This window comes from Schistocerca gregaria, chromosome X (assembly GCF_023897955.1).
Source record: "Schistocerca gregaria isolate iqSchGreg1 chromosome X, iqSchGreg1.2, whole genome shotgun sequence".
NCBI lineage: Eukaryota > Metazoa > Arthropoda > Insecta > Orthoptera > Acrididae > Schistocerca > Schistocerca gregaria.
Genome location: NC_064931.1, coordinates 650,032,554 through 650,302,621, shown reverse-complemented (window position 1 = coordinate 650,302,621; position 270,068 = coordinate 650,032,554). Strand labels below are relative to the sequence as shown.

Below are 270,068 nucleotides of genomic sequence, written 5' to 3'. Positions count from 1 at the left end.
TTCGGGTGGTGTAGCAAGCAATAGAACCACGGATACTATTTCTCCCAGATATGGCATATTTTCCCCGCACGAAGACCAGAGAAGTGACTTGGTTTCGGGTTCTGACTGTATTTTACACTTTCCGAGAGGGCAGTAAGAATGTACTAGACTTTTCAGTCTTCCCACAAGGACGTCACTCACTGATTATACAAAATCCGAGATATCGAACATATAACGCTACGTTTTTAGGGAGTGCCTTGCTTGATCCCCCACCCATTTCGGGTGCACCGGGTAGGAAAATGTAATTATTGCATATAAATATACTGAAAAAGGAAGTACCAGGACAGTAGAGAAGAGGATCCACCACCATACGTGAAGATGTACCCGTCACCAAATCGAGGTACAACGGGATCGGGGGGGGGGGGGGGGGGGGGGGGACGCGCCCACGAAGACGGACGTTGTCCGTTATTGTTTTCTTCTGAATGATGCAGTTTATGTTTGTTATTGCTACACCATTTACGTAAAAAAAAATCGATGTTGAAAAGTCCACTCATTTACGTTTTCCAGAAATATTTTATTGTATAAAGAACACCATCTTATTTTCACACAGTAGAAGTTTTTATTTGATTAAAAAATGGTAAGGCAACACAAAAGGGTCGCGAAGGCACTTTTGTGCTATGTCACTCGACTCGGGGATAAGTAGGTTCGAATCATTTAGAGAACAAAAGTAAGCACGAGATCCCGGGTTCGAAACCTTTCTTTCCTTCCCGCTCCACCTTCAATTTACATAATACATACCACAGCTGCGAATTCCGTGTTTGCATTCATATTGTATCAGTTCTCCACACTACTACAGTCAGTTTCTTGTTTACCTGATTCCGCCATTTTTACAGCTCAAATTTGTTACTTTAAAATCTGACTCAGAATTCGCTTTGGACTGTGATACTGTTTCCTACATAGAACTAGATATGGAATAGATCTGGCTGCATTGTTATCAGGAGCTGCACATGGCACTACGTCAGCCCATCTATACTACAATGAGTGAGCTACGACTGTGGTTTCGCGTGTTCCTTTTTTCGGAATTTTACTCATTGCTACGATAGCTCAACTACATAACGACATCCTGATGATTACACCGGATTTCTCTGTCTTCGTACCCAGAAATGTCGCTTCGTGCACGATAGGCCTGATACTGTTTTTAGTTTTTGCGACTGATTCTGTCTTGCGGCTAAATAGTACGCAGAAGACTTACAACAGACAAAAAACCTATGAAAGAAGTTTTTTCTGTAGGAGTGGCGTAGTGAAGCATGGCATGTCTCTTCATTATTAGCTGTTGTTGCTGGGAAAACTGAAAATATTTTGAATTGGATACGTTTACATCGTTCAGATTTTCAATCAAAGAATATGTAAATCGGTCCTCAACTGTCATTCTCTCTCTCTCTCTCTCTCTCTCTCTCTCTCTCTCTCTCTCTCTCTCTCTCTCTCTCTCCCCCCCCCCCCCCCCCTCACGGACGCACTCTCTTGAGTAAGAAAAATTGTTTTCGCCCGGACCGGAGATGAATATTTATAGTTTACACAGTCCTGAACCTGAGTATTTAAAAATTCGAGTTCAGGAGTGTGTGAACTTAAGTGTGATAATCGTGGCAAGGTATACTATGCTGGGGAATTAAATATCCTGGCAGGGTGAGCTTAATGAAGTATGTCCACTGTGATGGGCAGGGTGAGCTAAATGTAAGACGTCGATTATTACGTAGGGAGGAACCACGCAAGCTGTTAATGTTTGATTTTTCTAATTATTCAATTCAAGGGTCGCCAGATGCCTGAACATAAATGATTTAAACAAAAATGAGGTAATATTTTCCATGGCCTCTAGGCTGATCGAAAGCTACCTGAAATTTTACAAGAAAATAAGTATCACTTAATCGTTATTGGAAAGCAATCTCCTTCATGTATAAGTATGGCTGGTGGCCTTGGTTAGTCTGTATTGAAATGACATGGGATCAGTTAGTTATTGAAATTATATTCAGAGGAATTCGATTAATAAACGTTTATTTTTTAAACATCTGCACACATGGAACAAACTGAACATGGCGAACGTCTTCGTTCAAAAATGACATGAAATACAATGAAGTTTCTAACCGTTTTTGTCACAATTATCGCACATAATGTTCAGTCCGAAAGGTATCGTGGAAAAGAGGCATTATTTTCAAAGATCGCGAATGAATCTACTTTATATGATTTGGTAGAAATAACTGCGTTGCCCATGGTATTAAGATAAGGTTGCATGCATCAAAATTAATATATGCACCGGACAAGTTAACGAGCAAGTCAACGTTCACTCAAAGTTCACTGTAACAAAAACGTTAAATCGCGAATCGCAAGAAAATTTAAATGACAAGATAAAAATCATGGCTTCACCTGCGAAACAACCCGAGGTTGATCGTGACGTTCACACAACGCCGATCTCAGTTAGATCTTAGTATTGCAGCATGAATGCTCGCCATCCTGGCTGTCGCCTTGGATTTCGAACGAAACCAAACTGCTCTCCATCGCCTTCCCGACTCCTCCCGACGCCGAGTCACTCCTCGACTGCTCTCCACAACAGAAAATTATCTCGACTGCTTCTAAAAAGCGAGTCTCTCTCGACTGCCTCCTTTTCTCTGACTCCGCCATCTCAACAACATAATTCCGCCTAGACTCGTACCAGCCAACCAAGACTCGTAAAAAGGGAAAATTTTCCACAAAAGTCCCCTCCTCTCGACTTAAGAGCGTCAGCACGAATTACATCACATATTAGCGCTCAATCAGAGCTGTAGTCTCCGGTAAGCCTATGAGACATGAGCAAATTCTCGTTTCTTTCCCTAGCATCCCGAATATTTTTCGAAAGGGTCTCGACTCTTATCAAGGTTTAGGTAAACACCTCTGGCGTCAGTATAGTGACTGGGGCGTGACTTCCTACTTAATCAGCAAGGTTCCAAGACGATACTCCAGGCGGGTGTAAAAAGAATGTGCGCAACGGAAAATACTGAACGCGAAAATCAAGATTTGGCCCTCTCTGACTCCTTTTTATGGCTACGCGATCTAACGTAAATAATGCGAGATGACTGACATCATCTAAGTACCAAACACTAGAAGACACTACTTTCAAAAATGAGCTACAGTGGTGTGCAACCTCAGTAGAAATAAAACTTACGTGATCACAGCCTTATAGCCCTAATAAGCAGAAGCAGTTAGCAATATCACCGTATGCACAGCCTCTGGTGCGTTGGAGTAATGGTTCTCATACACGTCGTCTGCGACGACAGAAGAACTCCAGCCACAAAATAAACTCTTTCAAACATTAGGACGGCAAAAGGCGGTCCTCTGAATAATATAATCTACCACTGTCTTCTCCTCTCTGTGTTCTACAGACAAACGCGAACTCCAGACACAAGGTCGGGATTCAGATAACATCTGTACGTGTGTATAGACAGAAGAAGTGCTCTCAATTACTGGCTGCTGCGTGCTCAACGACGACTCCCTACCCGGAGGCGAAGTCCAGAATCGTATAAGTTCGGAACAGTACAGTGCCTAACTGTTCTAGCTATAAACTCTCCTGAGAGCAAAGACAGCAAGTCCATCTGTACAAACAAAAGCTGATACTGAGCGACCGTCAAACACAGGTGCTCAAAATGGAAGACTTCTTTCTCTCCACCGCTGGCTTCCCAGCAAAACTCTGCTTCCCTCCCTCGTAACTGCAGAAAGCGAATATATTCTCGAAACCACGGAATATTCTTCCTCTCTACAGATTCTTCCGAACACCGACCAACCATATTTTAGTATTATGTCGTCCCGTGCGGAAAGTTTGCGAGGAAATACCTATAACTGTTAATTAGGAAAACATACAATGGTACGGTGCTCAGAGTAAATATCCTCGGAAATAACGCATTCTGCCTGATTTCCGAGGTAACGCTTCCTCGTTCCTCTCTGCTGCGTCCAAGATTTTCAGACTTTTCGAAGTATTATCCGGTCATCCTTCTGGCCCAGCTACAACACTGGCCGGCCGCCGCTTTATTGAGTTTCAGCGCGACCATCCGTCTTGTCTACTTCCTGTGTCAAGCAGGACCAACACCCCTGTGTGGGCTTTTCCACCCACGGCTTCAATTACGCCTGCCGTTTCACTTCCACTGGCGTTCCAACCTCTAATAGCATAGGCAATCATTCATTACACTGTTTTGATAATAAAGACACTCTGTCACCTTTTATGCAATAAGCGTTAACAAAAAGGTTCAAAGGCCCTGAGCACTATGGGACTCAACTGCTGTGGTCATTAGTCCCCTAGAACTTAGAACTACTTAAACCTAACTAACCTAAGGACAGCACACACATCCATGCCCGAGGCAGGATTCGAACCTGCAACCGTAGCAGTCGCACGGTTCCGGACTGCGCGCCTAGAACCGCGAGACCACCGCGGCCGGCTAAGCGTTAACAACTATTTACAATGTGTACGTGACAATCCCAGTCTTCTTTAAATATTCATATATACGACGTACAGACTATCAAATGATACCTAATTGCAGTTGTAAATCACGGCAAAGTATGTAGCTGAGTGCTTGCAAGGTGCGAAATTATATCCACCTTACAAGATGTCAACTTTCCCCTGGTGCCAGTATGTCAAAATGGTCATCAGTTTCGGAGCTGAAACTTCCTGGCAGATTAAAACTGTGTGCCGGACCGAGACTCGAACTCGGGACCTTTGCCTTTCGCGGGCAAGTGCTCTACCAGTTGAGCTACCCTAGCACGACTCACGCCCCATATAAAGTTCGGGAAGAAACTGAAATTCACGCTAGCCTGAAAAAGAATCGTGTGCACTCTCTCAATGAACAATGTGGATTCTGGCATCGTGGCTATTTCGAAATTTTTAAACATTTTCAACACTAGATGATGGACAGTAACCCTATTCAGAATTACGTTCCTAACATAATCCTTCGACCTTCCTCTGTGTGCTGCTTGGTGTCGGCAATGACACCTACACAGCACACGGATGTCACCAGCAGCCGGTGGCTTTCCACACACTCCAAACTGATGGACTCTCTCCGCCACTGAGTGTGCTGCTTACTGATGATGAATGCAGATGGTTTTTGAGAAAACTGACGAGGACACCTTGGACAGCCACCTCCTCATCTTACGTACGTTTCTTTTACAAACAATGTTTTTCTTGTCTCTATACTTTCGGTTAACGTTCACATTTCTGCCATTACTTTTAAAAATTCAGTTTGTTTTTGTGTCCTTACATCAGGCTCACGTTTAGAAGTTTACTATTATACGGCATTTCTTTGTGTTTATTAACATTTGACTAAAATGACTGTTATATTTTGTGGGAAATGTGTAAACCTTATTTTTGACGGCATTTTCTGAATATTAGTTATTCTTAGTACATACTTGGCTATTAAGTCTGTCACCGTTCAATTCACCAGTGCCGCTAGCAAAATACGCCCTTTGGTTAAGTACTGTGCACCTTTACGATCAGTTCGTTTTACGATTACACGTTCTGTGCCTATCTACCCTTTTTAAGATAATTAGCTTTAATTTTTTCCGTGCTTGTTAGTTAGTTAGTTACATGTTCCATAGATCATTTGAATTATTTTTTTACCGAAACGATGTTGCCCGAGTCAGTTTACAGGATATGTATACTAGGTTACCGTTAACGTTAATGAACACGTTATCGTTTTATTCCTACCCATGCAACTGCAACAGAATTTCCGTGGGTGGACATCACAAATTATTCTTGCTGCTCGTTTTTGTGCAATCTATACATTCTTTCTAAGTATGAGTTACCTCAGAAAATTATTCTGTGCGTCATTTTTGAGTGAATATATGCAAAATATGTCATGACGTTAATACGTCTGTTTCCAAGATTAGCGATTACACGAAGAGCAAAAGTAACTTAATTGTTTGAGAAGCTCAGTAATATGTTTCTGCAGTTCAAGTTTTCATCAATATGTACACCCAAAAACCTGGAACATTCTACCCTACTCACTGACCCCTGCTCATGAGCTGCATCAATAGTTGGTATGACACTATTTGTTGCGCAGAACCGAATGTCGCGTGTTTCTTCAAAATTTAGGAAGAGTCCATTTTCAGAGGATGACTTAATAATTTTTTGGAAAAAGTTATTACTAACTCTTCTATTGCTTTCTCTCTAATGGGATTTATTGTAAAGGTAGTATCGTCCTGTGGTTAAATGGTGTTCAGAAAGGCACAAAACATCTATCCCTGCAGAATTTTCCACATCTTCTAGGTACACAATAAGCTCATCTGTCTTGTATTTTAACCCTCTAATGTTCTGATGAAACTAACTGATTTTATTTTTCTGGAAACTTGTTACACGTATTGTGGTCTTGTACTGATTTAATTTTTTTCTGTACTCTCTGTCTATAACCTGACTTTAACCTAAAGAATGTGCTCTTTTGATTCCAATTATCAGAGAACTTTTATCTTGTGTGATTGTAGTCCCCCTTACACTGACACAAGGTGGTCAGCTAATCTTCCCTTCTCCATCATATTCAGGTGGAGGCCATGATTAGTATATCCCCATCTGCAAATCACAGTATCAGGCACTGCACAGATATGAGACTTTTCTTCAACCCAAAACAAGTCGCTCAACCCACGGATAACAGCTGTGTTAACCCAGGGCTGGTCATGCCACTGCAAACCTTAAACAAAATCCATACGAGTGAGTGCTATTGCTGCTTCTATTTTCTCCGGGTAACCTTCAATGCAATATTCAAATCTGCTAGCCAGGCTGTTTCCTGTTTCTCGTGCAATCAGTACCTTATCCTCGCCATCAAAATCTCTACACAAGGTGCCTATATTCTTTATTATCTGCCTGAGCTGGGCGCTAGGTTTCACGATACTTGTGACCTGGTCTTCTACGCCTAGTTTTTCCTGTAGCAATTGGCCTACATCTCTCCTGTGACTGCTCCCTAGTAGGAAGGTTCTTTTCTACCGACTTGGACTTAAAGTCGTTCCTACGAGTCTACTGCACATAGTAAGCTCAAACACTGGTTGAGGCTGTTTCCCTATTTCAGGTAACAAGTCATACTGATTGTCAACTGGAATTTTAAATGTGATTTCTGAGATTTTCTCCTTTTACCTATTACTCGCCACCGTCTCCCAGCTCCCACTGTCCCTTTCCCCCTTCAACCTATCTAATTCAAAATATGCCATTTCTTATTTGGGCTGGAGAGCACACATCTTTTTCGCTGTTCCACGATTTTCTTGTCTCGACTACATAATCTACAATTCCATGGAAGAGCCTCCTCATCTGACACTTTTTTAGCTTTCCCGCTGCCTTCTCGCAAATGAAACACCAATCCACAGTCCTGACATGTTTCTCTCATACCAATTAATCTACGACAACGTCCATTTTGTCACACATGAAACTACTACAGTAAGCTAAAAAGCACTACAACGTACTTAAATGATGTTGTTGTGGTCTTCAGTCCTGAGACTGGTTTGATGCAATCTCCATTCTACTCTATCCTGTGTAAGGTTCTTCATCTCCCAGTACTTACTGCAACCTACATCCTTCTGAATCTGCTTAGTGTATTCATCTCTTGGTCTCCCTCTACGACTTTTACCCTCTACGCTGTCCTCCAACGCTAAATTTGTGATCTCTTGATGCCTCAGAACATGTCCTACCAACCGGTCCCTTCTTCTTGTCAAGTTGTGCCACAAACTCCTCTTCTCCCCAATTCTGTTCAATACCTCCTCATTAGTTATGTGATCTACCCATCTAATCTTCAGCATTCGTCTGTAGCACCAAATTTCGAAAGCTTCTATTCTCTTCTTGTCCAAACTATTTATCGTCCATGTTTCACTTCCATACATGGCTACATTCCATACAAATACTTTCAGAAACACTTAAATTATAGTAAAGTGATAATCAGTAAGATGTATCTCTCGGAGAATTGTGCATCGAACTTCCAGGCGTCATGCAGAGGTAGAATAACACGATCGAAAGTTGCTGAACGTACGTAGTATGGAGACGAAGTAAATGAGAATTATGGACGCATTATATTTTATAACAACACTCTTAAACCGATGCTATCAGGAAATTATTTAAACCATTGTAATAGATCCAAGACAACAAGTAACGATTATACAGCGAGTACAAGTTAATACTAGCTTATAAACAAACCACCGATTTTCATTGAACGTAGGTTTTTAAATCCTGGACGACACGACACGCACGAAAACTCTACAAAGCACGATATTTATAACAACACTATATAACAAGACACAATCCGGAAAGTATGGTGAGCAGTGCACTGTATCGCCGGCCGTTGTGGCCGAGCGGTTCTAGGTGCTTCAGTCTGGAACCGCGCGACGGCTACGGTCGCAGGTTCGAATCCTGCCTCGGGCATGGATGTGTTTGATGTCCTTAGGTTAGTTAGGTTTAAGTAGTTCTAAGTTCTAGGGGACTGATGACCTCAGCTGTTAAGTCCCATAGTGCTCAGAGCCATTTGAACTGCACTGTATTCAAAACAACTCGTAACGCTACGCCACTTCTGTTTACTTCCGAGAGCCTCCTGGTATTAATTTAATGGCTCTGAGAACTATGGGACTCAACTTCTGACGTCATCAGTCCCCTAGAACTTAGAATGACTTAAATCTAACTAACCTAAGGACATCACACACATCCATGCCCGAGGTAGGATTCGAACCTGCGACCGTAGCGGTCACGCGCTTCCAAACTGAAGCGCTTAGAACCGCACGGCCACACTGGCCGGCGATATTAATTTAAGCTTACTCTTTTGCTGATGACTAATCTCTAGATTGTGGTGGAAATATTAGTAGTGAAAATTTGCTTTTTTGCCTGTTCCAACCTGAACAAGCCAGAATAAACAAACAATGGATTGGCAGTTTGTGCAGTGAATGCATCAGTAGGAAGACTTGGTTTTATAATATCACTCGATTATCTAACAAAATGAATTTTAATACTTCCTTACGAACGTCAGACTTTGAACATTATCTCGAAACACGCTGAACGTAAACTTTCATCAGCAAATCAACAACGACAGATGATCAAGCATATCTTTATATAAACTTTCTCTTGCTTTAATATGAAGAACAAAGTTTGTGATAGTATTTCTGGTCCACTCTAAATAATTTTGTACAGTTAAACGCGCCATTTAACTTGTGAATGTTGCTTTTGCCTTCGTCTGCTGCGGAGCACCATGCTTAGCAATGTACGATGAGCGGTTTGCTCCGAAAAATGTGTCCGTCCACAGAGCACCATCTACCCTCCTTTGCAGAGTAGACGAGCCTTCGACGTCCGGCCATTTAACCCCTAGTGGTAGTTCCACTGTCCTTGTACCTCTTTCCTTAGACGCTCACGTCAGTAGCACGTGAACATTCGGCCTGCTTCGCCGTTTTCGAGATATTTGTTCACAGGCTCTGCATAATAATAAGCTGCCCTTTGTCGAAGTCGCTTATCTCAATTTATTTCCAGATTTGCAGCCCATATCATCGCTAGGATGGGCCCCGTAAGTGTCTGCTCTGCCTACAGGGTGTTACAAAAAGGTACGGCCAAACTTTCAGGAAACATTCCTCACACACAAAGAAAGAAAATATGTTATGTGGACATGAGTCCGAAAGCGCTTACATTCCATGTTAGAGCTCATTTTATTACTTCTCTTCAAATCACATTAATCATGGAATGGAAACACACAGCAACAGAACGTACCACCGTGACTTCAAACACTTTGTTACAGTAAATGTTCAAAATGTCCTGCGTTAGCGAGGATACATGCATCCACCCTCCGTCGCATGGAATCCCTGATGCGCTGATGCAGCCCTGGAGAATGGCGTATTATATCACAACCGTCCACAATACGAGCACGAAGAGTCTCTACATTTGGTACCGGGGTAGCGTAGACAAGAGCTTTCAAATGCCCCCATAAGTGAAAGTCAAGAGGGTTGAGGTCAGGAGAGCGTGGAGGCCATGGAATTGGTCCGCGTCTACCAATCCATCGGTCACCGAATCTGTTGTTGAGAAGCGTACGAACACTTCGACTGAAATGTGCAGGAGCTCAATCGTGCATGAACCACACGTTGTGTCGTACTTGTAAAGGCACATGTTCTAGCAGCACAGAGTATCCCGTGTGAAATCATGATAACGTGCTCCATTGAGCGTAGGTGGAAGAACATGGGGCCCAATCAAGACATCACCAACAATGCCTGCCCAAACGTTCACAGAAACTCTGTGTTGATGACGTGATTGCACAACTGCGTGCGGATTCTCGTCGGCCCACACATGTTGACTGTGAAAATGTACAATTTGATCACGTTGGAATGAAGCCTCATCCGTAAAGAGAACATTTGCACTGAAATGAGGATTGACACATTGTTGGATGAACCATTCGCAGAAGTGTACCCGTGGAGGCCAATCAGCTGCTCATAGTGCCTGCACATGCTGTACATGGTACGGAAACAATTGGTTCTCCCTTAGCACTCTCCATAGAGTGACGTGGTCAACGTTACCTTGTACATCAGCAACTTCTCTGACGCTGTCATTAGGGTTATTGTCAACTGCACGAAGAATTGCCTCGTCCATTGCATGTGTCCTCGTCGTTCTAGGTCTTCCCCAGTCGCGAGTCATAGGCTGGAATGTTCCGTGCTCCCTACGACGCCGATCAATTGCTTCGAACGTTTTCCTGTCGGGACACCTTCTGTCTGGAAATCTGTCTCGATACAAACGTACCGCGTCACGGCTATTTCCCCGTGCTAATCCATACATCAAATGGGCATCTACCAACTCCGCATTTGTAAACATTGCACTGACTGCAAAACCACGTTCGTGCTGAACACTAACCTGTTGATGCTACGTACTGATGTGCTTGATGCTAGTACTGTAGAGCAATGAGTTGCATGTCAACACAAGCACCGAAGTCAACATTACCTTCCTTCAATTGGGCCAACTGGCGGTGAATCGAGGAAGTACAGTACATACTGACGAAACTAAAATGAGCTCTAACATGGAAATTAAGCGTTTCCGGACACATGTCCACATAACATCTTTTCTTTATTTGTGTGTGAGGAATGTTTCCTGAAAGTTTGGCCGTACCTTTTTGTAACACCCTGTATACTTCTGTTACCACGTCACGTGCCCGCAACGCCACCAGGTTGCATTCAACGTCGCGGTAGACAGTAGTCATAAGGTTTTGGCGTATCAGTATACATAGTGGCAACGGTGAAGCATGAAGGAGTTGGTGTTACGGTATGAGGGTGTTGGTCGTGGTTAAGGTGTGATCCCCCAATTGCGTTTAAGAAAAGACTAAATGCGGAAGGATAGGAACACATCTAACAGCGTTGTGTACTGCGTAAAGCAGAGTAACAGTTTGAAGTCGATGACTGTTTATTTCAGCACGACAGTGGACCCTGTCATAAAGCAGCTTGCGTGCAGCAATGATTCGTGGACAGTGCCATTCCTGAGATGGGCTGGCGTGTCCAGGATCCAGACCTGAACTCAGTGGAATACGTTTGGGATGAGTTAGAACGCCGACTTTGCTCCAAACCAGAGCGCCCAACATCACTTCCTACTCTGGTTTCGGTTCTTGAGGAAGAAAGGGCTGCCATTCCTCCACATACATTCAGACACCTCATTGAAAGTGTCCGCAGCAGAGTTCAAGCCATCATAAAGGCGAAGGGTGGACACTCCCATATCAATGTCTGGTAATAGGTGATCAGACAGTTGCATGCTAATGATCCTTCCACAGATCCTAAGTATAATGGTTCTCAAGGAAGTGGAATAAATAAAAAAAATATTAAGGTATTCAAATTATTTTGCCTGGGAGTGAAACGTACAGTGTGGTAGTGTGGAAGTTAGGGGTTTCTGCGGAAGGGAGTGAATGTGATCAGCATATCGTGACGGCAGCGAGCAACGTGTTTCGTGGTTCGTCTGACGCCCTCTGCTTAGCGGCCGATGACCCAGCGACACGCTTCGCCACTGGCAGGTCATTTTCATCTCTCATGCTGGTGATGAGCTTCTATTGCAGTTTGCCCGTTCCGTCTCACGAATTTTCTGCTAAAGCTCAGAGTACGATGTTCGACCGTTTATGCGTCATGCCATTATATGACGTCAAAGTAAGGAGCATCGGCGGTAAATTTGCAGCATTCTCGATACGAGTACTCAGAAAAGCGTATAGTAGACTGGAAAGCAGCTTGCAACTCGCACAGCTATTTATCAAACTCTGGCTCATACTAGAAAGAGACTAAACTGCACCAGTGAGGCATTCGTTTCAAGTAATTCCCATATTTAACAGTATCGCTTCTCTGTTCGTCTTAGGTGAGTGGTCTATAAATAATGCAGTGCCTTTTTTATACTGACTCTAACCGCAGCTGACGTTTCTAAATGTAATGTTACTAATAATCCGTCTTGATTGCAAAATATTTATTCACATGACCGGTTTCGGTTCCTGTAGAACCATCTTCAGATCTGAAATGTATTTGGTATTTATGACGACTTACTGAAATGATCACTGTTGCGTATAGAAGTCCAAGCCGAAAGATGAGAGAACGGGGAAACAGCTGGAAGCTGCGTACAGCGCCTAGCGTCGTTGGCGGGGCCCACCTGCACGGCCCTCTTGCCCACGGCGATGGACATCAAACGTCCGGACGGCTCGCGGCACAACACCGAAATAGCGGGAACCACGGTAGCAAACCATGGAGGAAAACAAGACTACACCAGCGCCACGGATATAGAAATCGCCCTTTGTTTTCGATCGTACAGAAACAATAATTTTATTATGTATTTTAATTATGACAAGTACACATTTTAACCTTGACAACTATAGATCTTAACTAAGTATTTTTAGAGGTAAAAGCAAATTATAAAAATCTGCTTAAAAAAGTATGTGTATATGTAACGTAACAAATGAACCAGACGCCACCTGTCGGTAATAGTTTTATAATTTATATAAATGATGTTCATTCTGCCAACAAATTTAATGTGACGCAGCATGTGAAGGTTACTGAATGTGTAACCGAAATTTGCAGATAAGTTCTGATTCATTTGATGTTGATCAGATAGGACGAAATAGGCTTGCATTTATGAAATAGTAAATTAGTATCATTGTCATTTCAGATCTGAAGGTGGTTCTAGAGGAACCGAAACCTGTCATGTGAATAAATATTTTGCAATCAAGACGGATTATAAGTAACATTGCATAAAAAAGTGATTGTGGTATCCCTGCAGACATTATGTCCGTTTTTTCAAAGTTTCTAAATGTTCCTCATCTTCTTTAGATGAGATTATCAAGGCTTCTATCACTTCTCTTTGCTGCCAGTTGTCAGTATCGATTAACAACTCTTCCTAAAGCGTCACCAACAACCTACAGTTGCCGTCTTTTTTTCAGCTGTGACGGAGATAGTCTTTCAATAACATCTTCTGATAATTTACTACTATGCTGCGCTTGTCCTTGGATAGGTGTTAGCAAGGTTTCTAAGATGATGGCCCTTTTTTTCGTTGTTTGTCATTTACAGCACGTTTACCGCATTTGGCGGAATCTGTGGACGGAATGTCGCAAACCTAGCAGCGTTTTCTCACGCGTCAACATTATACTTCGTCACTCAAGCAGACATCATAGATACATTGAAATTTTAAATCTCCGTTTCTAGATAGAGGAAGTACAGCAGTTTGACGTAAAATTGTCTCAACAAGTGCTAGTAATATCTTTGGAAAACTTTTCAGAACTATCGTTCGAGTAGGACACATAGTGGCGTGATATTCAAATTTCGATGATGATGGGCATCAATTATTTCCCCAGTACGTAGTATAAATATTTCGTCAGGTATTATAGAACTGGTTCCCTTACACTGCCGGAATATAACAAGGGTCGATGTACTCAAAGAAGTGTAAATAGTACTCGAATAGCCTTTCATAGCGATCAGCAGGAATGACATATGAAGAATGTCGTGAATCACGGTTGTAGGCAGCGACTTGCAATCTTAACACAACACTTTATTTAACAGTCACAGAACATACATATAACAAAAGAGTTTACAACATGTTATGTCTTACAAAGAGTATTATTAAGCAGAGATATAAACGTCCCGTTCAATTCCCCACATTCTCCCCACTCTGGTGTCAACCCTCGCAGGGGGGGGGGGGGGGTTGACCAGCTGGAATCAGACTTGCTATCTGCTGTCCTTATTTTATTGTCTCTTCCCTGTACACATCTTTTTATTTTCGCTTTCTCCCACATGTGTCTTGGTCACTCATCCTCTTGAAGCAAAACCAGATCACCAGGTCAGAAGTCAATGCATCTTGCAGATATGCCTCTACCTTCGAGGAATCTCCTAAGCTCCATGAGATACACTTGGTCCATGTTTTCCAAACGTCGTCTGCTAGTTTTTGCTGTAGTTTAAATTCTTTGGTCATATTGTGTGTGACGGTAGGTTCTGGTCCAGTGGGCACATCTTTGGCCTTCTCCAATCACGAAGTGTACTGGTGTCAGAGGTCCTGCGTCATTGGTCTTGGAGTTTACTGCAACTTCGGTGCTGACCAAGATGGTATAGAGCTACTCTGCGGAGACGTGATCGGCCCAACGCCTTCCATAAGTATCTCTGACGGTGCCAGCCATCCTCTCCCACCATCCTCCCGACCAATACGTGAGTGATTCCATTTTTGCCAAGGAAGTTATGGGTCTCTGAGGTGGTTAGTGAGCTCCATAGTTCCGATAATTCATGGACTGTGCGGCTGGTCCCGGCGGAGGTTCGAGTCCTCCGTCGGGCATGGGTGTGTGTGTTTGTCCTTAGGATAATTTAGGTTAATTAGTGTGTAAGCTAAGGGACTGATGACCTTAGCAGTTAAGTCCCATAAGATTTCACAGACAGTTCCGATAATTCTTGGTTAGCGCCGTTAAAGGTCTTTGCACTGTTGGTGTAGATGGTGTGTGGCAATCCACGTCCATTAGCAAATCTCTGGATAGCCATCAAAAATGTATTGGTATTCATATTGAGGCAGAGCTCTAAATGTACTGCACGGGCTGACAGACAAAGAGGGCGTTCTTCGGCAACGGAAGTATACCTGCATCAAATGTCAAAATGAGATTGATGAGAATGTAAGTCTGGTGCACAGCATTCTATGGAAGTGAATCATGGACTGTGGGAAAAACGGAAAAGGAGAATCCAAGCGGCTGAGATGCGTTACAGAAAAATGCTGAAAAATTAAGTGGACAGATAAGATAATGAGGAGGTTCTCCTCGTACTCACCGAGGAGAGGAATATGTTGAAGACACTCGTAGAGGAAAGGCCAGGATGATAGGAAGTTTGTGAGAGTCAACATGAACATATGTAAAAATGTTAGGAGCAATGTTTCTCTGTACTCAACCTGTAGGTCGTAGTAGCCCACCTTTTGATGGCAATCACAATCTTCATATGTTGTAATCGGATGAAATTGCACAAGAATCGTTGTCCTAGTGTTGTATACTAAAATCCCCAAATACTGCTACCTTTGTCGTGCAGTATTTTGCTGCGGAAAGGCCTCGTTCCCATTGCATCAGGAGCGAACGACATTAGCAGAAGGTTTTTTATTGTTAGGTGGCGCGACGTCGGCTGATAGGCATCTGGGCTGGTCAGCGGCCGGCATATCGGACAGCCGTGCAGGCCGGCCGATTTGTTCCTGCCAGCATCCGCCAGCCAAGGCTGCCCCCACAAAAGCTCTCTGACTCACGGTTTTACGCTCCAGCCCGCGGACAATACCAGCCAACCAGACTGGTCACACCTCACACTCTTTGTGAAGGCCCTGGATGAACATCGTGTGACACCCGTCTCACATCAATTAAGTTGTTGCCGAGTTCGTTAACGATTTCCAATATTAACTCTTCCACCGACATCGTTTTCATTAACATTCAGTACAGTAATAGCACGGCAATGGGAGCTCAACACGACTGACATTGATCCTTCTTGTATCCTAGTTGACAATACTGTAAAGAAAAGTAAAACTGCAAAACTGGGTAGTAATCATCAGAAAAACATAAAATTTATTCCTCATACGAATAATGCAACCGCAAAATAAACTACTGAAGTTTAGGACAGAGTTCTTGGCATAAAAGTCACTGGTGTTTGTGGTGTCACCACGAGTTGTAATAATACTTTCGCTATAACTGACTTACATTCTTCACCAAAGACATTACTGTACACATGTGTCGTGTTGCTCGACCCAGAGTTAACATTTCGTTGAAATCTCTCTCACCAGTATTTGTACATCTAGGTTAGGGAGCCCGTTCGCGATCACCGGGCTGTGTTTCAACGCCCCGTTACAATTCCAAAACTCTCTATAGCGTCTTATGGACTGAGAGCATATGGTGCTGTTACTTGTGACACGTCGTATTAGTACCTCTAGGTTGGGGAGCTCGTTGGCGATAGCCGGATTGTGCTCCAACGCCCCGTTATAATTCCAAAACTCTCTTTAGTGTCATATGGACTGAGGGCAAATGACACTGTTACTTGTGAAACGTTCGACGGAGGGGGGCGTTTAGATCGGAGGGTTCCTTGATCCCATTCGAGAGGATTACACTCTGCAGTGGTAGCGGATTTCAGTCTCTCCCTTCCTTTTACTTCATACTCACCCACAACAAAATAAGGCTACAGCGCACAAACACGCATCGCAGTTACACACATGAAACAGATACACACCTGCACTTTATAAGAGGTCGGACGAGGGCAGCGCCGAACCAGCTCGACTACTCATAGCAGCTAGCCCAGGACGGCGATGTTGGATTACTGCGTTGATGACACCTCTTAAACGAGTGGTTCAGTCTCACATTTACTTTTGTGTACGTCAGGAAACGCTTGGCATATTTCTGACGCACTGTCTGCATCATTCTGTAGCCCAGAATCCGGTATTAGTTGTTACTGAGAAGTACTTACATCAGTCACGAAGTGGCCTTTAGCCTCACGTGTCTAATCTACGAAGAATATATCTACATCTACATTATTACTCTGCAGTTCACGATTAAATGCCTGGCAGAGGGTTCATCCAACCCTCTTTAAGCTACTTCTCTACCGTCCTACACTCTAACTGCTCGTGGGAAAAATGAGCACTTTAATCTTTCGCGCCAACACTCATTTCCCTTATTTTATTATGATCATTTCTCCCTATGTAGATATATTCAACTCTGAGGAGGAAGTTGGTGACTGAAATTTCATGAGAAGGTCCTACCGCAGAGAAAAACGCCTTTGTTTTAAAGACTGAAACCACAATTCGTGTATCATGTCCGTGGCACTCTCTCCTTTATTTCACGATCATACAAAACGAGCTGCCATTTTTTTGAACTTTTCCGATTTCCTCTATCGATCCTCTGTGCTGCGGGTCGCACACAGCACAGCAACACTCCAGAAGAGGGCTGACAAGCGTAGAGTAAAAAGTCTCTTTAGTAGACCTATTATATTTTGTAAGTGTTCTGCCAATAAATCGCAGTCTGAGGTTTGCTTTCCCCACAACATTGTCTTTGTGACCGTTCCAATTTAAGTTATTCGTAATTGTAAGCCCTAAGGTATGTAGTTGAATTTATAGACTTTAGATTTGTGTGATGTATCATGTAACCGAAATTTGGCATATTCCTTTTACTCCTCATGTGGATGACTTCACACTTTTGATCATTTAGGGCCAATAGCCACTTTTTGCACCATACCAATATCTTGCCTAAATCATTTTGCAATTCCTTTTGATCATCTGATGACTTTACAAGACAGTAAGTGGCAGCATCATCTGAAAACAATCCTAGGGGGCTGCTCAGATTGTCTCCTAAACCGTTTATGTAGATCAGGAACAGCAGAATACTCATTACTCATGACACTTCATTGGGAAACGCCAGATATTACTTCTGTTTCACTCGATGACTTTCCGTTAGTTATTATGAACTGTGACCTTTCTGAAAGGAAATCACGGATCCAGTCACACAACTGAGGCAGTACTCCACAGGCACGCAAATTTTATTAAAAGTTGCTTGTGAGGAACGGTATCAAAAACCACCTGGAAATCTAAAAATATGATATCAATATGATGTCCCCTGCCGAAAGCACTCATTATTTCGTGAGAAAAAGAGCTAGTTGTGTTTCGCAAGAACGATATTTTTTTGAAACCGTATTGGCTTTTTCTCAATAAATCGTTTTCTTCCGAGGTGATTCACAATGTTCGATCACAGTATATATTCCAGAATCCTACCGCAAATCGACGTTAGTGATGTGGGTCTGTAATTCAGCGGATTACACATATTTTCTTTCTTGGGTATTGGAGGGACTTGTGCAATTTTCCAGTCTTGGGGATACGGATCTTTCTGCTGGTGAGTGGTTGTATATGTTTGCTAAGTATGGAGCTATTGTTATCAACATATGCTGAAAGCGAACTGATTGGTATACAATCTGGACCGGAAGCCTTGCCTTTCTTAAGTGTTTTAAGCTGCTCCACTACACCGAGGGTATCTACTTCTAAGTTACTCATGTTGGCAGTAGTTCTGGATTCGAATTCTACAGCAGGAAAGCATGGGCGATACTGGATCTTCTGCACAATGGAGAAAGCTTTGCTATTACAGACACTACATTTTCGAGTGTTCTCATGCTGAAATGCATGGTTATTAATGTTCTAAAAGAGGGGGCACATGTTAAATTCTACAAATAACGATTCGGTTTGCAATTTACGCATTTCATGTCACTCGAAGTAGGCGGATGACCATACAAAACAAATAGTGTGAATAGCAGATGCCAGACTCAAATTCATAGGAAGAATCTTATAGAAATGTAGCCCATCCACGAAGGAAGTGGCTTATAAGGCACTTGTTAGACCCATTCTGGATTATTTTTCATCTATCTGGGATCCATACCAGATAGGACTGACAGAAGAGATAGAGAAGATCCAATGAGGAGCGGCACGTTTCGTCACGGGATCGTTTAGTCGGTACGAGAGCGTTACGGAGACGCTCAAGAAACTCCATTGGCACACGTTAGAAGAGAGGCATTGTGCATCACGGAAAGATTTACTATTGAAATTTCGAGAGAGCACTTTCCGGTAAGAGTTGGACTTCCCCCTAAATACGTCTCGCGTAATGACCATGAGGAAGAAATTCGAGGAATTACTGCCAATACAGAGGCTTACCTACAATCATTCTTCCCATGCACTATTCGCGAGCGGAACAGGGTACGAGGGCTCAGTTAGTGGTACAAAAAGTAGCCTCCGCCACACACCATTAGGTGGCTTGCGGAGTATGATGTAGATGTAAATGTAGATATACTGTACTACTGACATGAAATGCGATACCATTTGACTGCATTGTCATTATTTTGGATCTAATAGTACTCCATATACACTGTGCACAAATATTCCAGCCGACAATGTTAATTTTACTACAAATATCCATGTCTTTATACTCATTTCCACTACTGTATATTTTCATTGTTATTATTAATAAACTCGTACACATCTAGGGCACGTTGAAAGTTTGGTTGACGACAAGTTATACACGCCGTTTAAAAAAAAATTCGCATATACCTACATGAGGTAGTATCGGTCAAAACTAGAAGAGCTGCTACAATGATGTGTCCAGAAACCAATATACGCTGAGATATGGGCCATTTTAGTTGACGAGTAGCATGTAGTATTCTGTAGTGTAGGCTGTCTTACTGCAGCAGTTCATTACGCATACCATATCTGAATCATTGTAATTTGCAGGACGCTGTGATGGCACTGATACCAGTCAGAGCAGGGCAACGATCTGCTGCATCTGCCAGTTGATATTCCACAAACCATTTTCTACGGATTGTGCGACAGTACTTCACCGCAACGTTTTGGGCCTTGGATTGGTCGGGGAAGTCTGGTAGCACGACCTCTCCTTCAACGTACTTAATCCGTTCTCATTTCTGGCTATAGGGACATTTAAAATGATTGGTGTACGGCCGAGTCATCGATAATGTGCAGACGTTACAGGCGCCTATAAGCAATGCTTGCAACGCAGAGCGAATGGAGATCGGTGTATTTGAAACAGCTCATGATTCCCAGCGAAGAAGAGCTGAAGGGTGTTTCAGGAGCAACGGTAACAATATGCAGCAGTGTCTGCATTTTTCATCTCTAGGTAATGGGTAGATGGGGTACAGATTGACACATATCTCAACAGATATTCGTTTCCCGATATATCATTATACGAACTTTTCTCCTAGTTTTACACCCTGTATTTTGAGGGGGGTCTAGTAGACTTTTGATTGTACCTCGTTCACTCGGATCTCTCTGACTGTTTAAGCGATATACGTTTGCTGCATCGTATGTGTCAAAATATTTTTTATCAAATAATTGTATTGAGAGTATTGTGGATATGTAAGTCGCCAATATGGCGTAATTCAGAAAGCATGGAGAATGCTTTTAAACAAATACGTATTATTTATTACGAATTAATGTTTGTCTTTATCGATATTTCTCTACTTCCGCAAAAACAGGGTGTAATACTAAAACTTGTGTCTTCACTCGAATTATTGAGACAGTCTGTAGTATCCTTCTCGCCGGCTTTCCAGTGGCCTGGTGTCTACAACAGTCCTCAACACTCTTAAAATTTAGAGAAGTAGACTTTTAGAAAAGAGGTAAAGGCATTACCTACAAAAGGCGGTGTGAGGAAAGGTATTACAGGAGAAACTAAGGAAGCGAATAGCGCGATAACTGACCCGATAGAAACAAAGCAAGCGTTGTGGTTTGGCTATCTAGAGTCGATGATTTGAATCACGTAGCTAAAGAGAATATGAAAATGTTTTCCCGAAGGAGAAGAGAATACATACCGGAAATGCGCTAACAAAAACCTGTGAACCTAGAAAGGAAGTGTCCGTAAATAAGAGGCGTAGCAGTAGGAAGAATGTGGAAAATGGGAAGCGCGGAATGACGAGTGCCATATCGAACACTCGCAGTATGATGATACGTTCAACAGCACGCCGAAGAATATAATCGGCTGATCCTTCAACAACGTCGCAGTCGATGCCTTTTCAATAGCCCTGTCCATCCGATGCAGTGCACCATTTCTGAGGATCACTCCACTGACAGAATTTTGTATCATAAGAAAGGAAAAGTTTTCTGTAGTATTAAATGGCTGGGAAAGTCATTTTAAATTGTAAGAGCAGTGTTGTATTATTCGTGCGTTTATTATACATTCCGCGTTATTCTTCAAATGAAAAGCACATTCATAAGTCTGAGTTATAGTGGAACAGAGGCGAATGGAATTGTTGATGCATATGGTTTTTGCTGTATGGCGCCACGCTTTGTTCGCTGTGCAAATAGTGAAGGCTGTATGGAGCGTGCGACACACGCGGTTGTGCTCAGACATGGGCGGCGTACATCCGTTCCAGTTATTCAGTGCTAATGTCCGGAAAGCATGACCAACCAGCAGCCGAGGTCGCTTCCTGTCCGAGGCGCCGACATTAACTGTACTTTAACTCGCGCTTCCTGCCTATTTTTGAACAGGAGCTCTGCTTTCGGTGACAACTATTCAGCATACGACGCTCGCTGTTGTGCAAATCTGTGCGTCGGATTTAGCGCAATGCCCACAAAAACAAGTTCCTGACCGCAATGTTACACATTAAAATACTCAATGATGGTCCTGTGGCAAGTGATTGTGCTACCTCTGACGCTCTGACCGACAGCTTACAGTAAACTCCGCAACGGAGATGTTTACTTATCGTATGGCACAAGGCAGCAGTACATATACAAATACAGGGTGATTCACGAAGATATGTAAATATTTTAATATGTTATTCTATAAGCAAAGCTAAAGAAAAAATTCATATAAACATAGGTCCGCAAATATTTAGTCACTGGAGTTATGGCTAATAAAAGATTCTGCCTGAAATTTAGCAACTTCGCCAATACGAAGTCATCGCAAAACTGTACGAGGTTAAAGTAAAGCACGGTTTCGATTTATTTTGTTGTTATTGATCTGGTGAATCTAATAAAATATGTCCCAGACGTGTATCTGCAGTAGTTTTCCAGAACATCCAGAGAAGCAAAGACGGAATTACGCATAATTTTTAATTTATTAACTACTTGGCCGATTTTTTTTTTTTAATTCCAGACAGTTGCACAAAGTTTGCAACATTAGTTGTAGAGAATTTAATTTTGGAAAAATGATGGTAATAACGTTAAGTGAAACTGTATGAATGTGTCATTTAATCTGCTTTTATTAATACCATAGCACACGTAAATTCATGTTAAAACGAAAAAAAAAACAAAGCTCAGTGTTAAGGAAGTTGTACAGTCTACATACAATTTCACAATACGTTCATAATAAATGTTCAAAAATGTCTCCGAGTTCAATCCATTTAGCTGCACGTGTAGGAACAGATTTTGTTGCTAGTTTCAGTTTCACAGGATTGTTCTTAATTTTGTCTATTGCATTCAAAATACGAGCAAGTAATGCCGATACACGTCTAGGACATGTTTTATTAGATTCACCAGACCAATAACAACAAAATAAATGGAAATCGTGCTTTACTTTAACCTCGTACAGTTTTGCGATGGATTCGTATTAGCGAAGTTGCCAAATTTCAGGCAAAATCTTTTATTAGCCGTAACTAAATATTTGCGGACCTATGTTCATAAGAACTTTTTTCTTTATTTTTACTTGTAGGATACCATATTAAAATATTTGCATACCTTCGTGAAGCACCCTGTATAAATTCAATAATGAACAAGAATACAAATTTGCTAATTATCAGTATCCTGGAAGGCATGACGTCAGGGTGTAGGGTTTACGAAGTTCAGTCCTGCACTGCTTTACAAGATGTGTTTAACTAGAATGAACAGTCATGTGCCTGTCGTAATGTATATTATTGCATAGCTTATTGGACGATTTGATAATGAACGTAGGCTCGAACCTCTAATCAAGTAATAAAGAAAAATTAATATTGCAACTTGACGGTTCTCAGTAATTTACTGCATAATTTGGTGAGAGTACAAATGTGCAACGAATGTAACAGAAAATGAGGAAGTAGTAAGTATCACATAACCACAAACAGAATTATGGTATGTAGCAGGTGATATTAGTTGTTGTCTACACACCGAGTCCAGCTCTCGCATCCAATTCACAGCATGAGGCGTGGTTTCTACGACTTCCACAGCTGATTCATCATATTTTCTTATAGGGCACACTTTCCTAATATGGCCAGAGTCTACTCAGGAGCTCCATGGTCATAATTTGGGGTGTCCGTAAGTATCCATTTATAAAGCGTGGCCTTACATCTTGTGTGGTTTCGGATACAGTAGGGTAAATTGAAAACTTGCAGTGCTTTTGAGGGATCAGTTATAAGATGATAATTACTGAGTCTTCCAGTCCTTTTTCCACGTTTCTGATAGGTTAAAGGTATTCTGTACTCATACACAGCTGTTGTTCCATATTGGATGCCGTGGTTTGGAGCGTGTATTTGATGTATTCATTACTGCATCTTTAATATTAATCTTGGAGATGATGCTGGGATTAACGCAGTAATGGTTAGGTTTACAGAAATCAGTTACATTTTGAATTTCAATTAGAAACTCATTTTTTCCAGTAGTTTTTTCATCGGTTTCAGATATGTACACTAAATGATCAAAAGTATCCTGACACCTGGCTGAAAATGACTTACAAGTTCGTTGTGCTCTCCATCGGTAATGCTGGAATTCACTATGATGTTGGCCCGCCCTTAACCTTGATGACAGCTTCCACTCCCGTAGGCATACGTTCAATCAGGTGCTGGAAGGTTTCTTGGGGAATAGTAGCCCATTCTTCACGGAGGGCTGCACTGAGGCCTGGCACGAAGTCGCCGTTCCAAAACATCCCAGAGGTGTTCTATTGCATGAAGGTCAGGACTCTATGCGGGCCAGTCCATTACAGGGATGTCATTGCCTTGTAATCACTCCGCCACAGGCCGTGCATTATGAATACGTGCTCGATCGTGTTGAAAGATGCAACCATCCTCGAATTACTCTTCAACAGTGGGAAGCAAGAAGATGCTTAAAACATCAATTTAGGCCTGTGCTGTGATAGTGCCACGCAAAACAACAAGGGGTGCAAGCCCCCTCCATGAAAAACACGACCACACCATAACACCACCACCTCCGAATTTTACTTTGGCACTACACACTCTGGTAGATCTTCACCGGCCATTCGCCACACCCACACCCTGCCATCAGATCGCCACATTGTGTACCGTGATTCGTCACTCCACACAACGTGTTTCTACTGTTCAATCATCCAATGTTTACGCTCCTTACACCAAGCGAGGCGTCGTTTGGAAATTACCGGCGTGACGCGTGGCTCATGATCAGCTGCTCGACAACGAAATCCAAGTTTTCTCACCTTCTGCCTATCTTTCATAGTACTTGCATTGGATCCTGATGCGGTTTGGAATTCCTGTGTGATGGTGTGGATAAATTGCCTATTACACATTACGACCCTCTTCAACCGTCAGCGGTCTCTGTCAGTCAACAGATGAAGTCGGCCTTTATACTTTTGTGCTGTACGTGTACCTTCACGTTTCCACTTTACTATCACATCGGAAACAGTGGACCTGGGGATGTTTATGACTGTGGAAATCTCGCGTACAGACGTATGACACAAGTGACACCCAATCACCTGTCCACGTACGAAGTCCGTGAGTTTCGCGGAGCGCCCCATTCTGCTCTCTATGTCTAATGACTACTGAGGTCGCTGATATGGAGTACCTGGCAGTAGATGGCAGCACAATGCACCTAATATGAAAAATACATGTTTTGGAGATGTCCGGTTGCTTTTGATCATATAGTGTAAGTCTTGTCCATCTGACATCGGCATAACTGCTATGTGACTTTACAGGCAAAATACCTGAGTTCGTTATCTAATGGACTTCATTGTCAGAGCTCTCAAGTGCTTGCCGTCGGTAACACACAGATGGAGGTAGAACTTGAATGTAATTGTATAGACTTACAAGACCGTAGTCAGTTCACATAAAATTTTTGTCGCCGAAGAGTCGTGGCTTATTAAATAACTTTTACTACACTGTGGGTCCATATTTCTCCTTTAGAAGACCCAGAGGAAGGGCAATGCAGCAGTGACTGAAAAGTCAGTTTTATACATTTAATGTCAGTTATTTTATAACATGTCGCAGTTCTATACCCAATAAAGGTTTATGTTAATGAAACTGGTTGTTGTCCCCATTTCTCAAATCGGCACATTTTGACGATTTGCTTTTGTCCTGCACTTGTAGTACCGGAATCAAAACGTCTTCATTAAGCTTTTATTTTATGAATTAGAAATGTCTGGTGAAAGCTTCCGACTGTCATAACAATGTGTATTTTGAGTCTTTCAAAAAAAATGAGAGTAACCAGTCACTACTGATAATGCTATTTATTTACATAAATACGATTTCGAACAGACAAGTGCGTCTCCAGACGACTGCTCACGTCAAGATGCACAGTTGGTGAAGTTTACATACGTTTCCTGGATGTGGTGCTGCGTCATGTCGCACGGTTCTTCATCTAAGTCTTCTAATCGAGAAATATGGGCCCACCATTTAGCCAGAACATTCATTAATCTTCAGGACTGAGTTGTTGCATGTATATTTTATTATCAAAGTATAACTACAACAACTCAGTCTTAAACAATTGTTTACGTTGTATTCGATCGTTATGAAGGATAGTTAAGTAGGTTGTTTTTAATATCGTTTTCTATTGTATGGCACCACTACTGCAACAATCTTTCATCACAAGGAGGAATGAAGAGCTGAAAACTAATGTAAACTTGAACAAATGTGCGTCTTGACGAGAAAATCCGTCTGTCGGCTCGACACCAGTTACGGCGCTATTTGTGTAAATAAATAGCATCATCATCAATAGTAGCTGGTTGTTCCTTCTCCTGTGAAAGAATCAACCTATATTTTGTACACAGCCACATTCTCAAAATACCAGTGTTCGACAAAATAACAGTGAAAACAATGGTTTTGTTCGTCATAAAATAATGTATCTGCTTCCATTCACGATTTTCTTTTATTTATTCACTGTACGATGTGTTTCGAGAAGTACTTCCCCTTATAAGGTACATTTTTTGCATCTTATGGTACTTATGCGTGATGTTTGTGATGTGCGAGCTGCTGCATTACTTTAATGCCGTCACTGGAGTATATAAATACGTGCAATTTTGTAGTTAATGATGGATCTTTCTCTGTGGTAATGGCGAATTTAAAAATATTTTTCACTTACTGATTTCCGGTTGACATCATATGCAGAAACTCATATATATTCACTTTCACAATTGACAGTACACGGTGCACATTGAAAACAGATATATACAATGACAAACAGTCCCAAAGATGTTTTACATACTATCAGCAGATATATGATACTGCAGACCATCCACGGAGTATGTATATTCTACTATAGTGCACAATCATATTTATACGGAAGATATAATGACAAACGCCACAATCCCTGCAAATTCAGGTCAGCCAAGCATTCATAAACAAGCAGCATATGGATTAAGACTTGTTGGCGTCCACAAGCAGTATTGCCCCATTCACGGTTGGAGACAAAATGTGTTCTACTGAACTGCTTTCTCAATGCAGGATGACTTTAATTGCTGTAAGTAGCGATTCCCTGTGCGCAAATGAATATTCAGAAAAAAATGATAAATATTTTGCAAGTCATGAGGGTGACTATAGGATAGCCTTTGACTGTGTTGCCTAGAAAAAGCTGTGGCAGCTGCTTCCATAGGTCGGTGTCCCACCACACTTGATAGCACTTATTACAAGTCTATACAGTGATCATCCCGCATCTGTGAAGACAAGTTCTGGCAAGTCTGATTTCGTCAAGGTACCACAAGTGTCAGACAGGGCGGCGTCCTATCTCCCCAACTGTTCAATATATATGTCGAACCTCTCATCAAGAAAGCTCTTCATTGTTGGACTAAAGGCATCTCAGTTGGTGGAAGAAGTATTTACTGATGACACCATGCTTTTAGCCAACAGCGAAGATGAACTTGCTAAGCTACTAACAAAAGTAAAGGACGTTAATATATCATACGGAGTAGACATCAATCTCAACAAGTCCAAACTCACCATAACTGATCCTTGAGCACAGGTCCAACTCACATTTTGATTAAAGTAACTGGAAGTCAAGCATTCTCTCATCTATGTTGCGTCAACCACCTACAATATGAGAAGTGTGGAGATAAGATAAGAAGGCGGATCACGCTAGGGCGAGTGGCTATGAAGCTCACCAAGCTATGGCAGAACAGAGCCATCACGAACAGCACAAATATCGTATGTCTAGGTGCCTTTCTTCTCGCGCCAACCAAAAATTTTCCAGTTCATTAGCCCTATTGTGAGGAGAGATGGAGAAAATCTAAGGAAAATAATCAAGAAAGGGAAGACAAAGGCACGAGATCTATGGGGAGAGCAGCGAGCAAATGCATGGATCAAATCGAAAAGATCTCCAATCTACCTCTTCAGCATGCTCCAAGAGAACCTGGTAACCGTTCGGGTTGGAGACGTCTGGTTCAAGGATCGCGGCGCTCAGCAGTAAGTACAGTGGCTTGTGATGATGACCCAGAAGACTAATTCTTGTTGCGTTAATAGTGTGCCGCATCTGCTCAACGCTATAATCTTCGAACTTATGTAGCCAACTGGTGAGTGCAGTGTTGATAGTAAAGCCATCTATCTGTTCCGTGCTACTAATTGTGAAACTATCACTGACAACCACGTAAGAAACAACTAGGAGATATGGACTAGCATCCTAGAATGAAATTGTCACTCTACAGCGGAGTGTGCGCTGATATGAAACTTCCTGGCAGATTAAAACTATGTTCCGGACCGAGACTCGTACTCGGGACCTTTGCCTTTCGCAGGCAAGTGCTCTACCAACTGAGCTACCCAAGCACGACTCACGCCCTGTCCTCACAGCTTGAATTCCGTCAGTACCTCGTCTCCTACCTATCTACCAGGAAGTTTCGACTAGCATCCTTTTTTTTTCACGAGAAACGCCAAAAGAAGTGAGTAGCAGCACAGTATGTTTCATTACTTGAAAGCGAAAGAAAACATCAATCTTTTTTGCGATTAATTCCAAACAAAGTCAACCATTCGAGGAGCAAACGTGCACACGAGGGTCACACACAAACGAATTTGGTAGCGTCTCAATCTTGTTGATGCTACCTGAATCGTGACAGCATGTGGACCATCAGTACAAACGTGCTATCCCGGGCAGAGCGGGGTTCAACGGTACACAGAAGGACTAAGTTTAAAAGCTTTACGGGTGCCAGCCACTTTTGAGGTGGACTGGCAGCTCGCTGGTTCACGCCTCCGTGCACCGGATACACTCCCTTGGAATCTATGATGCAATTAAAATCTCCTTACAAGGCAACAGAGAGGTCCTGCCTATTCGCAGCAGGCCCGGATTTAGCAGAATGGTTGTTCGAATCCTCTTCTGGCCATTCAGATTTAGGTTTCCAGGCATTTATCAAAATCACTTGAAGCAAATGCCGGATACGGTCAATTTCTTTCCCCCTTCCGATCTTGTTCTCTGTACTTAACGACGGCGTCTTCGACAGAACGATAAACCTTCATCCTCCTCCCTCCGTTCCTTCTTGCCTTCCTTCTTTCTTGGCTACTGCAATTTTCATGGAAGTTAGTGAGTATAACCCTTCACGTTCTGGAACGATACATATAAACAAAAAGAGTAAGAAAACCTGAGAGCTTCTTCACAATAACAAAACAGTATGTACAGGATATGATTGGCCCTAACTGTCTCACATACTAGGCAGCGAATTGGTATGCTTTCTTGGGGTGTTTCAAGTGCAGTGTTGGTAGTCGATCCCATTTCTTAAAGAGTTTTACAGGGGTGTGAGGGCCTGGAAGAGTCCTTAGTGGCAATTTACGATACGGTTAGGTCTGGCTAAGCAGTCTACATGCACCTTCACATGTGACAAATTCATCCACGAAGACAGTTCGATGCGGACTGCGTAAGAGTAGCCTGGATCAAATTGTACCTCTGAAACGTCGCTAACATAGTTGCAGTACCCTATCTCTGTGTCCCCAGACGCTGACAGTACTCCTCGAACCACCAACGATGATGCGAAGTTCCGTATGCCCGTCTACCAAAATGTGACCCTGCACTGAGACCCAGATACCTCCAAACCAGTCATTCTTGTGACTGTACTAGCTATCATTTACTGTCTAAGTGACTGTGCGACCAAAAAGTTTATGCAATCTGAAGCAAGGTAGATGTCGGGAAGAATATTTCTCCAGTTGTTCATGATCCATTATCAATGTTGTCGACTCAACAACAAATTGGTTCGGCTCTGCGCTACCGTGAGGTAGATAACGCCTGCCGAACATCTGACGTAGAGTCAAACTATTCTGAGCCTCGAATTCAAAGTTTCGTGGCAAGCAGCAACTTCTAGGCAATCTTTAATCTCTACAGGTATTTACTGTACATATGTCGATGACATCGTCGTGCAGTTAAGACCAAATATCGGTCTTATTGTGGATTGGTTTCTCTTGGCCGACTCGATACTAGCCTACGACCAATATTTCCTTTGTGTCAGAGCCGTCGCACTGAGAAAGTTAGCGAACTGGCAACGGCATAACACTTGCATTGGGAGCTGAAGTGTTCGAATACCTGTCTAGCACTGAAGATTTAAGCTTCTTTTTTTTCTAATTGTTTAAAGTACAGTCGGGGATAGAATTCGCAAGAACCATTGTGCTCAACTGCAAAGTTGTACTGTCTGTTACGCAGCATAATAACAAGGTGACACAGTGCAATCAACATACTGTTAAATCGCATATGCCCCTACTGTACGTTGCTGTTGTGGTGTTGAGTCCGATGACTGGTTTGTTGCAGCTCTCGATGCTGCTCTATTCTGTACAAGCCTCTTTATCTCCGAATAACTACTGCAGCCTACATCCTTCTGAATCTGCTTACTGTATTCATTTCTTGGCCTCCGTCTACGACTTTTACACCACCACCCCAACACTTCCCTCCAGTACTACGTTAGTGATCTCTTGATGTCTCAGAATGTTTCCTATCAACCAATCCTTTCTTTTTGTCAAGTTGTGCCACAAATTTCTTTTCTCCCAATTCTATTCAGTATCTCCTCATTAGTTACGTGATCTATCCGTTTAATCTTCAGAATTCTTCTGTTGCATAGTATTTCAAAAGCTTCTATTCTCTTCTCGTCTAAACAGTTTATCTCCCATGTTTCACGGCTACACTCCAGACAAACACCTTCAGAAAAGACTTCCTAACACTTAAATACATATTTGACGTTCACAAATTTAGGAAACAAAAAGTGAGAACAGAATGAATTTTTCGCTCTGCAGCGGAGTGTGTGGCGATAGGAAACTTCCTGACGGATTAAAAGTGTGTCTGACCGGAACTCGAACCCAGCACCTTCGCCTTTCGCGGGAAGTGCTCTTTCCCACGAAAGGCAAAGGTAGCGGTTTCGAGACCTGGTCAGAAACGTACTTGTAATCTGCCAAGAAGTCTCAAAAAGTGAGATATCAATAGGATTGAAGTTAAAGGTTAACTGAAAATCAGTATTAAATAAAAATAATTTAAGCAAAAATGCCACTTTCTTCTATCATAAAACGCAGAAGGAAAACAATTGCCTGTGGTTATTACATCCAGTAATAAGAACAATGTTCGTGATGCGCTCTTTTTTGAATGATATTATGTAGAGCTCATAAACCGATTTACTAACTAATTGAGAGTTTTATATTTCCTATGGCGTATTAAGCTCTTCAGGCACATACTTGCTTTTCTACATCCCTGCCATCGTAGTTTCAGTGAATGGAGACAACAATAAGGCTTGAATGCCACATTTCAGACGTATTTTTTCAGACATTTCAGACCCATTATAGTAAATCGCTGCCTACATTTATTGTAATTCCGTTAAATTAGATGATGGGCAACAAGCAAGTTATTTATTTTATTTATTTATTTATTTATTTATTTATTTATTGTTCCGTGGGACCACATTAAGTCTCCATGGTCATGGAACGAGTCAATACATGAAACTATAACATGATATTAGAAACATATAAAACGAAATATAAAAAAAAAAACATATTCAGGTGACAAGTCGTAAATTTTTAGTCAATTAGCTTCGGCTCGAAACGTTCGTAATCGATGTTCAACATTTTCAGCCTAGGGTATTGTGTGGGAATTATAAACAAGACTCGACTTATAAAATAAATTGTTCAAATGGTTCAAATGGCTCTGAGCACTATGGGACTTAACTTCTGAGGTCATCAGTCCCCCAGAACTTAGAACTACTTAACCTAACTAACCTAAGGACATCACACACATCCATGCCCGAGACAGGATTCGAACCTGCGACCGTAGCGATCTCGCGATTCCAAACTGTAGCGCCTAGAACCGCACGGCCACTCCGGCCGGCTGAAATAAATTGTCATCAATCACATAACAGCTACAATATATTTTGGTTATATTTAAATTAATATTTTATTTTTGCTACGTCTGCAGTAAGAACTAAAACTAATGGCTACGGAAGTCAGAATGAAATCTTCACTTGAGAGAAAGCCACCAGCGGCCCGCCGCGAAAAACAGCTGTTGGCTTCCTAGGTCCTGACGGAGCCGGTGGGTCGATACTGCTATTCACCGAGCTAGAAATGAGGGATCTGTGGCCTCTACTGATTCATAATAGAAGGTGCAAAGCAGAATCTGTCCTGTCTGTCCCGCCAACGAAAAAGTGTCGTTAGTATTGTTCCAGCAAGCGTAGCAGTGCTGCACATATCAGTTAACCAGCTCTCTTGTGCCAAGTGTTGCGGTAGCTCAAAAAGTAACTGCTATGGACACGCCGGTGTGGCTGCACGATTTAATGTGTCTTTCCATTGGACTGGATAGGCAAAAGCCGTCTCGGATAGAACCCAAGTCGTTCAATTGTATTATGTCATCCAGTCCGAGTGTGAATATCTGGATCAGCACCTTTCGTCATAATACGAATCTCATATGAGTACAGGGTGGTTATAATTAAACTTTCGTTACTTGAGAGGACCCCATGAAAATGTTGGACAATGTAACTTTGTGGAAACATTTGTAAGGACATGCGGAAGAAAAATAAACCACTTAAAGAAACACATTTTAATTTCCCCAGCAGAGGGTTCAAACTTGGTGATCTTGGTGGTTTCGTAGTTTGGAACGATCGCCGGCATATTTTACTGTGATCTGTTTAGCCAACACGTGATCCCTACCAACGGGAGAGAGGTGTTTCGGACTCAACCGTTTTAATGCACAATGCAGCTGCACGTCACATCGCTCGCGGTGTGTTACTGGCCACATCTGGAGAAAATCGAATCGTTGGGCGATCGTTCTAAACTGCGTAATCCCCAAGATCACCAGATTCCAACCCTCTCAATGGAAATTAAATTATGTTTTTTTTCTATGATTTATTCGTTATTTCGCTTCCGCGTGTTTTTGCCAATGTTTCCACAAATCTTCGTCATCCTACGATCACTCGTTTCCGTGGGGTAGGGGTGTGGGGGGAGGGCGGGAGGAGAGGAGGCGGAAATTTAATTCTAACCACCTTGTAATGGAAGCACCGATTCTTTTTTCTGATGGATCGTAAATAGCTAATTAGTATGCCCGAAACATGGCATCTCAAGTATCATTGTTGTCTCCATTCATTGAAACCATGATGACAGGGATATTGAAAAGCATGTGTCAAAGCGAAGAGCTTATTATGTTTTGGGGAAAATAAAATTGCAGATCAGTTAGTTAATCAGTGTACGAGCTCTACATCGTTTTGCACAAAGAAAGCGTGCATCATGAACAATGTTGTTGTTACTGGCTGTCATGATCATAGATAACTATTTTCTTTCCACGTTTTATACTAGAAATAATCGACCAATTTGTTAAACCATATGTTGGTAGCATTGTGTCTCTTTGCCTGTTTTGCTGTGGAACATCCAGTAACGCTTTGTAGTTCAACATAACGGGAAAGTGTGGTGTCACGCGAATATATCTGCGACTGTACCTTCCCGACTGGTTCCTTTGAAAAGGATGCGGTCACTTTAATTCCTCATCCTTTACCCACGATAGCTTATGCTCCGTCTCTAGGGCTCTCTTATTAATCGAACGTCAAATCCATACCTTTTCTATTTCGAAACTTTCTCCAAAGCCTTGAAATGACACAGTGCTGCACATTCAATGTGGCTGTAACTGCGGTTTGTGTCTGACGCACTTTAGGGTGTTGGAAGTATCTATTCTACAAAACAGGTTCCAAATGGCGCCTTTGGGGCGCTATAGAGTTAACTTCAACGCATCCTCACACTCTGCTCACAATGGGTGCAGACAAGAGTGAGACAGAACATGTCTGGTGTACTGTTTTTCGTCGCCGTTGAACTACGCGTCTGTACGAAGCAGGGACTGCTCTTTTCCTAATCATATGGCACAATACCGTTGTATTGATTATCATTTGCAGTAATTGCTAACATTTTCTCTTTCTATTTTCTAAGTTTTAGAATTATGCTTAACTTTAAAATATTAGTTTATTTCTAAATTACTCAAATAGTTCTAAAACAAGTTTGTTTATGGAGAATAGGGCTTCTTCATTTTCTTTTCCTTTTTTCCCTATTCTGGAGATCAGTTTCTCTTAAAATTGATTTTATTCCCTCCTCTGCCACTTAGAAGATACAAGAATACGTGTTGTAAACTGTTGACTAGATTTTGTTGTTATTTTTTCATCGAGTCTTCGTTCGGTAGACACTGATTCTCAGTGCTTACAGCTACTCATGCTGGTGATGATATCAGTTAAGTTTAGAGCTTCTGACGATATTGATAAATATCTCTGTCATGTTCCGAGTACCCGACCAGCATGACTGACAGCCGACTCACATGCCCGGAGACTGAGAATGATGAATTCTAGCTGCCTATGCAATCTTCAAGAAGATATCACAAAAAAATACAGGCAAGTGCAAACGTTGACTGTCTTACTGTATCTGTTGGTCGACAAGAAAAAAATTAGCCAACTAGAATCTGCTCTCTCGTCCGTAGCAAACCGAATCAGAAATTTAGCTCGCTCCAAACGGTACAAGATTACGCTTCCTCTAAATGAGCTCCCTGCCATTTTGTCATTTTGAATTCAGACTCAACGTGAGTATAACGACTTGAACCTCTAGTTTCTTTTAATTACGAATAAATAAAAATTTTGGCTAAAAACATATTTTGTGAGATAACGCTCTACGTTTCTTAATCACTTATTTAATAAGATTGTCTGATACGTTACCTGTTGCCTTCATGGTGTCTCATTTCCTTTTGAAGTCGAGTGCAATGGTATGACACTGCACTCATTTTCGGGATGTGTGGGATTGAAATCCCCACACACCCTAATTTTAGTTTTCGTTGACTTACCAAACTCAGTTCATACGAATGCCTGGATAGGTCCTTTAAAAAGATGATGGTTTCTTTTCTTCCCTATCCTTACGCAGTGCTCCGTCGCTGACGACTAATATGTCTAGTGGACGTTAAAATCTAACATTCCTTCTTGAATCTGAGCAATTGACAAGAGTCAACAAGAACCTAGCCTTTCTGCTTAGAGATATCGTGAAGATTGACACGTGACATGAAGCTCTAAGACGTAACTGCTTCACATGTTGTAAGATATAATGTTAAAGCCATCTCAGCTTCTTTATGTTCACATCTATACACTCCGGTATCCGATATAGCCCAAGAAGCTCTCTGAAAATGCCAGAGTAACATGGCTATAAGAACGACCTCTGTTATGATATGTGAATCACAACTTGCTTTAGTCATACTGTACATCTTCCAAACAGTAGATGTAGGTGAACCGGTAACTCCGTCCTAGTTTTCCTTAAGGCGTTCGGCACTGTACCACATCGTCGACGACTAACCAAGGTAAGACCATAACGAATATCTTAGCAAAAATATGATTGGCTAAGTGAATATTTGGTTAATAGAACCCAGTACATTACATTTGAAAGCCAACATCGGGCATGCCCCGCGAAAGTGTAATAGGACCTCAAATGCTATCAGTATACGTAAACGATTCAAAGACAGGATCAGCAGTACCATAAGAGTGTTCGCTGACGATGCTGTTGTTTACATGAGAGTCTCGTCGTTGTACGATCGTAAGTAATTGCATCTACGTCCACATACTCTACATGCCACCATACTGTACGTGCGGAAACGTACTGTAATGGGTGACCAAAAAGGTTCCGTTCAAAGGCCATACAGTTCCAGAATCTTTTTGCCAATCAGGCAAAGTCGCTGTGAGCATTGAGGCAATCCTCTCACCTACGCACCAGGTGAAAACACCCGTTCGGTAAAACACCGTGTCCTACAGCGTGAAGTAGTGGTAACTGCATGCTGGACATTCTGGTCCGACGGAAATCGTCGACCCATCAACTGCTTTTTTAAGGGACCGAAGGCGTGATAATCGCTATGGGGTGAGATCAGGAGAATAGGTCGGATCTCGAGTGCGTCCCAAATGAGTTGACGTAACTTCTGCGTTACGATATTTGCGATATGGGAACGTGCGTTATCATGAACCAGAAGTACCCATTTTGTAGCAGTCCACGAAGGTGGTTTTCGACAGACATGCTATCCCATACACATTTTTCATTCTCTAATGGATGTCTACCGGTGTTTGTCCTTCTGCGGCCAAGAAAAGAGTAACAGAACGTCGGTCCTGTTTGGTCGTCACAATAAAGCCGCCGGCACACGGACCATGCTGTCGAACGTCAACGTTGAGCGTGCCAAGTTCGACGTGCTGCTGAACGCTCAGGAATGATGCGACTCGTGCATACGGTACGTGGGCCCCAAGGTGGTATACGCGGTCGCAACGCACTCCAGCGGTAATTGCGGGATGTTTCTAGTTCGTAAATCACTCTATTTACTCAACTGGCTCGCGTAAAATTCCCGCGTTAGCTCTATTAAAATGCACACTTCCTCCATCGTCCACGATAAGGAAATTACCATGTCCAATCAATAAGGACACAGGCTTATAAAAGTTCCATTACAAATAGTGCGGTACAAATTTGGAATACTTCTCCGCATGAGATAAACATTATTTCATCATTCCCACATTTTAGTAAAATCCCAATGTCAGTATTACTTGATCACTGTTCCTACCCAGTAGCAGAATCTTTGCAAGTGTTGAAACGCGAACCACCGCCCCAACAAAAACTCATTACTAAACAGAGACGCTACTCATCACACTAAACCAACATTACCTAATTTATTATGAGCCATATTGTGTTAGACCTTAATAAAAACGTTAATCGTAAATAATTATGTTACTAATTGAAATATAATTATAACGGATTGTACCAAGAACAATGTTTTGGGTGGATCTTCAGAGTGTCGCTGCCTTCAAATAGCTTACTCTCATAATACGCAGGTTACAATAATTCTTTTGCCAAGAATGTGATGTTCCTCATTATTTTATTGAAACGAGTAACACAACGGGTTTTCCAGTGATTCTCAATTTGCTGGTGCTCAGAAACGGCATATATACATATAGGATTGATATGAATGCCAATATGGCGCCTCACAACTCTGTACTGAAGGGAGACGGCGTACGTTTGACGTAGGTGGCGTTGCGCCATCTCACTGGTCAACACTCAGTCGCACGCTCAGAATATCTGACATGCCAGATATTGCTCTGCACGTTCGGAAAGGCTCCCGAACGTGGTATTCCACGCTATGACGTCAGAAACTCGGCACGCTCAGCGGTCAACGTTCGGATGCACGGTCCGTGTGCCGACGGCGTAATGTCGCCATAATTAACGTTTCCGCGTTTACCGCACGCACGTTGGAAAGACACGAATGTCACACTAATCCCTTGTCTGAATATCGGTTACTACAAGAGACTGCTGGAGAACTTTGCTCTGTATGGCAACCAGTCGAGATACAGTTTATACGACGATAATAATATCAGGAAACACCTTGTTAGAGATGTTACAGCCTTTAACGCTTGTAAAGTCAAATTTATTACAATAAATAGCTCAAGTTTTAACCTGAAATTATATGACGAACAGTTCGTGCTGCACCTGGACCAGGGACTCCTAATCAACAACTATTCTTCCTGTTAACTAACCACACAAGATCTAAAATATGGTTTCAGTCACAAATAACGAAGTGTGCACAATGAAATAACGTGGGACAATGTCTTGTGATGGACAGCGGTTCGAACCGAGAACCTAATCGATTATTAACTAAGCACAATCAAATGTTAGGTACCGAAATTTTTCACCAGTGGCAAGATAACTGAAACTGATACGACGAAACAAAAATGTTTTGTCTTGCCGGGATTCAAATCCAGTGCCTATCTCCATTGTTTTCTAGCCACGGACAAACATTAGTTACTTGTATGTTTCTTCAGTAAAGAGATGTATGTTCGAAATAACGTGACGAGTAGTCCTATGCTGATTGGAAGTCGAACCGCCTCATATAATCGTTATTAGCTACACATAAAGAGACGTTAACTATTGAATACTTTTTCACCAGTAGCCAGGTGTGGCATGTTTGAACCTGAAATAATACGATGGAAAATTCTGTGTCTGACTGGGTTGCGAAACAGGTACCAATCGTTACTGCTGACAACGCATGGAGGCACGTCTAAAATCATAACAATTTTTCACTTGTCGTTTGGTGTGCAGGTCCTACATGACATGATGAAATGACACAATGAAAATTTTTGTGCAGGACCAGGACTCAGAACCAGACATTGGGGAGATCTGGAGGAGTTTTAAATCTTCGGGAAATGATAGAACTGTATCGTCCCAAACGGGCCAAATCCCGCGAAAGAGGAGACCTGAGATCGCATCATAATGCAGCGCCGATATTTTCAACGTCTCAGGTTAAAAATAGTAAGAAATAAGTGCCCTGTGACTTTACAAGACGACTTGTTCGCTATAAAACAAAGTTTCTGGAGTAAGAAAGCTTGCTGGTGACAAGAGTTTCTACTTGCTGAGACTTCCGCCTCTGTCATGGCCCAACCTACACCGACTCTCCTCCAGTCGGTAGCGAAGGGACGTCATGTTTAACGTCAGTTAGGAACCACTGTTCAAACCTGCTTTGTTCAATTGACGTTACCAAAAGAGCAAATCATCTGTTCATGCTTATTAAAAATGGTTTCCGGAAACGTGAATCCAACATACACGTTAAATATACGATGCTGGAACCATTCCTATTTTTTTCTATCTTTCGGATTCTATCCAGATGCTTTAATGCTTTTTTGTATACAGGGTGTTACAAAAAGGCACGGCCAAACTTTCAGCAAAACAGTCCTCACATACAAATAAAGAAAAGATGTTATGTGGACATGTGTCCGGAAACGCTTAATTTCCATGTTAGAGCTCCATGCTGCGGGATGCAATGCCATCTCGTGGCATTACAAACACGTAACGTGGTAAAGGAAGTGAACAAGCAGAGCCGAGAAGAATGGGGAATCCAGCAACGATACGGGCCGCAAATATTCACTAACGTAAGGTACTATTGACATAGGGTTGATTGGCGCGTAGCCGCCTAGGGACGAGCATCTCGGAAACGGCGAAGCTGGTTGGCTATTTCCGCTACAGTCGTGGGCATCTCTGGAAAGTGGTTGAAGGACGGTGGAACCACGAGTAGGCGATAAGTTATTAAACGATCTCACCTTATCACAGACCGCTGAGGTCGAATGCTTGTCCTCTCTGTAAAGAAGGATAGGCTGCATTCCGTTCAGCGTAAACTGTTGAACATGGAGCTCCTCAGTAGGCAACCCCCGCGTGTTCCTATGTTGACCCAACGACATCGTCAATTACGATTGCAGTCGGCCCTGGATCATAGAGTTTGGAACGTGGATCAATGAAAATGTGTTGCCTGGTTCGACGGATCACATTTCTTGTGACACCAGGTCGATGGTCGTGCCAAGATACTCCATCATCTAGGGATACTCGAGGCTCGAAACATATACTGTGCCATGGACGCAGGCAGGTGGTTGCAGTATTATGCTGTAGGGGACATTGACGTGGGCTTCCATGGGACCTGTGACAGTAATCGAAGGCACCATTCCCCGATAGAGTGAAGTAGGTATCACGGTCATCTAAGCCACGGGGCTGCAGAACACAACCCCTCTACGGATTAACAACCCAGTCGGCAGCCCTAATGAATAAATACCTGTCGCTGTTTGAACAAGATCCATTCAATGAGCAAACCATCTTGGCTGGTCAAGAAGTAATGTCTTCCATAGCAGAAAACAAGAGAGAAAGGTGGATTAAACTTAAGGAGGAAACAGATCATTCAATTTGCAGCCAGAAGGCCTGGAAACTGCTGAGAAAACTAAATATAGATCCAATCAAACATGCCACCCACGCTAACATCACTCCAAATGAAATTGCTACACTGATTCTTGAGAATACTAAACCAAGATCTCCTATCAAAAAATCGGACTTCAAATTAGAGTTTAAGGAACAATCTCAGAATAATAAGCTGACTAGACTATTCATTCAGGTGAATTAGAAGAAGCCATTCACAAATGCAAAAATGACAAGGCAGCAGGATTAGACGACATTTGTGTAGAGCAAATTAAACATTTTGGCACCGTAACCAAAGAATGGCTCTTAAACCTGTACAACCACTGTCTGGCTTTTTTCAAGATCCCGAAATTGTGGCGCAAGGCACGCGCGATTGCGATATTAATACCTGGAAAGTCACCAACGGATCCGAAGAACTACAGGCCAATATATCTCCTTTGACATCTCTATAAGATCCTAGAGAGAATGATTCTTCTCCGCTTAACTGCGGTAGTTGATACACTTCTTATCTCGCAGCAAGCTGGCTTTAGAACAGGCAAGAATTGCACCTCACAAATCCTTTATCTTTCTCAGTTCATAGAAGATGTCTTTGAGCAGAGAAAGATAACAGATGTAGCTTTTGTTGACCTTTCGGCTGCCTTTGACACCGTAAACCACCTACAAGGAACACTGTCTGAAGCTGAAACAGAAATTATCCTCCACAAACTGCCTTCTTCGGAAACTGGCGGGATCGAACTGGGGTACACATCCACAAACATTAAGAACAACAGCCCTTGCCTTATGCTATTCTGCAGGAGAGTATGCTAGCCCAGTGTGGTACAATTCAGTACATGCAAAGCAGGTTGATGCAGCCTTAACCCTGTGATGCATGAATTTCACTGCAGTGGACAACTTATAATGGTCAGTTCTCTGGCGTTTTCAATCAGTCACGAGGCTGCAAATGCACGCAGGACACAACAAAAGTAGGGAGTGCCCACAGCAGTGAACTGTGTGTATTTTCAGCCTCAGGACTGATTGAAATTGCCAAAGAAGCGACCATTAACAGCTGTCCACTGTAGTGGACGCTATGCGCCACAGGGTTAAATGACAGCTGTAGGGTTGTTACAGGCTGCCTGAGACCAACCCCCATGATCAAAGTTCAATGTCTCGCTGGGATTGCTCCATGAGACATCGGAAGAGAGATCGCCGCTAACATAGAGAGGCATAAATCAAATACAGTGACCTCACATCCACTCTTTGGACACCAACCTGCCAAGCCAAGACTGAAGCCCAGGAAGAGTTTCCTAACAACTTCACAGCCCTTAGAAGGATCAGCTGCGACTACCCGACTCAAGTGGAAAGAAAGATGCCAACACCTGTCAAACTGGATGACACCACAAGAATCTCTACCGCCTAGACACATGGAGAAGTGGGTCATCTGGAAGTCCTTGAGCAGACTATTAACCTAAGTCGCAAGATCGAGGGACAATCTCCTTAAATGGAATTTCCAAGTGCCAAATGCCAACACAACACTGTGCGAATGCGGTGAATTGCAGACAATCCGGCATCTCTTCAAATGTAACTCATGCCCAACCAGCTGTAGCATGAAGGACTTAACGTCTGCAGCACCCAATGGTATCAAAGTTGTCCAATACTGGGTGAATACTGTATAGTTTTATTTGTATGTATTGTATAAGTGTTCATTTTAGTGTATTTCTGACACGAATAAAGAAAGAAGGATTTTCCCGATGACTATGACATCTTTCAACAGGATAACTGCCTGCATCACAAGGCCATAATCATGCTACAGTGTCTTAAGTATCAGATTCAGCTGACATGAATCCTGTGGAACACATTTGGGATGCACCCAGGCACCAGCTACCTCGCCGAAAACCACCGCCCTGTAATTTACAGCAATTGCGTGACGTATACGCGGACATGTGGTACCTCATATCTCCGGAAAGCTACCAATCATTTGTCGAATTCATGCCACGTACAATAGCTGCTGTATTGTGTTTCAAACGTAGGCGAACACGCTGTTAAGCAGGTGGTCATACTGTTTTGGCCGATTAGTATATGTTCTAGATTTCAACTGCAGATACAGTTGAGTGATATTATATGGTAATTATGTGGATCACTTTCGCTGCACAAGAATTCAACAATAAGTTACGATACTCACTTCCTATCCCGCACAGACAGTAACAGGTACTGGCGTCGCACCCAGGGTCTTTTTAGAGTTTCATGATGTCACGTTTTCGAATTTCTATCATATTTTCACTAGTGTGGCTACTGAATGGAGGCGTTTTATGTTGATTAAGTAGTTTTCTAGTCAAAGTTTACCTCCAGATTATAGAGATACATTTCAGACATTTCGGCAGTTGTGAAACTGATCTATTAAGTGAATATATTCGCAACCTGTTGGTTCTTTATATACTTTGTTCAAAATGGTTATTGTCAAATGAGGCAGAAGAAATTTTACGTGCAGAAAGTACAGTGCGAAAATGTTAGTATTGTTCTTTAAATCTCTTTTCGGATTTTATCACCCCCACAGTTGGTTAACTCAACGAAACTACGTTCGGTTTTGCAAATGGCGGAAGGAATTAATCGTAACCTCTAATACCAATGCAGGCCAGCTCGACAAAGATCTGTACCCGACAGTTTCGAGCTGTGCCCTCATTCGGTATCTTTCCTAGGTTTATGAGAGTTCTGTCTCAACAAAATCTTACAGGGTACCGTTTTCACTCCTTTGCATGACATGCCCCACCGTTCAGAAAATTAGTTCGTAACTGGAACCTCAAAGGACAAACTCCAGACGTGTCAAGAGAAATACACAAGCCTTGTACGATGCCCCGCGATCAGTGCCTTCCTCTATCCTCTGTCTTTCATTGAAGTAACGAGGTCGCAGACAGCTTGCTTATCGCACTTGTTAGCAAGGCCAGCTCGGAATTCCCTTCAGAGTGCAATTCTTCTCTCTGACAGAACGTAAACAAATTTAAATTTATGTGACAGACTTCGGCAGCTGACGGCATTAATCTTACCGTCACATACGAGAAGACGGTTTTAAATATAAATCTGTCATGTTTTCTCTACTCTCTTGAGCGAAACACACAAGCCGCTTTGCACCTCCTTATACAAAATTAGTATGTGTCTATTTCGTGTTTATTGTTCATGAACCGTCTGTAATGGCCTCGTCATTTCATATTCATTTATGAAGTTCTGTATGTGTGAAACGAAGAACTCATTGTGGAGAGGGGAAGAGAGTAATAAATGCATAAAATAAACATTAAAGTGGAAAACAACGGGGTTCATATGAACAGGATTGTCATACGGCATGTCTATGATATTAATTCTTATGGGGAATATTTATAATTAACTATGAAGAGAGGAAAAAACTGAAAACTAATACTAGAAGGGGAGGGAGGAGGGAGAAGGCGAAATGAAACTGTGGTTGGTAAAGTAGAAGCAGTGAGACTGAAAAATGAGTTCTTTACTTTCTGATAACGTTGTGATGAATTTCTTACAGGAAAAGGTAAGGCATAGTGATAATGCCCTCCTCTCTCAACCTCACTGATATAGTCATGTCGTGTTGCTCTGAAAATTGACCGATATATTTGCGACGAATGGAGCAAACTATTCTAGAGGCGTTTGGTTGCTACAAGTTTTCTGTTGTTGTACTTCACAAAGAACGTCGTCGTATGTTTCACGCATTTATTATTCAGTGCTTGGACTTTGCTTTAACAGTTACCCTGTAAACAGGTCCTCACCAAATGTGATAACATTATACTCAGAAAGTAAAACTTGATAAATATGCTCTAATTAGCGATACTAGCACAGATGGCCACTTAATGAGTTGGTCGGCATTTCCCACGCTACACAGTTGCAGTTTGTGGCATGGGTTCATATAAAATTCGTCGTTAATGGAAAGTGGTCAGTGGCGTCAAAGTTCACACGCGAGCATTCATGTAGATTACGAGGCCGACGCACGGTGTGTTCTATGCGGTTCATGCGAGTACACGCTGAATTTGAGAGCCAGATTAGCAACCGAAGTTCTTCATCACGGTCACTAAAAATCAGTTAGTGCGGCTTTAGTCTCGAGGAAATAATGGTTCTGGTCCACGTCCAATCTGCAAAACATCACACATTAAATATTACTAACACAGTTCACAGCTAATAACTGGTACTCATTTCCCTCAGCGACGTTACTGCTATCACGAACTGCATACAACTTGTAAAGTGGTAGTCTCTTGATGGGGGGCACACCCTGACATCATCGACGTGATGTAAAGGATTGCGCAGTTCATCTGACGAGGCAACACGTTTCCATTGTTCCGTGATCCAGTTACAATATTCACGAGCCCATTTCAGTAGTAACTGACGATGTTGTATGTTGCCTCCCAATTTTCAATAATGTTTTCTGAACAGCGTGCCTCTAAATAGCTGTATCTATCTCAGAATTGTACTCATATGTCTAGCATGCTATATACTAATATCTGTTCTTTTTTACAGAAGGTGCAGTTCTTCGCTGTCAGTGTTCTTGAATGAGGCAATTATGCGCAGCGCCTTTCTGTTTACTAGCGGTTTCATCATAAGTCCTCCACATTTCATAATTACTCGTACAAATGAGAAGAGCATGTGGACATCCCACAGCACTAAGAGTGCCCCAGGGAAGTGTGAAAGGACCGCTGTTATAACTACATACATAAGTGATCTGGCGCATAAGGGTAAGCAGCAATCTGAGTCTGTTTGGTGATGATGCTGTCGTGTACGGGAAGGGGTTGTCGTTGAGTGACTGTAGGACGACACAATATGACTTAGACAACATTTATAGGTGGCGTGATGAATGGGAGCTAACTTTAAATGCGGAAAAATGTAAATTAACGCAGTTGAGTAGGAAAAATAAACCATTAATGTTCGATTACAACATTAGCAGTGTCCTGTTCGACAGTCACGACGATTAAATATCTAGGCGTATCGTTGCAAAACAATATGAAATGAAACGAGTATGTGAGAACTGTAGTGTGAACGGCAATTGGTTGACTTCGGTTTATTGGAAACTTTTATGAAAGTGTGGCTCATCTACAAAGGAGACTAATCTGACCTATTATAGAGTACTTAGAGTACTGCTCGAGTATTTAGAATGCTAATCAGGTCAGTTAAAGGAAGACATCGAAACGATTCAGAGACGGGATGCTAGATTTGTTACCGGTAAGTTCGAACAACACGCAAGTATTACGGAGACACTTCGGGGTCTCAAATGGGAATCCCCGGAGAGAAGGCGACTTTCTTTTCGAATAACACAATTTAGAAATGTAGAGAACCAAAATTTGAAGCTAACCGTAGAACAAATCTGCTGTTCCCAACGTACATTTCGCTTAAGGACATCGAAGATAACAGAAATTAGGGCTCGGACGGGGTCATATGGACATTATTTTTCCCTCACTCTTTGCGAGTCGAACACGAAAGGAAATGACTAGTAGTTTTACAGGGTAGTATCCGCCAGGCACCGTTTGGTGGCTTGCAGAGTATGTACAGGGTGACAATTATTGAACTATATGAAAAAGATATGTAACTTAGTTACAAACTACGGCGTGCACTCACTTTATTCAACATGTAAACGTCACTACAGATACTCGTATTTAAATTATGACACCAAAAAAAATGGGGCTGCCCACTAGCAATTCGTTTTTTACATTTTAAGAGGAAAACTGTTGCAATAGTTCATACCAAGTTGGTGGAGGCGTACAACAAGAAGGCATAATCATAAGACACTGTGGTTAGCTGACGCAGACATTTCCACTGTGGTCAAACAAATCTACATGACGACCAATGAAATAGAACAAAAAAAAAAGTTCAAATGGCTCTGAGCACTATGGGACTTAACAGCTGAGGTCATCAGTCCCCTAGAACGTAGAACTACTTAAACCTGACTAACCTAAGGACATCACACACATACATGCCCGAGGCAGGATTCGAACCTGCGCCCGTAGCGGTCGCGCGCTTCCAGACTGAAGCACCTAGAACCGCTCGGCCACTGCGGCCGATAATGAAATAGCAGACCACATCGCTGTGAAGAACAAGGAATCGCGAGAGAAATGGCATTGGCGCTCGAAGATCGACGTATTACAATCGAGGAGTTAGGTGAAAAAGTGAAAATCAGTCATGGATCTCTTTCTTTTTTTCAGGGTTCCGTACCTCAACCGCTAAAAAACAGAACCCTTTTAAGATCACTTTGTTGTTTGCCCTTCTGTTTGTCTGTCTGTCCTACTTTAAGAACCTTTTTTCTCAGGAACGGGCAGATGTATCAAGCTTTGCCGGCAAGGTAGCTCAGCGTGTTCGGTCAGAGACCTGGCGTGTCTCTGTAATAAAAAACCAGTGAAAAGATCAACAACGAATTTCAATGTGACGTCCGCTTCGACCAAATACAACGAATAAAATGAAAAAGAAAGCTGAAATTTATGTCACCTATTAAGGTCTACGTCGGTCCTCCCCCGGTAGCTGAGTGGTCAGCACGACAAGCTGTCAATCCTGAGGGTCCGAGTTCGATTCCCGGCTGGGCCGGAGATTTTCTCCGCTCAGGGACTGGGTTAAGTGTTGTCATCATCACCATTTCATCCCCGTCGACGGGCAAGTCGCCGAAGTGGCGTCAAATCGTAAGACTTGCACCTGGCGAACGGTCTACCCAACGGGAGGCCCTAGTCACACATTTACATTTTAGGTCTACGTCCCTTGATAGTGTAAGAAATGTAAGTTTCTAAGTCAATGCAGTCAACAGAGTTCTGTCACAGATTGTGACAGCCACAAACTCACTCATCAAAACCTGCAGGCTGTTTATCTTGGACCTAAAATCATGAAATTTGGGAAAAAGCATGGTTTTACAGGACAGGTACAGTAAAAATCCAAATACTGTTGATTTGCTATTATATCACACATCGAAAAATTTTTAATCATTTGCTGTCCGACTGTCTGCTTTTCCGTCTGTTAAGGGCCCTTCTTCTCAGAAATTACAATAGTAAATGCGAAATTATACAAGAAATGTAAACTCATAATTAAAACATTCTTTATGAGCCGAAAGCTTGCCAGTACCGATATCGATAACAGGCGTTCTCGAGTACCAGGATAAATTAGCTATCTATATACATACTTAGCCGGCCGATGTGGCAGAGTGGTTCTAGGTACTTCAGTCTGGAACCGTGCGACCGCTACGGTCGAAGGTTCGAATCCTGCCGCGGGCATGGATGTATGTGATGTCCTTAGGTTAGTTAGGTTTAAGTAGTTCTAACTTCTAGGGGACTGATGACCTCAGAAGTTAAGTCCCATAGTGCTCAGAGCCATTTTTTTATATACATACTTAACTCTCAGAGCGCGAGTCCTACTCGTACTTGGCCGTTATTTTAATATGACAAATGTCGCCGCCCCTGGGTTCCGCGACAGGTCACACCTGTTCGAACAAACCCTTCGAGCCGAGGCAGCAACGGAAATGCTACAGCTGTATCAGACCACTCCAAATGACTTCATCAGCCGCCTAATCACCGTGACCCTGACATAAAGCAGCAAAGCGAGCAGTGTTGACTATGAATTCGCTCTACCATAATTAGAAGAAGAGATGAGGAAACACCCCTGCTCATTCTGCACGGGTGTTTCTTAGGACCATCAAATTTTGTCTCCCCCCTACCGACTCGCTTCCCATATTCTCCTAAAATGGCACCCGAAGTCATCTTCGTCTTTCACCGAAGGAAGAAACCATTGTCTGGCAGTCGCTTCCAGGACGATACCGAGGGGATTTACGAGGTGGAACGCTTCCTGAGTTGCCAAAATGCAGACTTCTACCTCCAAGGTCTCCACAAAGTCGTCCATTGCTGAGAAAAATATGTCACACTAGACTGGATGAAATAGGAACAGAGAAAACTAAATACTTTGGCTTAACAACAAAGAAATTTATTCTCAAGCTGTCCAACAACTGTCTGGACAGAAGCCAAATGCCAAAGATATTGCGGAAAAGCTGAGGGATTGCTTTGCTGAAACCTGGCGAAAAAGGAAATAATCCAAAGAATTTTAGACCAGCCTCACTAGTATGTCACCTTTACAATTTCCTGGAAATACTGATTTCAAATCGCCAAGCACCTGTTAAGTGACTCCTTTCTTATATCTCAGTAATCTGGATTTCGACCTGGCAAAAGCTGTACCAGACGGCTACTAAATCTCAACAGTTTATAGAAGATGGGTTTGAACCTCGTAAGGGGACAGGAATAGTTACTGTCAAATCATCAACAGTGTATGACACAATCAACAGTTACGACTGGCGAAGCTCTACAAACTGACCAAGGATTTTAGTCTAACTAGGCTCATCGCCACTCTTTTGCTGAACTGCAGGTTCTTCGTCGACCTCCAAAAACAGCGTAGCCAATGGAGACTACAGAAAACGATCTCCCGCAAGGAAGTGTGCTGGCTCCAATTCTGCTCAATATACACACGAATGACCAATCCATAGCACTCAACAGCAGGAGCTTCTTGTATGCCGTTGATCTTTCTCTAGCCACGCAGACCTCAGATTTGGAATCACTGGAGAACACACTCACGAACGCCCTTTAAAAAACTTTCCAGACATTACAACACAAACCAACTTGAACCCAATTAAACACCTATCATCATTCCACAACCGCAATACCGGATCGGATACGTCTGGCATCTTGGCTGTACCTTTATATAACACGAAATCTTTCTCTGTGTCATTCTCCATCTCAGCCATACGACTATGGAACGCGCTCCCCTGTGATCTGCGTCTTATCCAGAACCACTCAACATTCAAGGGGGGACTCAAAACTTACACATTAGGGACGGTATAGCCACCATTGTTGTGCCCCACTCATCTCTTTCTTTCTCCTCTCCATCATAGCTTCGAATTTTACCATTCTATTTCTCTTCCTCTAACCTACCTACCTCTTCTATATCTCTTTCACCCCATTCTATCGTCTTATGTCTCTGCTCGGTGAGAATAACTCGCAAGCTGCAAAAACATAACGAGAAAATTCCCAACTAGCAATATGACTGACATTCATAAAATACAAATATGTTTACTTTAATATACATAGTCATTACTATTATTATTATTATTATAATTATTCTTGGTTGTTATAATTATTTTTTTATTATTATAATTATCATTGTACTACTGTTGTAATCTCTATTTTCTTTTCTTTAACATTAATACTGTATAACACGTTATATGTCCGTAATGTTCTGTAGAAACTGTAATTCGTTCAATCTGAGTATGCCTGGTTAGGTGTAAGAGAGGGCCTGAAGGCCCTAATCTTGCCAGGTAAAATAAATGCATAAATAAATAAAGTGTTCGCCTACTTTGAAACGGTAGAATTTCCATTTTTTCAGAGAGATGGAGTAAGCGATGACGACCGCCCCCTTTCCCCGAGCGAGAGAAGGCCATTCGGTGACCGAAAAGCGCGTTGCAGTATTTGTGCTGTCAGTGGCAGCCGGGGCCGTTGCGCGCCCCACGGTCACTGGCGAGGCGGAAAGCCGCATCCGGCCCCCACAAAGCTCGCGTGTCCCGCTGATAGGCTCCCCATATCCCCTTTGTCTTTCGACTGCAAACCCAACGCATTTCGTATACCACTTAGCGCGCTCGCGACACCCGTGTGGTCGCGTGAAGCGCTCTAACGCGGCTTACGTTCCACTTAACTTGCTGTGTTATACATTACACTCGATGGAAAGTACAAAGCCCAGCTAAAAAATAAGTGTTTAAATAAAAATAAATTTTTAATATAACACGTATTTAAATTGGACTAAAAAATGTAAAATAATTTCTCTTAGCCTATATAGACAGCTAACCCCATAGAATAGCCCAGAAAATATGTGATTTTGAATTTTTAATAGTTGTGAAAACACTTGTAAGATTTGAAAGGTAAAACGTGGGACGCATGCAATACATAACGTTAAGGAGGTGATCTATTTGTAAATCAGTTACATACTGCATGCGCCTCCGACTTTTCGTTTTAAATCCTACAAGTACTTCCACAGATATTCAAAATTCACAATCACGAATTTTCAAGACTCCCTGTAAGGGGTTAGGAATCCGCATAGGCCAGGGAGAAATTATTTCACACTTCTCAGTCCGATTTAAAATCGTGATGTATTAAAATTTCATTTCTACTTAAATAATTATTTTCCGCTTTTTACTCTTGTGCGTGTGAAATTTATCAGTCGATTTCAAACATCGTTCTTCCCAGAAACCATTTGTGACTGGAACAGGCAAAGGGAGAAATGGCTGCGGTACACAAAGTACCCTCCACAGCATAACATACAGGAAAGGGAGTTAATATCGCACTGTGCTCCAGTTCTGAGCTATGTTGAAAGTTTCAAGTCTCTAGCTCCTCGTGAAATGGCATTGGTAAACAAAGTACCCTCCGACACACACCAGACAAGAAAGCGCGTTAATACTGCACTGTGATACAGTTCTGAGCTATGTTTAAAATTTAAGTATTTAGCGCATCGGGGAGTCAAATCAACTGCTAAATTTATACTGAACAGACAGTCAATAAAGCGACCTAACAAAAACGTGGTAAAGACAGTCCATTATTCGAGTGAGTATTTCATTTTTCAGAGGAATATACATTGTAATTGACCTTCACGAAATATTAACACTGGTACTCGAACACAGATCGTTTCGCAGGAAAGGCCTGAGAACTTCGGTCTAGAGTCTGTTTTTTGCTCGCGTATCATGACGTTTATGGAAACCCAGAATCCACTCTGTAGGAATCAACACGGATTCCGGAAACAGCGATGGTGTGAGACCAGAAAATATTAGATACAGGCTCCCAGGTAGATGCTACTTTCCTTGACTTCCGGAAGGCGTTCAATACAGTTCCGCACTGTCGCCTGATAAATAAATTAAGAGACGGAATATCAGACCAGCTGTGTGTCTGGATTGAAGAGCTTTTAGCAAACAAACACAGCATGTTGTTCTCAATGGAGAGACGTCTACAGACGTTAAAGTAACCTCTGGCGTGCCACAGGGGAGTGTTATGGGATCGTTGCTTTTCACAATATATATAAATGACCTACTAGATAGTGTCGGAAATTCCATGCGGCTTTTAGCGGATGATGCTGTAGTATACAAAGAAGTTGCAGCATTAGAAAATTGAAGTGAAATGCAGGAAGATCTGCAGCGGATAGGCACTTGGTGCAGGGAGTGGCAACTGATCCTTAACGTAGACAAATGTAATGTATTGCGAATACATAGAAAGAAGGATCCTTTATTGTATGATTATTCTTGTCAGATCTACAACCGTCTAGACACAATATTTAAGCGGTCAACCTCGACCCTGTCTTCAAGTGAGAACGCCGGAACTGATTCATACTAACTGACTGAACGTTCATAAGTATATTGGAAGTGCCACAAGGGCACTTCGCCCGTCCGACTTCCGCCATGCTAGAAAATGAGTGGAATGACCATCTGTGTAGAGTCTAACTTTCTGCGTCGTCCCGAAATGTGTGTTAGTCCTTAAAGTGTCGTGTGAGTATCACTTGGGGTCTTCTGTGAAGCGAAATACAGTGTTCTGCGCCTAATGACTGGGTAGCATGGTGAGGAGAGAGACTGGATTTCCGACAAAATGAGACAGACTTCTGCTGAATGAGATAAGTAATGGGTGGTTACCGTGTGTCAACTCATTTCAGTGTTACGAGAGAATTGAAAATCTTATTTTCCAACACCTGCAAGCGTCGAATATATCTGCCGGTAGCCATCGATCATGCTTCCGAGCCATATAAAATACCACAAAGTATGACGACGCGCCAGATAGTTTTCCTCGACTAGAAACTGCGTTGCTATGTAGGAGCGGGTACAAATGATCTAATAAACCGCAGCCTTTATTGGCCGCAACGATAATGGGCGATATCCAAGCCAACCCACTAATGTGAGCGCACGATAGTTAACTGAGTCACATCGAGTGAGCCCACGCCACCAACGTTAATTGGCAGTTAGGGAGGTTGCGCTAGGTAGTGAACAAATATTTAAGTAAAAATGTTTGTTTAATATACAAATTTTTTAAATGAAAGTGAAAAGCATAAAAAAATTCACAGTACTGTAAAGATTCCTGACCCCATACAGATAGTCCTGAAAATTTGTCACTGTGAATTTTTAAGAGCTATGATAATACTTGTAAAATTTAAAACGAAAAATGTGGGCCGCATGCAATAGGTGATTAGTGAGTAATGTAATATTAAGAAAGTGAACTATTCATTCATCAGTTACGTGTATTATGCACACTACGTTTTCCGGTTTAAATATTACAAGTATATCATAGCTAATAAAAATGCTCAGTCACAAGTTTTCACTACTATCTGTATGGGATTAAGAAATCTGTTTCGGGCGAGGAGAAATTCTTTTATACCCATTCCTATACAAAAAACTTGGCATATTAAAAATTCACTTTTATTTAAATAATTATTTTCTGCTTTTTAGTTTTGTGTGTGTGAAATTTTTCAACCGATTTCAGACTTTTTGATGAGAACACAACAGAGACATGTGGTAAACTGCAGGTTTATTTCAGTTTCCCTTCACTTTGCTCAATCAATTGCCCCGTCCTGTATATCGCCTCCTCCTACGTATATCTCGTGAAAAGACTGTGAAGGCAAAAATGAGAGGGACTTGAACTCACGCTGAGGCATACCAGCAATTGTTCTTCCCGCAAAACAATTTGTGACCATTTGTGACCAGAAGTGGAAGGTGTTACCCGCTGCCGTGGCCGAGGTCGCTAACACACGCTTAAGCGCTGGCTCTCGGCTCACGGGTAAGCTGGTTCGAATCCTGGCAGTGGAAGAAATTTTCACTACCAGTATCTCATGAAGTGAGGGCACGTGAGACTGTTGACGGTGATCTGTCCGTCGTATGAGGACTTCCAAGCTTGGCGGCACCCCTTGGTGCTATTTGTGAGGAATAGGCTTTGTACCGGCACCGGGTTTCACCCTTTTCCTCCTCATCATCATCGTCATACAACACAAACATTACACTACACACACACACACACACACACACACACACACACACCACAACACATACACACGCACACAAAATACGTACATGTAGCATTACAAAAAGTAGATAATGGAGTGTGTTGTGAATAAACGAACAGGAAAAGTGGGAAATGCCAGTAGCACACAAAGTACCCTTCGCCATGAAGCATACAGAAAAGTGAGTTAATATTGCAATCCAGTTCTGAGCTATGTTGAATGTTTCAAGTCTCTGGCTCATCGAGAAATTACAGTGGTAAACAAATCACCCTTCGCCATACACCAGAGTAGTAAGCCAGTTAATATTCCATTGCTACCTAGTTCTGAGCTATGTTTAAATTTTCCGGTCTCTAGCTCATCGGGAAGTTAGTTTAAAATCAGTTGCAAAATTTATATCGAACAGGCAGACTAGAAAGTAACCGAATACAAAAATTGGTGACATAATAGCCTGTGTCTTGTTAATCTTCACCTTCCAGACAGTACATCCCCCGGGTGATCATGGTCAGACGACTTTTAAGGTGCTTAACAACGTAATTCAGGTTGCGGCAGCGCTTGAATAGCGCAGTGTTTCCTCTCCCGCCTGCCCGGGTATATCGACCGCACAGACCGTGGGTGTCCAAACAGCGGCCGCGGGCCGCACGCAGCCTAAAGCAAGTATCAGTGCGGCACAAGAAGTGAGCACCCATCACACAAACTGTAAAAAAATGAAATGAAATAAAAAATTCATAAAAATCTGATTATGTAAAGTTATGATAAATTTGGAATCTTTTCAATTTGACACTCCCCTCACACGATGCTATTCTCTCATTGTCCCATCCCGTCCTTTCTCTCTCTCTCTCTCTCTCTCTCTCTCTCTCTCTCTCTCTCTCACCCCCCCTCCCCCTTTTTTCCTAGTGGCCCAAATATACTCGTCTTCTTCTATTGAGGTCTAGGTAAGTTAAAAGGTTGGACGTCCCTGGTATCGACTGCGGAGAGCACGGGATATTGAACCGAAGGGCCGACCAGAGTGGCCGAGCGGTTCTAGGTGCTACAGTCTGGACCCACGCGACCGCTACGGTCGCAGGTTCGAGTCCTGCTTCGGGCATCAATGTTTGTGATGTCTTTAGGTCTGTTAGGTTTAAGTAGTTCTAAGTTCTAGGTGCTGATGACCTCAGAGTTAAGTTCCATAGTGCTCAGAAGCATTTGAACCGAACTCTGCAGCACGCCAACCGTAACCGGTTTCATGCCACCTGACTGATACGGTGAAAGATGGCCCTCTCATTCGCCGTGGAAAGTCAACAGCGCTTGTGGCAGAAATTGTCACTCGTGCCCCTACCGCAAGTGAAGGTACAGTGGCCCGGTGAAGAAACTGGCAGGAACGATGAACTGCTATCGAGTTTCTTTGTCAATATATTCTGCTGGCCGAAACGAAGACCATCGTTTTTGACATCAAATAAAACAGGATTCGACATTTTACACGAACACTTGGTCCATGGAGGAAGCCATCGAAAGCTTTGGTTCTCACAAAACTGAGAAAGTTTTATCTAAAACTGTCGTCCCCTAAATGACAAGGGCATCAAAGGTATGCCGATAAACTGCGATTTAGAGTCCACTGGTTCCTACCAGCAAATTTCTTGAGACTTGTAGAGCGATGTCCGCCTCCATCGCTGAGTGGTCGGTGGATCTGGGTTCGATTGTCGATTCTGCCACTGATTTTCCCGTGGTGGGAGGACCTGAGTGGGGTGCACTTACCCTCGTGAAGCCAGCTGAGGTACTCCTTGATCCAGTAGTAGCATCCCAAGTCACAAAAACCAACAATAATCGGGAGAGCAGGGTGCTGATTCCACGCCCCTCCATACCGCATCTAGTGACGCCACTGGCAGAGGATGCTGGTCGGTACCCATGAGCCCTCAGCTTCTGGGGACAGAGTTTAATAGAGCGATAACATAACCGATGATATGATTTAACTACACTCTGTCGTTTCCATTTTAGAGTAACATCAATAACATCATCGAGGGAGGTAGTGCACTGGACTCACATTTGGCAGGAGCAGTGCTCCACTTATAATCTCACCCTCTCACACATCACTATTAAATTCATTGTCATAGTATCTTCACTATTTTCTAAAGTTTCTAGAGGTGTAATATATACAAAATAATAACATTTTACTTATCTTCATTATCCCGTTGTTGTTGTCAGTGGCTCAGAGTCTTGTCTAGGGGTACATTCCTGTAGCTGAAATTTCGATTCAACATTGCGGATTGTTGTTGCACTAAATAACTGACGAATATTTGCCTGTTACTATAAATATTTTTTTATTTTATCTCATTCTTTTTAAATCACACTGACTTTACAATTTCCACACTCAAAAAACCAATAATTACATTGTTGTTGACAAGTTTAGAAAAATAAGTGTGTTTGCATTAGAGGCATGCCCACCATTACATACTTTCTGCCGGACTCACAACTTCCAAAGAGTTTACAAAGCAAAAGAGTTTACAAACTTTCTCGACAGGAGAAGACTTTTTACCAAATTATATAACACATCGTATACAAAATCACATGAATTCTTTGAGTGAAACAGCTGAGATAATTTTAACCTGTGCAAGAATCGATAGTATACATAGTATCGGTTATTTCTATAAAAAGAAGATAATGTTAGAGGATGACTCGTTATACACTCCACCTCTGGTTACCTTGGTGCCTGTTTTCCGTAGGTGAAAACTGATTAAGAGGAATACCAGGATGGATTCTCTAAAAATGACAAGGCAAATTTCCTATCCCATTCATGTCTACACTCCGTTTCTAATGAACTCGCAACAAAGTAACATAGCAAACAGTGGAAATGGGCCTACGTAACGTATGTGAGAGATATTTCTACGTCAGAATGCTCAAACTCCTATGCTTCTACAAGCAGGCATCGTTCTAATTCACTCAGTTGTTTGCAATAACTAACTAAAAAAGATGAAGCCTACAGTATTTACAGAGTCTACACTCACAGAAAAACATCGCAACACCAAGTAGGAGAGTTGTGCGACATAAACGAAAGTTGGTACGAGTGTTTCCACATGTAAAAGTAATAATGTCCTGGAACTAGGGCCTCCCGTCGGGTAGACTGTTCGCCGGGTGCAAGTCTTTAGATTTGACGCCACTGTGGCAACTTGCGCGTCGATGGTGATGAAGTGATGATGATTAGGACAACACAACACCCAGTCCCTGAGCGCAGAAAATCTCCGGCCCAGCCGGGAATCGAACCCGGGCCCTTTAGGATTGACATTCTGCCGCGCTGACCACTTTTTATATATATCATTTTGTTCTATATTGTTCGTTGGCTTTGTTCGTGGCGGACGTCCGATGACACTCGTTCAGGTTGTTCGTTGATCCGTTCGCTCAGTTTTTTTATTACAGAGGGTAGCTAAACCCTCTGACCGAACACGCTGAGCTACCGTGCCGGCGACCACTCAGCTACCAGCGGCGGACTTTTCCACATGTGAAATATAACGTCTACTAAAATTTCGTGTCAGTTGCATAAGAGTGGTGTTAGTAGCGTCACCATGAGGATGTAAATCAGCTTTACTTTAAATACACGCTTAACAGTCGTGCGCTTTAGTTGCCTTTGTGATTGGACGAGGTCAGTTGATGTTAGTCGAAAATGCCTTTAAGGCGACAAAGACGCCAATATCAACATCTCACTGAGCTTGAACGAGGTCATGTAATAAAGCTATGAGAAGCTGGATGTTTCTCCTGTGATACTGCAGAAAGACTTTGCAGGAATGTAGCCACTGTACATGACTGCTGGCAGCAGTGGTCGCGAGAATGTACAGCCGCAAGAAGGCCGGGCTGCGGCCGGCCACTTCTCACCACCGAGAGGGAAGACCATCGTGTTCTGCGTATGGCTGTGGTGCATCGTACTGCATCTGCAGGAGCAATGTGAGCAGCAGTTTGTACCATAGTGACACAACAAACTGTTACAAATCAGTTACTTCAAGACAGCTCCGAGCCAGATGCCCTGTAGCCCGCATTCCATTGAACCCAAACTACCGCCATTTGCGATTTCAACGGTGTCAAGCGAGAGCTCATTGGAGGGCGAAGTGGAGGTCTGTTGTGTTTTCTGATGAAAGCTGGTTCTGCTTCGACGCCAGTGATGGCCGTGTGTTTCTTAGGAGGTGGCCAGTTGAGGGCCGGACCAACCTGTCTGTGTGCTAGACACAGCGGAGATACACCTCGAGTTAAGATCTGCGGTGCAGTTTTGTATGACAGCAGGAGTACTCTCGTGCTTATCCCATGCACCCCGACTGCAAATTTGTTCGTCAATTTGGTGATGCGGCCTACTGTGGTGCCATTGAGGAACAGCATTCCAGGGGATCCTTTTCAACAGGATAACGTTGGCCCATGTACAGCTGTTGTAACCCAACATGCTCATGTGTCGACATGTTACCTTGTCCTGCTCGATCACCAGATCTGTCTCCAATAGAGCACACATGGGACATCATCGGACTACAGCTCCAGTGTCATCCACAACCAACATTAAGTGTCCTGGTATTGACCGACCAAGTGCAGTCATGGACATCCATCCCATAAACTAACATCCGGCACCTGCACTTTTGCATTCTTGCATTCAACATTCTGGCGGTTACACCGATTATTAATGTACCAGCACTCCACGTTTGCAGTGACATATCTCGCGCATACATTAACCTGTGATCTTGCAATGTTAATAAATACATATGTTACCTAGACAAATGCATTCCCGAAATTTCATTACTCTACATAATTATTTTTTTTTTTTTTTGTGTTGTGATTTTTTCCCGTCAGTGTGTTTGCGCCTACATTGCCTCGAGCGCAATTCCTGACACCACACAGATAGCATTAAAATAGGATATCCACAGGCTTTTGGCCAGGTAGTGAGTATGCTTTAGACCTTAGAGCTCTTGTCTGAACAGCATAGCCAAAATACTGGATACGGCCACTGCGAGGTCGAAATTGTCCACTCCGTAAAAAGTCATTTTTTTTGTAACCGTTCTCTGTTTTGAGAACCCAATTCCTCTAATAGTCGGTCTCCAATATCAAAGAAATTGCACGTCTTGTCCACTTCTAACACAACAATGTTTCTTACCACAAAACAGTTCAACCTCCAAATTACGCTCCCTGAACATCTCCCTCCCCTTCCCCTTTAAACAGATCCCCCACTGATACTTTCATTATTATTGTCTTGTCAACGTTGTCTCTTCGGTCACATTACTCATATTTGTGTTCTTTTAACGCTGTTTCGAAGTTACTGAAGTTATCAACACAGCTGTTATTGTTGCTATTAAATTAATTACCGTATCCTGGACTTTTTGTTTTCATTGTTTCTGTGTTCCTTTTATTTTTCTAATTGAACTATGACCATAGTCACCATAACAATTAGACTCAAAATAAGTGACACTTATCTGCAAAAATTGAGAAAGAATTTTTGATCTGGGTTCTGTAACTCCCGCTAATTACTGTCCTATAGATTTGGAAAATGTTATCAGTACTCCGACTTAATCTCACTGAAAACACATCGAAGAGAATGTGACTGCGTAGACTTTCCTGGCGTATTAATATATGACATTCTTGCCGGCCTGCAGCAGGATCACACAATAATCTAAACACAATATTTCAGCGGTGCATCTGACAGCTATCTTCAGGTGAAAACGCTGTTCGCTATTCTCACTGGAAACGGTTCATACCGTGAACGGCGGCCTATTTATACGCCACGTTAAGACCAACAGCGTATGCACTAAATATCCTACAATTTTTTTGCTCTGAGCATTTGTTTTTTGACGTGTTGTGAACTGATCGGCCAAATAGGAAGGGAGTGGAGATTTGGTATAAAATAACTCAATGGAATTTTATTTATAAGAAGTGCATGCCACTGGGTAACAGAATTACAAGCATGATACGAGTCATTCGTTGTATGAACTATATTGTCCGCGAAAAAGAACTACGAACGACAGCTGCGAATGGTAGAGCAAATTGCCGAGAATCTCGCCTCTAGTTCCTATGGTTATGTGGAAGCGTTTTCAAATAACCCAGAGCTTCGTAGGTCAACCAGTAAAGATTTCTGCCCACGTCATTAGTTGAAAACTACATATTGCCGTGCTACTGCGACACTCAGACTCCTGTTGATTAATGTCGATACAAATATTATGTAATTGTCACGTACGGGTAAAAAATTGAAAAAGTGCTCCCCGCAACTGTCAGCAACTGCCATCGCTTCACTGAATTCTCGTCCACTCTTAGTTCTTCACTTTGACCAATAAGTGCCACTTCTCTAGATACCACTACATTTTACCAAAAATTCATTTCGTATTCGAGGTAAATTAAATAATTAAATGAAAAAATATTACACAACAAAGAGTCTGTATTTTGAAACCTCTTAAAAATAGTTACTCAAGCTCAGGACACAATGAAAGCAAAACGAGTTTTTAATTTAGTTACTACTACAGTTGTTAATTTTAAGAACATGTGACAAACGAACTGCACGTTAAAAATGCACAGGGTTACATAAAATCATAATCATCGATGTTCCATACAAGGACTAAACAGCTAATATCCATAGCGGAAAGCTGGCTTGAATCGCGTTTCTGAAATTTTCGTCACAAAGATAAGAATAAATTGTTGTTCTTGCCCTACTGATAATCAAATAAAAAAACTACTGTAAACATATTGCAAAAAGCGGCCCAATGCTTTTGAGTGGCCAGTTTTGATGCGTTTCACTACGTGTACGAATCTCAGGTTGTTTCGTATTTTAAGCTCCGCATAGATGAAAACGTCTCCAAGTACGAAACTGAATCAATTTGCTGCCACACATTATTTTGCTGTCTCCAGGCTCTTGGCACGCAACAGCCTTGTTCTGTCAGTTACAGAGACAGATCATGGCAGTCACCTTCACAAAGGCGCCAGAGGACAATTTAGGATCACACTGTGCGTCCTGTTTCTGATTACAAAATACATTGCAGTTCAGTAGCACAACGTGACCACTATCCTCGCTCTGTTACTGTGAAATAGCGATTGTGTTTGAGTCTAATGTTAGCGCACGGCCTTGTTCGAGGCTTCTTTAAAGACATTTAGATAAGATACAGCCTAAGACACTCGAGCAACATCTGCAGTCCCCCGCAGTGACTTATCAGCTTTTATCTTAACGATGGCTCGAAACGACGCGAATTCTGACAGATCATGCTGTGGGATAATGCACCGCGTGAAACACTTTCGTTGAAAACTGAGCACCAGATGTTTATTAAATAAGTAGTGCCTAACTTAACCAATACGTATCCATACAGTGAATCATCTTATGGAGAACTTCGATGTGCTTCTACTCAGACCTGTTTCAAAAATGACAGAGTCCTTTTTTTGTATCTTGTTTGATAGCCTAATTGAACAGCTGAAACGTCCCGTTAGAAAAATTATACAAGATTGTGCTTAAACTGACACACCATATTTTTTAGCGCAACGCAATCTGACTTCCAAAAATCCCTACGAAAGAATGGCCCTGACTAACATTAACCTATACGTTTCACAAATCACTGACCTCACAAAAATCTTCGTTACTCAAGCTACTGCAATACAGCGAGCGCCATTACTGTCAGCTAAATAAAAGATTCAAACTACTGAAGGCACTAACTACTGATAGGCATAGTTAGCAAATGAAAGATTTTAATACAGAACAAACAGTGTATTTACCTTAATAGTCATAATATATATAGCAGTTCATGACATCCAGTCTTACAAATTTCAAAACTCCGCCATGTCTCTCCCCACGTCCACCACTGCTGGCGGCTCACCTCCAAGTGCGCAACGCTACGCGCTGTTAACATCTAACTGCCCAACACTACATTGGCGAGTATTACAACAATGCCAACCAGCCACTGACTGCACACAGTACAGCCAGTGATTTTTCATACAGAGCGCTATGTGGCGTTACCAATAAAAAAACCTAAACAGCCTACTTACATAGCCCCCATGCTCCCCACAAAAATTTTACAAATTGTTTTGGGCAGTGGCCAACACAGATTTGAAAAAAAAATGTCATAATTACAATAACAAAGAAATGAAATGCACACACTTTTCGATACAATGTTGGTCAAAAGCTAAAATTTTCTCACAGTCCATAAAGACAGTCCTGATCATTCATCACAGTAAAATTACTGTGGTTTTTTTCCTCAAAGCCTGAGTAGTAAAAAAGAATGCACACGTAAGTAGTGGATTTCCATGCCATCTTGAAGTAGTGTTGACCTTCCAATGGAAAGACAGTGCTGACTCTTGACATGCAGACAGGTAATGGGCCACAACAGAGCAAACCCACAGCAGAGTCAGTCGAAGTTTTGAAGAATATTGGTAGGTAGGTCATCACAGAGCAGACCCACTGTAGTTCTGGTAGAGAGTATGGTATTGGTGGGCCATCAAAGATGCAGACCCACTGTAGTCCACGTAGAAATAATGGTATTGGTGAGTCATCAAAGGTGTGGACCCACTGTAGTCCTTGTAGAGATGGCTAGCAGCCAAATGTTGCGACTGTGCAGGTGCACAATCACCATCGAAGAGTCTTGTGGACAATATGGCAAGACCATAAACCACCACTTGTCCACTCACAAAGAATTTGTTTGAAATGTCCTTAGAACAGATAACATTTGCAGTAATACAGGCTTTACAAAAGAATCGAAATAACAAATACATCAGTGTTACAAAAATTAAGACATAAGTACATACATAAAAGATCAGAATAACTTTTGAAACATCAACTTCACACATGAGCATTAGAACAAAACAGAATAAATAATTTGTAAACATGTTTACAAAGTAAATAACATGTTATTAATGCAAATTGGATTTGAGGATAACAGTATTCTTCATCATAGTGAATGTAGCTTAGTATTGGAAGAGAAAAAATTCTATGAAACAGTACACAGAGACAGGAAGAAAATAAATACACAAGGGTACACAAACACATAGTGGGATAACACAAAAGGAAAGGACAGGGTTTCTTTTCAGGGTAACATTTGGTACTGCAGTCCAACCCAAAACTTCATCCCATAGATCTTTCGTCTTATTTCAACATTTGTTTCCACCAAAAAAAAATCCTATCCAAGCATGCTTTCTTTATTTATATGTTCACATATTTCTCACCTCATCATTTATTTTCCAGTATCTTACCTCATCATTTATTTCCAAGAGAATCCTACCTATACCTGCTTTCTGTACATTTTTCGTATAACCTCTCAGTGCATTTCTTCCAATTCATCGCAACTAATTCTTTTATATAGGCTACCCCCTCTTAAGCTAACTTAAATCTACTGAGCTCAGATGCTAAACTAAGGGACGAGGCAACGCAGCAGCACAAAACAATTAACACAAACAGCAATGATAAAAAAATGGAAATTGGCAAAAAAAAGGCAGCAATATTACAACTAATATAAGGCAATGCGCAGCAAACAAGAAAAAATAAATCCGTAGTAAAACTGCCTTAACAGAGTAATACAAAGTCAAATTCAGTAACATTATGCCTGGTAAACAGCAGCAGCAAATGCAATAACTTTTACCTAAACATGACAAAGCTGAAGCAGAAAAAATATGACAGTAAAAGTGTTTAATACCTATGTCACATCTTAACACTAGAGTGATGCATCACGAGAACATACGCTAGCAGACAAGTTACCAAATTGTAAAAAAAAATTATCCTGTGAAGGGAAATGCCTATTTATGTTCCCTCGTTTTCTTGGAAGTAGATCATAATTTTTTTACTGGGTCTGTAGGCATAAAATAACTATATTAGTACATCTATTAAATTTTAATTTAACCAATGCTGCAGTGCAGCTAGACACTAGATATTAAACAAAATAGGCAAAGCAAGGCGTGAAACGTCATTAGCTAGCCATAAGGCATTTCATAATACAGTAAACAATCTTCCAACTAGCAAAACAATAGACATGAAACGTTGCTCATCATTTCATTTCAGTAAATATCATAAATTAAGAACTCTACAGTGTAATCATGTTTTCAAGTTTGAGGGTGTCGTATTTACTATGCTTTCTACAAAGGAATGTCAATAGCGAGGATAATGGCTTCTCTCTCTCTCTCTCTCTCTCTCTCTCTCTCTCTTTTTTTCTTTTTTTTACCTGTGCCTCTGAAAGGCACACACTAATGGCTTTTCTCCCAGGCAACTGTCGCACAGCTGGGTGCCCACGACGCATTATGTGCAGGTGGTCACTTACCTTTCTTACTGAAAAATGTACGACAGCAGTTTCCGCTACAGTGACAGTCTCATATAAAAATATTTCACAGGTCAAGAATTTGCGTTACAAATCTGTAGAAACAAAATCCTTTAAATATAATAGTGTCCAAAAAATTTTCACCAGCATTGTAATACATTCATGCATTTACATACATTTTATAACTCTTAAAGTACGATTCTTGGTTTCCAACCACCTTTTTCACAAACCAGAGTCCCTAACCACTACTCATATTCCTTACCTTATTCGTCGACACTTCTTCAATATTTCATCATAACAGATATGTAGCATAATCAAATAACTCATATAGCAGCAGCTTATTGATCATAAACATACCGCAACAGCATAATACACAGTCATCGTAATAATAACATCATAACACCTCAGTCAAATTCTCTAAATCGTCGTAGCTTCCTCCAATAATTTCAAAACCTAAAAAAATTCTCTGCTCATGTCAAAAGTGTCATCTACCTCAAACGTACTTTAAAAATCATGATCCCATACCAAATACGTCATTCAAAGCTCTCATAGTGTCACAATGGTTCCGAAAAAGTATGAACAGTTCAAAAAGTACAGACAAAATACAATTTCATAAGTGTGAAGTTATCCACCTGCGTAATTGCGTAAACATGTGACAGTGACGTAGTAAAAAGATGTTTGTTTCTCTGTTAAGTAATCAGATAGCTCTGTAATTCTGTGTTAGAGAAATATGGTACCGATGTGTAAAGTTGTATAAGCAAATACCATATTAGCTAGGGCTCCTTGTGCTTGCCATACACATGGTACACAAAGTAAGCGTGTACCCCCTGAGGATTAATGTAATTATATCCTCAGATGTTACAGATTACAGCAATGGAATGAAATGTATCACGGAAAACCTTTGTATCATTGTATTTCAAATATCTTTAAAAATAAATGTTTTAAGTACAAAATTAATCACTCAAATACTTGTACTGTAGCGCTAAACTGTGCGTCTTGTTGTAAGATAATCTCTGTGAAAGTGTCGTAGTTATCGTCCTCCGAAAGCTAAGTTCTACAGAAGTCAATGTACTTACCTCATGATAAACAAAAGTGAAATGCTTTGCGTATAGATATCGTAGTTATTACGTACCTTATCGTTATCAAGAAAGTACTATAATGTAACGCATTGTTGTGCTATGGAAAAGGCTGTCTCATTGAAGCTATACCACAAAAGTTACTACTAAAACATGTTATACTTTCCAGAAGAATTCAGAAAAACTGTGCAGATGTAAAACAGAAAGACCGCAAAAGCAACATTGTAAATTGTCACTCATTAGTAGCGTCGTGATAAAATCGTGTAGCTGTCAAATAAACCAAATACTAAGTTATCTTTAATCTCACAGAAAGTACTTCAAATAAAGAATGTCTTTTCAACTAAACCAAAATGTTGCATTAAAATCTCATTAACAGTATATGTTCTAAGTATGTAAGGCTTATAGTCGCTACGTAATCGTGCAACTAACAAGCAAGAATGTACACACACAATAACACTGTGTCGTCTGTTCACTATAACAATGCATTCGTAATTTCTGTTTAAAAATGTTCCCTAGTTTCTAGACTGGATAGTTAACTTCAAAACATTGTTGCATGTTAACAGTTTCTCAGTGTGACAAAGCATACTAGAAATGTGAAGTGAAATGTTTTATGGCAAAGACAAAGTTGAAAAGCAGATTATATTTCAATAAACGGTTTTACATGTGAAATGTGGTGTAATCTTTTACTCTTCGCAGTGCTCAAAGTTTCAACTTGAAGGCAATTATCATGCGGTAAACGTCGGTAAAGAATACTGGAATTTTGCTCAAGGTTAGCTTATGTTATTTTTCTCTGAGCCAGCCGGCGCACGCGGCTGCCTGCGGTGCGAGTCATTGTCTGTCTCTTTGTTGGCGCGCGTCGTAATAGGGATTAGGAGACCTAACTTCTACAAATTCACCTTGTCGAGAAGGCCATGTCCTGTAGGAATGCAATTCAGGTCTGTCATTTTGTCGGTAGTTTCCATAGTTTCTTTCTTGTCGGTCACGTGGTGGAGAATTTCTCCCTGAATCGTAACTGCGCGCTGGACCGTTGCGTCTTAAGTTATTCTGTCTCCCTTGATAATAATTATTTTGGTTTCCATATTGTCTGTTTCTCTGATTGTCTCTGTGATAGTCATTACTACGGAAATGCGATCTTTCTCTGTAACTATTATTACTCCGCCAATGGTTGTCATATGGGTGGTGTCTGTTTTGGTCACGATTTGCGTTGTAAGAATAGACTTGTCGTGTCCAGTTATTGCTTCTGTCGTCACGGAATTGTGACGGATGTGAACTGTAGTGATTGTTTTCCTGTTTTCGCATCCCGCGACTGTCTGTGTCAATTTCTAATTCTTGTAAGAGTCCCTGAATGTCGTCTTTGCAACGCCCTGCCAAAATAATATTCCTTAAATGTTCAGGCAATTTCATTATGCAAATGCGGATGAGTTCTGAAAGGCTATATGGGTTTGAAAGATATTGATTCTTATGCAACATGTCTTCAAAATATTTGACGAGACTGAAAAATTCAGATTGTTCAAAGTGTTTCATCATCATGATGCTATGTTTTACTCGGTCTTGTGTAGCTTGAGACCAATATGCTGAGAGGAAGGCATGATAAAATTCTCCTTCACTGTGACAATCGTGAATGACCGATCGCATTCTTACAGCTGGTTCATTCTCTAAATAGCCACATTTAAATTCTAATCTGTGCTCTAATGACCAGTTTGGAGGAAAACAACGAGAGAATTGATGGAGCCACGCTTGTGGATGAATGTCGTTGCCAGAATTCTTAAATGTTTTGAATTTACGTGCATCGTGTCGGCGAGTAGCATATCGGCCATTGTTACGTCGTGTCGGCGGTTCCATCTCAAAATTCTGTGCACCTTGCCAATTTCTTTCATGATTTCCTAAATGCCCTGTGTTATTATTTTGTGGCTTTTCCGTATTTCTAAGTTCTTCTTCCCGTGTTGGAGCGCGAGTGTCCTCTGAAATATGTAATTTTTGTATTACCTGCGTCAACTGATCTTGTACTTCCCGGATTTCTCTTTGGTGTTGCGTATTAATTTGATTCTGATTTTGTTTGAATTGCTTAATTTGTTCATACTCTTCTGTGTCAGTGATGGCTACAGGTCTTGTGTCATTCAGATCATCATCTACCTTTGCAGATAAATTAGTGAACTGATCCGAAAGTTCGGCTACTTTCTCAGATAGTGAACACATTTCCTCAGTGTGTTTTTCTGAACCAAGTTTCAGAGTGTCCATTTGTGTTGAAATCGAATCTACTGTGTCCTTTAAGTTTTCCTGGGTTCTTGCAAGTTGCGTAACCGAATCGGTGGATGCAACTGAGTCCATTTTAGCTTGCAAGGTGTCGTGATTTTCACGAACAATAGTTTGCAATTCTTTTTCTGCAATACAGCTTTCGGGCGAGTGAATTTCATTTGCAGGGTGACGTGGCATAATGGTTACGACACGGTAACTGCATTCGGGATAACGGCGGTAAAAATCCCCGTACAGTAACCCACATTTCATTTTACCGCGGTTTTTCAGACTCGCTTCACGAAAATGCTAGAAGGCTTTTATTAAAAATGACACGGGCCATTTCGTTACTCATTCTAAGCTTGAGTTCGGTTTCTAATAGCCTCGTCTTTGACAAGATGTTAAAACCCTACTTTTCCTATTTCCTTTACTGCAATTCAACTTTATGCACCGTGCTGTTTATCAAAAATGGTTCAAATGGCTCTGAGCACTATGGGACTTAACAGCTGTGGTCATCAGTCCCCTAGAACTTAGAACTACTTAAACCTAACTAACCTAAGGACATCACACACATCCATGCCCGAGGCAGGATTCGAACCTGCGACCGTAGCAGTTGCGCGGTTCCGGACTGCGCGCCTAGAACCGCGAGACCACCGCGGCCGGCGGCTGCTGTTTATCCCCCCGCTGTTAACATTATTCGTGCACACATGAATAAACATCAAACTGATAATAGGAGGTTGTATGGCTAGATGCATGTGCATAAATTGAGTCAAGTCACTTTCCTTTCATATTTATGAATAGGGGCTACAAATTCTGGGAACTTTTCCAGCAGCGTACGCTAATCTGCTAGTATTAACTCGTGTAAGAATTTCGTAGGTTCAGGCCCCACCTCTGACACTAGCATGAGTTTTAGATGTGAGGTTACTTTGTGTGTTCCATAGAACTAATAGTTGGTAGTGATAATACACAAATCAAACATACTGAGCTAAATATATGTTATAAACATGTTACGAAGTATGTTCAAAGATAAATGGTTGGAAACTTTGAGGTAACGCATGCTAGACTACAGGCGAGAAGCCAGTTTCAGAAAAAGAGAGAGGGACACTCACTTCAGTGCATACAGGAACTGAGAAACTTCAGTGTGTCGGCATCTACAGGATCAAAGAATTTTATCTTCCCCAGTGGGTTATTTACTCCACGACTATGTTTCTCGAAACAAAATGCAGAGTTTCGTGTTAAGCGCCTAGTGCCTCTATTGTATGACCGCCAGGCTCCTTCACTAGATTCGTAACTGGTCTGCACCGGTTTTTGTTATAGAATCACGTGCCGTCGGCCGCAGCGGGACTATTTTTGCATTGTCGGGACAGAGTTCAAAGATTAAATGAAGCTGTTAAGAAGCGCTGCGGCTACGCTCTGTTCGTTCCCCGTCGTACATAGTCCGCGCGGTGGAGTGTTTTCTCTGTTTACCTCCAGCTCTCCGAAGCTGAAACGTTACTTAGTGGATGAGGGTCGAGTCTGTGACGACGGCGTCAAGGAAGAAGCTCTGCTGATGCATGTTTCGGTACTGAAAAATAGTTTCATAGAGTGTCGACGATGAATACCTGATCATTTAACAAGAGCTGTTAGAGATAAAGATGAAGTTCATCTGCATACCTCTTTTCGTTTTTATCTTTCTTTAACCTTGTTTGATTCAATCAGAAATATGTCGAATCTCACCCCTTGACTCTTACGCTGCAGAAATTTTAATTTCATTTCTCATTGTCTTTCTAAATAACAGCAAAAAATTGTTTGGATGGACCAGTCTTCGAGAAGATTATACATTGCATATTTTTAGTAAGTGAGTGTAAATCCCGCCTTCTTGACAGACCGGACAGACAAACAGAAAGACCCATAACTGTATGATTACACGATAGCAGAACACTCACTGGAAGCAATTACTTCCATAAGATATCTAAGAGAATGCGAACTTAGCGATTTGAAGTGGAACGACCACATAACATTAATCACGGGTGAGGCAGATACCATACTGAGACTCATTGGAAGAATACTCAGAAAACGTAGCCCATCAGCGATGGAAGTAGCTTACAAAATACTCGTTCGACATAAGACGTGAATATTGTTCGTCAGTATGGAATCCTTAGCAGATAGGATGGGCAGACGAAATACAGAAGATCCAAAGGTGGCTTACGAGCAGCCGTTCGACGATGAAATCCAAGTTTTCTCACCTCCCGCCTAACTGTCATAGTACTTGCAGTGGATCCTGATGCAGTTTGAAATTCCTGTGTGATTGTCTGGATAGATGTCTGCCTATTACACATTACGACCCTCTTCAACTCTCGGCGGTCTCTGTCAGTCAACAGACGAGGTCGGCCTGTACGCTTTTGTGCTGTACGTGTCCCTTCATGTTTCCACTTCACCATCATATCGGAAACACTGGACCTAGGGATGTTTAGGAGTGTGGAAATCTCGCGTACAGACGTATGACTCAAGTGACACATAATCACCTGACCACGTTCGAAGTCATTGAGTTCCACAGAGCGCCCCATTCTGCTTTCTCACAATGTCTAATGACTACTGAGGTCACTGATATGGAGTACCTGGCCGTAGGTGGAGCTCAATGCACCTAATATCCGGGTGTCCAGATACTTTTGATCTCAAAGTGTAGATACACTGATTTTTACCCTCAGTTTCGCCTGGGTATACTCATATTCCTTCTACACCTGCCCACAACCTTGCTCCATCTGACACCTACCTTCAACTCCTTCTTCCCCCTCTCTGACCAGCTCCTCCTACACCCTCTTGCTGCCTTCTCACACCCTGTCCCTCTTAAGCCTGCCTCCACACACAAACTACCCGTTCCATCTGCCTCCACTTACCCTCTTCCTTTTCCACTTGCCCACCACCCCTCGCCATCTTCTACATACCTCCTACACCTCTCCATCCTCCCCCTTTCTCTGCCCATATCATCCTCCCTCTCTTTCTTTCCATCACTGCCTCCAGCTTATTCTTCTCCATCTCCTCCTGCCGCCTCTCTCTGCCGATCTCCTCTTCCCTCCTGCATCTGTCCATCTCATCCTTCCTCCACTCATTACCCATCTCCTTCTTTCTCCTCTCTCCATCCATATACAACAAACACGAGATGCTAAAGTGATATTAAGATCAAATAAGTCGATTAGAACCGCATCATCAGATTGAAAATTTGCATTAAATGGCGCAAAATAATCACAAACGTTCTTTAGAAAGCTGTTATATATCAAAGATAATTCATCTTCGAAAATGTCTCTCAGTATCTTTGGTGTGTACTCCTGTGAGAGGATGTAGGATTTGATTGTTCAAAGTTTTTCACTATTCGCTCTACGGCCGGAGTAAGATACAGTCAGCATGTTTGACACGTGCTTTGAAATTTCCTGCCATTCAATGTAACCCAACCAAACTATTCCTTTTAACTGACTCTGCTAGTCGACCGATGGAATTTATTATATATCTTAATAACAATGGCTTCTACAACAATTCTAAATGTATTTGCTGCTTGCTTTGCGACGTTATTCAAGAGATGACAGTTACAGGCCTCTGCAATCAAGTTTGGACTTTCTTTGCGTAAGTCAAATTTTATTTCCAAATTATCAGGATCGTTGTCACAAGGAAAGCTGCTGATATTCTTCAAGCAGTAAAGATGCTTTGGTAAGTTCACTTTTGGATTTCTATCGCAACTTAAACAGACGTTTCACTATCACTGCTGTAGCATGAGAGAAGTTTTGTACATATACCTTCTTCACGAGAAAAATAACGTACTACAGGAGCAAATGTTTTAATCTGTATATTGTTGGATACATCCGAAGAAACAGAATAATAAACAGTGTTGTCCAACTGCTTAATTGTTAGCTCTTTTGAATATGGACCCAGTACCGGCGAAATCATTTTCGTTGCCTTTGGGTGTCCACATGGATATTTCTCAGATATTTCTGAAACTGGCACAAATTGGTGCAGCAGTTCACAGAAACAAAACTATGGCTGTGTTTAATTGAGCGAAACACAAAGGATAAAGGATGCTTCCGAATCAATTACTTTTTCTCGCTTTATACTTCCATGAGAGGTAAAAATAAAAATATAAAAAAAGAACATTCATTCAGGTTTTCGAGTCCGACTGTTGAATAGAAGCTCTGTTTATTGCAGTATTTGGGTGTTTTTAATGTCTTTTCTGCCTCCATGTGAGGGACACACAGTACAGTGAGCATTTTGATCATCATTACCTTTTTGAAGCCACGAGTAAACTTTACACCATTCGCTCTTGAACTTCGTTTTCAACTTTCGTTTGTTTTACGACACTGGCAGATCTTTAGTTTCACTTTCTGATGACGTATCCGTATTTGTAAAAATGTTTCACAAAGGAAACTGCACAACACTAATTGGTTGTTCCTGTAGATAATCGCTAAGCACTTTTATGATCGACGTGTGACACGCTAGTCGTAAGCAACGGATGCTGAGTCAGCTTTGCCAACTTAGTTCTCTGAGAAACTAAAAGCAGAATTTTAAATTTCAGTAACTTTTACAAGATTATCCCCCAGTCTTAAACCCATAACAAACCGTTTAAAGTGAGACAATAATATTATAGGGAACGTCTATTTTTGTGTGGCCTTGATTTTCACCTATTCTAACAACGTTTAATCGGGAATCGGGTTTTCGCTTGGAATTTCGAGACAATCTCGTCTAACTCGGGATAACTGGCAACCAAAATTGATGCTTGTTGTTTCAACCCTAAGTTGCCTTACTAGTACCGGTGCCTAATGGTAAGTCATGACACGACACTACTGATAACGCAAACCATGCAGCGCACAATGTGAACATTATTCCCATAAACTTGGATACCCAACGGTAAATAGTTTTCTGTGTGCACTGGTTTAAGTAGCGAAAGTTTAATTATATCAAAATGGCTCTGAGCACTATGGGACTTGACTGCTGTGGTCATCAGTCCCCTAGAACGTAGAACTACTTAAACCTAAATAACCTAAGGGCATCACACACATCCATACCCGAGGCAGAATTCATAACACTTTAAATAAGGAGCGTGACAGTAATGACTTAACTGTTGAAAGGACGTTAAAACCTAGCCTTCATTCATCTAAGACGTACTCTCAGTGCGTCCTCCTACAAAAAAAATATCGCCTGCAAATTGTACCACTTTTGATAAATAATAATAACGATAATAAAATATATATCATTTCATATAGGCTACCACTTTCCTACTACTTTTCCTTCTATTTTTTTTCCTTTCCTTGTAAACTTAGTCCTAGATCTATACAATGTATAATACTAACACATCCTATTCCCAGTCTGCCTCCGTAGCTGTGTGTTCAGCGCGGCTGACTGTCAAGTGGAGGACCCTGGTTCGATTCCCGTTACTGCCAGCGAGTTTCCTTGGTGGGAGGACTGGTACGGTTTGCACTCGGCCTAATGAGTTCATATGAAGAGCTACTTGATCGATTAGTAGCCGTTCCAAGGTCAAGAAACCCGACAGTGACCGGAAGAGCGGTGTGCTGATTAAATGATGATGATGTTTGGTTTGCGGGACGCTCAACTGCGCGGTTATCAGCGACCATTCAAATTCCCAGCCTTTGCTCAGTCCAAACTCTCCACTTTCATGAATGATGAGGACAAAACACACAGCCGGCCGCGGTGGTCTCGCGGTTCTAGGCGCGCAGTCCGGAACCGTGCGACTGCTATGGTCGCAGGTTCGAATCCTGCCTCGGGCATGGATGTATGTGATGTCCTTAGGTTAGTTAGGTTTAAGTAGTTCTAAGTTCTAGGGGACTGATGACCACAGCAGTTGAGTCCCATAGTGCTCAGAGCCATTTTTTGAACAAAACACACAGTCATCTCGAGGCAGGTGAAAATCCCTGACCCCGCCGAGAATCGAACCCGGTGCTGATCAAATGCCCCTCTGTACCACATCAGATGCCGTCATAGTCAGAGGATGAAACTGCGGTCGTTCGGGCACGATTGGCCCGCCTAGAGCCAGGACGCGAATCTTACCCTCTCTCTGAACTCAACATCTCATTCGTTATTCATGGTGTTTAAGTCAGAGCGTTAAAAAATGCAACAAAAATGCAACAGGACATAGAGAATGCTCCACTGAACAATTTGAGGTAGGAACCTGGGGTCGGAGAAGACAGCTTAAGAAGATATGGAAGTAAACTTCTCGACCGCCTTGTGTAGCATTACTATTTTGCAGCTTATGTACAACTAACACGCGTACACGTTTACACAAACTGTGCTGTTTATTTGTACATTCTTTACATCTACGTCATACTCCGCAAGCCACCTAATGGTGTGTGGCGGAGGGCACTTTCGGTACCACTATCTGATCCCTCCAACCCTGTTCCACTCGCGAATAGTGTGTGAAATGAATGATTGTCCTTAAGCCTCTGTACTGGCTCTAATTTCTCTAATTTTCTCCTCGTGGTCAATATGCGATATGTATGTGGGGGAAAGTAATGTGGTGTTCGACTCCTCCTGAGAAATGCTGTCCCGAAATTTCAAAAGTAAATCTCTCCGTGATGCACAACGTCTCTCTTGTAACGTCTGCCAGTGGAGTTTGTTTAGCATCTCCGTAACACTCTCTCGCCAGCTAAACGATCCCGTGACGAAAAGCGCCGCTCTTTGTTGGATCTTCTCTATCTCGTCTTTCAATCCTACCTAATAGGGATCCCAGATAGACGAAAAATACTCAAGAATCGGGCGAACAAGCGTCTTATAAGCCACTTCTTTCGTGTGTGAGTTACTCGTATATTTCATTAAGAAACATCTGATAACTCTGAGTCTTGTGTCTGCTTTTCCTACTATCTGTTTTATATGGTCATTCCACTTAAGGTCACTCTGGATAGTAACGCCTAGAAATCTTACGGCAGATGCTGTCTCCAGCTGTTTGTCATCAATAGTGTAGCTGTACAGTAGTGGATTTCTTTTCCAACGAATCCGCAATATGTTACATTTATTTGCGTTCAGGGTCAACTGCCAGAGTCTGCACCATTCATCAATTCTCTCCAGGTCGTTCTGCAAATTCTTACTATCTTCTGGGGTCGCTACTTTGGTTTAAACAACTCAGAATAGCCTTAAAGAGCTTCGGACGCTTTCTACTAGATCATTTATACATATTGTGAACAGCAACGGTCCTACCACACTTCCCTGTGGTACTCTGGATATTTCCTATACATCTGTCGATTTAGTTCCGTTAAGAGTGACGTGTTGAGTTCTATCTGCAAGAAAGTCTTGAATCCAATCGCAAGTTTGCTCCGATACTCCGTAAGCTCGTATTTTTTTCATTAAACGGCAATGCCGGACGGTGTCGAATGCCTTACTGAAATGAAGGAACACGGCATCAACCTGAGCGCCGTTGTGCACTGCACTGTGAACAACGGATAGAAGAACACAGCGAGCTGAGTTTCGAGCGATCTCTGTTTACTGAATCCATGTTGATTTTTATAGAGGAGATGTTCATTTTCCAAGAAAGTCATAATTCTTTAGCATAAAACATGTTCCATAATTCTATAACAGAATGACGTCAACGATATAGGTCTATAATTGTTTGGATCTGTCTTAAGGCCTGTCTTAAAAACGGGAATGACCTGCGCTTTTTCCAGTCGTTAGGTCCCTTTCGTTGCTCAAGCGATCTACGATCAATTACTGCTAGAAGGGGAGCAAGTTCTTTCGCAAAATCTTTATAGAATCTTATAGGTATCTGATGTGGTTCTGACGCCTTTCCACTACTAAGCGAATTTACCTACTTTTCAACTCCGCAATCGGTTATCTCAATATGTGCCATTTCGACGTTCTCACTATGATTGAAAGGAGAGCCAGTGTTACGATATTTCCGCGGTGAAACAACTTCAGAAGACCGAATTCAGTATTTCGGCGTTCTCTCTGTTATTTTCCGTTTAGGTGCCGTTGTGCTCGCTGAGAGAATGAACAGATGATTTTGATCCACTTACTGATTTTACATACAATCAAAATCTCTTAGGGTTTTTACTCAGGTCGATTGACAACGTCTTACTTTCAAAATCATTGAACGCTTCTCTCGTTGCTCTCCTTAACGCACATTTTTTCTGGGGCAGGGAGTGAGAAGCTATGACATGTAAAAATATTCCATATTAGTAACAAATCCATAGCTTTTGGTTTAACTACACTCATTGGTGACAGTCCCGATGACGTTTCACCCAGAAGGGTGGAGGAGGGGGGGGGGGGCTGCAAAATACTGAGACATGTCACCAGACACTGAAGTGACAAGTCATAGGGTAGCGATATGCACATATGCGGATGCCGGTAGTATCTAGTTCACGGCAGTGCATTGACGGAGCTATCATTTGTACTCAGGCGATTCATGTAAAAAGGTTTCCGAAGTGATTATGGACACACGACGGAAATTACTGACTTTGAACGCGGAATGGCAGTTGAAGCTAGACGCGTGGGATATTCCATTTCGAATATCGTTAAAGAATCCAATATTCCGAGATCGACATTGTCGAGTGTGCCGAGAATACAATATTTCAGGCATTACCTGTCACCACGGACAACGCAGTGGCCGGCGGCCTTCACTTAACGGCCGAGACCAGCGGCGTCTGCATGGAGTTGTCAGTGCCAACAGACAAGCAACACTGTGTGAAATAACCGCAGAAATCAAAATGAGACTTACGACGAACGTATCCGTTAGGGCAGTGCGCTGAAATTTGGGGTTAATGCGCTATGGCAGCACAGGACCAATGCGAATGCATCTGCTAACAGCACATCTCCAGCACTACGCCGGGCAAAAGCAGGTCAGACACAATATTAGGAGGTCTCCCATGACATTTATCTCCTCAGTGTATCACTGCAACACCTTTCAGCGTATTTCTATGAATCTTAGCACACGAATCGCTTGCTGTCTGTAAAAAAAGTACCCTATCATCCCTATGGCTGAGGGTGGGGTATGAAAAGGGATGATATGAAAGCATATCTGAGAATCACTTGTAGGAATTTCAACAAAATATTTTGTATAGATGACTCATTATTTGTCTATAAATTCTGTAGGAGTAAGAGACCCCTACTACACCAAGGGGTTGGGTTTGGAATGAGAAGGGGTGACATATAAAAATCTTCAAAGAAGCGCTGTTGGCATTTCTTTCCTGTAATTAGTTAACTTGGAATGCTTCAAAAGTATGAAGCGAAATCTCTCTTATTTGCCTTGTTCAGGGCATCAATCAGAATTATCTCTGCAATGAGCCAAGAATGAAACAAAAGCAAATACAGAATAATTTACTCCACCCAATATTACGATAGCGAGCAAAATTAAAGTGGAATACCAGCAACTTATCCACATTGTAATTCAGAGAGTGCAATATACACAAGAAGTCGTAATCAGGAACACAGTACAATGAAACCGGCATCTGTGTTATAACATGCCAGATAATTCTGTGACTTTGATATGTGCTAAGGCGCAATTATTTCCATCTGATAACGGTGAAATGGTCGAAATTGCAACATTGGGTTTTACAAATGAATAATTTTACTGTCAAAACGTGACTTAGTTTACAAAATTTTACGTGACTGTGAACCCCAGCTACGAGATCGTAAAATCGGCCTTGAGAAATGGTTCAAATGGCTGTGAGCACTATGGGATTTAACATCTGAGGTAATCAGTCCCCTAGACTTAGAACTGCTTAAACCTAACTAACCTAAGGACAGCACACACAGCCATGCCCGAGGCAGGATTCGAACCTGCGACCGTAGCAGCAGCGCGGTTCCGGACTGAAGTACCTAGAACCGCTCGGTCACAACTGCCGTCAGTCTTGCACACCTCATAATTTGGCGTTCTGTGGTCAATAGATCCTTTCAAAGTCAATGCAGCATCCACAACTGGGCCGGTCATATTACAACCGTGATCACTACAGCAAACCATTTGGTCAATTTAGGTGGTAACCTGTACCTTGGCAAAGGAACGACTGTCGCCCTGAAGTCTACGTCATGCACGTGAGATGGCAGCGGTTCAGATACCGATCAACCGCAGCCTTTCGGGTCGTTACAATTTATGGTGAACCAATTATACAAGAAAACAGAACGTGGCTGTGGTTAGTGTTCTGAACTCACCCAGTCGCCCTTCTCTCTCGGCACAAGCATGAGATGCCGTCAGGAGATTTTCTAGTTCGGAATCTGTAGTTTAGATGACGTGTCTCGAAATAAGAACTACCACCCAGGCAACGGTGGAGCATTTTGCCGAACCTACTGAAACTGCCTCCACCTACGATGTTCGAGGCGATGGCGCATAGTCCAAAAAACTGAAGTCATGGTCGAATGCACCCCTGAACAGATGCACGGAGTGAAGTGTCACAATATCGTATACTGGTGAGTGTACCACGTTCAGAGATTTCGAATATTGTGGCTCACCACACCATAACACCTGGACCATCAAAACGATAATATTCGATATTGTTCATGACTGCATTACATGTTCCCACATCTCGCCATATTGGTCTAGTCCCTACGCTCTTGGCACAAACGCAAATGCAACCGCTGATGTGCGAATGGTAACGAAACACAACTACTGGTTGCCGAGCAAAGAGGCCGTTCCCATGCATTCGCAATGCCATTGTGGAGAGTTAGATTGAGTGCCTTGCACCCTTGTTAGCTATGGTTATAGTTGTACCCGCTATTTGACATGGGTTCCGTCTTGCCTGTTGCAGAATGTAGCGGTCATCTACTGCTGTAATTGACCGTTGTCGACCACCTCCACTCCTTTTGGGCAGTAATGCCTGTGGTCCGGAACGCTCCCCATACACATGAAGCAATGCTGTGATCTCGATGATTCTTCCCCGTTTTTAGTCCACATGTTGCCTTCAGACCATGTTGTAATGATAGACACCACCTCTCTGCACCGATACTGCACGCTGATCGTCTCTCACACACACTGTCTTTCCCCGTTCCTTCAGTTGCCTCGTGTTCCAGAGCCAACCACATTTGAAGCTACAGTCACTCTGACCTCATGCCATGTAATGTCCAACTTTCTGTGCACGACCAAGAGATCCCTAGCAACATGCTCCCGCACTTTCGTCCATTTGCATCGAATAGTCAGTATGTTATGTTACTTTATCTGGCTCGTCCTTAAGTTTTGCAGAGCAGTGTAGTTACGATGGGCGTATGAAAAGTCCATGCGAAGTCCGAAAGATGGTACCACCGGCGCGTATCGAGGTCGTGTTCAGTTAGTAGCATCTTTGGAAATAACGCACACCAAGTTTCAGCCATATTTATTTATTTCTTTGTGTTTAGCATTCGTGTGAACCAAGGAAGTCGAGTGATTGTCAAAAAATGGACGAATAAGGACTTCGTGTTGTGATTAAACATTACTTTATGAAAGGCAAAACGCCTCAGGAGACTAACAAGAAGCTTGATAAAGATTACGGTGACTCTGCACCTTCGATTAGAACAGTTTATAAGTGTTTTCAAAATTTTCGGAGTGGCCATATGGGCACAAGTGGTGCTGAACGTTCTGGGCGCCCTGTAGAGGTTACGACTCCAGAAATCATTGATAAAATCCATGATATGCTGATGGATGACAGAAGAGTTAAGGTGCGTGAGACTGCTAGTGCTATGGGAATCTCGAATGAACGGGTACATAATATTTTGCACAAACATTTGGACATGAGAAAGCTATCCGCAAGATGGGTTCCGCGATATCTCACTCTTGACCAAAAACGGAATCGTGTGAATTGTTGCAAGGATGGTTTGCAGTTGTTCACGAAGAATCCGCAGGACTTTAAGCGTCGCTTCGTCACTGTGGATGAAACATGGATACATTTACTATACTCCTGAGACCAAACAACAATCTAAACAATGGGTTACCAAGGGAGAATGCACCAAAAAAAGGCGAAGACCATTCCTTCGGCCGGAAAGGTTATGACGACTGCCTTTTGGGATTCGCAAGGCATAATCCTGATCGACTATCTGGAAAAGGGTACAACTATTACAGGTGCATATTATTCATCGTTACTGGACCGTTTGAAAACCGAGCAGCAAGAAAAACGACGGCGATTGGACCGCAAAAGTGTCCTTTTCCATCACGCCGATGCACCAGCACACACCTCAGCAGTTGTGGTCGCAAAATTAATGGAAATAGGATTCCAACTCGTTTCACATCCCCCATATTATCCAGACTTGGGTCCCTCGGACTATTACTTGTACCCTAATTTTAAGAAATGGCTGGCGGTACAAAGATTTTAATCAAACGAAGAGGTGATTGCAGCAACTAATAGCTATTTTGCGAACTTGGGCAATTGCTATTATTCCGAAGGAATCAACAAATTAGAACAGTGTTGGATGAAGTGTATAAATCTAAAAGGAGACTATGTCGAAAAATAAAAAAGGTGTACCCCAAACACGTAAGTAGTTTTTATTTTTGCACGGACTTTTCAGACGCCCCTCGTATATAAAAAATGATAGAAACAATGTCATAACCCAAGATAGTAAATAGAAGATTTAGAAATTTGGCCAACTTTTAATGCAGATAATTAACGCTAGTATTGAAGTGGAGACTTAGCAAGAGGCGTTTAACACAGAAACTTGATAGAAAAATATGATACATTTCTACAAATCTTCGTCACTTTCTTTGACAGTTGACTTACGCTAGAAAATTGAAGGCAGAAATGTAGTAGTAATTAACAACCAATTCGGATAGCAAATTGCATTTGAATATCATGTAGAACAGCCTTAGCCCAAATACAGAATTTCACCACAAATAATACTGAAAAGTGCTGATTAATGTCATCAGACAGGCCAGAAAAATGTTTTACGTCAAAAGAATAGGGAACTCCCAGAAAAAAATTGAAATTATGTAAGCCGTTGTTAATCAGGGTAGAATATGGGTGACAAGCATATCACATCTCTTCTGTCAAGAATGGTATTATTATTGATCTTTCAAAGTTTTTCAAAATGTCTAATAACCATTTCTTGTCAGTAATTGGAAAGTTAAATCAGAAGTATTTTGGTACAGGAAAGTATATGGAATATTTAAAAACTGAACTCATATATGGATGTCACATGCCATTGCAGAAAACAAGCAAGGAGGAAGCTGAATCAATTATTACATCATTGAGGAGTTACGACTCACATAGGTATAATGAAACATCAGTTTCACTTGAAAAGACAAGTACATCACGCAGTAATACTCTGTTCAATCATTGTGTAATTCACGTGCACTCAGTTTCCAAACTGACTCAGACTTAGGAAGTGTAGCCAATTACTGACTAAGTCTATGTTAATAGTGTTTTCGAAGACTTTTAGGAAGGGAATGATAAGAGTAGTAACACAACACAGACGTAAGATTTGTTTTAAGATTTTTAGTATGGCATCACGAAACTGTTAGAAACTTATCTTAGAGGAAAAGCAGAACACTGAATCTATTCGTATCTTGAAAATGGGAACCAGAAAGTTGTGCTTTGTCCCAACAAAGAGTGAACGGATATGAATCTGACTGGGCTCGTGTAAAGTCTCGTCTTCGGTGTCTGTTGCTCCTCTTAACGTACAAAATAGTTCGAATAAGCTATTCATTTCCAGAACCGTTTTAGACACGGTATAACAGTTCTGTTGTCACACAGATGAATTATAAGAAAGTTCTCACTGAACGGCGTACAGTCGCGTCATAGTTATATTGATCACAGAAATATCAGTAACAACATTTTATTTTCAAGCAGAATTACAGTAATTTCTGCTGAGAGTGTCTTACATTTCAGAAAGACGAATTTAAACGCATTTCATTCTGAGAAATCCGATAAATTGTTTAGAGGAATTGCAATATTTAGTACTTAGGATTTATGTGCTTTAAAAATCAGACTGACTGCTGTCTTACGCGGAAATGAGTGATTTCATACTCAAATAAGGAACTGCGTCACGTCGCTTAAGGAGGAAACAGTGTGTTGCATCGTTGCGATATCGGGCAAAAGGGACACAACTCAAGGTAATACGGCTTCCTACATTGTCTGTGTAGTTCACATTTATCGAATGACTGTTACTTAAAAAATGACTTTCACAGCCAAAGAGATATTACGAGGGCGTGCTGAAAAGTAATGCCTCTCAATTTTTTATGAGAGAACTCTTCAAAATAAAAGAAACGTTATTAGCATTCTACATCTTTATGCTTTATGTGTAGATGTTGGTTTCTTAACATAGTCACGCAGGCGATGAACAAATTTCTTCCAACGCGGGACCAGTTTGCTGATATAGTCAGTATAATGTGTTTGATTTTGTTGACGGAGCTACACTCTCACCTCTGTTATCACCGCTTCGTCACTGTCAAAGTGAAGTCCTAGAAGGTGTTTTTATAAGTTTTGGAAACAGATGAAAATCGGATGGGACCGAGTCAGGACTGTATGGAAGATAATTGATGACAGTGAACCCACGGCATCGGATTGTTGCAGGCGTCCAAGCGCTTGAGTGTGGTCTGTGTGTGGATGAACTCTTCGAATTCGAAAATAGATTACAACAAACTGCTTCTCGCTCACCGACATAGATACGTTAAACACCGCTATGTTACACGGTGCAATTCGGAGCCCTCTAGATGCAAAGGGCTGCAAATATGTAAATATGAAGATTAAGATGCAGAATGTTTGTCTTATTTAAAAAGCTTTAAGAGTTTTCACATAAAAAATCCAGAGGCAATATTTTCAGCGCGCCCTGGTAAATATTTCACTTCTTTAGGATACAGCAGCACTCAAAGAGAACAGTTGAGTTGTCCTCACAAAGTCATCCTAACAAACGGTGTTTAGTTTAGCAACTTTGCACAAAGTTGTTATAAGTGGGACTCTGGATTGCTACGTACAAGGTAAGAGACAAGCCTGCAGCGAACGGATCGTACAAAGTGGATGTTCTGGCATCTGTTGCTCATAACTGACACGTTAAAGTTAGAGAAATTGTAAGTGCCTCCGGAATAGGTCTATCCAGTGTTGTTCACATTTTACGCGCAAACAGCTTTCGTCTGTGTCACGTCCAGGTCAAGAGCAGATCGCCGGCCGGGGTGGCCGAGCGGTTCTTGGCGCTACATTCTGGAACCGCGCGACCGCTACGGTCACAGGTTCGAATCCTGCCTCGGGCATGGGTGTGTGTGATGTCCTTAGGTTAGTTAGGTTTAAGTAGTTCTAAGTTCTAGGGGACTGATGACCTCAGAAGTTAAGTCCCATAGTGCTCAGAGCCATTTGAACCAATCAGGAGCAGATTAACAAGCATAAATGTAAAAGACGCATGGAATTCGGTCGTTCGGTTCTGATGCAACATCGGGATAACAGATTATTTGAGAGTCTAGTATCCTTTTAGAAGACATCATTGCCTAGATCGCAAGTTTTGTTACGTAGATACGCAGTTTCAACCAGTTCAATGGCGTTCTTCAGATCCAGAATTTGCAACATATTAGACATTGTGAGCACTTTCACATAGTGAAATACAACTGGACAGAATCCTTTGTGTATGATGATCTTACACTTTCTTAGATAATGGTTCAAATGGCTCTGAGCACTATGAGACTTAACATCTATGGTCATCAGTCCCCTAGAACTTGGAACTACTTAAACCTAACTAACCTAAGGACATCACACAACACCCAATCATCACAAAGCAGAGAAAATCCCTGACCCCTCTTACATAATAACCATGGGCAATATAACAGGCCTTACTTTATGACTCGGGACTCAGTTGAAGTTGGCAGTTAGTTTATTGCTCATGGTTATTATCTGAGAAAGTGTAAGATCATTATATACAAGAGATTTTACCCAGTTTTTTTGTACTATGTGAGAGTTCTCAGTACTCTATACAGCGTTTAATATGTTGCAAGTTCTATGATTATGAGTCTGAAGATGACCACTGAAGTGGCTGAAACTGGTTATCTGTCTAACAAAATTTGTTATCTAGGTGACAAAGTGTTCTAAAAGGATATTAAAGTCTCAAATATAAATCGTCTCCTCCTTTACTGACAATGTCAGGTAAACATCACATTGTCTTTCTTAAAACTGTTCGTTTACCGATGATTGAACCTTTACAAATCATGGAAAACTGAATGTAAGAAATGTGCATTATACGGTAGCTGAGAATCCACGCTGACCGAGGTAGGTGGTACATCAGACGCAGTGGAATATTGGGATTATTGGAGAGTACGTAACTAGGTCGTACTTCATTAACCAAAGAACACTAAAAAGAGGGAGGAGAGTGTTACAGTATAACTAAACCATGGTAAATTTTGCTACTCCATATTTTATTCAACAAAAATCATAATTTATAGTTTATGCACTCGTTAATTACAATTATGAGGTCTCTAGTGGTATGACACATACAAAATAAGTACAGAATGTCCTGCTTTACACCCTATACCGACAATACCAGATAGCAGGGAAGTGCCAATTGGTGCCATCAGCAGTTGTAAATTTTACGGGGGTTTGGTAATATAGGATTAAAGAAACCGTAAAGTATAACTGATACAATTTGTTAGGGAAGTGCACCTGTCTCCCCGAGAGAAAGAACCAGCTGAAATTGTAGATGTTTGTGGTACACGCAACGCACGACGTTTGCCCGCCCACTAATCGCTTGTGGCAGGAAATGCGCTGACCAACTGTTTCCTGGACGCTGGATAAGACGTGACGCCAGTTCTGTCACTGTCGCGGAAGTGTTTAGACGTGCTCCGAGGTTGCTCTTCCGTGAGATGTCTGAGTTTCCCTTATGGCGTGTTTCATATTTGGCATGGTTATCTGTAACAAACTTTAGCATTTGACTTTCTTCTCAGTAACGGCACGACGCACTGGCCACGACGCACTGGGCATGGTGGGGTGTATGATCAAGGAGGTGGTGACTCCGCCGGCCCCGTTGGACAACACTGACGACAAACGGCTGTCCAGCAGCTTCATCAAGAGGCAGCTCCCTTTCCAGTTCCTCAAGGAACTACTGGACAACACGGTGGATGGTATCAGCCGCTCGTTAGCGGTCGTTCGTTGTGAAGCTGGAGTACATTCTGAGGAAGGGAAGATGGAACTGCCAGAACAAAATCCCTTCAGCGTCTACAGTGCGAGAATTAAATCACAATATGAGGTTAGTCTGGATTTAAGAGGTTAAAAAACATTCATTGCTGAAGTTAAACTACGTCTCATCTGCTACTAATGATTGAAATATAACTAATCCCCTCGTAACAATAGCTTACGGTTAAGACTCAACCAGCAAAATGTTATCAGTATCCATCCTGTGGGAACTGAAACTACTCACCAGTCTCTAAACTTCTCAAAACGTACAGATTCTGGGCCGTCCGTTGTTTATATTGAAAACTTGGATGAAAACATTGGCCACTCTAGAAACTTTTAAATTTTTCCTTAAATCAACTTAAGAATGCTATAATTAATATTTCTTTTGTGGGAGAAACGAAAGTGAAAGTAGTCGAATTGAAAATTCCAGACAGACAGCCGGTGTGGCCGAGCGGTTCTGGGCGCTTCAGTTTGGAACTGCGCGACCGCTACGGTCGCAGGTTCGAATCCTGCCTCGGGCATGGATGTGTGTGATGTCCTTAGGTTAGTTAGGTTTAAGTAGTTCTAGGGGACTGATGACCTCGGATGTTGAATCCCATAGTGCTCAGAGCCACTTGAACTTGAATTCCAGACAAGGCTAATTTCCTAGTTAACAGTGCAATATTAAAGTCTAAAAATATAGAAGCCTAAATTAGTTCTTTCATTATCCACGAACTTGGAATAATAAGATAAATAGACACAGAACTTGAAGAAGTGGAGATTTCGGAAGCTGTGCAATCTTTCTTCCTCGTCATGGGCGTTCGAAAGTTTACAAAGATAAGTTGTAAAGAAAAAAATTGTCAAACTGCAGACTTGTTTATTAACCTTCTACTCTCAAACTTTACCAGAAGACGTGTACATTCACGGAACTAAATATCCTGTAGGTCCTAATGTGCCTACTGTCAGGCAGTACTTTAACTGCTTTCGTTATGGGCACATCAGAAAACAGAGTCGGTCCCAAGTGAAATGCGTCAAATTTGGGGCCCTCATTCTGTTGATTCCTGAGCCCCCCTCCCCCCCCCCCCCCACTGCTATTTGTGCGCACTGTGGGGGACACCTATCCAAGGATCGGTCCTGTCCTGGAAATCATATACAGCGATGAGTTCAATAACTAGCAACGTTCAATAACATTGAATTTATGGATGCACTACCCATTGCTCGTATGCCATCCTACGCCTCCGTCACTGGGGGACAATAATATTTTTTGCCTGTGCTGATCACTGCTGCTCCAACAAACTTCAGCGCTCCAGATTTTCATAACATTCAACTGTTTCCACCGCTACCCACCATAAGCATTCAGGGAGGAAATAAGCAAGCACAGTAATGTAAGTAAGTGGTGTCAGGAGTGCAGTTTGCTGTACCCCACACAAAATGCAGCCACACCTGTAAGCCAGAATTCCTGTCAGCCTGGTCCTTAAAAGTTACCAGCTCCTCAAGTATCAAATCAAAGACAGCGTCCAATTCACCCTGAATAATCCATAAGATAATAAATATTATTGACGTTGTCATTCAGAATATGCGGCAAAACGGTGTTATGAACGATACCGATATCTGGCACCTCGTAACAGGTACATTTCGTTCTCTTTCTGCCTAAATTATGGAGCCAATAAAAGCATTACAGAGGAACGCTAGATCAGCTAACTCAAAGAGAGAAAGCTTGAAAGCTTTAGCCTGATATAGCTCTCAGCAGACTTGTTATCTTTATAAACTACTTCACAATGAGAGAAGCCCGTCTCAATGAGAAGGACGGTGTTGCTATATCGGTAAACAATTCGCGGTCGCACAAACCATACTTCCTCAATGTAAACCGAGCGAGGTGGCGCAGTGGTAGCACACTGGACTCGCATTCGGGAGGACGACGGTTCAATCCCGCGTCCGGCCATCCTGATTTAGGTTTTCCGTGATTTCCCTAAATCGTTCCAGGCAAATGCTGGGACGGTTCCTTTGAAAGGGCACTATCGACTTCCATCCCCATCCATCCCTAATCCGATGAGACCGATGACCTCGCTGTTTGGTCTCTTCCCCCAAACAACCCAACCACCTCAATGTAAGAACAGCGACATCGAATTAGTTGCTGTGCAGATACAATCAGTTCACAAAACCTTTATAGTTGTCTCGATGAACAAAGCTCCCCACTATAGGATCTTGGAAGATGATTGGTGACACTTAAATAAGCCAGCTTCGGCCTCCCTTTATAATAAGTGGAAACCTAAGTTCCCATCATGTAGTATGGGGAGAACACATGACAGAAAGGAACGGCATGGCTGTGATGAATGTTATTGAAGATAATAATTTAGTGGTAGTCAGCGATGGACCTCCTACTATTGAGTAGTCGCTTTTCAGTAGAAGTTCTGCAAAAGGTGTAACGCTTTGTACCCCCTATTTTACTGAATTTTCTAATTGGTACTTTAAAACAGATTCAGTGAGACTCGATTACCTCCCATTAGAGTTCCAAGTAAATACAGGATGTTCAAAAAAAGTGTCGAATACTTTGATAGGTGGTGGTATTCATCGAAACAAGAAAAATAAGTTCAATAAAAAAATGTTCAAATGTGTGTGAAATGTTATGGGATTTAACTGCTAAGGTCATTAGTCCGTAAGCTTACACACTACTTTACCTAAATTATCCTAAGGACAAACACACACACCCATGCCCGAGGGAGGACTCGAGCCTCCGCCGGGACCAGCCGCACAGTTAAGTTCAATGAACATGTATCCGGAAACGCATACCTTTCGATATAAACACGTGTTTATAGGAAGGGCAGTGCGACTCTTCGTTTAAGATTTTAGCACTTAGCACAGTCGCTGCGTTGGCAACTGTGTCAGCAGGGCATTATGATGTCTTCCTCACAGTACTCTACCTACCATTTGGTGGTCTGCAGCAGTTGTATGGTTCGAGTCGTGTCGTAGGCTACGTCAGTTTTCGTTGTATTTGTGTGTCTTATTTTACAGTACTGTCGATCTTGGGTACACATCATGGTGTTTTACCTTCTTCCGAACGCGGATTCACTTATGTCTTTACTGTTATTACACTATTTGTTTGTACAAATGGTGTTCATTTTCCTTCTTCCACCACTTGTCACTCGACAAGTGAAATGGCGGATATGATATTCTGCTATGGTTTAGCAAGTGGACATAGCCTGCAAGCCCGTACCCTCCGCACTAAAAAATATCCACAGCGCAGAGTGCCCTCTGATAAACTGTTCGACAGACTTTTCCAGCGTCTGAGGGCACAGGTACCCTCGCACCTACGAGGTGGAAGGACCCGCACAGCTCGCACGCCTAACATGGATGAGCGTGTGCTACGTTAGGTGGAAGAAACCTCTGGGACCAGTGGACGACTATTAGCAGCAGCAAAAGACGTGTCTCGCGCTCTTATCTGGACATGGGGGGACTTCATGAACAATTGCTGTACCCATATCATCTATAGCGCGTTCCGGCCCTAAGACCACAGGATCATCATAGCAGACGGCGGTTTGTCAATGGCTGTTGCAGAAGTGTGCCGCAAATCCACAGTTCACATACAAGATTTTATTTTTGGAAGAGAGAGAGGGTTTACAAGAGATGGTGTTGCGGATTTCCATAACCAGATGTAAATCTGCTGATGTAAATGTGCAGATGTGAATCTTCAAGCAATTCATGAAATAGGGCATCAACGCCGATTCTCAGTCAACGTATGAACAGGCGTACTTGGCGACAGGTTAATGGGGCAACCACAAAGGTAAACTGAGGCGCATTATCGGAACTTTCTCATTAATGTATTGCCTACCTTGCTGGAGGTTGTGCCTTTGCAGCAACAAATACAAATGCGGTTCATGCGTAATGGCGCACCAGCACACTTTCGTCACAATATGCTCGAACATCTGGCGCAGACATTTCACGGCCCCTGGATTGGTCCGGCGGGGGAGAGAGGGGGGTGGGGCACACCTTGGCCTGCTCGTTCCCCAGACCTCAACCCCTAGGTTTTCGGTTATGCGGACACCTGAAGGAATCGGTCTACGTCAGCCAATCAACGGTGTGCGACACTACGGGGTCGCATCTTATACCGGTCATACTTCAAAGGATGCGTCATTTCTTACGCCGGATAGAGGGGTACATTATCATGAATGGACGAGACGTTGAACACCTCTTGTAAGCAGTTGTTTATCTCAGAAAGTATGCATTTCCGGACCCATGTTATTGGACTTATTTTTCTTGTGTCGATGAGTACTACCACCTCTCAAAGTATTCGACACTTTTTTTAATACCCGGTATAGATGTTGATACTGCGCAAACCACTCATAGCAAGTGGAAAATTGCGGAAGCCAATTGGGACAAGTATAAGGGCACAGCTCGACGATTAAGTCACAAAATGCAAACTGACTTACGGTAATAATACGCGTATCAAACTTTAACGAACGCTACGGAATTCGCAGCGGATGTCAACATTCCTAAGAAAAAAAAAAGGGTTTACTGTTATGAAGCAACATTCCCCTTGTTTGTGGAACCTCGAATACCCTCGTGAAATTGCAAAACGGAGACTTACTTTGAAAACTTATCGCTAGAATTCTACCTTGGCTAGTTTTGTGGCAGTGCGAAAAGTACTTGATAAATGCGCGTGTTAACAAATTCCTGAATAAAACTGGACAATTAAATTAAATTTTGTTCTTCATTCAATAAAGCAGCCAGTGTGACAAGCATTTGGTACAAGGCAGATGCTTTTAGAAACAGCCGACGGTCTTCCCATCTTCTTACTACAGCTGCCTGGTTAAAAGAATGTATCGATATGCTCGCTCCTCCCACGGTCAAATTCCTAAATCATCCATCTCCCATTGAGATGACCGACATCATACCCTGCTTCCTCCTCTCTCTCTCTCTCTACACTACCTCAATGAAGCTTTTAAATCATCGACTGACAGTTGTCCTGGTAGTGATTTTATTCATTACTCTATGCTTGTGAACCTGCCTATGGAAGAGTAAGATTTGCTCTTGTACATGTTTACATCTATCTAAATCTACATCTACATCATACTCCACAAGCGACCTAATGGTGTGTGGTGGAGGGTAGTTTCGGGACCACTATCTGTTTCCTTCAATCCTGTTCCACTCGAAAATAGTGCGTGGGAAGGATGATTATCGATAAACCTCTGTATAAGCTCTAATTTCCGAATTTTCTCCTCGTTGTCAATACGCGAGATGTATATGGGGGAAAGAAATATGTTGTTCGACTCCTCCTGAAAAGTGCTGTCCCGAAATTTCAATAGCAAATCCCTCCGTGATGCACAACGCCTCTCTCGTAACGTCTGCCAGTGGAGTTTGTTTAGCATCTCCGTAACGCTCTCTCACCAGATAAACGAACCTGTGATGAAACGCTCCGCTCTTCGCAGAATCTTCTCTACCTCCTCGCCGCGCGGGATTAGCCGAGCGGTCGAGTCGATGCAGTCATAGGCTGTGCGGCTGGTCCTGGCGGAGGTTCGAGTCCTCCCTCGAGCATGGGTGTGTGTGTCTGTCCTTACGATACTTTAGGTTAAGTAGTGTGTAAGCTTAGGGACTGATGACCTTAGCAGTTAAGTCCCATAAGATTTCACACACATTTGAACATTTTTTTTCTATCTCCTCTATCAGTCCTACCTGATAGAGATACCAGATCAATGAAGACTACTCAAGAATCGGACGAAGAAACACCTTATAAGCCACTTCTTTCGTGAATGAGTTACATTTGCTTATGATTCTTCCGATGAATCTAAGTCTGGTGTCTGCTTTCCCCACTATACTTTTTATGTGGTCATTCGACTTAAAGTCGCTCTGGATAGTTACGCCTACATATTTTTACGGCAGACGCCGTCTACAGCAATTTGTCATCAATAGTGCAACTGTACAGTAGTGGATTTGTTTTCCTATGTATGCGCAATATGTTACATTAATTTACGTTCAGGATCAACTGCCAGAGCCTGCACTAGTCATCAATTCTCTGCAGATCGTTCTGCAAATTCTTACTATCTTCTGGCGTAGCTACTATGATATAGACAACTGCATCATCTGTGAATAGCCTTAAAGAGAATCCGACGCTTTCTACTAGATCATTTATGTATATTGTAAACAGCAAAGGTCCTATCACACTTCCCTGTGGTTCTCCGGATATTACCTTCACACCTGTCGATTTAATTCCGTTAAGAGCGGCGTGTTGAGTTCTATCTGCAAGAAAGTCTTGAATCAAGTCGCAAGTTTGCTCTGATACTCCCTAAGCGCGTATTTTTTCATTAAACGGAAATGCGGGACGGTGTCAAATGCCTTACTGAAATCAAGCTGGTTCTGACATACGCTTGTGAGACATGGACTTCCACAAAATTAAAAGAGGCAAAATTAAGAATGCAATTTTGTCATATGATGTCATGGTTGGAGACCGTGGCTGTTATTTGAAGACAAATGTTGATGGTGTTGAGACAGCAACCAGCCACAAATTTGTTTTCAGTTCCTTTATTCAAAAGGTACCGTTACCGGCTTCGAATCATTACGATTCATCTTCAGACGGTTTTCATGCTTTCATTACAACATGTGGTGCGTTTTTTTTACAGATTAATTGTCCTAAAATATAAATAATACATAATTATAAATACGCCACATATTTATATTTTAGGACAAATAATCTGTAAAATAAACGCACCACACGTTGTAATGAAAGCATGGAAACCGTCTGAATATGAATCGTAATGATTCGAAACTGGTCAAGGTACCTTTTGAAAAAAGCAACTGGAAATAAATTTGTGGCTGGTTGCTGTCTCAACAACACCAAAAATTAGGAATCTTTCAAAGGAAAAATCGATCCATTTCGTAAAATCGATCTTGTAATATGAAATTTAGTAATCACAATTGTCCACTTGAATGATCTAAAAACAATTTTACAGTAAATATAATACTGTTATGTTTCAGTTTTCATGCAAACAAAATTTCTGTCTGTATTCATAATTTTTCTCATTTTACTATCGATAAAGAAATCGATTTTATAAAATAATAGAAAACTACTATTTCTCATATTATCAAAATTTGCAGCCTTTTTTATTAACCGTCAGGCCTATAAATCTTCACGTAAATAATTATTTTCAGGAAAAAATATACAAATGAAATCTGTAAAACAATTTCAGTTAAGACAGTCATGTTAATGCTGATTTTGGGTTATATCCTGTTCTAAAGGGTACTAGATGCTGGACTCGTAATATATAATGTATTTTTTGCACCACGTGCGTCGGAGTTGCTTCACATAGCGTCAGAGTTGGGTCAGATAACGAAAGAGTAGGTTTAGCGCCTTGCTACCTACTGCCCTCTGATCCATTACATTCTTTGCATGGCTCAAGCGAGTTGCACAATGTATGCTTAAAAAGTGTCAAGTGTGTAATGGTAAACTGTGTTTCAAGAACATGCAAATAAAAGAAGAAAATTGTTAAACGTAACATAATGTTCTAGTGACTCGTTATTTAAACGATCCTGGATAAAATCTTTTCAATAGATTATACAGCTACATAGGAACCAGCTCTGACCCTGGGATCAACTTCGCGAGATAAGTGCCATTTATCGGTAAATATAATGCACTTATTCTTAACATTGTTTAAACCATGAGATAGTTATTACAACGTAATAACTGTGCTTCGTGATATAAGGACATATAAGTAAGGGAGTGAATTACGACATGCATTTCGGAACTCCAGAGGAATGGTAAATCTATCATGCAATTACAGAGCATCCTCGATGAAGAATACCTCTTAGAAGATCAAGACTACGCTGCTTCGACAGCAGAGAAGATATGAAAATCTTACATGAGATGAATTGGAAAAATAAATGCCAATATAGAACTGCTTAGTTAAACAATGCATCGTCGGCAGCGAAGGGTTTTCATAGTTTGTGAAGCTTCCTAATAATAGTAATAACAATAATGATGTCACAAATGATTAAATGAATGCTTTCGGTGCGACCATTGTGTGATGCAGCTCTACCAATTACGCATTTGGCGTCAAATCGTGTCCGGCGGCCAAACACGTGGCGCTGGTGCATTGTGGGGGCTGGGCTCTGGCCGTGGCGAGGCGTGACTCCGGAAGAGCTGCGCTTCCGCTCCCACACAGGGGAGCCGCGCGCACTGTGAGCGCCCCATACATCCACTATCCCATTCTTGCATTACAGTGTCCATTACTTCAGTAGAAAATAGGAAATATCAAATTTTAAATTTCCGTTTAAAAAATCATTAACGCAGAAGGGTCGTTTGATCAATGCACAAACTTCCGTACGGAGACCATACAGTCAGGCCTCACAGGCGTTGAAAAGCAGTTTAATGAAATGGAAACAAATAAGTCACCAGGCGCAGATGTAGCCCCATGTCAATTTTACTAAGAGTTCTCTTCGGCATTGACCCCTAACTTAGTTTGCGTCTAGCGCGAATCTCTCGCCCAGCGGGAAATTCTAAGCGACCGAAAAACAAACGCAGATGACTCCCTTATATAATAATTACAGACTGATGTCATTAATGTTAATCAAAATATCCACGGGTGTAATGGCGGTCTACAGTGTCCAACGGGCACAATATTACGGCGATCATACATGTCGTCATCATCAGGTGAACTGACAGACTGAGCTCCTGTGAACGTGCCGGTACGGAGATCCGTACGCTACGGCTGCTCAGGGGGAACTGGGTTCGGTCGCGGCGGCGGCCGATTTAAATACCCTCCGCCCGCGGCGCGCTCCCTCCGCCGCCCGCGCCACGGTCCCGCGGTGGAACAGATTACGACGGCGTCTGAGATGACGTCGGTGTGATGGCTCTGTCCGCCGTGGTCGTCACAACTATACGTTTGCTCGATTTACTCTTGATTAACCCAATTGCTGGTTCCCAAGCCTTGCTAAGATTATAGCCACAGTCACGGTTTACGAGGTCGTCATTGCTGCGAATTGAGATGGCCTCTCTAACAACGCTGTCCCAGCATCTCGACGTCTGTACCAGAATCCTCGTGCGTTCATACTCCATAGCGTGATTTTCCGAAAAATAATGTTCATAGACCGCCGACTTGCTCGGATACATCAGTCGAGTGTGCCTCTGGTGTTCACGGAATCCATCCTTGACCGTACGCATCGTCTGACCAATATACGACTTGCCACGTTGACACGGAATCTGGTACACGCCGGCCTTCCTCAAACCGAGGTCATCTTTGGCGCTGCTCACCAGTGCACGAGTTTTATTCGGAGGACAAAACACAGTTCCGACCCGGTGTTTCTTCAAAATGCAGGCGATTTTCCCCGAGAGTGCGCCTGTATATGGAATAAACACAGTGCCTACCTCCTCCCTCGTGATTTCATCCATCTCCACAGGTTGTGCTGTAATGGGTGGGCGACCGAACCCAGTTCCCCTTGAGCAGCCATAGCGTACGGATCTCCTTACCGGCACGTTCACAGGAGCTCAGTCCGTCAGTTCACCTGATGATGGCGACATGTATGATCGCCGAAACATTGTGCCCGTTGGACACTGTATACCGGCAGTAAACCCGTGGATATTCTGATTATCAAATACGCCGGGAGAAACTCAAGAATCACGTCATTAATGTTGATTCGCTACAAAATTCGTGTGCATATTTCGAAATAATCAATTTCCTTGGGACAGAAAACTTCTATCCACAAATTAATGTGAATTTAGAAACCATCGCTCGTCTACATCTACATACATACTCCGCAATCCACCATACGGTGCGTGGCGGAGGGTACCTCGTACCACAACTAGCATCCTCTCTCCCTGTTCCACTCCTAAACAGAACGAGCGGAAAATGACTGCCTATGTGCCTCTGTACGAACCCTAATCTCTCTTATCTTATCTTTGTGGTCTTTCGGCGAAATGTAAGTTGACGGCAGTAAAATTGTACTGCAGTCAGCCTCAAATTCTGGTTCTCTAAATTTCCTCAGTAGCGATTCACGAAAAGAACGCCTCCTTTCCTCTAGGGACTCCCACCCGACTTCCTGAAGCATTTCCGTAACACTCGCGTGATGCTCAAACCTACCAGTAACAAATCTAGCAGCCCGCCTCTGAATTGCTTCTATGTCCTCCCTCAATCCGACCTGATAGGGATCCCAAACGCTCGAGCAGTACTCAAGAATAGGTCGTATTAGTGTCTTATAAGCGGTCTCCTTTGCAGATGAACCTCATCTTCCCAAAATTCTACCAATGAACCGAAGACGACTATCCGCCTTTCCCACAACTGCCATTACATGCTTGTCCCACTTCATATCGCTCTGCAGTGTTACGCCCAAATATTTAATCGACGTGACCGTGTGAAGCGCTACACTACTAATGGAGTATTCAAACATTACGGGATTCTTTTTCCTATTCATCTGCATTAATTTACATGTATCTATATTTAGAGTTAGCTGCCATTCTTTACTCCAATCACAAATCCTGCCCAATTCATCTTGTATCCTCCTACAGTCACTCAACGACGACACCTTCCCGTACACCACAGTATCATCAGCAAACAGCCGCACATTGCTATGCACCCTATCCAAAAGATCATTTATGTAGATAGAAAACAACAGCGGACCTACCACACTTCCCTGGGGCACTCCAGATTATACCCTCACCTCCGATGAACACTCACCATCGAGGACAACGTACTGGATCTATTAGTTAAGAAGTCTTCGAGCCACTCACATACTTGGGAAGCAATCCCATATGCTCGTACCTTAGTTAGGTCCGAAACTCAACTCTCTTTCTTCTCTCTCGATATCCTGCGAACCGCGGGTGCGTGGCAACAGACATATTTCATATTCCTAGACTTTTTGAAAGTGTTTTTCACAGCACCACACTGCAGTCTGTTGAAAAAAGGACCGAGCTTACGAAATAGGATCTCATATATGTTAATAGTTCAAAGACTTTTATAAGTACATGAACCCAGTACGTTCTTCTAGATGGCGAGTTTTCATCGGATAGTAGGGTATCGGCAGGTGTTTCCCAAGGAAAATATGACAGAACCGCTCTTGTTCAGTCCGGAACCACGCAGCTGTTACGGTCGTAGGTTCGAATCCTGCCTCGGGCATAGATGTGTGTAATGTCAAAAATGGCTCTGAGCACTGTGGGGCTTAACTTCTGAGGTCATCAGTCCCCTAGAACTTAGAACTACTTAAACCTAACTAACCTAAGGACATCACACACGTCGATGCCCGAGGCAGGATTCGAACCTGCAACCGTAGGGGTCGAGCATTTCCAGACTGTAGCGCCTAGGACCGCTCGGCCAACCCGGCCGGCGTTTGATGTCCTTAGGTTAGTTAGGTTTAAGTAGTTCTAAGTCTAGGAGACTGATGACCTCAGATGTTAAGTCCCATGGGGCTTAGAACCATTTGAATCATTTTTGAACCGCTCTTGTTCTAGACTGTGTCGTCGTTGGGTGGCTGTAGTAGGAAACAGTATGACATACACTCCTGGAAATGGAAAAAAGAACACATTGACACCGGTGTGTCAGACCCACCATACTTGCTCCGGACACTGCGAGAGGGCTGTACAAGCAATGATCACACGCACGGCACAGCGGACACACCAGGAACCGCTGTGTTGGCCGTCGAATGGCGCTAGCTGCGCAGCATTTGTGCACCGCCGCCGTCAGTGTCAGCCAGTTTGCCGTGGCATACGGAGCTCCATCGCAGTCTTTAACACTGGTAGCATGCCGCGACAGCGTGGACGTGAACCGTATGTGCAGTTGACGGACTTTGAGCGATGGCGTATAGTGGGCATGCGGGAGGCCGGGTGGACGTACCGCCGAATTGCTCAACATGTGGGGCGTGAGGTCTCCACAGTACATCGATGTTGTCGCCAGTGGTCGGCGGAAGGTGCACGTGCCCGTCGACCTGGGACCGGACCGCAGCGACGCACGGATGCACGCCAAGACCGTAGGATCCTACGCAGTGCCGTAGGGGACCGCACCGCCACTTCCCAGCAAATTAGGGACACTGTTGCTCCTGGGGTATTGGCGAGGACCATTCGCAACCGTCTCCATGAAGCTGGGCTACGGTCCCGCACACCGTTAGGCCGTCTTCCGCTCACGCCCCAACATCGTGCAGCCCGCCTCCAGTGGTGTCGCGACAGGCGTGAATGGAGGGACGAATGCAGACGTGTCGTCTTCAGCGATGAGAGTCGCTTCTGCCTTGGTGCCAATGATGGTCGTATGCGTGTTTAGCGCCGTGCAGGTGAGCGCCACAATCAGGACTGCATACGACCGAGGCACACAGGGTCAACACCCGGCATCATGGTGTGGGGAGCGATCTCCTACACTGGCCGTACACCTCTGGTGATCGTCGAGGGGACACTGAATAGTGCACGGTACATCCAAACCGTCATCGAACCCATCGTTCTACCATTCCTAGACCGGCAAGGGAACTTGCTGTTACAACAGGACAATGCACGTCCGCATGTATCCCGTGCCACCCAACGTGCCTTAGAATGTGTAAGTCAACTACCCTGGCCAGCAAGATCTCCGGATCTGTCCCCCATTGAGCATGTTTGGGACTGGATGAAGCGTCGTCTCACGCGGTCTGCACGTCCAGCACGAACGCTGGTCCAACTGAGGCGCCAGGTGGAAATGGCATGGCAAGCCGTTCCACAGGACTACATCCAGCATCTCTACGATCGTCTCCATGGGAGAATAGCAGCCTGCATTGCTGCGAAAGGTGGATATACACTGTACTAGTGGCGACATTGTGCATTCTCTGTTTCCTGTGTCTATGTGCCTGTGGTTCTGTCAGTGTGATCATGTGATGTATCTGACCCCAGGAATGTGTCAATAAAGTTTCCCCTTCCTGGGACAATGAATTCACGGTGTTCCTATTTCAATTTCCAGGAGTGTAGATAGAATCTCTATTTCGAGTGATAAATGGCAGCTTGCTCTAAATGTGGAGAAATGTAAGTTAATCCAGATGAATAGGAAAAACAATCCTTTGATGTGTAGATACATTATTAGCCGTGTGCTGCCGACACAGGCACGTCTGTTCCAGTATCTAGGTGTAACGCTGCAAAGCAATATGAAATGGATCGAGCTCGTAATCTCGGTTGTAGGTAAGGCAAATGGTCGACTTCGGTTTATTGCGAGAGTTCTAGAAAAGTAAAGCTCATCTCTCAGGAAGACGGCGTCAAAACATTTCTACGACCAATTTTGAGTACTACTCGAGTGTTTGGGACCTCCACCTGGTCCGACAAAAGGAAGACACCGAAGCAAACTCATAAACGCGCTGCTAAGTTCTTTGCCGGTAAGTTCGATCAGTACGCGAGCATTATGGCAATGTTCCATGTACTCAAACGGGAATCGCAGTAGGGAAGAAGACGTCCTTCCCGCGAAACACTATTGAGAAAGTTAAAAAATCCGGCATTTGCGACAAACTGCAGAACGATCCTACTACCACCAACATACATCTTGCGCAAAAACTTCGAATACCAAATAAGAAAAAATAGGGCTCGTACGGAAGCAATTAAGCAGCCATTTTTCCCTTGTTCCATTTGCGAGTGGAACAGGAAACAGAATGACTAGCGGTGGAAGTAGACACCCTCCACCATTCATTGTATGATCGATTGCGAAGTAGATAGATAGATAGATGTAGTTGTAATAGATCATATCTCGGCACAGTTGTGATCAGTGATAAATTTTGCAACTTTCATATTGACGACAATACAGAAATAACATTATGGAATGCTGTAGCAAATCGAATGTTTATTCGTACACACTGTGAACCTTCCCATTACTAAATCTGACTGTTACCTCGTAAGTGCAACACTTCCATGCAGGGAACTGTGTTAAGTCGATTTAGAATATATTTTTGTTTCCGTATTGATGACAACTAAGAAAGAGAGAGAACCGGCTCAGGTACACAAGCATCTCGTCTCGAATGTCACCAAAGCGACCTCTGAGATAGAATTTTACACAAGATATGGGAACTTGATGCCGCTATGTCTCCTCACCATGCCAGCTAACTACTGCTCGAGGATAAATACCAGCACCACAGGATCAATACCCAGGTGTCACCAAAGGCATGTTGCGTGGTTGATAATGATCCTTCCGTTGGAAGGTGACAGTAACATCTGTTGTCCTCTTCACACCAATCGAGAAAAGTAATCTAGGTGTTTATATCGAACTTCCCTCTCCTTTCCTCTCTCATCGTCATCAACAATACAAACACTACAGTATTCTCAATATCCATTCAGTCACTCATACTAAAACATTACCACTCAAGCTTCCCGAAGGAATGGTAGGCCCACCAAAGTGAGGCAAGGAAGAAAGTTTCGTGGATCATTCAACAGAACCTATCCCTCGGGCTCTACCAGACAACACATTGTTTTCGCGAGTTTTGCATCAGAAGATATCATGCTTGCTGTATTTTCTTGTGTCCAATGGTTGGTGCTCACAGAGTTTCTAGCATATGAGTGCACACTCAAGCACTACAAACGGACTGAGCGAAGTGTCATTTTGCTTCCTTTCTTTATTTTTTATGCAGGTAGAGCCGCTAAAACAGCCTGCTATAATGGGGTAGAGTCTTGCTTAGTTTCAACTGATTACGCAGAATTAAGAATATATTGTTTCGTACATGCCTAGTGTTGTTGCAAGATGAATGTTCTCACTTTGTAACGACGCGTTCGCAGGTTTGGACATTGTGTGAGCGTAAAATCTTTCCATGATGGACTTTTCTATACTCAGGCAAAATCTATTTTTCTGGTTTCCGGCCGGAAAGATAGAGCACTGTCAAAAATACCAGAAGCGTTGAAGTGATCCGTTCTAGGTAGGCAAACCCGCAAAGCAATGCTGCAGAGGTTTCATGACAGAGCCAAGCAAGCTCGATGTAGACGTTAGAAGTTCTTTTGTCGATTGACACCCACTACTTGCTGAGCAAACATATTGTGGACTAACAGACTGCAGCCTTTTCATATGACAGAACAGCGGCTGCAATTAACAATAAAAGTTTATCCCTATACAATCTTAAAAATAATTTAGGCTCTAGCAAACGACCTGGCGTGGTTCCGTTATTTTATCCTTCAATTACTCCGCACGACGAATTTATTGAAGGTTGTTAGGAGTCTGCATCTCAGCTGTGACACATTTCGAGACTACAGCGAGATCCAGATATGAACGAAGGATGATCTCAGTACTCTCCCGCAGTATTTCAACAAATCCACTGGAAATATAATAGTCGAAGAGCTGGCGTATTCATTATCGTGAATTACACCACAGTGAAAGGAATCTGCACGAGAATCTAAGAAAAGCGACAAAACTGTGTTTGATTTCCTATATGGACCCCTTAGTAGCAACAAATAGGATTCAAACCCCACGCGAATATCGAGATCTGGAATATCTCCGATTTCTCTAATTACTTCAGGATGAAAACTGCTGTGGTTCTTTTAACAATAACTCTGCCGGCTACGTCTCCAGTCATCGCAGATGTTAACTAGCAGCAAAATTACACATTGTTCAGTATGTAGTTTCCGATACGATTAGCAACACTAGAATCCGATAATTCTTCTCCATTTAACCCACCAATGCTCTTATTATATGGCGCCCTTTGTCATCGACAAGTCACAGTGATCCCCTATGCATCATTTACCACAGGGAATTTAATAAGCCAATCAATGTATAAGTATCTGTTTGAGATTTATGAAAGAAAATATTGTATACTTTTCATTTCATTACGAAATCAAAGTATGGAGATACTTGAAATGTGTTAGCACGTCGCAAAGTCTCTCATATAATGTTTGTCTCATTTTAATCTTTGAAAAAAAAAGAAGTGGTTCAAATGGCTCTAAGCATTATGGGACTTTACATCTGAGGTCATCAGTCCCCTAGACTTAGAACCACTTAAACCTAACTAACCCAAGTACATCACACACATCCATGCCCGAGACAGGATTCGAACCCGCGACCATAGCAGCAGCGCGGTTCCCGACTGAAGCGCCTCGAACCGCTCGGCCACAGCGGCCTGCTTAATCTTTGCAGAGTAATATCTCAAAAAACATACGTTCTAAGAAAAGACAGCTTCCGAAAAAACTTGTGGACCAAGGGCTCATGATGTACCCAACCTTATTAACCTTGTTAAAGTTCCATCTCAGCATGGTTCTGAAATGAGGTACTGAGGTACGACAAATCTGACCTATGATTTGATCCCGCCTTGATCGATTCAAATGTTCTGTCCTGCTGAAGAAATGTAGACGAGTTAGTGGTACTGTCAGTTCACGTTTTATTGACACTGATAAATCATAACCGTTGAATTGTTGTCAACTTCTGGATACCACGGTCATCCTACATACCATAATTACTGGGGTCAGGGATTTTCTCTGCCTCGTGATGACTGGGTGTTGTGTGATGTCCTTAGGTTAGTTAGGTTTAAGTAGTTCTAAGTTCTAGGGGACTGATGACCATAGATGTTAAGTCCCATAGTGCTCAGAGCCATTTGAACCATAATTACGACTATAGTTTGCCGTGAATCACGACGGGAGTCAGAAAGCCTCAGAGACGTCGGAACACTGAACTCGTCCAGAGAGCCAAAACCTTTGACAGACAAGGACCGTTGCCACCTGTAGCATTTGACGAAGTCAAAAGGCAATTTTCGCTAGAAACCATGAGTATGTACTTCAAGTTTGGCATCACTACTAGACCCTGCAAGAACTGAAAAGCATCATGTGGAGTAATCGATCGCTTGCACGTTGTGGTGAAGCATTGTATAAGTGCACATCGACTTTCTGATCTGCTGTTAGTACTCTAGTGTCATTTCCTTCAGCTTCGCTTTGCTGGTGACAATCCCGTTTTCATGGTTCGCAAGAGACAGACAATAGTCCATCCTTAATTTAACAGTTCTTTTATTTCTATTTCCGGATGCCATTTCTTTAATCTCATCGTCTTTGCTGTAAGATGGGAAGGGAAGTCGACTACGGTATCCGTCTACGACACGAGTAAACTTAGATCTGTGTGTTTTTTATGTTTCGACTGTTTATATTTTACACACAAATCAACAAAAGTTTTGCATCACCCCGGTTCCCAGAACTCCTGAAGATAGAAGTTGAGTGTGGATATTGTTTCACAGGCACAGTCCCTTTGACTGTTCAGAGATGTCACTAAACCCGCACAAAGATGTTAACAACCATGCATGAGCAGCGCCTATTAGACGGAGGGTGTCCGAGAGCCGGTCAGTCCAGTCATTCCGCCAGGAAGGAGGTACACGGCTCGTGTTGTCTGCCGTTCAACTATGCCTAGACGGTCAATTCCGCGGTTCGATCGCGTCCGCATTGTTACTTTGTGCCAGGAAAGGCTCTCAACAAGGGAAGTGTCCAGGCGTCTCGGAGTGAACTAAGGCGATATTGTTCGGACATGGAGGAGAAACAGAGAGACAGGAACTGTCGATGACATGCCTCGCTCAGGCCGCCCAAGGGCTACTACTGCAGTGGATGTCCGCTACCTACGGATTATGGCTCGGAGGAACCCTGACTGGAACTCCACCATGTTGAATAATGCTTTCCGTGCAGCCACAGGACGTCGTGTTACGACTGAAACTGTGCACAATATAGGCTGCATGATGCGCAACTTCACTCCCGACGTCCATGGCGAGGTCCATCTTTCCAACCACTACTCTATGCAGTGCGTTACCGATGGGCACAACAACATGCCGAATGGACCGCTCAGGATTGCCATCACGTTCTCTTCACCGATGAGTGTCGCATTTGCCTTCAACCAGACAATCGTCGGGGACGTGTTTGGAGGCAACCGGGTCAGGCTGAACGCCTTAGACACACTGTCCTGCGAGTGCAGCAAGGTGGAAGTTCCCAGCTGTTATGGGGCCGACGTACGCCACTGGTGGTCATGAAAGGCGCCGTAACGGCTGTACGATATGTGAATGCCGTCCTCCGACCGATAGTGCAATCATATCGGCAGCATATTGGCGAGGCATTCGTCTCCATGGACGACAATTCGAGCCCCCATTGTGCACAACTTGTGAATGACTTCCTTCAGGATAACGACATCGCTCGACTAGAGTGGCCAGCATGTTCTCCAGACATGAACCCTATCGAACATGCCTGGGATAGATTGAAAAGGGCTGTTTATGGACGGCGTGACCCACCAACCACCCTTAGGCATCTACGCCGAATCGCCATTGACGAGTGGGACAATCTGGACCAACAGTGTCTTCATGAACTTGTAGATAGTATGACTCGACGAATACAGGCATGCATCAATGCAAGAGGACGTGCTACTGGGTAATAGAGTACCAGTGTGTACAGCAATCTGGACCACAACCTCTGAAAGTCTCGCTGTATGGTTGTACAACATGAAATGTGTGGTTTTCATGAGCAATAAAAAGAGTGGATTTGATGTTAGTGTTGATCTCTGTTCAAATTTTCTGTACAGGTTTCGGAACTCTCAAACCGAGGTGATATAAAACTTTTTTGATGTGTGTATATGATTGGGGAGGAGATGTGGACCAGCGTAGTACTTGCCAGTGCAAACGTACAAAAGAAAAAAAAAAACGAGAGCGGCGCCAAGAGTCGTTTCTCAGCGCTGAACCGATCAAGGTTTGTCTCGTAAACTACTGCAGTACCCGCTAAGCTGCAGTTTATCATGAATGCCGAAGTATAAAATACAAATCTCTGTCATCTCGTTGTATTAATAATTTCAGGCTGTCTCTCTATGTTTTGCAAGTGAGAGTGGGTCCGTAAGTTATGTGAAGAAATGAAAGTGAATGTAATCAAATGATGAGTCACAACTCTGATGTCAACACGACAGAGCATAGCTGACAATAGGTATAGCTCTGGTTAGCTTCCAAACGAGACGACTCCCAAACTATTACAGAGCTGTTCGTCATCGTAGATATACACTGAAGAGCCAAAGAAACTGGTCCACCTGCCTATCAATGTGTAGTATACAGAAAAGCCCCTGGAATCATATAATATGCTGTGGCAAAATTAATATGAATATTTCATATCAAGCCCGTGTGGGGATTTGCCAGTTACCTCGATCGGGTGCATCCCCATTGGAACTGGGTCTCGCCGGGTCTTTCGCCAGCGGTGTCGGAGGGCAGTGAGGTAATAAAATATGCACCGTGACAAAATAACTGGACTATTCCTCCAGACTAGGGGTTGGGCACTGGTCTAATAACGGGACTCATAAAAAGAAACATGTTACAAAATGTCAAGAACATGCCTTGGATGAAACTGGAAACAAGGCATATGGAAAACATCATACGAACAAGGACTTCGGAACATTAGAACTTTAGCAGCACGTGAAGCTATTAATATTTTGTTAGAAGAACTCGTTAGATATGATATGGATTTAGTTGCACTACAAGAAACAAGATACCCAGTAACAGGAAAACTGGAAACAGACTTACACATTTTATACTACAGTGGATGGGATAATGAGAAATTTCAAAATGGGAGTAGAGTTCATGGCTATTAAAAAAAAAAAAAGAAACAGCGGTGCAGTTGATGACAGAATAACTGCGTTAAGGCTAATAAGTAAATTCACAAAAAATATAATAATAATTACGCTACATGCCCCAACTAAGGTAGCGGTGGAGGAAAAGAAAGAAAGTTCCTATGAAATACTTGAAGGGATGTAGTGATGAACTAGGATATGACATGTGACATGAAACTCATTGGTGGAGATACCAATACTGAAGTCGGAAGGGAGACCTTTTGTAAGGGAATAGTACGGGTAGAAAGCTTACACGCTAGAAGTAACGATAATGGAGTGAGATTTCTTAGCTATGAAAGTGCAATCAACATAAGGTTGGTTCAAAGGGCTCTGAGAACTATGGAATTTGACTTCTGAGGTCATCAGTCTCCTAGAACTTAGAATTACTTAAAACTAACTAACCTAAGTGCATCACACTCATCTATGCCCGAGGCAGGATTCGAACCTGCGACCGTAGTGCTCGCGCGGTTCCGGACTGAAGCGCCTAGAACCGCTCGGCCACCCCGGCCGGCCCAACGTAAGGATCAATGAGCACATAATTTCCTCGGAAAGACATTTACAAGGCAACTTGGGTTACCAAATAGGCCGTCTTGGTGGACCAAAGGCACAAAATCAGTGTAATGAATGCGAAAACCATGAGAGGAGTCGAGGTAGGCACGGACCGCTCCTTAGTCACGATAGCGGTACGGCAATACATAGCTATAGAAAAGCGAAGGGGAGGAAGAAGCATAAAACAATGGAATATTGTCGCAGACAAACTGAAAGATAATGAAAGGTACCGGAGTACGTCATTAAGCTTCGAAAGTAGTGGAGAATAACCTAAACATTGAATGCCAGTGGGAAACGACGAAAACAAATGTGGAAGCAGCAGCAGCAGAGATGTGTGGAAAAAGAAACAGAAGGAAGAAAAAATCCATTTTTCACGGAGAAATGTGAACAAAAAGTGAAAGAAAGATGAGTAGCAAAGGAAAAGCACCTATAGTAACATACGAATGAAAGCAAAGAAGCATATGAAAATGCTGACAGGGAAACCAAAAATATTCTCGTAAACAAAAAGAGAGAACATATCGCAATTCTAGTCAAAAAATCATAAGAGGATAAAACTGGAAGGAATGCTAGAGATTTTTACAGATCGATTAGGTTTTTCAGAGAAAGATACACATCACACATGTATGGCACTGAAGATAAACATAGTATAGTTTTGGAAAGAACAAAAGCTATGGAAATTTGGAAGGAATATTTTGAGGAGCTTTTAAACGTCGAAGGTAGAAGTACAGAGACGGAGGAACGTAAATATCAGAAGGTAGAGCCCTTAGTTGTATTGCCGAGATTGAAAGAGATAGTAGACGCAAACAAAATACTAAAAACAAGAAGACTTCAGGGAAAGATGGAATAACAGCTGAGCTACTCAAGAAGGGAGGTGATACAATCGCAAAACAGGTACACAAACTCGTGACCAACATTTGGAACGAAGAAAGAATGCCATCTGAGTGGAAAGAAGCGGTCATAGTCCAAACAAAGAGTTTTCCTGATTTTCCAGAAAAGATTGGAACAGTATTTGTCGGCCGCCGTGGCAGAGCGGTTGTGTGTGCTGTCCTTAGGTTAGTTCGGTTTAAGTAGTTGTAAGTTCTAGGGGACTGATGACCTCACCTGTTAAGTCCCATAGTGCTCAGAGCCATTTGAACCATTTTTTAACCGTATTTAAGAGAGAGAATAGACGAGAAACATGAATGAAGAATCGATCGACCACTGATATTTGTACTGAAAGAAACCATATCAAAATATTGGAATTACAACAAAAAATGGCTATATTGTTTGTTGGTTCTAAAAAAGCCTACGATAGTATAAACAGAGAAGTTTGTGGGAGAAATTTCAGAAATCTGGAATAAGTAGAATATTCCATTTTGTCATAAAAGCAGGAATCAAGCAAGGAGACGGAATATCACCACTCTTGTTCATTGTAATAATAAAGGAAGCACTGGGTGCAACAAGTGAAGGAGAGGAGTAAACTAACACAGGAATAAAAATGAATGTACTGGCATTTGCAGACGATGTAACATTAATCGCCGAAAATTTAGATTACCTGAAAATACTGGCAAGAAAGCTATTTCAAAAAGCAAAGGAAACTGGATTAGAGGGACGTGATGGAGAAACAAAACTTACGAGAGTAGAAAGAAATTACAAGACAAAAAGGCGGTAAACCATACGGATTGGTGACCACGTGTTTGAAGAACCAAAAGAATTGAAATATCTGGGAACTGTAATAAATAACGGAAACGACGAGAAACAAGAAATAGAAGCGAGGATAAAAGTGGCATCCAGAGCATCGATCAATTAATGTCTTTCAAAATTTTATCAAGAAGAGCAAAAATAGGGATAAATAAAACTATAATCAGACCAGTATTACAATTTGGGGCAGAAATATGGAGAATGGATAATAGATAAAAGCATAAAGAGAGGAAGATAATAGTTTTCGAAAATAAAATCCTGCGGAAGATATTTGGACCAACATGTGAGGGAGGACAGTTGCGAAGAAGAGAGGACAGGGAGGTCAGGGAGGTACCGTATATAATGAAACAGATACTTTTGCGGAAGCCAAGACAAGGAGGTGGTGCAGGCGTATCTATGCAAGAGAGGAAGGGTCAAAATTGATAGAAGTTTCTGAGAAGAAAGAGAAGAGGCAGATCGAAAATAAGATCGAGAAACCAGGTGACCAAGGATTTTCAAATACTTGGCGTAAGGGATGAAGATGCAAAGAACAGAACGCTGTGGAAAAGGTCACTGGGCGAGACCAAAAACCGACTTCATTTTGTGGGACCAGGACAGTAAGAGTAAGTATTTCATTTCAAGGCTTATGGGTATTATGTGTTTAACACGGCCCATGGTCTTTCGATGGTTCGCACGCAGACCTCATCATGCCATGTCGGCATGTTCATTGGGTATATCTTTGTGGGCTAACTTTATATAAGCAAATATACAACAAAATTGTTAAGGCTTTCGTGGCCACTTGTTGACAAACTGCCTATTGGCTTCTGTTTGACTGAACTAGAGCCTTCATTGCTGCTGTGCAACACGAAAAATTGTTTAAAGAACCTGCATTGTTTCGTGGCATTCGCTTCGATTTTATGTTATACAGTGTCCATGGAGGTCATAACTGGATTACGATGGCTGTCGTTCGTGCCGATAATGACCTTAGATCTTAGACAGTGCAGCGTCCTGAATTGACAGTTTCTCCAGGACATCTAAAATAACCACACCTCGGCTATCCCAGAAAACTGTGCACATCTTTTTGCCTGCAGACGACGGTGTCTTGAATTTCTTCTTTGACGGAGAATTCGCATGTCGCCGTTAAATTGGCTGTCGTTTCGATCCCGGCTTGCAGTGGTGACACCACGTCTCGTCTCCGGTGACGATGCTATTCAGAAAATTGTCACCTTCAGATTCAAACTGGTCCAGCAGGCTCCGACAAATTTCCATTCGATGAGTTTTTGTTCTTTTGTAAGCATCCGAAGGACCCATCTCAGACAGACTTTGCGACAACCAAGATGTTCCAACGTAGATTCCAAGGCATTACACCCGACATTCAGCTTGGCACACAGTTCTCTGACCGTTACCCGCCGATCAGCAGCACGGTTGAGTTGATGAAGACGCTCTTCATTGCGACGGTGACAGCTGAGCAGGGTCGAGCGAGCCGTGGCTTGTCATGCACGCCCTTCAAAATGCCGTACCAATCGCCTGACATTGCTCACATCTATTGTACAGTCTCCATCCTCAGCCGTGAGGAATTCAATCACGCATCGCTGTTTTATACGCGCGTCCATATCATACTTCATTTTGGAACACTCCTCTGCTGGCGCTAACTGCCTGAAACTTTATTTTAATTTTGTTTTTTAGAAGTACCAGTACCTTTCGCATGAAACTACAAATGCTCTTGCAAAACAGAGACATCTAGTAGTGCTCGGAGGTACTTCTACGAATGTAGTGCACTGTAAGAGTCACTTACAGCGTTCAAAACAACAGTCGGTGCGGAGATTGTACTGAGTGATTGAAGATTGTGACGTATTTCTTTATATAGAGATCATATTGAGGAAAACATCGTCAGCGAAAGTAAGTATATCTGAAGTTATTATAACGTAAATTTGCGTTTATACTACTGTCGGTATGAGTGGTTTCCATGAGAAACCACTGAAGCAGTATGAACTTTTCATATAAGTTTATTAAATTTTAGCCGCATTTTTGCTTGTTATTTAAGACTGTAATTTGTTTTTGGCATTACGAGTTCATGGGAGTTTTGATATATGGGATTTTGTCTAGGAAAACTGCGAAATTGCTTTCAAATACCTCTCATGAAATCATCAGTGGTTGAAAACTGTAGCTTCCATTCGTTCAAAAGTATAACTACAACTATACTACAATTGATGGTTTACTTCTTGCCAGTTTCTTCTTGTATTCGTTGTTTACTGTGATAATAATGGTTAATTTAGTGAAAATTTTAAAATTATATTTCAAAGTGAAACCACCGCCTTAAAATAACTGATGTTTATTTTTTTGCCAATTTCGTTCCAAATGGCTCTGAGCACCATGGGACTTAACTTCAAAGATCATCAGTGCCCTAGAACTTAGAACTACTTAAACCTAACTAACCTAAGGACATCACACACATCCATGCCCGAGGCAGGATTCGAACCTGCGACCGTAGCGGTCGCGCGGTTCCAAACTGTAGCGCCTAGAACCGCTCGGCCACTTCGGCCGGCGCCAATTTCGTCCTGTGTTTGTTGCTTACTATGAAGAAGGTCAAATTTGTGAAACTTTCTTAAATTATTTTTTATATTGTTGGGACTCGAAGAGTTAATCGACATGAAGACATGGATTGCAGTTGCAAAATAGGCATTTTTGACTAAGAGAAACATTTTAATTAGCAAACATACGAATATAGACGTCAGAAAATCTTTTGCAAAAGCATCTGTATGGAGTACACTGCTCTGTGGATGTAGACGATGAACTGCGGGTAAATGGGAAATGAATCGACTTGAAGCTGCTGAAATATGGATATGTCGGAAAATGACAAGAACGAGCTGGACGCATAGAAAAACCAATGTGGAAATCTTAAGGAAATTGAAGGAAGAGAGATCATTAAAGGAAATGGAAAAGAAAAAATTAAAATTTATTTGATGCGTCATCAGATACAATACTTCCCTCATTAAGACTCTTGAAGGGAAAGTGCTGAGAAACAAAGGAAGAGAACGGTCTAGGAAGATATTGAGGGGAAGACATTGAGGGGAGGCTAGGATGTGACATTACGTGAAACTAAAAACGAACGTCAATGACAGAAGCCATGACCGCGCCACCCCTCCACCCCTCACTCCTCCCCCCCCCCCCCCCACCTCTCTTGGATCGATCCTTAGACTCCTCGGTGCGAACAGCTGAACAGATAAGTCCAGTGAGAGTCTAACGCTGTTGAGCAAGCTTAGGCAGCGGCGGCGCCGTGTGGTCCAGTTAGGCGGACAAAGCTGCTCTGAACGGAAACGGGATCACAGCTGAAACTCGAATTCTTGCAAGAACGGAGATAACAGTTTTGATTTCACAGCACACAATTAGCCGTTCCATACAGTGACCCCTGCGCCAGGAAACGGGCGCACAAAAGAGCGCTTCCGGCGCGCCAAGGCCGCTGGCGGACGTGGCGAGGGTGTGTGGCCGACGGGGCGACCAGCGGCCAGTTCGTGCCTCAGTTCCAACATGAACGCATGAGTCCCGCTGCAGTACACCGCCCAAAATGAGAAGGAAACACTATCTACCCACCATGGTGCACGCTATATCTGTCATCACCGTTCTCAAAATGATGGCTAACGGTAAGCTCGACGCACATTCTAAACTTCGCCGTCTATTTTATTTCTATAATGCACAATTTTATCTCTGACTAACGAGTTGAATTACTGACGGCGATAGAGCTGCAGCTTCACTTCGGAAGCCGATATACTTTTATACATAGCACGGAAATACTCATCGTGTCCACCATTTTTCCCACTTACTTTCTTCCATCGTAGCTGGCGTTGATTTCAATGTAGAATTTTTTTATGCAATCCAATGCGCTATACTTTTAGTCTATTAATAGCACCTTTCGTCACAAACCTCCCTGCTTACTCCGCACATTCGCAAAAGCTACAACAATCCTTATGGGGGATCGGCTCAGGGAATATTCATCCAGCAACTTGCTGGAAATTCTCGTAGACTCTGATGCATGCGACCAGTACTGACTATGAAATAGTCGCTAGCGTACCGGTACAAGGAGGGTTGGATTCACCAAACCGCAAAGCCGCTGGCTCTCCGGTGGGCCGACTCTGAGGGTAACGAGACTGAGTGGTAGAAAGAGCTCCACTTGGCACGTGATCTCTGCGAAATAAGGCAATGGCCGCAGCAGACACGTGACTCTGGCGCACGGCGCTCTTCCAGTAATCGCCGGAGTTTCGTTATTGGACTCTATCTGAAGTTTTTCAACTAATCTTTCGTAACAATTGTCATGAGGAGAACTAGCCTAGAACTAAACGCTTAATGTACCAATCACCTTCCCGTAATTTCAGTTGTTGGACTGCCGTAAAACTGAGAGTGTGACTGGACCGCCACTTCATCTTCTTTTTATAATCCAACGCTATTACTATTCACATAAGTACGACGATCGCAAGAAATAAACGAGGTTTACTAAGATTACATTTCACTGTTTGTCAAAAACGAAACATAGAAAAAATCGCAGACGACAAAATACATCTAATATGCTTGAACCCGTATCATTAATGGTGTTATCTTTCTGTATCTGAATTAGTTTAACAGAGTTAAGAAATGCCATTATTTTTTGCTAGAGCGCAGTAATTTTCAAAATTAAAGTATTTGACAATGAAAGTATCGTATTTTTAGAGGCTTTGTATGAACCTATTGTGGGCATTTTCAATTTGGGGAGTGATACCATCACAGCGCACGCCATTGTCGATAAATGATCTACTAAGGTCGTTTTATGTTCAGTTTTTGTCATTAAAACTTGCGGTATATAAGATCGTAAACGTGGGGAATGTGAAACTTTCTTGTCATTGGTGAAAGAGTTAATTTGTCGTCCTTTTTAATACAATGTCTCTACAACTGGCATCCGTGTAATTACCTTATAAATTTTGATGCCTATTTACTGGCCTGCGTTGCCACTACAGCATAGCATTTATCACTCTCCAACAAAAAGCCGTCATTTGGTGTTTCTTTAATTTTAAATATTAGTTGTTATACTGTTTTTCTTCTTTTTCTGCTTTACGAGTAACAAGTTCATTTGGAACGTTAATACATATACATATATTATGTTGCGTAATTTTCCTAATATTGGCGTCCGCAGCTCGTGGTCGTGCGGTAGCGTTCTCGCTTCCCACGCCCGGGTTCTCGGGTTCGATTCCCGTCGGGGTCAGGGATTTTCTCTGTCTCGTGATGAGTGGGGATACGTTACAAAAAAAAAAAAAAAAAAGGTGCTGTGTGATGTCATTAGGTTAGTTGGGTTTAAGTAGTTCTAAATTCTAGGGGACTGATGACCATAGATGTTAAGTCCCATAGTGTTCAGAGCCATTTGAACCTAATGTCGGCAGTCATATCACCCATGAATTATTGGTTCTAAACATCCCCGCGCTTTTAAAGTTTGTGTTCTTTTTTAAGGGAGGGGTAGGGAAATTTTTGATTTTTTCATTGCATCTCAGCGGTGTTGGCTGCATAAACTTAGCATTTTTTGTTTACTGGTTGTATGGAATATTGTTGTGAGTGTATCAGCTGAGCTTCTAATCTCGCGAGTTTCTTGTTACGACATTAGTTCATTGTTTTTGCTGTTTCAGCTTCCGAAGATAACTAGAATCACGAACTCAAATATGTATTTGAAGTTGTAGTTGTAATCTCTATATCACCTTGCTAAGATGTTCCTTTTTATAAAAATGATACGTTTAGGTTGAAAAATACTGTTCCTGAGGAACTACTAAGGAGTTTTAGCATTTATATCGTTGCTTTTGGCCGATAGTTTATTATAACCACTCGATAAGGCAAATTCTATTCAGTTTACTATGCTGTATTATTTCGACAGTTGTCCCCACTTGATTTTTTAATTGTTACGTCTGACAAGCATGGCAATACATTAGCAACAGCCGCAGTACTTTTTTGTACAAATAGTTAGTTTTAATTATTACTAGCTTCTGAGTGGTAGCACACAACAGTAGCTTTCTCCGTGTGCATTAGTGCTTTACTCTCAATTTCTTCGTGTTTCTGTTTTTACCTGAGCTATTCTCACACTTGCACTGTAGGTTCACAATATCATAAGCGCCATTGTCCCGCGATTCGAATGTATCAAAAGATCTTGTTCAGTAGTGCGTTAGCAAAGTGTTTAGAGTACTTCGTTTCGTACGTGCTGTCAGTTCTTTAGATAGTTCGGTCTGACTGCGAAAGTTGACAAGAAACTGTATTAGTTGTGAGTCGATCTACTGGGGGTGTGCCACAGTCCGAAAAGAACTGCGCTGGCCATGGTCGACAGGCATTAAGCTGCTTCTCTGGACTGTGGTGGCTCTTGGATCTCTGTGCAACGACTGCGGAACCTCAGATGTGTCCCGTGTCGCATTGGATCCTTGACTCGACAGCGTCTTTCTTGCGCTTCACCTTCCAGGTTCGTCTTCACCCGAAATTCAATAGCGGTTAGTGGCTGGGTCGGTAATGTCCAGCCAGGAGACGACTGTGCATAATGGGCACACCGCTATGGATATAGGCGTTTTCACCAGGCGTTAGGGGGTTGACTTGATCAGACTAATGACCCGTCACAAGTGACTCCATAGTTGTGACTACGGCCGATATTCCAGAAAGATCTGTACTTCCACAAAGGAAGGAACTGCTCAAATGTTACACACATGATGTAACTCCTATGAAAAATAGCAGTCAGACTGGGAAGGAAGAAAAATGCGGACTTTTTAAGGCTGCTGAGATTTCTCACCCGAGGTGAGTAGTGGGCGACATTGGCTGCTGTCGAACACACTGAGTGGAATCAACAGAAATTCCTCAATGTCAGAATCAATGATGATTTTGACTTTGGTTCTCAGGTAATCATTACGGCCTCGTCTCAACGCCTGGCTTAAGTGGTGAAAATGACTAATTTCTTTAGCGAGGTAGAACCACAGCTCCCGATTTTTAGCATCCTTCCGAGAACTGACAGCGATCTTCTGATCTGGAGCCTGCTGGAAGCATAAAATAGAGGCTCCGTCGGAAATGCGACGATTGAGTACGCAGGTTTCGTGCCCTATGCTATCACATTTGGAACTGACAGGTCTCTCTTAATAGGTCAGGCATTAATTACACTAAGGAAGTTGCTACTCGCTTAACGGAGTACGGGTCTCGTGCATATAATTTTTTTTTTTTTTTGGTCAGACAAACCCATTTTCCAGTCACAGTCTTCATTATCCACTAAGTAAGCTCGCATAATATGCTCGTCAGCACACGTTCATATTTCTCTGGCGCGTATGCGGTAAAACTAAAATTAATTGAACTGCATAAACCACTTCTTTACCCTATGATCTAGCCGCGTGGTCTTTGGCGCCTTGCCATGGTTCGCACAGCTGCCCCCATCGGAAGGTCGAGTCCTCCATCGGGCATGGGTGTGTGTGTTGCCATTAGCCTAAGTTAGTTTAAGTAGTAAGCCTATGGACCGATGATGGTTCAGATGGTTCTGAGCACTATGGGACTTAACATCTGAGGTCATCAGTCCCCTAGGCTTAGAACTACTTAAACCTACCTAACCTAAGGACATCACACACAGCCATCCAGGATTCGAACCTGCGACCGTAGTGGTCACGCGGTTCCAGACTGAAGCACCTAGAACCGAGGAGCGATGACCTCAGCAGTTTGGTCCCATAGGATCTTACCACAAATTTCCAAGTTTCCCTATGATTCCTCTGTGAATATGGAACACATTCGCATATACGCTTAGTGTCGGAAGCGTATTGGTACAATGGTCTGATTGTTAAACATACAATACGTATTGGCTGAATAGAACCTACTGCTATATTATACCACCTATAGAATTCGTTCGTTGGAGTGTGATTTGGTGGGAAATTGCTTCGATTATGCGTCTCATGTAGCAGTGAATGTTGCTAACGGTGTTCCTAGCTCGTACGAGGAAAGCGAAAACTTTAGACTTTGGCTGAATCTTCATGTACATCTTGGCTAAATAGAGCTCTTTGTCAGAGGGTGCTCCAGGCATAATATTTCAGCCACCCATTGCCTTTCACGTACAATGTTACTAAAGAGTAATAGGCCTCTTTGTAAATCAGCATCGCGTTATAATTGCCTCCATTTGCTGTCGCCATTGCAAGATTTGTGTAATAATCATTTACTGTCATTACGATTTGCTTGGATCTGATCAAGTCGCAATGCATTACCGACAATGTCGAATGTATTCGGAAAACACACTTTAATTGTCATGTAACATACTAGCTAAATCTTTCTAATGGCCGTCAGAATATTGAGTCAGGATACTGTCTGGACTGAAAATTTATTGACAGAAAGAATATTGCACATGACGCCGATGGTGGAACTTTCAAAGAGATAGTAGTTCCGGATGTGCTTCAGAAAAGTATGATAGGTCCATTTTATATTTGTAATATATGTTAATGACTTAGCGGACAGTATTATTTGCACTCTCAGGTTTTTCGAAGATGATGTGGTTATTTGTGAGGAATTGATACCCGAAAAAAATTTTCCTAACATCCAATAGGATGTCGATAAAATATCAACCTGGTACACTCCACTGTAGATAAAGCAGATGTCAGGTATCGATTTACTGGTAGGATACAGGAAAAACAGGGGTTTTCGTTACTTAAACAGAAGGTCGCGCTACAAAACGGGAGGCGAACAGAATCTGTGACCGGTTTTGTTTGGATGGTTATGAACAGATCAGTGACACGCGTTATTCCGTTACACGTGTTCCAAGTAATACACTAAGGCACATTCTGGAACGGTAACAGGCAGTAACTTTACCACATGGTAACGACAGAAATGTCATGTAGTCATTTCCCAGATGTGTTCAGAAAATGCAAATGCATGGTGGATTGTTTGAACTACAGAATTAACGTCATTTAACTGCATTATGCTGTTGAGTGTGGTACATTAAAATGACAGGAAATAGCGCCTAATACTTTCAGTAGACCGAGAAGTCTGTTGTGGGAGCCCAAGTAACGACTATGACTAATGTTCTGTTTGGAGTCTACGAAGTGATTTTCCGTTACATAGCAACCTTAACATCTATCAGTCTGGTCATAAACTAGAATTCGGCTACTCGTGCGGTGTGTTAGGGCAAAGAAATAACTGCACATTCAGCCTATTTAGATAAAGCGTATATACAGGGCGGCTCCAGTAACTATTTTATTTATCTGCATGAATTCAAGTGTCTCGATGAGTGTTTGAAGGATAAATATCTCTTTTTTCCTCACAGAACATGATGCACTAGTTCAAATGGTTCAAATCACTCTGAGCACTATGGGACTTAACATCTGAGGTTATCAGTCCCCTGGAACTTAGAACTACTTAAACCTAACTAACCTAAGGACATCACACACATCCATGCCCGAGGTAGGATTCGAACCTGCGACCGTAGCGGTAGCGCGGTTCCAGACTGCAGCGCCTAGAACCGCAAGGTCACCCCTGTCCACAAGTCAACTGTTAGTTATTGTGTTGTAAACGGTCTATTATGCAGGGTGATTTTTTTCGGCCGTGTACAAACTCTAGGGACTGATCGATGAGAGGATACGGAACAAAAAAGGTCTAATAAAATTGTGTCCGAAAATGTTAGAGACCGTTCGTTCAATCATACATTGTTACTGAGATTGTGGTCTGCTATGCGCTGTACCATGCAGCCACAGTTGCAGTATGTGCTGAAAATGGTTCCATGTGCATGCGTGTACGCGCCGTATCATGTTCTGTTTCACACGTTCGCATCGGTCAGGATGCATCTAACAGTGTGCAAGGCAGCATGAATACGCTGTTCCCGTGTCTCCACATCTGGAAGAGGCTACGCGCACACGATACTTGTGAGATGGCCCCATAACCAGAAATCGCACGGGGTGAGATCCGCTGAAGGAGCAGGACCCCCTCGTCCGCGCCATCTAGCAGGGAAGATACGATTGAGATGCGTCCGGACGTTAACGGCGAAGTGGGCTGGAGCACCATCATGTAGAAGCCACATAATTCTTCGAATCATCAGTGGCACTTCTTCCGGCAGGGGAGGCAAAGTCTCCAACAAGAAACGCCGGTAGTTCCGGCTTGTTAGATGACGTGGAAGGAAGACTGTTCCCAAATACGGTCGCCAATTATCCCGGCCCACACATTCCGGCTGCACCGATCCTGATGATTCACTGTCACCATGCCATGAAGATTCTGCATACCATCCCATCGATGAGTGTTATGAAAGCCGAATATGCCACTCCCCATAAAAGTGGCCTCATCTACGAATAGGATGGATGACACATACCCCGGAATGGTGGTTACTTGGTGAAGAAACCAGTGACAAAACTGCTCCCGATGTGGAAGGTCTGTCGCTAGTAAGCCCTTCACACAATTTAAGTGATAAGGGTAGTAACAATTTCATTGGAGAATGTTCCACACAATCATCTGGCTTACCCTGTTGTGGTGGGCCAATTGCCTGGTACTGATACGGGGGTCGCCTTCCACAGTATTAATACATTTTCCTCCAAGTCTGGTGTCAGAACTACGAGTACGTCCTTCATGATTTCCTGCTTCCTGAAACGACCCTGTCTCAGGCAAACGGCGAAACACTGTTACAAACATTGAATGCTGTGATTGTTGTCGGCGGGGATATGTCTCCTGATACAACCTTGCTGCCCGCCGCCAGTTGCCTTTTGCCTCTCCATAAGTAAGCACCATGTGGGCAAGCTCTCGATTCGAATCCGGAACCATTGTGTGCATCGCTGTATCAGATCCACTACAAGGTGAGTCAGCAAGAGAAGTAAATGGCACACAACATTACCAGTTACTATGGCAGGAGAGGGCGCTAGGGCATGGGCTATGAGGAACGGTACCACCTTCTAGGAGGAAACCAAACATACTGTAGCTGTGGCTGCAGGATACAGCGCGAATTAGACCGCAGTCTCTGTAACAAAGTATGATTGAATAAATGGTCACTAGCATAGAAATCATGCATTTCATTAGACTTTTGTTCCGTATTCTGTCATCGATCAATCCCTTGAGTTTGTACACGGTGGACAAAATCACCCTGTATTTTTCATCTATTTTCATCACATCGTGTTGCCAAAACATATATTTCTCTTAAGCTCCTAAACATGAATTTATGCACATAATGAGTTAATTTAATATATAACTAAAATTTATTTATTTGCAATTCAGTTACAATATGTTATCTTGGTTCTAAAATAGACATTGAACAACATAGTATACAATACATACTATCATGAACCATGGACCTTGCCGTTGGTGCCTCAGCTATACAGATAGACGTACTGTAGGTGCAACCACAATGTAGCGTAGAAGTTTTACAGAGCACAATATAATCATAGCTAACACTTGATTTAAGAATTATGAAAGAAGGTTGTATACGTGGAAGAGATCTGAAGACATCGAAAGGTTTCACATTGATTATGTAATGGTAAGACAAAGATTTCGGAACCAGATTTTAAATTGTAAGTCATTTCCAGGGGCAGGTGTGGACTCTGACCACAATTTATTGTTTACGAACTGTAGATTAAAGATGAAGAAACTGAAAAAACGTAGGAGTTTAGGGAGATAGGACCTAGTTAAACTGAAAGAACCAGAGATTGCAGAGAATTTCACAGGGGGCATTAGGGAATGATTGACAAGAACAGGCGAAGGGAACACAGTAGAAGATGAATGAGTAGCTCTGAGAGATGAAATGGTGAAGGCAGCAGAGAATCAAATAAGTAAAGAGACAAAGTCTGGTAGAAATCCTCAGATAACACATGAGATATTGAAGTTAACTGATGGAAGTAAAAAACATGAAAATGCAGTAAATGAAGCAAGCAAAAGAGAATGCAAATGTCTAAAAATGAGACTGACAAGAAGTGCAAAATGACTAAGCAGGAATGGCTAAATGACGAATGTAAGGATTTGAAAGAATATATTGCTAGTGGAAAGATAGATGCCGGCTACAGGAGAATGAAAGAGGCTTTTTAAGAAAAGAGAACGCCTGTATGTATATTAAGAGCTCAGATGGAAAACAAGCCCTAGGTGAAGATGGGAAAGCAGAAAGGTGGAAGGGGTATATAGAGGGTCTATACAAGGGAGATGTACTTGAGGGCAATATTATGGAAATGGAAGAGGACGCAGGTAAAGAAGAGATGAAGATATGATACTTCATGAACAATTTCACTCAGCACTCAAAGACTTAAGTCGAAAGAAGCCCTCGGGAGTAGACACTATTCCCTTGGAACTACTGATAGCCTTGGCAGATCCGCGCGCAGTGGCCGCGCGGTTTGAGGCGCCATGACACAAATTGCACGGCCCCTACCGCCGCAGGTTCGAGTCCTCCCTCGGGCATGAGTGCGTGTGTTGTTCTTAGTATAAATTAGTATAAGTAGTGTGTAAATTTAGGGACAGATGACCACAGAAGTTTGGTCCCTTAGGAATACACACACACACAGCCTTGGGAGAGCCATCCATGACAAAACTCTTCCATCTGGTGAGCAAGATGTATAAGACAAGCGAAATACCCTCAGACTTCAAGAAGAATATAATAATTCCGATTCCAAAGAAAGCTAGTGCTGACAGGTGTGAAAATTGCAGAACTAACAATTAAATAAGTCACGGTTCCAAAATACTAACACGAATTCTTTGCAGAAGAATGGAAAAACTGGTAGAAGCCGACTTAGAGAATATCGATTTGGTTTCCGGAGAACTTTAGGAACACGCGAGGCAATACTGACCCTACGACTTCTCATAGAAGATAGGGTAAGGAAAGGCAAATCTTCGTCAATAGCATTTGTAGGCTTAGAGGAAGTTTTTGATTCTGTTGACTGGAATACTCACTATCAAATTCTAAAGGTGGTGATAGTAAAATACAGGGAGCGAAAGGCTATTTACAATTTGTACAGAAACCATATGGCAGTTATAAGGGACGAGGGGCATGGAAGGGAAGAAGTGATAGAGATGAGAGTGAGACAGGGTTGTAGCCTATCCCCGATGTTATTCAATCTGTATACTGAACAAGCAGTAAAGGAAACAAAAAGAAAATTTGGAATAGGAATTAAAGTCCAGGGAGAAGAAATAAAAACTTTGAGGTTTGCTGATGATAATGTAATTCTGTCAGAGACAGCACGGGACTTGGAAAAGGACGTGAACGGAATGGACAATGTCTTGAAAGGAGGATATAAGACGAACATCAACAAAAGCAAAACGAGGATAATGGAATGTAGTCGAATTAAATAAGGTAATGCTGAGGGAATTAGATAAAGAAATGAACACTTAAAGTAGTAGACCAGTTTTGCTATTCGTGCAGCAAACTAACTGACGATGGTCGAAGTAGAGAGGAGATAAAACGTAGACTGCCAATGGTAAGAAAAGTGTTTCTAAAGAGGAAAAATTGGTTAACACAGAGTATAGATTTAAGTGGCAGGAAGTCGTTTCTGAAAGTATTTGTACGGAGTGAAGACATGTATGGAAGTGAAACATGGACGATAAACAGTTTAGACAAGAAACTTTTGAAATGTAGTGCTACAGACGAATGCTAAGGATTAGGTGGGTAGATCACGTAACTAATGAGGAGGTACTGAATAGAACTGGGGAGAAAAGAAATATGTGACACAACCTCATTAGAAGAAGGGATCGGATGGTAGGACACATTCTGAGGCATCAAGGGATCTCCAATTTAGTATTGGAGGGCAGCGTGGAGGGTAAAAATCGTAGAGGGAGACCAAGAGATGAATATACTAAGCAGATTCAGAAGGATGTAGGTTGCAGTAGGTACTAGGAGATGAAGAAGCTTGCACAGGATAGAGTAGCATGTAGAGCCACATCTTCGGACTGAAGACTACAACAGCAATAACATTTGAATAAAATTTAAGCTGTATTACTATGTGTTATGCTTTTTACGAAGAAAAGTAAAATAGGTAGGAGGGAAAGAAAAGCGAAAACGTGAAAAAAGGAAGAGAAAGAGAGAGGAGGGAAGAATGATTACAAGAAAAGAAATATGTTTACTTACTGCCGTTTGGCCCTCTAGTGAAATTTGTGACTGGATTCAGGATTTCTTGGTAGGGAGGACGCAGCATGTTATCTTCGATATTAATTTCAGGTGTGCCCCAGGAATGTGTTTTGGGACTTTTGCTGTTCATGTTTATTATTGAACTTGCAGATAATGTTAATAATAATTTTTAACTTTTCGCAGATAATGCAGTTATCTGTAATGAAGTACTGCTTGGAAAAAGCTGCACAAATGTTCAGTCAGATCTTGACAAGTGGTGCAAAGATTGGCAATTTGCTTTAAATATTCAGAAACGTAATTTTTTTCATATCGCAAAACGAATAAGGTAGTATCCTATAACTGCAAATTCAGTGACTCACAGTTAGAATCGCTAGACTCATACAAATACTTGGGTGTAGCAATTTGTAGGGATAAGAAATGGAACGACGATATAAGATGAGTCGTAGGTAAAATAGGTGGCAGACTTCGGTTCATTGGTAGAATACTGTACTACCAAATAGGATTAACACAATATATTGAAACTATACACAGAAGGACAGTACGAATGGTCTCAAGTTTGTTTGACCCACTAGAGAGCGTCACGGAGGTGCTGAAATAACTGAAGTAGAAGACGCTTGAAGATGCAAATCGAACCGTAAAATCTTACTTAGAAAATTTCAAGAACCAACTTCAAGTGATCAATTTAGGAATGTACTACAACCTTCCATAGATAAGATTAAACCAATTACAGCGCCCACACCAGCGTTTACGTAATCATTCTTCCTGTACTCCATAAGTGAATGGAATCGGAAGAAGCCCTAACAACTGACACAATGAGAAGTTACCTCTGTGATACTCTTCACAGTGGTTTCCAGAATATGGATGATGTTGTAGATATAGATTTAGATGTTTCGTCTCCTAATTTTTAATAAACTTCCTGAGCTGTGAATGCTCTTACCTGCTGATTTCACAATACTTTCCCTGGCAAGTCTGTCTTGTAGTTTGATTTCAGAGTTCTTCATACCTAGTATTTTCCTGTCTTCTCTAATAATTTTGAAGAAACATTGCCTGGTCTTCCGGTAGGTCTTCATCATTGAGGATGTAGTGTACACTTTTAGTGAATAATCTTTTCTTCCAGAGCTCAAAGTGTGTGTTCGCTTCGAAGAAGCCTCTTACTTGTAATTTTGGATATCATGTCTAGCCCTCCGCATAAATCATAGATTTCTGTGTTTGCTAGTTTCCTCCAGTCCTCTGTGATTTTATCTTGGATTCGTCCAAATATCTGTCTCGAAATTTTCGTTCTAAAGCTTTTTAGTTTCATTACTTTTTACTCTGTTGACGTCCAAATCTCACCAGTGTTTGTAAGGACCGTCAGAATGGGGTTTTTAGACATGTGTATAATTGCCTTTTATAATGTCTAACAGTGCGACATAACACCTGATTTTTGTATTGTCATTAATTTCTACTTTGAGACAGTTGTCTGCAGTAAACATGATTCCAAAATAAGGGATCTGATTTACTTTTTCCGTTTTTTATGCACTTATTTTAAGATATGTGCTGAATTCTTTCTTTGTGAGACGACAAACTATTTGGTTTTACCAAAAAAATTTAGAAACCTGTTCCAAATGGCTGATGTTTAATATTATTTCGTATGAACTGATTTCTTCCTCATTTTCTTCTCAGATTACTGTATCTTCTGCACAAGCTAGTATCTTAAATCTTTTTTTAGTTTTGTTCCAAAAGGTGACGTAGTCATTTTACTGCTGATCTGATCTGTAAAGAGGTTTAAAATTAAAAGTGTTCTAACATCTCCTTTTTTGGTCCCAGAAGCAACAAAAAATGTTTGTGAGAAATTGTTTTGTGTGTCAACTCTAAAATTGGTTTCAGTGCACATTTTTACGAACTGTATTAATTTTTCTGCAGTTCAAAATTCTTTCATTAACACACATAGACTTTATTGAAAGTATTAAATTCTTCCTTAAAATCTATTAAAAGCGTATCCACATCCTGAGCGTATTCTAATTTATTTTCAAGTAAAATCTGTAAATAAAAATGTTTCCAAATATTGATCTGTCCTTTCTAAAATCAACTTGTACATCATCAAAAATTTCTTTCAGATATGGTTGTAGTATTGATAAAATTATCTCTGCAAATATTTGGTATTAGGAATCGAGTAATAACATACCCCCTGAAGTTGGTGTAACTAGATGGATATCCTTTATCATGTACTGAGTGAATTGAACATCTTTTTAGTCTTTTGGAATTTGCTCTTTTATACTACTATTGATACTCAGATTACGTAGTTTTCTATAGGTAGGCAGACTGCTTACTTTCCAATATTAGCTGGCACTAAGTAACTGTCAACTCCTTTATACCTTTCCGACTTGTGTACACTTTCTTCCTCTTCTTGTTCAATTAGTATTTTGACAGTCTGTAAATCTATTTTACTCTTCGTTATTATAATATTACCATTGTTATTATTTAACAGTTCTTCAAAATAATATTTACATTTGTCTGTCATGTATTTTTGTTCCGTTAACAGATTCTCGTCGGTAGCTTCCATGTTATTTCAGCAGTTCTTTTTTATTCATTTAGTTTTATACAGCTCAAGAAAACCCCTGGTGTTCTTTTGTTGGTTCTCTATTTTGTTTTCTTGTTATAGAGTGACAAGCCTGTTTTTGTTTAATGAGGATGTGTTCACATCACCCCGATTTTGCAGAAATTTTATCCCTGTTATCTTTCTGCCAATAATATCTTCGGCACATTCCCAGCAAACCACCTACTTCAGTTATATTTCTTAAATCTTAACATTTTTTTAGTTATCTCTTGTCTTTTAAGTATTTCTATTCATTTCCACTTGCAGTAACTGAAGTGCTATTTGCAGAGCAATTTTTGTTACCTTTATTTACAAAATCCTCTATGAATTAGTGACATATTATGAGATCTGTTTGTTTAGATGTATTTGGGAGTGTGTGCACATTTTGCCTCTGCCTTTTACACGATAACACATGAACCTTTTAGTTAAGAAGAAGTTTGAGTGACAGTCCCACTCCTGACAACAGCTATGCTTGTTTCGTGATGTCTCTGGAATATATGATCAATTTGACTTTGTGTAATGCTAACTGCAGAGACCCATGTAAGTTCGTGTATATTTGTGTGGGGAATTAATTACATATAATTACAGTGTTCCTTGTAACAAAGTCTAGCACTTTGATTCCATTATTTTTTATCTTTACATACACTATGTTTCCAAACTGCTGTCATAAAATAACATTTGTGTCATATTTTTGCATTTAAATTACCAATAAGTATCTTAATACTTAGGAAAATTGCCATATGGCTCTTGATGCTTTTCATCAAATTACTCTTTAGCTTCATTTTGTTTTTCTTCTATAGGTACACATACATTGATGATAATTGTAGATATCTACATTCAGTTATGAGCTGGTCAATTCTCTCATTTCTTGCCTGCAGTTCGTTAACACTGGGGATGACACTGCTGTTCGCTATGAAACCAGTTCCAAATTCAGATTTCCCAGAGATATTTACACGATAAAGTATTGTGGTGTTATCTTTCCAAACAGTAGCTTCATTCTTGTTCCATACATTTTGTATCTAAGGTCTTCATCAATTACAAAGGATATTCTACTAGGTTTATACAGACTACTTACATTCCATGGACACAAAATAATGATCTCAATGTGCCTGACCATCACATTTCTAATGTATAGCTGAATTGTTTATAAGGTTAACAACTGATTTTATTCATAAAAGGATTTTGTGATCAGTTTCTTCGTCCATGCACAACTGCTAACCTGGAAGATCAAGTGATTTGTCTTTGAAGTTATCGTCCTGTAGCCTTTGAAGGTCAGTTCCTTACTGGAACAAGAACTTTTTAGAAAAAGCAGTTTGAGCCAACAGCTGTATATATCACCTTTATTCTCACAATCATCACAGGAAAATTTGTACACTGATGAATCAGAAATGCATAAAATTGAAACAGGATGCAGCTTCAAGTATACTACAAACTTCCTCCTTAATAGTATGCATAAACTCAAAAACCTAAAAAACAGTCTGAAAAAAACACAATAGTGTATAGTATATACAAAGTGTAATCTATACTTTATTGTATTTTTATGGTTCATAGCTCTGGACATGCAGCTGTATCTTGTTTACATTAAAAGTATTTTTGATCCATCGATGTACTGCTTTTGCTCCATGATGGTGGTTGCTAAAACTGAAACCAGTTGGGAATAAAGGTGTATACATAGAGCTGGTGGCTCAAATTGCTTTTATTCAAATTTCCCACTGGAAGGCTTCGGCTGCTGTTTTTCGGTCACACCAGTTATTTCAGTTTCTGCTAAACAGCAAAACTATTGAGTCACACCGTATACACCACCTAGGAAGGCACCCAATGAGACACAACGGCTCCACAAGGGACATGTCACAACAATGAATAAAATACAGAGACAAAAATGCAGTAGTATTAAGGGTGCAGAATGTGCGATACATCATCACTGTACTGGAAATGTATAAAGTATGTAATCATAGTGAATAACCAAAGTTAACGAATAGTGTAAAGAGAGTAATGATAAGGAATATTCGACTGGCATGCTATATCATGTGACTAAAATTGATCAGATGGACATTTGCAATTGCAACTTCAGTCCATATTTAGCAGCTAGTGGCGCTAATACGAACTCTCACTTATCCAAGCCTACTTCCCATCAAGTCAATAGAGGCTTAGAGAAGATGGGTCGTCCATCCATCACTGACAGCTACAATAAAGGAATTCAGTGTATTTACAGTGACATTCAAAGCAGAATTCCGAGTTGTGTAAACCTTAATGAGCTCTTACTTTTTAGATTCATACCAGTATTAATTTCCGATATTCGATGTTGGTAGGTAACAGTAAAGTGCTCAGAATATCTTAGGTCTTTTCATGTCAGTAGCATGTAGAGTAGCAAAACCCCCGAGTCTCTTGAGGGCCAAGCAGAGCCGCTTTGTAAATCCTTCTGAGAACACACCACTGCTCTTGTTATATTATCCATATTTTCTTCAAAGTAGAACGCTTCCATTAGAGAACGACATGCGGACCAGGATTTACTGCAGAAAAATAAGAGGGGTATATTATAAATAAGATCCGTTTGTGAATGAGAGTGAGTCTGACATGTCACTCCTGCAGTTGGCAAATGCGTCTGCTCCCAGAGTTCTTTGTGCGCGTGTAGATGTCCTGTCAGCTGTATCGTCCGCCGGTGTGCTGAGCTGTAGAAATTTATAATTTATTTTAGCTATGTGAAGCTACCTAGCAGGAACCCTGGCAAACATTTTCTTAGATCACTTAAAAAATAAATTTTTTAGAAAACAAATTCAACAAGCTGATAAAGTCACTGTATACTGACGATATGTTGATGTAACCCTCATACTCTCAAACGAAAATAATGAAAAGGAAGGGGAAACTTTATTGACACATTCCTGGGGTCAGATACATCACATGATCACACTGACAGAACCACAGGCACATACACACAGGCAACAGAGCATGCACAATGTTGGCACTAGTACACTGTATATCCAACTTTCGCAGCAATGCAGGCTGCTATTCTCCCATGCAGACGATCGTAGAGATGCTGGATGTAGTCCTGTGGAACGGCTTGCCATGCCATTTCCACCTGGCGCCTGAGTTGGACCAGCGTTCGTGCTGGACGTGCAGACCGCGTGAGACGACGCTTCATCCAGTCCCAAACATACTCAATGGGGGACAGATCCGGAGATCTTGCTGGCCAGGGTAGTTGACTTACACCTTCTAGAGCACGTTGGGTGGCACAGGATACATGCGGACGTGCATTGTCCTGTTGGAATAGGAAGTTCCCTTGCCGGTCTAGGAATTGTAGAACGATGGGTTCGATGACGGTTTGGATGTACCGTGCACTATTCAGTGTCCCCTCGACGATCACCAGAGGTGTACAGCCAGTGTAGGAGATCGCTCCCCACACCATGATGCCGGGTGTTGGCCCTGTGTGCCTCGGTCGTATGCAGTCCTGATTGTGGCGCTCACCTGCACGCCAAACACGCATACGACCATCATTGGCACCAAGGCAGAAGCGACTCTCATCGCTGAAGACGACACGTCTCCATTCGTCCCTCCATTCACGCCTGTCGCGACACCACTGGAGGCGGGCTGCACGATGTTGGGGCGTGAGCGGAAGACGGCCTAACGGTGTGCGGGACCGTAGCCCAGCTTCATGGAGACGGTTGCGAATGGTCCTCGCCGATACCCCAGGAGCAACAGTGTCCCTAATTTGCTGGGAAGTGGCGGTGCGGTCCCCTACGGCACTGCGTAGGATCCTACGGTCTTGGCGTGCATCCGTGCGTCGCTGCGGTCCGGTCCCAGGTCGACGGGCACGTGCACCTTCCGCCGACCACTGACGACAACATCAATGTACTGTGGAGACCTCACGCCCCACGTGTTGAGCAATTCGGCGGTACGTCCACCCAGCCTCCCGCATGCCCACTATACGCCCTCGCTCAAAGTCCGTCAACTGCACATACGGTTCACGTCCACGCTGTCGCGGCATGCTACCAGTGTTAAAGACTGCGATGGAGCTCCGTATGCCAGGGCAAACTGGCTGACACTGACGGCGGCGGTGCACAAATGCTGCGCAGCTAGCGCCATTCGACGGCCAACACAGCGGTTCCTGGTGTGTCAGCTGTGCCGTGCGTGTGATCATTGCTTGTACAGCCCTCTCGCAGTGTCCGGAGCAAGTGTGATGGGTCTGACACACCGGTGTCAATGTGTTCTTTTTTCCGTTTCCAGGAGTGTATATTTTAATGATACCTATAGCATTTTTCTTGTTATTAAAAACTGGACCTTATTTAAAAAATACAACTCATAGACAGCGACTGGAAGTTAACAACTGTTGTTGTTGTTGTTGTCATCAGTCCTGAGACTGGTTCGATGCAGCTCTCCATGCTACTCTATCCCGTGAAAGCTTCTTCATCTCCCAGTACCTACTGCAGCCTACATTCTTCTGAATCTGCTTAGTGTATTCATCTCTTGGTCTCACTCCTCAATTTTTACCCTCCACGCTGCCCTCCAATACTAAATTGGTGATCTCTCGATGTCTCAGAACATGTCCTACCAACCGATCCCTTCTTCTAGTCAAGTTGTGCCACAAGCTCTTCTTTTCCCCAATTCTATTCAATACCTCCTCATTAGTTATGTGATCTACTCATCTAATCTTCAGCATTCTTCTGTAGCACCACATTTCGAAAGCTTCTATTCTCTTCTTGTCTAAACTATTTATCGTCCACATTTTATTTCCATACATGGCTACACTTCATACAAATACTTTCAAAAAAGACTTCCTGACATTTAAATCAATACTCGATGTTAACAAATTTTTCTTCTTCAGAAACGATTTCCTTGCCATTGCCAGTTTACATTTTATATCCTCTCTACTTCGCCCAGCATCACTTACTTTGCTCCCCAAATAGCAAAACTCCTTTACTACTTTAAGTGTCTCATTTCCTAATCTAATGCCCTCAGCATCACCTGACTTGATTCGACTACATTCCATTATCCTCGTTTTGCTTTTGTTGATGTTCATCTTATACCCTCCTTTCAAGACACTGTCCATTCCGTTCAACTGCTCTTCCTGGTACTTTGCTGTCTCTGACAGAATTACAATGTCATCGGCGAACCTCCTAACCTACCTAAACCTCCTAACCTCCTAAATAGCCTTTCGCTCCCTGTATTTTACCCCTGCCACCTTCAGAATTTGAAAGAGAGTATTCCAGTCAACATTGCCAAAAGCTTTCTCTAAGTCTACAAATGCTAGAAACGTAGGTTTTCCCTTCCTTAATCTAGCTTCTAAGATAAGTCGTAAGGTCAGTATTGTCTCACGTGCCCCAACATTTCTACGGAATCCAAACTGATCTTCCCCGAGGTCGGCTTCTACTAGTTTTTCCATTCGTCTGTAAAGAACTCGCGTTAGTATTTTGCAGCTGTGACTTATTAAACTGATAGTATGGTAATTTTCACATCTGTCAACACCTGCTTTCTTTGGGATTGGAATTATTATATTCTTCTTGAAGTCTGAGGGTATTTGGCCTGTCTCATACATCTTGCTCACCAGCTGGTAGAGTTTTGTCATGACTGGCTCTCCCAAGGCCGTCAGTAGTTCCAATGGAATGTTGGCTACTCCAGGGGCCTTGTTTCGACTCAGGTCTTTCAGTGCTCTGTCAAACTCTTCAGTATCGTGTCTCCCATTTCATCTTCATCTACATCCTCTTCCCTTTCAATAATATTGTCCTCAAGTACATCGCCCTTGTATGAACCCTCTATATATTCCTTCCACCTTTCTGCTTTCCCTTCTTTGCTTAGAACTGGGTTGCCATCTGAGCTCTTGATATTCATAGAAGTGGTTCTCTTCTCTCCAAAGGTCTCTTTAATTTTCCTGTAGGCAGTATCTATCTTACCCCTAGTGAGATAAGCTTCTATATCCTTACATTTGTCCTGTAGCCATCCCTGCTTAACCATTCTGCACTTTCTGTTGATCTCATTTTTGAGACGTTTGTATTCCTTTTTGCCTGCTTCATTTACTGCATTTTTATATTTTCTCCTTTCATCAATTAAATTCAATATTTCTTCTGTTACCCAAGGATTTCTAGCAGCCCTCGTCTTTGTACCTACTTTATCCTCTGCTGCCTTCACTACGTCATCCCTCAGAGCTACCCATTCTTCTTCTACTGTATTTCTTTCCCCCATTCTTGTCAGATGTTGCCTTATGTTCTCCCTGAAACTCTGTACAACCTCTGGTTCTTTCAGTTTATCCAGATCCCATCTCCTTAAATTGCCACCTTTTTGCATTTTCTTCAGTTTTAATGTACAGTTGATAACCAATAGTTTAATGTCAGAATCCACATCTGCCCCTGGAAATGACTTACAATTTAATACCTGGTTCCTAAATCCCTCTCTTACCATTATATAATCTATCTGATATCTTCTAGTATCTCCAGGGTTCTTCGATGTATACAGCCTTCTTTCATGATTCTTGAATCAAGTGTTGGCTATGATCAGGTTATGCTCTGCACAAAATTCTACCAGGCGGCTTCCTCTTTCATTTCTTAGCCCCAATCCATATTCACCTACTATATTTCCTTCTCTCCCTTTTCCGACTCTCCAATTCCAGTCACCCATGACTATCAAATTTTCGTCTCCTTTCACCACCTGAGTAATTTCTTTTATCTCGTCATATATTTCATTAATTTCTTCGTCATCTGCAGAGGTAGTTAGCATATAAACTTGTACTACTGTAGTAGGCGTGAGCTTCGTGTCTATCTTGGCCACAATAATGCGTTCACTGTGCTATTTGTAGTAGCTTACCCGTACTCCTATTTTTTTTATTCATTATTAAACCTACTCCTGCATTACACCTATTTGATTTTGTATTTATAACCCTGTATTCACATGACCAAAAGTTTTGTTCCTACTGCCACCGAACTTCACTAATTTCCACTATATCTAACTTTAACCTATCTATTTCCCTTTTTAAATTTTCTAATCTACTTGCCCGATTAAGGGATCTGACATTCCACGCTCCGATCCGTAGAATGCCAGTTTTCTTTCTCCTGATAACGACGTCCTGTTGAGTAGTTCCCGCCCGGAGATCCGAATGGGGGACTATTTTACCTCCGGAATATTTTACCCAAGAGGACGCCATCCTCATTTAATCATGCCCTCGGGAAAAATTACGGCTGTAGTTTCCCCTTGATTTCAGCCGTTCACAGTACCAGCACAGCAAGGCCGTTTTGGTTAGTGTTACAAGGCCACATCAGTCAATCATCCAGACTCTTGCACCTGCAACTGCTGAAAAGGCTGCTGCCCCTCTTCAGGGACCACACGTTTGTCTGGCCTCTCAACAGATACCCCTCCGTTGTGGTTGCACCTACGGTACGGCTATCTGTATCGTTGAGGCACGCAAGGCTGCCCACCAACGGCAAGGTCCATGGTTCATGGTTAACAACTACTGTGCCAAATAGTCATGACTGTGGAAATAAATACTGGAAGGTCATGAATTCTTGAATGACAGTGGTGATAAAAGGAAGTTGCTTTGCTAGAATGAGCTTGACAATCTATGGACATGTATGGCTAAAAGACTGCATAAGCCTCTGTTTTCCAAATAACACAGCCACAAACTAAGAGCTTATTGAGATGATTATCCCTCTCACTAATTTCTTATGCACTAAGGGTGGATATTTTCCCATTATTTCTAAGACTGGTGAATAGTAGTGCACTGAGCAGGCTAATAAGATGTTTAAACTATTTGATTCCAAACTATAAGACTTTCTTATGCGTCTAATATTGCATGATAAAATTATGGATTGCTCCTTTTTCAGTAGCAATTTATATTCATTAATTGTACTTAAAGGAGTAATTTATTTATGTGGAAATGGTTTAAATCTGTTTGACACATTGATATCGTTTTCTAAGAGCTGTGGAACAAAAGTTTTGTGGGACCCATACTGATCCGAAGGTATTACGGAGAATAGTGCCCTGGATCGCGAAAAATATGTTTCTCCAGCTATAATAGACCGTTCTGCCTCTATAGCTGAGTGGTCAGCGCAGCCGCTCGCAAAGGTAATTGAAGAGCTACTTGACAGTAGTGGCGGCTCCAGGGAACTGACCGCACGGCCCACTCCACACCACATCCAGTGACACCATTGTCAGTTGGTTCCAATGTGCCTGTCAAGGACTATGGATAAAGTTAGAGACAGCTTCAATATATCACTTCTGTATGATATTTATATCGTCTTCGTTGGAGTCTGTGTTAACAATCTCCGAGTAGCTTCCGGGTAAATTAAAATTATAGGCAGACAGAACATAGTTTATAATCTTTTCGAGTTCTTGATTGTACAGAAGTTTTATTTGTACACCAGTCAACTTTAGTGTGTTCTTATGTTCCCAGTAAACAAATTTCAGAACGCTGTTAAATACAACACAGCAATTGTTTCGTACTGTATCTGATGATTTACATCACACAGGAGTGATTGTCACAGAGTACAGCGGAGCATACTGAAAATACTAATTTTTGACATTTAATAAACTTAAGTCTTCCACTGGTTCAAGCATACAATCAATTCCATAATTATAAATTGTAGCTTAGTCAAGGAAGACGCAAAAGATTCCTGTAGATTCATCTCAGGAGACATTATAAATCCCATGAGATGGCTACCGATAACTTTGTTCATTCTTGGGCTTATGGTTTCACATGTAAACTTATTAAGTATCTTTATTCTGTAGTTGGAGCACATACACGTTAAACAGTCTTATCATTGCGTACAATAACAGCGTTGTTTCCTTAGCACTCTTCTTGCACACAGAAATTATGGTTTGAAATTAGGTAGTCACACATCTTCATTTGGTTAAAAATCCCAGCAAAATCCTGTGTTCTACCCAGGTCCATAGTCGTCTACATAAAGCTATTGCAATAGTCCAGTCAGTTGCTCCATTAGACCATTCATTTTAATGTCAGCCAATTCCACTATATGTGGTATAGTCACAGGATGTTTAAATCTTCGTGAAATGGTTTTCAGTGCTCCCTTTCCAGTTTTATCCAATATGCTTCTTGCTGCCGCATTATTCCTCCCTTGTAGGAGAAATGGTAATTTCACCTTGACACTGTTTCTCTAGAATGTTTTGTCTTTTCTGTATTAAAGTACAAATATGTTGTGTCATCTTCCTCTTGTATCTAGCACATCGATTAAAATCCCAAAGTTTCTGTTACAAATTCCGATTACTTCCTCTGTATGCTGATATTTGTAACTGTGTCTTTAAATGAGTGTTATATTACTAAATTGGGAATTACAAAGGATTCTGACACACGGGTGTAGACAGCGAATCATAATTGTTATGTTATGGAAGATTTGTATGGTAATCGCATCGGATATTTTCAATAGTATACCTTCCACTGCAGTCTCGTATCGTTACTAGGTCAGCGGGGTGTACAAGTTGCCTTTTTCGAATATGCTTTAATTGAATTTAGAATAGTGAATTAATCCAACTGTGCAAAGCACTTGTTAACAAATAATACAGAACTGTGTAGTACACCCCTAAATGTCTTCACAAATGTAGTCTCTGTGTTGGAGATGGAGGGTCGGGGTAAAAATGATGTTTTTTAACCCTGTGGAAGACAGGCTACATCAGCAAATGTCTGTAATGAGCAGATTCTCCTTTGACAATTATACATTATGGCACTAAAACATGAATATTTGATGGTGGCCCGTTTTTTAGAATGAAGTGTTAAGATCATGATGTAATCATATTAATCTATCAACTTTTTATCACCGAACGAGGTGGCGCAGTGGTTAGACACTGGACTCGCATTCGGGAGGACGACGGTTCAATCCCGCGTCCGGTCATCCTGATTTAGGTTTTCCGTGATTTCCCTAAATCACTCCAGGCAAATGCCGGGATGGTTCCTCTGAAAGAGCACGGCCGCCTTCCTTCCCCTAATCCGATGAGACCGATGATCACGCTGTCTGGTCTCCTTCCCCAACCAACCAACCAACGTTTTATCTGTCTTGGTATAGAATCATACAACGAAGGCTTTGGTGACTGTGTGAGATGCTGATGAGTCTTCTATGTTGTATGCTCGTGGTGAAAGAAACAATTCGGTTCCTGACGTTTCGTCTAGAGCTGTGTTGAACATCTTCAGAGGTACTCCTGGCGAACGCTGTCAATAGTCAGTGGTAAGACGGCACGACTCAGCGTCGCCAGGAGTAACTCCGACAATGTCCACCGCAGCTCTCGACGAAATGTCACGAACCGAAAAATTTCTTCGAACACGGCTGTACAAACCAGAAGACTTCTGAGTAATTTTGATATAAAATGTTGGTGTGCAGTACCTCGCTACAATAAAACAGCCACAGCCATTGGGTATATATATTATACAACATTTTTGCTAACCCCACCTTAGGAACATTGGCTGGGTATCTTTAATTCAATGTAAAATATGCGGAACATCCAATACATCTCTTATATTCTGTGTCTCTCAAGTCTGAAGTAACATTTAAAATAATGTGCATTGCTATATGTCACAGTAAAACTGTCCTTTGTTACCTAATTATTATTGCCCTAATTACAATATGGAGTGTAATAAATTATAGTGACGAGGAAAGGGTAGTCCTAATTGAGTAATCCATTATACTGATAAAGATAAGGAACCCTATCCATGCAGGATACCTCAGCCAACAAGAGAAGAGCCTACCTTTTCTACTCTAACCAGTTTGCTGACAGGATGGCAAGGAGGGGGCTGGGAGGGAGAGGGGGCTATAAATCATTCTGAACCACCATGACACAGGCGTAGACGCGGTGGAAACTGTGCTCGTTCTCTCTTTGCTTCAACGCTCACTGCCAGGCAACAGACGCTTCCAACACCATCTTATTTACGTGGCTTAGCGAACTACTCCTTTCACTCGGGTGAGAGCAATGCCTTCTGTTCTACACATCAGCTTTCTCTTATTCTTGTCGTGCGGTTCTAGGCGCAGCAGTCTGGAACCGCGAGACCGCTTCGGTCGCAGGTTCGAATCCTGCCTCAGGCATGGATGTGTGTGATGTCCTTAGGTTAGTTAGGTTTAACTAGTTAACTTAGAAGTTGAGTCCCATAGTGCTCAGTGCCATTTGAACCATTTTTTTCTTATTCTTGACTGTTGTACGTTTGTGCCCAGACTGCCATTTTTTTGACTGATGTTCTTTTGTGCGGACTTCGGATTGATGGTGCTGTGGTCAACTGTTTGTAGAAGAGGCAATCAAATCTCGTCCAGCCCATATCCGTGGTTTCTTTTATTTCCTCAGGAGAATGCTACATTGGTTTCTTCGTCATCACCATAATCATTTAATACTGTATCTTTGTCCAGTTATGCTAGCTGTTCATCTCTGAAGAGCTCGTTTCGCTGTGTTTCATCCAGCTATCATCAGCGGTGTTGTTTCGCAGTATTTTCATTATAGATTATGTTACAGTTTGCACGCTACTACTTAGTAAACTGTTTGTGTACCCAAAAACGTCATACAAGTAGCAGACAGCCCCAAACAGAGTATATTGAGATAAGGAAGCAATGGTCAGAGGTAAATGTCCCAGGCTTTAAGAGGTCAAGAACGAGCAATGCGTGAGAGGCACGTGTTTGTGAACTGTGTGTATTTCATAACAAACAACTGCATTCTTGGCCAGAACTCCACTTCTGGCCACTGCGACTCGCAAGTCGATGATGATGAAATGATGATGAGGAAAATAAACACACCTAGTCTCGATCGGAGAAAATCCCTGACTCGACTGGGAATCGAATGCAGGACTTTGTGATCTAGAGTCAGCAGCGCTAATCACAAGGCCACGAGATGCTGGGTCAGCTAGTTACAAGAACTTGCGGACATACGTTTAATGTATGGATGTAGTCCCAGGAAAGTCGAACGACAGTATAGAGAAAAGTATCACAACAGGTGTCATTCCCCACTTTCCTGTACTAACCATATCATATTTGCCAAGAATAATTGACTTCGTTACAGGCTTGTGATGCCGTTATCAACATGCCTACAGTACCCCATCAGTCAAAAAAGTTTCGAGACTGGATTAATCAAAACTAGAGAAACGTTAAGATTGTGGTCGTCTTCAAGAATCCAGCCGACGACATCTGACCACCACAAGTGAGAATCGCCAGATAGTACAACAAGCACGTCGTAACGCCTTCACAACTGCGCCTGTAAAAGACTCCCTGTAACAGTCTGTGACGTCCCCCACCGTTGGTCGGAGACTATCAGCCGCATATATTGGGAATTACTGACCCATATGTAGGCTGCTGTTGAGACCACAATACAAACGGCGGCGGTTGGAGTGGAGCCATAGCCGTGAAAGACGGGCTGCATAACATATCCATCAGGGACAGTTCAATCCTTCTAAAGGTCTCAAGCCGACCGTAGGTGATGTGATTGTGAAGTGGAAAGGTGAAGGAACGATCACAGCTAAACCAGTACCAGGGACATCTCATTTACTGACTGACAGGGGCTGTCGTGCACTGCTGAGCGTGGTTGTAAAAATCACATGAAATCAGTGGAAGCAATCATTCGTGAGTTCCAAAATGCTACCAGCAGTCCAGTTAGCAGAATAAATTTGTCTAGGGACAGTGGTCGAAGAGCTACTCATAAGCCACAAATTTCTGTAGTCAGTGCCAAGCAACGCTTGAGGCAGTGTAAATAGCGACATTACTGGATAGTGAATTAATGGAAATGAGTGATTTGGAGAGATGAATCACGCTATATTCTGTGGCAATCTCATGGAAGTATTTTTGTTTTGTTAATGAACCATGGAGCTTGCCGTTAGTGGGGAGGCTTGCGTGCTTCAGCGATACAGATAGTCGTACCGTAGGTGCTACCACGACGGAAGGGTATCTGTTGAGAGGCCAGACAAACGTGTGGTTCCTGAAGAGGGGCAGCAGCCTTTTCAGTAGCTGGAGGGGCAACAGTCTGGATGATTGACTGATCTGGCCTTGTAACACTAACCAAAACGGCCTTGCTGTGTTGGTATTGCGAACGGCAGGAAGCAAGGGGAAACTACGGCAGTAACTTTTCCCGAGGGAATGCAGCTTAACATCGAGTATAGATTTAAGTGTCAGGAAGTCGTTTCTGAAAGTATTTCTATGGGGTGTAGCCATGTATGAAAGTGAAACATGGACGATAAATAGTTTGGACAAGAATAGAATAGAAGCTTTCGAAATGTGGTACTACAGAAGAATGGCGGGTAGATCACACAAATAATGAGGAGGTATTGAATAGAATTGGGGAGAAGAGAAATTTGTGACACAACTTGACTAGTAGAAGGGATCGCTTGGTAGGATATATTCTGAGGCATCAAGGGATCACCAATTTAGTACTGGAGGGCAGCGTGGAGGGTAAAAATCGTAGAGGGAGACCAAGAGATGGATACACTAAGCAGATTCAGAAGGATGTAGGTTGCAGTAGGTACTGGGAGATGAAGAAGCTTGCACAGGATAGAGTAGCATGGAGAGCTGAATCAAACCAATCTCTGGACTGAAGACCACAACAACAACAACAACAACAACAATGCCTGGAGAACGTCATCTGCCATAATGTTTAGTACTAACAGCGAATTACAGAGGAGGTGGTGTTGAAGTATGGGAGTGTTTTTCTTTGTTAGTGTGTCGTCTCTTTATTGCCTTTAAGAAATCGTTAATTGTGGGAGGATATAAACACATTTTACAGTATTGCGTACTGTGTACAGCAGAGGAATAGCTCGGAGACGTTGATTGTTTTCTATCGGCATGACAGTGTATACTATCATAGAGCAGCATCTGTGAAGCAATGGCTTGTGGACAGTAACAGTCCTGAAATGGACTGGTCTGCCCAGAGTCCCGTCCTGAACCAATGGAACACCTTTGGTATGAGTTAGAACATCGGGAAGTCCAACATCACTACCTTAAGTGATTTCAGCTCTTGAGGAAGACTGGCCTTCTATTCCTCCACAGACGTTCAGATACCTCAATGAAAGTGTCCGATGTAGGGTTCAAGCCGTCATAGTGGCAAAGGGAGGATACTCCCCATATTAAAGTCTGCCAATAGGTATCTGTATACTATTTATCAGATAGGATATGTCAGGATGGCTCACCGTCGTAGAGCCAGTGGTTGCAACACGCTGCTACGCAGGTGTGTTCTCTCAACTGCTCACGAACGTGGTATAATGTCACAATAATCACCATTCAAGACTTATAAATTAGGATTCAGGCTGTTTTGTATGCCGAAAGTTATCGTACTTCACTGTAGACGAGTATTCGTATTATTTTCTTCAATCTTTGTATTCTTAACTGGCAAACGGCTTTCCATGATCTTATTACATTCTTGTCCCTTTGTTTGAAATTTTTTCTTGAAATAAAGTGTTGCCATAGAAAGTTACATCGTAACACATTAAGAAATGAAAAAAAGAAAAATGATCATCAATGACATCTTTTTTTCCAAAAGTGGCCGTCATGCGTGCCACGACAGCTACAGAGCTCTAGAGAAAATCAGAAATATTCTTTTTTCTCATTTTGTTTCCTAGTGTATACGAACAATTAAGTGCTCTGAACATTCCATTTACCTACTAACTTCCCTCACGCACAATGTTTCTATTTTTGTTACTTGAAGTGATGGTAACGTTATCTGTTAATTCAGCTACGGAAAAATAGTTTTCACACTCTCCAGTACGTACTGTGGGAAATCACTAGCTCGATTTTCCCTGAATTTCTCTGGGAATTTTTAATGTACAGTATAGGTGTCAAAAGTAAATGTTCAACGGAAAAGGCAAAATGCACATCATGAGAAGAATACCTGCAAATTCTTTCACAGATGACAAACGTAATTTAAAGCCTTATATCATTTTAAATACATCTGATTCATTCATCATGTCTTGGAAGTATTGGAATATACCGGGTGATCAAAGAGTCAGTATAAATTTGACAACTTAATAAATCACGGAATAATGTGGATAGAGTAGTAAAAATTGACACATGTTTGTAATGACATGGGGTTTTACTAGAACAAAAAAAAAAAACAGCCTATATTGCTAGACGCGTGAAAGATCTCTTGCGCGCGTCGTTTGGTGATGATAGTGTGCTCAGCCGCCACTTTCGTCATGCTTAGCCTCCCAGGTCCCACGACCTCAGTACGTGCGATTATTGGCTTTGGGGTTACCTGACGTCTCTAGGAATGCTGAAAGACAACATCCGGCGCCAATGCCCCATCATTACTCCGGACATGCTTTACAGTGCTGTTCACAACATTATTCCTCGACTACAGCTATTGTTGAGGAATGATGGTGGACATATTGAGCATTCCCTGTAAAGAACATCATCTTTTCCTTGTCTTACTTTGTTATATAATTATTGCTATTCTGATCATATGAAGCGCCATCTGTCGGGCATTTTTTGAACGTTTGTATTTTTTTTTGGTTCTAAATGGTTCAAATGGCTCTGAGCACTATGGGACTCAACTGCTGTGGTCATCAGTCCCCTAGAACTTAGAACTACTTAAACCTAACTAACCTAAGGACATCACACACATTCATGCCCGAGGCAGGATTCGAACCTGCGACCGTAGCAGTCGCACGGTTCCGGACTGCGCGCCTAGAACCGCGAGACCACTGCGGTCGGCTTTTGGTTCTAATAAAACCCCATGTCATTCCAAGCATGTGTGTCATTTTGTACCTCTCTATCTACATTACTCCGTGATTTATTCAGTTTTCAAATTAATTCTGACTTTTTGATCACCCGGTACTACACGGTAGACCATTATAAATCGTGTTAAAAATTACAACGCAGTAGACATTGACAGTGCTAATACAAGGAAATTGCAACTGGGAAGACTGTTAACTGAGCAATGCTGCAGCTAAGGATTTAGGGTAAGCTCGAGGAAGTAGCTGATATCGGTATTAGAGTGAAGTCGTAGGTGAGTCACTCATCATAGCGGCTTGATACCTAATACACTAATTGCAATTGCACGTTCAGCGTGTCGTGTCGTAGAAATATTTAACTATTATTCAGCTCCCTTATCCTAGATATCAGAGTGATTCTCAAAAATTCTCCTTCACAGACTGACTATTATCTCCAAAAATTAATTTTTTCTTCTTATTCACCTTCGATTTTTAAATCGTATGTTCACTCTTTTCTTAATATTTCATCTATTTCTATCCGATAAGAGAGAATCTGCTTAAATGCAATATCGATGATTGCTGCTGACAATTAATGAAATAAGGCAACTGTTACCGGAAATTGTTATTGGAGTCCTGTCCGAAGGGACATTGCTTCTGACTACATAGGACAACACAAACACTGCACTACAGTATTTCAAGCAATGGCGAGGCGACACGACGAGAGAGAACAGTATCTCAACCTGTGCGAGAATCATGAGAATATCATGTTGCAGTGTATGTGTTATTCCAATTACGATGCCAAGTTCGTTTGGACATGCATGCCGGCACGGTAGCTCAGCGTGTTCGGTCAGAGTTAACGGGTGTCATCGGACGTCCGCCCCGAACAAATTCAGCGAACAATATAGAACGAAATGAGATCAATTAAAACGAAAAAAAGTAAGGCAATCGCTCGTGATAAGTGGGAAATCCGGGTTCGGGTCCCGGTCCATACAAATTTTTATTTGTTCTGAAATATTCTATAGCTGATGCTGAACCGTAATCACAGATTGTGAGTTCATCCTATTTTCTGAGTGTTTCTGAATGGGAGAGCAAAATAATAAAACACGAAATTCACCCGTATGAATAAGGAAAGCCACTAAAAACAATACTCAGACTAACCGTAATGTGGCCCCTGAGTACCATCGCTTCTCGGTGATCGAAACAATATGCATTTGACTCAGTTGTGTAGCAATACGCTGATGATCGCTAAAGGCGACCTTTAACGAGTACCTTCGAAATTTGTATAAAAGAAAACAGCCGCTGTTAAGGTAGATGATTAATCTTATGTAGACTGCGTTAAGACGTTTTCCCCAAGATATTGTCGAAGCTTGCTTTCAAATCTAGAAGTTGTGACCACTTTTCGTGGCTTCTGCTGAGTTACACTTAGAAATCCTCCTCTATCCTCAAGGGAATCGGTCCCATTTTGTCCAGTGTTGCGTTCTATATGTGGCTATGAATTGCTGTGCAAATGAATGAAAGGGACAAGTTTAAGCCCGATGACAACATATAAACTACTCCTTTCATACAACATGTTTAGTTAAGCCTCTCGAACATTACAAGTCATCATTCCACCAGACACTGCTGAGTTATTTGAGATTTAACCTTGGATACTTTCTCGCATTCCGGTGAATAGAAATTGAACATGGCGCCTATCCTCATTACAAAACTTTTCTCTCCTTATCAGGATTCGAACCGGTTAGCCCATAATTCGACATCACATGTGCGTTAGGGACACCAGTCACAGTCGCGGTTTTCTCATGACACAAACAAACTAAAAACTACATGTGACTTCTATCCTGTAATTTAGTGTACAGTATAGGGTGATCACAACATGGATTTTCCACAACAGTTCACAGGATTGCCTATACATCATGTATCCTCAACATTGTAAAGAACACATTTCGGTCATTCATCTACAATGCTCTGCAAAATGAAGCGTGAGCTAGATAAAGGAAAAAGTGAAAAAGTAAAGTCGTATGGCGTGAATGGCCGGGAAACCCCTAGGGGCATGTTCAGCCGCCTAATTGGATAGATTTTCCCTACCTCTCGCGCCAGCAGGCACCTTCTCTTTAGGGAACTATGAGATCTGTGTGTGCCATTCTGTTAAGTGAAGGTGAGTAGGCGACTGTAATGGATGTGTGTTCGTATTGAAGATGAGAGAAGACTGAGGGGGAAACCCGGTGCCAGCACACAGTCTATTCCTTTCCAAGAGTACCAACGGGACAGCCGAGCTTAACGTCGCCATCCAACGGATGGATCAACAGTGTCAGTTGCCCTCACTTCATGAGACACTGCGGAGAGGTTTGGAATTATATCTAGGACATTGACGCAAAGACATTATGCAACCACCCCTCCTGTCCCCTCTGCCGTAGAGACAAAGGGAAATTCGGCAACAGCAAGTGGCGTACTCGCACGGTACCCACCCAAGTACTGGCCACGCACGACGGTGCTTAACTTTTGGAACCGGTGTACCTACCTCGGCACGGTCGTTGAAAGATAAAGGAACATAACACTAACTATTTGGTGGAAATGAATGTAAGTATGGGAGCATTTTGTCAACGGTCTCACACTCGTACACAGAAAGTTGGACGTCACATAGCGTCAGGTCAGGGTGACTATAGCACCAAATGGGGCTGGCCCGCAACACGAGCCAGTTGAAGGAACGGAAAATACAGCGAGCAAATCAGCGAGCAGTTACGGTGCACTGTGGTAATGTTCTTCATTACAATATGACCTGGGGACAACATCAGTATTACTTCACACCAGGAAGAATCATCGGGAAATTGAAAGAAGGACGAAGCAGTCTAGGTGTTTGGTATTTTTCACAGAATTGTTTCAGGTGCACTGGGAGCGTTCCGAACCAAAGGCACTGTTGCCCGAAGGATAGGACGTGGTCGATCACGGCCAACTAGAGCAACAGATGACCGCTACATTGCGCAACAGCTAGAAAGCGACCCACGCGAAACAACGGGTGTAATTGCAACCACATTTAACAGGACTGCAAAGCACCACAGTGGCACGGCGGCTGCATGGGCGTTGTATCGTTGTCCGACGACCAGTATGTTGTGTTCTGATGACCCCATACATGAGCGGCACTGTTTAGGATGGTGCCAAGGGAATAGGAATAGAATCGACTAGGAGTCAGGTCGCGTGTTCTTCTCGAATATGAACAGATCCAGCCTGAGTAGTACTTCTAGACGTACCCTCACATGGCGAGAGATGCGAACACGTAATGCACCAGGAACAATGTCGAAAATGAGCGCTTTGGTGGTCCAGTTGTTATGGTATGCAGAAACATAAAGTTGCATGACCGTACTGACTTCCAAATCTTTGAACTCGGTACGCTCACCAGTCAACGTTATCGTGACGTTCTACTCCTTCCCCATGTGCGACAGGGTGCATTCGACGCCGACTTCAGTTTTATGGATGATAAGGTGCGACCTTATCGAACAGGTCTGATGGGAGAGATCTTGGAACGAGAGGATATTCAGCGAATGGACTAGCCTGACGTTCCCCCGACTTAAATCCCATAGAGTGAGTGTGGGATGCGTTGGGCAGACGTACTGCAGCGCGTTCACGTTCACCAAAGACAGTCCAGCAGCAGTGAGCGGCGCTAGTGGAGGAACATAATGCCCTACCACAGGAACACCTTACCAACCTTGGCGCTAACATAGGAGCACGTTGCCGGGCATGCACTGCCATCCATGGGAATCACACACCCTGTTAAGAACTATATCCTGCCGGAGTTCCCAGGGACTATCATAGATTGCGATGACTTTAGTATAATGATAGTCTTTGAATGAAAGTGTGATTTCTGATCGCCTCACTCCGTATTTCTTTCAGTTACCTTCTTTACTATATGTAGCAGTTCTTTATATGTATGGTCCAAGTTTCTTCGAGGTATATCAGTTGGTAGTGACACACCAGGCGAGAGTTATTTTCGTCCTTAAATTTTGCACCCCAGTGCATTTTACTAAACCAGTATCCCAAAACCGAAAACCAATTGCAGACTGCCTATCTAAAGGCTTCTATGGGCAACAAAAATTGGTTTTAAGTCTTTCTCGAAATTACTGACTTCATTTAAAAATTTTAAATGCTGTCATAATGTAATCAATAAGAGGTATAATCTTACGTAAAAAAAATTAACACAATAAAACAAATATTACAGCTAGAAACTGTGTGTTTGTGTGGAGGTAGTGTAACTGATGGCGCTCTAATATCCGGACTTATTCATCCAGTATTTGAGAGTGAGAGCACTTAGGGACATGCACCAAACTTTGTACATAATTTTAAACCTTTACGAAAGTTTTTTCTCGCTGACACCCCCACAAAATGATGAAAGGAAAAACGTTTATCACTTACTACCATTTCGCTGTTCGTGTTGTCAAACTTCAGCGTCAGACATGACGTTTTAATTTGTTACTTCTTTGCTGCTATCTCTATTTGCAATACACTTTGCAGACAGTATCTACATACATCACTGAATTTACCTCCAAAGTTATATTATTGTACGGCACACAGTTCAGGAGATATGACGTCACAAACATTGAGAGGCGAGAAAAACTAGCTTTTACTTAAAATTCGGCGCAAATTACCGAGACTATATTCATCCAGTGATTCATAATCAGAGCACTTAGCGAATTCCAACAAGATATGCATCATTTCAAACCTTTCCTAAACTTCTCCTCGCTTACATGCTTAAAGTCAAGTATTTAACCCATTCATACATTTTAACGTAATCAGACACATGAAGCTGTTTTATACATGGGAGTTACAGACTTTCAAGAATTACTGTTAAAATCTATTTTATCGCTGAGGTCCGGATGCTTCGATAGCACAAACTTCTCTGTAGGTGCATCGTTGTTAGTACAAAATGCCGGCGTTGTGTCGTTGAAGCGAAAGTGCACATACTTGTGTCCTCTTACGAATGGTGGTGAAAGTCTAAAAACTGTCCGCAGCGAACATAAGCAATTGGCAAAGATAGTAACACTGTATCTCTCAGCTTCCACGCATCATGTACACTATTGCAATGTGTTTGTACCACATACTCACAGAAATACGACATATACCTGTATACGTGTACCAGCAACGTAATATAATGTGAAATGAAGTGTTAAGCTTAAAATACAATATGTGATCAAAAGTATACGAACACCTGACTGAAAATGACTTACAAGTTTGGGGCCCCTCCAACGGTAACGCTGGAATTCCATATGGTGTTGGCCCACCCTTAGGCTTGATGACAGCTTCCATTCCCGCAGGCATACGTTCAATCAGGTGCTGGAAGGGTTCTCGGGGAATGGCAGCCCGTTCCACACTGAGTGCTGCACTGAGGAGAGGTATCGATGTCGGTCGGTGAGGCCTGGCACGAAGTCGGCCTTCCAAAACATCCAAAAGGTGTTCTATAGCATTCAAGTCAGGACTCTGTTCAGTCCAGTCCATTACAGGGATGTTATTTTCGTGTAACCGCTCCGCCACTGGCCGTGCATTATGAACAGGTGCTCTACCGTGTTGAAAGATGCAGTCGCCATCAATGAATTGCTCTTAAACAGTGGGAAGCAAAAAGGTGCTTAAGACATCAATGTAGGCCTGTGCTGTGATAATGCCACGCAAAACAACAAGGGGCGCAGACGCCCTCCATAAAAAACACGACCACACCATAACACCACCACCTCCGAATTTTACTGCTGACGCCGCGCGGGATTAGCCGAGCGGTCTAGGGCGCTGCAGTCATAGATTGTGCGGCTGGTCCTGTCGGAGGTTCGGGTCCTCCCTCGGGCGTGTGTGTGTGTGTGTGTGTGTGTGTGTGTGTGTGTGTGTGTGTGTGTTTGTCCTTAGGATAATTTAGGTTAAGTCGTGTGTAAGCTTAGGGACTGATGACCTTGGCAGTTAAGTCACACACACACACACACACACACACACACACACACACATTTTTACTGTTGGCACCACACACGCTGGCAGATGACGTTCACAGGGCATTCTCCAAACCCACACCCTGCCATCGGATCGCCACATTGTTTACCGTGATTCGTCACTCGACACAATGTTTTTCCACTGTTCAGTCGTCCAATGTTTACGTTCCTTACACCAAGCGAGGCGTCTTTTGGCATTTACCAGCATGATGAGTGGCTTATGAGAAGCCGCTCGTCCATGAAATCCAAGTTTTCTCACCTCCCGCCTAACTGTCATAGTACTTCCAGTGGATCCTGATGCAGTTTGGAATTCATGTGTGATGGTCTGGATAGATGTCGAGATCGACCTGTACTCGTTTGTGCTGTACGTGTCCCTTCACGTTTCCACTTAACTATCACATCGGAAACAGTGGATCTAGGGATATTTAGGAGCGTGGAAATCTCGCATACAGACATATGACACAAGTGACACCCAATCACTTGACCACGTTCGAAGTCAGTGAGTTCCGTGGAGCCCCCCATTCTGCTCTCTCACGGTGTCTAATGACTACTGTGGTCGCTAATCTGGAGTACCTGGAAGTAGGTGGCTGCACAATGCACGTAATACGAAAAACGTATGTTTTTGGGGGTGTCCGGATACTTTTGATCACATAGTGTATGTGCTTGTACAAAGTGCACGGTTGAATTGCCTAATTGCACAGGTAATAAACATATTACAGCCTACCTGGACCATGTTTTAATTATCAAATCATGTTAATAATGTCTCATATGAAATATTTGTTACAGCTCAAACGACCTGCAACCAAGGTATTGGAAGGATCGTTTACGAGCGACTACCGGATCAACAGCTCCAGGGCTTCGATGATGATGTGGTAAGCTAAACTAGGGTTTGTTCGCTTTAATAAATAATAGAATTACGCTTGAGAGAGAGTGAGAGAGAGAGAAAATAATTTCATATTTTAGCTCAACTGGTAAATTTACGACATTAAATAAATATCATATCGCTCCTTAACACGGGATGTAGTAATGTAAATAGTAGAACTACGAAAATTCCGTCCACAGGCACTGGTGGGCCAATTGGTACCAACCGACCGCCGTGTCATCCATTGCTGATGGCGTCATTGGATGCGATACGGAGGTGTGTGAGGTCAGCGCCACGCTGCTCCGCCGTGGTCAGTTTTCGTGACCTTGAGCCGCTACTACTCATTCAAATAGCTCCCCAATTCGCATGACAAGGCTAAGTACACCCTGTTCCAGTCCTCCCCCAAAGGCAAAACCCCTGTCGGTACCGGCGTTAGAACTCGGGTTTTCCGTATGGCAGTTAGCTGCACTGACAACTCAGCTACGGAGCCAGAACCTACAGAGTGTCTTGTCCTGTTTTCGTATGGCGAGCGAGCACGACCCTTGCCATTATCGGTTAAATACTTGTGATGAGCCGGTCGTCTACCGCATGGATTTGGCACTGCTAATCCTGGGACGTGCGTCAGCAGCCTCGGTTATCCAGAAATTGAACGAAGTACTTAGTCCTCCGAAAAGCTGAACTCTGTGACACGTGAGCTTGCCAGTGGCAGACCCCATAGCGGGTGGAAGAGGCAACTAAGTGTCCTGATTCCGTTTTATAATGATTTCCCTAAAGTCACGGCCTGTTTTCTTGTGTCTTTATCCTAACATAAACTGAGTACGCTCCCTATTTGACTCAATTAAAAAAAATTGAGCTACCTGTAATATTTTGGCACTAAGGTAATAAAACAGAAGCTATACCAACACGGTGACATCCGTCTGACATAACAACACTACATAAAAAGGTAAAATAACCATTTCGGTTTTCCTTTGATGCTGTTCTAATTCCCTTTAGGGTAGGATGAGAAATTGGCGACTGAATCAGTTATGTATCCATCCCGATATTGGCCTGGTTTTGGAGTATGGAAATCTAGACAACTATAAAACCTATAAGATGCACCTAGATTTTTCGATAATGACTATCCCATGTTCCACTAGACTCTCTCCATTTACGTAGTAAACTGAGACTCAATAGGTCTCATACCACATAGTTATAAACTATTAAAGTACTGGTCAAAGAATTTCTCAAATGTTTAATGAAAAATTGCCATTGGAGCAATTTAGCTGATTAGAATTTACAAGCCACATTAACACTGAACACTGCTTCTCATTTTTCTTAGCTTTTTTCCCTTACACTGAAGCTTTGGAGTTTTCAAGTAAACAACATTTCAAAATAAAAAGGTAACTCAATAGAGAGAGAAAACGTCTCTTAAAAAACTTATTGGTAATGGCATAAGTCGGTTAGCCAGGATCCTCAACAGCATGAGATCTGGAGACATATTGTTGTCGGAATAAGCAAAGAATTAGGTGAAATAACAAAAAGTTGAAAACGAAAAGGAAAAAATTCAGATGTAAATAAGTTTGGAAAACGCTGATTTACGACGGGCGGGTAAACGCTATCATAAATGGTAGCTCAGGTAGTGTACAAAATACTAAACGTAAAGCAAATAAATCATACTTATCAAGGGCAGTTTTTTACCTTTAAAACAATATTCCGACTCAAAAATTTTAAAGTAATTTGGAATTATACCTTGATAATGCGTATGTACAGATAGCGTCGTGGTTCGAAGAAAATCTAATGTATTTGCTGCAGTAAATCACTCTAAGCACCAAATGAGTCCTACTGAACACACTTGAAATGACCTAAAGTGCTGGTAGAAAGAAAGACACCTGTAATTCGGCCTAAACTGTGGTAAAAGTTACTCATCATACTCCAGGAAGAAATGAAACAAATTATAATTTAGTGCAAGGAGGACCCTAAGATTAAAGGTTATAGCAGCAGTAAATCGAGTTAATATACGCTATTAACTACTTCGTATCTGGTGTGTTTGGAACTAATAACGACGCTTTTGGTCACATAGCGTATATTGCATAGATATATTCTGCCACAAAAGACTGAGTATTTGGCACAGACATTTTCCCAGCAGATGGGGATAAATGGCTAAAAACAGTAACTGTTTTGTATCCTAGTCGGCGTAGGTGGAACACAGTTTATGATCACTCGCTCTTGCGGCGCCGCAGACTACTGGAACAAACAGACGGTTACTGTGGTTGTTGACAGAATGTCCATAGTATAGCGAAAGTAGTCGTAAGCGTACGGAAACTGTCCAAGGAGCCATCCGAACCGAAAAACAAACACAGGTAAGGTCAGTCAATCTATCAACGGCATGTAGCGAAGGCTTGAGAGTCTACCGAAAACTGTCGGGCAACTGTGGGACCACGGCATTTTACCGACTCTGTCATGTCAGTGGATTAGCCCATATGACACGCTCCCTGCGGCGGTGGCGCCTTTCGCGAGAGCAAGCTGCGGCCATAGTGTGAAGCCTGAGTATCTCTGGTCCTTCTTCCATACTCGGGCTCGGCAGGGAATCCGAATCACTGACGGATGCTGACAACTGGATAAAGTTGAAGATTTTATATGTCTGACTGAGTACCCTGAGAGAAAGACAGTCGTGGAATTTCCAGAAACAATATATCGGTGCAAGCAAATGACAGACATTCTAAAGACATCGGCAAATTAACACCATTTTCATAGAATTGCGACAATCTGTATCGAATAAAGTACTCCAATAAGGAGACCGTACGAACTTCACCGATTTAATTCGTATTGACGCGGTGCGTAAGGCACGAGTAGGACTTCGACATGTGTAAATAGGAAGACGTAACTCTCAACCGTTTTCGAGAAAACAGTTTGAAAATTATATGCGTGCTTGTATACTTTGTATGGTTGCTGATATTCCAGGAGTCCACAGTAGAGCGAGTAAGCGCTTAGTTTCACATGCACGAGGTCTCTGGATCGAATCTCACTGCCAATACGACTTCTTTTTATTAGTCATCTGCACCAATATTCGGTACTATTCTTCGATACGCGTGGTGCACCGCGACATTGTGGGACGATCGAGAACTGTTTATCATTGTAAACCAAGTCTGGTTTGCAATGGACACATTTAAAAAAATCATGGACATGCAGAAATTCGGAGTCCATTACTTTATTGTATATCGCAATAATTATTGTTTTCCAAGTTTCTACGATCAGTACCATCCCGATTCGTGCAGTGCTGCAGAGGTTACACATTATACTTATCGCAGATGTAGATACAATGATATATATAGAATTACGACACTGATTTGATGAAAATTCACGTAAATCCTTTTCTTGTTTCCAATCTCCTTAAGGGAGGAAAAACTATTTCTCCTTTCTTCGTGTTATAGATTAGTAAAATAGTAAATGAATTACTAAATACTGATACTTTGCACTGTCAGAATAAATATGTTGTTAGAATTACACTGGAATGAGAAAAGAGCTACCGGCAGCGAGATTCGATCTGGAGGCCTCGCGGTTGTGAAACTAGGCGCTTACTCGATCGCCTACAGACGCCGTGCACCCGCGCGGCCCTACAAAGCGTACAGCATAAGCACACCCATAATTTTAAAACTCGGTTCTCTCAAAGAAGTTTGAGAACTGCATCTTGTTGGTCACAGACGTTAGTCTTAGTTGTGCCCTACACACACTGTCAATGTAAAGCAAATTGGTGAGGAAAAGTTGGTATAGTGCCGGGGTAAGATGTTAAAACCACTGATGAGTTTATGAACCTTTGACAGGGCAAAGTCTTACTTCATAGACTTGAAAAGCAGCAGTTGTTTAGTGAGAGATCCAATGAATGCTGGCCGGCCGTGGTGGTCTAGCGGTTAAGGCGCTCAGTCTGGAACCGCGCGACTGCTACGGTCGCAGGTTCGAATCCTGCCTCGGGCATCGATATGTGTGATGTCCTTCGGTTAGTTAGGTTTAAGTAGTTCTAAGTTCTAGGGGACTGATGACCACAGATGTTAAGTCCCATAGTGCTCAGAGCCATTTGAACCATTTGAATGAATGCGGAAATGTCCATCTCTGCCGATAAGCAGTTTTTGTAGTAGCGCTGTCGGCGCATGGGGCAACATATCGTCTGATAGATGAAATGCATGGAAAACCAAGAGTTACATAGCAGACATAGATCAGTAGAAATCAGGTGTTAGGATTGCACGGAAAACAGCCTCCGTTTAATTTAGCTGAAATGATCCAACTTCTGCTAAGTAACTAATATATTCCCACGTAGTTCAGCGGTCAAGGAGTAGTTGCATCTGTGGTGTCACCGCCAGACACCACACTTGCTAGGTGGTAGCCTTTAAATTGGCCGCGGCCCGTTAGTATACGTCGGACAAGCGTGTCGCCACTATCAGTGATTGCACACCGAGCGCCGCCACACGGCAGGTCTAGTCTAGAGAGACTCCCTAGCACTCGCCCCAGTTGGGCAGCCGACTTTTCTAGCGATGGTTCACTGTCTACATACGCTCTCATTTGCAGAGACGACAGTTTAGCATAGCCTTCAGTTACGTCATTTGCTACGACCTAACAAGGCGTCATATTCAGTTACTATGAATGTATTCTGAACAGATAATATTGTGAGTCATGTACCGTCAAGAGCGACGTTCATCATTAATGGATTAAAGTTAAGTATCAAACTAATTACGTCCGCTTTCTGAATTCTAATTCCTTGTCATGTTGCAGACCTCACGTCAGTATAGTTCTTCCCCCCTCACGCCAGCCTGCGTGAGCTAAAACGCGTCCATTTCGGCCTCCACTAGTAACACGGTGTTGGCTCTTCTGCCAACACAACAGCATCTCACCATTAATTGTGTCTTAGCGCCTGAGAGTCAGTAGCGAATCGTTCCAATAATCCACCACCACTCAATCATGATCTCACTCGAAGAAAGGTCAGGTTCATAGTGTATTTTGTGCTTCATCAACACACAGCTAATGCGTATAGCTGCAACCGTTATCGTATTATCCCCACCCGTTGACAAAAGTAATCATTATTAGGCTAGTGCGTAAGTTCGTAGCGTTTTTTCATAAGTTTGACGAAGACAACAAATACACATAACAGAGACTTCAGTCATCAATAATATATTCTCCTTCACTATTTACAACAGCCTGCCAACACTGGAGTAACTTTTCGAGTGTGGGAACTACGTGGATTTGAGACGAAGAACTCGTCGAGCCATGACGGAATGCATTTTCATCCGGAAAGGAAGTTTCTTGAAAGTTGTTCGACTGACAGCGGAAAGGCGAAAATTTGAGGGTGCATGATCAGGTGAATAAGGTGGGTGCGCATTGCGGAATGACTTCCCAATCCGAATCCTCCTTAAAAAAATAAAAAAAATAAAAAAAAAAAACCTAATCTAGCAGAATGCAAGCAGGCGTTATCGTGGAGTAGCATCACTTCCCGCTGTCTTCCTGGTCGTTGTCGTAGATTGCGTCTGCAAAACGTCTCAGTGGGTGACAATAAATGCTAGCGTTGATGGTTACATCTCGGTGAAGTAATTCGTAGTTCACCACACTGTCGCACTTCCACCAGGTGCATAGCATTATCTTTTGTGGATGTGCGGAGGTCTTTGTATGGGGAGTTGCTCCTTTGTTTGGGCTCAACCATTCCTTTCTTTTCGGATAACGAGCAAGCAGAGATGCGCATATGGCCACCTGCTGATTTTTGTGATTTTGGCTTAGACCATGCCGTACCCGTAAAAACGATTTTTGAACCTTTGGCATTGCATGCAAATGTCGCCCGATAGTGGAATGATCACACTTCATCACATTTACCAGTTCTCGAGTACACTGATGTGGATCATTCTGGATTCATGCCTTTAAACTAAATTCATCGGACCCCGGGGGTCTTCCTGAACGTGGAGAGTCACTAATGTCAAAACGATCCTTCTTAAAACGAGAAAACAATTTTCTTGCCGAACTCTGTCCAATGACATTATCCCCATACATGGTGCAAATGATTCTGGTTGCCTCCGCTGCTGTTACACTCTACTGAACTCAGACAGAAGAATATGTCGGAAATGTTCCGATTTCTCTATTGGGACTCCATTTTCTAGCGTCTACAGCATATACACTATCTCCAAATGACAAAATGACAATACGTAAACTCAAAAAGCAACAGTGAACTACAAATAAAAAATGACAATCGATAATTAAACCCATATCAACCGAAATATCAACATGCAAAACAAAACGCTACGAATTTATGCACTAATCTAATACTTTGTAGGAGCTAAAATAAATCCGATCTGAGACAGCAAGGAAACATCACGAATTGGTCCACAAGTTAATGGAGAAAACAGTCGACTTCTTCAGGTGCTGTAGGAGACAAAAGTTGTGGGATAACGTAAGCCCTACGACATCGTGGGTGATGATATATATTCACGCAGTTCACTTTCAAAGACCATGTGCCACGATTCGTCTTTTCCTTTGTTGTGTTACGTCCTAATTACTTAGCGTTTTTAAATAGATTTACATGACGCGCGCCCATACATACATAGCCGCTCTTTTGTTACAGTTTCGCAAACCCAGCTTGAGTCAAGTTTATCAAATAATTTGTGTTAAACGATCTGACAGTTATATTGTAAGTTGCTAACTTAATCCGCGACGCATGTGTTTTCTGTGCATCTTCCTGTCTTTATATTGTTTCTACTCTTGAAAAACCTGTTCTCGTCTTAATTATGACACTTGAAGACTGGACACAGAAAACGTTCTGTGCCGTTAAAAAATAAATAAAAAGTTTTTAGTGCCATTGTGTTTTCGGTACGCTGTTGCATCTCCCTAGATTTGTCCCAGGTGTCAAATCATAGAGAATATGTTTCAAACATTCATTAATAGATGGTGCATTGTCCTAGCGCCACGCAGTGCTTCCCAGTTCAGTTCCAAATGGCATGCGCCAAGGTCTCCCTACATTATGCCTGGGATGGTTTGAACAGATAACACACAGGTTTTTGGTGAATGGGCACAGCTTTTTGAGTTGCGACAGAGAATTTGCAGTTACAGAGATGTGAAGAAAGATAAGCAAGGCCTTTGTTCCTCAAGATTTACACGAGGGTGTTTACTCAGCTAAAGTTACGAACCCACTGCAAGTAATTCTAGTGCATACAACTGATTTCTTTGATTTTAAAGATACTGCTAAAACAATCTCCAATGGAGACGTTTAATATCCCCAAATGCAGTATAATTAAAGTGCTCCATACTCATTCATCTCAAACAGCTATCTACAAATTCCTACTTTGAAACATAAGAATGGGAAAATGTCAATGTATTGAAAAGAGGACAGACAATGGCAGAAGTATAGCGTGTCGCACTTCATGTGAAAGACCAACCACATTTATCAGTTGCAAAACAGAAGAACCTGTCGACGATAAATTTTGAAACATTTGATCCCAAGAGTCGAGTAGTGTAAGAAACAGAAGTCTCTAATCAGATATTTTCCTTGAATTTAATTTTGTTACTCTCTTGTAAAAAAAAATCAAAAAGAAACAAGATATGGTTTTTCTTGAACACAGTTCTGCTAGTTAAAATATTATTGTTGTGTTTCTGTATTGTGTTATCACAAATAAAACCTAATACCTCTGTATTAATGCCACTTGAAACAAAAACTTTCTTATTGGCGCTTAGAACCAGTCAGTTTCCTGGTATGAAACTTGGGACGTTCTTAATAAATTATTTATTTTACAATTTGTCTCATCATTTTTGCAGTGTTATGGTGGTTAGCATAATTTTGTGTTATCAGAATATATGGTTCTGATTAACCAAGACGGGTTGCTGAGTCAACTATTTTGATCTGAAGATGATACTTAATGATCGAAACATGTAATCTAATTAAAATGTGCTACTGAGACGGGACAATAAATAATAATTATCTTAAATATCAACATTGTTGCTGAATCTTTCAAGACGAATTTCTTGGCTACCGTATCAGAATACCTTCTTAATTTGTGGATAAAAGCAAGTGATGAAGAGGAGATACATTGTTCTTTGATTCTTCTGACAAATTTGGGGGTTGGCAGTTACAACAAAAAAATGGTTCAAATGGCTCTGAGCACTATGGGACTTCACATCTGAGATCATCAGTCCCCTAGAACTTAGAACTACTTAAACCTAACTAACCTAAGGACATGACACACATCCATGCCCGAGGCAGGATTCGAACCTGCGACCGTAGCAGTCGTGCGGTTCCGGACTGAAGCGCCTAGAGCCGCTCGGCCACCGCGGCTGGCGCAGTTACAACATTTCCCATTTCTACTCTCCACTTGTTTCTGTAGTCAGATGCCTTCCCTGACACCTCGGCGTCTTAATCTATAGGGGTGACTATCAGACACGCTATTAGCCTGCGTTTCATGTAACTCTATTCTGAAAGAAGATTGGAGCTTAACGACACATCAACTGTGACGTCACTGGAAACAGGGCACTAGCTTAACTCAAGGAGAGAAAAGGAACTAGCCCGTGGCCTATTCAAAGGAACTATACCAACATTCACTCGAATACAAGCCAATGTCCTAACCATGGGGTCTGCTGAATCGGTATATCACTATCCTGCGTGTTTTCTTAATTTAAATGTCCATGTGTTGGGTTACAGAGACGGGCATGAGGAACCTGCTCGTTATATGAGAATCTGTGTAGGACAAGTCTCTTCGGCGTCCCGGAGCAACAGGTGGTTACCGTAGCGTGTGTATTCCATCCGTATTGAAATCTCATGCTGGCTATCTGTCTAAGCGTTGCGTTGACATTTCTGTCAATACTTAAAGTTTACTACCACCAAAGAAACGTGTCAACTGCAATACTTCGACCAATGACTCTGTTTTTTCTCATTTTTACGGAAAAATTAGTTTTGAGCCTTTCTTTTGCGCTTAGTTCCTCTCGTATTACAAAAAGTTCTTATGGACGTCTTTCAACGGTAAAATTCGTATTTTAGGTGCGAAACTGGTTCGCTTCCTGTGATACTGTGCCGAGTGAAGTGCCGCAGTGGTTAGCACAGTAGACTCGCATTCGGGAGGACGACGGTTCAAACCCTCATCTGTCCATCTTGATTTAGGTTTTCCGAGATTTACCTAAGTCGCTTCAGGAAAATGCCGGGATGGTTCCTTTTAAAGGGCACGGCCGATTTCCTTCCCCATCTTTCCCTAATCCGATGGGACCGATGACCTCGCTGTTTGGTTCCCTCCCCCAAACCAACCAACCAACCAAACCTTTGGTGCTGAACTTTTGATCTAATGTTGTCAATTGTTCATGGTTTTTGTGAAAGCCTGCGACTGCGAAAACAATGGGTTCGTTTTTAAGCAATTTTGCTGCTACCAGTCACAATTTTCTTTTATTCATATTTCACACGAGGCGTTTCGGGAAATGATTCCCATTTTCAAGTATGTTTCCTCTTTGTACTTTGCGATTTTTATGTAGTGTTTTCGCTCTGTGAGATTCTGCTTTGCTTTGTTGATTTTATTTCAATATATGAAAAACGCACAATTTTTAGTCAGTCATCGATTTTTTGTATTTGGTAAGTGGCGAAATTTGGAAAAACTGGTACTTACAGTTTTCTTATTGTCCACTTGTGCAAAGCCTCACACATGTTAAACGTCGCACACAATTTTTAGTGCAGGGTTTACATAAACAAACAGTTATAAAGATGATTTTAGATGTAGTTGACAGAGAAAATGTTACATGTGTTCCACAGTGTATGATACGCTTTGTAACATACCAAGAATGCTCCACGTTCAACTTAGGACAAACAGGCCGAAATTTCAACACCAGTTACAGAAAGCACATTAAAGTTTACACACACAACAGACACACACCAGTAATAGCCACACACTTAATTAATACAGTACACTCATTTGTAAAAGTAGAGAAAATTTTCAAAGTACTCACGGACTAAATAAAGAGCATGAAATATGTTTGTTACAAGAACTGGAGCTATATTCACAATACAGAAAATATGATGACAAAATGTTAAACGAAAAACTTGAAAATGAATAAGTGAATTTCTTTAGATTCTTTGACAATCTACAGGGTGATCAAAAAGTCAGTATAAATTTGAAAACTTGATAAACCACGGAATAATGTAGATAGAGAGATAAAATTGACACACATGCTTAGAATGACATGGGGTTTCATTAGAACCAAATAAAAAAACAAAGTTCACAAAATGTCCGACAGATGGCACGTGAAAGATCTCTTGCGCGCGTCGTTTGGTGATGATCGTGTGCTCAGCCGCCACTTTCCTCATGGTTGGACTCCCAGGTCCCCAGACCTCAGTCCGTGCGATTACTGGCTTTGGGGTTACCTGAAATCGCAAGTGTATCGTGATCGACCGACATCTCTAGGGATGCTGAAAGACAACATCCGACGCCAATGCCTCACCATAACTCCGGACATGCTTTACAGTGCTGTTCACAACACTATTCCTCGACTACAGCTATTGTTAAAGAATGATGGTGGACATATTGAGCATTTCCTGTAAAGAACATCATCTTTGCTTTATCTTACTTTGTTATGCTAATTATTGCTATTCTAATCAGATAAAGCACCATCTGTCGGACATTTTTTGAACTTTTTTTTTTGGTTCTAATAAAACCCCATGTCATTCCAAGCATGTGTGTCAATTTGTACATCTCTATCTGCATTATTCCGTGATTTATTCAGTTTTCAAATTTATACTGACCTTTTGATCACCCGGTACTTAAATAAAAACACATAGAAATAAGCATCATTGTAAAAAAAAAATAGATATAGGCAAATTATGATCCATACTTTTAAGATAAGTACCCTCTGTATAAAAGCGTATCATACTCTGTGGAACACCTGTAACATTATCTCTATCAACTATATCTAAATTCATCTTTGTAACTGTTCGTTTATGTAAGTTATTCTCGATGTAAACCCTGCACTGAAAATTGTGTCTGATGTTTAACATGCGTGAGAATCTGCGCAAACTGACAATAAAAAAACTGTAAGAACAAGTTCTTCTAAATTTCGACACTAAATAAATACAAAAAAATCGATAACTAACTAAGATTTGCGTGTTTTTTTTCTAAAGTGCAGTAAAGTCAATAAAACAAAACAGAACCTCACATATCGGAGACAATGTAAAAATGGCATAGTACACAGAGAAAACACACTGGAAAATGCGTATCAATCCCCAATCGCGTCGTGTAAAATATGAATAAAAGAAAATAGTGACTGCTACCAGAAAAGTTGTTTATAAACAAACCCGTCGTAAACTTTTTTCCGCTACTGTGCTCTTCCCACTGCCGTTGCGCGGCCCCTCCCTGCAGCATCCACGGGAGAATCGCGGGCTGTCCCGGTGTAGGGCGCGCCCGGAAGTGTACCCATCAATAGGCGCACTTCCACTTCCGCCTGCCGGGCCTCTCTGACGTCAGCTAACGGCGCTACTACTCTCAACTGCGACCGCATTTCCAACATATTTGTAACGAAGTAAAACCATCCCATTTTAATTATTTTCTAGATTTGGCATAATTAAGCCACTCATTTCTTTCCATACCTGCATCAGTTATAAATAATTAATCATTCAATTTTAGCCACATGTTATGTAACAGATACCATACCCCTGTGACTGAACGGTTTGCGTATCTGATCACTAAGATGGGTACTCGGTCTTGATCTCCTATACCACCAGGGATACTCCTTTAATGAGAGGTCTGAAACGGGGTCCACAGTCTCGTAACGACAACTTAGATGGTATATGAACGAGAAGCAGGAGCTCTCCCAATGTTATTCACTGGAAGAGCTGCGCGGTGACTCTCCGCCATCGCAATACACCAAACAAGACGATTAATACACTACTGGCCATTAAAATTGCTGCACCAAGAAGAAATGCAGATGATAAACGGGTATTCATTGGACAAAGATATTATACTAGAACTGACATGTGACTACATTTTCACGCAATTTGGGTGCATAGATCCTGAGAAATCAGTACCCAGAACAACCACATCTGGCCGTAATAACGGCCTTGATACGCCTGGGAACTGAGTCAGAGCTTGGATGGCGTGTACAGGTACAGCTGCCCATGCAGCTTCAACACGATACCACAGTTCATCAACAGTAGTGACTGACATATTGTGATGAGCCAGTTGTTCGGCCACCATTGACCAGACGTATTCAATTGGTGAGGGACCTGGAGAATGTGCTGGCCTGGGCAGCAGTCGAACATTTTCTGTATCCAGAAAGGCCCGTACAGGACCTGCAACATGCCGTCGTGCATTATCCTGCTGAAATATAGGGTTTCGCAGGGATCGAATGAAGGGTAGAGCCACGGGTCATAACACATGTGAAATGCAACGTCCACTGTTCAAAGTTCCGTCAATGTGAACAAGAGGTGACCGAGACGTGTAACCAATGGTGCCCCATACCATCACGCCGGGTGATACGGCAGTATGTCGATGACGAATACACGCTTCAAATGTGCGTTCACCGCGATGTCACCAAACACAGATGCGACCATCATGATGTTGTAAACAGAACCTGGATTCATCCGAAAAAATGACGTTTTGCCATTCGTGCTCCCAGGTTTGTCGTTGAGTACACCATCCCAGGCACTTTTGTCTGTGATGTAGCGTCAAGGGTAACCGCAGTCATGGTGTACCAGATGATAGTCCATGCTGCTGCAAACGTCGTCGAACTGTTCGTGCAGATGGCTGTTGTCTTGCAAACGTCCCCATCGGTTGACTCAGGGATCGAGACGTGGCTGCACGATCCGTTACAGCCATGCGGATAAGATGCCTGTCATCTCGACTGCTAGTGATACGAGGCCGTTGGCATCCAGCACGGCGTTCCGTATTACGCTCCTGAACCCACCGATTCCATATTCTGCTAACAGTCATTGGATCTCGACCAACGCGAGCAGCAATGTCGCGATACGATAAACCGCAATCGCGATGGGCTACAATCCGACCTTTATCAAAGTCGGAAACGTGATGATACGCATTTCTCCTCATTACACGCGTCTGTAGCACGTTATCTTCGTGGTGTAGCAATTTTAATGGCCAGTAGTGCACATTGGACCAGTATATGAGATCAGTGGGATTCAAACGCCGCTCATTCAGATTTAGGGTTTCAGTGATTTCCCTAAATTACTTTAGGAGAATACGTGGATGGTTCTGTTTAAAAGGCTACGGCTAATTCACTTTCCCTTCCTCCTCCACCTTACCTCTCTATCGGGGATGCTAATCTTTACCTCTCCTCCTTATCCTGTGTCGCAGTTGCGCCACAGAGAGAGGATGAAGTAGCAGTCACTCTGAAAGAAAAAGTATTGCCAGGACGATGAAACCACAATGTTAGTATCATTTTTTCTTGTTAACAACTCTATTTTGATGCATTTGTTTTTCACATTGGGTAGCTGTCTTCCTTTCCTGTTCATGGGAGTTTAAGTTTTTTTTCCATATGTTTCAATAGGAGATCCCTCATCCAAAATAACGCGAAGTTTTAAATAGACTAAGTCGCAATCTCTACCAAAATGAAACAAGAAAGATGAAAATGTAGTCTTGTCTCATTTCATACCCACAAACTAGGAAGGCTCATAAACAGATACAATCTTTGACACCGAAGAACTAAAGCGAGCGCGGAGTTCCAGGAAAGGGTTCTGCCAAGCGAATATGAATGTAATGAATCCAAAATATGTCTGAGTGAGCTCTGCAAAGAGTTCACGGAAATCAAAAGAAAGAAAACATATTTCTAGTGGAATAACACCTCCAAACCGGTTTTCAAATAAAGCCATCAAGCGTGGAAATTAAATTATAAACTAACCGGAGAACCTACTGCAAATCTTTCAAAATAGAAGAGACCAAATATCTGGAGTGGTCAGAACTGAAAAATGCATTTATAGAAAGTCTCATACTGAAAATATAGAATAAAGCTGTAAGGGAAGAGAAACCATTAAGTAACACAGAATCTTTAAAAGGAAACTCATGAGCTGGAAGCTATCGTCGCTGTACTTTCAACAAAAGACCGGTGTGTTCCGAACTGGCTGGACTATATTAAAACTCGAACAATCGGCGGTAAACGCACAGGACCTATCAAGACGGTGATAATTACATCCAGCTTCGGCAGAGTACAGGTTTGGCAGCCCCGGTGTTCACGATCTGAGGACTGATCAGCAGTATTACTCCCACACTACCTGATCAAAAGTAGCAGTACACTCGGAGAGATGCGGAACTGACTACTAGAAGTTACGAAAGCCGGACCGTCAGTATAAGAGGAGGGAAGGGTGGAGTATTTTGTTGTCAGTACAGAAGCAGTAACACGAGAACTCTGTGACTTCGAATGGGAACTAGTCATTGGATGTCACCTGAGTAAAGAATCATCGGGGACATGCCAGCCCTTCTGCCGGCCGGTGTGGCCGTGCGGTTCTAGGCGCTTTAGTCTGGAACCGCGTGACCGCAACGGCCGCAGGTTCGAATCCTGCCTCGGGCATGGATGAGTGTGATGTCCTTAGGTTAGTTAGGTTTAAGTAGTTCTAAGTTCTAGGGGACTGATGACCACAGATGTTAAGTCCCATAGTGCTCAGAACCATTTTTATGTCAGCCCTTCTAAAGCTGTCCAAGTCGACTGTTAGTGATGTTTTTATGAAGTGAAAACAACCAAGAGCAGGTAGACCTCATGTACTGACCGTCGAGTATTGCGGACGGTGGTTGTAAAAAAATGGCATGAAATCAATGGAAAAAATCACTCATGAGCTCCAAAATGATATTAGCAGTCTGGCTAGAGTGTTGACTATGCGTAGACCGTTAAGAAGAATGGGGTGAAATGGTCGAGCAGCTCCTCATAAGCCACATATTCCTGTCCTAAGCGACAGCTGAAGTTGTGTAAAGTGCGACGCCACTGGACAGTGGATGACTGGAAACTGAAGTGCTTAATTTAAAAAGCTCCAATTTTACTTAACGTAACTAAATTATCTTCTCCATTTCGTACCTAAAATCCTCTTCCGTAGCTTAAGTGTATCTAGCGCTTAACCTACATTGTTTACTTGAAAAGACAAGAAAAATCATAAAAACGTCCACAACATCTAAAATAAGAACTGTAACAAAATATTATTTTCGTGGGGCAGTTTTCAGTTGCACTAATATCTTAGTGCAAAATTTATCATATGTAGCTATTAAACTGAGCGTATCTGAAAAGCTCGTAAAATTGCTAAATTTGGTCAAACTACTTGGTTTAATATTTCCAATATTTATTACACCCTTTGTTAGATGGTATATCTGTACTATCGATTTTTTGGGAAGGTATGCCACAACGTTTCAACGCTCCCTATGGTTGAGGTAAAGCCACGCCTACACCCCTGATAGACTAGTAGGTATCTATAATGTAAACACAGATTTCTGAGAATGAGCTGTATGTCCATTTGAAGTCATATTTTGAAATAGCGTTAGTGCTTTTGTTCTGATTACTTTTTTTGTCGCTCACAAGGAAAATTCCTAGCAGACTTGAAGAATGTATAGAATTATCGACACTGTACAGACCACTGAATATCTGTGCGCAGTGCATTTATATATGAAGAATCGTCCTGTGTCACTGTTACAAATGTTTGTTAACAGCTTTTTGTGCAATTTCAAATAAAGCCTAGTTTCATTATCATTATTATCACATTTATTTTTCAGGTGAGAGATACGTTGCCGCCATTCAAGGTTTTAGAAAAATGCCAGGATTTGTGCCTACGAGATCGGACTGCTACGAACAATTTGGTCAGGACTTGCACATCATTTGACTTCCAAGCAGGAAATCGTATTACTTCGTTCAGTGGATCATCAGAGTATGAAGAATCAACGTGTTATTTAACGAGAGAACAAGCTCATCCAGAGGGTATCGGGAACCTTGTCTTAGTACCGAATAGTGTACACTTCACTGAAGTGTGCTTGATGTGTAAGTAATTATGCTAGTAATACTTTCGTTTTCAATATTCCTTATACCTTATCTCGTAAGAGTTAAGTTTTGAAACACTATTTCTTACATTTACAGCGTGAAAATGTAATTGATCCATTCTTCACGTCTTGTTCATTAGATTTCTCCAAACTCTAAAGCTGTTGAGAGAGTGCTGACAATGAAATTACTATTGTAACATCATTGCCCTGTGATGTAATTTGGATCCTGACAGTTTGATATTATTCTTTAGAAGGAATCCATAAAATATAAATGAAAAAAAGCATGAGCGCCAAGAAACTGTAGTAAGACTATTTATTCATGTCTAGTTTCTATATTATAGTCATCTTCTTGTTGAGATAATCAAATCACACTGGCTTGCAAGGATGAGCGAATGCCATAATATATTGTGAAGCATTAAGCATTATAGAAAGTTTCTGTAAACGTACTTGTAAAATTGGTATGCTATGATAATAGTGTCGGACTGGGGAACTTTACAGTAAGCATTTACGTCAGTATACAGAGTGTTTTCTCTTATAGGTACAAACGAAAAGGGCGAGCAGAGGACTAGGAATAAGTAAATAATTCTAATAGACAAAGGTCCGGAAACCAATGGCTTCCCCTTTCCCCTACACGACGTGAGCACCTTACAACAGAGTCCCCGAGGATGCAAACTGCAGATATGCACTTGAGAACAAACACTTTACTAGTATTTCACGTGGGAACCGTTCATGTGAAGGAAAGTTTCAGCATGTTTCCTCGTAGTTGGCCGTAAACGTTCAAAAATCTCAGGCGTGTTCCAAATACATTGTCAACCACCCAAAATGAGTCCCCAGAGCTCGTCGGAACTATCAACGGGACTAGAATACACCAAAGCTTTTAAACCACACAAAAAAATCCAAAGGGTTGAAGTCGGGGGGACCTATGGGGGCCACGGTATTGGCGACCCATGACCGAGACATTTGTTGTCGAAGATTTGAAGATTTGTGCTACGTATTTCCGAACAGTCATATGTAAATGTGCCGGCCCACCATCATATATGTGCCACAAACGCATCCCTTTACCATATATGAACGTCATCCAAATAGTCGATTAGCTTGTGCTGCAGGAAATGAAGGTACACACCACCGATAAACTGGCCACGCAGGAAATGTGGCCCCATCAACCGATCACCAACGACACCTTCTCAAACGTTAATGGAAAGTCTCCACTGATTGCGACCTCAATGGTTGCATGAGGGGTTCCATAAACCCAAACGTAAGGATCCATTGATGGAAGACAACCCCGGCTGAAGAGAAAGGTGCGGCCAGTGACTGCACATTCTTACATGATATGTGTGTAACTGTCCTTTATCTAATATCCGTCATATGGTGAAGGGCGAAACGCGTTCTGCTGCAACAATCCTTCTGGTAACTGTGCCCGCACCTAGTACACGCTCCTGCTATCGTGACGTCGACATTGTTCTTGGCGTACCTGCATATTGTTCGTTGGGTTTAAATGAACTGGTCTCGCGCAGGCGCAGACGGGACCTAGAGAGAGAGAACACGCTGCTGTCTGACAGCCTGCTTTGAAGATGCCTCACGGGCATTACCATTAGCACGCCAGTATATGAGATGGATGTCGGCCATTTTGTCATTTGGAAATGTGTGTGGAGCCACGACAACCGCTTCAAATTCTACTGGTGCGCACTGCGGTTGTTGTTCACTGTAGGAACCGGTACCTACAATGTAAGGCTATCTTTACGCTGCAGCTTCGAGGCTGCCATATCATTGTTGGTTAGTTGAGTACTTTACTTTCACTAGTGTGAAGCGAAGAGTGACCTTCAAGACATTAACAGTGTTGAGTTACTGACCTGACTGCGCTTGTGCATACGGCGCATGGGGGTAGCCATTCGTTATCGGACCTACTTTTATAAGGATTATTTGCTTGTATTATTGTCTCTACTGCTCCCTTTCGTTCATCTTATAATAGTCAAACATGCTATATAATCAGAATGTATTTGATGTAATATATACACTGTCTTGCACCACATACCAAATGCTATGTGTCTATAAGTCTGTTGGCGGTCATGTCTGTCTTTATCAAGTACTTGGTAGCTTTGGAGAACCACCCTCACAAAAAATAATGAAATATGAATTATTTTTTATTCATTTCTTCATTTCATAGTATATTCTTCTTTGTTGCAGCTAGCCGCATCGAGAGGGACTGTCCTAACCGTCATTACGTCTTTGAAAGGCATCCACGAAAAAAACTGAAACTTCCAGCAAGTGACGTCAAAGATGTGACAGCTTCTAATCGAACAGATTGTGAAGACAGGTTAGTTAGAGACTTCGACTAAACTGATATATGTATTTTATATCAGAAGTTACAATAGATTTATTACGAATACCGTTATTTTTCTTATAGCAAGTGTGTTTCGAAACAATCTGCATGTTCACTGTCAATTTGTAATTGCACGGTTAATATGTCCTCTGATCGATTACTTAAGCGTACAGTTACGAGTAATTCTATCAGAGACGGCGGCGAACTCACGAAGCGAAGATTCCACAAGCAAGGCGGTACCGGGTACCGAGGGGGAGGGGGGGGGGGGGGCATGTAGGTCCCCGCCAGAAGCACAGGCACAGAGGGAGCGCAAAAACAGACAAGGAAAAATGACAGTTCAAGAACGAACCAGAGGAAGTACATGACTTCTCTTACCCCTCGTGTTCCTTTTTTCTGCCCACAAGAAAAAGCCTTCCATTCGGCCTACGGCTGTAAACGCACGATGTTGCCACAGTGTCATTTCTAGTCACGTAGTCCAAGTAGCATCATAAACAAACGTCTACCACTAAGCTTCGAGGATATTTATGGCAATTCTAGTCACTGCAGTCTATTGTGAAAGGTAATCAGCAAATTAGGGATGATAAAAAACTACTTAAGGTCGATAGATGAAAACAAACTATTGTGTCCACAGAATGCAACATAGCTGCTAAACTTGACTTCATTGACTTAATCAGTGGGTTTGCTTCACTCAAATCAAGGAAATGCAAAATATAACTGTTACGCAAGAGATATTTTCTCAATTCTTAATTGTATCCCTGTTTCATTTATTTATATTAAATAATTTATGCTCTTAATGCTTTAGGAAGAGCAAATAAAAATCAGATGATCTATATCGTTGTTATTGTTGTTGTTGTTGTTGTGATCCTCAGTCCGAAAATTGGTTTGAAGGAGCTCTCATTGCTACTCTATCCTCTGCAACCTCTTCATTTCCGAATAACTGCTCCAACCTACATCCTTTTGAACCTGCTTACTGTATTCATCTCTTAGTCTCCCTCTATAATTTTCAGTCCCCACATATCCCTCCTATGCTAAATTGAAGATTCCTTGATGTCTCAGAATGCACCCTATTTGTAAGGCTACATTCGATCATCATCAGTTATTTTGCTGCCTAAATGGTAAAACTCATCTCCTACTTTTAGTGTCTCATTTCCTAATCTAATTCCCTTAGCATCACCTGATTCGATTTTTTTTATGGTCAGCTTATGTCCTTTTCAAGACACTGTCCCGTTCAACTGCTCTTCCAAGTCCTTTGTTATTTCTGACAGAATTACAATGTTATCGGCAAACTTCAAAGTTTTCATTTCTTCTCGTTGAACTTTAATTCCTTCTCCAAATTTTTGTTTGGTTTCCTTTATTGCTTACTCAGTGTATAGACTGAATAACGTCAGAAACAGGTTATAAACTTGTCTAGCTCCCTTCTCAGACATTGTCTCCCTTTCAAGCCCTTCGATTTTTATAACTGCCGTCGGGAATGTAAAATTAGAGAGATTCGAGCGCGCACGGAGGCTTTCCGGCAGTCGTTCTTCCCTCGAACCTTTCGCGACTGGAACAGGAAAGGGAGGTAATGACAATGGTACGTAAAGTGCCCTCCGCCGCACACCGTTGGGTGGCTTGCGGAGTATAAATGTAGGTAGGTAGATGCGTTTCTCCACAAGTTGTAAATAACCTTTCGCTCCCTGTACTTTTCCCCTGCTACCAGCAGAATTTCAAAGAGCGTTTTCTAGCCAGCATTGTCAAAAGGTTTCTCCAAGTCTACAAATACTATAAACGTAGGATAACCTATGTGCTAAGAGAAGTCATAGGGTTGCATTCCTTCGCGTGCTCCTACGTTTCTCCGAAGACAAACTGATTTTCATCAAGGCTGGTTTCTACCAGCTTTTCCGTTCTTCTATAAATAATTCGTGTCAGTATTTTGCAACCACGACTCATTAAACTGATAGTATGGTAATTTTCTCACCTATCAGCAACTGCTTTCGTTGGAATTGCAATTATTGCATTATTCTTGGGCTTCTGAAGGTATCTCACACATTTTGCACACTGGGTGGAATAGTTTGGTCGTGGCTCTCCCTCTCAAGAATATCAGTGGTTGTGAGGGAATGTCGTCTACTCCAAGGGCCATGTTTCAACTTAGGTCTTTCACTGCTCTATCAAATTATTCCCGCAGTATCAGGTCTCCCATCTCATTATCATCTAGTTCCGCTTCGCTCACTATAATACTGCCTCCAAGTCTTGTCCCTTATGTAGCACCTTTGCATATTCATTCCATCTTCCAGTTCTCGCTTCTTTGTTTAGCACTCTTGATGTTCAAACAGCTGCTTCTCTTTTCTCCAAAAGACTCTTTAAGTTTCCCATAGGCGGTATCAACCTTACCCTTTCTTATACATGCTTCTGTAGCCCTGCTTGTGTCCTCTAGCGATTTCTGCACTTCCTGCAAGTCTTATTTTCACTTTTGCTTGTTTCATTTGTTGCATTTTTATATTTTGTCCTTTCATTAATTAAATTCCGTATATCCTGTGTTATTCAGGGACTTCTACTAGCACTTCTCTTTTTACCTAATTGATCCTTGCTCCCTTCACTACTTCATCTTTCAAATTTACCCATTCGCCTTTTACTGTATTCCTTTCCCCAGTTTCAGTGAATCGTTGCCTGATGGTCTCTCTGAAACTCTCAACCTCTGGTTCTTTCAACTTATCCTCGTCCCATCTCCTTAAATTCGTACCTTTTTGCAATTTCCTCAGTTTTAATTTATATTTCATAACCAACAAACGGTGGTCAGAGATCATTTATGCCCCTGGAAGGGTCTTACAGTTCAAAATCTGGTTCCGAAATCTCTGTCCTACCATTGCGTAATCAACCAGAAATCATCAAGTGTCCTCTGGCGTCTTACACATATTCAGTCTTCTTTCGTAATTCTTAAACAGTGTGTTAGCGGTGATTTATAATACTCTGTGCAACATTCTACCAGGCGGCTTCCTGTTTCATTCCTTTCGCTCATTCAATATTTCCTTACTATTTTTCCTTCTCCTCCTTGGCCTACTATCGAATTCCAGTCTCCGAACACAATTAAATTTTTCTCTTCTTTAACTATCTGAATAATTTCTTTTATCTCATCATACATTCTTTTAATCTCTCCATCATTTGCGGTGCTAGTTAGCATATAACCTCGTACTACTTTGGTGGGTGTTGGTTTCGTGCCTATTTGGTTACAATAATACTTTCACTATGCTGTTCATAGTAGCGTACCCGCATTCCAATTTTCTTACTCATTATTAAATCTACACCTGCATTACCCCTACTTGATCTTGTGTTTATAATCCTGTATTCATCTGACCAGAAGTATTGTTACTCCTGCCACTGAACTTCACTAATTCCCACAATATCTAGCTTCAACCTATCCAGTTTTCTTTTTAAATTTTCTAAGCTACCTACGAATTAAGGGATCTGACCCTCCGCACTCCGACCCGTAGAATGACATTTTGTTTTCTCCTGATAAATGATCTCCTCCTGAGCAGTCCCCTCCCAGAAATCCGGGGACTATTTTACCTCCGGAATATTTTACTCGCTAGTATCCCATCATCATTTAACCATACAGTAGAGCTGCATGCCCGCGGGCAAAATAACGGCTGTGGTTTCCCTTGCTTTCAGCCGTTCGTAGTAGGAGCACAGCAATGCCATGTTGCCTAACGTTAAAAGGACAAGTCAGATATTTATTATACTACTAAAACCAATGCACAGCAGGTGCTGTAAAGAATATGATGTAGCTGCAATTTCTTGTACTTTCATTTTTTCTAAAAGGTTTGTACAATTTGGTTTACTTAATTCAGTGATACATTTCATTAAATGTGTGCAATATTTTCGTTAACATACATAATTTAAGTACATTTATTTTCTTGAAAATTGCTTCACATTTATTAAACTTGCTTGCAAAATAATAAAATTTTCTAAAACTTCACAGAATAAAATTGTTGCCGGAACATGGTCTTTTGGGGGACGGATATCATAATCATGTACATCTACATTTATACTCCGCAAGCCACCCAACGGTGTGTGGCGGAGGGCACTTTACGTGTCACTGTCATTACCTCCCTTTCCTGTTCCAGTCGCGTATGGTTCGCGGGAAGAAAGACTGCCGGAAAGCCTCCGTGCATACTCGAATCTCTCTAATTTTACATTCGTGATCTCCTCGGGAGGTATAAGTAGGGGGAAGCAATATATTCGATACCTCATCCAGAAACACACCCTCTCGAAACCTGATTTTCTAAGGACTCTCCCAATGAATCTCATCTTGGAACCCGCCTTACCAGCAATTAATTTTATATGATCATTCCAGTTCAAATCGTTCCGCACGCATACTCCCAGATATTTTACAGATCAATGCAGAATCATTCGCTCCCAACGACTCTTCCGACGCAAGTATCTAGTGGATATCTTCAAAATTTTCCATAAACAAGTGCGATAGGTCTGCAAGTGTATCTCAATCCCCAGAACAAGAAAAATATTATATACGTATCCCAGATATGCAACAACAGTATACTGCACACTTGGTGAAGATAACTATGAAAAATATAATACCGAGCCATTCAAAAATATGTAGAGGCTACTCTGAGTGCCAAAACTTCACGTGACTGGGCTACTAGTAATTTGATATAGTAATAATTTTTTACGGACTGTCTGAACGAATTACGAGTATTAGTTGCTCCCAAAGTGCTTTCAGTCAGTTTTTATTTCATGCATCCACCCAAAAAATAGTCTAGTACGTCAACTACGCTATCCTACCAACTTGTGCAGACATGCTCTTACATTACATTACATGAAGTACTAAAGTACACTTACTTCGTTACCCATGAATTGCCTTATCGCTATGTAAAAAATGCACTTTTTCCAGGGAAATCTGTCGCTCGATAAAATTTCAAGCTGTATATCCACAAAAAACCATTTTCCCAAAATCTGTAAAAAAATCTTGGAAATTACACGTAGACCTCCAGTTGTGGTGCCAGTTAGCCGGTGGGGTTCAAGCCTCCTCACCGTTGCCCAAGAATTTATGGTGTGACTATAATTAAATTCATCACATCTTTTCTTTACAAGCAGCAAATGTATAGGTGTGCATTAGATGCTAACACCTAAGAGCACGGCTTGATCAGTTTATCGATCATAGCCCTCATTCCACCTTTTTCTTTTCGGAGATAGTAAGGGATCGTAGCCACGTTTATTGTTGGGCACGAATCATAAAATAATGAAGATTTTGTCAGATACCAACACAGATATTGGACGCACTTGTAGTGCGTTGGAAATGATCAGTTTTCAAGGGGAAAAGGCTTATTTTCAAATGACCCGTGCAAAACCAGCCATCTAGAACTTCTTGGATCCAGAACAGTATCCAAAACCTACGGCTGATGGGTGGTACAGTTGTGACACTCGATTGCCCTTTCTGGAGAAATATAATTCAAAGTCGAGACCTGAATTGTGTTGCAGGTTTTCCGTGGTTCCCCTATATCATTTCATGCAAATACTGTGATGCTTCTTCCACTGCGTGCATTGCGTCACAACTTGGGGGTCATTAATCATTGAAGTGTTACCAAAGAAACGAAAGATGTAAGAAGCAAAATATAATGAAGTCGCTGATTTGGTTACAGAAAGTTCCATAATGGCTTTACTGCAGCAGAAGATTTTAAGGTATTACACCCGTTTTCTTACGTCCGCGTTTGTTTTCCCTGATACAATACAGGTTTATCTCAGTGAACTGAAGCATTCTAGAGACCCGTGAAGAAGTAGCTCCAGTGGTGTTTCCTCATCGCACCTCTTGGAGGGCACTGGTAGCTGTAGATCCTCCGCTCAGAATTAATAAATAATCGTTTTGTAATGCGATGCCAGGGAAATAAACTCGATTTTTTTTTCTTTTTGGAATATCTTTGGCACTATTTCCGCTTGTCGGGGCTCGCTTCAGATGATCATTCGCTTGCCGTGGATTTCCTGTTCTTTTATTCTGGGGCCGAATCTCTTTCCTGTCCTCATATCATCACTTTAATCTGAGATGGCACGGAACGTAAAATATAGCAGCTGCATGATGGCTGTGAGAATGTTTTATGGGTTTTGTGTTTTAACTTTACTAGTACCGTGTTGCTGAAGTGAAGACGGTAAACCAACCAAGATGTCACCCAGGAGGGTGCAGTAACTGCCCGCAACGCTTACACTGAGGGACTGACATGTAAACTGAAGACTAGAAACCAAGCAATGTTAAACCGGCCCTGTTGGGTGGTTCGGTGACCCCTTACCAATTATCTACACGATCAAAATTATGCTTAGGAACCTAATATGAACATTTTCAGGTAAAGAACCACCAGTGGTTGCAAACTAATATTTCGAGAGTCGGGAAAATGTATACGAGCGATGCGATGTTTGGGAACCACATGTTTGTAAACTGGGTGACGTGTCCTCCGCGAAGTTGTTAAGTATTTATACTTCACGACTGGGTGTGGGACATTACTCGTTACAGGAACTCGGAGACATGTATGCAACGTATGATTCAACAGTATGTTGTAACCAAAAAGCCGAACAAAAAAGTTTCTCGGAGGTAACATCCTAATTGAAAGAAATTTATGGCCGTGAATAGAAACTGTGCCGTTCAAATCACCGAAGACTATCCACGATTCGCGAGGAAAAAATGTTCTCACAACAGAATTTGGGTATATAGTTTTGACCGTGTGACAGAAGATTCATTAACAAGCACCCGTCAACTTGTGAAATTTAAAACTTATCTGGCGTATAGATTTTTCCACGAAATTTCGGGAGAACTGCCGGATGTCAATAACTTGCTGCCATGATATGTTGACCCAAAGTTTTCTGATCACATTGAGTTCCTCCACCAAAAACCTTGGCGCTTCTGTGATTAGTCAAGGACGACCTGGATCTGCGCATGGCAAATGTTTGTAAGATTTCGAGTGAGCACGGCAAATCGTATACAGGCTGACCAGAAACTGTCTAAAAATCTTGTAAGGGTGTTGCAGGCTAAGTTGTGGAGCGAAATAATTGTTAAGAAAAAAATTCGATACGTTGCGCCGTTCCCCGAGTCAATAACATTGAAGTTAGCCAATCAGACCGTTGAGCGTGCATATTCAAGTGGTCCGCCAGATGTAAATAGTGTTGTTCATATAGCATAGATGAGAGCACGCGAGATAGCTCAGCCTTTGGCTCGTGTTCGATCCTTACTACCGTCCCATGTCCAATTTGTGTATCGCTCTCTTTTCGGTTTTAAAAAACTAAACGAAGTACACGTTTGACGGCACCGCCTCTGGCGGGACGCTCGAATTAGCGCGCGCAACGGCCCGACTGGCTAGCTTAAATGCTAACTAATTGGGAAACGGCGCCACGTATCGAATTTTAATCTTAACAACTATTTGTCAGCACATCCTACGCTGCAACATCCTTACGAGCTCTCCGAACTGTTTCTGACCACGCTGTCTTGCGCAGATGACGCGTACTTCTAAGGAGAGCGTCGTGTAACACCTTTGGCTTACTTGTCTCCTCCAAGCCAGTAAATCGGCTATCGCATAACACTATATTTTTGCTGGTAATTCCATGAAACACTACGAAACATACGTTGACCTATATTTTAAACATTTGGGACTCTGTAACTTCCTGGCAGATTAAAACTGTGTGCCAGACCGACACTCGAACTCGGGACCTATGCTGTGAGGACGGGTCGCGAGTCGTGCTTGGGCAGCTCAGATGGTGGAGCACGTGCCCGCGAAAGGCAATAGGTTCCGAGTTCGAGTCTCGGTCTGGCACACAGTTTTAATCTGCGAGGAAGTTTCATATCAGCGCACACTCCGCTGCAGAGTGAAAATCTCCTTCTTTTGGGACTCTGTTGTTAATGAACCAGCGGAAATACTACTGTGTGAGACCCTTATCAATCGTGGCGGCAGTTACCAGTTAGATAATGCACGGAGTCCTGCCGTAGAAAAACTTTGTGTTCTACGAAGGCGCCTTCGTTCTGCGATTTTACAATGTGAAGACGATCGATCTGACATCAATAAGGAGAGCTTCCACCACGAAGGGCGCTCACAGCTATGCACAGACTTGTAGCAGAAGCATGTGCGCCCTAACAACACATGCGTAGTGACAGCTGTGACAACTGAGTACATCACGTATGCGCCGACGGGGTCTTAAATAGGGAAACTCAGTGTACTTCCGCCAGAAACCAACCGAAAATGATAGAGCGGGATGCCGCAGTGGTTGGCACACTGGACTAACATTCGGCAGCTCGATGTTTCATATCGTCGTTCGGCCATCCAGTTTTATATTTTCCGTGATTTTCCTAAATCGCTCCAGGTAAATACGGGGATGGTCCCTTTGAAAAGAACACAGCCGATTTTATTTACCTTTTGTAATCCGAGCACGTGCTGCCTCTCTATTGAACTCGCCTCGACAGGAGGTTAAACACTAAACGTCCTTCTTTTTACATCTGAAGATGACCAGACGACTCTGTGCCGAAATTTCGTGGCAACAAGTTGCTGACATCCTGCAGTTAGCCGTAAATTTCGCGGAACATCCGTCAACTTTTCCCGTGAAATGTACATTTTGAAGAATGCAGTGTTGAGAGTAGTGATGGAGCAGCAATTACACTGCTATACATACAACGCGTGCAAGAAATGGGCCAGTTGATTTTGAGCTTAGAGATCAGTTTCATCAACAGAGTATACTGTACTGCAAGCATTCAGACAGATGGTCGTCACTTTGAACAGTTGGTATGAGCTTATATCCTTGCTATAAGGTATGTTTATGTCGATAAAATTAAATATTCATTTCTGAATTAGTTCCTCATCTTAAAATGCCCGTTTAGGATCCTCTATCACGCGTATAATGTTGAATTCAAGTGAAAATCTCTGGAAGGAAAACGACGTTCTCCTCGCGGAACACTATTGAGAAAATTTAGAGAACCGGCATTTCAAGCTGACTGCAGAACGATTCTTCTGCCAGCGACGTACGTTTCATGTCAAGGCCACATAAATGAGATAAGAGAAATTAGGACTCGTAGGGAGGCGTATAGGCAGTCGTTTTTCCCTCGCTCTGTTTGCGATTGGTACAGGAAAGTAAGTGACCAGTAGTGCTAAAAGGTATCCTCCGCCACACACCACACGGTTGCTTGCGGAGTATGTGTGTAGGTGTAGATATAGAATAACAACTCTGAACATGAATCCTGTATTGTTTTTCCCTGGGTATGAAAGGATGAAACAGTTAAATATCTCACACTCGGCGCTCGTCTTCCCACACGCTGAAAAGCGCAGTTTATCACAATATATTTATGCTTCATTCCAGTAGTATGTTTTTGGATGTCCCTAAGCCTGCCACAAGTAGGAAAACATTACACTGGAGCGAGCTTAATATCTCACGTCATTATAGATAAGCGAAACATTTTAGAGGAAACCCTAAGTGCGCATGCGTGATTACTTAAAAGTTCTTGCGTTTGTGGTTCATGTGGTAAGCCATGGTTGTAGACTATTTGAGACATAACTTGTTTTATTAATGAAAATTTTGAGGCAAGATTCAAGTTTTAAAACACCTGTCTATCTATTTCCAGATGTCTAAACGAATTTGCTTTCGTTTGTCGATCTGCAACGTACGACGCATCTGCTAGGAGATGTTCTCTCAGCAAGTTCACGTGGAGAGCTCGCCCTGATCTTCTCGAAGATGATCCGAACTCTGATTACCTGGAAAACACTTGCTTGGATGGTAATACCTTCAGCTTCTTACGAGATTTTCATCTTAAACGATATATAATTTATTTACTTACTGTCTTGTTAGTTATGCAATTATTTTAAAGTGAAGCAAAGTACAATAGCCGACAAAAGTGTACAAGAAGAAACTTTTTTCCTGAAATAAAAGATTAACAAAAATGGTATCCGTACGAATAAAAAAGATTAGTATTGGGATCTCTCAGGTTTTCTCGGCGTGACTGATTAATGGTATGCTTCCGGGTATACAGTCAAGTTGTTTTGTCCATATCATGCACAACGCATAATACATAAACAACAACTCGGCTGCATACCCGGAAGCACATAATTAAGATTAGCATTTCTTACTATCAGAATTTGCCGAAATCTCTACATGTGATTTCAGACTTTCACAGAATTATTTTCTGACCAGATGTCAAGAGTATGACTCATGAAACACGACTGTCAACTACAGGAGCCTCATCTGTCAAAATAATTTTATGTCTTGGCTTCGTAATAAACGTTTCGTTTCAGTGTAAATCACAATATCTGTTCATAAATTTGAAATAAGCAGCACTAAATTATTGAAAAACTCGGTAAAGCCTATTCCAGTAAGTTTAAATGCAATTACATTCAAGAAAAACGGGTAAAACAGACATCGATTGACGAAAAATTATGAAACAAATTCTCACGGGGGTATGAGGGAGCGAAGTCTCCTAAGAGGCTTAATTTGTCATATGTTTAAAATAAAATGTTTTGGCACTTCCGTGATATTTTGTGACATTTTCTTTCCATCTTTCAGCACAAAGACGGTGCGATGGTCTCACTGTTTTCATCAAAGAAGAAAATAAACGGCTAGGTGGACCATTCGAAATAGACATTTTTAGCAATCTGACTGTTGAAGAATGCCAAAGTCAGTGCGTATGGTCTGAAAAGTAAGTCTTAAAGCTTTATACAATCATCTAGTCACTTCCTTCTTTCGTTAACAGTCTGATGATTTCTCTTATATGTTCCTTAACAGTTTCAGTTTCCATGGTTGCTGCATCCTGCTTTTACATTAATCTACAGCTATTATTTTTATGTTATAACGTTATTCGTTCAGATATTTCCGCTCACAAACGCATTTCTTTCGTTATCACAAGGTTGAGACACCATCAGTTGGTTAGTTCATTTTTGTCTGTAACGAAAATGCATCTCGTGCTAGGTAAGATCGATCGTTAATCATCACCTGGTGAATATATTTCAGTGACAGTTAACTGAGCGTTTCAAAGCAATCACCACGATATTTCGTTCTTATTAGGCGTTTCATTTAAATGTGCAACAGTAACAATGAATGCCTCTTCATAACAGCTTTACATTCTGGTTTGAGTACTACTCCCTACTATTTTCAACATAACCAACCTCTAAACCTTTGTAGTATATTATTGCTGGAGATGAAAGTCACAACCTCAGTAAACTACTTAATTTTCCGCATAAATTCTTCTCAAGAACTGCGTTATTGCTGCTGTTTGGTGCGATGGTCGATATCTCAACAACAGTGCTGCAAAGTTTTGCCTTCGTCTTTCTTGTCTGTTCATTACTTTTATACTGATGAGCCAAAACACTGTGAACACTGCTCAACGTGAGGCTGAAGGTCATCTAGTGGCGTTCCGGGCACGCGACACGGTAATGAAAATACAAGGTGTTCATAAATGAATATCGGGGTTTTAACGCTTTATAATATTTATTATATTAAACTTACAGTTATAAATGATATGTCAAATGAAAGAGCAATTCGAACAGTTTTTCCAAGAACCTTAATAATGTTCATTGTGAGCACCATTTGTCACACGGTACACATAAAGTCTATAGCTGAGTTCATCCCAAACGTTGATAAGTGTGTCTTCAGTGATTGTAGCAACAGCTGCTTCAATGGGTTTCTTAATTCAGGGAGGTTTGCTGGTAGCGGAGGCACGTACACACGATCCTTAATGAAGCCCGAAAGGAAAAAATAGCATGGCGTTAGGTTGGGTGAACGTGGATGCCGTGCAAAGCAAGCCCTGTCATTGGGCCCCTTGCGGCCTATCCAGCGCTTGGGTACAGAGAAGTTCAACCAATTGCGTACTTCGCTATGCCAATGCTCACATTGAACATTTATGAGGTTCTTGGTAAAACCGTTTGAGTTGCCCTTTCATTTGACATATCATTTATAACTGTAAGCTTAATGTAATAAATATTATAAAGTGTTAAAACCTCGATATTCAATTATAAACACCCTGTATATAAGCGGAGCTGACACGAATGGGGAATCATTCTAGCGACGGTATAGGCCAAAAATGGGGGAATAAGGAGATATAAGCGACTTTTACGCCCGGCGCCTCGAGCATCACGGAAATGACGATGCTGATCAGCTGTTCGCATGGTACCATGGAAAACTGTTTAACGATGGTGAAACCACGAGTTAGCGACAAAGATTTGAACGACCACTGTTCACCACAGATCGTGGAGGTCGGGGGCTTGCCTCCTCTCTAAAACAGGATAGGCTGCGATGTGTAGCAGATATGATGGCAGAGTATGGTGCTCGTGCAGGCACAAGTGTTTCAGAGCATACTATTCATCGTGCATTCTTGAAGATGGGCACCGCAGTAACGGACTCCTGTGCGTTCCCATGTTGGCCCAACGACATTGCTAGTTACTATTACCGTGGACACGTGATCGTCGAGAGTGGATTTTGTGTCAGTGAAAACACGTCAGAATCACGTTTCTTGTTACACCAAGTCAATGATCGTGCCCGGATACGCCATCGACCAGCTGCTCCGCGCCACAGACGCAGACCGGTGGAGGCAGTTTTATGCTATTGGGGACAGTCACCTGGACTTCTATGGAACCTATAGTAGCAGGCACTGCGACAGCGGAATATGTGAACGTTTTGCGCACCACCTACATCCCTTTGTGCTTGATGTCTTCCCCGACGACAATGGCATCTTCCAGCGAGATAACTATCCTGGTCGCACGATCAGAATCGTGATACAGTGGTTTTATGAACATGATGGGGAACTCAGTTGATGCTTTGGCCAGCAAGTCCTCGTGATCTGAATGCAATGGGAAACGTTTGGTACGCTATCGAGCAGCAGCTCTGCAACTACAAACCACTGGCCCGTAATTTCCAGGAATGGCATAACACGTGAATGCACACGTACTGCCACATAATACCTCCAGAAGCGTACCAAGGACTTCTTGAATCCATGCCACACAGTGGAGCTGCCGAGGTGATCGCTGTGATGGCCTTCAAACCTACATCCATCCCTTATAAAACAGGAGATATGGTAACACGTAGGAGTTCCCTGCGCTTTTCAGCCAATATCTGTAATATATTCTCAAAAGACAACATAATAATTATCGTTTCTTCACTCGTTTCAGTTACATCGAATACACCAATAACTGCGAAAAAACTGCATCCATATTGCTTTTTGTAACACTTATGTAAGTGGAAAAAAATATGCATATCAGTTAAAATAATAAAATCAACTTTTTTTATTGCTTCTCGCTTGTTTCGCGGCGCTACAAATGACTTTATTGGATTTTTGCATTGTTCCTTTGGCTCTTTCGTTAACCTTTTAAGTTATTATGCATTTTACTTGTAGGTGCAGGAGACATATATCTAATAATATTAACAGAAGCAGTACAGGATCCATCGTATCCCCCAAGAATTGACCATGCTCTGGGAGCAGGCTTGGCCAGAAAGTCTATATACCAAATTACAGGTGCCATAGCTGGCTGTTATGCCACGTTTGACTAACTCTAAGGTGCAGACTTAAATATGATCTGCATAATCTCGTAAACATTCATATGCTCCAGTATGAGACCGCTAGACACTGATGTTACGAAATCCACATAGAAATGCATCTCAAGAGATGAGTCCTCTTACATTGCCCTTTCAAACAAGCATGTGCCATCAGTTAGTTTAGTATTGTATATGCATCAGAGCGTACAGTTTCACGTATGATAAGGAGCACTGGTTTATCAGAACATATTAAAAACTTGTCGAAGAGCCAAAGATGTTATGAAAAATCAGAGCGCATTAGAATAAGATACTGTAACTTCAAATATGTGTACAGTTAGTTCAAATAATGATCTGTAGCTGTTAGATCTGAAGGCAGAAGAATTCTGTGTTCGCCTGAAAAGTAACGTACGTTTTACAGTAACACCAACATTAAAGACTGCTCTCCCACGTTTCAACAGAGAAGAGGTGAGGATGTCAGTCCAACAAATCTTGGACGTGCAATTGCGTTTGCGAGAAAAGTTGCAATAAATAAAAAAATCTTGACATTTGTATCTCCCTGTGCAGTTAGGAGTTCTTCTTATCCTCCAGAATATAGGTCCACCTCGAACACCACTCAGTTTCTCTTTCGCGTTTTTACCTTAACTTGAGACGCTATCGATACTGATAATAAGAGTAAATATAGTAGAAAGAGAAAATATATTATCTATAGACTTAGAAAATCTCAACACGTATTACAAAGTATGGAGACTTCAACCAAATGCAGTCAAGACAGAAGTCTGCGCATTCCACTTAAACAACAGAATTGCAAACGAACAGCTCAATGTGAACTTTTGTCATCAGAGGATTATACACTATTTCCACCCTAAATATTTTGGTGTCACACTCGATCGGTCTTTGACATATAAAAGACACGTGGAAAACACTAGCCAAACGCTAAAGACCCGAAATAATATCATAAACAAACTTGCTGGCACAACCTGGGCTGCTGAAGCATCCACTCTACTGATTACAGCTTCGACATTAGTGTAACCACTAGCAGAGTACTGTGCCCCAGTATAGCAACACAGTGCTCATATAAGGAAACTAGACATCCATCTGAATGAATCAATGAGAATTATTACGGGAACACTAAAATCCACACCGATCCCTTGTCTGCACACCATCAGTAACATTCCACCACCTGAACTGCGACCCGAAGAAGCAACCGGTCGAGAATGGAGGAAGCTGCGTCATCCCGACTGCCCCGAAGGCTTTCCAATCCATAGAGTCTTAAATGACCGTCCTCCAGATCGCTTGACATCACGCACTCAACTGTGGCGTAATGGAAGAAACGACAAGAAGTTTGACCTTAAAGAAGAGTGGTGAAAGGGATGGAACGCTGCAACAATAAAAGATCAATGTGTTCAAGATGCATCTGCCAGTCTACCAGAATTTGATCTGAAGAGAAGTGATTAAACAGGATAAGAAACAGTGACGTCAGGTGCAATGCTCTGATGCACAAGTTGGGACTCGGGGACTCCCCAGCCTGCGGTTGTGGGGCCCAATACCAAACCGAACTGCATGTTGAACAAGATTTGGTACGTAGGCATCCGCAACTGAGAGGCCTGATAGTTAATTTAGAGAGATCTGCTTCCATTATACTAAATATTTATTCAAATGGCGACCGGTTTGGGGATTTTAAAATTCCATCTTCAGGTATACGATATGATTGTATTTGGTGACACATAACATGGTAACTACTAGTAGTTCGCGCTCCTACTGTGCGGCTGCCCGAAGTTTCCGCCAACCTGCAGCGATAGGGCCGGCCGCGTGTTGTGTGTTACTAAATACAGTAATTTCATACACCTGAAGATGAGATTTTAAAATACGGAAATCGGTAGTGGTTTTGAATGAATTAGCAAAAATGAAGTGGACTTCTCTAAATTAATTAATGTTCAGCATATTGTCAGAGACTGCTTTCTGAGAAAGTACCGAGGACCCTTCAGTGATTTTATCAATGTTGCTCCCTCTGCTACCAATTGGCTTCATTCAGTAGATGTTGAACTCTGATTAAACGTATCTGTTTTAATTAACAGCCCTAATCTTATAGTTTAAATGTCATCGTTTCAGTATTATTGAATTATTAACTTTAAGAATTTGAACATATTATCTCTGTGCCTATGTCCTGAAAGGTATGATTGTAAATTGTATGCATTTCGTAATATTTGTAAAATAAATACAGTAGAGTATCGACTGTCTGAAAATATCGGTAATGGAGGGTACCCGGTTAACTGATTTTTCGGATAATCAATCATTTACGAAAACATATTGTACCAATTTACATATAAATTTGAAACACAGAAACGATAAATTTAACACGAAACTGTACGTATACATTTTGTGTCATACGTCTTATAAATAACACAGAGGACTGACTGCATAGCCTAGTCTGAAAAGACCAAAACGGCCATTAAAAAAGCAATAGTTTAACTTGTTTTGTTTTAGAGGTGAGACTCTTTTTTGCAGCTAAATCTCGCAAACATTTCAAAGACAGCAATTGGAAAGCATCAGATCCTTCTTCTTGTTGAAACTTGTTCATAGCCGTCTCACTGGATAGTTCTTTCCCAGCACGGTTGCTGTTGCAAGGGCGTCGGTCGTCGACGACACTGGCAGTTATTTCATCACATTCGAGCCAGTCTTGAATATTTCCCTGATCGCATTCTTCAATTTCTGAAAAATCCATAGTTTCCAACAATTACGACTGGCAAGGAGGGGAAAACCGCTGGATTGGTCTGCCCATCGTGGAGCCAACCCAGTGTTTGCGGAACTTCTATATAACGCGCTCGCAAATTTAAATTTGGCTCATGGAATGTCTTTCGTTAACCGATGTTTCGGTTGACCGATATTCGGATAACTGATGCTCTATTGTTCTGATTACAAATCAAACGGTATCTTCTGCCTTGATTAGTTTTTCACCTAGCGTTGCCATACGCTTACAAGACCAGCTTTTACGATATGTTTTGTTAACAGGTTCTTTTGTCGCGCAATTGAATACAACGAACAGACTCAACTGTGCATTCTTCTGGAAGAGGACTCCATGTCTCAGAGAGATGACCTGCAGACGAGCAACAGCCCATCACATCACTTATTTGACTTGGTGTGCCTGGATACGTGTAAGTGGCTTTGTTCGACCCACATGAAAACTGGTGCACGTAATGAGATACTTTAAATCGGTAACAGATTAAACTGTCATCGTGAATTCCAGTTTCATTTTATATGCCAATAACATTTTCCACTCAAAATTCAAAATCTAGATGTTGTTGATTTTGTTAACCATGACGTATTTCGAAAATTAATTCCAATCTTCAGCTGATAACAGCTTAATATCATTACATTAAGACACCGATGTGTACTTTATAACGAACAAGATTTAATCTGACAAATCACAAAATTCAAAACTGCACTGGTAAGAAGGCACACAATGGCGTGTTACTGTAACAACGTAAACTTAATATCACTCGTAGATTAGTGTGATTTTCCGACTCATGATGGCAACAGAAAAGTTTAATGTCAAAGAAAGAAGCAATTTTATAGTGTGATTTTCTTTATTAAAATCCGGTACCCAGCAGTGTCTGTAGAATGCCGCACTGTTTTTCTTTATTTGTGGACTCATGCGCATAATAATTAACACTATGCACTTTCTTGCTAGGATACAATTTTGTGTTTTTTATGCCCAAATACATTTCACAATCGTTGCCGCATCTTCAGTGAGCATCATTTTGTATTTTCTGAGGGTCTGATAGTAGAAATTACGTCAGTTTAGGATTTGTGGGCACTAAATTTATCGCTACTGTTTATGTTATACTTCTGCATCTGAAAACTGTATTAAATGCGGTTAATGGCAGTTCGCCTTTATTTATACAGGATGAACGCGAACTCCATCGACAAATTTACGTAGAATGTTCAGAGATGTTTTCTGAGTGTGACTGTGGTCTCTGGTGGCTCATTACAGAGTAATAATGTAATAATGTCTCGTATTGACTGTTATCCCAACAACCTTTGTTTCTGTGAAAAAGCCTTCACAATAATGGGAAAGCCTGTGATGTGCAATTACAAAAATGTACGGTAATAACACAGAACAATGCATAAAATATGAGATGAAGCAAAAGTACTGAGCACAATGTAACGTCGTCGTGTCGTTCTTCCCCTGCATTAAGCGAGGTGCACATCGGCTAGCATTTCATAAGTAATATTGTCCACACTACTGTGTGTAACTGTTGACGTACAACTAACACTGCGGGAAAAACAATCCCGAGATAGAAATAAACAATCTTGAATGCGATATTAAGGGTGAAAAGTGAAGTGGGTGAGTGGACGAACATCTTCCTGTTGAAAAATGGGACCACGATTGTTATACCGGAGCCAAGGTAGCCCCGAGGGCCGGCAACCCATATAACACCATAGAGGACGATGTTTTCTATGCCCTTAGGCATACCCAAAAGTACCATGGTAAACACCGGCTATTTACATACAAGATAATGGAAACAGACATGGCGAGCACTACTTCCTGCAGGGGGAGCTCGAGCCACGGCCTGCACAAAGTATCACTGCGCCAAAACCTGAATGGCTGGAGACAGCTGTTTAGGAGCTAGAACCAGGCCCGAAGTTCAGTTCACGCCGGATGCCGACCTCGTGGACTGCGACCATTGAAGATTCGTCTCGGAATTGGACTGTTACTAGTGTGTGAGAGTGTTACTACGAACCTTCGTGGAAAATTAGAAGTGAACTTTGGTGTGCCTCAATTAGGAGACATTTTTGTTATTGTTACCTTTCGTTTGTATGTTCAGTCATCAACCTTGTGAACGTACATCAATAAAAGTTGTGTTTGTAAAAAATTGCGAATTGTCAGTCACAACAACGATATTGCCCTATGAGAGGTAACACAAGAGGACGCAGGATGTACCGTTGTACCGTTAGTTTGCTCTTTCACTGTCAGCCGTAACCAGAAGTCATGCACAATGGCTCTCCCACACTCTGACTCCAGCAGTAACACGTGCCTCTCCAAAACATGCGAAGATAGAGACCTCTCCCCACATCGCCGCCATACTCGCCAAAGATGATCATCCCTGGTAGTGCAAAACACAATGCGATGCCATTCCCTTCTCTAGCTGCTGCTGGTCTCATATCAATGATGTGGTATGATACAGAATGCTGCAGGGAGTTCATTACTTGTTCTCGGGTGACAGGTGCAGATGTGAAGAGGTTAAGATGTGCTTGCTGCACAATACGGTGAAGCTCTCTTGTGGTAGTCAGATGCAGTCGACCGGAAACTTGACAAGTATGCCTGCCGTCACGTTCCCACGCAGTCCAACATTGGGCCACTGTCGCATTCGAATGCCGCACAAACCCGTGCGATTCGACCAGCTGGTCAAATGGAGCCCCCTTTCAGACTCTGTGCCAAGTGCTGGTAACGGTGTCTCACGAATACGCGACAAATCTGTGTTCTTCACAGCGGTCACTCAATGTCTGATGCTATTCACATCCTGCATATAGGCCTACTATCCCAGGCCTAGTAACATTACTGAACTCTAACAGTACTAATACACTGTTGATGGCTGTCGCACCCATTACAGAGAATTGCAACCCTAATCATTTACATACCCACAGATGGCGCATTCATTTACAAAGTATTAAATTGGCATCCGATGATGTGTTCTGGTTGCTTCACTTTTTGTGTCAGGCAAAGTACAAGGTGTATCATAAAGAATCATCTGATAGGGCAGGTCTATATTTCTGAAACTAATAAACATATACAATGAATTTAATTTTTTTATGAATGGGAAACTCAAAAAGTTTTTATACCTTTTTACAGGTGTTCAACACGTCCCCCTTGAGATGCTTGGGATATGTCAGTGCAGTATTCAAATTGTTCCCACATTGCAGCGAGCACGTCTTGAGTTACAGCTTCCACAGCTGCTGTTATGCGAAGTATTAGTTCATTCATTGTTGTTGGTAACAGAGGCACATAAACAGAGTCTGTTATAAACCCCACAAGAAATAATCACATAATCAGGTCCGGTGACCTTGGAGGTCAGTAATGTAAAGCTGAAACATTCGGTATAGTAATACTTGGATTTAAAAATTCCCGCACTTCCGGATGCCAGCATTTCCGTGCCACATCCTGTCGGTAAATGAAGTCGTTCGAATCAGTCTCCAACTGTGGGAAAAGAAAGTTCTCAAGCATATCGAGATATTTGCTTTCTGTAACAGTGTTCTCGGCGAAGAAAGATGGAGCATACACCTTTTCCCATGAAACTGCACAAAACACGTTAAACTTTGAATAATCTCTCTCATGTCGTACAATCTACGTGGTTGTTTGGAACTCCATATTCTCCCATTATGACTATTCACCTTTCCATTTAAATGGAATGTTGCCTCGTCACCAAACACTAAGCGTGGAAGAAAACTGCCGTCCTCCATATTGGCAAGAACGAAATTACAGAACGCCACACGCTGTTGTTTATCACCTTCACGAAGAGCTTGCAGTACCTGAACTTTGTATGGTTTCATGTGTAAACGACGACGCAACACACGTCAAGCGGACATCGAGGACATAAGCTGTCGAGCTGCACAGTGAACGGATTTCTGCGGACTCCTTGCGAAACTACGGCGGTCGCGTTCGGCGTGTGTGTAAGACACTCGGGGACGGCCCGGCGATTTGCCGTTACACAAACAATCTGTTTCTCGGAATTGTTCATGCCATCGTTTAATGCTCTGTGCTGTAGAAGGATCCACACCACACCTAGTACGAAAGTCACGCTGAACAGTTATTACTGAACCGCACTGCACAAAACGTAGAACACAAAAAGCTTTCTGTTATTCCAACACCACTTTTACGAGAACTGAACTGGGCGCACACTGCTGCTACCTAGCGGGAACCAAGCAAACCTCCAGAGTTTGCTCTTTCCAACAGTACGTTGTTCACACACATGCATCAGATAACATAATAGTTACGATTTTTTAAGCAGGTGTTGACAGATGTGGAAATTACCGAACTATCAGTTTAATAAGTCACGGCTGCAAAACACTAACGCGAATTCTTTACAGACGAATGGAAAAACTGGTAGAAGCCGACCTCGGGGAAGATCAGTTTGGAATCCGTAGAAATATTGGAACATGTGAGGCAATACTGACACAACGACTTATCTTAGAAGATAGATTAAGGAAAGGCAAACCTACTTTACCAGCGTTTGTAGAGTTAGAGAAAGCTTTTGACAATGTTGACTGGAATACTCTCTTTCAAATTCTGTAGGTGGCAGCGTAAAATACAGGGAGCGAAAGGCTATTTACAATTTGTACAGAAACCAGATGGCAGTTTTCAGAGTTGAGGGGCATGAAAGGGAAGCAGTGGTTGGAAAGGGAGTGAGACATGGTTGTAGCCTGTCCCCGATGTTATTCAATCTGTATATTGAGCAAGCAATAAAGGAAACAAAAGAAAAGTTTGGAGTAGGTATTAAAATCCGTGGAGAAGAAATAAAAACTTTGAGGTTCGCCGATGACATTGTAATTCTGTCAGAGACAGCAAAGGACTTGGAAGAGTAGTTGAACGGAATGGACAGTGTCTTGAAAGGAGGATATAAGATGAACATCAATAAAAGCAAAACGAGGATAATGGAATGTAGTCGAATTAAGTTGGGTGATGCTGAGGGAATTAGATTAGAAAATGAGACGCTTAAAGTAGTAAATGAGTTTTGCTATTTGGGGAGCAAAATAACTGATGATGGTCGAAGTAGAGAGGATATAAAATGTAGACTGGCAATGGCAAGGAAAGCATTTCTGAAGAAGAGAAATTTGGTAACATCGAGTATAGATTTAAGTGTCAGGAAATGGTTTCTGAAAGCATTTGTATGGAGCGTAGCCATGTATGGAAGTGAAACATGGACGGTAAATAGTTTGGACAAGAAGAGAATAGAAGCTTTCGAAATGTGGTGCTACAGAAGAATGCTAAAGATTAGATGGGTAGATCACATAACTTATGAGGAGGTATTGAATAGAATTGGGGAGAAGAAGATTTTGTGGCACAACTTGACTAGAAGAAGGGATCGGTTGGTAGGACTTGTTCTGAGGCATCATGGGATCACCAATTTAGTATTGGAGGGCAGCGTGGAGGGTAAATATCGTAGAGGGAGAAAAAATGGCTCTGTGCACTATGGGACTTAACTTCTGAGGTCATCAGTCTCCTAGAACTTAGAACTACTTAAACCTAACTAACCTAAGGACATCATACACATCCATACCCGAGGCAGGATTCTAACCTGCGACCGTAGCGGTCACGCGGTTCCAAACTGAAGCGCTTAGAACCGCACGGCGACACCGGCCGACCGAAGAGGGAGACCAAGGGATGAATACACTAAGCAGATTCAGAAGGATGTAGGATGTAGTAGGTACTGGGAGATGAAGAAGCTTGCACAGGATAGAGTAGCATGGAGAGCTCCTAACAACCCTACCACAACAAAGGTAAAATTTAATTATGATTGTAGTGTTGCTCACGCTGCTAAATATTTTCGGGAAACAACCAAGTTACATTATTTGGCAGGTGTCATTAGAGCACAGTTAATAAAGTCATTTCTTGAAATATTGGATAAATTAGGCACTGATCTTTTCGTGTTTCCCACGCTAGTCTCGCTGGTCTCAACTCATGGCTCAATCGTCGAAAATCTAGGTAGTGATGATTCCAAGCTCGGATGCAAAGAGGCCTAAGTGTTATTCTGCGATATTCAAAAGTTTTATAGATGTGTTTCATAAACCATTCTTGAAAATAAACATTTGCAAGTTAAGACAGTGGTGATGTAAAAAAGTAACCGGCACTCCGAATTTAAGTTACACTTCTTTTTTATTACTTTTGTTGCAATATCACGTAACTCACAAAACATCACTTCACAATATAAAACATACTTGAAAATATCTTCCTCACTGTTAAAGTTCAGATTTTATAAACTGACTACAGTTTGCGTCTTTTCAACATGACGACCAAGACTTGACTCTCTAATAACCGCTTACGCGCCCATAAATCAGAGTTACAAGTACGTCAAAGATCATGTGACAAAAGAAAGAATACACATAAGAATATCATTGCAATATAAACATGTCGATGTATCAAAGCACCTCTACACTAATGAAATCAAACCTGAATGCTGTCTCAGAAATGTGTTAACTACTTTGCAGAAACACAGTAGAATATTGCTGGTATCGAGAGGTTGAGGTGAGGTGCCGTAATGATTACGTAATTCAGGTACCATTACAAGCTGCATCAAACCAGTCTCAGGACTGAAGACCACAACAACAACAACGACTTTTTTTTAAATCGGATGATTCTTTTGATACACCCCGTATTTTTCGTGTATATGGCGAATCCCGTGGTAAAGGTAGAGCGCTTTTCTTTTGCAGCTCGAGGAAGCGAGTTCCCCGACAACTCGGTGACGCAGCACCTGTTCGCGGACGGCAGGCGACCGGACACGGCGTTTCAGCGGTACCGGAACAGCCGTCTGGGCGGCGACTTCCAGACGGAGATAACGGGCCGCACGCTCAGCGAGTGCCTGGACGACTGCCTGCGCCAGGCCAGCTTCCAGTGCCGCTCTGCCGTCTACAGCGACCGCTTCCGCATCTGCCGCCTCAGCCGTTACAACCAGCGCGATGGGCTGCGCATCATATACGACGCCGATTACGATTACTACGAAAATCTCATGAGTCAGTAAACAGTGCATCACAGATACCGCTTTTAAGTAACTCGACGACTGATCTTTAACACTTACGCGCATGTCTGAAAGAGCAGACGCTGTAGATGATGCATAGCTGTACGAAATAATTAGAAATTAATTCGCTGAATGCGAATTCCTTGACATTAGCTTTATTAGGTAATACATCTATTACACAGTACTGATATACAGGGTGAAAAGTATTTAAACTGACAAACTCTGGGAGGTTGTAGGGGACATCAAAACAAATATTTTTCCCTAATGTCATTTTTTCCTATGAGGATTATTTAAACCAGTGGAGGCCGTATTACGCTCTTCAGTTATTAGAGGCCGTATTACGATCTTCAGTTGTTAGACGGCGTATTGCGCTCTTCAGCTGTAGGCAACTGCTGTCCACCAGTGTAGTAGTGCATTGTCTCTGATTACTAATGAAGCGATACACCTGGACTGAGTACACTGATACGGTTGGTGCGTACTACGTAGCGCACCACAACGGACGATCTGCACAGCGGGTTTATCAACAACAATATCCTAATCGCCGTATCCCGCATCATACGACCTTTGCTGCTGTGTACCAACGTCTGCGTGAAACTGGGTCATTTAGCAGATTACCTGGACAGGGACGCCGTCGCACGGTAAGAACGCTGCAATTTGAGGAAGCTCTCTTGCAGCATGTGGAGCGGGATCCTTCAATCAGCACTCGTGCAATTGCACGTAACATGGGGACGAATCAGCCGAATGTAAGAACAGTCCTTCGAGAGCAATTGTTACGTCCATTTCACTTACAGCGTGTCCACAACCTGGAACCAGTAGATTATCCACCCAGAGCACAGTTTTCGCAGTGGTACCTGGAACAGTGTGAAATGCACCCTACATTTCCATCCTCTGTGTTGTTTACCGATGAAGCTACGTTCGGGCGTGATGGGGTCTTCAACGTGCACAATTCGCATGTTTGGAGTGGGGGCAACCCACATGCCATAGTTACTAGCGCTCATCAAGTGCGGTTCTTCGTTAATGTGTGGGTCGCTGTTGTTGGGGACTGTTTAATTGGACCGTATCTGCTACCTAGGCCATTAAATGGCAGGCACTATTACAATTTTCTCGCCAGAGCATTGCCAGAATTGCTGGAAGACGTCCCGCTCCCTACAAGACAACGCATGTGGTTCCAACATGACGGGGCGCCGGCACATTTCAGTCGTCGTGTGCGTCGATTCCTGGATCGACAGTTCCCAGAAACGTGGGTTGGCAGAGGTGGTCCTGTATCATGGCCTGCTCGATCCCCAGATATGTCCCCTCTGGACTTTTTTGTGTGGGGAGAGATGCGCAACCTGTTGCATCAGAAGAGGATCTGGTTGCCCGGATAGTAGCAGCAGCAGGAACAATTCAGGATATTCCTGGGGTTTTTTGCCCGTGTCAGACAGAACATGATCCGACGGTGTAACTTTTGTTAACGTGTCAATGGAGGCATTTTTGAAAATCTACTGTAATTGAAATTGGGTTGTGTTAATGTGTTGTCTCTTGGTCATAAAAAAATGGAAAATTGTTTGTTGGTTTAATTAAATCTTCCTCTACCTGTTTAAATACTCCTCATAGGAAAAAATTACATTAGGGAAAAATATTTGTTTTGATGTCCCCTACAGCCTCCCAGAGTTTGTCGGTTTAAATACTTTTCACCCTGTATACAGGGCCAGCTAAAATTTTCGTATCACTTTTGGGTGGTAGATCTTTACCTAATACAGCTGATGTCAAGAAATTCTCATTCAAGGAATTGATTTCGAGTATTCTTTAACAATCGTTGGCCGGAACTGTCTCTGTTTCAGATCCTTACATTGGCGATGCGCCAGGACCTAGCTACCGTCCGGATCCCCTTGGCCAGGATTCGAATCACCACGGGCGGCCACCTTACAATGCCTACCGTAAGTGCCATTCTGATAGTATTTTGTGTCGTATTACAGAGTAACTAAGTCATTATTTACTAACATTCGCGACATATTCTTTAGATAAGGTGATTAATCCCACGTTGAAACTTTCTGGCAGATTAAAACTGTGTGCTGGACCGAGACTCGAACTCGGGACCTCCGCCTTTCGCGGCCAAGTGCTCTACCAACTGAGCTACCCAAGCACGACTCACGACCTGTCCTCACAGCTTCAATTCTGCCGGTACCTCGTCTCCTACTTCCCAAACTTTACAGAAGCTCTTCTGCGAACCTTGCAGAACTAGCACTCCTGGAAGAAAGGATATTGCAGAGACATGGCTTAGCCACAACCGGGGGGATGTTTCCAGAATGAGATGGTCACTCTTCAGCGGAGCGTCTGTGAAGTCTGAAAAGCAGGAGACGAGGTACTGGCAGAACTGAAGCTGTGAGGACGGCTCCTGAGTCGTGCTTGGGTAGCTCAGTTGGTAGAGCACTTGCCCGCGAAAGACGAAGGTCCCCAGTTCGAGTCTCGATCCGGCACACAGTTTTAATCTGCCTGAAAGTTTCATATCAGTGTACACTACACTGCAACCTGAATCTAACAGAACATCCTTGGGATGAGTTAGATCGTCGTCTTCGCTCCAGACGCCAGCGTCCAACAGCACTGCCTTCTATGGTTTCTGCTGTAGAGTAAGAATGGGCTGCCATTCCTCCACAGACATTGACACACCTCATTAAAAATATCCCCAGCAGAGTTCAAGCCGACATAAAGGCGAATGTTGGACACACGACTTATTAACGCGCACTAATACGTATCTCAAATGGTTCATATGGCTCTAAGCACTATGGGACTTAACATCTGAGGTCATCAGTACCCTAGACTTAGAACTCCTTAAACCTAACATGCCTAAGGGCAGCACACACATCCATGCCCGAGGCAGGATTCGAACCTGCGACCGTAGCAGCAGCTCTGTTCCGGACTGAAGCGCCTAGAACCGCTTGGCCACGACGGCCATCGCAATACTCCAAACAAGGCGATTAATACATTGGATTAGTATATGAGATTAGTGGGATTCAAACGCCGTTCAGTTAGATTTAGGGTTTCAGTGATTTCCCTAAATAGCTTTAGGAGAATACGTGGATGGTTCTATTGAAAGGCTACGGCTAACTCATTTTCCCTTCCTCCTCCAGCTTATCTCTATATAGAGGGTGCTAAACTTTACCCTCCTCCTTATCCTGTGTCGCAGTTACGACACAAAGAGAGGATGAAGTAGCAGTCACTCTGAAAAATAGAGTCTTGCCAGGACTATGGAACCACAATGTTAGTATCTTTTTTTCTTGTTAACAACTCTATTTTGATGCATTTGTTTTTCATAATGGGTAGCTGCCTTCCTTTCCTGTTCATGAGAGTTTAAGTTTTCTTCCATATATTTCTATAGGAGGTTGAAATGGCTCTGAGTACTATGGAACTTAACTTCTGAGGTCATCAGTCCCCTAGAACTTAGAACTACTTAAACCGAACTCACCTATGGACATCTCACAAATCCATGCCCAAGGCAGGATTCGAATGTGCGACCATAGCGGTGGCGCAGTTCCAGACTGTAGCGCCTACAACCGTTGGGCCACTCCGGCCGGCTTTCTATAGGAGGTCCCTCGTCCAAAATAACGCGAAGTTTTAAATAGACCATCATTCCCCTAGAACTTGTTGTTGTTGTGGTCTTCAGTCCTGAGACTGGTATGATGCAGCTCTCCATGCTACTCTATCCTGTGCAAGCTTCTTCATCTCCCAGTACCTACTGCAACCTACATCCTTCTGTATCTGTTTGGTGTATTCATCTCTTCGTCTCCCTCTACGATTTTTACCCTCCACGCTGCCCTCCAATACCAAATTGGTGATCCCTTGATGCCTCAGAACATGTCCTACGAACCAATCCCTTCTTCTAGTCAAGTTGTGCCACAAACTTCTCTTCTCCCCAATCCTATTCAGTACTTCCTCATTAGTTATGTGATCTACCCATCTAATCTTCAGCATTCTTCTGTAGCACCACATTTCGAAAGCTTCTATTCTCTTCTTGTCCAAACTATTTATCGTCCATGTTTCACTTCCATACATGGCTACACTCCATACGAATACTTTCAGAAACGACTTCCTGACACTTAAATCTATACTCGATGTTATCAAATTTCTCTTCTTCAGAAATGTTTTCCTTGCCATTGCCAGTCTACATTTTATATCCTCTCTACTTCGACCATCAACAGTAATTTTGCTCCCCAAATAGCAAAACTCCTTTACTACTTTAAGTGTCTCATTTCCTAATCTAATTCCCTCAGCATCACCCGACTTAATTCGACTAGATTCCATTATTCTCGTTTCGCTTTTGTTGATGTTTATCTTATGCCCTCTTTTCAAGACACTGTCCATTCCGTTCATCTTCTATTCCAAGTTCTTTGCTGTCTCTGAAAGAATTACAATGTCATCGGCGAACCTCAAAGTTTTTATTTCTTCTCCATGGATTTTAAAACCTACTCCGAATTTTTCTTTTGTTTCCATTACTGCTTGCTCAATATACAGATTGAATAACATCGGGGACAGGCTACAACCGTGTCTCGCTCCCTTCCCAACCGCTGCTTCCCTTCCATGCCCCTCGACTCTTATAACTGCCATCTGGTTTCTGTACAAATTGTAAATAGCTTTTCGCTCCCTGTATTTTACCCCTGCCACCTTCAGAATTTGTATACAGTAAAGCTGTATGCCCTCGGGAAAAATTACGGCTGTAGTTTCCCCTTGCTTTCAGCCGTTCGCAGGACCAGCACAGCGAGGCCGTTTTGTTTAGTGTTACAAGGCCAGATCAGTCAATCATCGAGACTGTTGCCTCTGCAACTACTGAAAAGGCTGGTGCCGCTCTTCAGGAACCACACGTTTGTCTGGCCTCTCAACAGATACCCTTCCGATGCGGTTGCACCTACGGTACGACTATCTATATCGCTGAGACACGCAAGCCTCCCCACCAACGGCAAGGTCCATGGTTCATGGGGGGAGGCCCTAGAACTTAGAACTACTTAAACCTAACTAACCTAAGGACAGCACACACTTCCATGCCCGAGGCAGGATTCGAACCTGCGCCGGCCGGGGTGGCCGAGCGGCTCTAGGCGCTACAGTCTGGAACAGTGCGACCGCTACGGTCGCAGGTTCGAATCCTGTCTCGGCCATGGATGTCCTTATGTTAGTTAGGGGACTGATGACCTCAGAAGTTAAGTCCCATAGTGCTCAGAGTCATTTGAGCCACTTGATTCGAACCTGCAACCATAGCAGCAGCGCGGTTCCGGACTGAAGCACCTAGAACCGCTCGGCCACAGCGGCCGGCCGAGTAATAAGTGTCTGGATACTTTTGATCAGATAGTGTAGTTGGGTAAAAAGAAAGGGGTTTCGCCTTCTGGTTCTGATAGACTGTAGCTGTTGAGTTGCTCTTCTAACGTAATGCAGTGTAATAAATGCTCGGTTTGGGACAGCTGGCGGACCCGGATACTCTCCTCCACACGGAGGCTACGGCGGGTACGGTGGCTACGGCGGAGGCGGCGGTGGCGGAAGCGGCGGCGGTGGCTACCCGGGCCCAGGGGGGCACTACGGCGCCAGCGGCGGCGGCGGCGGCTACGGGAGCTACCCCGGGCCTGCAGGGCCTCCGGGTCCGCCCCTGCCTCCTGTACCGCCGGTGCCGCCCTACGCCACAGCCGGAGACGCCGTCTACGGCGGCGGTCCGCCCCCGGGACGACCGCCCTTCACTGCGCCTCGCTGCGACGAGGGAGACAGCTTCAGACAAGTAATCTCCTCTTCTTCGTCGCGGCATACGCCGCACATTACAAAAATTGACCGTAATTGTATGTGTCAGGGAGCGCGTGATCGATATACGAGGGCTGTCCACAAAGTACATTACGTTTTCGTTTGTGTCCGTTAGGGGCGGGGCCAGCGCTGCCATCTTGGTGTCATGGCATTCCACCGCTCAGTCGACATCCTGCCGAGCTAGCGAGAGGTTCGTGCTGTACTATGATGAGTTACTGTGACAGTTTGAAATGTCAGCGTTAATTGAAAATGTCGCGAAGTGTGAAGTGCATGCTGTAATAAGGTTTCTGAGTGCAAAAACTGTACACCGATAGAAATCTATCGGCAGCTTTGTGAAGTGTATGGGGACAACATAATCACTGAAGGTGGAGTGCGTCAATGGGTATTAAAATTTAAAAATGGTCGAACTAACGTTCACGACGAAGAGCGAAGTGGAAGACCCAGCATAGTGACTGCCGAACTTGTCGAAAAAGTCGATTCCCCGGTCCGTGAAAACCGTAATTTCACAATAACGGAACTCTCTATGAGTTTTCCACAAATTTCACGAAGTTTGTTGCACGAAATCATTACCGAAAAGCTTGGTTACCACAAGTTTTGTGCAAGATGGATACCAAAAATCTTGAAAGAGATTCAAAAAAATCAGCGAATGGCTGCAGCGTTAACGTTTCTGGACGCTTACGAGAAAGATGGCGACTCATTACTCGATCGCATCGTTACTGGTGACGAAACATGGATTAAGCGTGTGAACTGCGAGACAAAATTGCAGTCAATGCAATGGGGGCACACAAATTTCCCCCCAAAACCCAAGAAATGCATGCAGACAATGTCGGCAAGGAAGGTGATGGCGACTGTCTTTTGGGACAGAAAAGGTGTGATTTTTGTGGATACCCTGGAAAGAGGCACTACAATAAACTCTCAAAGGTATTGCCAAACTCTGCATAACCTCAGAAGAGTAATACAAAACAAGCGCAGGGGAAAGTTGGGCTCAAAGATCTTGCCGATTCACGACAACGCCCGGGTCTACACGGCAAATGCCACTCGTGAAGTTGTCGAATCTTTTAAGTGGGAGTTGTTTCCTCATCCGCCGTACAGTCCCGACCTGGCACCGAGCGACTTCCACTTATTCCCAGCAATGAAGAACTGGTTGGCTATGCAGCGTTTTGATGACGACGCACAGCTTCAAGACGAGGTAACCACTTGGTTGAAGGCGCAGGCGGCCGAATTTTACGAAGAAGGAATTTCCAAGTTCGTCCATCGCTACGATAAGTGCCTTAATTTAAATGGCAACTATGTAAAAAAGTAGTATTTAAGTGTGGCTTTCATCTGTGTATAATTAAAAAAATTCCAATACTTTATTTATTTTTAATTACAAAACGTAATGTACTTTGTGGATAGCCCTCGTACACTGTACTGATTGAATTTTCTCATGTTCAGAAATGACAAGTAGCGATCTGTTTTACTTGGTAAAAAAAACTTTCTACAGCCAAGATCACGTAACTACTTCTTTATTGTCGACAACTGGTTTCTATAGACTTTGCTGTCGCCGCGCGGGATTAGCCGAGCGGTCTAAGGCGCTGCAGTCACGGACTGTGCTGCTGGTCCCGGCGGAGGTTCGAGTCCTCCCTTGGGCATGGGTGTGTGTGTTTGTCCTTAGGATAATTTAGGTTAAGTAGTGTGTAAGCTTAGGGACTGATGACCTTGGCAGTTAAGTCCCATAAGATTTCGCACACATTTGAACTTTGCTGTCATCTTCTGGTCTTCAAAACTTTTTGTTGCAAAACGTGTTCATTGTGAGTTGAAACCTCCAGCCAACTTGTCATATTAGTGGAGAAAATGTAGCACATGATACAAAGGTTTCTAAGAGATAAAATATTTACAATCAAAAGCATCATGTGCACATATAGCGTTCATACGAGGGTAATCCTAAGAGTAACGTCTCCTATTGTTTTTATAAATACATAGATCTGTTTATTTCTACAATGGTTTACATCAGTTTACAACTTGAATGTACAAATGTGTGGGATATATTATGGGACTTAACTGCTAAGGTCATCAGTCCCTAAGCTTACACACTACTTAACCTGAAGTATCCTAAGGACAAACACACACACCCATGCACGAGGGAGGACTCGAACCTCCGCCGGGACCAGCCGCAAAGTCCATGACTGCAGCGCCTCAGACCGCTCGGCTAATCCCGCGCGGCTTACAACTTGAACATTTAGCTATTTTTCAACATAATCACCATTTTTGTCGATGCATTTTTGTAGACGCAGTGTCAGTTTTTGTATGCCCATGTCATACCAGCTCGCCGACATGCTGTTCAGAAAGTTATATTAGAGTAAATATGAACCTCTTCATTCACCTCGTCGTCGGAGCTCAATCGCTGGGACCACAGAACCGGAGAAGAGGAATGTTGACCAAAGGCGTACACAGTCTCCATGACAACGCTCGCCCACACATCGCTCGGCAAACCGTTGCTCTCCTGCAACAGTTTCAGTGGAACGTAATCACCCACCCACCCACCCTATAGTCCTCACTTGGCGCCGAGTGGCTATCACCTGTTCCCTAGGTTAAAAGAACATTTGGCCGGAAATCGATTCAGCTCCGGACGACGAGGTGAAAGAAGAGGTTCATAACTTCCTGAAAGGCGTGGCGGCGAGCTGGTATGACATGGGCATATAAAAACTGCCACAGTGTCTACAAAAATGCATCGACAGAAATAGTGATTATGTGGAACAATAGCTAAATGTTCAAGCTGTAAACTCATGTAAACCATTGTAGAAATAAACAGGTCTATGTACTTATAAAAAGTAGGAGACCTTACTTTTGGGGTTACCCTCGTAGATAACTGTTACTTGACAGAAACGCAGCGTCCCACCTTGACGATGTTTTAAGGAGTAGAGACATAACATTAATAACAAAGATCCGTTTAGTAAGAGATATGGTCCTACCCGTTGTGATGCACAACAAGAAAGACTGAACGGCATAGAATAGATATCTTTGAATAGTGCTGTTGGGGGAAACTTCTTAAAGTTCCATGGACCGCAAAGAGAACGAATAGGTCAGCACTACAGCAAATAAAACCAGACTGCTCTTTGGAAGGTTTGATACCGAAACAAAAACTAGCCTACTTTGGGCACATTATTAGAAAACATGATTCGCTGGAAAAGACGTTAATACTGGGGAAGATCGGAGGCACAAGGATAAGTGGGCTACAAAGGATGAAATGGATTGATAGCAACGCAAAAGTAATGGATTCAACCAGGAAAGTCCGCGGGAGAAAGTAAAGGACAGACTAAATCGGCTTGCCTTAGTTCATGGGGTCACGGAGGGCAATAACCGACTAAATGAACAGAGAGAGAGAGAGAGAGGGACAGAGAGAGAGAGAGAGAGAGAGAGAGAGATCACTCATGCAGGATACCAAGACCACCGAAACCCTCTAGCAACATCACAGAAACTGCACACAAAATGCATTTTTTTAGATGTTAATTCACCTAAGGCTGTACCTAGAAACCGTAGATAGGTGGGTCTGGGGTATCTACTGTCACCTCCACACATCACCCTGGAAACTAACTCAGAAAGATCACCTTGCTAATGGGTTGGACCCTGCATAGAGTATTACCTATACCCAAGGGTCAGCAATAAATTATGCCTCCTAGTGCCAACTGACAAAACACAACGCCATGTAAGATCCAAGATGCTCAGACCTGCCCACTGACTATCCCCAGTTTCCCAAGATTCACAGTCAGTTCCTGTGTAATACATCTAACGAGCTGTTGTCAAGGACCGTGCGAGTTACCTCTACCATACATCTATGCTGTTGTTATCTACATCTATGTGACTGAAAAGCCCACGGATAACTTAACTGCTGAACGTTGTGTGGGTGCCTACTGAAAGGAAGGGAAGAAAATTAAGATTTAATGTACCGTCGACGACGAGGTCATTAGAATAGGAACACAAGCTCTAACTGGCGAAGGATTGGATTGGAAACCGGTCATGTCATTTCCAGCGGAACAATCGTGGCTTTTGCCTTACGCGATGTAAGAAAACCATCGAAAGCCTGAATCTAGATGGTCGGAAGGGAATTAATACTGCTGTCCTCCCGAAGGCCAGTTCAGTGTGCGATCTCTCTCGGTCTTCTGCCTAGCGACTTCATCACAGTTAAGAAAAGCTTTTAGATACTAACGAAACCCGAAATAAGAGTAACACATCACCTCAGACGGGTGCACCAGCATGTACACCAAGCACAGAATACAGTAACAAGTGCTGTCGACAAGGGATCTCAGATCGATTCCATATTCCTAGATTTCCAGAAGGCTTTTGATACCGTTCCTCACAAACGACTATTAATCAAATTGTGTGCATATGGAGTATCGTCTCAGTTGTGCGACTGGATTCGTGATTTCCTCTCAGAAAGGCCACAGTTCGTAGTGATAGACGGTAAATCATCGAGTAGAACAGAAGTGATATATGGCGTTCCGCAAGGTGGTGTCATAGGCTCTCTGCTGTTCCTGATTTATATAAATAATCTAGGTGATAATCTGAGCAGCCCCCTTAGATTTTTTGCGCTGACGCTGTAATTTGGCGTCTAGTAAAATCATCAGACTTACAAAATGATCTAGAGAGAATTTCTGTATGGGTCTAAAAGTGGTAATTAGCACTAAACAATGAAAAGTGCGAAGTCATCCACATGGATACTAAAAAAATCCGATAAATTTTGGGTATACGATAAATCGCACAAATCTAAGGGCTGTCAATTCGACTAAATACCTAGGAATTACAATTACGAGCAACTTAAATTGGAAAGACCAAATAGGTAATATTGTGGGGAAGGCGAAACAAAGACTGCACTTTGCTGGCAGAACACTTAGAAGACCCACTAAAGAGACAGCCTACATTACACTTGTCCGTCCTCTGCTGGATTATTGCTGCGTGGTATGGGATCCTTACCAGGTAGGATTGACGGAGGACTTCGAAAAAGTGCAAAGAATGGCAGCTTGTTTCGTGTTATCGTGCAATAGGGGTGAGAGAGTCACTGATATGATACGCGAGGTGGGGTGGTAGTTATTGAAACAAAGGCGATTTTTTTTACGGAGAGATCTATTTACGAAATTTCAATCACAAACTTTCCCTTCCGAATGCGTAAATATTTTGTTGACACCCACCTACGTAGGGAGAAATGATCATCATAATAAAATAAGAGAAATCAGAGCTCGAACGGAAAGATTTAGGTGTTCCTTTTTCCCACGCGCCATTCGAGAGTGGAATGGTAGAGAAGTAGTATGAAAATGGTTCGATGAACCCTCTGCCAGGCACTTAAGTGTGAATTGCATATTAAGCATGTAGATGTAGGCGGATGAAATCGTATTTACCAGCATCCTCATCACTGGAAGAAAAACACCAAATCATTAAACAGAAACACAAAACGGTGGGTCAAAAACCATTAGGACATCATTACCCGTGTAAACTGATGACTCCAAAGGAAACAAATCCAGGGAAATAAAGGAATTGGCCAGAGGAAACAAACCAGTCCCCCCTGTGAATGATTCAGTGATATACGTTTGCAGTCTTAGTAGAAAGAGAAAAACGTAGACATAGAACAACCTAAACAATAAACAGCCTTGATAGTATAGTGAAACATAAATGCGAAAAACTTCAACTAGCACAGAGAGGGCCATTGTGACTTTGTTCCCAACACACCCACTCACATTTAGAGGTACTAATACCCTTGTGCTAGGAGGTTACAGTCTCCACCAAAAGGCAAACTTACAGCGAAGAGGGCTAATGGTGGTGTACGCGTTTGTGTTGAACACATCACAGTTTGCTTTTCCCCTTCACAACCAACTTGCAAGCAATCGCTATAATAGTGTACTTGCAATACAAGGTAAATGCTATGTTTTCTATGCCTGCTTCCTAATGACACTGTAGAGATTCGCACGGGGCTCACAGTGTAGCTCCCCATCCGTTCATCTGTTGGAACGTTCACACTTATAATGTACGAAGCTAAGTCAATTATTATCCGCAATTTAATTACATGTTTATTTTGGTAGTACTGTCGTTTTACGTTGATGACGCATGCTTTGTTTATCTGTTGTTATATCTTTGCAATTTTCAAGCTGCTAGGTTAGTTCCGTTACCGCTGCCGTGCTGTTAATCATGGCTGCTCCGCTGTCTATTTGCACCAAAGAAGAACAACGCTCAGTGATCCGTTTTTTTGTGGTGGGAAGGCGTATCAGGGGCCGAAATTCATCGAAGACTTTCGGCACAGCACAGGAACAGTGTTTTGACACAACGTAGTGTTCACGAATGGATTGAAAAATTTCGAAATGGTCGCACAAGTGTTACGCACGATGAAGGAGCCGGACGACCGTTTACCGCCACAAATGAAGAAAGCATCGAGCGTTCACGTGAAATGATTCTCTTAGACGATTAACTATTGACGAAGTGGCACATCGTCTGCAAATTAGTCACGGTTCTGCCTACGAAATCATCCACAACAGACTTGTGTTTCATAATCTTTGTGCAAGATGGGTCCCAAAACAACTTACACAATTGCATAAAAAAACGCGCTTGGACATCTGAAAAAAAACACATGGATATCTGTGGTAACGAAGGGGAAAACTTCTTAGACATGATCATTAATCCAAATTTGCCGTGCAAGAAGAAGTTCAAGACCCAACCGTCCGCAGGAAAACAGTTGCTTACGGATTTTTGGGACGCACAAGGTCCAGTACTGGAACATTATAGGGAAAGAGACACAACAATAAACAGTGTACGTTGCAGTGAGATGCTTACTGCCAGGCTAAAGCCTGCAATTCGAAGGAAACGCCGAGGATTGCTGTCAACAGGTGTTGTGTTGTTGCACGACAATGCCCGTCCGCATACTGCTGCCTAAACTGCTGAAACGCTCCAGAAACTCAAATTTGAAGAACTGGGTCATCCTCCATATAGTCCCGATCTTGCCCCCTTCTGACTATACTTGTTTGGTCCACTCAAACAGGCATAAGGGGCCGTCGATTTACCTCGGACGAAGCAGTGAATGAAGCGGTGCATTCCTGGCTCGCAGCTCAATCGAGAACCTTCTTTTATGAGGGCATCAGGAAGCTTGTACAAAGATGGACCAAGTTCGTTGTACGAAAGGAGACTATGTCGAAAAAGGACCTTCTCGCAAGTTTCTTATTTGCTTACAATAAAATTTTATAACAACTTTGCGGACAATAATTGACTTATCCTCGTATTATGGAGCTCAGTTACAATGTTTCCAAGAGACAGAGCTGTTAAGAAGCTGAAGTTTTCAGAGGCCCTTTATGGTCGGGAGAACACAATTGGATACTGATACATGCTTCATCTCTACCAATTATCAGTTAGTATGTTCCTTGGCGAAGATCAGTGGACAATGGTCGACACGTTTCCCTCCAGTGATTCTTTCTCGATAAGGATACGCTAACCAGATCGAGTAGTGCCTGAAAATTAGGTGTCCAAATGAATGTTCAGCAAGGCTAATTGGGTGCTATACAGACAACCGGCTATAATAGCGTCCGAGATTGTGTGGCTCGCATAATGAATGGGATTCACCACCTCGCTGATGGCTCCATTACACTATCCTCATGCCTCCATTAAACTATCTTCAGGCCAAAGGCAATATTTTCCTCCGTGGAGTGAAGAGTGTAATTCAGCACTCAAGGACAGATGTGCAGCTATGCGAAGGTTCAAATGCCAGATAACCACAAAGACCCTTCCAGTGTTTCTGATGGTCAGGACAAAGGCCTTACAACCCACTGATGAGAACAATAATAGGCCATACCAAGCATTCACGGACAAAATCAATCATTCCTCTAGCGAAAATGTTTTGTTGACACCCACCTACATAGGGAGAAATGATCATCATAATAAAATAAGAGAAATCAGAGCTCGAACGGGAAGATTTAGGTGTTTCTTTTTCCCACGCGCCATTCGAGAGTGGAATGGTAGAGAAGTAATATGAAAATGCTTCGATGAACCCTCTGCCAGGCACTTAAGTGTGAATTGTGGAGTAACCATGTAGATGGAGATGTAGAACCATACGAGTATGAGAAACTTGTCAGAAGGAGTTCCAGAAATGGCAGCCAGAGACCTGTAGTAGCTATATTAAAAGAGGGTCGTCTTCAGACAACATCAAAGGAAATTAGTCGAAAACTGGTGGAACATTTGACCAAGAGTACCACCACTGGCTTCCTGGATACAGCATGCTGTTGTCTTGGATGATCATGGAGATAATGACGAGAAGGGGGAGGGCGAGGTTAAATTCAAAGCCAACAATTTCGAGTTTTGTAACTACTTCTTCTCCATCTGTGTGCCAATTTCAACACTGGCTGAGGCTCGTTATTCAGCACTCAGTTATAGCGGAACCAACCACAGCATACTGTGTATCTTGACTATAAATCAGAGGAAAGCATTCTAGATATTGTTAATGAAATATGGCGAGAAGTACAGCTTAGTTGGAATCAACAATACGCAGGTTATTATAACAGGTTACGTTAAATAATTTTAAATTTAAAGTCAGTTTGTAGTATATGCCCAACCTGGGCAATGCCGCAGTGTAGCGACACGTGGATGTTCGGTTATGGTGGATCGGTATCCACATCACAGGCAGCTGAGTCGGAGCCAACCACTTCCATGGGATGCACGGTTGCCAGACTCTCCAACAAAGAGTAGCTGTATGTGTGTGTGTATGTGTGTGTGGGGGGGGGGGGGGGCTTTTAACTGTTCTCGTCTTTTCAGTTTACCTGTTTTCTGTTTTATGAATGAAGGATAGTATTTTAAGTTTTAAATATTCATTGAGGATTCTGTACTTACGATAGCTTCTCAGTTTTTGTGGTTGCCATACCTAAGCAACGCACCGAGCGAGGTGGCGCAGTGGTTAAACACTAGACCCGCATTCGGGAGGACGACGGTTCAATTCCGCGTCCGGCCATCCTGATTTAGGTTTTCCGTGATTTCCCTAAATCGCTCCAGGCAAATGCCGGGATGGTTCCTTTCAAAGGGCACCGCCGACTTCCTTCTCCGTCCTTCCCTAATCCGATGAGACCGATGACCACGCTGTCTGGTCTCCTTCCCCAAAACAACCCAAACCACTAAGCAACGAGAGCAACATCTTGCAACAATACACGTTGACTGGTGGCACTGTTTAGCAGAATTCCACCTTCTTTCACCTCGGAAGGATCAGCACTAGACACAAGCATTCATTAAGAAAAAACATACGAGTATCAAAGTTAACAAATTGACGAAGACCTAATGACACAGATCTCGAAAAAACAAAAAAGGTAAGAAAAAATAAAAACATTTCATTTATTATAAAGCACGCGTGAATATATAAATCATTTCCTCTTGCAAATTTCTCCTCGATTACACAATATTCACTAACGTCAAAATCAGTGACTGACAAACTCCAATGTGCTTTTTACCAACAACGAATTTCGAATCCACATGAGCAGGAGTCGGTAAATGGGGTAGAATGCTCCAAACTTTTAGGTGTACATATTGATGAAAACTTGAACTGGAAGAAGCGTATTACTAAGCTTCTCAAACAATTAGGTTCAGCTACTTTTGCTTTTTGTACGATTACTAACATTGGAAACAAACGTATCAGCCTCCTGACATAGTTTGCATATTTCCACTCAATAATGTCTCACTTAATAATTTTGTGGGGTAACTCATCATTTAGAAAGGAAGTATTGATTACATAAAGACGAGCAGTAAGAACAATATGGGGTGTTCACCCACGAACGTCATGAAGCTACCTCTTCAGCGAGATAGGCATTTTAACTCCGCCGTCACAATACATATTTTCGCTAATGAAATTCGTCATAAGCAATGAATCACAATTTGCGAAGAATTATGTTGCACATACCTACAATACTAGAGGGAAAAGTGACCTTTATTACCCATTGTTAAAATTGTCTGTGGCTCAGAGAGGAGTTGAATACGCAGCAATAAAAATTGTTGATCATTTGTCCAACAGCATGAAATGTTGACAGGTAGCGAAGCAAGTTTTAACCCCATTTTAAAATCATTTCTCTTGAAGTAAAGTATAGTAGCATGAGTAGGAATAAGATGATAATGTGTTCGTTAATGTTAACACTAATCATGTATACGTATCCTGTAAAGTGACTCCTTCCATGTCATTTCCATAAAAGAATCGTTCAAATGATCTATGGAACATGTAACTAGCTAACTAATTAATTAAAACTAAGACTGCAAACAATGAATACGTATCGTAGAAACTATAAGACCACTCATCAAAGTCTGGTATTATGCACGGATAAAGTGTATTCTCAACTCCAAAGAGCAAATACTGATGAGTGACAGAAAATTAGCATTACTGACAATATTTTTTTAATGTGTACCCCCATTCTTATTAACTAGCTAATAGTAACGATTCTCCTTTGAGTTCATCATTAACTTAAAGCAAGAACAGTTGCGAGCCAGTGATCGAACCGTGTGGGAATCCCATTGTAATTTCTCCCTTTGTACATTATGTGACGTCTTTCTTTATATTACTCGAATAGCCTCGGTGTATTATACTGCTACGACCTTTTATTCAGTAACCATCTCGAAATAAATATTTTTACTAATGTTAGTGCAATGATCTTCGGCCAAGCTAGTCATACACATGCTGTTACTATATTTAGTGAAATACTGAAAATTGTAACCCCAAGATCATACAACTTTTGGCCGTTGGTGCAGATGTCAAACATAGCTATCCATCAAACATTGTTCCTTGGAGAGCATCGCACATTAGCTGCATGTTCTGGAAGGGAAAGAATTTTTTTTTTTTGCTTCGTACCTAAAAATTATTGCATTAGTATTAAGGATAACGCTATCCATAATCCGACTGTTGTTTTTCAGGTGGGCGTTCGTCTGCGCATGAGACGACAGTTTATACGGAGGTTTGTGTCGGCGCCGTCACTTCCGGTCTGTGAGCGAGAATGTGCCGAAGCGAGAGACTTCATCTGCCGGGCGTTCAACTTCAGGTAATGAAAATTTTCTCCTTTAGTAAATTCTAGAATTTGGAGAAGCTACTAAATACATTTACTTACTGTTAACCACTAGCAGTGACAGCCTAACAGTGTAGTTACCGGTAACATTACCTACTTACAACGCAAGCCACCTTAAGGTATCTGGTGGAGGGTGCTTTATGTACCACTATTACTTTCACCCCCTCTCCCTTTTTTTATTCCAGTCGCGAATGTTTCACGGGAAGAATGGTTTCCTTGAGCCTCAATTTGGGCTCAAATCTCTCTAATTTTATTTTCATGGTCTTGGTGCAAAAAATTCAGGATGTCCAGCGAAAAAGTTCTCGTTCTCAAAACTAAATTAATATCTCGAAAATTAAGATCGAGAGACGAGTGCAACAAAATGTATGTTCACTGTGAAAGCTGTAAGAATTTTAAACAAAAGTTATATGGAAATTTCGAAATTGTTCGAAAAGCTGCTAACAGATGGCGATGGACGCTGCGCAGCAGTCTTTGCAATCACATCGCAATCTTTTCGATACGTGGATCACTCGCAATATCGAGGTGGCTCAAAAGAACAATTAAATTTGCCATCACATCTTGTAGTGTGATAACGGAAGTTGATTCAGGGGCCACACAGCTCGTACAGAGTGGTGATGTGGTTCCGCTCGACAGTGTCTTTCAACGTGCCTCACAAGAAGCAGTCATAAGAGGTCAGATCGGGTGAATATGGAGGCCAATCCATCCCTGCGCCAGAAAATTTACTATAATCCAACACAGTGGCTCTATTCCCGAAGAATTCATCGAGAAAACGAAGCGCCTGTTCGGCGCGATGTGGTCTGACCCCATCTCGCATGAACCATTCAATACCTTGTCTATCCTCCAGTGCCAGCAGCTTTATGGCAACAAAGTTGCAACGTAACATTCAACAGTGATCGATTACCATACGAAAAAAGGGACAATAATGCAGATGGAGCATACCGAAGTCCAAACAATTACAGTAGTATCTCTACACACAAAAGGGGATTTTCTGAAGCCTAAAATCACCAGTCCTGTTTATTCACGGCTCCATTCAGATGGAAGTGGGTTTCATCTGTGAACTAGATGCAGCCAACATCAAATTCCTAATTATCACTCCTTTTGAGAACCTGGTTCGCAGAGTCAGCCCTCTGTCGTACATATCGTACAGGTATGGCCTGGTGGCTTTTGATTTTGAATGAGAACATGAGTAGATTCTGTCTCAGTATCTTTTGCATCCTGGAACGCTTCAAACCGGTCTCTCTTGCAATTCTTCGGACGGATTTCCTTGGATTTTGCTGAATAGCCCCAGATTCTATGGTGACATATTCAGGAATAACTAGACTTTGTCTGCAACGCACATTCCCCGCCAGATTATTAGCCATGCAACCTATCTGTTGGAATGTGGCAAAGAGCTTGCGAATGGTTTTCGCATCGGGCCGCCATGGAACATTACATCGTGTTTGAAAACAGCGCCTTGTTCTAAACTGTGGCCTTCCAGTGCCATAAAAACACGTTGCGCAGTGGAATACTTGATTTCACCCTCTTCCTTCGGCAAACTAACCTCTTCCGTTTTAACGGTGGAACTAACGTGCTGTGGCGCACTATTTATCGGGTTGTGATTACAGCGCTATCTGTTAGCAGCTTTTGAAACTATTTATAAACTTCTTTACAACCTGTATAGAATTCTCGCAGCTTTCACAATAAGCATATCGTTTATTGCACTCGTCTATTGATCTCAGTTTTCGAGACATTTAAATCTGAAATAAGGACTCCTTCGCTGGACATTGGACGAAACAATATATTTGTTGACTCTTCTAGGAACGTATGCTCCCAGAACACTGACAGTAAACCACACCGTGATGCAGAACGTCTCTCTTGCAGCATCTACCATGGGGTCGGTTGATCATCTCCAAGGCACTTTCTTCCTTACTAAATGAACCCGTAACGAAACGTGCTGCTCTTTACTGTTTTGTACAGATCCCATATTGATGAGCGGCATTCAAGTATTGCTGCTGCGAGGACTTGTAAAACACTTCTTTTGCTGACGGACTACATTACCTGAAGATCCTTCCACTGAATCTCAGTCTGGCATCTGCCTTCCCTGCGACTACTTTCATGTATTCGTTTAATTTAAAGCGCTCCTACGAATAGATATTTTATGGAAATAACTGCTTCCAGTGACTGTCCTGCAATCGCGTAATCATACAATAATCAGGGCCCGTTTGAGGCACAAGCGAGACAAGCCGCTTCTTGGGGCACCAAGCTGAAAGGGGCGTCCAAGTGCAAGATATGCTTACAGTGCGTAACACATTTAGTAGAGAAAACTGACGCGGGCGAAAATACGCAAGGGAAAGAGAGGGAGGGAGGTTGGGGGGGGGGGGGGGGGCGCCAAATGGTAAGTCTTTTGTGTAGAAAAATGTTATCGAACCGGCCGTGACAATAATGGGTCTTTGTGTGTATCTATACGCAGTACGTTACATTTGTTTGTGTTCGTGGTCAAGAACTACTCCCTAGAGCCAGGCTGTTCCAACCGAGCTCCAGGGAGCCGTAGCGCTCCGGAGCGCTCACTGCGGCAGCTCGGAGCCGGCGTGGAGGGGGAAAGGGTACTCACTGCCCGCTGGCCGCATGCAGCCGCAACTGACACAATCATCCGTGTTCAATGACAGCTATGACTAGCCGCGGGAGCCCTGTACATTGGAGCATACCTTTCCATTCACTGAGAGGGATGGTCGTCTGCAGTGTCTTGTATGTCATAAAGTATTTAATTCTGCGAAGAGGTACAATATACGACGACATTATACACGTCTTCACGCAGCGCACTACGATCAGGTAGAAGGCGTTGCACGCAGAGAACTGGTAGCCAGGCTTAAGAACGACATACCAGGAGACGTAAGTTTAAAAACGGTTTCGTAATACGGAGGGTATCAAAACGTGCAACATAATTCGTGTTCTGTAATGCGTTTATAATTTTCAGGTGAACGAGAGCGGAGAAAACACTACTGAATCTGCAATTCGAGCAAGCTGCAGGGTCGCTCACATCATTGCGACAAGTGGCAAGCCGTTTTCGGTGGGACCACTCGTAAAATCGTGAATGGTAGCAGTTGTAGAATGTTTGTTTCCAGGGGAGGTGCAGGGAATTGAAGGGGTTTGCTTGTCAAAGCAAACAATGTCTCGTCGAATCCTGGACATGGCAGTGGATTTAGAGACACAGCTCACGAAAAAGGAGCAGAGCTTTGTTGCATTTTCGCTAGCGCTTGATGAAAGCACCGCACATGCTGAGCTTGCAGTCTTTATTTATTTCCTGAACATCGTATTTCCTGGTGTAGCATGTCACCACGTCTTAGCAACTAAAGTATGAGATTGTCGATCTTGTAAGACGCAGCTGGCACATCAAAACGCTTGTCTTGCCGCCTGCCTCAGCCAGCCGTGCCACGTGCCGGCGTACCGGCCCACTTGAATGGTCACAGCGAGCGACACGGCTCCCAGGAGCAGGGAGCGCTCCGCGGCTCACAACGGAGCCGACGAGCTGGAACAGCCTGCTCTACACCAAGGAGCGATCACCTGCAGATCTTCCTGCATGTCGGTACAATTAACTTCTCTTTATAAAACAGAATCATCCGTCAAAAGCCCCAGGAAACTTCCGAAGTTGTCTACTATGTCATTTACATATTATGAAAAGTAATGGACCTGCGTATAACGTTCCCTTGGAGTACTCCTGAAGTTAATTTTACGTCTGAGCATTTCTCTCCATTGAGAGTGACACGCTGTTTTCTGTTTGCTAGAAACTCTTCAGTCCAACCACAAACTTGAAATGATAATTAAATCAAGACCCTAAGCTGTCGACAGGCGTTGATATACATCAATTGGGACCGTTGAAAATCTGTGCCCCGACCGGCACTCGAACCGGGGATCTCCTGCTTACATGGCAGACGATCCTTCTGAGCCACCGAGGGCACAGAGTATAGTGCGACTTCAGGGATTTATCCCTTGCACGCTCCCTGTCGGACCCACATTCCGAACTTAGTGTCCACACACTACATTCGTAGTGCCCCTGCCCATTATACTCATTACCATTGGCAGACAATCTTACCGAGTCCCATAAGAGTTCGGGCAATGCATGTGCATCCAGGTCAATGGCCGGTTATCCTGAACTATACGAAGATGGTCCGAAAGAACAGATACCATCTTCATATAATCTCAAAGTTGGTCTTATATTCCGTACGCTCGTATTTTGTTCAGTAGGCGGCAGTGCGAAACTGATCGAATGCCTTCAAGTGAAGGAACACGGCATCTACCTGGGCGCCGGTTTCCACCACCATCTGGATCTCATGGACGAAGAGAATGAGCTAGCACAAGGTCGTCATTTTTAGAACCCATGTTGACTTCTATAGAGGAAGTTTTCGGTTTCCAGAAATGTCATAATACATGAGCATAAAACGCGTTCCATAATTTTACAACAAACCGACGTCGGGGGTATAGGTGTATAGTTTTGTGCATCTTTCGACGACCCTTCTTGAAAATGGAAATGACCTATACTTTTTTTCCAATCATCAGGAATACTTCACTCCTCCACTGGCCTTCTCTCTGTTGAGCGATTTCAGTTGCTTTTCTATCTCTTGATCACTTATTTCGATATCAGCTATTTTCTCATTCGTGCGCCAATTTAAATGAAGTACCACAGTGTGATCTTCTATGAAACAGTTTTGCTAAACACTTTCAGTATTTCGGCCGTTTCTGTGTCGTCATCCGTTTCAGTACCATTGTGGTCATAGAGTGTCCGGACAGATGGCTTCAATCGTTTTACTGATTAAACATAAAATCAAAACTGCTTGGGATTTTCTGTCAAGTCGGTAGAGAGAATTTTACTTTCGAAATCGTTGAACGCTTCACGCATTGCTCTCCTCACACTAATTTTGACCTCGTTTAATTTTTGTGTGCTAGGTTTTAGCTACGTTGAACTGTACAATGAAATTCTCTTATCTTTCGTAGTAGCTTTCCAACACGATGGCGGGTCTTGTCAATCTCCCCCAACTTTGATTGGTACGTGATCTGTCTAAAGTGTATTGTATAATGCACTTGAACTTTGTTCATTGATTCTCAGCCTTATTAGTGTTGGAGATGAAAATTTCACGCTGAACGCTCAGGCAATCTGTTTCCTGTCGCTCTTGCTGAACAGAAAGCTCTTCCTACCTTTCTGTGCATTCCTAATTACGGTCGTAATCAGTGATGCTGTAACGCCTTTGATCACTGATTCACTGTTTCTGTGCTGAGTTGGAAAGTTGGGGTCTGTTTGTCACCACGCATTTAATATATTCCATTCACGAGTCGTTCTCTGATTAACTTCTCAAGGCAATTTTTGGAGAAAGCATTTAGGACAATTTCACGCAATTCCCTACCCCTTTACCTGCTATAATTATTTGAGTCTCCCAGGCTATAGCGTCCGCAGCTCGCGGTAGCGTTCTTGCTTCCCGAGCACGGAATCCCGGGTTCGATTCACGGCGGGGTCACATACCTCGAGATGACTGCGTGTTGTGTCATCTTCATCATCATCATTCATCCCCTTTACGGTCGGAGGAAGCAATGGCAAACCACCTCCGCTAGGACCTTGCCTAGTACAGCGGTGCGGATCTCCCGCATCGTCCCCTACGCTCTGTGAAGGAGTATGGGACTTCATCAACATCAGTCTATAGCTGGTAAGTTGAATTCTTCACCTAATACTGCAAAAAGCAGGTTGGAGGACATAATCTATTGTGGCTGTTAGTTTCTGAAATAATATCAACAAGGAGCAGGAATAAAATGCACGGAGCAAAAGATTATTTTCAACTTACATAGAAACCAGACGGTAGCTATAACTTGAAGGGCGTGAAAGGAAAGTAGGAGCGAAAGGAGTGAGACATGGTTGTAGCTTATTCAATCTGTACATTACGCTTACAATAAATAAAACCAAAGAGAAATTTGGAGGTTTAATTAAAGTTCAAGGAGAAGAAATAAAAAGTTAGATGCTCGCTCATGACAGTATAATTCTATCAGAGAGCAAACGACTTGGAAGAGCAGATGAACTGAATGGATGCTGTCTTGGAACAAGAATATAAGATGAACATCAACCAAGGCAAAACAGGGGTAGTGAAATGTAGTCGAATTAAATCAGGTGATACTGAAGGAATTAGATAAGGAGATGTGATACAAAGAGTAGTAGAAGAGTTTTACTATTTGGGCAGAAAAATAACTGACGATGATCGATGCAGAGAGGTTGTAAAAAGCACACTGCCTAAAGCATGGAAAGCATTTCTGAAAAAAAAAGGAATTTGTTAACATCTAATATAAACTGAAGTGTTAGCAAGTGTTTTCTGAATGCTGTTCAAGTTGTATATTAATGGCCTTGAGGGCAGTATTAATAGTAACCTCAGACTTTTTGCAGATAATGGAGCTATGTATAATAAAGCACATTCTGAAAGAAGCTGCACAAATATTCAGTCAGATCTTTATAAGATTTCAGAGAGGATCAAAGATTGGCCATTAGCTTTAAATGTTCACAAATGTAGAAGTGTGCACTTCAGAAAAAGAAAAAACGTTGTTTCCTATGACTATAATTTCTGTAAATCAAAGTTGGAATCGGTCAGCTCATACATATATCTAACCTAAGGACATCACACACATCCATGCCCGAGGCAGGATTCGAACCTGCGACCGTAGCAGTCGCACGGTTCCGGACTGCGCGCTTAGAACCGCGAGACCACCGCGGCCGGCTAAGCAGTTTATACAAGAAGCTTTTGAAATGTGGTTCCAAAGAAGAACGATGAAGTTTGGGTGAGTAGATCGTATAACTAATGAGGAGGCATTGAAGAGAACTGGGGAGAAAAGAAATTTGTGGTACTATCTGGCTATAAAGCCTAGTTTACATGACGACACTGTCTTGCGCCAGTCGTTGCATGCAACGAATTGCACGCCAGTGATTTCGTGTATGTCCTTAGACACGGCGCCACCAGTGTGCACTTCAGTTTCGTCATTTTGTAAGTGCCATAACCGTGCGTAACATGAAAGTTTTGGCAGCTGTACTAGTTGTCAGGAGTTAATGCTTTTTTTAGGAAATCACTGCATAAGACAAGACATTTTAAAAAAATAAGAAATGTGTTTGGGTTCGTAGCTGTATAAACGAAAGACGTCAGCTCAGTTGGTCAGCGACCGCGCTGAAAGAAATTGTACTGGAAGACCATATAAGTTATTTTATTTTTTTAACTACAATTTTTGAACGTAAAGCAATTGTGTGACACCCTAAATAAATTAATACTGAATTCAGATTTCCAGAATTCTGTAAGCTTTTCTCCCGTGAACTATTTTTCTTAAAAAAGAATCCGCCAACTGGTACCACGGAATTTTAGTCTTCTAGACGTCGGCTGTTCTGCAGCCAGATGTTTTGTCGCGTGTATTTTTCTTAATTCGTTTTTGTATTTACTCCTATAATTTTAATTGAGTGGATTTTGCTCTACAGCTCATATATGTGGAGATCGAGTATGCCAGTCTCAAGCACAGCAACAACTCGCTACTTGTTTTTGTAGTCAACATCATTACAGTCCTACAGAACATCTATGCACAGCACTTATAGTCTTATACCGATAACAGGAACAGTTTCCTTCGTTCACTACTTCATATTTCACTTTGTTTACCCTCTACCTACACACCTAACCTCAATACTCATGCAACTAGTGTCGCCAAAGTTGGAACAAACCGAAAATCTTTAGTTTCACAATGAGTTGCGCAAACGTGCTTCGCGCATGCGCACTGGCTGGTAACCCAGTGTCGTCGTATAAACTAGGCTTAAGAAGCCGGTGGTTGATTCTTGGCATTCTGAGACATCAAGGAATCATCAATTTAGTACTGAAGGGAAGTGTGTGTGTATGAGGGGGAGAAGGGAGGGGGCTTTTAATTGTAGAGGGAGATCAAGAGATGAATGCAGTCGGCATATTCAAATGTATGTAGGCTGCAGTAATTATTCGAAGATGAAGAGGCTTGTATAGAACAGAGTAGCGTGGAGACCTGCATCAAACAGGTCTTGAAACTGAAGACCGCAACAACGACAGCAATCAATACTGGCAGAGAACTAGTTCGATGATGTGTGAGTTTTTTCTCAGTGATTCAGACAGGTTAACCGGTACCCTTTACAAAAATAACATATTTTCTTGCAGTGAACAAACATTCAGCTACTCTTAGATATTTTACTGTTGCCACTGTTTGTAGTGATTTATTATTGTAGGGTAAACAGCCTATTTATGTGCAGTATGTTACATTTACTCATGTTGAGGGTCGCTACACCAAGCGTGTGTCTTCTGCAGGTTTTCCTTCATTTCGTTACAGACTTGTGGTTCCAAGCATCATGGAAACTTGCGGTCTCCAAAAAGATCGTAATGCTCAAGCATAGAACGCGGTCTATAATTGTGCAACAGATTGGCAACAGCTATATAGGGCTATATTCATGTGCATCTGTTCAAAGATATGTTTGGAAATGGGAATAACACACACCATTTTTCCATCGCTTGTAATGCTTCCTTGCTCTAGCAACCTACGATAAACTGCTTCTAGAAGGATAGCAAGTTCTTTTGAGTACGCTATATAGAGTACGGATCCAGTTGCCTTTCCTTTGATGAGCGAATATAAGTGATTTTCTATTCAGCCATCACTTCTCTCTATATCTCATTTCGGCCTTCATCCAATGACTGAAACTACGATCAGTACGGTACTACGATCTTCTACAGTGAAGCAGTTTGGGAATAGCGAATTCAGTATTTCAGGCTTCTGTCTGCAATCTTTATCCTGCATACCAGTGAGATCACATAGCGCCTGTGTGCAATTCGTTAACTAAAGCTGGTCAGTTGACAGAAGGGGTAGCGAGGAGCAGATGAGCCAAGCCCGGCCTCCATATAAGAATGTCAAGGGGTGAGGAGCCGTGTAAGGTGAACACGCCACGCCCGTCAGTCGCAGTTCAGGCGCCTTAACCTGTGCTGCATACTTTAGAGGCAGTAGATGTTAAACACGGAGGTAAAAACCGCTTAAATGTTATTCGTAATCGAAACTGAAACTGTTATGCATGTGGATGTCTTAAATACACTGATCAGCCAAAACCCTATGACGACCGACCTACTATCGATATAAACCCGTCCAGGCGATAGCAGCGTCACCTAGTGAGGGATGACTGCTAGTCAGACACACACGGTGCATGAAGTATCAGTGAGTGTGCTGTCCATGTGTAGAATGTAGATAGTGTCGGAAGATTCATGCGGCTTTTCGAGGATGATGCTGTAGTATACAGAGAAGTTGCAGCATTAGAAACTTGCAGCGAAATGCAGGAAGATCTGCAGCTGGTAGGCACTTGGTGCAGGGAGTGGCAACTGACCCTTAACATAGACAAATGTAATGTATTGCGAATACATAAAAAGAAGTATCATTTATTGTATAATTATATGCTAGCGGAACAAACACTGGTATCAGTTACTTCTGTAAAATATCTGGGAGTATGCGTACGGAACGATTTGAAGAGGAATGATCATATAAAATTAATTGTTGGTAAGGCGGGTGCCAGGTTGAGATTCACTGGGAGAGTCCTTAGAAAATGTAGTCCGTCAACAAAGGAGGTGGCTTACAAAACACTCGTCCAACCAAAAACCGCTTAAATGTTATTCGTAATCGAAACTGAAACTGTTATGCATGTGGATGTCTTAAATACACTGATCAGCCAAAACCCTATGACCACCGACCTACTATCGATATAAACCCGTCCAGGCTATAGCAGCGTCACCTAGTGAGGAATGACTGCTAGTCAGGTCTGGTTGATAGAGGAGATAGAGAAGTTCCAAAGAAGGGCGGCGCGTTTCGTCACAGGGTTATTTGGTAAGCGTGATAGCGTTACGGAGATGTTTAGCAAACTCAAGTGGCAGACTCTGCAAGAGGGGCGCTATGCATCGCGGTGTAGCTTGCTGTCCAGGTTTCGAGAGGGTGCGTTTCTGGATGAGGTATCGAATATATTGCTTCCCACTACTTATACCTCCTGAAGAGATCACGAATGTAAAATTAGAGAGATTCGAGCGAGCACGGAGGCTTTCCGGCAGTCGTTCTTCCCGCGAACCATACGCGACTGGAACAGGAAAGGGAGGTAATGACAGTGACACGTAAAGTGCCCTCCGCCACACACCGTTGGGTGGCTTGCGGAGTATAAATGTAGATGGAGATGTAGTTGGAGAAGGCATGCGTTCTATCTGAGTTTGACAGAGGGCAGATACTGATGGCCCAGAGGCTCGACACGTGCATTTCGGAAACTGCACCACTTGTTGGGTGTTTGAGGATTGCTGTGATGAGTGTCTTCAACACGCGGTGAAACCATGTCCAGACGTCGTGGGGTTGGGCACCTCATTACAGATGTCAGACGTCGTAGGCTGGGCAGACTGGCAAAAGAGGACAGGCGGCGAACTGTAGCGGAACTAACATCAGACTTTAATGCTGGGCAGAGTACAAGTGTGTCTGAACACACAATGCACCAAACGCTCCTAACCATGGGTCTCTGCAGTTGACGACCCATGCATGTGCCAATGCTACCACGACATCGGCAACTACGAGTGAAATGAGTGTGACACCATCGGCACTGGACATTGCCATAGTGGCAGAGCGTAGCACGCTCTGATGAATCCCGGTACCTTCTTCATAGTGCCGATTGGAGGGCGTGTATCTATCGTCTTTGACGGGAACAGCTCCCTGACACCTGTACGGCGGGATGGAGACAAGCTGGTGGTGGTTCCATTATGCTCTGGGGAACATTCACGTAGACATCCATGAGTCCAGTAGACCTCGTGCCAGGCACCATTACGGCAAAGGAGTATCGTACACTGGTTGCAGATCACGAACTTCCCTTCATTACGATCACGTTTCCCGATGGCAGTGGCATATTTCAGTAAGATAAATGTGCCATGTCACAAGGTCAGGAGTGTGATAGAGTGGTTCGAGGAACCCAGTGGCGAGTTCCAATTGATGTGCTGGCTCCCCAAATCGCCAGATCTTAACCTGATTAAACACATCTGTGATGTGATTGAATCTAGCATCAGAGCTCATCAACACCCTCCCTGGAATTTACGGGAATTAGGTGACTTGTGTGTACAGATGTGGTACCGACTTCTTACAGCGACCTACCAAGGCCTCACTGCTTCTGTTAAATCACTTCATAAGAGGAAGTCTTCCGCTCCAAACTGTATACCAATTAGGTTCCTTTCAGAATATGCTGATACAATAGCTCAATGTGTAACAATCATATACAACCGCTCGCTCGACGAAAGCTCCGTGCCCAAAGACAGAAAAGTTGCACAGGTCGCACCAATATTCAAGAGAGGTGGTAGGAGTAATCCAGCAAATTTCAGGGCCCATATCATTAAGGTCGATATGCAGCAGGATTTTGGAACATTTATTGTGTTCCAACATTATGAATTACCTCAAAGAGAGTGGTCAATTGACACATAGTAAACACCGATTTAGAAAACATCGGTCTTGTGAAACCCAACTAACTCTTTATTCACACGAAGTGTTGAGTGCTATTGGCAAGGATTTTCAAACTGATTCCGTAAATCTAGATTTCAAAAAGCCTTTCGACACTGTACCACACAAGCGGCTTGTAGCGAAATTGCGTTCTTATGGAATATCGTCTCAGTTATGTGACTAGATTCGTGATTTCCTGTCAAAGAGATCACACTTCGTAGTAATTGGCGAAACGTCATAGAGCAAAACAGAAGTGATTTCTGGCGTTCCCCAAGGTAGTGTTATTGTTCTTTATCTATATAAACGATTTAAGAGACAGACTGAGCAGTCGTCTTAGGATGTTTGCAGATCATTCTATCGTCTAGTAAAGTCATCAGAATATCAAAACAAATAGTAAAACAATTTAGGAAATATATCTGTAAGGTGCGAAAATTGGCAGTTGATCCTAAATAATGAAAAGCGTGAGGTCATCCACATGAGTGCTACAAGGAATCCGCTAAACTTCAGTTACACGATAAATCAATCAAATCTGAAGGCCGTAAATTCTGGTAAGTACCCAGGAATTACCATTGTGATCAACTTGAATTGGAAAAAACAAATAGAAAATGTTGTGGGGAAGGCAAACCAAAGACAGCGTTTTATTGGCAGAACCGTAACACATCTGCTAAAGAGATTGCCTACACTACGCTTGTCTGTCCTCTTTTGGAGTACTGCTGCGCGGTCTGGGATCCTTATCAGATAAGATTGACGGAGACCGCAAAGCATGTGGCTGTCTAAAGATTTGCAGAAATGCTTCCTGTAGTGCGCGCAACGCTTGGCCCTTAAAGACGATGCATGTAGGGATGTCGCCACTTATGCATACCAACTGCTGACCACCTTAGAAAATAGTCAATTTATTGTGCCGAAATTATACGAACAAAAGCTTTTTCGTATACAGCGAAGCTAAACAAAGCAATGTAAAAGGTCAGTGTTGACTTGACCACTGGTGGTGGTGGTGGTGGTTAGTGTTTAACGTCCCGTCGACAACGAGGTCATTATAGACGGAGCGCAAGCTCGGGTTAGGGAAGGACTGGGAAGAAAATCGGCCGTGCCCTTTCAAAGGAACCATAACGGCATTTGCCTGAAAAGATTTAGGGAAATCACGGAAAACGTAAATCAGGATGGCTGGAGACGGGATTGAACCGTCGTCCTCCCGAATGCGAGTCCAGTGTGCTAACCATTGCGCCACCTCGCTCGGTACTTGACCAATGCTTGTAGCTATGCGAAAACAATAAAATAAATAAAAAATAAAATATTCGGAATAAAAGTCAATTCTCAATCCTTTTCGAGCAGGCAAAACAGATGACTCCAAGTGACATAGCTGTTCCAAGAACGACTGGAAGGCGAACCCAGCGCGGCAATGTACCAGCAGAAACTGCCGAAACATATTACCGCCGATATGTATTTTGCCCTTTTATTGACACGTGAGAATGGAACTCGATACTTGTTTTAAACATGAAGAAACGATTGAAGGGATTTAGATGCTTTTGTCTGAGAAAACCAGTAATGACTCCAGGACAAAGAATGTCTTAAAAAGATACCACAAATACTTCTGGGTGAAAATGCTGGCACAGAACTTCCGAGTGAATATCGGATATGGCAAAATCACTGGAAAAGTGTAGAGAAAGAATATGCCACTAAAAGAGAAGCTACTGATCAGTGCAATGAACAGTTTTCCCTTTGATAAAAAAGCTTCTCATCATTTTAGACACACTCCCGGCGTCACTGCAACCACAGAAAGACATTTCTCCATTTTAATGAGGCTAAAAACTTATATCAGAAATAAAATGGGAGATGACAGACTTACTGGTCTTCCTCTAATGAGTGTTCATCTTGATCTGGCATTACATCTAGATTCTGAAGAAATCATAAATAAATTTACAGTAAGACGTGAAATGCCAAATATAATACTTTAAAGTAAAGTCATTTTTATTATTTACCAAATTACAGTAACTTATGACCTAAAGTTACAGCCAAATGTCAAAGTGTCACAAACAGAAGTATAAACCTAGACTACTGTAATAATATTGTAATGTTTTATTATATAACAAAGTTAATTATATATTTTAATAATATGGGAAAACCTAAAATTTTACATTTGTTTCTTTTGCCATTCATAAATACCTTATTACAGACATCATGTATTTTTTATTTGAAGGTGCCTGCAGCTGTACTTGCATGTGATGTGTATTCTAATGTGCTCATGGGATTTTTAATCTCCAACTGATTGATTTTATTGGGGGAAACAACAGTGCCTTTTTATGGCATGAATGAAATTATGGGCAAAATCCAGTTTACCTTCCTAAAGTCCAGTGTTCGACACACCCCTTTTAAAAGCGATAGGTATGTCAGTGTCAGACAACGTTATAACAAAAAAACTTTACCTACCTCAAAACACCTTCCCACACTCTACAGGTGAATTATTGAATGATAATTTTTTGTCATTGACTCGCAAGTTGCCGAAGTGGCGTCAGCTAAAAAGGACTTGCACTTTCTGCAGCCCAACACCCCTCATGGGGTCTCCCCGCCAACAATGCCGTACGATCATTTCATTTCATTGAATGATAATTTTTTATTCATTTGTTTTATTTTATCATGAGTTACATTGATCCTAGTAGCATTAGAGTAGTTAGGATATGACATGAGTCAGTTTTTTTACAGTATTTGCAATTACAAATTTTGCATAAAATTTACAGTAATGGATATAGTTGAATAAAATGTGATAGATTTATAATAATGCTCATATCAACTAGAGTTACATTATAATAAGTAAAAATAAATATGGTACATAATTGAACAACACATCAGAATTAATATTTACACATTCACTTTGAGAAATTTATATCAGTAATATCTTAACATTTGAAAATTAATATAGATTTATGACAAAAATAATTCATATTTATGCTTAAACTAAATTTAATGACTCAGTTATACAATAACTACACACATGCATGCTCATTTGTGCTAAAAAGCCACCAGTTGAGTGGAATGACTTTTGTAACTGGTATTCTTTCGACTTGCTCTTGAATTTTGGTGTTTCAGGGGCAACACTCTTCATGTCTAAAGGTATAGCATTCAAAAATTTCATTCCTAAATAATTTCTTTCTGCACAAGGGTAAAGTTTGTCAAGTTACTATGCAAGTCCAGATTTGACGTCATACTGTGGCCATGATATGCATTATTGGTTTTTAACAGTGAAACATACTAGCTAAATCTATCCAACTTTTTCCCACTCTCCCTGTTTACGACTTGCCACATCGTTTTTACTTTGTGGCTCAAGTTGTTAATTTCAGATATGATGTGCATCTTGTGGAGCTTTTTTTATAATTCTTTTTTAAATATTACAGCACAATCAATGGTTCACCTTTTTTTATATGACATCACATACTTTTAGTGATTCTTACAAAGAAACCTTAACTTGTAGTACAATGCTAAATATCCTCTGTCATGCACTTTTGAAGTACTCTGCTTTATGTTTTTCAGTCTCAGCACAACAAAGTAATCTATAACTAAATAGTTTTGCTGGATTTCTCTCCCACAGGGCATATGCTGCACCCTATGGCGCAGAAAGAGAAAACTGTGAACTAAGTGATCGTGATACAAAAGATTTTGATATCAATAATCCACTATATTTTGAGACAACAGGAGACTATGACTTCTATGAACGGTTTGGTGGAAGAATTGCAGGAGACTGTCTTGATGGTAAGCTTAATTTTTTCATGCTTTACAACAATTCAGGGACACCTTCCTCATTCTTTACTTTCTTTTCTATAAACTTTACAATATGGATGCCCCCCCCCCCCCTTCTGTAATTAATATGATTCACAGAATATGCTCTCTTTTCCAGTTAGTTATGCCCTACCCCATTCCATGAGTCACATCATGTAGCAAACCAAAGTGCGATCATACAGTGTATAGTTTACCAACTGGTGCTTAATTCCTTGCTGACATCTTAGTTTTGGGACTTTGACCATGATCTTAGGCATCATTTTCTGCATAACAATCCACCATTTGCTGTTGTAAACATCATTAGTGGCCATGTAACTAGGTTTTTGAATCTCCAAATGTAATTCCTCTGAAATTGCATATTTTCTTAAGCATTCATCATCTGAGAATTTGAACACATTTCCATATTCTCTGATGTCTTCCATAATTAGACCCATAATAATCTGCAGAAAAAACCCCTAAGGTCATGGTGTAAATCTCAAAAATCACTTGTCATTGATAATTCATACTTCTAAAATTGCAGAAAATAAACAGTGTTGAAAACTTCTGTCATTGGATTCTATTATACTTGGTTCATCACTGTTTTGATATTTTTGAAGAAAGAACATTTCATGGTATAGCCTCTAAAGTGTTTCAGATGCTTGTTATATGAATTTTCCCCTTAGCTCAAGATTACTTTAGTATCCCTAGCACTATCTAACCTTCCTTTCTTTTTAGTACATTCTCTCTCTCTCTCTCTCTCTCTCTCTCTCTCTCTCTCTCTCTCTCTCTCTCTCTCTCTCTCGATTCAGGTTTTCAGGGATTTCTCTAAATCACTCCAGGAAAATGCTGAGATAATCCCTCTAAAATCACTCCAGGAAAATGCTGAGATAATCCCTCTGAAATCACACTATGAAGAGGTGTGGAAGTGTGGATCGGGAGGGATGACAGGACATAGGAAGAGGAAACTGTTGGCTCGAAGATGTGGGGACAGTGGATAAGTGGAGAATGAGGCCATTAGGATTATGGAAGCAAAGGATATTTTGCAAGAATAACTCACATCTACAAGTACATAATTCAGGAAATCTGATGCTGGGTGTAAGGATCCTAATAGCACAGATTGTGAAGCAGCTATTGAACTTAAGAACTTAAGCATGTTGTGTTCAGCAGCATGTTGTGCCACTAGATGGTAAACTTTGTTCTTAGCCACAGTCTGACAGTAGCTATTCATTCTGCTGGAGATATGACTGGTTGTCATGTTGACACGGAAGTCTGTGCAGTGGCTGTAGTAGAGTGATGTAACACATGGCTGCTTTCACAGATTGTCGTGCCTGTAATGGCACAAGATAAGTCTGTGACATGGCTGGACTTGCAAGACCTGCCTGTTTCACCCATTCAGCACTTACAACTGTGTCTTCCACAAGGATATGACACTTGTGGCAAGAGGTTGGTAGTGGGAGTGGCATAAGGGTGGACTACAATACCGTGTAAGGTGCATGGGTGATGGAATATAACTTTAGGACAGATGAGACGGAACTTGGGTAGGATCTCCCTCATTTTCAGGCATGATGACAGATAGTCAAAGCTCTGGCAGGAGTATGGTTATTTACTACCCCAGGTCAGGGCGATGTTGGGTGATGATATGGGTGCTCCTTTGTAGAGGATTCATGGGGTTGGTGGGAGGATTTGGGTGTGTGAGAATATGGCATACGCAATCTGTCTGCGGATTAGGTTTGGTGGGTAGTGCTTGTCTGTCGTGGTCCTCTTGAGAGCTTCAGGTTCACCCATGGGTGGCCAGGCTTCATGGTAGTGATTCTTTTGGTGTGGGTTCTGTCAAAATGCAGGTACTGTCAGTTGTTTGTGAGTTTAATATGGACAGAGGTGTGTATGGAGCCATCAGAGAGGTGGAAGCAAACAGTCAAGGAGGTGGCACATTGGCTGAGAAGGACCAGCCTAAGTGGATGGGAGGGAATGTATTGAGGCTGTGGAGGAATGAGGACAGTGTGTCTTGGCCCCAAGTCCAGTTTGTAAAGATATTGTATATCAGCCTGGACCAGACAAGAGGTTAGGGGTATTGGGAGGCTAGGAAAGTTTCTTCTAGATGACCCATGAACAGGATGGCATAGGAAGCTCCCATGCAGCTGCCCATGGCTGTGCTGCTGGTTTTTTTTATATACCTTCCATTTGAAGGAGTAGCAGTTTTGTGTGAAGTTATAGCTGGTAAGGCTTATTAGGAATGGGGCAGTGGGTTTTGAGTTGGAAGGACATTGGGAGAGGTAGTGTTCAATAGTGGCATGACCTTGGGCATGAGGAATGTCAGTATATAGAGAAGTGTCATCAACAGTAATGAGTAGAGGTCCAGGTGGTAAAGGGGTGGGGATGGTAGAGAGTCAGTGAAGGAAGAGGTTGGTATCTTTGATGTGAGAGGCTAGGCTTCAGGCAATTGTTGGTCAGAAGAGCAGAAACTCCTTCAGTGTGAGTACAATAACCAGCTACAATGGGGCATCCAGGATTGATGGTTTGTGGATTTTGGGGAGCATGTAGAAAATGGGTGTCATGGTGTCACTGGAGTGAGCAGAGAGGTGGACTCAGTGGACAGATTCTGGGATATACATAAAGATTTCAGTAGTGGTTGGAGGTTACATTGGATTCCTGAGATGGGATCAGTATGGCAGAGCTTGTAGATGAATGAGCCAGACAGTTGGTAGTAGCCTTCTGGCAGGTAGTCACTATGATTCATCACTACAGTGGTAGAACCTTTGCCTGCAGGGAGTATAATTAAATTAAGGTTTGTTTTGATGTTGTGAATAGTTTTCCTTTCTTCTATTGAAAGATTTGCATTCTTGGGAAGGTACCTGGGAAAGGATGGTGAGCCTAAGTTGGAAGCAAGGAACTCCTGAAAGGTGGCCCATGGGATGGCTAGGTGGGAGGGAGGAGGGTCGCAGTTGATGTATTAGACCATCAAAATCCTGAGCTGGTTGGAGGGCCCTGCTCATAATGCTCCAAATGTTCTCAGTTATGGAGAGATCTGGTGACTTTGCTGACTGAGGTAGGGTTTGTCAAGCGTGAAGACAAGCAATAGAAACTCTCACTGTGGACAGAAGGGCATTCTTGATGCAATGTAAGCCCAGGGTGGCTTACCATGTAGGGCAACATAATGGGGTATAGAGTAACGTTGAAGTACCACTGTGCTGTAAGGGTGCTGCAGATGACAGCCAAAGTGGCCAACCAAGAAAAGACATTCCAAACCCCAATCCAGGTTGTCTAGCCTTATGGCAGGCATTAGCGAGGTTGGTATCCCACTAGTGTCTGGGACATCTCCCAACACGTCTTCGCTTGGCATCAGGTCTCAATTCAAAGCAGGATTCATCACTCAAGACAGTTCTACTCAAGAGATTCCAGGCCAGAGATGTGTCTGAAAAGACCCTGGACAGTGGTGGGATGCCATCCTGATTGTTGTCTGCCATATGGCCTGACAATCAAGGGTGATGATCTGGTGTGCCATTTCTTTTCATAGGAGGACCCGTTTGGTTGTCATCCGCAGCACCCTTACAGCACACCTGTATGTCACTAGTATTCCACTCCCCATTATGTTGCCCTTTATGGCAAGCCATCCTGGGCTTACATTTCAGCAACATAAAGTCCGCCTGTATAGGCTTAAGCTTCTACTGCTTGTCTTCATGCTTGCCAAACCCTACCTCAGTCAGCAATGTCACTGGATCTCTCCCCAATTGAGATCATGTGGAGCATTATGGTTGGTTGGTTTGTGGGATTAAAGGGACCAGACTGCTATGGTCATCGGTCCTGGAGCACTATGGGCTGAGCTCTCCAACCATCTCAGGATTTTCATGAATGAACACACAATTTGGACAGAATCTGGCACAATGTACCTCAGGAGGACATTCAACAACTCTATCAATGCTAAGCTGATTAACTGCTCACGTAATGGCCAGAGATGGACCAACACATTACTGACTCACTCAATTTCCGGAGCTCCTTCTCTTCTATAAATTATCCATCTTTTCTGAAATTGTATTCATTTTTTTTTTGTCTGTACATCTACATCACACCAATTTATTTCTGTCCCATTCAGATCATTCCACCATGGTGCATATCTTTTTGTTTTTTCCACATTATCACATCCTATAGCATACAGACATCTAGGTCATAGTTCAAGGACTTTTACTTCTCTAAAGTGCTACTGGATTCATGGTTATAGGCATTAGAAACATTAATAAACATGTAAAAAATGCGACAGAAAGGTCAAGGTCAGTTTTTTATGTATACTTATACATAAGGGATCATTTTTCAGATATCCAGATCAGTACCTATCTTGAAAAAGTAATTTAAGAATTTTTCCAATTTTGAAATTGTTTTTAAATACATTGTATTGTTATTGAAATAAGGAATAAAATATACATTTTGTTATTTTGCTCATACACAGTCAGCCAGCAATGTAGTGAAGATGGAATGGAATTTACTCTTAGAACACCTGAGGGATTCTTTGGCCGCATCTATACATATGGTTTCTATGATCGCTGTTTCTTCCGGGGGAACGGAGGAACACTGAATGTTTTGAGGATAAGTGGTGCACAGGGCTACCCAGAATGTGGAACACAAAGGGTTTGTTGATGAGAAAATATCATTTTCATTTTTTCATAGAAATAGTAAAACTATTTCACAATGTTATTTACATAGTGGTTTCAGTTTTTAAATTTAGATTTTTTTGATCAGTATGTAACATTCATGTTTGATAATAAATTTCCATGAGAAATTTTCATAGTCATGTGGCAATAATAAATTATTGCCTTTTCTTTTGAAAATCTATTTCATATCTAAGGCATTGTGTGCTTCTATTTCACAGAATGACATCTTGAGTTGAAGTTAATGCACGTTTGTTAACTTCAGCTTCTTTTAAAATTTTCCAACTGTGACAGTAGACAGCTTCCAATTGGTAGTTTTATTTTTTAACTAAGAAATCATTTGAATAGAGAACTGGCTGCCACTGGAGGTCTCATTCTGGATCTGTGTTACATTTCATGTCAAGTCTGCTGTTATTAAATCACCATACAGATGCAACACTAATTAATTTGTAATCCTTATTTTCTTATTGGTTAATTTTTATGCTATATATCATTAATTAATCTTTATTATCTTACTTACATGAACTGTTGAACTATAATGTGAATGTTTCTGTGGTTTGTTTGTGATCAATAACTACAATTTGCCTATCTAAATAAAACTGACATATTCTATTTATACTTGTTGCAACTTTGTCTCACCAGATCTTTGATAGTTTTTCTTCCTATCAAGTCAATCCAAAAAATAACATTTTTATCCTGCAAGGCTTATTTGTATTTCTGTATTGCACCAACATCCTGCATACGATACTGTCTTTTCAGACTTCCTATGACAATCTACATTAATTACAACATACTTTTTCTTAAACAGAAATAACATCAAAATATGTGTTTCCATCTGTCCATGGATTATGAATTATATCTTTACAACTGTTTGTGGTATATTTAATTGATTCTGAAGCAGCAGTCAACAAACCACTCATGTAAATAGATCACAGACACCCTCAAAATTCATATCCAGAGCAATTTGTATGTAAGACCTTGGATGCCCTCCTGGATAGTATACACTAGTGCAAAATGAGTACCTTGTAGCAATTGTCTCACACAAATGAAGTTTTATTCACATACACAGTTTTATTCAGATGCACAGGGTGTGTATAATGTACTATTACAATCACAGTATCATACACCATGCACAGATGATCTTGGTCAACTGTTCCAACATATCATATGCCCTCCTCTAGCTGCAGCTCAGACCAGCAATTGGTAATAGAGAAAATAATGTAGGTGTTAGCTGTCACCTTGCAAGAGATAGTGTTCCATACTGGTTCCACTTGCTGAAAATTTTTAAGCAAAGGATTTAGCCTGTAATACAGACCATACTAGATACAATTCCATCATGTACAAAAGCCCATTAGGAGAGATATCTGCTGTCACAGGCCAAATCATTGAGCTTATTATTGAACCACTACTGCCCGTTATAACACATATCTTCAAAAAAATTGCAAGTATTTTCCCTGAAGCTTGGGAGCAAGCGCTACATAAGCCACTACTTAAAAAGGATGTTGCCACAGCAGCCTCTGACTACCAACCTATCTGCCGTCTTTCTGCACTGACCAGCAACCTACCTAAGTACAAACAACCTACTAAATGAATACCAACCAGATGTCCATAAACATCACAGCACAACATCTGCCTTAATGAAGGTAACAGATGATCTGGAGCTTGCCATGGATAGACAAGAGGCAACTATCATGTGCTTCTTAGACTTCAGAAAAGTCTTTGACACTGTCACCTTCAAAATTTTACTTACCAAAATTAGCAGTCTGAATTTCTTGTGAAGTGCAGTGCAATGGTTTTGCACATACCTGACGTCTCACCAGTAATGTGTCATGTCCAGCACCATTAAGTCACAATGGAGGCAGGCAGTATTAGACATCACCCAGGCTCCAGAACTAAGTCCTAAACTTTTTCCACTGTATATCAATGATGTGTCATCAGCTTTGTCCTACTACAAATACCACATGTGCACTGATGACCTTCAATTGTATCTAAGTTCAAAACTGATAAACTTGAAGTGCTATTGAGTATCTCAATACTGACCTGTGTGTGCTATAAAAATTGGTGCAAGATAAAGGTTTAAAAACTCAACCCATCCAAAATCCAGATGATACTTATTGGTCATTCTAGGCTCATTTGGCTGAAACATCAGGGATCCCTACTACCTGTAATACTAAATGGAACAAATATCAGCTTCTCCCCCTCAGCAAAGAGCCTAGGAGTAATATCAGATGAGAATCTAAATTTGACTGAACACATAACTGCAATGTGTAAGTAGGCAACAGCATTCCTCCATGTTCTACCAAAATATAAAAAGCCTTTCCGTCTTAAAATGAAAAAGAAACTTGTGCAGACACTTATACTCCTACATATTAATTACAGTACTGCTAGCCTGTTTGGTCTTTCTCAGGAAAGCTCATGGCACCTGGAACCAGTTATGAATGCCTGTGTTCTTTACATATGTGATGTTTGACTCTTTTATTATCTTTCACCATCACATGTGCAGCTACACTGGCTGTGTTCTGACAAGCACAGAGATTTCCATATCCTCTGTCTTCTCTACTGTCTTATCAACATACACTGTCCCTCATATCTCTCCCTCACCATTACACTCTTGTCTGAACAACATAGCAGAAACACCCATTCCCATCAGAGCAAAAACCTGTCTGTCCCACTCCGTCATTCAGCCACTTTCTCACAGTCCTTCTCAGTAGCAGCAACACAACTCTAGAATAACCTCCCACATTATATTAGAGAAATAAATAATAGATCCAGCTTCAGAAGACAGTTAATGACTTAGCTACTGAGAGAACAATAATGATAACCATTGTCCCTGTACACACTCATATTATTATTATTATTATTATTATTGTTGTTGTTATTATTGTTATTTTTGTTACTATTATCATCATTATCATTTTGACAGTAGCAGCAGCTGTAGAGATACTTTCCAGTATTAGCTTTATTAGTTCACAGTCAGTATTATTTACCCACATTGTCACTACAGAAACTCAGATCATTTTAATAATATTTGTCATATTAAAGTTGTTGATACTTAGGTAACTATGATGCAAGAAAGGTATTATATGTGTGGAACTCTGGTCTGATGTAAGAAAGAGCCTGATGGTCCTAATCAGATGGAGTGAAATCAATAAATAAACAAAAATAAAACCAAGTGAACAGGTATGCTACATGAAACATGTCTGGTTGGAAATGTGTAAAGCCCTCATGATTACCATAGCAGAATTTTATTGAAACATACATCATAAAACCCAAAGAAATTCTGGCCAACTGTAAAGGCTGTGAGCAGCACCAAAGTTAGTGTCCAGAGAGTGATGAACAACACAAGAACTGAAACTGAGGGTAGGAAAGCAAAAGCAAAAGAGGAAGTGTGTCACTCTTCTGTCAAAGGAATTTCCAGGTGTACTGCCCCAGTTTAATTCTTTGGTGTAGATATTAGTGTTGGCGGCATTGAGAAAGAGCTAAAATTGAACAAAACTCTAGGGCCCAATGGAATCTCAGTCAGATTCCATACATAATTTGTGGTTGAGTTATCTCCTTCTTTAATCATAATATATTGTAATTCCCTTAAACAATAAGCTGAGCCCAATAAACTGTGCCCACAGATCACATTTGTCTACAAAAAGGGTAGCAAAAGTGATCTACAAAACTAACCTCTACTATCTTTGATACACATCTGTTGAACAAGCTTAGAATATATTCTGAGCTTGAACATAATAAGGTGTCTCAAATAGAAAACTTCCTTCATTCCAACCCATATGGAATTTGTGAACACTGATAATGGGAAACCCAGCACACACTTTTTCACATGATATCTTGAAAGCCATACATCAAGGCAATCAGATGGATGCAGTACTTCTTGTCTTCCAAAAAGCATTTGGCTCAGTACTATACAACTGGTTATTTATTAAAGTACTATTTTATGGGGGTATCAATGAAAATTTGTGACTGGACTGAAGACCTTTTAATAGTGAGGGTGCAGTTTGTTGCGTTGGATGGAGGGTCATCGACAAAATTAGAAGTAACTTCAGTCAGGTGCCAAGGAATATGTATTGGTTGGCACACCATTAATACACAAATGTCTTGTACATGTGGTGCTCTGCAGTTTGCATTCATAGTGTAAATAAACATATTTATCTAGCTGGAGGAGTTCATGGTCTTCAGTTTGTCCATCATATTAAACACCGACCTGTTGTCATGTGTATCATTTTCCTAATTTTCAAGTCCATTGTATCTCTGTAAATATAAGTTCCACTCACTATTGTGGTATTTCCCCATTTAAGTTCTTCAGTCCATCAAAAATATTCATCCACTGATTTCTTTCTGTTTTGCTCAAAAGTTGTAATTATCACTGCTATGATTTTCTCCCCAAATTCCACTATGATTTGCTAACATCAACTCTAAGAAAAATGCAATGAACAGCCTCTCTTTTTAGACTTATGTAGCTGGGACTTTTGATTCAGTCCAAAGATCTACTGCATGGACAGTTCTTGCTCACTACTAGTGTGCACCACATTCTGTTGATCCAATTGAGATCATGATCTGTCAAGTATGGGATGACTGGAAACATTCTGTACTTACAAACCTGTCTGAATTAATTGTTGTCATTGTCTTAAATCTGATCTTAAATAGACAGGACCATAATTATTTGCATACACTAGCTGCCTTAATATTACATTTATCAGCCATGCTACATGGAATGTTATTAGATAACATTTGGATGTTGATCTTGGATATTACATTAATGAAGGTTTTGTTTGCAATATGGCTGAATTTATCCCTGGAAACTAGATTAAGTCATACACTATGTGATCAAAAGTATCTGGACACCTGGCTGAAAATGACTTAAAAGTTTGTGGTGCCCTCCATTGGTAATGCTGGAATTCAATATGGTGTTGGCCCACCCTTAGCCTTTATGACAGCTTCCACTCTACAGGCATATGATCAATCAGGTGCTGGAAGGTTTCTTGGGGAATGGCAGCCCATTATCCATGGAGTGCTGCATTGAGGAGAGGTATCAATGTCGACCGGTGAGGCCTGGCATGATGTTGGCGTTCCAAAACATCCCAAAGGTGTTCTGTAGGATTCAGGTCCGGGCTCTGTGCAGGCCAGTCCATAACAAGGATGTTATTGTTGTGTAACCACTCTACCACAGGCCGTGCATTATGAAAATGTGCTCAATCGTGATGAAAGATGCAATTCCCATCCCAAAATTGCTCTTTAACAGTGGGAAGCAAGAAGGTGCTTAAAACATCAATGTAGGCCTGCGCTGTGATAGTTCCATGCAAAACAACAAGAGATGCAAGCCCCCTCATGAAAACACAACCACACTATAACACCACCCCCTCTGAATTTTGCTGATGGCACTACACAGGCTGGCAGATGAAGTTCACCGTGCATTCACCATATTCACACCCTGCAATTGGATTGCCACATTGTGTACCATGATTCGTCATTCCACACAACGTTTTTCCAGTGTTCAATTGTCCAATGCTTGTGTTCCTTACACCAAGCGAGGTGTCGTTTGGCATTTACTGGTGTGATGTGTGAATTATGAGCAGCCGCTTGACCGTGAAATCCAAGTTTTCTCACCCCCTGCCTAACTCTCATAGTACTTGCAGATGATCCTGATGCAATTTGGAATTTCTGTGTGATGGTCTGGATAGATGACTGCCTATTACACATTATGACCCTCTTCAACTGTCGGTGGTCTCTGTCAGTCAACAGATGAGGTCGGCCTGTACACTTTTGAGCTGTATGTGTCCCTTCATGTTTCCACTTCTCTATTACGTTGGAAACAGTGGATCTAGGGATGTTAAGGTGCGTGGAAATCTCACGTACAGACATATGACACAAGTGACACCCAATCACCTGACCACGTTCGAAGTCCATGTGTCCCATGGAGCACCCCATTCTGCTCTCTCACGATGTCTAATGACAACTGAGGTCGCTGATATGGAGTACCTGGCAGTAGGTGGCAGCACAATGCACCTAATATGAAAACATATGTTTTGGGGGGTGTCTGTATAGTGTAGTAGTAATGGAACTCGAATATGCAGATAATGCTGTTTCAACAGCTCTCAAACCATATATGCTGTAAACATTGATGTAAATATCACTGATGTTTGAACACTGCATTAAGGACTCATCATAAACCTTTAACTATAGCTTCAGGCTTTTTTTACAGAGGGCACATTTATGATGAAATCATATCTGAGAGAAACCCTGCAGAAATCAAAGGTAGACTTAAAAAGACTGCAGGTTTGTACTAGTATTTTATGCTCAGCACACATATAAATTATGTGAAGTAGTGTGGTTATAAATTTATTGAGTGGTGATTGGAAATAGTTAAATCATGCAGACAGTCAAGAGTAAACACTTGTCATGACATTTTTTTCTCTGCTGAAAACAATGCTATGAATGTGAAACGTTATGTATGTATTACCTGGCGTCTCCTGAGTGAGCATGCCAAGTTTCCATCACTTCCAACAGATAGCGTAGCTGCAGAACAGTTTCAAAGTGCTATCTGTAGGTGATGTACATTACAGTCAACATGCCATCATTGTATTTCTCATTGCAGAGAAATAAACTGTGTGACATATTCACAAACACTTGTGAAAAATCTATGGACCTTCTGCTGTTGACGGAAGTACAGTTAGTTGCTGGGCACACAGGGTGAGGTTATCAGAAGGCAGTGCAGCAGAGCTCCATGATTTGCAGTGGCTGGGGAGACCACCCACGGCTGTCACACCTGACATGTTGCAGTGAGCTTGCATTGCCATTCACAAGGACAGATGCATTACAGCATTACAACTCAGCATTTGGCGCTGCATCTGTCAATCAGCAAAAGAAATGTGGATGCAATTATCTGCACTCTTGGATATTCAAAAGTGTGTGCAAGATGGGTCCCACAGGTCTAATGGTGGATCACAAATCACACAGAAAAAACATTTGTCATGATTTGTTGCAACATTTTGAAGCTGAGGGGGAGGCCTTCTTGTCCCAGATTGAGACAGGTGATAAAACCTGGGTTCACCGTTTTGAGCCCAAAACAAAACAAGTGTTGATGAAATCTCACCATTCCCATTCCCCACAGAAGAAAAAATTCAAAACGATTGCTTCCACTGGTAAGGTCATGATCATCATGTTCTGGGACTGTGAAGATGTGATTCTTATTAATGTGATGCCAAGAGGCAGTACCATTAATTCAGAAGCATATGACAACACAGCAACAATAGTCAAGATGCGTTTCCGGCAACTTTGGCACTGCAACAACCCAAGAGATGTTTTGGTGCAACACAATAAAGCTTGGCCCCACACAAGTCTGAGGCTGCTGAACACACCCCAAAAGAGGGTTGGACAGTGTTACTCCATCCACCCTACAGCCCTGACCTAGCCCCTTTGGACATTCACTTGTCTGAGCCATCAAAGGATGCCATTCATGGAAGACATTTTAAGGACAATGGTGAGGTGATTCACACAGTGAAGCACTGGCTCTGCCACCAGGACAGACATTGGTACTGACAGGGCATACACACCCTTGTTTCATGCTGGAGGAAGACCATAGAACAGGATGAAGTTTACGTGGAAAAAATAGGGTGCATAGATAAAAATGCTGTGCATTACTTTCTAGGCAGCCCTCGTATAAACTCAATTGTAAGAGAGGAAAATAACAGGCATAAGTCCATTGGGGAAAGCTCCCCATGGTCACTCTTCTACAGGTGCTAGATCGTCAAATTTTTACTTTTATTTCACTGTGAGCACCAGTGTTGACTTTTCATCAAGTTGTAGTGTTACACATTTTTGTTGTCAACAATTTAGCAGGCCACATTTTCAGGCTTACTTTCACGAGTCAAAATCTTGTGCTATATTCACTTTACTGTAATGTTAACTAGCTGCTTACCTCATAGTGATTTGCACAAAATGTAACTTCATTGTAAAATAACATCACATATACCAAAACGAAATTATTTTGAATGTAAGTCCATTTATTTTCAGTATGGTGACACCATGACAAACATTGTGGTTGTACAATTCAGTGATTATGTACAAACTGGACGAGACAAAAGGTATAATCTAACTTGTTTGTTCCGTGGACCTGGAGAAGCTGTGGTTACATCTGGATACATTGGAGCTGGGTAATTATGATTTAATTTTGAATTTACTCTCCACAGTATTTGAGTTATTTGGAGCTACATTAATTGTTTGTTTGTTATCTTTATAGGTAGGTGTGATTTTGAAAAATTTTCTTTTTTTTTCTTTTTTTTTTTTGCATTATTTGTGTCCGGGGTTGATGTATTCAACCCTAAAATTTTAAACAATATTTTGAACCACCATATGGACTATCTCCAGTTTCCACTAGAATTCTGTATAGCCTAGTTACTTACTAGTTCTTAATTTTGCACCCCAAAAGAGTTAGTCATAAACTGTGTTAATTAACTTTAGAAGAATAAGGGACATTGACTATTATGATACCTCCAATGAGACCCTAAAATTTGTGGCCATGTAATATCAGTATGTAAAGTTCTCAGTTACATGTGTAATACATTATTAATTCATGGTATTTTTAACAGGCCTTTTTTAAGCATCACTAGATGTATAAAGTGTAAACTCAAACTTTAATACCTTCTATCCTATTTTTAATTTTTTTTAGAGATAATGTTCTCAAGGCTTGTCACCCACCTGCATAGTAATGCAGTACTGCATCAATCACAGTTTGGATTTAATAAGGGCTACTCTGTGGAAGCAGCTATTTCCGCATTCACTGAGCAGATAATATAACTTTAAATTATATGTGTCAGCAATTGGCATCTTTTGTAACATTAAAGGCATTTGACTGAGTCAATTATGATATTCTAGAAGAAGTATTTTGTTTTTATATGATAAATGGTTCAGTACATACCTCTTATAATAAACAAGTTCCAGAAAATTACACTAATATGTGAGAGTAGTACATATATTTTATGGGGTTCAGCACAGGCCCATTACTGATCTTGCTTTATGTTAATGATCTATCACTTTATTTGAATCAGGAGGCAGAATTACTAATCTTTTTGTAGATGATTCAAGCATTATAGTTAAACAAAGCAAAGAAACACCAACACAGAAAATAGTAATTTTTTTATGTTATTAGTTGGGTTTTGCAAAAACTTTGTTAAACACCATCCAGTATTACACTCCCAAAAGTATCTCAACCTCTTATTAATGTAATGTACCAACAAAAATAATAAATAGAGTAAGAACTTAAGAGTCCATATTGATGAAAACTTAAACTGGAAAAACTATTTACAAGAACTATGATAGCATTAACTTAAGATAGTTTTATCAAGACAGTAATTGCCAATTTGGGGCCTAAAATCAGTAAGTTAACATCTTTTGCATATTTTCATTCACTTGTGTCCTACAGGATAATGTTCTGGGATAGCTCCTCACTTGGGTAAAATGTACAAAAGAAGGTAATTTTAAACGTGTGCTGAAACACGTATAGGCATCTGTTCAAGCAATTGGGCATATTAACTATCGCACAACAGTACATTTATTCACTGGTGAAATTTGTTATTCCCAAACTGCAATTGATTGCAGGTAACAGAGATATAAATAAATACAATAATAGTAGGAAAATGACCTGTACTTTCCTCTGGTGAATGGCGGAAAATATATGACTAAAAAACTCTTCAGCAATCTTACCACGGAAGAACTGTTTTCAAATGTAGATTGAAGTCATTTTTTCTTGAAAAATTGCTTCTATTCCATAATGGTAGTCTCAATGGGAAATATGTAGTCAATTACAAACCCGTAAATGGCTAGAGTCTGCCATGATGTGTAACTGTTATGTTCTGAGAACCCAAATATTATGACCTCAATGCTAATGATAAATGGGTGGAAAGTTGGCCAGAGCGATCTGTCGCTGTAGGTATCTGGACAAGAAAGCAAAAGATTAGTTGACACAAGGGCACTTTAAATAAATATGATTTACTCAGCTTGTGTGAAAGAACTGCTACACTGTTGACTACTTGTGGCAGCCATGGCTAGAGCTATAAACAACGTCCTGATGTGGGTGAGCATCTGAGTACACTGAATATTTGCCAGTAGAGGTAGATATTAACAACTTGGTCTGTGTCCAAGTAAACTGAATGTTTGCCAGTAGAGATAACTATCAACAACTTGGTGTAACATTCAGCAGTAAATAGCAACACAGAAGTAATCTCAACTAGCAGCAATCTTGAACTAAAAGACTGGTGTTCAGGTGGCTATCACTTATAACACCATCCTGGTGGTCTTCATTGGTCAGCAGCCTGGAGGATCGTCATTGGTGGTAAAGTTCAAGGCACCAGCTGTCTCTTCAACCTTTTCAACTGAAATATTGCACATCATAGCATTTATTGGGAAATGCAAAATGTTATTAGGATCTCTGCAATGCTCAACAACAACTTACTTTCTTTTCTCTAAATTTTTCATCTCTCTTTCTCTCCTTAGCAAATTTCTCATAGCACATATTCATTCCTTCAGTGTATGATTATTATTATCACTGTTATCATTTTGTTACTTCTCCCACCTCATCTCCCTTACATCATGATGGGTCTAACTTGGCCTATGTTTACTTTTGGCCTGTGTTTGCCAAGTTCATAATGCTTTCATTTATCTCTGGAGGAAGTAACTCAAGAGTTCCAAAAGAATGTAATCGGCTTCAGTTTTTAAATTTGTTAGCATATCACGTGCGTTTCTTTCAAAAACTCTGTTATTTAAGTCTTGAATATTATACAAACACAATTAATGTCATTTTCTGATCACAGACTCCAAGGACAACAGCTGTTATAATATAATTATACAAGTATTATTCCTTCTTTTAATTAATGATTTCTGTTTACACTGATTATGAAACACTTTTCCAGCTCCTGTTAACACATTTCCAGTTGTATCTCAACCTACATTATGCAAAGAAATAACAGAATAAAACAATGTACAAACAACATAACATTTCCATAAGTGAAGAAACCATTTTTAATAACATGACTTTTTGTAGTCATAGATACTTTCTTTCTATGCAACAGCATCCACAATTGGTGAAATGGAAATGAACATTTCAGGTCTGGAAGCCCAATTCCAATTGAATATTTGCCTGCTGAAAATTCACTGAGTTCAAGGGTGAGGTTGCTGATTTTGTACCAAGGACGTCCAACAACAACAATTGCTGTTGGTGATCCTTTGACATTTCGTCTCGAGGCACAAGATGGTTACAATTATGTTACTGATATTTTTGCTACAAATGTGATAGCAAGAGATCCATACTCTGGACGATCTGTGCAACTTATTGACAGATATGGGTGAGTAGATGAATAATTTAGCTAGAACAAAACAAATATTTTTGTGTTAAATTCACAACCACTGTTCTAACAAAATTAGTACCAAATATAAATGCCCATGGTTCTATATATTCTGTGAAGGGGATGAATGTTATCCATGGCTCTTTTTGTTGTTCATAATTAAATCTTGAAATATGCCTTCCTTTTCAGGTGTCCAGTTGACAATTATGTTTTCCCAGGCCTTGATAGATCCAGATCAGGTGATGGGCTCGAGGCACGATTTAATGCTTTCAAAATACCTGAATCAAACTTTTTAGTGTTTGAAGCAACAGTTAGAACATGTCGTGATGGATGTCAGCCAGTATGTACAAACAAATTATTTTCCTTTTGTTGCAATTTTATGATTAAAAATTCGAGAAATTTGTATAGCTTGTATAGATAAGAGGACATTATCATGTGTTGACACTCTGTTTATTACATTCTGTTAAAGGCAAAGTAAAAGTAGACGTGTGTGTGTGGGTGGTGGTGGGGGGAGGGGGGTGGTGGTTTTCAATTGCACATTAAATAATGTGTGCTTCTCAAAAATTATGGTTATTGATAACAAATGGTACTGTTTCATCTGCTTACATATGTAGCCGCTGTGATTTTATAAGATCAGGCATGAGTCATCCATGAAAATGGCATGTTACTAACTTGCATGTTGTCCTCACTTGTATGTGGATCCATCTTGGAATGCTGGAAATTTGTGACCGAATATCAGCAGCACCACTAGAAACACCTGAAATGTCATCATGATCATGATCATAATCTGCAGCAGCAGCAGCAGCAATTCAACAGCCACTGCTGGAAAAAGGCATCCTTTAGACTTTTACATGCATTACGGTTGTTATCTAGATACATCATTGTTATTCCTATATGTTTTCTCGTGTTGTTTTCTGTTGGCTCATCATCTTAATATTTTTGTATCTCTTGAAATCCAACAAAGAACTTCCTTGGTCCATGTGCCATGCATTAACCTAGTTACACATCCTGCCCACCTCCATTCCATTTGGAGATAGTTACATCCTCCACTTCAGCCTGTTCCCTGTTTTCCTGTTACTCCCAGTAATTAACAACATGTATCTCTACATTGCTCATTCAGAAACTCTAAGGATGAGAATTTTTCATGTTAAAAGTATATCTAAAACTGCTATAAGTTAAAACTGGCAATAACACATTTTCTTTTTCAGACACACTGGATGCTCAGTTTTGCAAACTTGTTCAGTGCACCTAAAGCACATCAAAACACTTTATTCTTCTGTTTATTTTCTTTTTCTGTTTACCTGGTTGCTGCCTTTGACTGTCCTAAATACAAAATCTCAACAACAGATTCTATTGCCTGTTAACTTACACTTAACGTTATCATATTTGGTTCCCCAGAAATATGAAATTTCTTGAAAGCTGGGTTGGTTGGTTGTTTAAAGGAAGGGGGGGGGGGGAGGAAGGGACCAAACTGTGAGGTCATTGGTCCCTTTCTTGAAAGGCTACATTAATTTCATCAAGACTGTATACAGGGTTTATCACAATTAATAGCAAAAGCTGACCCAAGTATAAGTATACAATACTCAAAAGTACACACACAGTAGTAAATATGGGTTCACTACTGAAATGTTTGTGAGGTATTTATGAATGTGTAGTTATGAGACACTACTGGTTTCAGTATGAAATATGATCTTGGATAGCACAAATGTACTTTAAATGCAATTTTTTTCAATAACGTCTCCATGTGATTGGGTTTAAACATGACATAAACCCATATACTGTTGATGAGTTGACATATTGGCAGTGCTTCTCACTGAATGTGTGGTTGGGGTACTAGGTAAACATCTCACTGGACCTCACATTCTTCCAAGAAAACTTGATGTGTTAGGGAATACAGTATATGCACAATTCAACAATGGCATATTTTTCTGCCCATGTAATATGGCACATAATGCACAAATATGGTCCACAATATGTGATTCAAGTATGAACTGTTCCTTGATCTCCAAGATCATTTGCCTTCAGGTATCTGAATTTTTCTGTCTGGAGTTGTCTCAAAAGTTAATTGTACAGTACTTCAATTGATTTGGTTGAAGAGTTGGAGCAGCAGGTTCTACAATGTTGTCCAGCTTTACAAGATGATCTGAAGGTGTTTAAACTAATTAATAACTCACTGCAGGGGTGAGTGCAGTATTACATCCAAATGCAAGGATGTATATGGAACACTTCTTTCAACACGCTGACTACTTCATACATAGTGATAGATGCATCATCGCAACAAAATAAATTCCTAGCAACCAACCCTAAGCTTTGTGAAAATCGATTGTATGTTTGACTGATTTATTTTGCTGTTGGCCCACTTGAAAATGGCTATACAGCCAAATTTAGCCAATAATGGTTTACATAAGCATTATGTTCTGTAAATATAAAGTCTTGGCACAAGTAATATCTTCTTTTGTAAAATTTCCTTTTCAGTGTATTCACTGTACATTATTTTCATCTTAGTTTAGATGATTTTGAGGTCAGCTTTCAAACTCTGAGTGTTAAGTTCTTCCATTCATTGTTGAAGATCACCCGTACTTATGGCAAAACAGTACAATGTCATCACTAAACTGAAGATGGTTCATATTAATAGCATCAATAAATGGTCCTTCTTTTTCTTCTTCTTCTTGTATCAGTTAGAACACCTAAAAAACTTATTTCTTGATGCAATAATTTACCAACAGCCGTATGTATTGCACAAATTTATTTTATGAACTTCTTACTGTAGGAGTGCTGAAAATAGTTTTGATGGTATGGAACCTCCTTTCCAGCTTGCTCTTTCAGTTTTGAATTTTGAAGTAAAAATAAAGAAGAAAGGAAGATTAGGGTTTAATGTACTTCCAATGAGGCCATTAGAAAAGAAGCAACAGCTCAGACTGAGAAAGAATGTGCAAGTAAATGAATTGTGTTCCTTGGAACAAACCACCTCAGATTTCACCTAAGTGATTTAGGGAACCAATGGAGAACTTAAACATGGATGGTAACGTGGGACTTCAAACAGCTGTCCTCAGGAATATGAGCTCAGTGTCTTACCACTGCTGCATATCATTTGGTGAAATATGAAGTGACAAGTAGATTGACTTCTTTACAGGAAACATGACCAAATACTGATGGTAGTCTTCATATAACTACTAACAGAAAAGTTAAAAGCACTGCACTTGCTAACATATTCATCCTCCCAATCCATTATGGGCATGCAATAGATGTGTGTATCTTTACCTGTAGTACTGCAATTTTAATGCCTCTTGCTATACTAAGGCATTAAAAAACTCATCTCTTCATCAATGTTCATACTACTATGACTGGAGTAGATTGGAAACTTTAGCACTGCAGCAGCACAGCTTCCAACATGCCAAAAATACTACTGTAAATCTTCATGGTGTTGATATTTCAAATAATATGATGCAATAAAGCTCATGCAAGGAAGGAAGATTAGGGTTCAATGTCCTGAAGAGGTCATTAAAGATGGAACACAAGCTCAGACTGGACAAGAATGGGGAAAGAAATTAGTCTTGTACTTTTCAAAGGAATCATCCTAGCATGTGTGTTAAGAAATTTAGTGAAACTATTGAAGATCTAACTCTGGGTGATCAAACATGGGTTTGACGTGGTGTCCTGTATGCAAGTTCAGTATCTAACCACTGCACCACCACCTTCAATACGTAATCCAGGAAGTATTATCTCACAACATATCAAGAAACAGAAGTTCCATTATTTATATCAGCAGGGGCAATTTATAAGGTCCTACTGTAATGTTAGTGTATGACTTACGAAGTTGTAATTGTAATCATCTGAAGACATTAGAGTTATCTGCAAAACCGTCAGGGTTGCAACTGATTTATTTTATGAAATATCTGTAAAAAAAATAGTGTATTATTTGGGAACACACTTCAGGCCAAAAATAAAATGTGTCTTTCAAAAGAGAAATGTGTGAAACTGATCGGCTTACAGATCTGTAACTTCAGTCAGTATTATTAGATAATGTAATCCTGCATGTTCTGTTCACATTATAGTTCTGAGCAAAATATGAGACACTAGGCATTATATTGCAAGAGCATGTGTGTAAATATTTTATGGATATCATGGTAATAATATAAATTCCAAATCATTAGCTAAGTACTTCTAGTACTTAGCTACCTTGGCTACCACTACATATTTACAAAATAATGGCACCTTTATCTGTCTCCAATGTTAATGTGCAATAACTGCTCCATAGTAAAGTATTTCAAAGCTGTTGCACACATCCATAAGAAATAAAATGATAATCATGTGCAAATACACAAAGTTTAAATAATGAAATTGTGTTGAGAAATTTTGATTCAGGTATGGTTTCTTTTTGCTTTAATAGTGTTACATTACATATAGTATAAGTTATATTTCAGGCTTACTGCACTGGCCATTCTGGCAGAAGTGAACCATCATTTGGTAGACGGAAAAGGGATGTAACAAATGAAACAGGAGAAGTGGAAGAAAATGATCAATACAAAAATGGAACAGAAGAAGAGGAACAAGTTAGAGAGATGATAGAGGTAAGCTAATAACGGTTTTTTCACATCATTAAATTGCTTTTTAATGTTCCTGTAGAAAAAGAATAGCCATAAGATTTGCTTTAAATATAGCTACAGAGAAAAATTTTCCTGCTGCACCCATCATTATATAACTTATATTATATATTTACTTTCATGTGAATACTTGTCAGGTATTTGAATCACGACATGATATCCTTCAAGAGGAAACAGTTGAGCCACTGACTGCAAATATTTGTCTCACCAACCGGGAATACTATGGGCTAATGTCTGCAGTCATTATCTTCATGCTTGCTCTCATTGCTGTGGCCAGCTTCTCTGCAGTATGTTACAGGTAAGTATATTGGGGCAGCAAACTAATTATGAATTAGGAAGTGAGGAGAACTGCAAAAATTTACCTCCAGTTGCGTACTCACACTCACTCATGCATTCATGTCACCACTTATCCCCCCTCCCCCCATCTTCAATGCAATTAAACTTGGATGGAATTATGTAAAACTTGCTATTTAAAAAAATAATAAAAAAAAAATATGAAAACACATTTCTGGACTTAATGTACATGTTACTGGCAATGTCCAATCAAGGCACTGTCCAGAATGCCTAAGCAACTTGTAGAATACCTAGAATTTTTTGGCAAGATGTTTAATTTAATACCTTTCATAGCAAATGTATAAAATGTTTAGGAATTTTATAAAATGAAAACAGATGCAGACAAAGCATAAAGTTACAATGAAATAATATTTTCAAACTAGAAATTTTTATATTTAATGGAAACTAAATTAGAACATGAAAATTATCACAATTCTGTGTGTCTGAAAACTGGCTTATCCTGGAGTACATGTGTTTTAATAGTTTTTAACAATTACCTACATGTAATAAACAACTGAAAAAAACATTTTAACAATTATTACAAATGCATAATATGCAATAACTGAATCAAAACTTTGACGTTTTATGTACTTCAAAGCAGTACTTCTGTTATGCTTTATTTATTGTAACAAGCAGCAATACTGAAATGACGATTTGAGTTGCAAATAACTTTTCTTTTTAAAAACAAGCACTTGAGGTTCTGACATTTATTTTTGCACATCCACTTCAATTCTTGTCCATTCCCAGTAGATTGCCTTGTTGCAGCTGACCTAAGAGATACTTCTTTTTCCAATGTAATATCTTCAGTCTTTAGAAGATATTTCTTGCATGCTGTGAACTGTGACCTCATGTACAACTGCTTTAGAATTCCTTCTTTGGTACCTAATTTATAAAAACCATCATTTTTCACAAAAACCACGACAGCCAAAATGTTGCAAGCATATCCATAACCTTTATCAATTTCAGGAACTGGAACTATAACTGTAGATCCTTTTTCAGCTAATGTGAACAATTTTTCAAAGAAAATTTTCATTTTCTGTGCCTGAGACTAGAGTTTTTGATGAGTTTGTCTGACCAATAATGACTTTTTTGTTATTTTTGCAAAGGGAGCACGTAATATGCATACCAAACCTTCTCCTCCCATTTGAGTTAAATTCCTGCAGATAACGTGCATGTAGCATTCACAGAGTGGACATTGGCATGCATCCTGTGTCAGTTCTGAACAGACACAACAAATGAAATCTTGTATTTTAGATACTTGAGTTGATGTTAAAGTCATAGGTGTAATAAACTCATGGTGGGCTTCTCCTGAATTTTCACAGACATCTTCACATTCACCGGCTTTTTCTAATGAATCAATGATCTCTTCCAATTCTTCTTCTTTTGTAATACCATTTTAAACCCGTTGTGGCAGAGCTGACATGTTCAGTCCAACCTTTATTTTGCAGCCTAACAGAGCCTCGTATGGAGACTTTTTAATACCAGAATGATATGGTCAGTGTCTCATTAACTGGGTGAACCATAAACCTATGCTCCAATTATTATTTTGCTTGATCTGCATCCATGTTGTCAAGATGTTGTCCAAATTTTGGTTTATTCTTTCAGCATTTCCTTAAAAAAAATGTCATGTGACTAGGGCCACCTGTCAGGTAGACCGTTTGCCGGGTGCAAGTCTTTTGATTTGACACCACATCAGCGATTTGTGAGCCAATGGGGACGAAATGATGATTATTAGGGCAAATCAACTCCCAGTCCCTGAGCAGAGAAAATCTCCAACCCAGCCACGTATTGAACTTGGACCATTAGGATTGACATTCTGTGCCGCTGACCACTCAGCTGCTGGGGGTGGACAGCATTTCCTTGACTTTGGCTATAACAAGATTCTCCACATAAGATTTTCAGTTGAGACCAGTACTCTTATTGACAAACTCTCTCCTGGCTGACTGGGAGATTGGTGGAGCTCTCAGACCAGTGAATATATCAATTGAGTGGTATTCTACTTCCTCTGCTGTCTTTGTTCTAAGGACATTATGTGCAACAAACTTAATCATGTGATCCTGATATACTTGAATGAGTCACCATCTGGATGGTTTTGAAAATCAGGTAGGTCAACCTGATATTGAGAATTAATATCAGAAGAAATCAGTGGTTTTACTACTATGTCTTTTCTGCAGCCCTTTTGTTTCTGTGGACAGGGTTCACAGATTTGTATGAAAAGGTTTATATCATGATGAGCTATATTAACATATCTAATAGACAATTCCTGTATCATCCTGTCTTGCCCACCATGGCCAAAAGAAGAATGGGTCTCGTAAAGTATGTTAAACAACTCACCATCTGGTATATAAAATTTGGTTGCATCACATACTTCACTCAGTGCTTGCATCAATTTCTGTTTTCTCTGTGCATTCATTACAGTGTACTACCTCATTAACCAGTAATAATGAAGTTGCTTCTTTTTCACAGTCTCTGACGTTTCCATGTCTCTTATTATTTCCTTGTGGTGATCATCAGAGAAACACAATTTCTTCAGGAATTGCTCCTCATAATAACTCTCTATAAAATCTTTGTTTCATAGCATTTACACGATCATCGACCACAGTAGTTTCATAGTCATTACGTGCAGCCTCCATTTTACCGGAAGTGGCACTTTGGCACTCTGACACAACTGAACTCCATCCAAAGTGGACTAAAACTGTTACAACAGTGATGTCTGTAGAAGCTGTCAAAACATTTAAATTGTATTTCTTTCATACTTTGCCTGATACATAACTGGCATTTTATTAGATGTCTAGGCAAAGTGTTGAAAAAGATACATTTAATACCCTTCCTAATGATTTTTTTTGTATTCTATATATTGCCTAGGCATTCCTTAAAATGTCAGATTTCATAGTTTTCTGGTAACATACTTACTTACAGCATGTCTGTAATGTACAAATGGAGGTGTCACAACTTGGTGTAGCAAAATATTATTAATATATTAGCTCAAGCAGTACATCAGAGCATCTAGTGATGTGTAACACTGTTAATGATGATGTCTGTGATATCAAAAACAAACGTGTGCAATTCATGTTTCAAAAGTTATTTTCAGTGAGGTAATGGTCTGAGGATCGGAACTGTGAACATCAACAGACGTCACAAGAAGATGAAAAACATTCTCTATTAGGGAAAGCATTGTATCATGGTGATAGGGCTGAACAAAATTTTCTCAGGTTTCCTGTGAGGTCAAGTTCTTATACATATGAGGTGTAATTAAAAAGTAATTGGATTTTTTAAAGAATCTTTATTGATTCATCAACATCAACTTTGTTCCCTTCAAAGTAATCCCCCTCATTATATAATACAATTATGCCAGTGCTTTTTCCAGTCTTGGAAGCACTTCTGGAACTCACTTTTCAGTATGATGTTCAGCTCCTACAGTGATTCTGTTTTTATCTCATCAGTGGTGGCAAATGACATCCTTTCATGGTTCTCTTCAGCTACAGGAATAGAAAGAAGTCACAAAGGCCATGTCCAGTAAATACAGACAACGTAACAGTTTTGTTTTTTTGCCAGAAAATCATGAACAAGCATTGACATGTTAGCAGGAGCATTTTCATGAGACAATTTCCATGAGTAGCTTTGCCACAATTCTGGTTGTTTTCTTTGGACTGCTTCAAGCAAACAGTGCATAACTTCCAATTAGTATTCTTTATTGACTGTATGATCATAAGACAGGAACTCGTGATGCTCTATCCCACTGTAATCGAAGGAAACAGTGAGAAGAACTTTCACATGTGATTTTGTGCCATACCTGTATATCAACATTTCATCACCTGTTATAACCTTCTTTGGAAGTTTTGAATCATTGCCAACTTCATTCAGCAATTCCAGATCTTGTTTTTGGTTGAAATTCAACAGTTTCAGAACAAACTTTGCTGCTATATGTTTCATGCCCAAAACATCCAAAAAAAATTGCTCAACATGAGCCAAAGGATATGCTGACATCATCAGCAACCTCTCTGATGGTGATTAGGCGATTTTCCAGAACAATTTTCCTTACTTCTACCACATTTTCATCAGTAACTGATGTGCTGGGGCATCCAGGGTCGTCATAGTCTTCAACACCTTCTTGACCCTCTTTGAAATGTTTATACCACTTAGAAACTTTTGTCTTCCTCATAGCAGATTCGCAAAAAGTCACAGTCAACATTTTGAATGTGGTGCTGCACTTTATTCCATTTCTCAAGCAAAATTTAATGCAAATTCTCTGATCCATCTTCTTTAAAAGTAAAAATTCACCAAGAACACAAAAACAACAATAAACTAATTATTCAAAACAGCTAAAAATACAAATATACCTAAGGGACATGAGTAACAGCAAGACAAAATAATTTTGAAAATTAGGTTTACAAAGCTCATGAAATTAAAAAATTCCCATTACTTATGGATCACACCACATACATGTGTTTTCAGCTGTGTGCTCCTCAGTCATTGTCAAGTGGCAATTGACTTTCAGATGGTTTCAGGCCTCATCCTTAAACAGCCATAGTACTGGCTATGACATCACTGGTGCTCTGTCCATTGCTGTATAAGGCAATGTTTTCACACTGTCTGCCATGCCTGCTTTAAATTTGCAATGGCCAGGTTCCATGCTGTAACAAACTCCCATCTAACATTTATTAGGATAGAGGTGAGATTACATTCAATTTTATGTCCATCTTTCAATGCATGTTAAGCTACTGACTATTTCTCTGGATACGGTAGCTCCCAACACCTCTCATATCCAGATCAGCCTTATTCCATCGTGCACACAGTCTGCTGAGCAAAATATTGTCCACACACACATAGAACATTAACTTTCACAGGCTTGATGGATTGGCATATTTTAGGTCGAGGAGTGATTGATTTAGTGTTATGTCTTATTTGGTGTTATGTCTTCAGAAACCTTCTAATCTTCCCTGTCACTGAACCAGAGAATGGCCAAATTGCAAACTAGATTATGTCTCCAATCTCTCACTTATCATGTGTCTCGCTAATATATTTAGATAGTAGAGGATCCTTTTTCCTCTTACTATATCAATAATGAGCAGTTGCATTTTAAGCTGCTGTGGACACAAAGTTCTCCCTATAATGCATCGAGATACCCATAATAGTGCCAGTTCTTGCATTAATCAAGTTGCTTGGTTGTAAACTTACATATGACTTACCGGTATTTCCAGTTTGTCTCATTATTAGTTATAATATCCACTTTCATTGTCATATAATTGGTTTTAGAGGCACTATTAACAATTATTTCTATACATAGTTTGCAACAAATATATCAATGCTGAAATGTATGCTCATACATTGATTTTGCTGCCTAGCAGCAATTCTACCTTAAACTCTATTTTTTCTCTTTGTTGTTTATTTCTATCAGCAGCTGTCTCTACTATTAACTAACTGGTTGAACATTCTGCACATTTAAAACATCTTAATATACTAAGTTATTCTTAACTTACTTTTCATAGTTTCCCAATGTTATCAGCAAATAACATAATTTTGTTACATAGCATCTAGTCAATTGTCACATACATAATCTGAAACAATTAATTTCATTTCTTCAGAGATGATATATTCTTCCAGAGAGTTTACAGAAATATTATTTTTAATCCTGCTTCCTTTTCATGCCCAGTAAATAAGAGATCCCCTTCAAGAATTCAGATTCGTTTTTTCATGTCTACCTAGCTCTCTCTAATTACATTTACATGCATTTGATTTATAAAATGAATACTTACCAGCAAATTGAAAAAGAAAGAGGTTAGTAAAGATGTCATTTGTTAACAGTCAGATAGGAATCATACTTCATATTGATTAACAATTACAGAGATACAGAGGGCATTCATGTCGGTCCTCAATGCTTAAAGGCCATCCAACAAGTTAGAGAGGGATAAGTTTATATTTCAGCACTCATCATCAGTAGATATGCCACAGTGCTGTACAAATTGAGTCCAAGTTCCATGACCTGCAAAGTCTTATCTACTCTCTGTCTGCGTCTTCATGATTGTGTACATGGCAGTCTGCCCTCTTAGTAACTGATCTCATTGGAACATCAACTGACTAACACATTGTGTGGTTTGGAATGGAAATTTGGGTGGAGAGTGTGTTAGAGGAAATTATCAGTGATAGGTGTTTTCCTTAGATACACTAGTGAGCCAAAATATGGTGACCTCCTGCTTTATAGCATGGTGATCCACCTTTGGGTGCAACACAGAGCAATTTTGCATGACATGGACTTGAGAAGTACTTTGTAGGTTTCTATAGATATGTGACGCCAGATGTCTATACATAAGGCACACAGTTCCCACACATTATGGGCTGGTGGTTTTTGGGTGTTGAACTGGCATCTAGTAACATACCAGATGCCAGCCTACATCAATGGCACAATGCATGTTTCAAGCAGTTCTTTGTCTGGATGACAGCATATCCAGAATGACCATCAACCTAGTGCAGAAGAAATGTGATTGACCTGACCAGGCGACACATTTCCATTGATCCATGGTCCAATCTTGATGATCCTGGGCCCACTACAGTCATAACTGACAATATTGTTGAGTCAACCTGGAATACATAGAGGTCATCTGCTGCAGAGCCCCATGTTCAACAATGTGCACAGAATGGGGTGCACCAAAACACATATGCCTCTACCAACACTGTACTCTGTCATCCGATCAATCTCATTCCAAAGAGCAGGTGCATCTTCAACCTCCACTATCTGTGATGAAGCATTTATGTCCAACACTGTCACCAATTTGGGGTTTCGCTGTCCTTCAACCACTTTCCATAGATGCTCACAATGGAAGTAAACAAACAGCTGAGCAGCTTTGCCCCTTCCAAGACACTCATTCCCAGGTGCCAGACTACAGCAATCTGCCATTTGTCAAAATAATTTTTGTCAATGGATTTCCTGATTTGTACCTGAATAATGATAATTAAATACTACAGCTGTATTGTAATCCAACGTCGACAATTCAAAACATGCTAGCAGTTTTGATGCCAAGAAGTGTCATCTTCAGGCAATTCTCTCTAATGTACAAACCACAATGACAAAGACCAGCAGAGTCTTCAGATGGAAACTTTGGGCAAAGTTTGTAATCTTTGGCTTTGCCTCCATGTGCCTTGGAGTTTCAGTTGTTGTCTGCCAATTGCTGGGCTTGTTACAGCTACAAAGATACACAATTCAGTTGATTTTGGTCCCTCTGCATGTGACTTTGTTGGCTGCACATGCTGGCATATATGCTTAATAAGTCATACTGTTTCCATTTGAAGACCTCGCTGGTCTTTGTCACTGCAGTTTGTACATTGATGGCAGGTTTCGCTTGGTGCCTTAAGATGATGCTTTTTGGTGTCGAAACTGGTAGCATGTTTTAAATAAGTGATTTTAGATTACAAAAAGGCTGCTGGTTTTAATTACCTCTATTCAAGTTCTAACAATACCACCACTTGGAAAGTAGATTAGAAATCAGATTAATAATGTTGCTCACGCAGCATATGTTCGCTTTATCGGGCAACAACAAAAGCACTGACTGGATGGTATCGTCAGAATGGAAATAATGAGGTCACTGTAAAAAAGTCATTAATTTGGCAATTATCTTGAATGGATTCCCATGTAGATTTCGTTGAAATAATTATGGTTCATCTTGCTGATTCTAGGGTGAGTCTACTTTGGTTGCTAGAAGGTCCGGATCTGTATTTTAGCAATATTTGAAGACCTAACAGATACGTTTTTCAGGAAATTCTTAATGATTAAACAATCCCAGATCAGAACAATGGCATGGTAGAAAGAACTTTTGCCTTGGTGTTCACAATCCACATTTTAAAGAAACGTCTTGTAAATTCACATATACTACTTCTTAATTGACACATCATCAAAAAAACAGTTTCATATCAATCTTCACATATTTAATTTCCACTTTAACCAAACACAAGACTTGACTATTCTTTTACAAGGTGAAATAACAACATAACTTCTGCAAAGTGAAACAAAGACTGCTCTGTGCGCATTCGCACCAAAATGATTACAAGCAAGACAAAGATTATGACAGTCTCACAGAAATGCATACACACAAGAACCATATCATTGTAATATATCGATACATCGGAGTAACTGTACATTAATAAAACCAAATGTGAATATTGTCACAAAAATATGTTTGTTACTTCACAGAAAAGTAGTTCGATATTACTGGTATCGAGAACTGAGGTTGGAGTGCCGTAATGGCCACGTAAATAAAGAACCATTACAAAGTACTTCACATTCGGCTGCTGTTCCACTGTCCTTGATGGATTAGCAGAGACTTTCCCATTTGTGACCTGTATCATCACTAGAATGATTCACCATTTCTCTATGCTCCACTTATATAGTTTTCCTGCTTTGCCATTTATCCACAACACACTAAGCAGCATTCAGTTGCAATGAGCAGTGGTCATAATGTTTTAGCTCTCACAAAATTTGTGTACTCTTGTGATTATATAGCCTACATGTAAGGCTACATGACAAACTGACCACCCAGTTTCATGTGTTCCAATAAAGAACATAAATGTTTGTAAGAATATGCATAGGGAAAACACCCATCACTGACCTTGACAATTTATGATAACCCCCTTCTTTCCTGCCCCTCCACCACCCCAGCCCCCCATACAACATGTTACTCAGTTAATGTTTCATTGAGATCAGCAGCTGTGACATAAAAATACAACATAGATAATCATTCAGTAGCAGACAGTTGTGTTTCATCCAGACAGACCTAGCAGATCATGGAGTTTGCACTCCATCTACCAATCTCCAGCAGCCCTAAATTATTGTATTTGACCTGTGTACATAACATCTTCTGCATTGTGTATTCATGTCTCTTTGCAACATACAGCTCACCATGAGTTGTACACAGAATGCCGCAGTTGTACACAATAATGATAATGAATTAAATCCACTGATTAATTTCACTTTAGTCTTGGTATGAATGATGATCACAGAATAGCTTGTTACCATAATATCCAAGGGGTAGGCTTATGTGGATAGTGTCTATTGTTTCATGGCAAAAATGGAATGGTAATCAAAGCAGGAGGTAAGAGCTTATTACTGTGCAGCAAAGAAGACAAAGACGTTTTTATTCACCAGAAATATTAAGACCACTGTTTTCTGGGATACAAAAACGTTTTTCTTTTTTATTACCTGATGATTAAAGTAACAACTGATGACTCCTACACATAAGTCTCCTTGGCCAGCTGGATTTAAAAAATGTGAGTGGAGGTCTGGATTAAAATGGAAAAAAATCTCTCATCAGGACAAAGAAAGGTACCATGGAAAATATTTATGGAGCCCAGTGAAAAGGCTATGACAGCCACTGATTTGTTTTCTGCTGACCTTTCAGAACTACACTTCAGGGACAGAATCTACTCATGGGAAAGGCACTGGATAAAGTGAGTTGACCTAAAAGAGGACTACACTGAAAGCAATGTGTGTGTTGAATTAAGAAACAGTTTTTCACTACAAGGTCAGAGACCTTTCACCTTGCCTTTATACATCGGGCTGCTCTAGAAGATGGATTTCTTGCTGGTGAAGATGCTCCTCACATTGACTTGTCAGTGAGGTCTCCAGATCTTAGTTTTATCAGAGGATTCATTGATACATTGGGAATATGCAGCCAGTCTGTGGCAAATAAGCATTGTTAAAGACCTTCACACAGCTGTGTTTTTGGTTGCAACTCACTGCCAATTGAGCCCTTCAGCCACCTCATAGAGTGCTCCCGCCCACATTCCTACCAAGTATGTGTGATACCTGGGAGGAGAGTTCATCCTGTTCACTGTTCTCCAGTTATGTTAGTTTTTTATATGTTCATCTAACTATATATTTTGGTTGCTGTTGTACCCCAAATTTCTTATGACTAAGTTACACCATGTTTTGCAATCATTTTAGGTAATCATTTATGGTATAAAAACACTTTTCTAACAAATAATTTAAGGGTACTCCAGAAAGCACGTATTCCGCTTTCATCTTCGATCTCTTGTGGTAGTTTATTGTATAGATTAATTCCATTATACAGCACACTATTTTGGATTTTTGTTTTGTTTTTTTCTATTGAGATGCAAGTAGTGGCTGGATCTGGTTCCATATTTGTGTAGAGACCTGTTCATTGTGTTCTGATCAATGTCTTTCTTTAACGTGGATCACTATTTGCAAAATGCACCCACTTGGGACAGTTAGGATTTCCACAGCTTCAATTAATTCACCATTCTGCTTCAGTTTTACTTTAAGAATCTCTCTTTCTGTAACTGATCAGATTTATACACAGATTTTCCAAAATGAAATAGTCAATGAGCAGAATACGAAATCACTCACTCCCGTTAAGTGGATACATGTAAAAAATGTATACATTGTTTTCTGTTTTCTCATTTTCAATGAGATAACAAATTTATTTATTTTTCTCTTTCTATCTCCTGCCAAGACTGGTAGCATTTGATATATTTCATGTTCACTTTTCTAAGAGGTTTCATTTAGTCAGCAGAGCATCCTTTCTTTATCACAAAGATCGTCCCATTTGGACAACTGTTTCTACTCATATGTTTATTCTCGATCATATTTAGATTTATTCTGAATCATATTTAGATTTCTCTGGTGGAAGCTGTTATAAGCATGTTAAAGTTTTTACCTTTAACCCACTTGTGCACATTATATTGTGAGGAAGTGAGATAAAATATTTAATTAATTAGGAAACTACACATCAAATACAGAAAAATTAGTCAGCACAATGTTTATTGTAGAAATATGGTATTGCAGATGATGCGATATTATAATAATTCTTTCTTGCACAGTACATAAAACACTGCGAACAGTGTAAGTTATTTCAGATGCAAATTAATTTTACACAGAATGTGGCACAGATAATTTTGTACCTGTTTTTTATCATTATTTTGTGTTATTCTCTACAGGCGCTACTGGTCTGTCCATATGAAGAATGTTGCAGCTGACAGTACACATCCAGCTAATATTCCTACCATATCAAACAGACCAAATTTCTCTTTTCTTGTTCCAAATGCCAAGAAAGCTTTTGGAAATGGGTGAGTAGACATGTAAAAGTACAGGGGCTGGCTAAATATATTTCCCGGGGAAAATATTACAAATGATGAAATGATGTATTATGGTAGCACTATTTGTTTCATATACATCATGGAGATAGTGTTCAACTACAGGCATCCCCCCCCCCCCCACTCCCTCCCCCCCCTCCCCCCCCACACACACCTTTATACTGATGGTTGCAGGACCTCAGCTGTTTAATATAAAACATCAAACCAAAACACCTTTCGGCTCTGAAAATTTCCTATTGTTATTGTATTTGTGATTCACAAATAGCATGAAACATAAAAAGACATAGCTTCAACATTTGAATGCTTTATTAGCATGTGGAGATTGGCAGGAGATATGACATCTTTCAGAACTGAAAGCATTTAAATTAAATCTGTGGTCATTATTTTGAAATGAGTTTGTACATTGAGAGACAGAACATCCAGTATGGAATAAAAGTTGTGTATAAAGATAGAGCACTACTCACCAACTAGTAGAGATATAGAACAGAAAACAAAGTAGAAATGGATAAAGATTAGCTGATCTTTCAAGTAAAGAATTTTTTTCAGATAGCTCACATAGTTCTCTACCTGCACTGCAGCCTGAAAAATTGGTTCACTGCAAGCACAAATCTGTATTTTAGTTTCTCAAGACAACCACAGATCTTTCAATTCAATTTACAAGGAGGGTACAGCACCTTACCAAATAGTGTAACCTACAGAACAGGATCGTGACTTTGAATACAGTTTTACCATCTGTCTTATAGCTATTATGTTCTGTCTTCAGGTTTCAGACCATCATACACAGAACATGTCACTGCTTCAGTTTTATTGGGTGACAAGAACTTAATTCACTGCACTCCCTCTACAAGGTTTTGTGCAATTTAAACTTTCTCTGCTTAATATATCCCCCTTATCTATGCAAGGCAAATTTTCTGCACCACTGCTATTTCTCAAGTAAATTTATGGGAATGATTAATGACAACTTTTATGAAATTTTGTACACATATCCTCCCACACCCTACAAGGAAGATGGTTGTCATATCCATTTTTAAAGAGTATTTTAACCAGTAATGTAAATTATTGCACATAGTAATTTCTTGTAAACTGACAATTCAGCATTATGGTTTCCGTAAAGTGTTCAATTGTAGATCTCACCACACATTTGGATCTGAGGTGACTACTGCTCAGTAAAGCAATACATTAAATATCCCAACTGATTTTTTGTAAAACAAAATCAGTTCATAAATTTGTCAAAAACTGTAGAGACTGAAATGTTGGCTCATTCTTCTCTTCAGGAAGTGCAACTCCCAGCATTGCCAAGAGAAACACTTGAAATAGAACACAGGATTCCTGCTTTTGGAAACAATAGTTTCCTTCTTCAGGCAGGAAAGAAAGACTGGTGTAGGGAGGTTGGAGGTGGGAAAACTGGTCACTCAGCTCCTAGGTTAAAAGGGACCCACATATCATGTGGACAAAGGGAGGCAATAAAGCATCTAAGAGTGATGTGTTCTATTTTAAATGCTTCTATCAGCAATAATAGGAGTTGAACCTCCTGAAGATAGAGATTTTAAATGATTTATTGTAATTGCAAATAATTCAAGAAAACTGGTAATACTAACTAATAAGTTGAAGGACAGCTAGCCATTGTCTCTCCACCTATACATACACTCTTAGTGGCACCTATTCACTAGCGTCACTAGGAACAAATAGCTTTCAAGCTCAAATAGGTGCAGTTAAAACTGGACAAGTTGACCTGACCAATCACAAACAAAGTGCTAGACACCACTATGTGTGGAAACAGTGACTGGCAGAATTCAACAATTCCACAAAGCACAATATGAACTTGTGTGTGTTTCTTATTTATTGCCAACTATAAGATAAAAATTGCTGGCAGAAGGCGTCAGGTGGAACTGAGCATTTTGGGCCTTGCGTTAGGTCCAAATGAAGCTGTGGCCAAGGCATGGACCATGGAGGGGTATGTAAATGGACTTGCAGGAAAGGTGGTAGAGTTAAAACGCTGAGTTCAGTATGAAGTGACCAGACACAGAGGGCAAGGGGATTCTCAGTTCTGGGTCACTGTTGCTGGAGAGATGGATTGTCATGTTAGGGAAAAGGAGACAGAAATTTGGGTGGCAGGTGAATTATGAATGTGGACAGTACAATTTGCAAGCAGCACTTGCCGTCAAAGCCGCAACGGAGGAACACCAGCGTCCATGAGGAGGCTGTTCACTGGGCTCATTCAAAGAGCTCCTGTTGTGAGCTGAATTCAACTCTCACTGAAGTTGAATGACCATATAATGATTCTTTTGCACTTACCAACAGAACCTGCAATGAAATACACTGTCCTCCTTTGGCTTTATCTCAATCCCACGTGAAAAGGTTCACAATTTAGGAGCAATGCTCAGGAACTGATTCCATGAAAGATATGTAAGATCTCCTTTATGGGTGCCTACACTACTAGGTGGTTATTCCAATGAATCTTTCTAGCATCTGCCTTTCCAATGGTTAGTTTCATCTGGTCGTTCCCCAACGAATTATTCTTTATGTATGTTCCCAGAGATTTAATGGATGGGATTCTTTTCAGTGATTGTAAGCAATCATGTAATCAACCAATAATGGGTCTCTTGGTGTGTATATATGGGAAATACATTAAATTTGTTTATGTTAAGGCTCAACTGCCAATTTCTGTCCAGTGCAGGTCATATCAGCAGGCCGTATTTTTGCATTGCAGCATCATCCATAAACAGCCACATTGAACTTCCTGTGATATATATATATATATATATCACAGAATATATATGTATATGCTTGTGTCCGTGTATGTGTGTGTGTGTGTGTGTGTGTGTGTGTGTGTGGAGTATATACCTATCCTTTTTTCCCCCTAAGGTAAGTCTTTCCGCTCCCGGGATTGGAATGACTCCTTACCCTCTCCCTTAAAACCCACATCCTTTCATCTTTCCTTTTCCTTCCCTCTTTCCTGACGAAGCAGCTGCCGGTTGCGAAAGCTTGAAATTTTGTGTGTGTGTGTGTGTGTGTGTGTGTGTGTGTGTGTGTGTGTGTTATTGGCGGTTGCGAAAGCTTGAAATTTTGTGTGTGTGTGTGTGTGTGTGTGTGTGTGTGTGTGTGTGTGTGTGTGTGTGTGTTATTTTATTGTGCCTGTCTACCGGCGCTTTCCTGCTTGGTAAGTCTTGGAATCTTTGTTTTTAATATATATATATATATATATATATATATATATATATATATATATATATATAATGGCAGTGGGCAGGACATATTGCATGAATGAAGGATGAACGATGGGCAAAATCAGTTTTAGAGTGGAGTCACAGAGAAACACGAGGGCCACCAGTGAGCTCACCTGATCGCTGGGATAAGGAACTCGGGAAAGTTGCAGACTTCAACTGGCAGAAGACAGCAGCGGACAGAGATGCATGGAAACACCTCTTAAAAATGTATTTAATAACTTAAAGAGGCTACATCTTGTATAGATTGAATAGGCTGAACAATAAATAAATAAATATATGAGCCCTGCACTGACCCATACAATGTAATACATCTGTAGTCAAGGAGGGAACAAACAGAGTTCAGCAACATTGGAGCAGAAAAATCTGAATTCAACCCAAGCCCTGTGACTCATACATTTTAAAAATTTTGTGCTCCATGAGACCTTGCTTTTAAACAGCTGAATTGTGCAATCATCAAGTGAACTTTTCATCAACAATACCCACAAATCTCACAGTTATTTTAAATTGCTGTTCCTCAATCTCAAACCAGGTAAATTAAAAATGGTGTGTGCATAGTTAAAAAGGACATGCACAGATTTGTCTGTCAAAAATTTAATACCTGTTTTATCTGCTCATAAATTGCAACGTCTTAATTTCCATTTGTAGCTTGTATGTGCTACTTGCAAAGAGGTAAGAATGGAAAACTCATCAATGAACTTACCATGGATGTAATATTGTTATTAGCAATTAGAGACACTGTTCTCTTGTTAAAAATGGTTGGACTAGATGTTTCCAACTCTATATTTAAAATGTGAGGAATGAAAGTATTACATCAAGATGCCATCAGATTTTCCATTCACGGAGATGTCAGAGAATATTAGGACTCCTTGTAGTATTTTACTTCTTCTGAAGGTTAAAAAAAAAAGTTATTTCTTTGCAAGGAATCTGTTGTATAGTTGCCTTCAGCAGTGCTAGTTTATCAATCAATATCTCCTGTATTCACAATGAAATTGTGGCAGCAGCTTACCATCTGATTCAAGGTCTTTCCCTCACAGTAAGTGGGGAAAACTTTACAAAAGTTACTTTCCATGCCTAGACAAACTTAAAAAGGGCAAGGAGGATTTCTTTGCTGCCCACTAAAAGGTTCTGAAAAATATAATAATGGATCCTATCATGATCAGGTGATGTGTTATGAGCAGCAGACAATGCCAAATCAGTCTCCCACATAAAGATGGGGCAGTTATACATTTCCAGAATAAATTTTCATTCTGCAATGGAAAATATTATGATTTGAAACTTCCTGGCAGATTATAAATATGTGTCAGTAGGGACTCAAACCTGGGATCTTTGGTTTTCACAAGCAAGTGCTCTGCTGACTGAGCTATCCCAGCATGACTCACAACCTGCCTTCACGGCTTTACTGACAGTGTGTTGGTACCTGCCGTCATTTATGCCTGTCTGCAGGGAGCAGCAGGTTTTGAGGTAAGCACATTTTTGCAGCCATACTTACAAAGGCAGATATTTGTGTTGGCACTATTTATCAGCATTTGTGTTGAGGCATGAACTATCCAGATTGGGATTTTAAGAGCCAAAATAGTCACAGCAGCAAATGTTGGGAGTTGAAAAGCTCTGTATATTTTTTTGGCTCTGCTGTGTGGGGGAATCTTGTTGTTTACATGGACGTGAATGTTTCTATGAACATAGTCCTGCTTCCCAAATATTTTACTAACTTTAAAGTGTCAGAAATACTTCTGTATTCTTCTTGATCTAGGAAAGTGGCACTTTCTAAAAAAAAAAAAAAACCCCTTATTGTCTTAAGAACACACTTGTGTCTTGTTACTCTTGTTTCAATACTGTTTTCCAAATAATTCCTCAGGGGAACTGCTTAGCCATGACCTCTAATTAGGTTGGATGTTGATATGTACCAGAGGGAAACTCATTTTCTGACATTTGTAGAAAAAGTCAGAAGTTAGATCCTGTCCCACAAGTAGGCACAATATTTTATGGACTACAAGACACAACTTAATTTTTAAGCTTTTTTTAAAAAAAATACATTTTTATCACTTTTACTATTAGGCTGCAAAGCCAGACTAAAAAAACCTTAGTTTATAAAACCAAACTGACCTTAAAAATACCTGAAAACTGTCATCTGAACTCTCGTCGTCATCTTCATCTTCTTTTCCTTCTCCTCCTCCTCCTCCTCCGTCTTTGTCATCAGTTGTCCTCTTCATATATAAGGTGGTCTTCACTGCCACGGAGAACGTACTTATGCCACACTTCTTGAAAGATTTAACAATAATATCTCCCCTCACTCTAGACCATGACTGTTTCATCCACTGGCACACTTGTTTGATTCTATGTTGTTTCACAGCTCCCTTTGGCATAAATTCATCTGTCATCCAGTTGTTCCACTCCTCTCTCATATACACTTTAAATGGTTTATTTATCAAGACACCAAAAGGTTGCAATTGGAAAGTAAGTCCTCCCAGAATAACAGCAAGCTCTTTATATCCCTGTCTCAATTTCTCTTTCACAGAATTTTTCAAATGAGTACTAAACTGATCTTGCATGACAAGAGAACTCTTCTTCAATAAAGCACCTTTCCTTCTCTCTCACACGCTGTTAATCCATAATTTCACTTCAGTCTCATCCATCCAACCCTTGTTACGTACCGATACATGAACAACACCTGGCGATATTTCAGAAGGTTTTGGAATTGTTTTGCACTTGAAAATGATCATTGGTTTCCCATGGCATCGGCAGCTATATGGGAATTTTTCAGACTGGTGGGAATTTTAAATAAAACACTAGACATTTTTACACTAATTTCGACTATAAGACACACCTGAATTTTGGAGACAATTTTTCAAAGAAAAAAAGTGTGTCTTGTAGTCCATAAAATACAGTAAACAGTCCCCATCTTGTCTGAATAAGTCTTATGCAATCATGGTGTGGTATGTGCACCAGAGGTTGCCCATTCATGGCTGTTTCAGCATGACAGCTATACACGACATCAGCACACAGAACAGCTTGAAGTGGAGATCTGTTTTTATATACTGGTTTGTACCATCCTCATAGACAGCTAAGCTAAGATCCTCACTCGATATGATACAATGATCCACTGTCTTGTGGCAAAGTGCTCTCTGAAATGTGCAGATATGGTGGCGATAACCAGTCCCCAGCTAAATGCTGAGAGCCTTGAGATGCTTGCCACTTGGCAAAACCCATTTCATATTAGAAATGGCCAACTCCATGTGTGTGTATATTAATACACAAGAGTGAAGCTGCCCGACTCCACTTCTTTGATACGACACATGTAGTTCACTCACATTAAAACAGGCAACCATGTGAATATGACTTACAACCCCACTCACATGAATTAAAATAGTTTACATTACTCATCGTTCAAAAACTTCATATTTTTATCCACAGATGTTGTGCAAGAACATGATAGCAATTGGATATTATTATTTAAAGCTCATATCCATTGTTACCCACCACACATTTACTAGTCAAAAATGTGTTGAAATATAAGTATATTAACATCTGGGATTATATCTATATGAAAACTGAATGATAGTTTTTCTTTATACAGGAATACAGCAAAAATAATGGATCCAGAAATGCCAAATAGATGTGGTAGAGGATTTGATGACCCAAGTGAGCCTATCTATACAGATCCATCATTGTTTGAAAGGTCTCGAAGTCTAAGAAGCATTACAGCATCACAGGCAGGACATAAAATGCAAGTATAGGTAACGAAAGCCTTTGGATATGCAGACTGCGTGTTATGTAAGAGAACAAAAATGTTTCTCTCTGTTTGGTATAAAAGGCACAAACTACTGACATCTGTTTATTGAACTCCTTTCCTTCAGTGAGTAACATGGAAGAGAATGTTTGTCTTCAGGTTTTTGTTTTCTTTTGTGTAAACAGATTTAATGTGTTCATTTATACATTGATGTGAACATGTTACAATCTATTCATAATATTTTCTCAACATTTTCTGAACTTTCAATTTTTTTTACATCTATACATCTTCACTGAGTGATCAGTCATAGTTGCTACCACATTGATTTTGAAACAAATAGTATGTACTATTTTCCTATAGCTTTTAGAGACTTCACTGTAACTAAACCGTCTTCTGCCAATGTGTACTCCTGTGACATTAAGACTTTCATCCTACATTTTATTTTCATTTTGTAATATTCTGAAAACTCGATGATTATTAACTCATGATATATATAAGACTGTAAATAACCCAATGAAAGTTTGTTATACAAGAACATAATGTAACAATTATCAGTTTCACACTATGAGCTAAATTTGTAATTTTGTAGTTATATAACATCAATAAATTTTTTAAAACATACAGATATTAAATTTGTGGACAATTCTACTTTATTTTCCATGCAAACAAAAGTTAAAAAAAATTGTTTTTGTGCCATGTCAGTATTGTCATGTATGATTACATCCTGAAAAGGTAAATAGAATGAAAAACGTTATTTAAATTTTCCAGCCAGGGCTTAGATAACTATGTATTGCCAACGACCTTGCTGCAGTTGTAACACCGGTACCCGTCAGATTACGGAAGTTAATTGCTGTTGGGATGGGCTAGCACTTGGATGGGTAACCATCCGGTCTGTCGAGTGCTGTTCGCAAGCATGGTGCACTCATACCTTGTGAGACAAACTGAGGAGCTACTTGATTGAAAAGTAGTGGCTGTGGTCTTGTAAACTGACATACGGCCGGGAGAGTGGTGTACTGACCACATGCCCCTCCATATCCGCATCCAGTGACGCCTGTGGGCTGAGGATAACACGGCAGCTGGTCAGTACTGTTGGACCTTCCAAGGCCTATTGGGATGGAGTTTTAATTTTTTAGAAAAGTATGAAATACTGTAGACATGGAAGAAATATACATGGTGTGTCAGGAAATATGTAACACCCCTTTTATTTCAGGAATAGTTCTAAACATTGAAATGAGGTTTTCAGCAAATGATAGTATGCTAAGGGGCATATATTTATGTTCTGTGATATATAGTCTTAACTCTTTTAAGATGTTGAAGCAAGTATGATATTTCAAATATAATGGTTTTTTATGGTATTTGAAAGTGCTTGAAAAGATGAGTACAGTGATATATACTGCTTCTTAATTCTGAAATTGGTAACTCTACACACACACACACACACACACACACACACACACACACACACACACACACACACACACACACACACACACACACAAAAGTCACCATTTACGTGTCTGCACTGCAAAACTAGCAGGAGCCATATCATCTATCAGCAGGTCATTTCTGCTTTGACATTTATGCAGACACATACAAAAATGAGGAGAAATTAGACATTCTACTTCTATATGGCAAATTTTAAAAAACTGTTGTCAAAATGGTGCAGCAGTACAGGAATGTCTATCCTAATCGTCATTGTCCATCACGCCAGGCACTCTCACGAATTATTACGTCACTAGTGCAAACAGGCCGCTTGAACGTCAGAGGGTGAGGACTGAGAGCAAAAGCCGAGAGCACATGAAGAAGCTGTTCTGGTTACGACACTTATCAGTTCACATGTTGGCTTGAGATGTATAGCCAACGAATGTGGAGTCAGTCAGATGAGTGTCATTCACATCTTGCATTGACATTAATTTCCCCCTTATCTGTCACTACATCATACACTCAGAGGATGTGATTTCAAATGTCATACAGAATTTTGATGGTTTGCATTGCAGCATACTTTGTACCACGGTGACACAGATCTACATAAGATGCAGTATTGGTCTGCAGAAAATTCACACTGGATTTGTTAGGTACAACCCCAATGACTGTGGTGTGTAAATGCATGGTGGAGCACCATAGGGAACTCCAGCATGGGACCTTACTTTATCCTATGAGTGTTAAATGGATATAAGTACACACAATTTCTTATGAACATTCTACCTGGTCTCCTAGAAGAGGTACCACTGCATAAGCAACAGTGTATGTTGTTCCAACACAATGGCTGCCCAATGCCCTCTTCTCATGTTGCAGTGCTTATAATGAATGAAAAGTTTCCAACCAATGGATAGGACAGAATGCTGCTGTACAGTGATTGGCCAGGTCCCCTGATTTGATTCCTCTTGATTTCTTTTCATGAAGAGCACTAAAAGATGAAGTCTATCGTGAAGTCCAAACTATTCCAGATGATATGTGCCATCTAATTCTCACAGCATCCAGCAGCATATCATCTAATGTACTTGCATCTGTTCATCTATCTCTTGAGTGATGATTGCAATTATGCAATGAAGTTGATGGTAAACAATTTGAGCACTGGCTTGTGTAAAGTTTAAAACTATGTTTCATTATGAAAAGTACTTATTTTTAGGGTGACATGTCATCAGTACATCTGAATAAAATGTTTAGTTTATTTATGGTGTATTCCAACTAATTACAGTTTTGAGTAGAATCTACAGACACATTTGTCCAATAGCAGGTGTTTTACCTTTTAAGAAGCATTCAGACGTCTCCAGGAAAAGGCAGGTCAAAGAGGTTTTTTTTTTTATCTGTTGTTGTTGTTGTTGTCTTCATTCCTGAGACTGGTTTGATGCAGCTCTCCTTTCAAGATACTGTACATTCCATTCAACTGCTCTTCCAAGTCCTTTCCTGTCTCTGACCGAATTACAATGTCATCGGAGAACTTCGAAGTTTTTATTTCTTCTCCATGGATTTTAATACCTACTCCAAATTTTTCTTTTGTTTCCTTTACTGCTTGCTCAATATACAGATTGAATAACATCAGGAAGAGGCTAAAACCCTGTCTCACTCCTTTCCCAACCACTGCTTCCCTTTCATGCTCCTCGACTCTAATAACTGCCATCTGGTTTCTGTACAAATTGTAAATAGCCTTTCGCTCCCTGTATTTTACCCCTGCCACCTTTAGAATTTGAAACAGAGTATTCCAGTCAACAAGGTCTAAAGCTTTCTCTAAGTCTATAAATGCTAGAAACGTAGGTTTGCCTTTCCTTAATCTTTCTTCTAAGGTAAGTCATAAGGCCAGTATTGCCTCACGTGTTCCAACATTTCTCTGGAATCCAAACTGATCTTCCCTGAGGTCGACTTCTACCAGTTTTTCCATTCGTCTGCAAAGAATTCACATTAGTATTTTGTAGCTGTGACTTATTAAACCGATAGTTCGGTAATTTTCACATCTTTCACCACCTGCTTTCTTTGGGATTGGCATTATTATATTCTTCTTGAAGTCTGAGGGTATTTCGCTTGTCTCATACATCTTGCTCACCAGATGGTAGAGTTTTCTCAGGACTGGCTCTCCCAAGACTGTCAGTAGTTCTAATGGAATGTTACCTAGTCCCAGGGCCTTGTTTCGACTCAGGTCCTTAAGCGCTCTGTCAAACTCTTTGCACAGTATCGTATCTCCCATTTCATCTTCATCTACATCCTCTTCCATTTCCATAATATTGTCCTCAAGTACATTACCCTTGTATGGACCCTCTATATACTCCTTCCACCTTTCTGCTTTCCCTTCTTTGCTTAGAACTGGTTTTGCATCTGAGCTCTTGATATTCACACAAGTGGTTCTCTTTTCTCCAAAGGTCTCTTTAATTTTCCTGTAGGTAGTATCTATCTTGCCACTAGTGAGGTAAGCCTCTACATCCTTACATTTGTCCTCTAGCCATCCCTGATTAGCCATTTCGCACTTCCTGTTGATCTCATTTTTGAGACGTTTGTATTCCTTTTTGCCTGCTTCATTTACTACATTTTTATATTTTCTCCTTTCATCAATTAAATTCAATATTTCTTCTGTTACTACTAGCCGTTGTCTTTTTACCTACTTGATCCTCTTCTGCCTTCACAACTTCATCCCTCAAAGCTACCCATTCTTCTTCTACTGTATTTCTTTCCCCCATTCCTGCAATTGTTCCCTTATGTTCTCCCTGAAACTCTGTACAACCTCTGGTTTAGTAAGTTTATCCAGGTCCCATCTCCTTATATTCCCACGTTTTTGCATTTTTTTTCAGTTTTAGTCTACAGTTCATAACCAATAAATTGTGGTCAGAGTCCACATCTGCCCCTAGAAATGTCTTACAATTTAAAACTTGGTTCCTAAATCTCTGTCTTACCATTATATAATCTATCTGATACCTTCTAGTATCTCCAGGATTCTCCCATGTATACAACCTCCTTTCATGATTCTTGAACCACGTTAGCTATGATTAAGTTATGCTCTGTGCAAAATTCTACCAGACGGCTTCCTCTTTCATTTCTCTCCCCCAATCCATATTCACCTACTATGTTTGCTTCTCTCCCTTTTCCTACTACCGAATTCCAGTCACCCATGACTATTAAATTTTCATCTCCCTTCACTAACTGAATAATTTCTTTCATCTCATCATACATTTCTTCATCATCTGTAGTGCTAGTTGGCATATAAACTTGTACTACTGTAGTAGGCATGGGCTTCGTGTCTAACTTGACCACAATAATGCGTTCACTATGCTGTTTGTAGTAGCTTACCCACACTCTTAATTTTTTATTGATTATTAAACCTACTCCAGCATTAGCCCTATCTGATTTTGTATTTATAACCCTGTATTCACCTGATCAAAAGTCTTGTTCCTCCTACCACCGAACTTCACTAATTCCCACTACATCTAACTTTAACCTATCCATTTCCCTTTTTAAGTTTTCTAACCTACCTGCCCGATTAAGGGATCTGACATTCCATGCTCCGATCCGTAGAACCCCAGTTTTCTTTCTCCTGATAACGACACCCTCTTGAATATTCCCCGCCCGGAGAGCCAAATGGGGGACTGTTTTACCTCTGCAATGATTTACCCAAGAGGACGCCATCATCATTTAACCATACAGTAAAGCTGCATGGCCTCGAGAAAAATTACGGCAACAGTTTCCCCTTGCTTTCAGTCGTTCACAGTACCAGCACAGCAAGGCCGTTTTGGTTAGTGTTACAAGGCCAAATCAATCATACAGACTGTTGCCCCCACAACTACTGAAAAGACTGCTGCCCCTTCAACTACTGAAAAGGCTGCTGCCCCTCTTCAGGAACCACACAATTGTCTGGCCTCTCAACAGATACCCCTCCGTTGTGGTTGCACCTACAGGGGAGAAGAGGAGTTTGTGGCACAACTTGACAAGAAGAAGGGACTGGTTGGTAGGGCATGTTCTGAGGCATCAGGGGTCACAAATTAAGCATTGGAGAGCAGCATGGAGGGTGAAAATCGTAGAGGGAGACCAAGAGATGAATATACTAAGCAGATTCAGAAGGATGTAGGTTGCAGTAAGTACTAGGAGATGAAGAAGCTTGCACAGGATAGAGTAGCATGGAGAGCTGCATCAAACCAGTCTCAGGACTGAAGACAACAACAACAACAAATTTGGAAAAAAAAACAACTCTGACCTGCCTTTTCCTGGAGATGTCTGAATGCTTCTTAAAAGATAAAACACCTGCTATTGGACAAATATGTCTGTAGATTCTACTCAAAACTGTAATTAGTTGGAATACACCATAAATAAACTAAACATTTTATTCAGATTTACTGATGGCATGTCACCCTAAAAATAAGTACTTTTCATGATGAAACATAGTTCTAAACTTTACACAAGCCAGTGTTTCATTATTAAAAGTACTTATTTTTAGGATGACATGTCATCAGTAAATCTGAATAAAATGTTTAGTTTATTTATGGTCTATTCCAACTAATTACAGTTTTGAGTAGAATCTACACACACATTTGTCCAATAGCAGGTGTTTTACCTTTTAAGAAGCATTCAGACATCTCCAGGAAAAGGCAGGTCAGAGTTATTTTTTTTTCCAAATCTAAGAAAGTTAATACAATAGTTTCCTTTTATTTGTGAAGACGGCTTCTTATCATTATGAAGTATGAACAACTGACATTTATGTTTTGGCTTTGTCAAGTAACAGCAAAGGGAAGGATTTAAATGGAAAACTGACTGACATAACTGCAGCTGTTCCCACACAAATCTGGAAATGTAAACACACTTTAAATAGTTTTCCTAAGCCACATTTGATGTGCCAAAAGCTGGCATATGGTGTAGTTCCACATACAAGATTACCCCATATCTATGTCATATAGGAAATGAATTTTTATCTTAGTAGTGTAGGCCTCTCTTGCTGTATGTAACTATGGAGCATGGCATGAGAGCTCTACTTGGCAGTGTTATCACTGCAATCGCTGACTCTGGCCACATTTCTTTCGAATTATACTACATTTTTTGGATTCTTTTGTAAAAGGCTTCAACCTCAGTATTAACAAGCACTGTATCTGTATAATGGTTTTCTCCAAAGCTACTGAATGCAGTTATGAAAGGCATATGGTTACACACACACACACACACACACACACACACACACACACACACACACACACACACACACTTGTTTCAATATCTTGGTTGAAACCAGAGTTCAGGGCATTATCCATACAAAACATTATGTGCCCCTCAGTCCTCAGTGCACTATCAACTGCAGAAAACCTCATTTTGATACCTGGAACAGTTCACGAAATAAAAGGGGTGGTATGTCTTGTATATAGCCTCATAAATACTTGAGTAGTAAGGGCCACCCTCAGTGTTCAGTATTATGATGATGATTTATGGCTGGGGGTACTAAACAGCAAGGTCATCAGCACCTTTTAATTAATGATATAATGATGGGCATGTTGAAAATCTATGAAAGGAGGACAATAAAATGGAAAACAAAGTTTCACCCTCCCACAAGAATATTGCAAGGCAACACCAATAAGGGGAGCTTCAGAAAAGCCCATGATTAAATCCCAATGAGAGACAAAAGAACTGTAAAAACATGGTTAAATAAAGGGGGGACAGATAACTGCGAGTGGATAACTACTTGTAAATAATGAGTGACCCAGCCACTTTGTGACACACAAAAATCTTACACCCAATATTTTGGGAAGAATTCTGGACACCACACAAAAACTTAAAACACGAACAACACTCACCTCATTATCAGTTAAGACAGAGGGCAGATCCTGTGGGAGCCCCAGTTCAACCCTCGGGGCATCATATAAAACAGACGCAGTTAAAATATGTCATATTGACAGCTGTGTCCTGCATCTCTGACATACTGGGGGGCTCCTCCCGACATAAGAGGAAGCATGTGTCAGTTGGCACTGTCCCATTCTAAGCCGTGTTAGGGCTACTTCTTCAGACCATCATAGGCAGGAGGAGGTAAACCACAGTCACACTGAAGTTTTTATGGAACATAGTTTATTACTCCTCACTTCCAACCACTTAGCTTTCCACAACGCATGGCCTTCCTGATCACAAATGAAGTGACAGCCTGCAGGGGGACTGAACAGTGAGCAGCAGGAGGAACAGAGCAAGCCACACCAGTGAGCTCATTTCCCCAAATCCCCAAGTACCCTGGGACACAGCAGAAAATGATTTTATTGTCGTGCCTTTGCAAGAGGAGGAGAGTGTCTTGCACTTGTTACACCATCCAATCTGTTGGGTATATCTGTCCAATAGTGAAGAGGGCATTTTGAGAATCTGAGATAAGGAATTTTTTGTCATGATGCCATCTCATCTGCTCCACTGCCCTCAGGGTAGCAAACAATTCTGTGTAATAAACTGAAAATTGCTCTGAGAGCCCTACCCTCAGGACAACGTCGGGGGACACAATAGAACAAACGAGAAATCTCCTCGGTTACTTCCATGTGTGTACACAGTAATAAAATCTGAATGGTGATGTAAGATCTCATTAAATTTAATTGTAAAAATATAGTCTGTGGTATAATGCTCCCGGTAAGCAGTCAGTTCTAAAGGCAATCTGGCTCTCCATAGTAGCCAGGGTGATGCCCTATTTCACTCTGGATTTTGCCCTTAATGCCCCCACTCGTAATAACTCAAAGCTCTCCCTTGCATGGATTTCAAATGACCTTGTTGCCTGTGGCTGATGATTGAACAGTCATTCTAGTGACAGCTGCACAATATAGCTGGATGCTGGCGGTGATGTAGGAACAGACAAAGCCCTATATGCTTGGTGCACCACAAAAAGATGTCGAATAGACAGCAGAGGCTCACCAGCCTCCACATACGAGCTAAGAACAGGGCTTGTGCAATAGGACACTATGGACAGAGTATTACCCCCATGGTGAACTGCATCCGGTATTTTGAAGTCTGAAGGCCTCTCTGACCCATAAATCTGGCATCTGTATTCAAGCTGGGACGAACAAAGGCCTTTTAAAGTTGGAGAAGATGTGCCCTGTTGGCTCCCAAAGACCTATTACTGATGCATTTAAGGATGTTTAAGGCCTTGAGACATCTCAGTTTCAGTTCTTTAAGGGGTGGTAGCCAAGTTAACTTCTCATCAACAGTAAGGCCCAGATACTTCGCCTGTTCTTGAAAGTGAGAATGATGCCCCCCAATTTTAAAATGAACAAATTAAAAAGAGTGAGTGAATTATTAAAATCAACACAAACAGTTTTCTCCAAAGAGGATTTAGAAACTATGGTATAAGACCACTCCTCTAACCACCTAATTGTCAGTTGTAATAGCCAAGAAGCTGTTGCAAGGTTGGAGGATGAACAGAAGATGGAGAAGATGTCCACAAACAAGGAACATAGTATAGGACATCACACTATGGATGTAATACTGTTCTTTGCAATGGCAAATGCCGTGACTCTTAAAACACTCCCTTGAGGGACACCATTCTCCTACTTAAAACGGTCAGGCAGGATATTCCTGACCTTGTATCTAAAATATCTGTCTGAGAGAAATGACCGTATGAAGGTGGGTAGACATCCATGGAATCCCCACCGATGGAGCTGCAAAAAAGTATTATGCCTCCAGGTAGTATCGTAGGCCTTTTCGAAATTGAAGAAAACAGCTGCTTATGAAGGAAAGCTCATTGAATTGCTTCTTCGAGAAGGGTCAGGTTATTGAGCATGGAGTGATACCTCCTCAACCCACACTGGGAACGACTGAGTCGGGACCTAATTTCGGGAACCCACACTAGGCATTGATTGAGCATATGCACCAGTGTCTTCCCTAAGCAGTTTGTCAGACAAATACTACAACAACTACTGGGGTCTGTCTGATGCTTCAACTGCTTTAAAATTTGGATTAAAATAGTGTCTTTCCACGAGTTGGGACAGTCACCTTTCATCCAAATTGAGAGATGAGGGCAGCAGAGGATGAAATAGGCAAAAAGACCAGACCCAGTAGAAGTCCTTGAATGTCACTGGAGATACTGAATCTAATTCACAAAAGAAGAAAATAAAGCAAATGGAGCAGGCAAAAGGGAATAGAGAAATCTAATAAATGATACTGACAAGAAGTGTAAAATGGCAAAACAGTAATACACTCCTGGAAATTGAAATAAGAACACCGTGAATTCATTGTCCCAGGAAGGGGAAACTTTATTGACACATTCCTGGGGTCAGATACATCACATGATCACACTGACAGAACCACAGGCATATAGACGCAGGCAACAGAGCATGCACAATGTCGGCACTAGTACAGTGTATATCCACCTTTCGCAGCAATGCAGGCTGCTATTCTCCCATGGAGACGATCGTAGAGATGCTGGATGTAGTCCTGTGGAACGGCTTGCCATGCCATTTCCACCTGGCGCCTCAGTTGGACCAGCGTTCGTGCTGGACGTGCAGACCGCGTGAGACGACGCTTCATCCAGTCCCAAACATGCTCAATGGGGGACAGATCCGGAGATCTTGCTGGCCAGGGTAGTTGACTTACACCTTCTAGAGCACGTTGGGTGGCACGGGATACATGCGGACGTGCATTGTCCTGTTGGAACAGCAAGTTCCCTTGCCGGTCTAGGAATGGTAGAACGACGGGTTCGATGACGGTTTGGATGTACCGTGCACTATTCAGTGTCCCCTCGACGATCACCAGAGGTGTACGGCCAGTGTAGGAGATCGCTCCCCACACCATGATGCCGGGTGTTGGCCCTGTGTGCCTCGGTCGTATGCAGTCCTGATTGTGGCACTCACCTGCACGGCGCCAAACACGCATACGACCATCATTGGCACCAAGGCAGAAGCGACTCTCATTGCTGAAGACGACACGTCTCCATTTGTCCCTCCATTCACGCCTGTCGCAACATCACTGGAGGCGGGCTGCACGATGTTGGGGCGTGAGCGGAAGATGGCCTAACGGTGTGCGGAACCTTAGTCCAGCTTCATGGAGACGGTTGCGAATGATCCTCGCCGATACCCCAGGAGCAACAGTGCCCATAATTTGCTGGGAAGTGGCGGTGCGGTCCCCTACGGCACTGCGTAGGATCCTACGGTCTTGGCATGCATCCGTGCGTCACTGCGGTCCGGTCCCAGGTCGACGGGCGTGTGCACCTTCCGCCGACCACTAGCGACAACATCGATGTACTGTGGAGACCTCACGCCCCACGTGTTGAGCAATTCGGCGGTACGTCCACCTGGCCTCCCTCATGCCCACTATACGCCCTCGCTCAAAGTCCGTCAACTGCACATACGGTTCACGTCCACACTGTCACGGCATGCTACCAGTGTTAAAGACTGCGATGGAGCTCCGTATGCCAGGGCAAACTGGCTGACACTGACGGCAGCGGTGTACAAATGCTGCGCAGCTAGCGCCATTTGACGGCCAACACCGCGGTTCCTGGTGTGTCCGCTGTGCCGTGCGTGTGATCATCGCTTGTACAGCCCTCTCACAGTGTCTGGAGCAAGTATGGTGGGTCTGACACACCGGTGTCAATGTGTTCTTTTTTCCATTTCCAGGAGTGTAGCTAGATGTAAAATGCAAAGCTGAAGAAGGATGAACGACTAGGAGAAAGATAGGTGCCACCTATAGGAAAATAAAGTAAACCTTTTGTGAGAAGAGAAGTACCTGTCTGAATATTATTAAGAGCTCAGATGACAAGCCCTTGCTAGGTAAAGAAGGGAAGGCTGAAAGGGGAAAGGAATACATAGAAGGGCTATAAAGCGACGAACTTTAGGACAGTATCACAGAAGGGGAAAAGGAAGTAAATGGAGATGAGATGGGAATACAATACTGCAAGAAGAATTTGACAGAGCACTGAGATACTTAAGTCATAACAAGGCCCCTGAGGTGAATTCCATACCTTCACAGTTACTGAGATCATTGGGAGACCCGGCAATGACATAACTACCGCTCCTCGTATACAAGATATATGAGACGAGAGAAATATCCTCAAATTACACTAAGGATGTAAGAATTCCTATTCCAAAAAAAGTAGGCGCTGACAGGTATGAACTGTTGCTTGGTTGCAAAATACTGACATGAATTATTCTTTTAAAAGAAATACAGTAAAAGCTAACATTGGGGAAGAGCAATATAGGTTCTGGAAAAATGCAGGAACATGTAAACTTTAGAAGATAGCTGAAAGAAAGACAAATCAATATTTATAGCATTTGTAGAATTAGAGTAATCTTTTCGCAGTATTGACCGGAATACACTCATAGATATTCTGAAGGCAGCAAGGATATAAGACAGGGAGCAAACAGTTATGTACAACTTGTGCAGAAACCAGGCTGCAATCATATGAGTTGAAAACATGACAAAGAAGCAGCAGTTAAGAAGGGAGAAAGACAGGGTTGTAGCCTGTCCCATATGTTATAGAATCTGTATACCAAACAAGCAGTAAAGGTAACCAAGGAGGGAACTGAAGTTCAGAAAGAAGAAATAAAAACTGTGAAGTTTTCCAGTGACATTTTGATTCTGTCAGAGATGGCAAAGGACTTGAAAGATCAGTTAAATGGAATGGACAATGTCTTTAAAAGAAGTTAGAAGGTGAATATTAACCACGTATGTTGAGGGAATTGGATTAGAAAATGAGACATTGAAAGTAGTAAATGATTTTTGATACTTCAGCATCAAAATAACTGACGATGGGAAAAGTACAAAGGATATAAAATGCAAACTGACAATAGCAATAAAAGCATTTCTGAAAAACAGGACTTTGTTAACATCTAATATACATTTAAGTGTTGGTTGGTTGGTTGGTTTGAGAGATGACCAAACAGCGAGGTCATTGGTCCTATCGGATTAGGGAAGGATGGCGAAGGAAGTCGGCCGTGCCATTTCAAGGAAACCATCCCGTCATTTGCCTGAAGTGATTTAGGGAAATCATGGAAAACCAAACTCAGGGTGACTGGATGTATGTTTGAACCTTCGTCCTCCCAAGTGCAAGTCCAGTGTGCTAACCACTGCGCGCCACCTTGCTCAGTTAAATTTAAGTGTCGGGAAGCATTTTATGGAGGCATTTGTCTGGAGTGTAGCCTTGTACAGAAGTGAAACTTGGACAGCAAGAATTTCAGATAAAAATAGAATTGAAGGCTTTGAAATGTGGTGCTACAGAAGAATGAAGTAGTACAAATGGGTAGATTGGATAACTAATGAGGAGGTACTGAACTGAAATAGGGAAAAAGAAATTTGTGGTACAACTAGTTTAAAAGAAGGGATTGGTTGATATGACACATTCAGAGGCACCAAGAACTCATGCAACTTACATTTTCACATTTTACCAAGTTTTAGTAGTAATGATGAGAAATTACTGATGTCTGAATATTATTGCATAAATACATTTGACAACAATGTGCTAATTTTGTTACTAAAATGGATGTCTTGGTATCTCAGTTTGATACAATCGTTTGAATAAATTTAATTCACTGTACCTTTTGTTGCATAGTAACATTTGTTCTCGGATCATCAGTGTCATTCTTGGACTAAACCATTATCTATTACACTCTCGTTTTGAGTATGGTAGCAGAAGTAATGTGATTTGAGGTAATTCAGGTTGTATCATCCAGTGTTACACAGATCACTGATTGAAAAAAAACGGGCCTCAGGAAAGAGCCCAGTGTAACACAAGTAGTAGATTTTACTAAGGGAGAATGTTTGTTGCCATATGTTACTCATGTAGGATGAATGGAAATATTTACACAGTCAACTTCAAGTTTACTAATAAGACGCCAAAAGACATGGTTTATTCACATTCCAAAACACAAGAAACACATTCTTGTTTCAAAAAGATGTTACTGTTTCACTAAGAATTTCCACACGAGATGCACTGGTACTTTCACAACAAAAGGGCTGGCTGTTACACAGAACATTGGGTCTCTTAAATTAAATGTTTAGCTGAGTGATCATAAACAGTTCTAATATTTCTGAAAGTACTGGGACAATGAGGGCCAGTAACTAGCCCTGAGGGACCCGTAGAATGTGATCTTTAATTACCAATATTCACTTTTCCACATAATCACCAGGCAATTGGATACATTTCTGCCAATGATTAACAAGTTTTCTGAAGCTGTCAAGGAAGAAGTCAACACACTGTTTCTGCAACCAAAGTCTCACAGTTCTCTCAACATCTCCAGCAGAAGCATAATGATGTCCCCGCAGATCATCTTTCATTATCAGGAACAGATGGAAGTCAGACGGTGCTACATCTGGACTGTATGGAGGATGCCATACGGTGGTGAGATTCAGTCTCTGAAGTTCTAGCTGTTGTGGCACTTCAAGTGTGTGGTTTGGCATTGTCATGCTGCAGGAAACCATTTCCCTTTTACTTTTGGTCCCTTGTTAGCTGTTGTTTCAGAGTTCGCATCACCGTGACATTACCCTCTGAATTTATTGTTGTTCCATGATCAAGGAAATCAACATTGATAACACCATCTGCGTCCCATAACACTGTGGCCGTGATTTTTCCAGCTGAGGGCTGCGTCTTTGATTTATTTTTCTGGGGTGAGTCTGTGTGTCGATATTCCACAGACTGACGTTCCGTCTCTGGGTCATAATGGTGCACCCATGTTTCG

The 270,068-nt window shown here is 41.5% G+C and overlaps 1 protein-coding gene across 1 annotated transcript; it reads left to right on the top strand.

Moving 5' to 3' along the window:
• Window positions 1-107,989: 107,989 nt before the first annotated feature.
• On the top strand, window positions 107,990-256,604 carry LOC126298861 (uncharacterized). The gene is made up of 20 exons (XM_049990370.1): window positions 107,990-108,127; window positions 143,429-143,514; window positions 159,179-159,440; window positions 161,624-161,753; window positions 171,337-171,488; window positions 172,272-172,404; window positions 178,242-178,384; window positions 184,659-184,958; window positions 186,787-186,882; window positions 190,393-190,700; window positions 201,608-201,732; window positions 216,830-216,990; window positions 221,438-221,616; window positions 229,653-229,792; window positions 232,742-232,978; window positions 233,168-233,318; window positions 237,403-237,549; window positions 237,720-237,880; window positions 248,863-248,991; window positions 255,820-256,604. Exons 1-20 carry the CDS (start codon window positions 108,052-108,054, stop codon window positions 255,977-255,979), a joined length of 3,276 nt encoding a protein of 1,091 aa, XP_049846327.1. The 5' UTR covers window positions 107,990-108,051; the 3' UTR covers window positions 255,980-256,604.
• Window positions 256,605-270,068: the final 13,464 nt, after the last annotated feature.

Excerpts from the sequence above, each read along its gene's own strand:
- LOC126298861 (XM_049990370.1), top strand. The coding sequence starts at position 108,052 with ATGAGAAGGAAACACTATCTACCCACCATGGTGCACGCTATATCTGTC. Across the intron at positions 161,754-171,336 it reads CGAACAGATTGTGAAGACAG|ATGTCTAAACGAATTTGCTT; the intron begins GTTAGTTAGAGA and ends ATCTATTTCCAG. Across the intron at positions 237,881-248,862 it reads TTCTCTGCAGTATGTTACAG|GCGCTACTGGTCTGTCCATA; the intron begins GTAAGTATATTG and ends TATTCTCTACAG.